This window comes from Pyrgilauda ruficollis, unplaced genomic scaffold (genome assembly GCF_017590135.1).
Source record: "Pyrgilauda ruficollis isolate IOZ18807 unplaced genomic scaffold, ASM1759013v1 scaffold49, whole genome shotgun sequence".
NCBI classification, from domain to species: domain Eukaryota; kingdom Metazoa; phylum Chordata; class Aves; order Passeriformes; family Passeridae; genus Pyrgilauda; species Pyrgilauda ruficollis.
In genome coordinates, this window is record NW_024526488.1 from 2,341,019 (window position 1) to 2,553,746 (window position 212,728).

The window sequence follows — 212,728 nt, forward strand, 5'->3', positions numbered from 1 at the left end:
TGGGGGTGAGGTGGGGGTGGGGAGGGGGAGGAGGTGTTCTTTGAGGAGAAGTGGTTTGGATTTCGCCTGCCGCATTTGAGGCCGTGGCGTGTCCGGCTGCAGGCGCAGGGCGCTGCCCGGGCCAGCCGCCTCCCGCCCCGCAGGGCACCAGAGCTTCACACCCTCTCCGTCAGCACCTGAACTTTTCAAGACACTTCCAGTTTAATCATTTCCAGAAATTTAAAGCGCGTCGTAATAACAGCAACAGGATTACGATCCTGTTGCCTGCAAGTCGGGTGGTTAAAGCCAGGTCTATTTTTAAATCCTAACGCTATTTTCTGCTCTACGAGCTTGTGGTGGAGTGCAGTGCTATTAATGATCAGTCTCATCTGTTTATAAAGTCCTCGGGCACTGCAACCAATCTAGACACAAAGAAGGGAAATCTGAATAGAATTACATCTCTTGGTGGTGGCACTAAATGTAGCTAATACAGTTTTCAGTATTCCAATAGGTTGCGGTTTATTTTATCTCAATTTTTAAAATTATTTTTTATTTTAAAAGACATTATTTAAAATTCCACTTCGGAGTCAGATACAACGTATTTTACCATCACCATCTTTCTTCTCCCTTGAGTCCTCTCGAGTGTTCCGTAAAGCAACTTTCGGATCGCTGTGCTAGGGACATGTTAAAGCCGGTGCATGGCAGCCAGACTCGGGCACCAGCCTCTCCTCCCCTGCCAGGCTGCGCGGGGCTGGCGGTGCGAGGGACACAAGCGCAGGGTGTTTTAAGCGTTACCGGCATCGGATTAAAACTCCCCAAATCTCCAATGTGCTTGCAGCTCCCGGTAATCTGAAAACATGTCAATTAAGACACGTATTCATCTGTTTAGGGAGATGATATTTAAATAAGAAACAACTAGGTGCTTTGCACAGTAATCCCAAACACATATCTTCCATAGCCAAGCGCTGTGACTGACCACAAACAAGTGATCACACAGCCAGAAGAAAGCAGGAGAGGCAGATTATTGTCTAACATGAAACTGTTCACCGCCCAGGACCTCAGCACTGTCAGCTCCATAGTTGTCTGGTATTAGCTGTAATCGTATTTGCACTCCGCTTGTAATTAAGCCATTGGAAATTATCATATTTTGCTGCTTTTGAAAAGGAATCACTTACAGACTGGATTACAGACAGGTGAAAGAAGTCATTCCATTTAAACAGAAAAAATTAAAAGAAGCACAAAAGAAGGTGCATTTTTTTAATTGAGCTGAAAGGCTCAGGCTTCCCAAGCTGAGCTATTTTTCTAGATTAAAGCATAGATGCATGAAATGTTATCTGCGAATACACCTGGGGAAAGTACCGTTCTGTGTTGTTAAAAAAAATCCCAAACAAACAAACAACACCACGACACCAAAAAAAAAAAAAAAAAAAAAAAAAAAACCAACAAAAAAACAAACAAACAAAAAAATACCCTGCAAATTACATCCGTGAGGTCCAAATAGCTGCATTGCTAGCAAAGACTCATGCAGGAGCTTACCTTGAGACCTTAGAAGCTTCTTCCAAAATTGTACCCTCCTTAATGAGTGATGAGGGATGGGTTTTGAATGGAGAAGAGACGCAATGATCTAGCCAGTAGATGGAGGTTGTTCCTTGCTCCTAGCAGAGGATCCCTATGTTAATTAAAATAAACAAGCTGCTTGGTGGAAAGATTTTTTTTTTCCTCCCTTCTCTCCCTCTCTCTTCCCGCCCTCTGCATAGCCTCTGATACAGAACTGACGTGAATTTCTAACCTCTGACCTTTTGCCAATATGCACTGATACCTGCCTTTTATTTACTGTTTGTTTCGAAATATTTCCGAAAACAAAACAAATAAATAAAGAAGAAGCCTGAATGAAAGCAAAAAAAAAAAAAAAAAAAAAAAATCCCACCTCTCGATTTTGGCTGGTTTGCTGGATTTTCTTGATTAGCTGTCTCAGCTCCTCAGTAATCAGGTGAGGTGTTAATGGGGAGCTGGTTGTAAATAAAACTAATAAAGCAAAGAACATATTAGGAAATTAAAAAAAGGCGAGGACTGAGAGGCTGTTAAAAATATTGTAGCGAGCTGAGCGTTTCCCCATCACGTCGTTTTTTTCGTTCTGTGCTTATTCACAGCTGAGCAGCAAACCCCGGGTTGTTGCCATCTCTCCACATTTTTTTTTCAAATCGCATTGAACCAACCATGGACTGCATCAACCCTTCCCACTTTCATAAAAAGCCTCTCAAATGGAGTCGCTAAACAGCAAACTTCAGCCTGATCTGATGTGATATGATATACGGATTCATGGAGCAACCTCGCTTTGCCAAACCCGATGAAACTGTGAGTTGTCATGCAATACTACGCAGTCAAACCTGGGATAATTGTAAAAGTGAACCCAATTTAACCCATTAGAATAAAATCAGATGCCAAGATGAATCGGAATCATTGCTTCTTAGGTGACAGTACTGATGACAATTGATCCACCGGCTCAAAACAATAGAAGAATATAGGGTCGAGAGTCATTTCTCGTACTTCCTCCCAGGGGGAAGTGGGGAGCCGACGGGGAGGCAGGAGCCGGCTGCCGGCCGGGCTGCGGCGGGGCTGCGGCCGCGCCTCCCGCCGGCCCCGGCGGAGCGGCTCTCGCAGGAGGGAGCTCACTGCGAGGACCCTGTAGCCGGGGAGGCTGTTTTTGCAGCAGCCACACGAGATGACTTCTCGCTTTGGCTTTGTTTGCCCGTTCCACTTAACTCCTGCGACAGTTTCTGTCCTTCTCCCCTGAGCCATGTGACCCACAGGTCTACGTGGCCAGCTTGGTAATCTATCTGACAAAAAAAAAAAAAAAAAAAAAAAAAAGGCAAGGGATGCTAATGATCTTCCTTGGAGTTTGTCAGCGGAGCCCCGGCGGCGAGCGGAGGAAGCAGGGCGGACTCGGCTTCCCGCCGGGATGCGCACCGGCGGGTGGGGGTCCGCCCGTGCGCTCTGGGCAGAGCGGCGCGTCCCGGTGTGCTCCGGCTCTGCCGGCGGGCCGGCAGCCCGGCAGCAGCCGGGGAACAGCGCGGCGGCACCGGGAGCATCTCTCCCCGCCCCGGCTCCGTCCCGGCCGGCGGGGGGAGGCCCCGCGCCCGCCCTCCCGCGGGCAGGGCTGGGGAGCGTGGGCAGCCCGGGGCGCCGCGGCGGGTCGTGCCCGCGGTCCTCGTGAACGCGGGCGGGCAGCAAAGGGCACATCCCACGCAACAGCAGCGGCTCACCGGGAGAAACCGGCCAGGGACGTGGGTCAGGGGTGTGTGCGTGTGTTTGCGTGGGTACTTCTGGTGGAGAACCTAAAAGCCTAGTATGTCTCTGCAGGAGGAGTGGATTTAGGGCAGGGACCAAGAGCTTTCATCAAGCAGGGCTTGCTGTGCCAGCTCCGGGGCCATTGCAAACCCGTCTTGCTCCCGTGGTTCGGATGGCGAGACCTTTTAGAATAAGGTTTCGTTAAATCCACGACCAGGAAGTTTAAAGGCATCCCGAGCAAAGCGGGAGCAGCTCCGAGGCAGGGGTAGCTGAATCCGTCTGTGCGTGCCGGGAAGCGGCTGAGCGTGCAGGGAGAGAGCGGCCTTCATGGGACTTGCTGTCTTCTTAACCTCCCTGAGAGAGCAGCCGCCATCTGCGCCGAGGTACAACAATAAGAATTATTAGTATCATAATCACCACGGTTGTTATCACTGCGACTTTGAGGGAGAAGCCCAGCCCGGCTCCAGCTCCGGCCCGCTGGACGCCCCAGCCGCGGACTCTGCCCCGTTCCCCATCTTACTCCCTGAAACGCCTGAATTTTTTTTTCCCGTCCTAATTACCAGCGCTCTGATGGGAGCAGGAGGCAGAGGAATATGCAAGGCTCATAATAAGCCACCTGCTGCGTCGTGCCTAACTAATGTTATGCTTTATTTCATTACTGCTGCCGCGGCAGCAGCACCGGCCCGTGCGTTACAAATTCCCCACCCAGCACGGACAGCCGGGACAGGACCCCGGCACGCTGCGGGGGCCGGTGCTCGGTCAGCGACGGGGACCGATGCTGCGCACGGAATGCGGACCCACGGGCGGTACCTCGGCGCGGGCCCGCGTCCCTCCCGCTGCTGCGGGGCGCGCAGCCCGCTCGGTCCGTTCAGAGCTGTCTCTCCCCGCAGTGACCCCCCGCTCCACCTATTTGCATGCCCACGCGAAGCTATATAAACAGCGGTAATAGCCTCATACATTACATCAGTATTTGTTAGCACAACCATTCCGAGTCATTTCAGATATTTGGACTCTGTACGTTCAGTGTAGCTTCAACCCATTGACTTGCCAGACGAGATGCTCATGTGGACCCAGTTGCTAAAACCATGAAAACAGACTTTAGCTCTAAACTGTGCTACTCTCCCATCTGACGGATGTTAACACACAAATGAAATCCATTTGGATGTTTTTTGTTACCAGAAGGCTGCGCTGACGTTCAAATGATCTAAATCTTAGCATCTGGAAGCCTGTACAAGCTTTTTCTTTCTTTTTTTTTTTTTTTTTTTTTTTTTTTTTTTTTTTTTTTTTTTTTGCTTAGGTTTCAAGACATTTAGTTCAACCCAAGCTGAGGAAGGATCAAAATGGGACACCAGGAAACTGACAATAGCTTCTCATCTAAATTAAACTTTTCATCTGAAAGCACCAAAAAGAAAAAAAAAAAAAACAAAAAACCACCTTAAGTCTTTCCATTTACTACAGTCCCTCCGGGTAAACCCAAACCCTCCCTGCCAAGGTCCATCATGGAGCTGCTGCGAGGCACCGGGATGTCCCGAAGGCCACCACGGCCTGCGAGTCCCCCCGCTGGCAGAACGCTCCGCGGGGACAGCAGACCAGCTTTATCTCAGGAATACTTTTTGGGCTGGGGTTTCATTTAGTGTTTTCTAGGCGCAGCAATTCATCGACACTATGATAGAACACGTTGTGTGAGTGCCATTCAGTCTTAATGAAGATCTGTGGGAGAAGTCGTGCGAGACAATAAATACAGCGGTCCGGATGTCGGTGACTTTAGCAGGAAATAAAGGAGGGTTCCGTGTTAATGAAACAAAGATGTGGGAGCTGCTGGCAAGGGCTTCGAATGTACAGGAGTGCTCAGTACCTCCTGGGTGCTCATGAATATCTGTGGTGTGCTTTACACTTCGTATTATGTTTGCAAACCGAATTCTTTTGTCTTTCTACGGCTTTTACAAACTTGGATGCTAAACAGACCGATGTTCAATCAATTACAAAGAATTCAAATTATTCAGGAACCTAAGCTATTCTGTGGAGCCATTCTTTCTCCCATCCCCCACTTCAGTGCCGGGGATTTAATCCGGTAGCGAGTGTGTCAGGGAGCCGTTTCGGCCCTGCCCCAAGGCGGCGGGATCATCTCCCGGGGCCGGAGGGCCCGGAGACCCGCGGCGGAGCCGCGCAGCCCGGCCCTGCCCGGAGGCGGCTCCCCGCCTCCCCTCGGGAGGGCTCCGGGGCCGGGCCCCGCTCTGGTGCCTAGGCATGGCCGAGCTCGCTGTGCAGAGGCGTCGGAGCATCCTCCGGAGCAGTCGAAGGGGATGGGCTTATCCCAAAGGGCGGATTTTCCCGGTACGCGGCGGGAGCGCTCCGCCACCCCGGGCATCCGCCTGTGCCGGTGAGGAGCGACAGCCGGTCCCGGCCGTGCTCACAGCACACAGAGCACAGGAACACACCGCAGAGCACACAGAACACACAGCACAGGGCACACAGAGCACACAGAGCACACAGAACACACAGAGCACACACACAGAGCACAGAAACACAACACAGAGCACACAGAGCACACACACAGAGCACAGAAACACAGCACAGAGCACACAGAACACACACTCAGAGCACAGAAACACACCACAGAGCACACAGAACACACACACAGAGAGCACAGCAACACACACAGAGAGCACAGCAACGCACACACAGCACACAGCAACACACGCAGCACACAGAACACACACCACAGCACACAGCAACACACACAGAGCACGCACAGCACAGAAACACACACCACAGCACACAGAGCACTCACAGAGCACACTGCAGAACACAGCAAACACCACACTCCACAGCACACAGCAACACAGCACACAGCACCCAGCACACAACACCCAGCATAACACACAACGCTGTCTGTCTGTGCCGCCCTCACCACTCAACAGTCCAAACTCCTGGGTATCAACGATTTTTGGCCATCAAATTGCTTACAAAAGTAATGTTAGATACACCTGTGGGATTTACAGATCACATATGCTCCCTTTCTTAGTTTCTTTTAAAGGGAAAATAATTGTATGATGGGGTTGTAGCCCGTTACTTGTAGCACAAATGAAAGTGAAAGGGATTCACTGTTGTGCTGTTGAAAATACACGTTTGCATATGGTTCAGTTTGTGGTTTATGACAATTAAAGGACATTCACTGGGAGCCAGGATCAGGTACAACAAATGCCAGTATTCCAGCAGTAGAAGCCACAAGGAGATGATGGGCTTCAGTTTCGCAGCCACTCTCACAGAATGAAAAAAAGCCAATAGTCATTTATTTATTAAAAAAAAAAAAAAAAAAAAAAAAAAAAAAAAAAAAGAAGAAGAAAGAAAAAGAAGAAAAAATATTTGAAATGCTTCTTTTTGGACTCATTTTCACATTAGCTTGCTCATATGGACACTGCAGAAGAAATAAAACAAGGCCTTATTGCATTACTTGGTAATCAGTATGGAAAAGCCCAACACTGTTTATGGTTAACAAGAATTGTTAATGATATATAAATCATTTGATCTATCGTGCCCTCCAGTCTTAAAGGATAATAATGGCAACCCCAAGCAAATGGTCCTAATTAGTGTCCAAGAAACCACTTCCTAAATGTATCCTTCCAACTCATTCCAGTTTGACTGTCCAGAACAATCTTTTGTTCTTAAATCCCTTTATTTTGTGTGTAACTGCAAAAATGCTGTGCATACCGGCGCTCCAAAAATAGTTCATTTCAGGGTACAGACCAGCACTGGGGGCAGGAGCAAGGACAACATGATCCCAGTCTCTTGCTGTTGCCTGTAAATCGGTCCCAATCATTTGAAATTATATTTCCCCGAGGCCTTGCCTCCTGACAAGTGTCCATAGAGAAGTACCAAAGGGGAATTAATCAAAAAAATTGAGTCACTGCCGCCACTCGGTCTGCAACACAAACTTTGAAAAGCCAAACCCAAAACCAGATCCAGGACCAAACCGTGCATATTCGAGCTGCCTGTCACATACTTTCACCCACTCTTTCCACCGTTTCCAACTGTGATCTGTAGGTTGAATGCACCGTGGTATAGCCATAGATACCACACCTCATGTGGTACCCAGGTGAAGGTTCGGGCACACCCTGGAGGAGGAACAGAGCTTGGCCCTGGGTTATTGTGGCCTTGGTCTTTTCTCCACTGGTAGCAGCACAGCTCTCACTGTTTGCTCCCTCAGGAGGCCTCTTTCTCGGATGTACAAAATACAAAGTGCCATTTCTCATTAGCTGGAGTACCAGATCCTGTTGCTTCATGAATATAATCTGCTCTTCCACCGAGTCCAGCATCTTCTGCCACTTTTCTATCCCATAGCTACTCTATCACAAAACATCATTCCTAAAGTTTGAAACACAGTGCTGAAAAGCTGAACTACATAGGACACATAATGCGTCTTGGTCCCTTGCATCTTGTTCTTGGTTTTTTTGCGGTGGTGTGGATTTTGGTTTGGTTGGGGTTTTGGGGGTTTTTTTGGCCTTTTTTTTTTTTTTTTTTTTTTTTTAATGAAAGCTGGAAGGAAACAGCCTTTCTGGCACGGGTTCTCTTCCCAAGCGTGGTGGACTTGCCAAGGGAAATAGAACTTCTATAAAATGACAGTCAATTACATAGTTGCTGTGTAGTGCTCTTTATGCTATTTCCAGGAGATAACGCTAATGGGAAATGCTGCAATATTTTAACCAAGAAAATCTGTCATCGATCTTCCCTGGACTTAAAACGTCCTTGACTCATTTAAAGTCACGGTAAAGCACATAAGATGGGTTGCCAACTCTTACTACCCCAGCATAAATAATTTTACTAAGTCGCGGAGACAACACACACGCTGATGCCGAGAGGTTTCTTACTCACGTGTCTGCACGCAGAGCCGCAGCAGTTGCCCCTCTGCAAGCGGGCAACTTCGGAGAGCACCACAGCCCCAGCAACTGCATCCACTGCGCTCTGCTGGCCAGACTGAAAGCAAAAGCAACCCACCTCGGCTCTCTGGAGCCTTCAGCTCTTTCAGGTTTCATATTGCAAGCGAGTTTGATTTTGTCCTCTTGTAACTGCTTAAACGAAACACGCTTGTTTGGTGATTCGTGATTAAATGCGTTTATAAGGAAACTATATAGTCTGGTATTCACAAAGACTTGGCAAACCGGTGGATGGGGACAGGTTACAGAAGCGATTGCGGCAGCTCTAAGGTAACGTTTGAGTGCAGCCACAGCCTCGCCGTCCCCCCCGTCCCCCGAGGACACCTCGCAGTGCCCCGGTGAGCCCGAGCCGTCGGTGCGGCGGGACCGGGACGGCCCGGGGGCCCGGGGGGCAGCGGGGCGGCCACAGCGGCGCTCGTTTCGCCGGGAACCACAGGACATTCCCACCCCTTTAACTTGGGACCTTGTCCCCTCGCTAACACTATTACCTCTTCTCTTTCCAAATTTCAGCTCCTCGAATTTTACTTGTAAAAGATTTCAGGCAGAAATACGTTCATACCAGAAAGTATTTGGCGTCTTTTACTGCTTTTCAGAGCTCCTTGATCAAAAGCAATGTTTATCCCTCCAACCTCTGCGCTCTAAGGTGCCCTGAGGTGGCCAGCCCGGGGCCACCGAGCCACTGCTGTGCGCAGGGGAGCAGCGAAGGCGCCGGGGAGCGGGAGATGCCACCGGGGAGCGGGACCGGAGTCACTTAGCACATCTGCAAGCTGCTGCCGGGCGATTATCAGGTCATTTCTTCCGTAATGCAAACCATGCGCTCCGTATCACATCAAACCGCTAATTGCGAATGATGCGTTTCGTGTCGGAGGCGAGCGGCTGCCCCTGGCCGGGGCTCGGGGAAGCGCCCCGGGCAGAGTTTGCGGCTCGGCCCCTTCTTCCAGCCGCGCCGGCGGCTCCCGCGGAGGCCTGGAAGTGCCGGTGTGGATATCTCCGCCTGGGCATAGGCGGGCCGGTGTGGATATCTCCGCCTGGGCACAGGCGGGCCGGTGGCAGCCCGTGTCTGTCCCGCCGGCGCCATCCCCAGCCGCGCCTCCCGTCCGCCCCGTTGCTGCTCCCGAGGGAAGCGGCGCCCGGCACTGAGAGTGACGGAGCCCCAGCCCAGGCCCACCTGTGGCTCCCCTGTGAGGGGCCGGTGGCTGTGCTTAGGCGTGTCGGGTACATTTTAGGGATGGGGGTGTCTAAAGTAGCTGTGCATTCCCAGGGATCCAAATGCCATACGTCTCGAGCCACTGCTAGCAAGGACTCCCTAGTCTGCCTGAAATCAGTGTCAGTGCAAACATAATTTGTGCCTTGGTATATTTCGGTATCACTTTAAACTGCACAGTTACAGTTTCTCTTTTCCCATACCTGCCTCCTTAATCTATTTCTTCAGTGAGTCCAGTGTCAGTTTTCAGCACAATCTCAGACTGCACGTAGTGTTTCTCAGGAGACACACTCTCACCGTCCAAATCTCCTTCTCACGTTTTTGTCTCAGTCCTGTTCCCGACCACAATGCCTGTGATGAAGCATTTCCTTGTCCCAGCTTGCTCAGTCTCAACACCACGAGTTTCACCACAGACAAGCATCTCCAAAAGCCCAGAGCAGGAATGGAGGGGCTCAAGCACCTCGGTGGGATTGAAGCCTTGCTGCTGGACTCTTTGTCACCAAACTTTTGTTCAGCCTTTTCTAGTTACCTACATGGATTTTGACCTTTCTGTGAAGTCGTGGACTCAAGGTGACCCATCTCCCTTTCTGGTTCCTCTCCTGTTGCCCATTCCGATGTAGTGATTACCTCCTCCCTCCTTTATGTTTCTTTGCCTTCCCAGACTTGATGGTTCTCAGGGAACACAGCTGCTCCTCAGATGTCCCTTTATTCCTCCTCCATGCTGAGTGTCAGTTTGTTGCCTCGGTTGAAGTCTACCCTCTGTTCTCTCCCACTAAAGTTCAACCCTTTCTGGTTCTGTGTGTAAATCAGACACTTTTCTCTCCCACAAGCTCTAAGGCCAGCAGGAAGTGCAGACAGCACCAGAGAAAAGGCTTCTTTCACTGATTCCAGACCCAGACAGCCTAGGAAGACCCAAGAAAAGTCCAGAAGAAAATTTGCATTTAAAATCGTGCTTTACCCTGAATCTGAGCATTTCCACTGGAATAATCAGAGAATGTAGCTGCACGTATCCAGCAGGTACAGCAGGACACATGGGTACTTGCAGGGCATGGCTTGTTACGGTTTATGACTTGGCTAAATTATGATACATTTTCACATACTTGGCAAAAGTCGCATTGCCAACACACAGAGCTCCTAGCACAGTATCTCCCTGGCAAGTGTACTGCTGCTCCAGAGGAAGGGACACAAGTGCTGCTTCAAGTTTTTAGAACTACTAATGTGAACATAACAAACCCCTTTTTTTTTCATGGTCTTTTATAAACTTATATGTGTATGTATATATAAAGGCTATATCTCTCTTGCTAAATTTTTGCAAAACATTTACCCTAAAGCAAAGAGTCTGGAAAATAGGAGCTTAATTTATTAAATTATACCAGATCTAAGGAGTTGAAAACAATGCAGCTTTACAGATAGTGAGATACTGACTACACATAAAAATTTATGAAAAGTATATTATTCAGCAGCAGTGAATACATCTAAATAATTCTCTTTATGATTGAGTGGCCGCATCAAATTGGTTTCTAGCATTTATTTTTATTTATAAATTCATGTACTGTTCTGTGTGGTGCCTTGCAGGATCCAAAAATATGTACAACATTGTGCCCAGCCTGGAAGCTTATTTTCTTTCCTAGCACTGTCTTTACTTGCTTGATGTTTGCACCATCAGTCTAGTTCACGATTTATATAAATTGTGAACCTTCCATCTGATGTCACATTCCATGAATTTGTGTCCTTAAAAGTAGGCTCTAGGAAACTAATCAGCAAAATCAACATTTAACTCAGTGGTGTAATCTTAATACACCTGACATTAACACCTTAATTTATAAATAACTGTGCAGGTTGCCCTTAAGCAGCCAGTGACCCCACTGATGTAAATCCTGCAGCGGAAGATGTGACCCAGCTCTCCAAAGCTGCAGCCCCCGGGAGTCCCCTGGAACTCCTGTACCTGACTTCAGCGCACACATCTAGTTCTCAACAGCCACAGAGCTCTCAACTCACTGAAAATCTATACCTTGTACACTATATTATTGGGATTTATTTGGAAAAATGGTATTCAGGAGAAGTATTGCAGCCGAGTTTGGATGATGAAGAGAAAACTGAGAAGGCATCTAGGTAGAGGGGTTGTTGATGGAGTGCTGAAAGACAACTGCTTGTTTTGTCCTTACAGACTGAGTTGGTGGATTATGCTGTTTAGCAGTTCTGACCGTAACAACAAATAATGATTTCAGAAAATGTGTACATACTAAAATGTCACAAGCTGAAGATACATTGGTTTTCCAGCTGAGTAGCCTATTTTATAGGGGTGTGAGTTATATATTTCAGTTAACTGAATGCAGTAAAACTAAACCCACTTTTGCAGATGTTGTTCCCAGTTCCATAATCTTGGTAGGATTTAAATTCAGTAGCAGTTTGATGAATTCTCATTTTCCAATGAAAAAATATTATAAAAATGAGGAGCCAGTTTTCTTCATTTGTTCCGAACCATCGAGCCTCTACTTTACTAAATAGTTCAGAACACTCATCAGGTAAGGCCTATAGTCCTTATTTGTCCACAAGTGTCTGGAGGTGTGAGCAAATTGCTTATTTTCAGAGAATAACTGCTAACCATCTTCTGCTTATACAGAGCAGGCTCTGACTGACTGGTGCTGACTTCAGGTGTTGCAGACAGGAGGCCCCAAAGGTGCGAAGGCAGAATGTTCTGTCACAGGCTTTAGCTGCAACTTTGTAGAATTCTCATGGAGGACAGGGCTTTGATAACAAGGAATTTAAATCAGTTTCAGTGGTGAAATTCAGAAAAGAGTGTTGTGATAAGAATCTGAACTCTCAGTTTCAGTGCAATGGTGCTGCTGGAGCCTGTTCTCAAGTGGCCATATATTCCATTAGGTTTGTGTGGCTGCACATGATGAGATAGTGTTTAGGGCACAGGAAAGGGGCCCATACAAAAGGTCATATAGCCCCTGTATGTCTGAAGAATATGGGAGAGTAATCTTTCTGTTGCAGCCTACTGAGTCCTCTAAGATGAGAATTTTTAAGAAAATTGTATGGAATTAAGTCTTTAAAAACTGAGCTTCCTTAGATATGCAGCAGAACGTGCCACCTTTGCAGCACATTTGGGGAGCAATGGGAATGGGTGTGGCCTGTCAAGAAGAGCTTCCTCTGCAGAGTCTCTGGTAGGGCACGTTCATGGGAACACATCTTGCTTTGCCTCTTGGTACCTCCATACACAGCCCCGAGAGATGGCATGTGTGAGAGCAGTGAGCAGCTCCAGAACTGGTTTGGTCAATCCTTTGAATGGAAGCTTGGGATGCTGCGACTTCTCCGTGCCCGTGGCAGGGGTTACTCAGGCACAAGGTGTGCAGTGTTTTGCTGTGACTAGTGCATGTTTATGGGCTTTCCATACATGTGATTTCTGAGCCAAAGCACTACACATTTTTACCTACTTTTCTCACAGTCCAGTTGCTTTCCCCCTGTTTGGCAGCTTGTCCAAGGCAGCAGTCCCTAAATATGGACATGTTGACATGTTGCACATCATTCAGTCCTCTTCTCTGGATGTTAGGAGAGTTTCAGCCCTGAGCAATGGGAGCTCTTCCTACAGCTTTGCAATTTACTTGGTAGAGTCTGTTCCTTTCTAGTGGCTGGCTCTAATTTCCTTCTGTATTTTTCCCTGTGTTCTGTGGAACGTAAATCAGTATTTTTTCAAATCACAATTACAGACAGAAAGCCATCTGTGACAGACATTTGGAGAACATGCAATGTATCTTACTGAGCATCTTTTAATAGACTCTGCATTTTTGTATGGACTAACCTTTCTTTGAAGAGAATTAGAAATTTTTGTGAAAAGGTTTCTAGTGAACCTTCTCACATTCTCAGCAGTTTACGCTAGATAATATAGTCAGTTGTGAGCTTAGCAGTGTCAGGTATTTTTAAACCCAGAAAGGAAAACAGCCTTTCAATTCAATTTCTATGTGTTGATATATTAAAAAGCACATTATAACACTAAATGGAGCATATACTACTGCATGGCGTGGTGCCATTGTGACACCTGAGCACAGTAACAACAAAGTAATTAATGAGCATGCAGATAATATACAATTTAGCTTTATTTAAGATTATCTCTGCTACTATCTGACTCTGGTTTCTTTCTTGGTGTTTCCCTCATCACAACTGCATTCTTTGCTGGAGAAAAAACAGGCAGCTACCCAGTTATAAGAACATGATGCCTGCGGACATTGCCTTACTCTATCATGATGTAAAGCAATCTTAGCAAAAATGAGAATTAAGTCTTGAATATCTTCTCAGGTTCTCTGACTATACCAATATAAATCCTCTACACAGCTCCTCATGAAATATAACAATGCCCAGTGCCTACAGAGCACTTTGAGGTCAAGGAAACTGGGGAAGGGGAGCAGTCTGAAATGCTCAGGGGTGTGAGGAATTGTTTTAGCGTTGAATTCTCCTTAGCAGTAACAACCACTGTGATTTTTACAGTGAGCTAGCAAGGAAAGGAAAGAGCATAGTAGGGAGACTGTCGTTACATACATGATTACTCATTGCTGTGCCTTTTCCTTTGACTTATCTTTTCTTGTGTTTTGTAAACTTACCTCCTTTCTCATTTATATTAATGTACATTTATGGTACTTAACTGTTAATAGGAAACTATATTTTTAAGATCAAAGAGTAGCTGGTGAGTCAGAAGCACTTGTTCAACAGTTGGTGATTGCAGTAATTTGCTGTTATGTATTGCACGTGCAATCACCAACATACAAAATTATAGTATCAATATTAGCTAATTGAAATGCTGGATATGGTAGCATTTAATGGGAAAGGGTTGATTTGCTTTAGCCTCTGTTTCCCTCTATGATTCATTGCTTTTTCTCTAGCACATATGGAGGGAGTTCATTGCAAGAACTAGCACTGGCATTTCAATTGGCAATTTTGTTTGTACAAGGCATATAGGAATGTAAAGGGTTCCACTTGAGAAGAGAGCCTCTTTCCTCTACAAGTTGGATGAAGATTATGTTCTCTCACAGGAAAAAAAAATATTCTAAAACTGTTATTTAAGGATTGTAAATGAGGACACAAATATTTGTGGGTGCTTGTAGAAGACTTAGAGTAGTTTTATCTCCAATAAAGAAAAGATACAGCACTTCAGAGGTTTTTCTGTCTTTCTTAGAACTAAGGAGTTAAGCTAATTATTCAAACAAATTAAAAATAAAAAAGCTAAAAATAGCATAATTCAGTCTACTTCAAACTAGCATTGAATTTTTGTTTTCTTTATCTGTGACCTGAGGTAGTAATCAGCATAAACCAGCATACACTGTCAGATAAAAACCAACCCACTTGTTTTTGTGATATGAGGGGGGGATTCTGTCAGGACTGATTTCTGCTGAGCTGGAAAGACCATTTAGAGGTGCAGACAGTAGACACATAATTAATATGATCTAGAACCTGTTGGTTGAAGCCCCTCTGCTGCTGCCTCTAGAGATTGCCTACATGCTTGTCCATGGTTCCTTCCCATCCCTGAAGCCAGGAGGTGGGACTATCCTAACGCACCTTCAGACTGAAGGCTTTATTACCTGTCTTCTACTGTGACCTAAGGACAGCCATAAATAAATTTTTATCAAGGAGTGATAGTCCTGGTGGAAGCTCCAATAAAAAAAGGGATTTCTACCATGTTGTTTTTATCCCATACCAATGGTACAAACCACCTCACATATGGCAGAAACCTCCAATTATTTGGATGAAAGCACATACCGAGCAAGATAATGAAGGCTTTCCTACAGGACATGCAGAATGCAGGTGTATTAGCTAATTTCAGTGTTAGGCAGAGCTGGCTAAAGTGCTCTGGGGCATTATTCTGTGTATGCATGTATGGGACATACACGCATCTTCTCCCTGAACCTAAAGAAGGTGATCTAAAAAATGTTTGGCAGCTAAAAGGAGTAGGACTGATTGCCTGGTTCCCAAGGGCACCACTAAGCCTTCATGCCCTGAACAGCCCCACCTCCCATACTCTGCCCCTGGGGTCCAGGGCTCTATTTAAGCTCAGCCCAGGGCTCCCTCTGTGTCTTAGCTGTGTGTACCTCTGGTGTTATCCTAAAGGAATCATGTCTACTGAGGCTGTTTGTGTTTCTTTTTAATTGTATTTGGAGGAGTAGAATATGTGCATTGGTGCCATGTCTACTGAGGCTGTTTGTGCTTACTAGGTTTCTTTTTAATTGTATTTGGAGGAGTAGAATATGTGCATTGGTGTGTTTCTTCCAGGAGAGAAGGTTTTGGGAGTAAAGTAATGTAAAATGATTTCATTTTCATAAATAACCAGTTGAACTGAGATGCCTTCTCCTGCTACAGGCCTAATGGCAGACTACCACTGCCCCATGCACGCTTTTTGCCTTTAAGCAAAACAAACTGGTAAATCCAGGTAAAAATACCAAGCATGAGGACTTTCATCTCAGCAAAAACCCAAAACTTTTTCTCAGCTGCTGCCTTCAATTGTAGGTTTTGATGGAATAAGTTTTCTTCAATACTATAGGTAATCTTCTGCATTGAACATGGGGCTACTCTCAATAGTTGCAGGCAATTAGCTCTCTTTTAATTGGGTTTAACTTCCTTGCAAGACTGCCTTTCCCTTGCTGTAGCTGTGATGCCCTTATTCAAGCTGTTTATCTCTGCTGACACTGGAAAAGAAGAAAAATATCTTGAATGATGTTTGAACCAGGCTGATTGTTATGTATGAGGTGCTGCTGACTGTGGCTGGCACGGATCTGAGCTGAGTTCTGAGGGAGCTGTGCCTCACACCTAGGAGGTATGGAACACTGCTCCTGTCAGCAGTGGGACACAGCTTCTGGTCCCCATTTAGGGCTGCTTTTACTCTTGAGTAATTATTCCCCTAATATTTCTGTGCTTTAAAATAATGAGTAATTAAGAATGGTTGCCTTGAGATAATTATCAGGTATTTGCTGATGACATGGCGATGATGAAATTATCGAGAGTCATGTTGTTTTTACATAGCTCATTTTAGTGGGGATGTCACTTTTGAAGACTTAGGAGCTAGAAAAATGAGCACAGAGCTTTTTCTGTAGCTCTCTTCACCCAGCCCCGTGCCAAACACCAGACAAAGGCTGTATGTGCACTGCAGGCTGTTTGAGTGCTTGTTTATGACTTAGCAGAGCACTATAAACAATCATCTTCATGTCATCTAAACTGATCAGTATTAGCACTAACTTTTACTGCTTGTGTGTGGGAATTGTCTAATAAAGCAAAGTACTGCTCTTGTACTTTATTATATTTTTTTTTAGTTTAGTCAAACTATAAGGAGAAATTTGAAGGGTTTTTTTTACTCTTCAGACACCTAGAGTCACTCTTGGTAATGAAGAGCTTTGTTTGTGGTCTACAGAATCCTTTTATTCTTTCTGTGGCAGATCTCTTAGTGCTTTCCCAGTTGCTCTTGTACATAACTTGTGAGTCTACGACCTGGCTATGCCTCTTCCCTGAGTTCTACCCATATGTGGCAAGAGCTTTACAGAGCAGCTAAATAAACAGCTAAAGCTTAGACAGTCAGGTGACCTATCTCTATAACCTATTCTGGATCCTTGTTTCTAGAGAGCTCTGCTCCCTTTCCTCGTTGCACACAGGATGATAAGCCACCTGCCTGATTGGATCAGTGTAATTCACTTAGCTCTTGCTCAGAGGGATCAATATTTGCCAGTGGAGTATGGATTTCGTGTGCTTGCTGCCAGCTTGATACAGAAGAGTTTTTTTGCTGGAGGTAATGCTCCAGGGTAGTGTGCATCACGAGCTCTCTTGCTGTGTATATGAAGAAACCCAAACCAACTAGTTTTGTACAGAAATTGTGTTGTATAACAGCAAAATAGGAAGGAAATCTTTAACTGCAAAATTAATATTTTTGTTTTCCTGAGAAGCACAAGTCCTACCTTCCCCATTGCTTGTCTCTGTTGGTTTAAGAGAGCTCAGGCTCTAAGGTAAAGGTTGATTGGTTTTTAAGAAGCACTACTGCATTTGTAATTAATCCATCCTTTGTTTTTTCTTTTATTATTAGAGAACAGGAAAAAAAAAACCCAATTAAATAAAAATAAGTTACATTATTGCTGATGCTGCAGAAAAAAACCTAAACAAACAAGAACCCAAACCCATCAGGGTTAGGAAGATAACAGCTCTCTATTTGTTTTCTTAGCCAACTAAAAGCATCTACTAACCAGTGTGACTTCTGTAAAATTCCCCATATAGGGCCCAGTTTCAACTCCTCCAAGACCTCACTCTCATTGCCTTTAATGGGGTGAGTGTGAGGAAGGACAAGGCCAGGCTCAGCAGTGTGCCAAGGCACTGAGGATTTAAAAGGATTCATGTGTCAACTTTGAACGTCCCTTCTGTTTCTGGGCTCTGCCTCTTCAGCTGTGTGACAGTGCCACCTTTGTATAACAGCTGCTGAAAAATCAGGTTTTGAAGATCCCCTTGATTTTTCATATCCAGTTTACTGTGTAGTAGCTAAAAGTTGTGTTGCTCATAGCATGAGCAATGTTACTTATTTCTCTTTCTCCATAGAGAATGAACTTTAAAAATGTCCCATGAGCATTTAAAAAGCAATAGCCCAAATTAATTCATGTTTGACTATAGTCCAATAGATAGCATGCCAATGCTGAGTTTGTAGTAACTCTGACTCTGCACATTGCTTAAATATGCAAGATTTGGACTCACAGAAATTTTGGATTATGCAAGTGTTTGTGTCCCTTTGGTAAGTGCTAAGCAACCGACTCGTAAGTGGGAAGTCTGGTGCTCTCTGGTTTGTGTGTTGCTAACTAAAGATATTTGATTTTAAAAAAAGTTCTCCTTTCCACCATGCAATGTGTTACTGTATTACACTGCTCAGAATGATGGGGAAAACAATTCCCAGCAGAGAAAACATCTGATGTGCTTGCAGTGCAGGAGACTGAGTACCTGAGCTGACTGACCCTGTGTCCCATGGGGGCTCTAGCCCTCCCCACAGCCGGTAAGGCAGAGATGAGACACACTTCAAAATCTTAAGAGATTTCGGCAGTGAACAAAGTAAAGGCTTAATGGAACACTTCTAAAATCAGCTCCCTTAAGTCTTGAAATGTGTGAGCATTTTGAGAGCTGGAAACTCTTGGTTCACTTGCTCTTGTCTAAAAAGCACAGGTCACCCCCAGCGTGGAGTTCAGCCTTGGCTGGTGGGATGGGGCCTGTGTGGCAGAGCAAGGAGCATCAGACTTCCCCAGAGAGGGAAGAGAGAGGCGGCAGCAGGGTGTCACCAGCCTGCTGGGAGCTGGGGAGGGCAAGGGCTTGGCAGGCTCTGGTGTTATAAGATGGGAAGATAATTTTAAGATACGTAATATTTTCTCTGTCACAAAAGCAAACCCTTCATTTCAGATCTAATATTCATACTGGGCTGGTTGAAGACTTGGTGCAATTACTTCAGTATCATGATCTCCCATAGCAGTGTATTCACAAAGGGAGAGACCAAGGACTGCACACCTCAGTTTTGGGGAAGCCTTGCCAATAATTCTCTTATACATCTGAAACTATTACTATAACCCGTGGCAGATTGATACTTACCCAAAAAAGAGATATTTGTATGTGCTTTTGAACTGCAGCTGTCTCTGCCATGAAATATGACTGTTTAAACACCAAAAGCACAATGGAATAATTAAAATAGAACTTGATCTCAGCTCATCTTGGACTGCATGAGGAGTTGCAATGAAAAAAACCCCAGCTGACTGCTTTTCAGAGGTGCTGGACTCATGCTTTATAGATGGGGAAAAAGGTGGTTGTATTAAAATGTGTGAACAAGGACAGGAGATGCTTAGGTTTGGTTTGCTTGTTTGTTGTGTATGCCAGTGATTCAGCTGGGAGGGGCCAACCTTGCTAAGCAATCTTCTCTTTCCAGGGAAAGGGAATTGTCAGGTAGATGGAGGCACTTAGATCAACACAAAGTCCTCCTTCACAAAGGTTTGGGATGGAGTCAGTCATCAAACTTTTGGACTGGATTTTAAATTCATACCAGAAAGATATATTAAAAATATGACAAGCTTTGAGAACCTAAAGGATCAAAACAAGTAAATGAGCTTATAAAAAGTTAAAAGAAGCAGGGATCGTTCTACATGAAAGGTAATGATTTCCAACTCCCTAAACTTTCTTGAAAACTCAGCTGTGGGCTTTGCTCTTGCTCAGTTCCAGAAAACAAACTTAGCTGAGGTTAGAGTTTCTTTAGGACTGGGATTTAGAATACTTCTGTGTAGATTAACACTGGCAATTACACGTGGTAAACTGAACCATAAAGAAGGTGTTATTGCTCTCTGATGAAATAATTTCAAAATCCATTCTTGGTTTTAAAGTTTTTAGAGTTGGCAGCAAAACTGCTTCATGGAATGGAAACATAATTTCAGTCTTTGAACTACATTTTTTCTGAGTTAGAAGTACAAATACAGTTTTTCTAGCAGAATGACACCTGGCAAAGCAAAAGGTCTGATCTTCCTGGCCATCTCTAGACTTAGTCTATAAGAACTGTATTAACTAAGATGATTTTGAGCATGACCTTGTGATCACCTGTTTTAAAGTGTTGTTTTAAAGCATCAGGGTAACTGGTTAGATTTAATATATTGTTCCCCTTGAATACCACATGCAGAATTGCTCCCTGTTTAGGCACCTACACTGTAGGTGCCCATACCTGACCTGCCAGCTACTCTCTTTGTAGTCAAATGACTTTATTCTTCTGAAGTACAAATAATCTCTCTGAAACATCTGTCCTCCAGTCAAGTTATTTATACTTTTGAGGTGCTTCTTTCTCCCCTATGGATGATGGACTTATTCTCTCCTACTTTAGGTGTGCATTTTCTGAGTTCTGGACTTCAGGGAGATGTGATTCCACCCATCTTGTCCTTCCTATTGTGTGCCAAGTATGCTGACAGCCTGCTAATTTCAGTGTGCTGGATGTTTCAAAATACACTTTTTTGCTGCTGTAATTAAAACTTGAAAATGAATGCATTTGGTCCCCTGTGTTACTGGGGAACTGTTTTGACAGCAGTGCTTCAGCTGGACATTGAGCCTTGGGATGAACATGTAAATGGCCTCAAGATAAGCAAGATATCTTTAGCCAGTGACATTTTCTGCCTATAAGGTTCCCCTGGTTATTATGGGTTCATTGGCCTAACTTCTTTATTAGGGTTTTTTTTAAATGCATTGGAGGTGTCTGGAACATAGGCAAAAAGCAGGGGCACATGAGCCAGATGGAAGAGCTCAGGAATGCCATGCCATCCATAATGTGTGGGACTAGGAGCAAATTGTGGGGGAGCACAATAATGAACATTCAAGGCTTACATCGTGATGCAAGAAGGAAAAAAATAGGGTAGGAAGAGAAGACTCATAATGGAAAAAGCAATATACTAACCTGCCAAAGTTAGCTTAAAAGGAGTGATTTTACAATGGCAAATATAACTGCCACAGCAAAGCAGATTTCCCACTCTGTGTGGGAGGTTTCCATGCCATGGTGAGACACTCTGAGCTGCATGGAATTACAGTCTGGATGCTGTGTGTGGAGGGGTTCCTCTAGCTTGTGTTGGTGGGACTGAGATGATCTGGAGGAGAGATATACTGATGTAAGTGTATACTGATTTCTGGGAGTCATAAAGCAGCTTGTGAGTGCATGACTAGGACTTCAGCATGCCTTGACAATAATGAGAGAGACAAACCATGATTCAGCTCTAATTTATGCCAGTTTCACATTAGTAAGTCAGCTGACAGCAGTGGAATTAGCCCTGAATTTTTGTGATATAAAATCAGAACTAAGAATAGTTTATGATCTTGGAATTTGAGCTTCCACACTTCATCAATTTGTATCACAAAGACTACATTATTCAGGCACAAGTTGTTTCATATTTAATATCATATTACATATGTCCCTTGATGAACAAAGGACTATAATGTAATTGGGTTCAACCATCAGGTTAAACCCTCAAGAGAACAGAGTTCAAGCTGTTAATAAATTACTGCAGAATCCTGACATAAAATTGAAGGTTGGGAATTCCATCTGTTGTTTTAATAGAGAGAGAACGATTACTTAAATATTTTAGAAAGGCTTGGCTGAGTTATAACCAGAGAGATGAGGTAGGATAGTATTTACAAGTCTGAGCTACTGACTCACTGTGATAGCACTTTAAGACAAACAACAAGAAGCTACTAAAAACCACTGTTTTTCTTTTCTCAGTCTTTCAAGCTTCCCTAAAAAATTCTCCATCCTGGAATAAGACATAGCATTAAAAAATTATGAAGCTGACATGGCCTTAGCTTCATTTCTGGGGGCATTACTGCTGTAAAATTGCAAGGTCTAACCTTGATTTAAATGCCTTGAGTCTGAAACATCTTGGTCTGAAGCAGTTTTATTGCATGGTGATGGAATGTAGGAAATGACTGCCTGCTTTGAAGCTGAGTGGTAGGAGCTGGGTAGAGAAGGGAGAAATAATTGGTTGAGCAAGCAGAAAAAATTGTGGTATAAGACAAAGAAAAATACTGTTAATGAGAGAACATGTAATTTGGGCATTTTTCTTATTCTCAGAAGGAACTAATGATGAAATCTCTGCTCATTTCGGCTTTGAAAGAGTATAGAACTGCTTAGATATGCAATACAGAAACCAGAGATGCTGCACATAGAGGTGTAGATTGGCTGAGGGCTTGGAGGCAGCTGCTGATCCTTTCCCCAGCCTTTCCTTTGCAGAGGCTTCACTGGAGCATTCAGAGCACCCTGCAGGGTGGTGGGGAATGCCGGCCCCCGTTGCTCCCGTTGAGCTCCTCCTTTTGGTGCCAGCAGCAGCTGCTCAGCAGCGTGGCCTGGGGACCGAAGGAACCGTGGCTGTGGGGGTCACAGCACCTTTGTGTGGGTCACAACACCTTTTTGAAGGTCACAACACCTTTGTGGCCATCAGCAGAGTGCCGCTGCTGGGCTGAGACTCGGGCAGGCAGCACTGGGCACTGCCCAGCCAGCCTCGGATTGCCAGCTCCATTAGACTTATAGCCCCATTCCTGGGAGGAGGGTGTCAGGATTTCTTTCAATTAAAACCAAACTCGTGTTTCTGTGTCAGAATGTGTAACATTTTTGCATAACAGAAGGCTTCTTTATTGAAGTGTATTCAAAGAATTAACATTGCGAGGTTTAAAGAGACATTATATTGAATTTTTTTAAAAGCATCACATTTTTGTAACTAGGTCATCTATCCATTAATTCATATCCCTTATTGCTCAGAGATATTAATATAGATATTTTTCATAGCATTAATCTCCTGCAATATGAATCTCCTTATTTCTGAAATGAAACCCATTAAGCATTTGCTGGTTCATAAAAGAATACAATAGTCTGATAGCCTGATTAGATGTTATTTAATTTGATAATGGAGTACCAGTGGCTAGGGGGAAACGGTTAAATAAACATGGATGCATTGCTCTATTAAATAACAATTAAATTATCCTCTTGATCTATCAAACAGTTCTCCCACTTCCTTAGCATTTTTAGGAACAGATTAATGAAATCTGTGGAGTAACTTGTATATGCAAATTATAAATGTGACTTTTCGTAGTCACAGCAGACATAGGTGGCAACACTACTGCCTTCGAGTTTTTGCCAAAATGTGGAGGTATCCTATTGCACTGGTAAGTTAATGCCCACATCTTCAGCTCCTCATGTCCAGAGGGAATGCATAAGAACAGCAAAGACATTCAGGACAGAGGCAGCACTGGGAAGGACTGCTCCATGTGCAAACTGCCCCAGCCTTGGCTGGTCAGGCTGGGAGCACAGGGCCTTCCTCCCTCCTGTGCATGTGGAGGTGCTGATACGTCCTGACACCACCTCTGCATCCCAGGAGGCTGAAAACATTCAACCAAAAGATGAAAAACCTGCTGTTAGTCCTGCTTGTGCACTGGTTTAGGAAGAGGAAGGCTGGGAAGGAGGTGGGAAATGGAGCAGGGGGAGATGGCACAGGTGTCACATAGGATCCCAAGGAGAAGGATTGCAGCTTGCTTCATGGTGCTGGAGAAGTGATCCTAAAACAGGAGCTCTGAGAGGTGTCAGGGCAATTTTTGGCTATTGCAGTAACTTGCAGTCCTTGCAGAGAGAAGTTGCTGCTGTGGAAGAGTGAGCTGGGATTGGTGTTTGTCACCATGGGTGGTGCCAATCCAGGGATAAAGGTGTGGGGAGTCTTTTCCCACAGCCCCAGGGTTTCTCCACAAAACAGAGCCTCTGTGTCCATGTGCAGTGTGTGAGCCTGCAGTGCCCAGAGCTGCAGTGTGTGCATCCTGTGATACCTCTGCAGCAAATTGGATTTGCTTCACTGGAGTTGCTCCAATTTATGCCTGAACAGAATTAGGCCTTCTACATGGTTTGGGTTCAAATTATTGCTTGTCACAGCCACCAAAGTCATCTGATGTTAATTCACTGGAGTACTGTGGATTGTCTGTGCTCTCATCTTGTCTCTTGCTGTCAAAGAAACATCCCCAGCTGAAATGTATCCAGGGCTCATGCACAGCAGCTCGTCTTTTTCCTGTAACTCGGAGGAAAGGAGAAATCTTTTGTAGTACACAGTGACCAGAAACTAGCTTGTAAGTCAGGTATAAACTATAAGAATGTTAAAAGAGTTCTGTGCCAAAGAAATAGCTTACAAATATTCCTTGTGGGGATTATGCATGAAACCAGTTAGCAGGAATTACTGGGTTTTAGGCAGCTGGAAAACATTGGTGTATATGTTAAATGTTTTCTATTGATTAAGTGCAGCCTCTCTGTAAATATCTTTTCTTACCTTGCTTGCTGCTATGTTGCTACTTTTTGCACTCTGCTATGGGGCTGCTTTTGCTCATTAGCTTGTTTGTTTTTCTATTTTATTTAAAGTTTTAAAATTATTATTTAATTATTTTTTTTCCCTCCAATCTCTTGTGGGTGACTAAGAAGTCTTGGAAAATGACAGAATATGACTTGTTCTACAAATCTGGAAGCTCTCTGTAAAAGCAAGATGGGACCTGGAACAGGGTCTTAGTTTGAGGATCACAGATACCATGTATAACCCGTGAAAACATGCGTGGATCTCATTCAGTATGAGAAAAATGTGAGATGATGATTTATTATGGCATACTTTAAATATTTTTTCTAAAAAGTGAAGAATAACTTAACTGGGAAGGTAGTTTCAATGCTTTTTAAAATTTCAGTTGGTAAATATACAATAGTTATATACTTATTTACAGTTTTGAGCTTATGCTTTGAAAAATTTTAAAATTCAAGCATATTTTTTAAAGTAAGTCTTTTCAAACCTTGCTTCTGTTTGCATTATCATTCACATGCCCCGGCATGATTTAAGGCAGAGTGACTTGAATGCCATAAGAATAAAATAATTTTAAATGGCAATAGACATGTCAAAAATGTCTATTTTATTTCACAGTGAAATAATTAGTCTGATTTGCACAGGAATTAAAACATGTATTTATTAGAACATATTGCTAGCTAATGCAGAAAAAGTTAGGTTTTTTATTACCTTAGTAAAAATATGCTATTTGAATAAAAATATTTTAGTGTATTTTTCTCAGACAAGAGAATGGCTATTTTGGATGGATTTCTTGTGCTCTTTTTGCCCTTTATTTCAGCAAAAGGGTCTTGTGACTTGAGCAGGTAACTCAAATATATTACAGATCTAACCTAGACTACTGATGAATCACATGGCCTTTCGCAAGAAATAGAAAAAAAAAAGAAAAGAAAACTTGTCTCTGAAAATTGTCTTTGTGCCAGAAGTTGGAACTTTGTGAAGGATGATCAGTTTTTTGTAGAGAGCACTCAGGTTCTTCTGCATAGCATTCTGTAAAGATGCCTCATGCTTAGCAACCAGCTCACAAAATTCAGGGTGTGAGAACTTGGAAGCGATGCTCCAAAAAAGCTACTTTGAACTTTGTCATTACATGAGATGTGGAGAAAATGCCAGCAGGATCATCCATGGGACAAACCTCTTTTATCTACTGACTTTCAAACTTCTTTTAAGGATGTTGTCTTGGAGATCCTGTATGTTTAAAGAAGGTACAAATGAATAGGATCCTGTATTTTGGGAGTTAATGCTTATTTACAGCTTGTCTTAGTCCTCATCCCATTGACTCTGTGAGCCATTCTGTCACTGATCTTTGAGATTTCCCAGAGCAGTTAGTTCTGCAGAATTAACTGGCTCTGGTTTGCTTTAGGCTGAGGTAATGGTGCTGTGCTTGGAGGTATTGGGTTTCTTTAATCCCCACTGAAGTTCACACAGAAGCATTTCCACTGTTGGGAGAGGTGAATCAAGCAGTAGAGCTCCATTTTTTGCACCTCTCTGTTTACTTTCTCCAGTAAACACTGAACTTTAAAGGACTGTAGTAACTACTTGAAATAATTGAATGTTTCAGGATTTGAACTATTTTGGCTGGTGGAATTCAGGAGTTGTGGCTGGAGTTGAACTGGACACTCAGCCCAAGTATGATCAAAGCTAAGGTACCTTTTGCTGTTCCAAAAAAACCAAATCAACAACTTGGCTTAGGTTCTCTTCTCTCAATGAAAGAAGTGTTTTCAAAAGCACTCACACCTCCGTTTCTGGGCCTTCTAGAAGTGCTGAGCAATTACCTGTATGTGTAGGCAAGCAAGGGCCTTGGGAAACCAAATGCCTCATGTCTAACTGTATTTACATTGTCCATCTCTCCATGAAAATAGCATGGTATTCTCAAATATCTAAAAGCTTGACAAAATCTGTTCATCAGACCTGGAGCCAATGGGTTCTTAAGGTGGTTTTTTTGGTGGTTTTTTTTTTTTTTTTTTTTTTTTTTTTTAAGCATCTAAACTAACATGAAGTTGTCAGGTGGAGGAAGGTTGTCTCTCAGGAGATGAGAGAGGACAGGGAGCTGTGCCTTCACTGTGAATGTTAAAGACTGTGGTGGTTCTGGGCAGCAGAAGTCAATACAGTTCAGACAGCAGTATTCATTTCAAAGGTGATGTTCCCATACCATCTGGGATTAATACATGCTACAGAATGATTCATAAAACTGCACGGAAATGATGTATGTTTATCCAATACCTTTGGCACTCAGCACTATTCATAAAAGTGTAAATGTTCTGTTCCCTTTGAAACAGGGACTTGACAGTGTATAGGGTTCCCTGCTTCTTGTTAGCATCTCATCTAAGCTAGGAGTGGACAGGGAACATTTTAATTTCTCCTCTGTCTCAGGGGAAGGGCAGATCACTCTACTCCTGCATTATCCTGCCTACCAGCAGTCCTAGCTATAAAGTTATAAATGGTAATTTTTCTGCTAAAACTGCTCTTGAATGAGTTGAATATCAACTATGCAAAAGAGTTTGGTATTCACTATAGAAAAATGTAAAACAACAGCACTAGAATTCTCCCTGGACTGTATTTAAGCCCTTTAAAACTACCACAAATGTTACTGAAACAATCAACCCCAAAACAACCCCCAACATTTTAAGGCAAAACAAGCCCTGGGCAAAACTAAGTAGAGCCTCAGCATTCATTATACATTACAGGATGCTTATTCCTATAGCTGCAGGTGATCTAGGTACTCCATAGCAACAACCTTGAAGCATTTAAAAAAAAAATTTGTATCATTAAAAAGTAATAGTTGCTGGGACTCTTCAAACACAATTTTAATACCTGACAGACTTAGAATTTTGGAAACTGAACTTTATTTTTATAGTCACTCTCATGATAAAGATTTTTAGCAGAAAACTTTTACTCTAAAAAACCCATAAAATAATACTCCCCAAGTGAAGGAATGGGGTTTCTTACAATGCTTTTTCATGCAAGCTCAATCCCAGAAGGAACAGCTACACTGTACCACAGGCAGCTTTGAGCAGTAGAGCTGGGGGGAAATGGCTGCACAGCCTGTTGGTGCACTCAGACCATGATTAGAAAATTGAATGAGAACCTCAAATTTGAATTAAGAATTTATGAGGAAAGTCCTATTAAAATGAGCAACTCAGCCACAGAGTATTTCTGAAAAATCTCATTTTACAAGTCAAATTAAAAATCCCACTTTACAGAACCACTACTGTTTACCATGCAGGTTAAAAGGCATTGAGTGCCCTTTGTCAATAGCCTCAGCAAACAGAAGTGGGAGATAAGTCTAACACTTGCATTCAAGACCCAGGGATCCAAAGTCACATGCAGCCTGACATGACAGTTTTCTGGTACCTGGTGACAATCCAGGAACTGCCCTCGGGGCAGCTCTGTGATCCTGAGCTGTTTGGTCAGTCATCTGGGATGCAGGAAACCCACTGCGACATTTCTGCAGTGGAACAAAAAGAAATGGGGGAACTTCAAAACCTCTCATGAAATAGTTATTTTCTGCCTTGCTATGGCATTTCCTAAACTTGTCCTTCTTCATTTGGGAAGTATGGATTGCTCTGCTGCTGGGGATTGAACTGAACCTGGCATGGGTCCATGGTATCCACCCTGGTAGCTGGGACTAGGGCTCTTCCTTGTGCATTAGTCCAGACTCAGGAGGCTAAAGTGGACACTCAGCACAAGTAATTGTGTGTGTGCAGAACAGCAGAGCTGTGGTCAGCTTGTAGCATTAGCACATGTTTAGTTTTAGTACAGGTGAAGGGATGCCAAATCAAGTGAACATACTTCGGGGCCAGAAATAGGATCCTGTAAGATGGCTTCATGTAACACTCATGTTAGTGAGAGGAAGAAGAGTTTTTCTCCCCAAGAGTTAGATGTTAGGGAAGCAACTGCTGGAACTGCATTGCTTCTGAAAGCACTGGGAGTGCAAAACCTCAGTGGTGTGGCTCTGCTCATGAGGGTTGCCTCTGGCTCAGGTGAGTAGGAAAAACTCATCTGGAGCTGGTTTCTGTGATGGAGGAAATGGGGCCACCTTCCTTTCAGACTTAACTCCTGCTCTGTTCACTTCAATACATTTCTTGTTCTGGCATTAGTGTGCTGGGCAGCCGGGCAGGGACGTGAGCGCAGATTTTAAGTGTATTGAATATGTACAGAGCAGAACAGCTGCAGCGAGCAATGCCACAGCCCAGGCCACCAAGCAGCGACACAGAGCATCTGCTCAGTGCCTCCCCTGAGCACCAGTGCTGTGCTGTAGCAGCTCTCTGGTACTGGGAACAAATGGCCCTTTCCATTGACCGAGGGGCTGATGCTTCCAGAAAGCCATGTGTGGCCTGGGGGAGACTGCAGTGACCTGGTACAGGTCTGAAAGGGAATGTGCCAGTATCCCATCTCTCTCCTTAGTGTGTTCCTGCTTGCTTGCAAGCAGATGCTCTCCCTGTGCTTGCATGTCCTGCTTGGGAAACTAATTCAGTGTCTGTGTGGAGGAAGCAAAGGTCTGAGACGCTGAAATGAGAATGAAGGCTGCAGCACCTCCTCAAAGTAAGCGTGCCAAATGGACTCTTAATCCCTAAATAACCGGTCTAGTAGAACAAGGTGCTCCTTAAACAGAAGTTCAACTGTTGCATCAGAAAATTGTAATTCACATGTTTTCTAAAGAAATCTCCATCTACTGGGCCATTTCTCTTGAGCCTGCATTTCTCAGTAGCTGAGTTACAGTCCCTTCTAGCTCCTCTGGAAAACTCTCCCTCACCTCAGAGGTGGAGCTGCTGGAGTGGCCACTGGCCAGAGGTGATCCTGCTCTTCCTCTTCTGCCAGCTCTGGAAATTGCCTCACCATCTGTGGGGCTTGTTCAGAGCACTGAATTGGCAGAAAACTACCTCCTCTTTAAAAAGGGAGCTTTTTAAAGGTTCTTCCAGATGAGCATGTTCATTTGCTACTAGGAAAGGTATAATTTCCCTGTCCCTCAGCTCTGTGTTGTCTGACCAGGGTGTGGGTGCCAGCACAAGCTGGATGGGCAATGGAGAATATACAAGGACTCATCAAAAATCACCCTTTTCCCAGACCAAGATGGGACTCCTTACTGAAGCAGCCCATAAGGATGGTGGACTGTAATATATGCATTGGTGTAATGAAAATCCTAGAGAATGAAAGATGAAATCATTAAAATCAGCAGAAAAATGTGCTGAATGCCATTAAGGTCTTTTGCCATAAAAAGTAGGGGTGTCCATTAACCCATCAGGCTGTTCATACCTTCAACCCTTATGACTTAAGAGCAATTTGCTGGTGCAGGTTTTTATTTTGTTTTCTGGTAACTTAGAAAAATACCAAGCACCATATACTAGGTCAATGCTTCCCCCCACCTTCCCCTTTGAACTTATGAGAAAGCAAATGTTGCAATCTGTTTTCCTTGGCCCATAACAAAAGGAGGTGCTCTCTCAGCCAGACACACTTTAAAAGTGAAAGATCAAGACTTAAAGAGAAATATTAAAATCATGTAGTTATCACATAATGCAGAAGTCTGCATCTCTGAATTAATCATTATAAACCTTGATGTTCTTGCAAACCACCACTTCTTTTCCCAAAGCCAGAAGAGAGCTTGTCCCTTGTTTTCCTGTTAGACCATGGGATAAGACATGCTTACCCAAGTGAAGTTTAGGTTTGCCTATGCTGCAGCTTGAGGCCATGTAGAAAATGTGGTCTTTCTGGTTTTTTGTTTAAAAATCTGAAGCTGGACTCTTCCTGTTGGATAGGCTGGAGTGCTATAGAACCAAAGGCACTCCAGTTTCAGCTTCATGGAGCCTGTGGTGACAATGCAAATGCAAAAACCTTTTGCAGGATTTGAAATGTAGATTATATTGGTATTATATAGGACATTGGGGACATAGCAGTCATTTGGCTTTGACTTCATACTGGCATATTTATATTCACGTTTTTCTATTTATGATCGTTTAGGAATAGGATCAGGAAATGGATATTGAAGCATTACTTGCCAAATGCAAAGACGACTGAAGCAGATGACGTGATCTTTAGAGTAATTTTGTACAACTGGGGAAAGAGAGGAGTAAAGGAGAAAACCAGTTTACATGTCAGTTCTGTGAACTTCAGAATAGAAAGGCCAGAAACTACAGTGAGAAATGATCTGAAACAGTCAGCAGCATTGCTTTATCGTGAGAAATGATGATGATAAACTTGGCTACAAAGACAGTGAGAAATTTTGTGGTGTAAAAGATCACAGTCCAGAGTTACCAGGTTCACAGGACTGAAATCAGAACTGAAACTGGATGCCAGCAGAATCAGACACTTTGGCTCCACAGAAGAAAACTGGGCAAGAATAAAGATTTTTTCATCCAAATGCCATGGCTCCAGTCCCTGACTCTGAGAAAAACATGCAGAAGAGCTGGGTTATTGTTTTCCCTGAAGATGTCTTGTACAACTTGATAAAGCACAATAAATTGCATTTACTTATTAGGGTATTTAGAATGGGGCAAAGCTCTAGGCTAAAGATAGGATCACGGGCTGTAGGTTTGGAGTGACCTTTTCAGTTGCTGTTTTCTGCCCTGACCCAAGAAGCTGCACTGTCATTATCCTTTTATAATTCACTTCTCTGAAAAGCAATTTTATTTCCTCTTTAAATCTCCATGCAGACTACTTTTTTTAGCCCAGTTCCTTGAACTTTTGCTATTATAACTTAAGCTAAAAACTCTTGGTAGCAGCAGCTTCAAGGATAGTTGGGAAATTGGATCAGCTGCCCTCCCAGCCTTGGTTTTCCCAAGCTAGATGAACCACTTGCTTCTTTCTACCAGAAATCTCATCTGGCATGAGAATCTTTTGTTTCCTCTATTCTGTGTTGGCTTTACCAGCTTCTGTCCTTACTCCTAAAATGCCTTTGGAACTGGTTAACCTGTGGCTATTTCTGAAGTCCTTTCCCTACAGTTTTCCTCACTTATCAATTCCAGATAGTTTCACCAAATTTTGTTTAAGAAAATTCCAAGACTCTAGTGTTAATATTCTGGATGACTTCAGGAAATTTTTTTCACTTAGGTTCCTTTCCTTAAAATTTTCCTTTATGAAATAAAAATCATAGTTAGAGATCAAAATTTGTTTCTTTATCCATGTAACTAAACTTAAGCAAGTTATGATAACTTAATTCAAATTTATTTTGCATGTGCAACTCTCTTGTAGCATGATTTCTAAAAGTCTAATACGACCTTGCTTGTTAGTTTGATAATTATTTCATTAAGAAATCTGCCAGCTGCCATGTTCAGGAATAACTTTTTCACATCATTAGTAGAAAACACTGGTTCATGTGAGCAAAATTAAGATTGCTCACTATAGATTTCTTGTTGGTGTTCAACTTCCTGATATCAGTGAATTTCAGTACTGTTATTGAAGTGATCTTAGCAGAACCTCTTCTCATGCTTCTTCCACATTTTGAAAAGCTTTATATCTTTAACAGTTCTAGCCTTGCTTATCCCATTATAGTTTATTGTATCGTTGACAAATAATCCTACCTCCTTGTAATAGGTTTCTTGCACACCTTTTGTTTCTTAATGCTAGTGGCAGGTTTCTGTACTGGGATAAGGGTCCCTTGATTTTGAGTGTCTGTATAATGTCTTCAGTTAAAACTTAGAAAGTTTCTCTTCATTTTTCCATTTGAATTTCTTGTATTACACAAGACAGTAAGGTCAGGCATCCATTTTCAACTACATTGAAGCTTTATTCAAATATAAATTTGGATGTTTAATATCTATTGAGCGGTTAGAGCAGATTGCCACAGGCCCAGGACTTTATATGCCTGTGTGTATTGACTCACTGAGTGCAGAGTGGTTATGCACGTGCAGGAGCTTTGCTCTGCAAGTGAAGGTCTGGTTACATCAGACCTCCAGCCTGCTATCATCTGAGGTGCCCTTAAATGAGTAAATATTTATGTGATAATTAACTATTTCACAATGACTATTTTACTGCCTTTTTTTAAAAGCCCTGCAAACAACTAGGAAATTGCAGAAGGTTGGTTTGTTCTTTAAGATCTGTTGAACTGGAAAAAAAAAGTCTTTTAGAAAGAAGCGCCGGACCAAGATAGTGTTTGATCTGCAATACTGGGGCAGCAATGTCATTGCTGTGGTCTGAGGTTGCAAGTCTCCTGCTCAGTGCTATGCAATAGGTTATTTAATCTTCCAGTTTTTAGTTCTCTGCCCAGGAGATAGAGAATCACATTTAGCTTTCTCATAATGGTAGCTTGTTGGGATTAATTTCTGCAGGCTGCTGAATTTGGCAGATGAGGATCTTCATAAATCAGACAATCTAGACGTGAATTGCAATCTGGACTCCTCCTTTGGGACCCCTTTGGAAGGCAAGTACATTGAGACATTTTCTCTTGGATTATTCTACAGCAGAACTGCTATAGAAATACTAGTCAGTTTAACTTTTTTAGCCTTTTCAGTATGTCCTGTCTCTTACAGAGCCTATTATTCCTGAAAAAATGATCAGAAAGTTGTGTTTTGAAGTGTGGACTGTTTGTTCCTCACCACAGTTGCTCAGGACTCGTCCTGCCTTGCTCATGTGATCGTGTGCCCAGAGACCAGCTGCAGTTTCAAAGTGGATTTGCTGTGCAGCGGTAGAAATCTCTTGGAAAATAGGTAATCTGATATATTAGTTTATATCAAACCATGAGGGCTATTATTCATGCTGTTCCTGGTCTTCATCATCGTGGCTGTCAGCCTGATATCCCTTCTAATCAGCTGGGTAGACAGGGTTTAAAGCCTCAGGCATGTCTATGAAGCGGAGAAAGAAGCATCACTCCAAGGCTGCCTGGCAAAAGTATCCTTCTCTTGTCAATGGGGACAACAAGAGAAGGATGGAGGTCACATTGAGGGTTTTTTGATTTTGTTGTGGGGTTGGGGAGGATTGTGTGTTGATTTTTTTTTTTTTTTTTTTTGAGGGGGATAAAGGGGAAGAAAGGCAGTGGTGTAGCCTTTGCCTGTGTTTGATTTAGCTTAAGAAAGTGCTGCAAACCTGTAATGTACCTCTGTGTCCTAAACTGCAACAGCAAACTGAAATAGTGCTAAACCTGACCCTGGGGACTGTTCATGTGGGACTGTTGTCACGCAGGTCCATTTCTTAGAAACACTGTTAGTAAGTGTGATTAATGTAGCCAAGCTCTTGATGATCTGAGCTAGTGGATTCTTTTTTGTCAAGTTTTGCTAACCACAAAATCTGCCAGTCATCACCAAAGCACATGAAATGCTTTGAAAGAGAGAAAAATATATGCCAGATTACAAAGGTAAGATTGAAAATATGCAGCTATCTAGATAATTTGGAATACTGGAAATAGTCCTGAAAATACTTATGCATATACTTAACCTTAAGCATACACATAATTCTATTAACTTCAGTGGGACTATATATATTTCTAAAGTGAACCACCTGTGTGTTTGAGAAGACAAAGCCATTAAGCTTCTCTGCATGCAGAATTTGAGCCTGTGACTAAGTCTTTGTGTATCAAGCTGTAAATTTACCCTGAAGCTTGCCATAAAGTCAGTGCTTTTAAAGAGTATATTTGAAGAGCTCCAGTAGAGTCTCAAGGCAGTTATAATAGTGTGTATTTGATTTACAGCATGCCATTGAATTAGAAGGGTATTTGAAAGAGGATTTATGTTAAAATAATGTAGACAGTGATTTAGAGCATGGATTGTGGCCATAACTATGGGCAAAACAGAAGAGTTTATTGCAGCAAACAGCTCATTGCCTTCTGCGGAAAAAACACTGAAGTAGAAAATTTGGAGATTGTCATCTTGGCTGAGTGTATCTGTTAACTAAAAATACTGGTCAACACATGGCTTTTCAAAGTACAGAGGACTTTCAACAACATTTTGTGTAACCAGCACTGGATAGAATTATCAATGAGCTGGAACAGTGATTTGGAAAGGAGAACCATGGAATCAATAAACCAGCTGGGACAATGAATCCAAGAAATATACATTTCTTGGAAAATGACAAAGCATTTTGGCAATAAGTGCTACAAAAGAAAGTCGATCTGAGAATTTTGCCAAATTCCTCGACAATACTGAGATGGCTCCTGAATAGACACATGCCTTGACCTGATTAGTAAACATTTGGGTTTTATAGAAAAATCAAGAAATGAAATCTTAAAATAAGACTTTCAAATCTTTTTTATAACTCTCTTGATTGCTGTCAGTATTGTTTTCCTAATTTCTTATTGGAAGCTTAAAATGCAAGGCCAAAATATCAGCTGGCATAAATTACCTGACTTTTGTGAAGACGGGCTGGTATGAATGATATGGGGCTTGATCTGTCTCCTTCAACATGTCTATCCCCTGCCTTTAATTACAGTCTGTTATTTTGGATTTAAGTGGATTTTAAGATACGCGAGGTTGCTCTGACAAATGACAGCTTATTTTCAACATAATGCTGAACTTTCCATACATTTGTAAGGTGAAAACAAAGAGAACCCCCTTGGTCTGAACTTGCACTGGCAAAGAGCAGGCAGTGACTGCTTTGGTGACAGTGCATCTGAGCCAGCCCAAAGCGCTTCCTGCGGCTGGGCCGGAAGGCGCGACGGGCGGAAACGCTGGGACTGTACCACTTCATGGTTTGGATTGCCCTCTATAATTCTGATACAAACAGCTGATTAGGGGGTTGCCTTATCAGCTGAATTCTCAGGTTCTGGTTTTGGTGGTTTTTTTTAATGCTAAAACTTGGAAAACAAATCAGTGATGATCCTCTATGGGCGGCAGTTCCCTGCTGAGAGAATCTGGTTAGGCCATTTCACCCATGGAAAAGATCCTATTTCTCCTTACAGCCTGACGTCCCTGGGTAAAACCTTCCTGGATTCACTGGGAGAGGCAGCACTGCTTTCTGTACCAGCAGCCTCATGGGTGAAGTTACTCCCCAGGACTGTAAGGATACAGCGGATAAAAACTGATACAGGACAAATGCCAAGGACAGAAAGGTCTATGCAGTGAAACGATGCATGAAATATTAAGAGGGCGGTGTTTGGCAGCTTCATTAGGAGGCCAGGGGAAGCATTCTGCACACCAAGAAAGGATGAAGGCAACTGTGTCTTGGAAACTTGACAAAGAGATCTTTGTGTTCTCCTCTCTTGTTTGGTTTAACATCGTCACACTCCTCTCTCTTTCCCGGAAAATGCTCTCAGCCTCAGCAGAGGACCCTGTGTTTCTGTTTGGGTGGATGTGCAGGTCTCCCTCCATCCCCTACCCCTGACACACTGAATCAGTCTCCTGCTGGATCCACATGGATTCACACAAACTATGGGAGTGGACAGAGGGAGCTCTCCTGCTCTTGTTTCAGGCAGGCTGTATATTCAGCCAGACATTTCAAGATCAATTATTCTCAAATTTGAGTTTATATACAAGCTAGTGAATGAAATGTTTTGTAAACTTGAATGATTTTTTTTTTTTTTTAATGGGAAAACACAACTTTATCCCAGTGCTCAAGGGATGATGTGTGCCTCAGTCCAACATGGAGAGCGTTGATGGCAAGAACACAGATGATGGAGCTCATAAACAAGTGGCAGCAGAGCTGCTCATAAGTAGCAAAAGTAGAGCTGGACATTGAAGAAAATTAACTCCCTGCAAAAAGAAGAAACTTGAAAACATAATGTGGAAGGAAAAATTAGTCCAAAGAAAATTATTTTGATGATATTTGGGAAAATAGAATAGACAAGGTTGAACTGCAATTAATCAGATCACAATTCCTTTTTTGGACATGAAAATTTGAAAATTTCAAAACCATTTAGTAATATAAACTTCTTACCCCAAAAGTGGTTGCAGAGAATATTAAGAAAATGTTCTTTGAAACATAGAATTCTAACATTCTCAATGTATTTTATTAGCATTATAGACAGAAAAAAAAATACAAATTGTAACTATTTCATAGACACAGATGAATAGGCAGTAAAATCTAGAGCTAAGGACAGAGAAAACCATTTGTAAGGTAAATTCATCATAATGCATTGAAGATATTTTTCTACTTCTGTCGAAGCAGAAGTAGGAAACAGCATTGCTGTGCTTGTCACAGAAAAGCATCCTGCTTCATATGGAAACAAGAAAGTGCAACTTCTTTTGTCAAAGGCCTTTAAGAAATTTTCCACCACTAGTACTCATCCTTTAGGCCCCTTTTTCTCAGGCACCTGTTAGTTAACTCCTTGATGGTTCTGCAGAGGTAAATCCCGTGTTAGAAGGAGAAGACAGCAAAGGAAGCAAGGCAGCACAGTGACCTTGCAGGTCACAGGTCTACCAGTGCTTGTCCCAGTTGTTTAGGATCCTGTTTGCCTTGCAATCCAGCTGCAGGACAGATGTTTGCGATATAGCCTCTTCTAAAGTCTGAGAAGATTGCAGATTTCAATTTTATGCTATCAAGAAGAGTATTCTCTGTTGGCAGACATTTTCATGGTCTGGTTCTAGAAATGCTTTCTCTTGGATGCACATCTGTGAACAGTCACCAGGAAACAGGGATCCCTCGCTTGTCCCTAGTTAATGCACCTGGGGTTAGTGCTTGTTTTTACAGTGCAGGATGAGTTCAGCAAAAGAGCAGCTACAGAAGCAGAACTGCCATACTTCAGTAATTATTTTGAGTGATGCAGAACTCCTGTGTAGCTGCATACAGCAGATGGACTGGAGGGATGCTGGTTTATGCTTGCATTAAAGGCGGTTTGTGCTGATTCTTCTGTTGCAGGGAGTGAAAGCCTGCAAGTGTTTGGTTCGAGAAGTGCAGTGAGGTCGCTCTCTTTGTTTCTGAATGAGTACAAAACAAAATAGGTAAGACAAATATCTATACTGGCAGTGGATGGCTGCTCCTCTGCCATATGTGTGATGAAAGAAGATTTATGTCATGGGTAATGCCCAGATTTGTTGAAAATATTGGTTGACTTCCTCAGCAGGCCAGAAATCATCTTGCAATAAAACACAGTATGTTATTACTTCTCTGGGTTACTGCTGTTACGAGTTGATGACTGCATGATGAGAAATTTAAATTTTTCAGTGATAACATTTAACAAAGGCAGTCTCAGGAAAACAGCAGAGGCAATTGCAAGCATTTGGGTAAGTGCATGGGCACTGCAGTTAGACCATTTCAAGAATCCCCTACTGTATCCATCATAAAATCAACGTCTATGGTGTGAGAAGACTGATAACACACTCCGTATTGTACGTGATTTTCATTCAGTCTGTAGATTCCAAAAGTGAAAATAAGTTGCATCACATCAGAATCACAGTATATCATGTCTCCAGGCTAAACTAGAAGTCTTTTAAGGAAGTCCTTCAGTTCAAAACAAGTTTTATTTACTTAACTAATGCCTGGAAATACCCTCTAGTTTTACTGTGAAAAGGAGTTCTTTCTTATCTTTTTTTATATTTTTTTTATTTAAGTGTACTGAATGCTTGATTATACCTAATTGTCATCCCAAGCTTACACACTGAGGAAAAAAACTCCTTTTGCAAGATTCTGACTGTATTTTGTAACACATTAGAGGAACTCTCATATGGATTACATCTCCTGAGTCTGCTGGTGCCTGACATATGTTCTGTGAAAAAGAAAAATGACATATTGTTCTGTAAAACTACTCCCCGTGTCTCCCCACTTGCCAAGTTTACTATACATTGTGTGAAAGGAAAAAAAATGTCCAGAATATTTCAGGAAAAGTGGAACAAACAATTACAGTTGATTGTGACAGCAATGAATATACTTTTAAGTATAAATGCTGGTATCAGGAATATCCTTTAAGCTCTTTGAAATGCTTTCACTTGGCAAATTTCAGATTGCCTGGTTTGTACCCTGTAGAACAGGCCCAGCCCTGTTTATAGATATAAATTGAGATTATTAAGGAATACTAGGTGTGATGAGCAAACCATGAATTATAGATAACAGCTTTCACAATGCTTTTTGAAATGCACACCAATGATGCTTTGCCATAGAAACCTGTATACAAAATACCACATTTAACAGTGGCATTAAAGAAACTCAGGAGATAATAGAGCAGAAAGAACATGTCCTTGGACTAATTTATAGAGTGCAATTACATTTTAATGTGTAAAATGACTTTGAATGAGGAATTTCAGCTTTGTTTTCTCTGGAGATTACAAGAGAAATAAAAAAAGTTGATCCTTGGAAATGAGGATTTCAAGACTATTGTATTCCAATATAGTCCATCAGATCTCACGTGCTACTTCTGATGCTGTTTGGATAGAAACATTAAACAGAGATTAACTACTTCAAGAAGTGGAGGTAATAAGGATGCAGTGTTCCTCTCATTCTTTAGGGTCAAAACCTAATTCAGGACTTAAGGTGATGCCCTCTTGGTGTCTTGAGATCTCAGGCTCAGTACCATCGTGTTCATCCACACTGGCTGGCTGACTGCAGTTCACCACAGCTCTAAGCTGCATTTCCCACTCATGCTGTAGTGTGCATGATGAAGTTTCTCTTTGGTATCACATGTATTTGCTGTATTTGCAGGGATATTTGGGATATAAACATGTTGTGGGCATGGAGATGAATTTTTGTTTAGTCCTGTTTTGAGTGCTTCTTTATCCCAGGCCCTGGCATTCACAGAGAATTTCAAATGCCCTGTCCACTAGAACGGTGACAGGATCATGCACAACCAATCCAGGAGGTTTTTGAAGCACACTGAGGATATTTTGCTGTAGCAGGTGATGACTGAACTGATTGTTAGACCCACTAAACACAAGGAAGGAAGAACTGGTTGAAAAGGTGAAGGTCAAGGGCAGCCTTGACTGCAATGACCATGAGACTTGGCAAATCCCCATGTAAGACAGACTAGGAGGAATAAAGGGCCCGGGAGAGCGAGTCAGTCTTCAAGGACAACCTCCTTAGGGCATAAGAGCAGTCTACTGCAATATATGGAAAGTAAATCAAAAGCAGCAGAGGAGAAGCATGGGTGGAGAGGTGACTCCTGACCCAGCTCAGGTGCACACAGGGAGCACACTGAAGGAGGAAGCAGAGATGGCAGCCCAGAAGGTATTCAAAGACACTTCTTGAGCATGCAGAGAAAGAACTGCAAAATCCAAAGCTCAAGCTGAGTTGAAATTAGCAAATGATGTAAAGGGTATAAAAGGGCTTCTTGTGCTTATATGCCTGGAAAGAGTGGCCAGTGTCAGCCTGGGTCCAGTGACCACACAGCAAGTCTGTTGTGATGAGGCAGGTTCAAGGTCAAGCCAGGAAATCAAGCCAGCAGGTCAGGATCAGGGAGGTAGGAGACTGGGCACTGACACAGCTGCAGCACAGCTGCAGTGTCGCTCAGGCAGAGGCCAAGTGCAAGAGCCTCAGCTTGAAAGCAGATCCCAAGAGATGGAGAGGCAGGCAGGCCTCTGCTGAGGTTGTCTCTAGCTTTATTCCCAACAAATAGCTCAGATCAGCAAAAAGGCTGACCTTGAACTCAGTCAAATAAACTCCTGAACTGACTAAAATCCTGGCAGGGGGAGTTGAATCAGGGCCCTGATGCACTACAGGCTGGGGATTTGCTGCGCAGAAATCTGTATTGCAGAATAAAACCTGGGGGACCTGGTGGACAAGGAGCTGACTGTGAGTCAGCAACATGCTCTTGTAGCAAAAGGAGGCTGACAGCACTCCAAGCTCTGCGAGCAAAAGGCCAGGCAGCCTCTGAAGGGGAGGCATTAGTCCCTCTGTTTGTTTACCCTGCCCCATTTCGGGCTCCCCATCATGAGAAAATGAAACACTAATGCAGAGCCAGGGGCAGACTGCCAGGATACTGCGTGGCTGGAGTTTCTGAGAGAGGGGGAGCAGCTGAGAGGGCTCGTTCAGCCCTAAGGAGAGGTGGCTTCAGGGAGAACCCCCCTGGTGTATGCAGCTACTGAGGGGGCTGAGGAGAAGATGGAGCCCAACTTTTCCTAGAGGTGGACAGAAGCAGTAAAGATGTGTTGAAACATGAGAAATTTTGACTGGATACAGTAATTTTCTATTTTGCTGAGAGGGTGGTGGAACACTGGAGTGGGCAGGATGCCCAGGTGGGCTGCAGTGTCCCTCACCCTTGGAGATGCTCCGAGCCAACCTGCATGAGGCCCCAAGCAGCCTGCTCTGAGCAGGAACCAGAGGGGAGGGAACCGTCCCACAAGTGGGATTTCACATGGCAGCAAGGTGCTTTGCTGTGCTGTTAAAATTCAAGTCGGAGGACAGAGGTTTGTACTTAGCAACACTTCTAATTCTCAGGAACACGTACACATTATTCTGCTCCAACATCTGTTAATAATAGAATATGAAGCAATACGACTTTCTAATGAAACTGTTGAGAAGAGCAACAGATGGAAAATTCTGTGCAAAATAAGTCATATCAATATGATTTAATTTTTGTGTTTGCCTGGGACTCTGACAACAAAATGGCCTGATTCTGTGGCAGAAGTACAGAAACATTTGAGAATTGCTATGAGCCCTGTTCCCTTCACCACCACTGAGGAACAAAGCCCTGAAATAAAACAGCGAGGTGGCTCCACAGGCTCACTGCTGTCATCTTTCTGAACTCTCTCAGGCACAGCCTCTCAAATGCCAAACAGTATGGTGTTCCTACCATTCTTCTGCTCTTAAACTGAATCTACAGCTCCAGTGGTTAGGGTAGGCAGCAGGACTAACTCCAGTGAATAAAGCCATCAGCTGTGTTAATGCACTAGGGCCGTACTGTCCCACGGACAGCCCACTGGCCTTGCTCTTCTGGAGATGTCACCTCCTTCCTCTGCTCTCATTGTACCTAGCTATTAAACTCAAGAATTTCTTCAGTAAGCATACTAATAAATATGGAAGTTTATTGTATTAGTTAATTACTGGGATTACATTCCATCTGTTGTGCTGAGAGCCTTCCCATCCGCTTTGTGTCTTTGGTATCTGATGCAGGGGTGAATCAAAAATGACAAATGCATACAGGGATAACCCATCTGCCTGAAGTATTTGTAGCTATTTAGCACAATGGCAACTGCGTCTGTTGTCCTTACACCTCTGAATGAAGAAACCTGCAGAAGATATATTTGATATTTCAGTGCTTTACCTGTGATCCAGTTGCATAACAAAGTGTTAAAACAAAGAGCAGTGTAGGAAGTCTTCTTTAAATAGCTGCTATATACCTACATTAGGATTCATACACTACACAGGGGTATAGTTTTTCCTTTATGGAAAAAAAAATGTTAGAGGGAATTTCCTTATTTCTAAGAAGAAAGGTTGACATTGCTGAATTACCTTATGGAATTAATTATGAGCAAAGCACCCTCAACAAAACATGAAGACAAATCACTGGCCAAGGAACCTGGCACTAGGGGCTCCCCATTATGTCAGCCACAACATTAGAAGAAGGTCAGGGATATTCTGCAGGATCTTTTGATAGAGGAAACCATACAGTGATTTTTAATCTTTTAATGCAAGTAAATATAAAAATACACTGTCTTTATTGGCTATTTGTAAATTAATTACTGTTTGTAGAGCTGAGAGACTGGCTTTTTTATAACTAATTTTCATATAAAACTTCTGTCAGTATACAGTCTTTTATATGTATGCTAGTGCATAAATAGAGCCTTAATCCATGGCAAGTAAATAGCTGGAAACTGTTCTTTTAATATTTAGGATTCCTTGATTTACTGCTTGAAATTTTTTTTGTAGACACAGCAGACAGTTTCTAAAGCAGGCTAGAGACTTAAAATGAGACATCTTCATTTTAATAAAGTTCAGTTCCTAATTTTGTGTATATTTGGCCTTACCACATTAAGTCCACACTCAGAAGATTACAAGAGTATGACATTTTTATGTCTGATAACAAAAATCAGTTTCATACAATTTGAATAGAACTTTTTTTAAAAGCTCCATCATAGTTTTAATGAGTACCAGATTAATCAGGTAGCCTGCAACCTGCAGCATTTAAAATATACATTTGAGAAGTATGAGGAGTATATTCTTGCCTAAAGAGAAGAACTGAATTTATTCAGCAAGAAAGTGTTCAATCTGGTAAGAAACTTTTACTTGCAAATGACTTGAATGAGTGATTTCCTTCTCCTGAATCCATGCATATTGAAAGATGCTGCCTGACCCTGCTGCTTCACTAAAAAATTATTCCTTAAAGCAAACTGTCTTCTAGGCTGAAAAAATCTCCACAACAATCACTAAGTGTGGGAAAGAATTGGGTATATTCCCTTAATATTGCCAGAAATGTTTCTTGAAACTTTCTTGGAGTTTGTGGTTGTTTTTTTTTTTTTTTTTTTTTTTTTGGGTTTTTTTTTGTTTTTTTTTTTTTTTTTTTTCCTATGCAAAGGAAAGAGCAGCTTCTTTCTTTTTCCATCTTTCATTTCTCTGAAGTTCCTAAGAGGGAGGCCAGCTGCAAGGTGTCTGACTCGCATCTAAACTGGAACTGGGCAAAGACCAGCCCTTGTTTTCAAACACTCCTATGAATAATCAGCATCCACTGGAAAGCATTTGATATTTGCTGGCTGAATGCTGGATTTGGGCAGCAGACCTGAAAGGTGGCTTATTCAAGTGTTAGATTCTGCCAGCTGTCACTTCTGAATTAGAAATGAATTAGAAATAAATTAGAAACAGAAATTACAAATCCACCTAAATTTTCTAAATTGTCTACTAATTGAAGCTAATATGCATAGAAATATTACTTATGTTTAATTTCGAAATTAATTTGCATCAAAACAATTGATAAAGCGTCCAGACTGCATAGATAAAGCAAATGTTTGGTTAAATTTACAAAGGCTTGTAAATATTTACTAAATGTCTGTTTTACTAAATTACTTCATGTCTTCTGTAGATTATGATGCAAATCTAACAAACAAAAGGTACTACGGATCAGACTGCAAAGATTTGCAAATACTCCCTGTAAACCAAATGCTGAGCTAATACAGCCATATCATAAACATTTACATTTTTAAGTGTCTTATCTCTCAAAGCTCTGTAGTTTGAAGTCATGTTCATCAAAGTTCCCCCATCTCCTTTGTTAAACTTGTAATTAAAGCTGACCTGATTATGAAGATCTGCTATCTCAGTCTTGTTTCGAGGACACATTGATCAGAAAATCAAGGAAACCTCATTTCCATCCAAGCAATGACCTCTGCCCAGGAGTCTACTGATTAATTAATGAGTGTGTTTGCCCGGGTGTGTGAGTTTGGGCAGGTTAGCCTGGCTGCAAGGACAGGGACAGCTGCTGGAATGCAGCATCCCTGAACCTTAACGACAGCCTCACACATGCATCACATGAAAGCATCACCTTACCCAGCAAGGTGTCACTTTTGGTCATGTCCACTTTAAATCATCATCTGCTCAAGCAGGAAAACTTAGAGCCCTTTACAGTGCATTTTTGAATAAATAACATAAAAAGGTTAAAAAAGATGTTTGTATGATCATGCAAGGAGGCAATACAAATGTGGAATACTTGTAGACATGTATATCCTATATATATTTAGTTAATAAACTAAAGTTTATTTATTTAGTAAAAAAATTAGAAATAATATAATACAAATATATATATTATTTATAGTGTTTTGTTAATAAACTGTACAGGCTTATTGAAAGAGACCTATTTCAAATCTTGAAAGAGAGTATCTTGAAAGAAAGTATCTTTAAAGAAATTGAATGATGAAATCACATAATGTAGGTATGTGGTGTTTTTTTTAAGTACAGTATTTTGTCTTTAAGTATCATCATGGCAGTATTATGGCTAAGGAGTTTAAAGTGGAAATTGATGTTTGTGAATTTGGTAGTTTGGAAAACTTTGCGTAGGGGAGATGACAGTCACTCATTTACAACTGGGAATGGGTGTGTGTAAGATTCAAACGAAGTGATAAAAACCCCAAACCTCCAACCCCATTAAAAACGGGGCTGGGAGCAAACTCTCATTGTAAGAGATGCTTTTCAAGTCTGTGAGGTGTGACAAGGTGATTGTGTTGTTAGGAGATGTACTGAGAGCTGCTGAGATAACATAAACCTACTGTAACTTATTTGAAAAGAACAAGGACTAAAACAGACCCAAGTACACTCAGGGGGGAGTGGAGAGTTCTTGGTACAAGGTATAAACTGCAGATCATACCGAAGTATTCTAAAAAATATTTATTATGGCCATAGAGTGGGAAACTTAATAGGTTTTGATTTTGCCATTTTTTGACAAACCCATTGGTGTTCCCAGGGGAGAACATATCTTTCAGCAAGCTCTGCTAACAATGTTCTAAAGGAAATCCCTTTATGGGTTTCAGGAGCACTTGAGAGGAAGATCACTTTATTAGTAGCATGCTTTACTATTAAATGAATTGTACCTGGCAAGTGAGGAATTCTGTGATACTTAAGATTCCTTAATTCACAATATGTCTGCTCCAGCTTATGGTGATGATGAGTGTTTTCTACCTCTGAAAGCCTTGCTGGAGTTATTTGGGGTGGGAGATTTAGATCTGTACAGAGCTGGGATTCAGTCAGTGATCCCTAAACACCGTCATTTCAGAGGGTGGCATTTGTGTGTAGGGTGAATTCTGTTTCCTGTGCTCCCTGTGAATCTCTCTGCACAAAGCATGGGTGCTTGCAGCTTGCACTAGGAGGATTCAAATTCCCCCATAATAAATACTGAACAGAATAATTTTTGTCTTCAGAGGATTTGTGCTTTTGCCTTCCCTCTGTCCCTTTTATGCCTTCCGTGCTAAAAGAAAATGACTACATGTGTGAATGTAGTGGTATCAACTTAAAAAAAGTAATTCGCTTCTTGTGGAACTTCTCTGCCTTGCTCTACCATTTCCAAGTGACAAGATGTGTGGCCATTTTTTGTCTGCTTCTCATCTCCCTTTTGGAGATTTTGACCCTGCTTTGCACCACTTTTATAGACCCAAACCCACATGGTTTTGATTTGGCAGAGAATGGGAAAAATTGCTAACAGAAAGGATGTGATGCTTGTTTTGGCATTTTACTTGGTGTTTTTCATCTACATCTCTTGTTGTGCCCATATTGAGCTTGGTCGCAAACTAGAAATTATGCTTTGTGGTTTTCTGGACTGATAACAAATCTCTTGAGGTTTGGGAATCCCATGAAGTTTAGTAGGGCCAAGTGCAAGGTGCTGCTGGAGTCCAGAAGGGGCCACCCAGTTGATCAGAGGGATGGGGCACTTTTCCTGTGAGCAAAGGCTGAGAGAATTGGGTTTGTCCAGCCTGGAGAAGAGAAGGCTTTGGAGTCACCAAACTGCATCCTTCCAGTACCTGAAAGGAGCCTACAAAAATCATGGACAGGGACATTTTACAGGAGCATGTAGTGACGGGCTAGGGGGAATGGCTTCAAAATGAAAGACAGTAGGTTTAGATTAAGTATTACGAATAAATTATTTGTTCTGAGGGTGGTGAGGCACTGGCACAGGCTGAGCAGAGAAGCTGTGCATGCCCCCATCCCTGGAAGTGTTCAAGGCCAGGTTGGATGGGGCTCTGAGCAACCTGGTCTAGGGGAAGGTGTCCCTGCCCATGGCAGTGAACTTGGAACAAGATGATCCTCAAGGTTCCTTCCAATGTAGGCCATTCCACGATCCTTGAGATGGAGCTGCCCTGATGGCACTTCCATTCTCCTCTTATCCGATTCAGAGGAAGTAGATTTTTGGATTTTTTTCATTCGGCCTTTTACTCCAAAGCATTAATAAATCTGGGAGAAAATTAAGGCTTGTAGGTCCAATTCAATTTACATGAGACCTCTTTTACTGCCAGTACGTAACAGCTGAGTTGTGCTGTATCAGTTTTAAAGCTCCTCTACATTATTAGACTAGTAAAAAGATGACTAATGAATACTTACCACTGGTAAACTACAATGGAAGATTGAGTAGGAATCTTCATCTCTAAGTTACCTGTTTTTCAGTTGCTCCTATCTACAAAACAAATGTTCATCGCCCCCACTTCCTGCCAATCCTCTTACATCAGTTCCTATGCTAATCTTTTAGCAATAATTTAGGTCGAGGTCAGTCATTTTCATGTTATGCAAAACATAAAGAAAAAGGCTATGTGTGTTCTGGATTACGTGTAGAACAGCTGATTCTGAAAATCCAAGTATCAGTTGCTTCATGGCTCTAATTTGGAACGGAAAACCAAACAGTAAAGAAAAGTTAACTACACTCACAGCTTCAGAATATACTAAATTAATAAATTTTCTGCATATTTAGAGGTTTTGCTTTCAGTTTTTCCTTCTTCCTTGATTCCCTTCCAAGGAAAAGCTGAAACCAAGGCAGTAGCAAGAGGTGGTTTCGAACACCAATACCTTTCCCAAAACACCATCTTTCATTAAAAGCTGCTGTGGTTACAAAACAGTCTTGAAAACATGAACTAAGTGTAACCTGGGCAGAGATGTCTGCTTAAGCTTTCACAGAGTCTGAAATAACAGCTCTGAGAGATGTGAGCCACATCTCAACAGGGTGTTCTCTCATATGCCTTCTATTTTAAAGTTGAACTTTCTCTACTCTTCCTGCTCTTCCAGGCAGGCAAGGTTTAGTCACTGCATGCAGTCAATTTACTCCACTGACAAGGCATGTATTTACTTTGGGAAAGAAACCCTACCTATTTTCTCTCCAATTATGATAAAATGAAATCTAAAGGACCCAGTGGTCCTATCTGCCAAGACAGACTAGGGTCCAAGAGTGGCTGGAATTGCACGGTAGATCAGCTTGACAGGCCGCCAGACTACTCCTCTGTCTGCAAAAGTGGCAAGCATCAGCAGCTTAAGAGAAGAGAGAAATAAACATACACTAGACTTATAAAATATTTATTGTAATTCAAAATACAGATTTACTGAAATCCTGGGTTTTTTTGGAGGTAGGGTGTTGGGGGTTTTTTTGGTTTTTCTTCTTTCTTGTACACCTAAAATGGAAGTTTTCCACAATTAAAATTTCTCAATATTTGGATAATGGTCTGATCCAAATTCAATCTTAGTAAGGTACTGGCCATTTTTTTTGCAGAAGAGACTTTCAAATTCTCTGTGCTTTGCAGTAGGTCTGGGGGGAGAGATGGAGGGCAGAAGGGAGGCAGGCAGAAACACAGAGGTACAGATATGACTGTGGTTGTGCCCCACATCCTCCTCCATGTGCTTCTTCTCCTTTCGGCTCTGTAACATCCCCGGGGGCTGGATGCCTTGCTCTTCCCATCCCCTTCTAGAGCAGACATGGGCACTGCTCCCTTCTCTCCCGGCTCTTTAGTCCAGACTGATCCCACCAGAGAAGTTCAATTTAACAGAGGGTGAATTAACGCTCCCTGATGTGAGGGCCTCTCATGGTACACAAAAATCCACATTTAACTTTTTTTTTTTTTTCCTAAAAAACCCCTGAGCTACATGAAGTGCGTTGTTACATGTCAAGGATACAAAGCCCCAAGCAATTTCATTTACTTCAGTGGGAGTTGCAAATACTGGCTGCTAAAACACAGCCAAAAATTACCACAGAATGAGGACTGGGAAAGCAAGTACTTGAAACCCAAGACAATCCCCAAGCTAGGGTTACTGCTACAACATTCAGTTCTTTTTGTTGCACATCTATATGGTTTATTATTAGTTAATCTATGTCCTGTAGTTGTGTAGGCTGTGCAATGAAGCCAAAACAATATTGGTTTGGAGAAGTTAATATTTGTAATTTCCTGACTTTTGAATATTTGATTTTTCAGCCCCAGTAATGCACTGATGCTGTTTTATGTGTTTAATATATAATTGGCTTGAATTTTTTTCATCTTTTCAACTGTTGATACGATGATTAGCTTCTGGAGGAAGAGTGAAAAGAATGACGTTTTTTCTTTGGCCCAGTACCACAGAATCTATTTTATGCACTTTTTCATTACAGTGTTACTATGTTGGTGAGGGAAACTTGGTGTAGGTGGGAATTTGGCTGCTCAGTGCCTCTCAGATGAATGAGACTTGGAAGCCTCTCAAGGACGGTGTTATTTTTATTTCCTTTCCAAACTCGAGGGAAGCACTCGAAGATTGAAAGCTTTTTACGTGTGTTTACAGGACGGTGGGTTTGCTCCAGCCGTCGCTGCTGCACCAGCTCTTCAGCAGTTTGGGATAGTGCTTGTTTAGCGCTCGACAAAACAAAAAGCTAAGCAGATAACAGCAGGTTAAATTAACATTTATGACCTTTAGTACGAAAATGCTGCGCATAAAGAGCTGCTACGATGTGTCAGTGCACACACGAGCCGGACCCATGCTCTGAGCGCCTTTAGCAGCGGGTGCCGTGCCCGTGAGGTGACACATGACGGTCCCACGCGCTGCCCCGGCCCACCCGCCGGGCCTCGGGCGGGCTCCGCAGCGCACCTGCCGCGGAGGGCACGGCCTCAGGTGACACCAGCCCCGGCGGCTCCCCGGGCCGCCGCGGAGCTTCCTGGTTCCCAGAAGGTGCCGGAGCGGCTGCAACAGGAACTGAGAGACGGGGGAGGAGGCGGTGCCGCGCTCCGCCGCAGTCGCGGCCCGAGCCGGGGGAGCGGAGCGGAGCAGCCATGGGCCGCCGCCCGCCGCGGCGCTGAGCCGCCCCCGCCGCCCAGCGCTCCGCGGCCGGCGCTGCCCCTTCGCCCCTGCCGGGCGGGGCGCTTGTCCCTGGGGGCGCCGGGGCCGCCGCCGGGGCCCGCGATGTGACCATGGACAGCAGGTTCAAGTGAGTGCTGTGTGCGCGGGGCCGCGGAGGAGGAGGAGGAGAAGGAGGCGGAGGCGGCCGCAGCCCCGCCGGCCGCTCCCCTGCCCCACGCCGCCTCCCGGCCCCGGCATCGCCCGTCCACAGCGGCGCGGGGGACGCGCTCCGCAACCGCCGGCCCGGCCGTGCAGAGGCCCCGGCGCCGGTCGGGCTGTGCCCGGTGAACGGGGCCTGTGCGGGGGTGGCAGCGCGGTGCCGAGGCCGCCGGGCCCAGCAGAGCTGCCCGCAGTGGGCCGAGGCTGTTACAGACATCCCTTTAGGAGATCACAGATTGTCAGGGTTGGGAGGGAGCTCTGCAGATCAAGGCAGGGTCATGTAGACAGGTGACACAGGAACGCTTCCAGGTGGGTTTGGAGCGTCTCCAGGGGAAGATTCAATGACCATTCTTGGGCAGCCTGTTCACTGCTCTTCCGCCCTCAGTGTAAAGTTCTTCCTCACGTTCAGGTGAAACTCCTTGTGTTTTAGCTTATGGCCATGGTGGTTGCAGATCACCCTTCTGTCATTTCGGCGTGGCAGGTGCAGAAGAGGTTCTTCGGGTGTTTGGGAGCCCTCCCGTCCAGGCTGCCCTCCGGCAGCGGCCGCCTGCTCTGGTGACATTGAAAGTGACAAGATGTTACTCACGGGTTTCGGCAATTGACAAACAGCTCCGTGTCTATACGCGCTGAGCAGGCTGGCACCGCGGAGCTGGCAGGGAAACCAGAGACGAGAGACAGGCTCACAATTCTCAGATTAGTTTGACACATTTTTGACACTTCTGAGCGTAGTGGGATGTGAAGAGTAAACTTAGAAGCATTTTCCTGCAAAAGCAGTTTTAGAGTACTACAGTGAAAGACAGAAGGCAGTATTACTTCAAAGACCTTTTTTGAGTGTAACTCATCTAGGAGTTGAGCTAGAAGGACTCATTTGGTGATTGTAACACAAACTGATTGGCATTAAGAAACCGCAACCTGAGAGGATAAACCGAAGGCCTAAGCTGCAGCAATGTCATGGGGAGATGTCATTTCTTTTAAGTGAAGGATTTTTGTGGTTCGGTTTTCTAGGTGACGCAACCAAGCACAGCCCTATCAGTTTCATTCTGAACCTGCTCAGCAGCCAGAGGAACAATGGACAGTTTAAAACCAGAGTAAATCTCCAATGTCCTGGATTTACGCTGTTGTAACTCAGACCAGAATTTCATCTCCTGTACGCAGGATCAGTAGATAAAGGATTTCCCCAACAAAATGCTTTAAAATGCAAGGAGAGAGTGTGATATGGGCAGGTTATGTCTTCATGATCTGAATTAGACTATAATTGCATATCTCAATTGATGATGGTGCTGAGGTCAGTGAAAGCATGCACTGAATCAATTAGTTTGTGACAGCTGAGTTTTTCCCTGGCTCAGCCTTTGGATTTCATTCAATACTTTATTTAAAGAAACAACAATGTTTTAATTTGGTGTATGCTTTATGTGAAGCATTCTAGAAGCCTGGAACCAAGTCTTGTGGGTTTTTTTTTTTTTTTTTTTTTTCCCCTGTGCCTAAGTCTCCAGCTGATTTCAGTGGGAGTGTTACACAAGACAGGAGTTCCAGTGTGAGCCTTTTATGTGGTTAAATAGATAATTGATACGGGTGCGGTTATACCGCTTGTTTTTAATATAAATAGCAGTGTGCTTGGTAGGCAAGAGGGGGTGGATGGCATGGTAATGGCATTTAGGCCCGTTTCAATGAATATGTAGTTTGGAATTAGGTTGAGTGTTAATTGCTGTTGGCACATGCAGTTTGTTATTATCATCAGGTGGAAGAGGCGCCGGCCGTCACACGCAGCTGCCCTGGATGGCTGCTGCAGATAGGGAGGCTCCGTGTTCCTGGCTGCCTCGGGCTTGTGGCCATCCCCACTCTGTGCACTCGTGTTGGCTCTCGCAGTGAATCACGCCTGAGGTTCAGCCTTTAGAGGCCCAGCTGGCGATCAATAGCTGGTGAAAGAGGAAGCCAAACGATTCTCGGCCTTGGGGTCATTTAAAGGATAGCACTAAACACAGGGAATTACAACGGAAGTCTAATGATAGTCTAAGACTTCTACTAAGTCTTCTTACTTTGTAGAAATAAGGCATAGCTCTAGAAAAGGCTGCTTGCGACTCCATTAATGTTGCAAATTGATTGATTGATAAGGAGCTTAGTAGCCCTTTTTCTCAACTCTTAGATGAGGTAAGGTGGAGTGACTTAAAAGTTATTTGATATATAAGGCAGTCACAATATAATGTAACTAAATCACACAGTTTAGCTTGTTTATCTTATTTATTCCTTTCTTAAGGCTGTATAGGGAAATGTGACTTTTTGGTTCTTCCTTAGAATTAATCTGAGTAATAATTTTGTTTCAATGATGCTTTAATTCTATTTATTATTCTACAAAAATAATGAAAAGGATATAACAGTAGAAATAAGAAATATGTATATCATAATTGGTTGTGTTTGTTTCTTCTAGGGAAAATCCAGAACGTACCTTTGATTTGGTACTGAAAGTAAAATGCCAAGCTTCAGAAAATGAAGGTAATACACTTTGCCTATGATATTTATATAGAGAAATGAGAGCTGGAAAAAGATACTTAGCATCCCAATCTAGTGTTATTTTATACTTTGAATTGCTTTTGGATTGAGAATGTGTTAGAATGTGCCTATGATTATTTTATTGCTTTAAAAAAAATCTGTTACTTTGTAGTTATTGTGGGGTTTTGTTATGTTTTCCTTTTAGTTGTTGTAAAAATATTTTTGTTCTCCATGATATATTTGCAAATGTATCTTCTTGATACTTGATCTACTTGTATACTTGAAATGTATCTTCTACTCTTAAAATGTTGATTTTGTGTAAGATTTCATTTTAGAAGAACAGTTGACTTCTGTCTATCAGGGGAGTGTTAATTTTGATCAGTGTGATAGAGAGAAAGTAAGTTATTTTCTGAAAAACAATAGGAAGAGACTTTCTTTGTAGCTCATGTTTGGCAGCTGCCTTGGTTTGCTACAGCAGACAAACAGCAATGAGAGCTGCCTTGAGCTTGTATCAGCTGTCACTTTCACATCTCTATAAACACGAGGTAAAAGAGACGTAGTAGTGCAAGAGTTGTCTGAGAGAGGCCTCTTTTTTCTTCTTGGGTAAAAACAAGATGGGCTTTCCAGTACTGAAATGTAAGTGACCTCTTGAAAGTCCACTGGGGGAACTCTGTTCATGTTCTCATCCGAGGCTGCTGGCCTTACAAAAGCAAAGGGAGAGGAGGAGTCTTGTCGGGGTTGTATTGTAGTCATGTTAGTCTGTGACAGCTGTGTCTTAATCACAACTATAAAAACAATAAACTACATCTTAAAATAGACTGTATTTCTTGTCCTACTGTGCTAATGGATACTGTTTCCAGAGTTTACTACTTTAACAAGTAAGAGGCCTATAGAAGTTTATAGCCCCAAACTATTCCTTTTTTTTTAATATTTCAGACAGTGTTTCTGTTAGTGTGAGTCATAGGAATGTGCCTAATGTGTTTGGAAAAAAACCCATTTTTGTTGAAACTAAACAAACGTAGGTCTTCAGGTCTTTTAATAATTTTTGTTACCAGCCAGCATCCTCCAATTTATTGCCTGCTTTTTTGATTTGCTGTTGGTATTGTCCTGTTGGTATAGTTTGGCAAATCAGGTAGATTTTCCTAGCTATGATCAGTGTTGTGGCTTGGATGACATGGCACTCTGCCTACTTTTCTCTCCCTTTTGCAGTTTTTGCCTTAGTCATTTCAGAGATGATGTCTGGGAACGCTGCTTTGCTACTTGACTTTGGATTTGCTCCTCCTTGCATTGTGCTTTTAGTCTCTGCCCCCAGCCAAAATCCCTTCCTGGGGGCCTGTTCACGTCTTGGCTTAGGCCCAGCTTCAGGCTGCAGATTTTATTCCCTTTCTTCCTTTCCCCCCTGAGAGCTAGACTGTTGGTAATCCTTCCAGGTCTTCATCTTGAAATCTTGAAAAGTGTGGGTTTTTTCCTTCTGTGATCAGAACATGAACCTATATACTTTTAATTCCTTTTATTTTCTGTTTGATTTCTCATTTTTCTTTTCTATCTTTCTGCCACTGCTGCCATAAGAAACCACTTCTCATTGTGTGCAGCTCTGTGAATGATTGCCTACACCTGAATTTTGGTCATAGGCACTTCCCTTTTGTCTCTCTTGCTTGTTAGTTTTGCTGTTTATCACTTGTCCTTGTGGAGAGAAGCATCTTTAAGAAATCTGTATGTCTCCTTGCACTGTGACACGAGTTAATGTGGGGACTGTGTTTGTGACTATATTGTGGTTGCATTCTCTGCTATTCTCCTTTTTGTCACAATCGCTTCTGTGTTCTGTGGGCTCAGTTGCTCTTGGTTCATGGGGTTGCCAAAGATAGGAAGGAGGTTTGATACCAGTAATTTTTTGGAATCTGCAGTGTGTAACTGGTGAGGGGCTTAGGGGTCTTTAGCTGGCCTGGAGCTTGTGTTAATTCTTGCATGCATCCCCAGATCAGGACCAAAGTACAGTCCCCTTTTGCCAATCTGACAGTGCTGGCTGAATATTCCAGTTACCATCCTCTTGTACTGGGTGACCCATCTGGGATTTGTTTTAATGTCTTTCATATCATATCTAATTCAGATAACAAACTCACTCCAGTGAGGGCTTGACATCATATTTACATATGGTATTATGAGCACAGTGATGTATCAAATTAATATATCTGAATGTTAAAGTTATCTAAAGGAAATTCACGAGGGACAAAAGTGTATTGTCTTCACTGCCACTTTAGAAATGGAGCACAGGACTTGTCATGCAAAACAGGGAGCTTTCAAGGTTGGTTTATTATAAGGCCTAACAAATTTGACAGTTACCCTGTATTGTAGGTCTTGCCTTTAAATAGATTTTCATGCTAGGATAATCTTTTGAATATATCATACTTGAAAACATGATCCATTCACCTGGTTCTTTGCTCATGCCTCTTTCTTTCTTATGAAAGAGATTTGTGTTTAAATAGGGCTTTCTCCCTCGCATCCCATCTGCTCCTTGTACTTGATCCTGAAGCTATGTCAGGACTGAATTTGTGACATCACTGTCACCAGTGTTGCCGTGGAAATATCACAGCCACAAAATTATGATCTCCCTGCATGAGTGAGCAGCAGGAGAAGCCGACTTAGGAGCGAGGAAGACCTTAATGTGACCCGTGTATCTCTAAGCTTTTTCTTTTCAAGCTTTGCTGTAGTCTGTGTTCTCCTGTATTTTAATTTCCCTGTGCCAATGTATAACTGTTCTAACAAATCAAAATGGAGGTGCCCTTACTGCATGTGGAGCTCTTACTAAGGTGGTTTTATGAGGATGCTAAATGCCTGCAACAATCTGACATGATTAAGAATTTTGCTGTTAAAATTAACACTTTTGGAAAAGTATCTTTTCATAACTTTTTAATTACAACATAGCTCTACAGGAATGTCAGTTTTTCAGACATTACATTGTCCTAGGACTCTTCCAACTGTAAAGGATCATACACACATGAAATGCAGCAGCATATAGTTTCTTCTGTGTATTAAGAAATTTGTTCTTCAGTTATTCCACTAATTATTTTCAATACAGATGTTTACATTGAGTAGAAACCAAACAGATTTCATGTAAGTTAGTATGAATTTATCACTTCATGTTTGGTAGGTAGCTCTTGAATTGGTTACAGGCTCAGTGCTAGCATGTATTTATTTATAGGTGGATCAAAATTTTGTTTCCCACTGGATACATGGTTTCTGGATTTTTTGTGATTTAACAGTAGCTTACATACTTGAATATTTGTTACTCTGTTTTAAACTACAGGAATGCACTGTAGCATTGCTAGAACAGTGATCTTCCAACCCTTTCCTCAGACAGGAGAGGGAATAAAAGGATGCTCTCTGCCTCAGTATTCTCATAATTCCCTCAACAGTTTAGGATATGTGCTTATTTTCAGAGTAAATCTCCAAAGAGGAGACAAAACCCTTAAGATCAACACGAGATTGTAGCCCAGATCATAACTTTGAGTCCTTTGCAGTGCTGAGGGTAGTAAACATCAACTGGTAACTAGTTAATGTGACAGCTTTTACTTAGGAAAATTCATAACCCATTTCTTGTAAGACTTTTGAGATGAATTAGCTTCTGTTCCGCAGACTTTGCTAAGTGACTGGGACAGAAGTGCTAAGCTATTCTAACAGCCTGGTATTTGTTAATTGTGGATTTAGCTTGCAATGTGAGTAGCACCTTACAGAAAAAGTTTTACGCTGCCTTCCAGGCAGTTGCATATTTTTGTAATTCTTTTCTGTGTTATTCCTTAATGAACAGTGAACAAGAAATAGCAAAAATGTGTGCTCAATTTAATATCAGCAGCGGGCCTTCTGTATTAAATTTTCACTTACAGACCCATAGGGCAGCTTGATAACAGATATTATCAAAACTGCTGTGTTATTTTAAGGACAAGAATTTCCCTTTAGCTTTAGGGTGAAAAGTTTTTTGCACTTTGGGCTGAGTCACTCTTACTGGGTATCAGGAGTAAAGCAGTGGTTCAGTTGTCCTAAGTGCACAGTCTTATATAAGGCTATTGCTCAATAGCTGCACCTACAGCAACTTTACTCTTCTCCTGGCAGTCTTTTGTCCCTTGAAAATTACACTGCAGCTGGCACTGGAAGATGGGTTGGAGCCTAGGAATTGTCTGAACAAAGCTGTCTGCAGCTTTTTTTTTTTTTTTTTGCCATCCAGATCTTTCTATCATGAAATTAAATTGAATTTCTGGAAGGTTGATGTTTTTGAACTTTTCCACAGGATGTGGCCAAAGTAATAGTGCCATTGTAATCTCAGTGAGGAGTGTATATTTATCTGTGTATCTATGAGTACACAAGCATGTACAGGTTGTATATACACAGGTTGTATATAACCCACCTGAACTGTGGGTTTGAGTTAAATGGGCAGAGATGAAGCTGGCAATTTAACTCAGTCTATAAATTTGATATCCTGTGCATTGGTTCTATTAAAACTGGGTTGCAGATGCAAAAGGCAGTGCAGATACAGCAGCAGAAAAGCAATGTGCAACAGCTTCTGTGAACATAAAGTCTTCAGCGTTTCTGTCCACAGTTTCCCGAGAAGATGACTCAGACTGGTTTCAGTATGGTTAAGAGAGTGCTGTTTGCTACACCTTTTTTTTTTTTTTCCTTTGATTATAGCACATTAAAAAAAACAACAGTCTCCTTGGAGGCTGCAGGTAAATCCAGAAAAGTCAGCCACTGAATTGTGGTTTGGGTCTAAAGCAGTCCTGACTGTTAAAGTTTTACTTGAAAACCCTTTTAATGTACCAGTTCATTTTCTGTCCAGTCTAAGAATAATTGTTGGAGCACCCTTGAAATTTGGTTGCTTTGTCCCAATTTCTTTTTTAAATGCTCGGAAGTCTTAAATAGCTCTAGGGCTAGATAATGTGATTTCCAGAGAAGGTGTTAAATAGGTTCTGTTGAATTACATGAACAACTCCTGTAGTTAATTTTGCTTCTGCCAGAATGATAATAAATCTTATTAATGTGTGATCTCTAAATTATTTTTCTTTAAAGGACCTTATATTCATCAAATTTTCAAGAAAAAGCCACAAATCCAGTTTGTGTGTTGATAAAGTTAAAAACTGTATGCATTAAGTCCAGGAATTAGTTTAGAAATGCAAAATTCTTTGTATGAGGTTTGATTGCTCTCTGTTAAGATACTAACAAAGTATGTAAATCCAGAAAGGTCCCAATTTGAAAACCAAGTTGAATGCAGTTGGTAGTTTTGTACCATAACCTGTATTGCTTTGGTTAAGTTTTGATTTAGAGTCTTCCAAAGCTGGCCGTGGGATTGTGGACAGAGCAAGCACCACTTTTTCTTCTTCTGTTTTTTCTTCACTCTAGAGAGTTGTTTGTTAACCACATGCTTTGAGCCACTGGGTGTAACATGCTGATCAAGATAACTTCTTTCCTCTGCTCTACATTTTTTTGTACAGTATCTCTTGAACTCGATGAAAAAGATAATTCTATCAGAGTAACATGTGAAGAAGTCTGCAGGATTTTTTTTAAGAGCAGTAAAAACTTTTGATGCAGTGTTCTTATACTGCTAACCTTTTTCCCTGTTGGTTTTAGCTGGAGGAGGTACTAAATAAGTACTGGCCCACAGAAAATTAGGTTTCTTTACTTTTTTAAAGCATGCTCTGTTCTTCATGTGACTGTGGAGAGCAACTATATGTTGCTATGAACTAGATAAGCTTTCTTAAAGTATCTCATTTATGTGTATATTTTAGTCTCGAATACTGTATTAATGTATTAGAATTTTTCAATTGGTAAAATGTCATTTGACGGCACTGGGTATCTGCTTATGGTCTTACCTTAGATTCAGTTTTTGTGTATTAGAAAAAGTAAAACTTTGTTTTTATATTCTTCAGAAATTTCATCGAACTTAACATCTGCTCCCCTGCCCCAAGTCATTAACTCATATGTTATTTAGGTTAGTGCTACTTCCCTGTAGTGGTTTTTTGCTTTTCTGTTGAAATTTCAAAGCTAAAAAGGACATTTAATCTAGCCTGTTTTCTCTGTAGGATTGATTGATGAGGAGAAGAAAATATCAGTCTTTTTTTGAGGGTTGTGTAAATGCTTTGAAGGCAAAAGCAGGTAGTATATGAAAAGCAGGTAGAGCATCACTTGTGTCCTTTAGACAAAACCAAGGAATATAAGCCAGAGTTTGGCTGAAGTTCTCTAGCATATGAACACCAAGAATAGCTGTAAATCCTTCATAAATTATAATCTTTAAACCCTCCACTTGTAGCTAAATGAGTAATTTCATTGTGTTCAAATTTCTGGCATTTAATTGGAAAGCCCCTGAGGGTATGAACAATGTCTTCTGTGTGTTTGGACTGTCACTAGCACAGAGTGGGTGTTGGAAAATTATGAACAACAAAACCAATTAAGACAAGTATGATTTTTGCAGCTAAGATAAAGATTGGCATTTTGATGCTTTTTACCTTTTCCTTCTTTTCTCCAGAGACTGAGAAATAATGCAGTGTAGTCTCTACAGCTTTCAGCTTCTCCACAGATGCAAAAATGTGGAGGAAAATGTTGCTACTTTTTAGTGTCTCATTTCCTACAGATCTTTTTTTTCCACCAACCTCCAGAGATTCTTGGATGTATGTGTAACTTGGAGGTGGGTGCAGATATGTGTGTGTAGGAGGGGAAGGGGTGAGAGCTGCTGAAGAAATAGGTCAAGGAAGCCCTTTCTCCTATCTTGCCTGCATTCTTTACCAGGGTGAAGAGACCTCAGTGGGGAGGGCTGACCCTGCTCCCCAGCAGCCAGAGGACAGTCCTGGGAGGAGTGGCAGGCTCTGCTCTACTGCAGAGATTCCAGCTGCAGTAATGTGGGGGCAGGCACTGCTATCAGTGCTGGTAGAGATGAATTATTCCCCTGCAGGCACTTGCCCGGCTGTGTCAGTTTTTCATGTAATGCCATATGCCACTTTCAGCAGTGTGATCGGGTTTTGGGCAGTGAAATTAAAAGGGAAAAACTTGATGAGTTAAGGAATACAAATACTAAGCTGGTATAAAAAGGATTTTGTATAAAATTTAGTAAAATGAACAAACTAGTATTAGTATAACTAAATGTAAGTTGAAAACGGCAATGTGTATAATGTAGTTAATCAGTATGAAAGTTGACGTTCTTGTGCTTTTTTCAAATTTAATTTTAGTTTCGTTTTAGTACTTCGCTATTTGAGATGGCTGCCTGGGGGATAGTTTGTGGGCTTTTAAATTGCTTGCATTCAGAAGTGTTAAGAGTTTGCATATTTTCCTAAGCTAATGTCAGCATGCTTCAGCTCTCCCACACACTGAACAGCCAGCCCATCATACACAGAGGTTTATCTTTCTTCAATGGGATATTTTATGCTGCTTGCTCTTTTTATATCTAGTGTTATGGCTTTTTTTAATGTATGGAGGATTTAAAACCTGCTGAAAAAACTTTGGAAACTGGTTAAACTTCCAAGGTTTAAAATGCTTTTTTTGCAAAGCTGTAAGACACTTCTCTGTCTACCACTAATTTGAAGAGGCTGAAGTGTAGGGTCTGGTTTCCTGTCTGGTTAGCAAAAATAGTTTTTTAATTCTTTTTCCTTTGCCACTGAAGATATTATCTGGAGAATGCAGATACGTGTAGATGCACATGCTCCTCATCTAACTGTTGAAATAGATACTTTTGTATATAAATAAAATAAAACATGATCAGGGCTACAGAGGGAAGAGTTGCATAAGTGTTTGTAAAGGGCTTAAAACTCCCTGAAGCCAAGTAAAGTGCTATTTTTATTCCTTAAGGTGATGTAGTAAGAGGGATTTGAGCCTAGCATTGCTTTGCAACTAATATGTTAAGAATCTGTATTTTTCATGGCAGGCTGATGTGTGATAACTCCAAGATCCTGGTAAAAACATGATATTTACAGGCAAATACTTATGATGGAAGAGTCTATGTGACTGACAGATAAAGTAATAAAATGCTGAAAACATTAACTTCTGATATTTGCCTTTAACATTTTGGAGAATTGTAGCTTTATGCTTAGAACTGAATAATTTGGGTGAACAAAGACTTTTTATATTTTGTGAATCTGGTTCAGGAGAAAATTTAAACCTTAGTACTGAACTTTATTTGGAAAAAAGAAGAGAAAAAGCAGAAGTTAAGAAAAAAGGCCTGAACAAGATTTTGGGTGTGGTATCTGCGCTTCCTGCACTGGGAAAGCCAAAGCAGCAGTTTACAGTCATACTGTGTTCCTTTGCAAAATTCTCAATCCGTGTTTGGAAGGTTTTATCCAAGTGTTAAATCCTTAATTAGAAACAAGGTTCGAACAACGCCCTTAGATTATGTTTCCTGAATCTGGTTTCTTTATGCATTTGAATGGGTGTTCAGATGTAGATTGAAACCTAGCTAAAATTAAAAACTTGTGTCTGAAAAGAGCCTATTGGTTAGGGTTTCTCTGGGACATAGTTTTAAAACTTTCTTAGTTAATGGCAAGTTTGATCATCATAGAGGCATAATCACCAAAACCAAGGTATTTTTCTTTAAGTGGTTTAACACTGCATTGTTCCTTAAACTCAGAACCATAGAATGACACAAATACTTCCTGTCCATCTGACTTTAGATGCTGTTCAGTATCAAGGGTTTTATTTGTTGCACCACTTGAACCTGTATTAGAGCACATATAAATATTGTTGTGTTGTCATTGTGTGGATGGGGTGAAATGTTTGCTTTTGGGAAGAGGCAGTTCTTTTCATGTGTCAAAGGGCTAGCTAAACACAAACATCTGCTTAGTAGTTAAATACTGGATGCTAAATATTGTATTTAACTGTATTGAGATAGTTGCACTTCACACAGAGAAGCCATGCTGATAATGATTATTGGCATTATTTCCTTCAGAAGTTACAAAGAAAAGCTTAACATTTTAAGGCAGTTGTTTTCAGGAATGAAATTGAGTTATTATGGAACAGTGATACTTTTTATATCCTCAGGTTAAGATGTAGTGCAAAAAAAAAAAGTAAGAGTAGTTTGTGCTACATTGAATATATTTGTGTTCTGTTTAAATGCAAAATAAGAAAAAGTAGCAGCATAAAGGTAAAGGAGAAGGGTTGTGTGGTGATTGCAAATTTATGTAGAAATCTGGAAGTCTGTAGTGAGTTTGAAATAATGGAATGAAACCACTGTGCCTTTAGAGTGTCAAGAGGGAAACAGTTCCTGTAATGTAGTCTTGCTGGCAGGAGCTGATCCTTTATGCATCCTGTTCCCATCTTCTGAAGGTCATTTGGCTCCTAAGCTGTGTTTGCTGTCTGTGTTTCACTTCAAATAGCTGGCACTGCTAAAAGCATGCGAGGGAAGCATCCCTCCTGCTTCTGGTGACACCTGGCAGGCTGGCTCCGTGGGCACGTCATTATGCAGGTCACATAGGGAGGGACTGATGGGATTTTCATGCCATTCAGTGTAGCATTGGCTGTTGATTCATCTCTTAGTGTTGATTTCAAGAATTTCAGGTTTGTTAAAGTAAATGTATTGCCAGTTCAGGAAGCTAAACACAGCTAGGTATGCCCATACTCTGTCCCACTGTCTTCCTGTTGGCTTTGTATTGGAATCTGTTTGGGCTTTGTTGAAGTTTTGTCCTGTTTTTGAAAAAAAGGGTTTGACAACTGTGGTGGTTTTCCCCAGTTTTTCTGTTCACAACAAAATTTAGCCCCTAAGAAAAAACCCAGATACTCAAAGTTAAATCCCTGTCACCTGTGGGCACTTTGAAACATTGTAGATTTGGAGATAGATTAAATTTTCATTTTGTGTAAACAAAATTCTGGCTAAAGATCACAATTATACTAAATTGGTGTTATGCAGTAATTCATAGAACTGAAAATAGTTAACATCATTGTGACACAGCAGAAGAAATTCTGATGAATTTTGTGTCCAGGAAAGACTTTTGCTGGTATTCATCCTCTAGGTAACATTTCCCTCTTAAGAATACTGCCAGCTTAACGAGAACTTCAGTTTCCTAGCAGCTGATGAACTTTTGGTGTCACATCAGAGGAGGCTGTGATGTCAGTGGTTCTGTGCCAGGACAAGTAAAGCTTCCTGACACCGAAACTGAGTTAGGTGAGGTTCTGAGCATTCAGTTTCAATCAGGCATTTTTAATTGCTGCATCTGAGTAAACCTCTTTTAGATTCTGGGAATGGGCCTGTTGCATGCAGTATCAGTATGTGTTTCCATCTGCTTTTACTTGGGTTTGGAGTCCTCTAGCACCTTACTAGTTCTAGTCTAAAAATGCTTTTATAAGTGTCAGGCAAGAAAAAAAAAAGAACTAGCAAGTGTAGTTAATAAGTAAGGAATTTATAAAGAACTCTTTGGTCTTGATATAATATGCTGTATTACACAAAGAATGATTTGAGAGATATATTCTTTTGCATTCTGATTGTGATGTTAGAAATCAATACTTTGACACTGCTTGACCAAAAAAAGCTTGAGATGACCACCTCTTAAGTGCCTGGATAAAATAATTTTTCATTGGCAATAAAAACATTAATAAACTAAAGCCTGTCTTAAACTGTGTGGCAGCTAGTGATGGTGACTCTCTTATTTTTAAATAAACAATTTTGTGTAATGATACTGGACACTGACAGATACAGCAGACTGTCACTGAGAATACTTGTCAGGTCTTGCAGTCCTTGAAGAGAATTTGCATTGTGTTTTCAGCAGTGAACAAAGCAGAAATCATTTCAGCTCCTGGTATTGGGGAAAGTGATCAAGGACAGGGTAAACCAGATAAACAATAATAAAAAGAAACTAAATGCCCAGAATTTTCAGTGGAAGTGAAGTAGGATGAATTTTGGAAATAAAAAGGGAGCAAATTGTGTTGGCTGTGGTCAGCAGAGCTCTTGAAGCCAGTAGATCCATGAGGAAGTGCAGATCCCAAGCACTTGCTCTGTAATTGCTGGGGAACATGAACTTGGTCTGCTTATCTATGATCTGCTCTGTGCAGTTTAAATAGATGAGGAAGATCTGGAACTTTCACTCTTCTGGAACTACACTTTCTAGAGCATTGAAGCTCTAGAAAGAGAAAAATACTTCGCTTCCAGCCTGAAGTTATTTCAGTTGCATCTGTGGGTTTGCATGTCTCAGCTTTGAAATGATTTTCTCTGCATTTCCCAGAAAACTTTGTGGTAACAACATTTGCTGTAAGAGAACTGATATGTGTGGCTTCTCATATCGTGGTGTTTTGGTTGGTGGTGCTTTCTATGGCTGCTGGACCTTCATAAACTGGAAAATACTCTGTGTGGTAATCCATGTGAAAATAAGGATACCTTGTTATGAGGTGTTCTCTGCAAAAGGAGAGTACCCAGTAGAAACTTTAGCTTTCTGGTAAGCAGTGGCTGTACTTCATACGCTCTCCACCTTCTAAAGTATTCAACAACCCATCCAAAAGGAGAGAGAAGTACTGACTATAAAAATTGGAATGTGTATTCCATCACTTCATAAGTAAGATGTGGCCTAGGATTGCAGAATGATCTATGCATTCAGCAGTTAACATTATAAATCATTAATGATTTTAGTAAAAGGGCCTGGAATTAATTCAGCTTAGGACAGTTGCAGAGGTTCTCATTACAGCTGTACTGTAGCATGGACTTAGAGCCAATCTATGTAAAGTAAATATATACCCTTAGTTCTGCATTTCTGCTGAGCACATAACTGGGCTCTGTATGGACCCAAATCAGAATTTCTCACATTATGTCCTAGGAACATAATGGGATTTTATGATCTGATAAAACAGCATTGTTTGTTTTGTGTCTCACCATGTACACTCCTTTTATTTTAACAGGGAAACTTGATGCTGGCATGTACTACTGGGGGACTTCTGCTTCTGTGTATTTTAACACTAGAAATTATTAATTTAAGCATGACCAGTATGTTTTAATTGTCAGCACATCTTGAAATATTCATCTTTCAGGGAGCAAGACAAAAAGTCTTGCTAGGACAGAAAGTGCCAGAACAGCATAAACAATATTTGCAAACAATGTGATGTTTGGAAGTGCTTTGTATGCAGAGAGATCAGAGTGAGTCTGGTCTTTTCTTTCTTTGCTTTGCTTTGTTTTAAGACCTATATTTAGTTACTGTTGCTTTGGGTATGTAGACCAGTATATATGACTTAGCATAGCAGTTAGTATAGCAGCTTTGTGCTTGTGCATTCAACACAATGCAAATCATGAAACAGATACAGATTGCTTAATTTGAGATAAATGTTGAAAGTTAAGTGTTACAGAAACTGAGACAGTGTCTTTCTATTGATCAATGTTCCAGAATCTAGTTTTCTTTTTTTTAAGTCATAGCAGCATATATTCAATTCATATATTTAATAGGAATGCTAGAAGTTCTGTCATGTTTGTAAACCAAAAAGAAATTATAGTGTATGTTATCTTAATATTCTTTTCAGAGAGCAATACTGATCCATTAAAGGAATTAGTATGTTTTGAAAACCAAAGAAACCAAATTTGAAATATATATCAATCGTTCTAAAGTTTAATTACCATGTCATGTTCATACATGGTTCACCAACATTTATGGAAGCTTTTGTTTAACTTCACAGAGTATTAACTAGATGTACTAGAATATTGCAAATATGCAGGGTTAGGCAGAGACAGTTTTTGTTCCAGGTCTTCTTTCAACACCAATGGCCAAGAGAGATGAATTTGAAATCAATGTTTTCAACTTCATTAGGTTCTTAAGAAAGTGTTTACTACAGAAAGCATTGGAAAATGGTTTTCTTGAAATCTGCTAATTGACTCTTCTAATCTGAAATTCTTAAACATTTTAATGAAATTTTTGGTTGTCATCAGATAAAATATGTGAGCAGTGAAACAAGAATTCTCTTTCATATGTAGCTGTGTTAGAACTTACGGGCATTGATAGAATGCACAGATGTGGGGGTAAAATCTGCTTTATGTACAATGAACTGCAATCCTCCCCTCTAGAACTATCTGTGCTTAGAAAACTGATCACATACACTAAAGATAAGGTAGTCCAAAACACAGTGTTGTACAGGATACCAACCAAGTCTGGTCTTGAATAGTGCTAAGTCAACAAAGAAAAGCACTTTATAAACAATAGATGAAATGGCTTACTAACCTGTGGATAGATACCTCAGTAGTTATGAATAGGTTACAAAATCTTTCAGCTCTGGAATATGTTTACAGAGCTTCAGAGCTGTGATAATTTCTTTCTTCTTCTTGTGAGTGTCCTGTTACTGTCTTTGCTTCCTCCTTTGCATGTGTGAGATTTATGTTTTCATTTGACTTAGCAGTGCTAAAGGACAAGGATGAAAATACCCCCAACATTTTAAGGGCCATACATAATCCTTAAACCTTGTTGGATTTTGCCTTGTTCAGCCAAACAGGGAATAGTTCCACAAAGGTAAAACACATCCTCTGCTTTAGTAGGAAGTGCAAGCACCAGCCACTGTGAAGGCAAGTGTCAAAAGCCCGGTTCATGGTACTGAAAGCTTGGGTGATGCTTTGCTGTGGGCCACATCAAGGAGTTTACTGCTAATAACTCTCCATTAGGCAAGTTCTGCGAAAAACCACAGGTCTTAGAATAGCATTTTGCAGGAAGTAGGTGCTTCAGGCTTTAAGTAAGTGACTAATACTGAGCACAGTGCATTTCTTGGTAGTACTTCTTTGGTGATAGTGTGAAATGGTGCTGTCAGGTTGTTCTGCAGCCTGTCTTTCCACAGGCAGGAGGGAGAAAGCAAAAGCTCTCTCAGTTACTGCTGCCCAGAAGCTGTGTTGGTGGAATTGAAGTAAAAGTGAGTGGATGAACAGTCCCAAAACTGCCCCAAAGAAGATGACATATACATGCTGGAATTCAAGATATAATTGCATTATAGAGAAATTACATAATTTTCCAAAGTGCTAGCTTTTCTTGTGCCTGGAGAAGGACAGTCCCAGTGTTGCTTTGTTTCTCTAAACTTGTCCTGCCTGAGAGAGCTGGTGGGTGTCTGTGCCTGTCACTGGGTGCAGGGCTCCCAGAGAGCAGCAAGGAGACATGCAAACAAAATCCAGTGTCCAAGGACTGATTTCAGGGAGGGAGCAGATTAGGACTTTGCTTCTGTGTTGCATCACTACTCATGTCTTTGTTTTTAGAGGGGAGGATCTTGCTGAACTCTGTTCTTGGAGTGCAAGGTACCGCACAGAAGTGTTTCACTTAAGATAAGAGACTCCATTTGATTTCTTTCTTTTTATTCAATGAAAGCAATATGCAGAGAGTAGTGAAGTGGACTGTGAGTCTGCTTCAGTTCAGGCTGAAAATTCTGTCACATTTGTAATAAGCTTTTAGCATTTCAGGGCATTTCATAATTGTTTCTGTTAATAGCAGATTTGTATTGCATTCTGTGGAAGCAGATTTGAAAACAGATCAATATTTAAAAGAACTATAAAAAAGGAATGAATCTGCTATGAAATTTATGAATGGATGAATCTGTTCTGAGCTTCTTTTTTGTTGCCAAAGCCTTCCTGTATATTTAGTAAAGAAAAAAATGCTGAAGTTTGTTTTGTTTTTTTATAAAAACAAACTGAGAATCTATTAACTCTCATTCCAAAAGCAAAACAAAGAAGTTATATATTCACTTACTCTTTATTAGAACTTTTTTGGGGAAAAAATTGAACAGTTTGCAATCATAATTCTCTCAAGTAATTTACAAGTGTGACTAGAGGATTATAATCAGTAACCTTTGTCTTAAACTTAGCTGCTGGGCTTTGTGGTGCTTGAACTGAGTCATATGTTGAACAATGGCTTAAAATCTTACTAATTTGTAAGTAGATCTATAACTCCCATCTTTTGAAGGAGTTTTAGTAATGGAATAATTGAGATTAAAATGACTTGTGTACAAATTGATTGTAGACAAGTGATTGTGTATCTGTTGGTGTTAAGAGGGAGTTTAGATGTACGTTTGTGTGCTATTTACTTTTCATTAGCTGCTTCTAAAATAGTGCATATTGCATAATTGTTAGATGTTAATTTTACCATATCCTTGAAGGTCAGGAATGAGAAACAGTTTAAGTATAAGAAAGAACAAGATGGTAAATGAGCACATAGATGAAGACAAGGGTAAACCAAGTCATCTCTGCAAGGTGGTTCTTAAAAATGTGTGTGTTTGGTTTATAATTGTCTGTAAAAGAAATCTTTCATGGCACATCAGAAATGAGATTTCAATATCTTGCTCAGTAGCTTAATGAAGCAGCCCCTTATCACAATGCAGCTGGTTCCCTGTTTTTCTGTCTTCTTAGTTTTGGGTTTAATTTTGGGTGTAAGTGTGTATGTGGGAGGAATTGTGACTGAGGCTGTTTGTTAAGGAGATGCTCTATAATTTGAAGAACAACTGAAATGTATTAAATTAGACTTCTGTATTAAAATTTTAGCTTGCTGAAGTTTTGTGCAAAAGAAAGGTGTTGCTTCTCATCAGCAGGGCAAATAAAGATTCTGGAATTTTATTCACTGCACATGAGTTGTGTGCACTTCTTGATGTTTAATGCATACATGATCCCTGTGTGAAGGTGTGTTCTCTTTCACATAGCTGGTAAAACACTGGTTAATAAAACCAGCTGAAGTTAATCACAGCAGGTGTTGCAGTTCAGTGCTTTGGTGGTATTGGCCAGCGCAACCTGAAGCTGACTGAAATATCCAGGAAATGCCTTCTGAGAGATGCTTAACTCTTCTTTCCAGATCTGACAGCTTAAAATAGGTCTGATGTTGCTGCAAGGAGCTCAGCATGCAGTCTGTGGAAATAAGGCTGCCTGCTTGGAACAAAACACCTGAACCCTCAGTCTAAAATATGCACTGTGTGAAGCTCTTTCCTCCTTGTATTGCAAATGAAACCATTACCCATTTTTAGTGATCTCCAAAAGCATCAGGTGTGAACATGTTCAGTCCTTCCTCATTGTGAATGAAGGGATCAGTCTGGCTGGGGAAGGGCCTGAAGGGCCGCCTCTGTCACCTGCTCCATCCATTTGTGTCCCTAGTGAGATTACATTCTTGTATTTATAACTGAAAGAAAAATGGAAAATGTTTCAGAACACGAATTCTGGCCTTCAATGCAGAGAGGAAAAACTGGGATGAGGTTTTGCAGGAGTTCATTCCTCTCTCTGCCTGCATGCAGCAGCTGGTGGTGCTGGGCATAGGCACAGCATGCTGTGTGCCACTGCCCAAAAACTGCCTTGATGGATGTCACCATCATTGCTCCTGCATGGGTACCCATGGTCACCCTGGGTTTGGAAGCTGCTGAAAACGGACATTTTCTCTCAGAGTGAAATGTGGGCCCATCTTGTGCAAGCACACTGGGGATTGAGCTCTCTTTATACCTTTGGCCTTGGCAGCAACCTTGAACCAGTCCTGTTTTGGTGGCTGTGGTACAGAGTTTGTGAGCAGGTTCCTTCTCTTTGTTTTAAATATGCTACTATTGATTCCCTTGGTTTATAGTTTTTGGGATTTAATCCCAAGAAATATGGAATGTTTATTTCCTTTTCTTCATTTGTTCCATAGGTGATGTTTTACCCTCCCCTATAAGCTGTCTCTCACCTGAACATCTCATTTTTGAGCCTGCCCATGAGTAGATGCTTTTCCATACCTAGGTTATATTATTTTATATTCTTCTCTCGATCTTTTTTGGGTTTTGAGGAGAGGGTGGTCCAAGGTGGTGTTGTGCTGTGGATTTCTACAGAATTTACAGGGAGAATTTCGAAGTGTTCTGCTTTTGAAGTTTCCCATGTTAATATTTTTTTTGTCCTGTCAGTAACCTGGTGTAGGGCTAAAATTAATAACCATAAGACAATCAATTTGAATTATCATGTTCTTGAGTTAATGCTCTGTATTTCTTACTTCTCAGACATTTTGTCTTTCTGAAATGAGTTTATGTGTATCCTCTCTGACAGGCCTACATATGTGTGAAAATGTGCATCTTGTTGAATAATTCAGTCCATAGCTGACCTGCATAAGCAAGTTCTTTGGTACCATGAACAGAATTATAGTATTAGATCCTCTGTTGTTTTTCTTCTGTGTTGTTTTGGGGGGCTGACTTAGGTTCCATGAATCACTGGCCACCTTCAAAGTGCTGACTCACCCCAAGAAGACGTTGTGTGTGAGAAGGAAGATTGCAGTGGACCTGGTGCAGAAGGCAATCCTTTGCTATTTAAGTGCAGTAAATACTTGTATTGCTGTGTTTTCAGTATCAGTTCTGGAGATTGGTGGTAGTTGGATGGGATTTACACATGGTATCTCCAAGTAGAAGTAGTTCAGTGCAAGGCTGGGGGTGCTTGTGCTCCGGTGGCAGTGCAGCAGGTGTTGCGGGCAGTGTCTTCACTGTGCAATGCATCTCTCCTTGGGAAGCAGGCCAGGCAGTCTTGGGAAAGATGACAGAGATTAAAACATCAGAAGCTGACTTAAGTATTTTTATAGCTATAGAGATTAATATCCAGCAATCTATAGGTTTGACAGCTATCCTGTGTGGGCTTTTTTTTTAAAGGGCATTACAAGGAACATTAAAATACTTCCTAAGCATGACTGACCTGTGTGTCAGAGGGAGATGCTAGCATGTGCCTGATGTCTGACACTCCTGAAGACAGAGAAGGTTCTTATCCTCCGATTTCTGCTTCCTTTGCAAGTCCAACTTTGTTTGCCTGTTGGAGGAACTGAGGTTGCTGTTAGGCCCTTCCTGGTTTGTTGCATTTGTGTCCAAACTCCCAAATCCTGTTGCTTTCCGCATGCTGTGGCCATGACCAGGCACTGTGGGGTGCTGGTAAAGGATAAACGTTGTTGTTTTTTTTTTCTGTTATGACAAGGATGTTTTCACACTTTCTTGTTTCAGCACAAAACACACTTAAAAAAAAAAACAAACAACCCCCCCAAAAACCTAGCACACCCCCTCATGTTCCCCCAATCAATCAACCTATGCCAGACAGCAATTTGTTTGCCTCTTATTTTGAGACACTCTGGCTCTCTTTTCAAAACAGATTGGGGAAATTGATGAGGGAGATGCATTTCCTCAGCTGTGCCTTATTCCACTAGTAAAGCTCAGGGAATTCTTTCCAAGTACACACTCAAAAGAGGCCATAAGATGCAAACATCAGTTTTTCTGCAATAATAAATTTTTTTCAGAGTCTCAAAATATATCATATGCTTATTCAAACATTGAAGTACTGCTTAGATCTAGTTTTTTTTTCCCTGGCCTACTTGTTTTGGTTTTTTTTTTCTCAAGATGGAAGAATAGATTTTTATTAATGTAACTACTGTTAATACATTTCTTAATGTAAACTGTCCTGCTAATGTGGATTATTCATGCTACAGCAATGTAAGTGTTGCAAAGAAACAAATGACAAGTCACTTCAATCTGGTTTTTTTTTTTTTTGTTGTTGTTGTTTTGGGTTTTTTGGTTTTTTTTTTTTTTTCCCTTTTTTTTTTAATTTGGGTTTTTTCCCCCTGGAAAATCCAGTGGTTTGTTTGCACTCTAACTTTATGGATACCCTGTCTTGCTCACAGTTTTTCTTACAGGTCTTGTTTCATACAGCAAGGCATAAAATACTTGTGTTGCTATACTTTTATTTTATTTGCTGAAGATAATGGGACAGTGGGCAGTAGTGACTCTAAGCTTTCAATTAATTTTGGAAGATACAATTCTTTTTGTATGTCTCGAGTTCTGCTTTATTGTATCCGGAGTGAGTATAAAATTAGGCTCTGCAAATATCCAGAATGCTGTGTGCTTGGGTATAATTTAATAATCTGTGTATTATTTTAAAGACACACGTAAGCAATGGCTGCTTGCTTATAAAATGCATTTACTGACCCATGAGTTAATTGATCCCTATGACTATTTAAACCTCAGGGCTTTAAAAGTTTTTCTCTTATCTTTATGTTAAACAATGGAAAGTTTTACCGTATGTTCAAATAACGTCTTCATCAGGTTCACAACAGGATACCATAGTTAATTTTCAGTTGAGTGCTTTACAGGATTTTCTTTTTGCTGGCTGGTTGGGTGAAAGTCTAGACACTGAGAGACGAGGCGTTAGAGGGGCCTCACAATATAGTTATTGTGAATGGTAAGTAGGAGCAGCTTCCTCTGATGTACGGACTCCATGCCCAAACCAGTGGTACAAAGGCATAGCTTTTGTTCAGGGGGATAGGGGCTAATCCGAATGCTGCACACTGTGAAAAACCTTTTATGGAAGGGGGGAAAAACTTGCCTTGAAGGTGAGAGGTCAGCAGTTTAACCTCTGACTACAAAACAAGAGACCAGCGAAGAATGGGACGAACAAGGGGGAAAAATACTTCAAGTACTCCATTCTTTGTTTACCAGAAATGGGTCAAGCAAATGAGTGTCAGGAATGGTTACAGAAGTTCTGATGGGCTGCAAGGAAGTCTGAAGATGTGCTCTGGCTTAGTTGTGCATAGCTATGGAGTGTGGAGGTTGCACAGCTCTCTTAAATGCTTGATAAAGAGATCCCCAAAACAAAATGAGATCTTTTAGCAGTCCTGAAAAGCACAGACACTCTGATCTGTTCCTCCTTAGCCCATATCAGGTCCTTTTGTTATTAAAATATTTTATTTTAATTGTCTTTTGTGTAGATTAACATCATTTAGCACTTGGCCTTCTAACTCTTTGCACTGTTTCTGGACTGTTTTTTGAAATTTGTAAAGAAGCATCACAGTGATCACATGCTCACACGTGTTCAACAGTCAGTGAGATGGGTCTCTTTTAGCTGAAGACATGGATCTTTGGGTGGTCAGTGCTATTGTAGAACAGCAGGGGAGAGCTGTTTCCTATTTTTGTGCAAAGGGAATATGGAGGCTTTCCCCTCTGATCTCATTTTGGTATTATCAGTGCTGGGAATTTAGTCACAATCCAATTAGAAATGATAGAAGTTATGTTCACCAGTAGTTAAGCCTCCAATATTCTCAGGTCTACTTGTTTGGACCAATGGGTTGTGCTGCTCTTAGCTCAGGCTGGGAGAAGGTACCAGCAGTGATTAATACTGCTGGTGCACTAAAGCTCCCTGCTTGGCATACAACCATTCCTTGTGCTTCACTACATCCAGCCCATGATAAGCGCTGCTCACCTCCCTCCCGGCCTCTCCCAGCATGCAAAAAAGCAAAGAAGACACAATGCCTTGCTTGGGCACCTCTGGAAGTTTTATACTTCACTGGACATAGATGTACTGTGTATATGAGGTAAATTCCTCTTCCTGCTTCACACAAAGGGATTAAAGCTAGGCTTTGTTGTTGACCCTCTTCACGTGTCACATCTTCAAACACTTGCTTATGACCTGGACAGCTTTAGGCCACTTGCATTCAGAGAAGTGATCAGGAACCAGCAGTGTTCCTCAGCAAGTCAGTGGCAGGGCCTCTCAGCACCAGGGGAAATAGATTTTGGTACAGGCTGGATTTTATTTGTGCTTGGAAATAGAACAGCCTCAGACATTGTGCATCCTCTGACCTTTGGCCAAGTTAAATCTTTTGTTTTACAGACATCCATTCAAAGTAAACACAGGTGTCTTTGTTCATGATAAAGACACCATCAGGTGGTTTTATGGATTCTCAATTCAAAGACCAAGTCCAAGCTCTTTGCAATTTGTTAAATCCTCAAGGCTGTCAAGGAACACTTCTGGCCTCTTTCATCAGAGGCTAATTTTGGAAGCACGTTTGTTAATAATCCTATTAATTGACTTGGTCTGCTCTAGCAAACAGATTTATTTGTAGATAAATACTGGATACTATAGGCTTTACATCTTTATCCAATATATCATATTGGACAAACAACTGTATATGGAATCATAGAATCCTGTCGGTTGGAAAACACCTGTAAGACCATTGAGTCCCACCATCAACTCAGCATTGCCAAATCTACCACCAAACTGTGTCCCAACCACCACATCTACCTGTCTTTTAAATCCCTCCAGGGTGGTGAATGCACCACCTCCCTGGGAAGCAGCTTCCAGTGCTCAACAATCCTTCCCATGAAGAAACTTCTCCTAATAACCAATCTAAACCTCCAGTAGTGCAACTTGAGGCTGTTTCCTCTTGTCCCATGACTCATTACCCAGGAGAGAGCCCACACCCACTTGCTACCTCCTCTTTTCAGGTGGTTGTAAAGAGCTGTAAGGTCAGCCCTGAGCCTCCTTTTCTCCAGGATAAACACCCCCAGCTCTCCCAGCTGCTCCTGATCAGGCCTGTGCTCCAGACCCTTCACGAGCTCTGTTACCCTTCTCTGGACCTTCTCCAGCATCTCAATGCCCTTCCTCAAGTGAGTGGCCCAAACCAAACAGAGTTCAAGGTGCTGCCTCACCAGTGCCAAGTACAGGGGGACAATCCCTTCCCTGGTGCTGCTGGCCACACTATTCCTGATCCAGGCCAGGATGCCCTTGGCCTTCTTGGCCACCTGTGCACAGCTGGCTCTTCTTCAGCCACTGTCAACTGGCACTCCCAAGTCCTTTTCCATCAGGCAGCTTTCAGGCAGTCTGCCCAGCCTGTAGCATTGCATGGGGTTATTTTGGCCGAAGTGCTTCACCTGGCATTTTGCTCCAATTGAACCCCATACTGCTGCCTCACCCCATCAGTCCAGCCTCCCCAGATCCCTCTGCAGAGCCTCCCTGCCCTCCAGCAGACCAGCACTCCTGTCCAAGACTCCTGCCCAGCTAGGTTTCATCTTCAAATTTACTGAGTTAGTTACCTGGTGTGGTTTCAACTTATTGGTGTGAACCCTTGTCCAAACCATTGCTAAATATATTAAACAATATTTGCTCTGAGGAAAGGAGATACACTTTACTGTTTCAGGCAGAATGCTATTCTATGGAATTTGCCTAAACCTCTGTGGCCTTGATAGGAATGGAGAATTTAAGCAATAATAAGTCCTTTGGGATAAGTTGTTAAAATTGAGATGTGATATTTGCACATCCATGATTCTTGAAGTTTATTTTTAGTATTTTCAGAAATTAGTGGATCTTCCCTTCTCTGGAAAGTTCAGGGATTTTGTTTATCAGAGTGATGGAAGACTCAAGATAAGAGAGGAGTTATCTGAGGCATGCTTGAGAGAGGATGTATGTCTTTGTACTTGAAAAGTGCAGCAATATTTTCATATCCTGTGGGGTTTTTTTTTACTAATTATAACAACAGTGAATTAAAAAGTGCTATAAGGAGATACCTTATTTCATACAGACATAATTTACAAGTGCATTCTATCCCATTGATTATGAAATTTTCAGCATGAGTAATCATGAATAGTCTTTATTAGTAAAAAAATGGAATTGGTCATCTTAAAGCAAAGCAACTTTTGATTTCTCTAGCTGCATATTGAATTGTTCTTGATGAGAAGTGTATGCACATGGCTAGTGATTGTTTTTGCTGCAGCATAGTGTGCTGTAATGCAGGAACTGGCTTGTCTGAAAACATTTTAATGTTTCCTCCAAAAATTCTTTTGCATCTCTAATGAAGATTGGTTGACACCTATGATAAATTCTTAGTGTTTTTAACCTTTTTGCTTTCCTGTTAAATAATCAATGAGACAGTGGTACTGTTTTCTTAGGCTCATCCAGTCATGACTCTAATTTCCTTAAATCAGAAATTATATTGCTTTCAGCTTTTAAGATTGATTCCAACTATACACTGTGCTGGTCTAGGTTCTTACATACATTTATAGAGCTCAGCTGTGCTCCTCGAGGTGAATGTCTTTCATTTTCAGAAACAAAACAAAGAATAAAGAGAAGCTCCATGTGGTTACCAAGTTGTTATCAAACTGTACAGACCCATTGAGCTCTCCTCTTAAGCCTTCCAGTGGTGGACCTGCAGCCATGGCAGCAGCGCTGTCTTCCTGCTGGAGATGGACAATGTGCAGGAGGACAGCGCACGGGTGTGAAATGACTAGCAGTGATTAGTGATGTGGGGCTTGTAGGAAATCTGAGGTTTGTTTAATCGGCTATGTCAATGAAGAAGCTGAAGTACCTAGAGAATGGAAGCCAGATTAATACAGCCCCCCCAACAGCATCAAACCCTTCCATGCAACACTGAACATGGAGAAATTGGGCAGTGAGAGAAAGGCAGTGGTTGAGAGGAGAACTTTTAATGAAAATTTTCATACAGATTAATGTAATAGAGTGCATAATGTTACACTGTCTATCTTAGCTCCTTGTGCATTCTGTGTGTAGCCAGCTGTTGCTGTTGTGCAGGTTTATGTGTGCATTCAGAAATATTAGCACCAGATTTGTTAGGGAAATCGATATTTTCAGATGAAGCAACCTTAATTGATGCTGTTTTTGATTTGTTGATAAGTGTTTCCTTGTTCTTTCACATCAATAATAATATCATTTTTCACCTTGCTGAATTTTGTCTGCTGTGTGGTGCATGCACAGGCATTACTCATGCTTTCCCTGGCCTCATCTTCCTTCTTTCTGCTGTAATGCTTTTAGGAAAGTAAAATGAAGACCTCCATTACTTAAGAGACAGAAATGTTCAGTTGAAGCATATGGATGGCCCATCATTCTCCACTGCTCCCTTCCTGTAGTTTGTATTTTCCTATCTGCAACCACCTCACTGCTCTCCCAAGTGTGCAGAGGTCTGTTTTCTTTCTCCTTTCTACTCTGCATGGTGGGAAGCACTCCCTGGGCTGTGGCTTTGTCCCTGTGAGGGGGTAATGGCCCAGGTGGAGCTGCCCTGCCTGGCTTGTGGGTCCTGGCTTTCCAACCAGCAAAGCAGCCAGTCTGGGCTGGGCTCCCACCCGCCAGTGGAGCCGTGTTACCTTGCTGGATGCCTTTGTTGAAGGAACTGCTTCTGACAAAAAGGTTCTTGTACTTTTCGAACAGCTAGTTTGAACGCAGCCTGCTGAAATGGGAGAAGGCAGCTTCTGACCTTGCCTTCTGGAAAGGCTCAATTTACAAAGGATGTGTTGAGTTCTGACCCCTCATGGGCCATGCGAGTGCAGCGTGTTGTTTTGAACTTTAGCTTTTTCTATTAGAGTGAAATATATTGTCTGCTATTATCACACTGTTAAATTCATTTTCACTGTTTTGTGCATGATTTATTTGAGATTTCATTGGACAAAGCAGGCATCAGGCATTGAGGTTTTGTAAGATAAAACAGCATTTCTCTTTAACCACATCACCTTACTTTGTAATGGGATGTAAATTAAAGTAATGCACCTACATCGCCCTTCTACTTTGCTATTCTGAATAAATAGTATTCTGTTTATTCACTTAATTATGTGATACCAAGAACCATCTTGGAGAGTTTCCCAGTTGTTGCATGTGCTTTGGGATTGCTAACTCAGAACCCAGATCTCATGCCTCAAGGGCTGCAGGACAGAAGACCATTCTGGTACAGCCTCTTCATGTATTTCAGGTTGTTGTTTACATCTCTGGTTTTGCTGACCCCTCTCCAACATATAATTGGAAATTTTGACATCAGTAACTGTAAACACCTGTGAGAAAACCCTTTGACTTGCCTTTACTTGTTTTATGTGGTTGTGTGGCTTGTGCTTTAAAATAACTAAACTTGGCCCCCATGAAAATGTCCCTTTTTAAATGCCCTTTCTTATGAATTAAAAAAAAAAAAAAATTTTTAAAGGCCTCATGATGTTTGGGAACCTGAAATAACTGACATGAGACCAGGCAACAGGTAACTGGCAGGACTGAAAGAACAGTGTGCTTCTTCTAATTCCCAGTGCACTGTGCCCCTGGCTGGGTCTGTGTTCAACCTCTGCTGAAGCAGAGAGGGGCCAATATTGTTAATGCAGCTCAACAACAACAATAAAAAATTTCCTGCCCTCTATATCCACTTTGTGACTCTTCAGAGTTTTGAAACAGATGGGGAGAGAAGGGTGCAGAGAATTGCAGCTATGTCAGAGTTTATTTTACTAAAAGATCAATATCTTTTTCAGTTAGAAAATGCTAAGGAAATAAATTGCATTAGCCTTCCCTGTGTGGTGTTCCCTTTTAAAAGGCTTACTAACAGAAAAGTGCCCAGTTTGGGAGCATCCCTCGGAGGGGTGTGACGTGCAGTCTCTTCTGGAGTTCTGGGATGCCCTTGGTGGGGATCAGAATGATCTGTGTTCCCTGGGAAGTCAGGGGCCAAAGCCACGGAGCCTCTGCCTGAAGCCCTGGGTCTCAGCATGCATTGTGTGTAGTTGCTGCATTGGAAATGTCTGGTAGACTCTTTCCTAATGTTTTGTTTGTTTTTTTGTGGAAGCAACTCAAGGTTTGGTGATTCTGTGAGGGTGGTTTGGTAAGTGACTGGTATATCTTCGTTAGGTGCAAAAACTAATCCTAGAAGGGACTTGTAATATAAATGCAAGTATAAAGGTTGTTTTTTGTAGCCTTTTTTCTGAGCACGGCCCTTGAATACTAAAGCATGAGTGCTTCAGGACAGGGGAAATCTCAGCTATTGGTGTAACACTGATCTTTCTGTAAGCAACCTCTCTTAACCTGCTCTTTCTGTTTTGTTCTTATCAAAAGTTTAGTGTTGACTTTTAAGGTTTGGTATGGGAAAAATGTCAAAACACTGATTTTTCAGCTGCATGCTGCCTGCCATAGACATACCAGGGCTCAATGTATGTGGGCCAGGCTCTAAAATATTTTGTTGCTGAGTCTTGCTCACGTGGAGGGCCCTTGGGACAGATGGCCCCTCGTCGCTGATGGTTCGATTACAGCGATCACCCACAGCTTCTGAAGAGTGCGAAGAAAAGAAATTGCTTTCTTTGTCAAGGTGTTTTCATTTCAATTCTCACCCATTAGCCCTGTTTGGTTAAGTTTTGAATTACTCCATCAGGTGACTGATGAGTTTTATTTTTCCCCCTGATGATATTAAAATGGATTTGGGGTAAGATAAAAAGGAAAGGCAAAAAAAGATTTGTGCTTATTGATCAGTGCTCCTTCATCTTTGTTCTGGCTTAACGTGTCATGAACAACAAAGATTAAAATGAACACTGAATCAGATATGCTAGAAAATACATATTTGAAAATGAAAGTCTGTGAGCTGTTTACATATATAGCAAAATAGCAAACTATATGTACGCTATGGCTAACCAATATGGTTGTTAGAACTCTGGAGCTGTGTGTAACTAAGGTTTGTGATTGTTTTAATATCCATATCTAAAATTATGAAATGTTGGTTTATATAATTATAGCTTTTGAAGTTGGATATCTTTCAGCTGTAGTACTGGAGATGTTCAGAGGAGTAGGAAACTTCCAGGCCAGGTCCTGGTTAGCAGTGCTGTTCTACTTCCACACCTTCCTAACACATCCAGTAAGCAAAATGTGAAAGATTTGAATTTCATGTAGAAAATGATGTTGGTAATTGGAGAATGGAAAAAGAATAAAGAATTTGAATCTATGCTTTTACAATGTACTATTATGTTCATTCTTTCTCTTGCATCAGCAGAATATCATTGCACAGTTTGTAGTCTTGTTTCACAGCATAATTACAGACATGGGGTGAATATATGATACAGTAGTAACTGTATTAGTTAAATGAAACGTCATAAATAATCCAGCTAGAACCATGCAGACAGAATCTAACCCCTTCTCCCTGTAGCTGCCCTTGGTTGTAAAGACAGTGGCAGTGGGATTGCTCTTAGAAGATGTTATGTATTCCCCTATTGCTCTGGCCTTTAGGTAATTTCTCCCTGTAAGTTGTTGAGTAATAGGTAGTTACTTACCTGTTAATTATTGAGTAATCACATTTTACTGCTTGTGCTAGTCAGTATTTAAGGCAAGGGGTATAATTTAGTGGAAAGTCGTACTGTCAAGTAGCAGTTGGGCTGTGCCCAGGATGTGGTCCTCACCAGCGGAAAGTGGAAGGAATGTTGCTGCACTGTTCAGGCAAGAAGTGATGTAAATAGATAGTCATTATATCATCTTTGGCCAAGAGGGAGTTCAAGGGAGTTCCCCTGCAACACTCATTTTGTCTTGAAGTAGCTAAAGACTGGACTAACTTCTGCTTAGAGAAAACAACTTGCAGAAGGATTAAGCTTTTGATTTAAGTTTTTTATTGCTTTAATTAATTTTTTTAGGCATGCTAACTCTAAGATTTATTTTTGTATTATTTTTGGAAAACGTCTGTCAAAAATGGCTTAGGTATCATTCTGTGTTTTCTGCAATCAACCAGTTTCCTTTACAGGATCACATGTATCCCTGGTTTCATGTCCAAGCTGATACCAAATTTGTTTTTCTTGGAGTAAATCAGGAGGCGGTAACTCAGGTATTCATAACGTAGTGAGATGTAGTTTTTGTCATGTGCCAAAAGCTTTTTTATTTTTCTCCATGCAGTGTGTGTGGGCTCCACAAAGCAAATATAACAGTGTAGTCTGTTAGATGAAATGGTTCTCTCTGATCAGACATTACTGACGTGGAAGAGCAAATGATGGTCCAGCCCTAGTGTGCTTGGCAGGGCAGGAGTTTTGCTTCTTCCTAATTTACTTGGTACATGTTGTTTGGTAATAACGTACTTGAACTTTTCTAGATCTTAAAATCAATATTGCATGTTTCCTAATGCAGGAAAATTTAATGTAGCCCACAATAGTTTTTAAGAACTTTAAGTCCTATATCTTAATTTAAAATTAAGAAACCCCTGCATAATGTCTGTGCAAGGGAGTGTGTTGTGTTAATTTTTCATTCTTATAGGGAGGGTGTAGAAGTTGTGCTTGCTTGTGAAAGTGAATGCTCTTAGTCTTACTCTCTTCTGTTATTGTTCATTTCAGTAGATCACAGCACCGCCTGTCTCCTTTAAATTTCTTTGAACAGGAGACCCAGGTACAGCAAAAGTGGTTTTTTTTGTAAACCCTCCTTAAACATTAGGAATGACTGGACACATATGTGATGCCCACTTGCTTCTTCTTCTGCTGCCTTAGTTCTTAGATCTTTGTTCTCATGATTCATTCATGATTACAACTTAGAAGTAGGAAAATTAAGACTAACCCAGCTTCTGAAGGTATACAGTTGTTGCCATACTTTACAAGGTCATTCTAAAGACTTACCAGGTAAAAGAAACCCCTGCTTATCTTGTGAAGAGACCAAATAAAGGCTGAACATACTCATTTTATCTATGCACTGTCTGTGCAATGAACTCTCACCCTGATTAAGGTTTTAGCCTGAAGCATGGCTAATAGCATTGCAGCCAAAAGGACCCTTTCTTTCTGTCTTAGTAAGCTGAAATGACTTAGTGCTCTGTCCTTCAGTGAGACAAATTCTTGGGCAAAAAGGGATTGACCTTCAGTTCTGAGGGAGATGTCAAGTTGTGGCTAGAACTTTTAACCATCTCTCTGCCTGTAAAAGGGGAAGAAGTACTTATTTCCTAGTTCAAGTGCCTTACAGACAGGGAAGTCTGAAAAACTGGAGGAAATTTTGGGTCCAAAACCTGTCGAAATCCTGCTTGTCTATAATGTACTTTGCTGAACCTTGCATGTGATTAGTTGGGAGGTCAGTATTTGCACACTGTTCTCACCTTTCTGAAAACCTTGAGGAACCCTTGTCACATAAGTTTAAAAGTAGAAATATTTGAAAATAATTCTGTGATAAACTGTACAATCAGCAAATCTTGTGTGCAACTTTGCAGTGCGATGTAGACGTGTCAGATTGTCACACTTCAGTCTGCATGGTGAGCTGTGAATTCCTCACTGGGGTAGCGGTGGCCAGCACTTAAAAGCTGTGGAGCTACAGTGATGGGATGGGGCTGACTGAGCTGGACCCACTGACTTCAAATGTGAGTGGTTTTTGTAGGGAGTAGAGAACATCATGGTGTGTGTGTGGTTTTTGTTAAGGGCTGAGTGACTCCTATATATGTGGATTGCACCTTTTTTTACGTGTATTAGAAACAAAATTCTGGATTTCCCAAACATGGTGTGAGCACTGGGATCTTGAAATCATTTGCTAAGTATGATGTGTTTATAGGAAGATGTAATTAAATTCTGAGCCAATTGCGAAGTCCATGAGTAATTTGTGCTACTTGTGACTGGGAGCATTTTCCAAGCATACGTCCTACAGAAAGTACTTCAGTTGCAGGTGTTATTACTACGATTAAAAACAGTTCCTTAGGAAAAGATTCCTCATGGAAGGAAGATGTTTTCATCTTGCTAGTAAGGTCTTTGTAATTATGTTTTTGAACCTGATAAATCACATTTCTGATTGGCAAATGTGCAATCCCAAAGACATGCACATAACAGCTGCAGTGATTGTAACTGAAGCTAGTAAAATTTTATTTTCCATTTTCTATTTCCCAAAGGTCAGTATTTAGCATGGGTTTGTTGACTCTGTTGTCATTTAGTTCACACTTTACTTTCTGTGAGAAAAGTTGGAAGGAAAAATGTCAAAAGTCACACGCTCCAGATATCACCTTTGATGCCAGTGTGAGATGGGCACCTTCAGTGCCTAAATAATTTTCCAAAATGAAGCATAAGCTTTACAGTCAGTTGAAGATAAGGCAGAGGCCGCTGGTGTGGGTGAGGGAGAGGGGACAGGGTTGCTGTGCTGTGGCCATGCTGTGGCTTAATTTGAAAGGCAAGTCCCACCTAGAGACCCCGAAGAATCTCAGTGTATTAACATATAGCAGGAAAAGCTGGCTATATAATTACTGGAACTTGTTAATATTTTTCTGTGACTGGTGTTGTCAATGACGTTGACATTTTTTTCTTGTTCCTTTGCTCTTTGTTGAAGTAGAAACTGTTTGAAATTGTGGAGACAGTTAAGGAAGGCTCACTTGTGAGTAAAAGAACTGAGGGTGCTGGATTGTTAAGATTTGATACAGCTTTGTAAATAAATTTTCTTTTGCTACATGATTTGTATAAAAGTGTACTTTAAGGTATTTTCTGTAGTGGCATCTTCATTTGCATATTAGTTTTAATCTGACAGGTTTTAGGTGCCTGAGAAGTTAGTGACTGTTCCTTAGTTTTAGTTCTTTAAAATCAAATTGCTTCAATGTATTTTTCTCTTGTTCTTTCTTTTAATTACTGGAGCTTGGAAAATACTGTAACTCCCTTCTTCTCCCCTTTCCCATGGCATCCTGCTCTTCTTCCTCCTGCTCCTGGCTGGTGCTACACTTTGATCGCCCAAACTAGGGAGCTGCTGCCCCTTCTGGCAGCAGGGCCTCCCATTCTGCTCCATTTTTGGCACTTCATGTATGAAACTGTGAACAGGCGAATTTTAATATTATATACAGAAGTCTTTTTTTGCAAGAAGGTATTTTTTTATGTGAATGCTGCTTTTTTCATCAGATGATTTCATCTGTAAAAATCCTTGGGTTGCACGTTATAGTTCATCTCTTATTCCGTTTCTGAATCACTGTTGTAGTGATTTGGTTGAGTATTAAATACTATATTGATACAAAAGCCTCACTAGAATTACTGTTGAGTGTTTCTGGAAAATTATTTTAAGTATGTAAGAGACCTTTGTTTTTGAACAATAGCAGTATCATAAACTTAGAGAACTAATTTTTTGTTGCTGAAAACTACTTAGTCTAACAAAATCCATTTTGCTTATTGCTTAAATGTGTGTTTGTAAAGCTGTTCCCTGAGATAATGATAGATAATTTCAGATTTATTAATTACGTTCTCATGTTCACATAAGGAAAAAAATGTGGCACTTCTTTGTTCCAGACAAGAAAGAGGAACAGTCTGCAATAAGTTTTGCTTTGCTACCTTCCTTTTCCTCGTTATATTTCTTTCCCACCCCCTTAAATCCTGGCCCCAGTCTCTTCTTTCCCCTCTGCATGGACAGCTTTTTTCCAATGAAAATCTGTACAGCATCAGAGAAAATATAACTGGAGAAATACTGAGCAGTTATCTAGTCCATTCCTCTGTCCTAAGCACGACCAACTCTGCTTGGCAGTCTTTTTGTCCATTCTGCTCAGTACAGGCAACAGGGATGGAGATTCCTCCTCTCTTCAGAACATTGGACTAAATTAATCTGTTTCATTTTACCTTAGCTGTGTTTTCCTGTCTGAAATATTCTCTGTTGCTATCCAAAAGAATTTCCCAAGATGATGTTTCTCACCATGTGTTTGTAATTTCTGTTCCATTGCCAAATTGAATGTGTGCTAATTACCTTATCCTGTTGTATTTTTGTGTGGCATTTATAATCTGCGAGCATGATGATTATAAAGAGTCTTTTTAGAGTGTATTTAACTTGTCAGTTTTTGGGAAAGTTACAGGCCAGAAAGCATTCTCTCTTTTTTTTTTTTTTTATAGTTTAGAATGTACTGCTTCTCTAATCCACTCTGTCATGAGAAATAGTACCTTTGTATTTTCTTAGATTTGTTACAGAAGTTAAACTGTGTTAGAAGTTGTTTTCCTGAAAATACAGATGACATGCTTTATGACCTTGTCTCTACAGGAAGAGATTTTTGGAGAGAAATTACTTTGAGTATCTGCATATGTTTTCCTCTTGTCTTAGTGGGTGTCATAGTTGCCTGCATTTATCTTCCAGAGCAGTTCTAGATTACATCTTCAATACTATTTTTTTAAGCATTGCATGTGACTTGTTTTTCTCTTTTTAATTATACTGCACTCTTTTGGTACCTCAGAAAACCTTTCCATGATTGTCTCTCATCTGGCTCATACCAAGGGCTATGTCCTTTCCAATGCTGTAGGATATTTAGCAAAGGAATTTTCAAGTGTTACTGGCAGGTGCTGAGATTTATGTCCTGGATGTGGTAGGCATAGAAAAAGTGATGTTTGTACATGAAAATATCCATTTACACATGCAACAGTATATACACATTTATACATGTACCACACAAACTATTTTATGGTGCACTTGACAATTTCCCTTTAGTACTATGTTTACTTAGAATTGGTGCAAACCATTTGTCCTGAAACGTCTGTTAGAAAAAGTGAATGAGGAGAAATTCAGTAGTTCCTCAGCTGACTATAACAACAGCTATTTCTGAGCGGTTCTCATCCTCTCACCCAGAAAATCAGCATAAAATTGACCTAACATTGCCAGATCAGACAGAGTATCTGGAAAGTAATCCTCAGGGAAAATTCAGTCTTTGTAAACCTGAAGATAGAGTGCATACAATTGCAGAATCAGATTATACTTTCTCTTTTTATTTCTAAATCAGTACCCTTTTGTTTCTTCCTCTGCAGCCCTTTTGAGAAGTTGTCCCAAAGATGTGTCAGATGCTTCCTGAGCCTAGTTCCCAAAGCAGAAACCAACATAATCTTTTGAAAAAAACGCCAATCTCAGACTTGGATAATTATCATGAAATCCTGAAGCTTTTTATAGGTGTTAGGGTTTGGTTTCAGAGAGTAAAGGCATAAAAAAATGTAGTAACTTTCCTTTTTGAAGCACAAGTCACATCAGATTTTCTTACTTAATAAATGTATGGCAAGTACCTACTAAAATAACCAGTAAAAAGCCAGTAATAACAGCTGCAAAACCCAGCTCAAAGCAGTTGGACAAGTCTTGAAGACATGTAATTTTTGCTGAGTGTAGCACTGAATGTTTGTCTTGGGTTGAGGTAGGAATTTTTTTTAATGCTGGGTCTTTTTTGTTTTCATGAAAGAGTATTAAAAGCATTGTTCTTCCTGTTTAGATCACATGCATTTAATTATCCTCTCATGATATAAATATCCTTTTATGATAAGAAAGTAAATGTTGTTATTGTTATACCTATAGTTGAGTGAACTGGAATTTGCTTTAGATATGTTCTTAGCATTTCAAGGGAGGATGGAGTAGTATGAGACAGCCTTAGTATGAAGTGAGGATGGCAAGATGAGCAGGACACTAAATTCAAGTTTTAGGGTTTTTTGCCTGTTGTAATATCAGGGCACCAAAAGAACTTGGTGGAGCTGTTGGTCTTGTTGCCTGTAGATAAAGGGTGGCCCTGTGAAATGCTGTTAGCTCTATTGGCACCTCATCGATGTGTAAATTTTACCCATGTTTTGACCCCAAGCCCAAAGATATGCTTAATTGTGAGACTGTACTTTGCTGATGACTATGGCCTTTTAAAATAACACCCGGAGGTTTTGCTATTGCGATCTGCTTCCTATTTTGAAGGCTGGCAGTTACATTTGCACCAAGGAGAGTGAGCAAAAATTACATTTCTATCCGATTTCAGAAACCTCAGTGATTTTGTTACTGTGTTACTAAAGCATTCACTATACTAAATGTTTCTCATGTAACTGTACTTAACATCTGCCAGAATCATCTGCCTGGCTTGGCTGCTGGGGAGGGAAGAGGCGATGTTGCTAAGCTCCTGGCTGGTGATGCTCCAGCAGCCCAGCCTCACCGCAGAGCGGTCCCCTCACCTCCTCACAGGCCATAGCATTAGGTTTTGCAATAGAAGCAACTATAAATGGTACTGCAAGACTTGGGAAGCTGTGAACAAGAAATGGGTGATAAGAAACGGAACTAGAGGCAGCTGCTAACCAGCTTGTATTGCACGAGGTGTAGCAAATGCTTGATGCTGGAGTGCTGCTGCATGAAGCAGGCCTGCTTTTTTCTCACCACAACTCCCTATTCCCTAGTTTTTCTTCCTTTTTTTCTGTGCAAACCCAATGGTTTTGGGGAACTGATCTAGTTAATGCTGCCTTGGAAAGTTTCAGACTGTTGGTTTGATCTCGGCCAGTTCCCTCATCTGGCTCTGTGTAGCTGTGACAGTCTGCACCAGCAGGAGACAGACAGTGCTGCAGCTTCACCAACAAGTACCTGGTAGTGGGAGTGCAGAGGGATTGCTCTTTCGAAGAGAAATTTATGCTTGAAGTGTTTGTGGACATAGGGCATTAGATTTACAAGCTCAGTTAAAGTATTTTTTGGATTCTGCAAGTTTTCAGTGCTTTTGAGCAAGTAATTTATGAATTACTTATCATGGAGTATTTGATATGTTACCGTACTTGCTGCTCTTTGGATTTATCAGGGATCATTGTTGATATGTAATTGCTTTCCTTTTCATGATACTAATTTAGTTCCTTTACAGGATAGTCCAACTGCTCTTGTACATGATCATTATAGAGATTTGTTTGCAATTTAAATATGCACAAAATAGATCAGGACAAAAAGGTCTTTGTTGTAAGTATCTGTACTTGTATGCTCTCATATTCTTGTAAACTTAGCATCTTATGTCTTGTTTTGTATCTGCCTTCAAAAGTTCTTGCTCCCCATAGTAATGGAGGAAGATTCATTGTGCAAAATACACATATTTTATTAAATAATAGCTGCAAAACCCTTCCTGGATGTTCTTAGGAGAAAAAACAAGCTTGTCCAATTAGCAGAGTCAAATGCCTCAATTTTTATTGAATACCGCACTTAGATTTGAATTGGATACAAATTAGGTCTAAATTGAATTGCGTTGATTGACCGGTTGAATTTTGTAACACGTTTGAAATGTATGTTCTGCTCTTGGCTTAAGATCTGGCCTGGGGTGAAGGAGGAATGCTGACTTTGGTCTCCAGCTCCTGGTGGCTGGGCCAGCGGCAAATGCACACGTGCGACACCTCCATGCTGAACAGCAGGATTTGAGATCAGCGGCTGGGAATGACACCACCAGCAGTGGCATTTCCCTTCTCATTAAATCTCCAGTTTGCACCAGCAAACACATATGGAGCCTGAAGAGGAGTAGAAACGCCGTATTTTGCCAAAAGTGGAAAGCCCTGTGGTTCTAAAATCAAACCTAGCAATGAGAAGGACATATCTGAGTTACCATGCAGTAACTCATATTAGAGCCTGAAGTGGAAATCTGAAGAGTTTCCCAGACAGTGGCTCCTTGGAGAACAGGGATCTAGCTCCTGAGGCAGACAAGAGGTGGCAGCTCCCATCAGACAGTGCCCTGGCACCTCCTATTGTGTTTCTCCTTCTTTTTCCTGCCCTTGGGCACCCTGAGCTGCTGCTGGCTGTGTGGTCAGTGGTGGGAGGAGCTGCCTGACTGCAGCTGGGGCACGAGCAGGAATTAGAGAGATCTGCCGCTGGCCCAGGCTCTGGCACTGCCCGGGGTCTCCCTTGCAGGGAGGTGGATAATTTCACTTTGAGCAGCTGGACAAACACTGCTGCTAACCTGTTGTTTGGAAGCCTTTGAGGCTTGGTGGGTGTTTGTGGCCGTGTAACAGTAGGGCCTCAGGATGAGTTTGTATCAAAGGAGATTAACAGCTTTGGGGGGAGGCAGGATGAAGATGATAATTTGTGTTTTTGTTGAAAGGTTATGGTTCCTGTCCTTGTGATAGAAGCTTTCAAAACAATATTAAGTGGAGACTAATATGCAGCCTAAATAACTGAGTATTTTTATAATTAGCAGTTTACAAGTGGTTAATGAAAACTTCGAGGTATTGAAATGCTGGTTTTAAATGAGTCTGAACAGAAAATACTGAACCATGTTAGCTTGTCTAAACTCTTCCTTGAGAATGCTGGTTACATTGCTACTAACTTTAAAACCACAAAGGATGTTTTTCTGTTCTTTCATAAAGGCCTTTTTTCCCCCCTTATAATTTTCTGTTCTTTTTTCCTGGAGTGAAAAGAGGTTTTCTATATCTTTATTTCTTAATTGAACTAAAAAGTGAAAATTAAATGTGCTTAAAGAATGAGGTATTCCAGGATTAAAGAATTGAATATGAAAAGAGTTCAGTATATTATAACGTGCTGCCATATGTAAAACAATGAACATACACTTTCATAAATATGAAATAAGTCTTTTTAATAATCCAGTATCTTCCTTAGTTTTTAGATATATTTTTGCACTTGCCTCAAAGCTTGACGTTAAGCTGACCCTCTCTTTAATATTAATGTACTCTGACTGTAATACTCTGTTCCTTTGCCTCTGATTAATGCTGTCTGTCAATTATTTACAGATCCGGTGGTACTGTGGAAGTTCCCGGAGGACTTTGGAGACCAGGTTGGAAACATGAGATTGAACTTTTTTTTTATGTTAGAATAATAATAAAAAAGCTCTTCTATTCAGCTGTGGAGAGGCAGATGCTAATGATAGCAGGGTGGAAGCCTTCACCCAACTGGTGGCTGGGTGATTAGATTGCCTCTGTGACAGGAATATGCAATGGCAGTAGTAGAGCATGGAATGTCGTGCTAATTCTCTGTATTACCTTATTTTTGATATAGAGTATTTTATCAGGTGGTCCTGTTGGACTTGTTGGGTTTTTATCTGTTTTGGGCTTGAAAATGTAGAAAAAATTATCAATAAAACTTTGCCAAACATTGATGTTATAAAAAACCACCAGATCAAAATTTGAAGAGCTATCCTTGTATGTCTTCTTAATGTCAGAACGTGTGCATTCCATTCCTTTAATCCTTTTCAATGCAAGATTTTAGATAGTTACTTAATAATATTTTAGAGATACCCTAGTTATTTGCTTGGGGTAAAAAAAATCCTCAGACCCTTATAAGAGACTGATCTGAAGTTACTGATCGTGAAAGCGTGAAAATCCTATGTTGTATCTATAATTAATCCTCAAAGGAAAGTTTATACATACAGGACTGATGGATTATTTCACTGTTTGTAGTGACAGCAAGCTATTAATTAGTGTGTTGTGCTTTTTGCCCCATGACTATGTTATGCAAGTTATTAATATTAAAATCTAATGAAATTACTAAGTTTTATTATTTCAGCAACTTCTACAAGAGTTTCTTGCATGGACATATTTTTATTTTCATAAAAGAAAATACATAAAGCAACAAAATTAATAAATATCTCTGTCTCAATGGCTTCTTTGCCTCTTGTTTTTATACTAATATTGAGGCAAACATATTCTTCATTGGTTTTATCACCACAGTGGATGATCTGGAAGTCTTTTTGTACAGCAGATGTTGATAAATTGTTGATTTTTTTTTTTAAATCAATAGTACAAGATTCTATGAAGACAACTGTAAGGTGATTCATGATGAAAGGAATGAATATACAAACACAGAAAGTAGGATGTGTGGTTAGGGAATAGCATCAGTCAGAAATGTGCAGCCTGTATAACAGTGACAAATGAGCAAAGTGTGTTGTTGTATGTTCTCAGCTGGGCATTCGGCAAGTTTTGATAATTATCCTGGCTGCAGGATGATCATCTTCATTGTCATTTAAATTCTTTTTTTCTAGTTTGTTTTGTTCTCCAAGAAAGACTTGATCTTAAAAAAAAAAAAAAAAGCAAAAGAAAAAAAAAGAAAAGAGAAATTATGTATGAAGAAAAATGGGAGCTTATTCAGCAAGTCGAAGGTTATTCAAAGAACAGCTGGTGTAGAAAAATGATTAGAAGATGAAGCCCACTAAAGACTGGAGGGGAATCCTGCAAAGATGCAGTAGACATACCTAATCTATAAACACCAGAGGCCTCAGGCAGCACTCTGCCTTTGGGCTCTGAAAAACCTGTGCCTGCACATTGTGTCTCAGTTGTGTGGGCTCTCCGGCGTTTCAGGTAAATTGCCTGTGTTCCTGGAAAACAGGGTATTTTAATCCTTCTCCTTGCAAGGGAAATTTTCCTATAAGAACCACTGGATTTAAACAGAATATATAGCAGCTTCTGAAGCAAACCCCTGAGCCAAGTTATGGAGTGAAATCAGCAGAAGCCTTTTCTGCATGTGTTGTGCATGTTGAACTGGGTAGGTTAGGATTGGAGACCTGAGTATCCACCAGATTAATTTCTTTAAAAATCAAAAACCCACTATAACTATCAGTGAATTTCCATGAAGGTTTGTGGGAAGAATGTTTAAAAAAAAGAAAAAAAAAAAGAAAAGAAGAATATTCTCTGTTCTGTTTTTCAGTCATTTCTATTTTAAATGTAAAATGTGTGAGTTAGTTTTTGGATGTATCCCAAAGAATCATCTTTCCTAAAATTGAAGGGCTGTCTGTTTGCACAGTGATGTGATAACAGTGGGCAAAATATTTTCCTCTCTTCCTGAATTTTTCTACAGTTTATCATGTCACCTTTTTGTTGCTTTCATAATGCAAAGAAAACTTGTCTAAGCCATTTTGACATTTTCTTCCTCTTTCTCACATTTCTCCTCTAAGTATGTCTGAACTTCCCAGTGATAACTCATTTCTAATCTTCTGTTTTTCTCCTGCCCTACCATTTTCTTTGATGCTGGTCAATATTACTTTGGTGCAATTTTTTCTTAAACACTGACTTTCCAAACTCATGTTTTGCTAAACATCTGATCTATTGAAACCAGAGTTGATCAGGGCGAAGACAAGACCAGGGATTTGTCATAATTACTTACTCGCAGTCTGTCAAGTAAAGGAAATATTAAGGCATGGTTTTGGTATCACAAAAGAATTTGCAAGATTCATTGTTGATTTCCTTATCTGCAGGAAAACCACTTATTTTCTCTCTGGTAACTTCTCAGATGCCAGAACAAGAAGGAAAGGAGGAAAACATAGAGTGGGGAAGGGAAAAAAGTAATGCTTCAAGGCAGGAAATGAAAAATACTTCTCTTTGCTAGGAGTGTTTCAAAAAGTATTTTTGCCTTTTTTTTTTTTGTTAATTTTATTTTATTTTTTGAGGTGGGAGTAATTCCATTTTTAGTAACTCTCAAAACCATCAATGAAAAAATGAGCTCATGCTGGTTAGAATTCAAAGTGCAAAGAGCCACAATACCATTTCAAAGAAAATATTTATTAAAAAGTCTGTCAAGAGCCAGAAGAACTAATCTGTTTGAGACATCTTAGAGTTACAAGTTACTGTTGTATTGGCATTAGTGCTATAAAAATGAGTTTGACAATGTGGAAAAAATTGTGAATAATTTCAGCACTGCAGAGAAAATGTAGTGATTTCTCATTTGAGCATATATAGGTCTTCTGTGATTATCCTCCAGCACTCAAATTTGGATAATGAATGAGTTGTAGCCATTTAATGGCCTATTTTTTTTAAATGTTCAGATATCCCCTTTATGCAAAATTTCCCATGATAAAAGATCAGTATGTTTTCAATCTTGAAACTGCTATTTTGTTTATTCAGACTGGTTAAACTAGAGATTAATTTCAGCCTTACAAGCCCATTTTTAAATGGAAGTCTGAAGAAAAAATATTAATGCTATGATATCTGGAAAAAAATTCCACTTGTTTTTAAGAAGAAAGTATTTTTTTAAGGGCTTTAGAAAAGCAGCCCAAATGAGAACAACACCTTGGCTTCCAAATTAAAGTGCTTGCTGACTGTTGAAGAAGAAAACACATTTCTGCAGAAGTTAATGTCGCCCGACAGAGCTGCGATCTGCTGGCACTGGCTTGTCTGCTCGTGGCAGTGCAGTCAGTAGCAAAGCCCTGTTGATGTCACATGTGTCCAGATGTCTCCGCTATGGCTCTGTTCGTGTCTGTTCTGCAAATAAAAACACTGACACTCCCACCAGCTTCACTGAGTTGAAACATTCCTGGGAAAAGAGTGGTGTTAGCACAAGGAAGGAGGAGAGCACAGTGCCGACAGCACCAACAGCAAGTAGTGCCTGGGCAAGAGATGGTACTGCTTCTGTGCTGGCTTAAACTTAGGGGCATGTGAGGTCCAACATTTCTTATTAATTTAGTAATTATCTTTAGCTGTGTAAGAATTCAGCAGCTTTTTAATCTGACCGCCTATTGACCTGAAGTGACTTCTACCTGTAGTATGTGGTGTCCATTGAATAGTTTTCCTTCTTTGCCCTTCTAATCGCATATTTTCTAATTTCAGCCTGCAACTTCTCTGCTGGTGAAAAACATCTCACCAGGAAGATTACACAAATAGCTAATATCAGGAGATGGTCTTACCAGAAGCTACTTTAGTAATAAATATGACAAGGGGTTATTAACTGAAGATGTGGGTTAAGAAGGAGTTCAGACTCTGCATTAGACTGTTGGCTATGTTGCAGATTTCATCCTATATCCTCTTGCTTTCTAAGACAAGCAGTCTAAATCTGCTTTCCCATGTCACCCAAACCCTGCAGATGAGTAATGCAGTAATGAGTAAGGGATATGGTATTCCACGTGAGGAATCTCTGCTGTTTTCTCTGAAGTTAGGGTAATGCTCTTTATGTTATTATCTCATATTTTACATAACTTCTGGATTTTAGTTTTACTGTATCACATCTTGCAGATATCACCACTGAATTGTGAGCTTTGTATCCTGCAGTGACCCAAACTAAAGTCTGATACTATACATGTAAATCTACCTGGTTCATGTGAAAATATTTGTATACATAAAGATGTACAAGTGCATGTGCAGTTGTTTAAAAGAGAAATCCTTAGAAGTACCAATGTGTTGCTCTTCCTGCAGCAAAGCACCAATCATATACTTGACTTTCAATGTATGTTTTAACCACTGAAAATTAAGCCTGGCTTAAATGAGCATCTGATTGGAGACAAAAGGCTCAGTTTCTTTCAGAATGGAATATTCAGTTGAATGGATTGTGGCAGCAAATACATAAATGAGGTCACCATGAAAAAGATTATATTCATTTTTTAAAGATTTAAATAATAGTACAAGTTGGTTTTTTTTTTTTTTAATTTTTTTTTAAATTTTTTTTTGTAATATTCTCCAGAAGCAAGCTAAAATCTGTTCTCTGGGTCGAACGAATGTGTGGAAGCCGGCAGTGAGATGTGTTCCTCTCTGCTCTCTTAAGAGAGCAGCAGGAGCCCAGGAGGTATGAGGCTGTTTACACTCCCTCCAAGGCTGCAGGCATGCTGTTAGGGGATGCCTCTCACCAGGTTTCTGCATGAGATGGCTTTGTTCTTGTGTTCTGATGAGGCATTAAATACATGTTTCAAATGTTTATGCTAACTAGATAGGTGCTTGCTTTGTGGGATTGTTTTTATCAGGAAATCTTAAAAAGGGTTTGGTGATTTTGTTGTTTGTTTATTAATAAGTGTGATTGATATTTGGGTGCATTGGTATGAGAAAGGAGGAATCAATCTAATGAGATGACTAATTTTCAGTAGTGTTTTTGTCTAAATGTTGCACGTTATATTTAGTTAAGGGATATTTTTGAACTTAAATCTTTGTGGAAAGCAATTAGCCCTGCTGAGATGATGGCAACATGGCAATTTTGTACAGTGTAAGGGAACTTTATCTGGTTAAGATAAAGTGATTTTCTTACACTTTGTGTTTGGAAGACACTGTTTTTATTGAAAAATACTGTGTGAGTAAGGCAGCATGCTTTTTGCCTATGCAAATCCCAGCTGATGGATGATCAGCAGGCAAACATTCAGAGCTGTATTGATAGTTGCTAACTGCACTGTGTGAACAGAAAAGATCTGTTCAGTCTGATAAATATTCTGTGGAACAACTGCCCACGAAGACGTGCTGGGAACACCCAGAATCACCAAGACTCTTACATCATTTAAGATGTGAATATTCCAAGATGCTTTCTCAACCTTTTCTTTTCATTCATCCCAACAGAGACAGAATAAATATTTGAGATGTTTATTTTTTAAATTTTAAAAATTATAAAAGGCCAATATAAAAAACTTGGTATTTCCTTGAAATTTTGAGGACAGGTGGCAACATGAAGTATGCTTGTTCTCAGAATTGTGGGAGTTTTGTTTTAAAGAGCTTTCAAGTTGAAAATGTTGAACTTGATCAGCATATGGTACTGGCTAACCTCATCTCTACCAGCTCTTTTGTTATCTTGTTATTGTTACAGGTCTTAATGACAGTTGTAAGCCATAGTTCTGGATGCAGGGGTTAGTCCACCCTGGGGAGGAGAGAGAGAAACAGCAGTGTGGATTATGGAAATATGAATTGATCTAAAAAGCAGCTCTCTTGTAACAGAATGGGACTCAAAGAAAGACTGGGGAGAAGCTGGTGAAAAGACGATGGAATATGATGTGAAAATGATCATTTGAATGCTTTTCTTTTCATTCCCAGCTGCTGTGTTCTGGTGAAAAGGCACACATTTGTATATCTTAAGGCTGGGTGAAAAAGGGCCAGATGAATGGAATTACTTGTTAGATATGTTTTCATTTTGAGTCAAATAAATTATGTGCATTTTAATAGACTGTCTGCATATGTTAGCCATTTTTTAAAATCATACAGCTGTGATTATGGGGGACTACATTTTGTAGAAGTAGTTTTTTCTCTGTTTGCTCAAGTAAGTACAGAATTAATATTTGACTGTCCTTCAGATATTCTCTATCAGCCCATTGAAAAGAACTGTTACTGATTTGGCTTATTTCAAAGCCAAATCAGATTCCAGCCTATGGTGATGTGCCAAACCAAAGAAGAAAAAAATAACTGATGGCTGAAATAGTGATGACAATCGTTTGGAACATCTTCCAGAAAGACTGCCAAATTGTCATGTGTGATGTCGATGTTGATTGACCTCAGCTGCCCTCAGAATATTCCAGTCGAATATCCCCTAACTCCTTATTCTGGGATACTTCATACTTTCTCATCTGCTTCCTTAATACCCTCATTCCATTTCAGTCTTCAATTTGTTACCTCTCTTACTTGCAGCATTGGTTTTGTGTCTCAGGCTTACTCTGCTGCACTTTTAGGAACATCCTATCCTTTCTATATTAAGTACTGGATGTAATAATATTCCTGAACCCTGTGTTTGGTTCTTGGCTCTTCTTCTGCCTTTCTTGATGATAGTTTTCTGTAGAAGTTGGAGGGCATTTGAGGTACTTTGGTTCACTGTTACTGCTACAGGTATTTCAAGTGTCACTTCAAATAATTTGCTGGTATTTTGTTAAATAAAATACTCTTTTGCATATTGCATATATTAGGAAATGGTTTGGGATCAAAGTGCGTAATCCACGTGTGATGAAATCAAGGAACCAGGCAAATAACAAGACTTGATGGGACTAAAATCAAGAACAGGAGCAACAGTACAAGGGTGATTAGTGGGCTGTGGCTGGAAGGATCCAGGCTACTTGGTTTGGGATCTTGGACCAGGAATAAGGGAAGGTGAAGCAGTTCCAGGCAGGTGATCAGGAAAGGAAATACGTTAATCCGTCAGAATATAACTATTTCTGTTTTCAAGGTATTGTGAACTGCCTGGCTGATAGACTCTACTTGCATCTCCCCTAAGCAGAGGTGTTGAGTTTCTGGCTTTTGTGTGTCTGTTTCTGTGTGCAGTCATTAATTAATGTACAGTTGGTAATGAAAGATCCACATATGAGAAATCATGTGTCTCTGAGGGTACAGTGCACGCTTATCTCTGCCCTTTATCCTTCACTAGGCACTAATGACAATGATTAGAGAAAATTTACTGGGCCAATGAACACTCAGTGCACCCATTCTTGAATTTTAAACTACATTTTAGAAGAGGGAAGACTTCTTTCAATTGATAGAGAATTCCTATTGTAGGAACAGGATTTCTGCTAATTTTTCAGTAAGTGTCGTGAATGCTAGTTTAGATTTATGAGTGTTTCCCCTGAGCATGGGCAGTTTCATGGTTCTGATCAAAGTGAAGGAACTGAAAATCTTCTTGGCTGTAGCTGCTTGTGCTGCCTGGCTTGCTGGTGAAAGCTGCCTCCCTCTTGTCGTAGCTGTTCAGGGTTGGCTTATGCTGTATCAGAGGTCGAAGCTAAGCTGATTGACAAGAGTGCTGAGGTGGCTGACTGATGCTCACGGGCAGCAACACCAGCCTGCAATTGTTGCAGAGTAATTGCTGGCAATAAAGCTGCCAGAGGCTTTGAGCAGGGAGCCAGAAGGTCTGGGCAGGCTCAGCTATAGGTAAAGTGAATGTACATTGCATATCTTCTAGGGAAAAAGACACTCAGTTGTATGTCCACTGCACTTTATTTTTCGGGATAATCATCTGGCTGCATTGGATGACAGTAGGGGCAAATTAACACTTTATTCTTATTTACTTCTTCTCTTTCCCTCTTTGGTCTGGAGTTGTTTCATTTTCCTTCCATTTTTCAATACACTTTATATCTCAATTTAGTACCGAAAAGCTATTACTGCAAAAAATTCTTACTGAGCTGCATTATGATGAAGCTTAGAATGTAACCTCTCCTGAGTGTAAAAGAAGAAATAAATGTTTCCTTTATAAAAAGACCACAAATAATTTTATTTAAGGAATTATAATTCTGGCAGGTTCCTTAGAAGCTGATTTCCTTTCTCAGTTCCTTTTCTTTTGGCTGTAGATTCTTGTAGCCCAAGAAAGTCAGCCCCCACATGTCATCGGTTTCAGTACCCTGTACAAGGTAGTGTGTGGTTCCCTGACTTCCCCTGCTGCTGACCCAGCCATGGGAGCCAGCATTGTCCCACAGGGCTGCACGTTTAGGCATGGATGAGCCCAGACAAGGGTTTGGCTTTTGGACTGCCTCACCTTATCTGCAGAAATCATTCTCTGCTACAGGTGCTTTCTCTCAGCGTGGCACGCAAGTTGTTCCTTAATTTAAGTGATGCTCAAATTTCTGACTACTGAATTTCTGAATTGCCAGTGAAATCAGGATTTCTTCATGGCCTGTGCTGTGCAGTCATTTTATGAAATAACCACTGGGAAGTTGTGATTCTGGAAGAGCATCACCTGGTGCTTAGAAGAGAGTTTCATGCCCAGCCTGAGCAGGAGCAGTCTGCAGAGCTGGTGCTGACCTGTCTGTGTACACCAATACTGGGTATTTACTGGGCAGGCCAGTTGTTCACTAAAAGCTTTGTAGACAAGGATTGGCATCCTACTATTTACAGCTGTTTCTGGACTTGTCTTTTAAGTAACTAATGCAGTACTTAGTGAGGGAAAAAATATTTGGAATATATTTGGAACAAAATATGCTTGGAATTAAAATCAATTTGAAATGTATCAAGTCACATCTGGAGTAGAGTTTGTTGTGTTTGAAATGTTACGATTTTTTCAGTATATTTCATTTTAATGCAAATGCAGATAGTCATTATCTGTAGTGTTCTTTTATAGTTCATTTTCCTTTTATGAATAGCTTTTCTTGGTGGCTGAGAAGGAAATCTTGTAAATAGGAGCCTTTTGACCAGAGTGTCAGCTACACTCTACTCATGGTATTCTTTGATACTGTTTTGCAGACATTTCTGAGACTGCAGTCTTCACTTTAAATCAATATATTGAACAGGTAGAGTTTGGTTTATTGCAAATAGGCTCAGTTCTGTCCCTTGCTGTCAGAATATTCAAAGGTGGAATGAAAAAACAACAGGTAAAACAAATATTTATGAACCAGTTTTTCAATTTGTGATTTCTTTGACGATAATTATTTTTTCACAAGTGGTGAAACAGCATCTGAACAGGATGTGCAGGAGGTTCTCAGCACTGCTACCAGAGTTGCATCTTAACTGCTGTTGTACGCAAGGGGAGATCTGAAAAGGTCTTGAGTGAAACAAATATTGCTGCTCCCTTAGCTGTGCTGGACGACTCGGGGATTTTAACCTGACCTTCAAAGACTTGCATATTTGGATTTAGAAAATGATGTCTTCTGTAATTCTAGTTAAGAGAACTTCTCTGTTGAGTTCCCAGATAGTGTGAGAGACATGGAAAGTATTTATTAATAAAAAGCCACTTTTCCCCTACTGCATGGTGAAAGAATGTTGTGTGCTATAAACGGGTGCCCTTTTTTTTTCCTTTTTTTTTTTCAAAATGTAATTAATTTTTTTTAAAAGATATTAAATACTCTACCACCTTAAAAGTTAAATATTACTCACATAGTAATCTCAAGAGTGGAGATGGAAGTACATACTTCCTGTTTTTCCCAACTCTGATACTGCCTAGGGAATGATGATCTCCCTGACATGAGCCAGGGACCTGTGGGAAAACTATTTTTTGCTATGTGGAATACTAATATTACATGCATGCTAGAGATTTGTGGTGAAGTAGTATTTATCTTGTTTTTGTTTGCTTTGCCAGTAGTAGAGGTAGATGGTAACATTTGAATCTCAACTTATTCTAAGGGGAGCTTTCTTTCCCCTTAGAAGAAGGGGAAAGAAGAGCATTGTCAATTTTTATGTTTTTATTTTGAGTTCCAGGAAATTTGAAGGGTTTTTTCTTTAAGCAGGAAAATTAACCTGTGCTGAACCTCATGTTGATTTTATTCTGCTATTTGTGACTGAGCTTGTTATTGTAATTGATTCCCTGTATGCTATGCTGGACATAACTATCTGAAATAGGCTTTATTTTTGTCTGGTTATATGGTGAGATTCAAGAGCACATAGGCAAGTAGAGACTCCAAGGATTTATAATTTAGTAAAATCTCTGAATTTTTAAACTTTCTCTGTGGTGGTTTAGAAAGTCTTATGCCTCAGTCCTGTAGGACAGTGGGATTAATCATGCAGGATTAGCTTTCCTTCTTATGAAGTGCCTTTGAAAGCTGCTGTGAGAGCAGTGAAAAGTGTGCTGCCTGGGACAGCAGCCTTAGTCTGCTCTGCAGGGCAGGAACATCCTGTAGCATATCTCCAGCTGGAGTGCACCACACCTTGGTCCTTCACTGTTCCAGTCCTTAAGGGTTTTTTCATTCCTTTTTGTGTGTATTTAACATGCTGTTGGCTCTAAATGATGCTGCAACAATCACCTCCAAATTCAGTCACAGGTACAGCTGACCTTTGGGCCTGCACTGCCACCTCTGCCAGAGTTACTTGTTGATGTGATTTTGCTTCTCTAAGATCTCAAGCTCATCCCATTACCTTGTTGTCTAAAGTCTTCCTGTCCTGCTGCCTCATCTATCTGTGCCCATGTTGCTGTGTAGAGCACAAAGTTAGCAGATGAAGCTACCAAAAATCTTCAGCTGCCTGTCTGGCATCTTCTCCTGAGGCATGTAATTGAATGGTAGCCAGGTAGAGGAGACAGGAAGCAGGAAGAAGAGAAATGAAATCTAGCTGAAATTCTGTAAGTGATCTCATCCTCCTTTGCAGGTATTCAGCTTCTTAATCATTTTACACAACAAATGTTTCTCAGAATAAGCTTTTCAATGATGCAAATGCCTTTTAGAGAGCAAGCATTCTAAAGGGCTCTGTGCTTAAGTATTGTGAGCAACCCGATTCCTCTGAATGTCAGTCATTAGGCTGTAGGACCTTTCCAGTTGTGGTTTACATGTTAGCCAACTAAATGAGGATCAAAAATTGTTCTCGGCAGTGGAGTGGAATTTGTTCTGTGGGTCAAAACAATCTGCGGTTGTACAAATGCACACGTAGCTCAGTTTAGTGGAATTTTAATCTTGCTTGAATCCATTAGTGACAACTTCTGCTACGCGGTCCAGAATCTGCTTCCTCTTTGCATGTTTGTCAGGGATGTATGAAGTTTTACGTGGCAGCTGTATTGACATAGAAAGAGCTGTCAAAAACCACAGCACTATCTGCAAGTTAGTCTGAAAATTGTTAGCTAGAAAGATCAGGTCTATTTTTAGGGAGCTGCGATTGCACAAATTTTCTTATCTATCTTCTGTGAATAGAAGTGTTGCAGCAGGTGGAGCTTAGAGGGCACATCTACGGCTCTGTGTTTTGCCACCCACACGGCACTGAGACTCCCACGTCACACCGTTGTGTTACACCCATCCTGTGGTGTCACACTGCAAATTAAATGGTGAGATGTGCACAGGACTTTTGTGGGACTGCCCTGTGGATATGAATAGCAAGCCAATTGGTAATTGCTATTAGGTATTAATTTTTATGTAAAACAGTTTTAGGAAATTCTTCATAATTTTTCTTTAGACCTAGAGGAAAATCTGAAACATCCGAAAAGTGAAACTGCCTTAACTGGTCAGTTAATTACTGACCATGTTTCTTTTCAGACTATGAAGTTATCAGGACCTTTTTTCTATTTTCTACAACTGTTTACATTGCTTTATAAAATGGTGATACACCGAATTAGCTGAGTGGGTACCAAAATGAACAAGGAAGAGTAAATAATTCTTACCTTTCAGGCTTCTGTAATATCCTCCCGTTTTAGAGCCAGTGAGCATGACCAGGCTAGGCTGGAGTTGGACACTGCAACTGATGAGAGTGAATTAATAAACCATTGCACCATCAGCCTGTGAGAGTGCAGGGTTCTGCTGCTGTGCTGTAGGTATAAAGGAAATATTTTTGTAAATACCATTTCTGTCTTTGTTTAAGCTTTTTTCAAGAGAAGCAGCATGTCACAGTTCACATGCTATTATTTTTATGATTTTCTTCTTTCTCTTTGAGTTTGCATGAGGAATGAGATAGTTATCCTTTAACTTAGCAATTAAACACAAATTTGTATGCACCTGTAGATGCTTAGTCAGTGTTTAAAAGCAAATAGATAATCCTTTACTGGTGTGGGTTTTTTTATTTTTTTTCTTTTACATCATTATAATCTTCCCCCTGTATACACCTTGTTTTATGACACAAGGACCATTTCTGAAAGCACTAATACTGTGAGAGCCAGAGGGGGAATTAATCTTGGGACATGTGAATCAAACTGTTTGCTTTCTGAAGACCTGTACAATCTTTTGACTTCAGAAATAAATACATAATTTTATCAAGTTGTGAACATAAAAGATAACAAATAATGTAATTCTTTTTCTGTGAATGTAAATATTGACTCAGAAGGAAGTCCTGGCTGGTTAGGGATCCTTGAAAATGATGACCCGTTAGGAGACAGAGCTCCAGTTTTATCCAACAGAGAGATTGCTGCGAGTACCAGCTGTAATTGTACACAAATATGTACACAAATGTGAATGTCTATTTAATATTATTTGCATTTTAAATTCATGTAGAAGTATCTTGGGGGCATCTTTTCTTCCATTTAAAAATTCTGACTAGCACCTGTAATTAAGGGAGAAAACGGAGCCCTGGAAGGAAGCTAGGTAGGACTTCCATCTATTGATCTGTGTAAACCCGGCTTACGCTGTCAGGGGAGAAGCAGTCAACTGCTGAGCTGCTTTGTCACTGACATAAGCTGAGAGAGGATTTTTTTTTTTTTTTTTTTTTTTTTTTGTGTGTGTGTCTATACTGTTTATACACCAGTCTATAGACCTGCTGGCTGGTTGAATTTTAAAGAGAGTGGAGGTTTAAAGACTTGTCCCCCGAGGGATGCTGCTGCCAGTTGGGAAGCGAGCGGAGGCTGCTCCGCAGAAGTTGTGCGCGCGTGGCTGCCTGCGGAGGCCTGGGCGCGCCGGGGGAGCGCTGGCCTGTCGCTCGGCCCGGGCAGCGCTGCAAAACACACCCGTAATTTTCAGGTTGTTCAGTCAAAATATTGAGCTAATACCTTTGGTTTTTTTGTTTTTGTTTTCTTTTCCTCTCGTGATAATTTATGCTGAGAGAATACAATGGGGAACATAAATGAATACATTTCCATACCCAATTCTGAGTCAGTGCTAAGCTCACCAGGCAGCAATTAACATCCTTGTTAGTGAGGAGAAAAATTACTTCCTATGGTGTGAGAATAGGTTCAGATTTAGAAAAAAGAATAAAATACTATTTCTTTGGAACAGGAAAATCAAGCTAATGAGCCTGAAATGAGAGGAATTTGGAAATGTTTAGGAAATTTCTGAGTTAGAAGTTTTGATTAGCCTGTTCTGTTGCTCTCTTTTATTAGAGTTTATTATTGTTACTCCTAGCATTGTGTGTGCTTGTTCCTGGCTGCAGAAATCAAATGCTTACCTGCCCTATTTATATTTTGCTTCTCACTCTTCTGCAGTGGGCACTCAGAGCAGGTAGGATGGTGCTTGAGCTGTTCCTTTTGAAGAGTATTCTATGTACTGCTGTTTTTAATGGAGTTCATAACGTTTCCCAAAACACATCTGTGGCTTTCATACACTGTGCTAACCAAGTAAAAGTTCTAAAGATTTATTGAAATCTCTTGTATGACTTGGAAATTCTAAAAAAAATTGACTTCCTGATTTAGTATCACATGGAGATTTACTGAAGCACATCATATACCCTTAAAATGTTGCAGCTAACATGTACATGTTGTAGTCACAGGTGTCTTTTTCCTGAACTGTTCCTCTCTTGCTGATTAACTTGTGTGGGCTCTTTGTATTTTACACTATCCATGGAGCTTGGTGAATGTCTGAAGTAAGTAGTCATTGTAGTGTGTAGGAATTTAAATACACAATTTCCCCTAATGGGAGTTGACTGTCCAACATGCAGTAAACAGGGTGTTCTGGCTGCAGTGCTAACGCCTTAAGTCAGCTTCTTAAACCCTCATGTGCAGCCCTGGGAATTTGTAATCAGTGTGCTCTTTTCTGAAAACAAACCTTGCAGACCAGCTCTTGTATATAGAAATACAGATCTGTTGGGCTGCTACAAAAAAGGAATTCTGCAGCTTTGACCAACTTCATGGATGTCAACTGTCTCTTCTTGCTGAAGCATTTCACACGGGGTTTGTTTTCCCAGTTGGGAGCGGGGAAATAAAGCCTATTTTCTAGGATCTTGTAAAGTCGTTGTTTAATATTTGCTGCTAAATGATCTGGTAATTCACTTTTTTTTTTTTTTTTTTTTTAAGAAAACATTGACTAGTTTGAGAGCATTTTTATATTTTAATTAACACATTTTATTTGCCACTAAACAGCTTCTTAAATAAAATTCTGCATGAAAGAGAGACATGATCCTTTCATACTGTGGTATGAATGTAGATCTGGTGGATTTTGTTCCCCCCCACCCCTTTCCTTTACTCGTAGCAAAGCTTGCTTGTGAGACCCAAAGGGTTAATCATATAAATTTCTGCTTTGGACCAGTAGGCGATTTCCATCACTTTCAGCATTTGACTATGGAACATGTATAGAGTTGTTATACCTCTCTGTAATTCATTCTGCTGCCAACTTCATTCCCTTTTCTCTGCCTGCATTTTAATTGAAACAACATTTGTATTTTTGAGCCAGGATCTGTCAGAAGTCCCTGTGGCTAGTCTGTGGTACAAGTAGCAGCAGACGTGGCTTACCCATATGGTGTGGTGCTTCTTGTAAAATCCATATGGCCTTGTTGAAGGGAATCCCAGCGGGGATGTGAAGGGTGTTAATACCCTTCAGGCCAGGCCTTTCCCTCCTGGGGCTTCTATGGCATTGTCTTTGCAATCTGCCAAAGCACAAACCTAATTCCTTTTTAATAATCAATTATTTCAGTCCAGGAACGTGTGTTGTATTTTTTTCTAATCATATATTCCTTGAACTTATTATTTGTTATGAGTATTTTTGGCCATTTTTTTTTTAAAGCTAACCTTTCAAAAGCCTTTTCCAAAAACCCCTTACTTCATTTCTTTTGCTTGTATTTTCAGGAAGTGCTGAACAGCGTTCCAAAGTTCTGCTTTCCTTTTGACGTTGAAAGGTATGTGCTACAGTTATCATTTATTTAAAAATCTTTCATAGAAAATTATTTTTAGCATAATTGCAAGCAAGGATTTAAAGAAAAGGCAAATGTAATGTATTCCCTAAGCTTGCACCTGCAGATGAGAAAACGTACCCTTTGTTCAAGTAAGTATGAAGTCACTAGTAGGAAACTGTCACAGCAAAATGTAATCCTTACAGAATTTTAGAATATCTCTGTCCAGGTAGAGCTACATTCCAGCTCCCTGTTTGGTACATTGTAATTGTGAGCACCATCTGTGTTAGTATAAGGATATAACACAGTTTTCTTTAAGCAGCTTCATTAAAAATGTTACGGTGCACCAGGATATAAAAACTCACTGAGCAGTACAGAAAATGTGTTGTTTGAGTTCAAAGAAATTAAGACTTTAATTACATGGAAGTAGCTGAATATGCAATTGATTTTTCTTAGAGAAGAATCCAGACCATTATTTATAATTAATTAGTCCATACCTTTCTGGTATCAGTTGTAGTCTGGTTTTCATATAATGCTGCCAGTCATTTAAATTGTTCATATAAAATTTTTTTATTAATGAAAATATTTATTTGGTCTTGTCAAAATGATTAATAGTAATTTACTTAATAGATTGAACTCACTTGGTTTGGAAAAACCATATTGTCTGAATTGGCAAAGATTGAATTAAAAGCTTGATTTGCATAGTTAATGAAAGATACACCCAGGTAACGTACAGGCTGAGCCAATTTCAGAACAACGTGAGCATGGGTTGTAGATGGTGAGTTGGAGATGAGAAGCATCTATCAGATGCAAAAAGCTGCTGTCAGCAGAGAAAAGCTGTTGTGTGGAGAGAGGAAAGAAAAGTGTCCTTCAGCAAAACACACTGGCAAAATAAAGATTTGTGTTTATAATCACAACTTCCCTGAAGTAAACTGGGCTTATTTAGTCTTTTATAGCTGAATTTAATTAAGTTGTTTGGGTTTTTAACTCGTTAAGCTCACTGTCCTTTAAGCTGTTTTAATGACTTAAGTAATATGGTTGTCAGTGGTTGGCTTTAAAGCACTAAAGTCTTTAATGTACTTAAGATTTATGTACAGAATTCTGTTTAAAATTGGTAATGAAGATGAATAATGGAAATAAAATTTGAGGATAACAGAAAAAGGTGAGGTTCTGTTGCTGCCATCCAGTGGCAAGAAGATAATCAGTGGCAGTGAGTAATTATTTTCAAATAAGTTGTCTTACTGTAACTATTTCTCTTGAACCATTCAGAAGGCACTTAGCTGCTTGTATGAAGAGAATGAATTTAATAAACTGTGGGAATACTTGAATTTCTAGCATAGCTAAGTATGTATTTTAGCTGATAATCTGTAAAAAACAAAGAAAAAGGGGACAAAAAAGAAAGTGAAAGGAAGTTTGTTTGTTTGTTAACACCCCCTGTGCCCTCTCCCCAGAGAGGCTTTTTGATTGTTGGCTTCGTGCTTGACTGTAAAGCAGTGTTCTCAAGAGTGCAAAATTTTTACAAATTTCATAAAACTTGTCAGTTGGCCAGGAGTGGAGGTCCTGGAAGCTGGGTGGAATGAGGCTGCTCAGCCTGGCCTGCAGCCTGCTCAGGCAGTGCCCTGGTGTCCTTAGAACGGGCGCCGCACTCGCAGCTGCCTGCGGAGCTGGAGTTCCGAGGGATTTCAGGGAGCACCAAAGGCAGCGTGGGATCATGGGAGTGTGACAGCATGGATGAGGAGGGGCAGATCTGTTGTGGAGCAAAGGACAGATATGCTGGAAGCTCATTCAGGAAAGTGGGGACTGTCGCTGGCGAGTTGTTTGTGTGAACAACTTACTGGCTGCATGATGATGTGTTTGTCATTTTCTACTCAACTCAAGTGTTTTCTATGGTGTGGACACACCTTCCCTATTGTTTTAAACATAACCAGTTGTCTTCTGCTTTCTCAGTTTAATGATTTTTATTTTGACATTTGGAGTGATAAAGAAAAGGATTGAGAAAAACACTGCTGAAGTTCCTTTTTATAGGGCTTTTTTCCACTGGAGATTTAAGATGTTACAATCATTTTAGTGTTTGTCTAGCCATAAATGTGCTTTCCCTTGTCTGAGGAATATAGGTATGTATGTATAGTTTTCCTCTTGTATATAGGATCATGATAGGTGGTACACCTAATGCTCCCAATTATTTTACAGGTATTTTCAATGACAATTTCTGTACAGAAAAATCTGAAGTGAAATAGAAAATATCTATTTCGTTCATTGAACGTACTGTGCTTCAGAGAGCACAGCTTCTCAACCTGTAATATATGTATATTTATATACATTTATGTAGTATATGCATATTTATGTATATAAAATACTTCAAGCATTGTCTGAGCCTATTAAGAACTAGAAATTACTAGTGCAAAAGCAGTAAATTCCACTGATTCTGATCCTTAAAACAAAAGATACCAAGATACTTAAAACAAGAAATGTGACTGTTCTATAGATTGCTTCTGGATTTCTACTACACAGCAGAGTTATAGATAATGGAGTGTTAATTCTGTTATCTAGCTAAATAAAACTAAATAAAGTGGGAAACCTATATTCTTCAAATTATGGAGAAAGGAAAGTTAAAGCACGGTTAAAGCACCAGTAATAAGATCACTGTTACCTGTTTTCTTTCAAGTCACCTATATTAATTACTTAAGGAATTGAAAAAGGAAAGAAATAAGATCATCTACTGGATTTTCTTTTATCCGCTATCCTGCAATGATCATAGAGGTCCAGATTTAATTCTCACTGTTTGATGCTGCTTGCATCATCTCACCGGGCATACTTTATGCAGATGTTATAAATAACTGTACACTACTCACACTAATTATCAAAAGTACATACTGTGAATGGTAATTAAAAATCTAGAGGAAACTCCCATTAAATTGAAACTGAAAGTCAAGCCAAAAGAGGCACAATGGTGTAAAAAAATTCTTTGACCATGACTTAAACTTTGAGTTTTATATATATTTTTTTATTGAAAACCAACACATAATTTGGTTACTTCTAGTTATGGCTTACATTTTATTTTAAAGGGATTAAGAAGTTAATTACATCATAGAAGTTCTTGAGCATTTGCTCCAAGTACCTATGTCTCTTATTGTGACTAAATTATTTTCTGTTTAATAATGGCACAAATGTATAATATTCTAACAGTTTGCATGTATGTATTTACAAAGAAAGACCCTTTTCTTAGGTACTCCATTTGTTTCTTTTTGTATGGTCTAGGAGGATTTAACATTTGAGGACAGAGATTTTAATTTCCTTTCAATGTTTGCTAAAGTAATATTAATGCTTCAGACAAAGGCATTTTGTTCTCTCTTGTTGCTTGAATCCTCTGTGCAAATCCTGCGTGGCTTGCTTCACTTTTCTTTCTCCAGCAGTCTTTTGTATTTTCCCTCTCAACCCAGAGCTCAGGTGTAACTTTGCGGAGTCCATACCCAGTCTCCACATCCATCAGTTATGTAGCTGGATGATGACTAGTGAGGGTGCAACTTCTCTTGTTCCTTTTGGAGCCATCTCAGGTTCAGTCTGAAGTTGTGCTACGTCACTGCTTGACCCCTCATTTTTATCTGTGCTTTGAGCCTCTGCCACTTCTCTCCGCCATAAGTATTTCCCTTGCTCCTTTCATTCCTCAGTCTTTTCCCTTTCAGGATGCATTTCTTCTGCTGAATGTGAAAAACACACAAGCCTCTTTTAGATACTCTTTTGGGAACCGCCTGTAGGATCAGCATGGAGACAGTGATGTGTACCACATTAATTTCCCCATGGTGCTCACCCAGTCACTGGAAAGTGTTGGATTTTGGAGGATAATCAATGGTGTTGCTGCTGTAGAGGATTTCTCCTTAGCAGCAGAATGTCACTTGAGTATGGGAGTTACTGTGCAGGTTATTTAACTCATAATGTTTTAGGCTGAGTGAGTAATGATAGCAGGAATGACGTCACTGTCACACTCCTGCTCATGGCTGATGCTGTTTCTGTTATTTGTGGTAGAAGTCTGTGCAGAAACACAGCTATGATCAATCGAAGTGCAAAATGATGCCTTGAAATAATTTGATTTGCAGATCTTGTGAAAGGCAGTTATACCTTACACAAAAATTTTGCTTTCAGAGTAAATAGTTGAGAATGAAAACTAAATAATCAAGAAAGTATTTCAAGCTGTTTGGGTGAAGATAAATAAACTGTAGCCTTTCCTGTACCCTTCAGGCCTCGCAGTCAGTTTGCAAGGGGGGTTGCAAACTCACAAATGTAGCAGAAGTTACACACAACTGAGTTCTTTGCATCTTGTGTCTCACTGTGTTATGACACATGTTTGTGTAGTAGCAAATGTGTGTGTGAGAGACAAGTGTAAGGACAGGCTGCAGAGTGTACTGTCAGTGTAACTATTGATTTCACACAGGCGTTGGTTGGTTTCTGTGTGTGTGCAGAAATGCACCTGTCTGAGAGGAAACCTGGAATGCTGAGGGAGCCACCGTGTGCTCCCATAGACCCTCGACCAGGTGTGATGGTCAGGGCCCTGAGACCGAGCTTCTAGACAGGCTTCTGTTGCAACTGAAATACTCCCAGTGAGACTCTTTTCTCAGTAGTTGTGGTTTCTTTTAATGCTTCTGTTGTTATGAAAACATAACCCCATTAATAAGCTAACTGTGCTTTTTATTTGTGGGAATTTTCTTACTTGGTGGTGGTATTGTCCATTTTCATATCTTCTGCAGTTTTTCTCCTGTTCCTTTTTTTTTTAAGGAGGCAGAGCTCAAATCAGATAGCTTGGTTGGAACAGAGGGGGTCTCCACACAGGGAACCTGAGCTGTGGACTAGTGGATCCTGGAATGAGCCTGGAAGTGAAGAAGATAGTCCCTGAAGCTTAGATTAAGGGATAGCAATTAGCTGAAGGAGGGTTCCCAACTAGTGTTACTGTCTCCCCAGTCTCTCCATCAGCTTGTACCACCACCTTAACATCTGATTTTCAAATTCCTGCTTGAAATGGTTTCTATTCTGTTCTTTGATCTGGGAAATTAGGGTGACTGACTGGTGACTGAGGGCTTTGGTTTTCCCAATCAGTTTGGGAGTTGTAATACACGTGAAACTTTCATGTTTAAGTAGCAGCCATGAAAGCTTCAGTCAGAAGTGTGTGTATTAGTTGCATTGATCAAGGACACGTACATGATATAAGTAACAATAACATTAAGACTTACTTTTAAAAGAAAACAGAAAGCTCTATTCCCATGTATAAGGCCCTAAATTTTTTTAAACTCTTCAAAATTTCTAAAATTTGAAGAAAAAATTAAATTTAAACATCTCTATCCTAAACAAAATAATTTGGAAGAAGAGCAGTTTTTGTGGAGAGCAAAGGATAAATTTAGTGATTAGATATGCTCTTTTTTGTTTGAAGGAGAGATTCAGTTTCTGCCTTAATCAACTCTCTCAAGGCTCTCTTAAAATGAGGCCTAAGCAATGGCTGTAGTGTAAACAAAAATCTTTAAAATTACTCTTTCCCTACTCCATGGGTACTAAAGATCCTTTTCTGCATTGTGTAGGTACACAGAAAATTTTAAAACCTATTTTTATTTCTATAGTGAACTGTAATAACCTTGAAAGAGCCCATTGTAGTCTGCAGGGTTAATAAGTATTTACACACATTCTTCATTATTAGTGATTTATTATTATTGAACTAACATTAAAAGTAAGCATGCAGGGCAAGAGTTGAAAGCAAGTCAAAAGCAAGGCAGAGGAATGAATGAGGAGAATGTCAGCACTGGTTGAGAACGATTTGTGCCTGCTCTCCCCTTGCAAGTGAGCAGATCGTGCTCCCTTCAAACAGCTGGCTAAACCAGCATTCTGCAGAAAGGTTTTGCAGCTGGGATACTTTATCTTGTGCTCCAATAAAAAGTCTGGATAACATTTTGTTGAGGGAATTCTGGTATATGATAATTTCATTTTATCTGTGCTGGTTTTCATGCTAAGAAAACTTGAGAGTCATCAATGCTGTGGTCCAGGTCGCAGGGCCAGGAGCTGCTGCCTGTTTGTGGAGGGGAGATTTGATTTCTGAACAACCTGAATGTGCTGCAGTGAAAAAGAGAGGCACAAACCCCAAGTCACTTGGCCAGTGTTTGTCTGCATGATGGAACATGCTATGTATGTGTTAAAACTGTAGTGCCAGCACTTGTGGAATGTTTTATGTGTCTGGTTTATACATTGTGGTCATCTATCGATTGAAATCCCCAGTCATCATTTGTTTTTCACGGTAAGGCTTGCACAGAGTCAGTTTTAATTCTGCTGAAGAGGAGTAGAAAAACAGGCATCCTTGCTGCCCCCACATCTTAAGTGGAGCTCTCAAATTAGAAACCCAGAATTAATTCAGTATTTTAAACTGAACAGAAAATGTGGTCCAGATGGATGGTCGGTCACTGTTAGCTGTTCTTTTGAAGCAAATGGGACCAAATGCAAACTTCTGGGTTCTTGTGGAAATTCAGTTTTAGCCTTGGAGTGTTTCTCATATTAAAAATCTGGGACTTGCTGCTCACATCTCTTTCTAAACTGTATGGGAAGCAATTTTCAAGCCGGGCCTCTTTTACACTGGCTGTCAAAACATGGAGTTGCCTCTCTTAGAGAAGGAAAGGGAAGACTGTGATTTGGAGATGGTGAGGTGGCATCAGAAATGCTTCCCACTGAACTCATAACTTGGCTGTGCTATTTTTAATAGAAAAGATCAGAATTTATATCTCATTTTTAAAGTGGCTCTGTGTACAGACATTTTGCCTGACATAGGTGTACACAGCACATTAAAACAAATTTGGGTTAATATGGTTATGCATAGAGCCTCCAGCCTAACCCTGCCAGGTGTTTCATGGTGTGAGGAGAAGCCAGGCCGGGCTGCTGGAAGTTCCAAGGCTCGGAGTGGGACATGGCCGAGCAGAGGCAGCCGAGGTCACTGCTTGGAGCAGCTCCAAAATCTCCCTCTCCTAGGGGGGAGGTTTTCTGTATTTTATTTTGCTGGAGATTAAAAAAAATCCCCAAACCAACCAGCAAAACCTCAAAAACTCCCCCTGCCTCATATTGCAAGGGATAAATTAAAAAAAAAAATTGTGCTCTCTGGCTGGTAGACAGGGGTCTGTGAGGATTTTTAGCTCCTCTGGGAATTAATTTGCAGTGTGGTCATCTAAGATTGAACCAGAAATGGCAGGTGTTAATCATTACTAGCAGGTTCTTAGGTATTCTGCTGTACAGCATTGTGTAAGAACTGGAAAAGAAGAGCAGACAATAGAATTGTATTGAGGATTACAGTGAGGATTGAGCATGAAAATACCTGAGACCAATGACTTAAATGCTCATGTTTTATGTGATTTAATGGTTTTGTGCTCTGTATCTGTTTTTTCAGGGTGTCCCAAAACCAAGTAGGACAGCATTTCACCTTTGTGCTCACTGACATTGAAAGTAAGCAAAGGTTTGGATTCTGCCGTTTGACGTCAGGAGGCAAGGTCTGCCTCTGTATTCTAAGGTAAGGTGGCGCAATAAACATTGACTCAATGAGTGAATATGGAAAATACAAGAAAAAATTATTTTTTTACAAATCCTCTGGTAATGTGTTTAACTTTGCTATCAGGGTATTGCTTTTCTATGGCAGTGTTACCATTGCTTTCACATAAAAAGTGGCCCCAAGGCCCATATGATGGTATTCTTCTGTGAAGCTAGATAATTTTATTTAAATAACATGAAATCTCTGCTTAAACGCGGAGAACAATACATTGCAGCTTTAGAGTCTTGGACTGTTATGTGGATATTTTTACTTTCTAATCAGATCTTTGACAAGCACTCTGTCAATTCAACAATAAAGTGCATTATTCTGTATTCCTGTCCTTGGAAAACAGATTTTTGGGTGTTTCTTCCAAGTTTTTTGCCCAGACTATATATAGTATAAAAAACAATAGATCCAGAGAGTTCACGAGAGCATGCTGTTTTGTTGCAGAGGAGATACTGATGTTGGGGGGACTGACCCCAAAGAAATACTTTGTTTCTCCCTCTGCTTTTTCTTTCATCTTTCTTAAGATAATTGTTTTTGTAACAAAAACCCCCCAATATAGCTGTCCTAAAATCATTTTAATTAAATTAAAGGCAAAGTGATCTCATTAAAAGACAAATTTGCAACTTCAATTAAGGATCTAGCAGCCTGCAAGCCTAATAGAGGAAATGGGAATATCCAGTTCAGCAGCAAATAGGAAGAACAAAATTGAATTTAAATTGCTTTTCAAGTGAGAATATGGACAAACACAAGAGAGCAGGAGCCAAATGCATTGGCAGCAATGGGGAAAGAGAATTTTGGAGAGTAGCTAGGAAGAATATGGATAAAAACAGGTTCTCAGGTTTTTGGGCAACATGGAAATCAGGTAGTTTTGGAGGGTGTCATAAGGCCATGTGAGTTAGGGAGAAAAACCCAACATCAGCTTGTAAAAGGATTATCAGTAAATGAACACTGAGGGGGAAAAAAAGACCAGCCAATATAGAGACTTACAGAGTAGTGCTTAAAATTATTGGAAAGAGCACATCAAGATTTTAATGAACTTTTAAATAGATGCCAAATGCTGGATGGTTTTTGGCAAGTAATTTAAAAAGAAATGTTTGCTCTAAATATTGAAAAAAAATCATATAATGAAAGTAACAAAAGGGAAATATTTTATTCTGGAAATTAATTTACTTTCTGGGATCTTTGAAATATGTCTTTAGTAATACTTCAGAAGGATTTAAGTCTTAGGCTTTTGGAATGTGAATATTTAACCATTTTCTCTGTGACACCTTGTTTTATATAACTTATTAAAGCCCAGAGTAAAAATGTATGTGTATGCTTTTAGCTCTTTTCTCTGAGTTAATCTTTTCTTCCCTCATCAGGCTAGAAACAAAATTTTATGCATTGTTTGTGTGGCTGTAACAACATTTAATCAGTTATGCACACTCAAGTGCATTTAAGTACTGTATGGAGTGCTGCAAAGCAAAGGATGTAAATTCTCAGCTGGTGTAAACTGGGTATTTCTTTTAACATTCCCCCATGGACGTGCATCAGCTGAAGATTAGTCAATGGTCTGTTCCTTGGTAGAAATAAGTAGGAAAATGAAAAGTGGCAAGCTATAATTTTTCACTGAACCATATCCAAAGCATTGCCTTTATTGCTTTTATTGTGACAATTTCAAATTTACAATGCACAGCTGAATGCATAACAGCACTAGCTTCATAGCACTGTACTTGTGGCTGGGTACTCTGCTTATCTCCAGAATATATGTGTGTGTTGTGTTGTGTTTAGCTCAGATGGAAGGAATGCTTCACTATTTCCATCTGATGTGTTCTAGTAGCCAATCTGGTTTTTACTCTGAATCCCAAGATTCATTAGAAGTGACCAAGTGAAAGAAGACTAAACAGACTTCTTTGGGCATTTTATCTGTCTCTCCTTTGCATGTGGTTATTGTTCTTGAATTAACCAAAATAATAATAATAATAAAATATAATGCTGTCTTTATATATAGAATGTGTGTTTGTGTTCTACCTTGCTTTTGTCCATATATCAAAACCACGTAAAATGATATTTGCTATGTGTATACACATGATGGCTGATGTATGGGCAATTCAGACTACTTGTTCATCACAGTGTGCACTACAGCCACGGACTTTACATCTGCACCTGTGTGTTTGTATAACAGGGGTGCCATGTCAAACTGCCTTCTCCTGTGCACATGGATGTATCCCCTGGGACAAGAGGACTTAATAAACTGAGGCATCATTGACAAAGACAATTAGAGTAGTTAAATACAGAAAACTTAGTTGAATTGTCGTAAATAACTGAAATGTAGCTATAAATCTCTAAAGACAAGCAGGAACAAGCCAGTCAAAGTGATTGGAAGGAAATACCGTAGAAATTTGAGTTAGCTGATGAGTGGGCAACAGGACACAGCTTTTCCCTTGTACATGTCTTTTGTGGATAGTACCAAGCCATGTGTTAACCTATGCCAGGGCTTCTAAAGAGATAGAATTTCAGCTTCTGAATGGGATTCTTAACTGAAAGCTGAAGTAAGAATTGCTTGTCCTCAGGTTTTACAGCAGCAACTCAGAGTTGCATGTAAGATTAAAGTCTGGTCATTTGTGGGACTTTGGTCTATAATTAATTCTCCATCTGAAGCACTAATTAAAGGAAATTATCTCTGAATTTGCAGCCACATGGTTTTGCTTTAAACTGGATAGTTTGAAACAGAAAATATACTTGTACGTACAAAATTCCTCTGTAAGTTTTAAGGAGTTTTTTTGCGTTTCATATACACACGTATATGAATTGTGTAAATAGTATTTTCTTCCAAATCTGAATGTATTGTTCAAATACTCTCTATGTTTATAAAGTGAAATAAAATTTTCCTAAGGTAGCTTTCTCAGGCATTTTTGTTTGAAGAACTTAATTGTGATATTGTATTGTCTAGAATGAATGAGCAGAGCTTGACTGCAGTTGCCAAATTCAAAGTGCTAAACCATAGTAAGATGAGAAACTAACTCTTGGATTATTCTCCAGAAATGCTGTGTGATTCCTTTGCAGGTTTTATTTAATTTAGTGCTTTTCATTGAGCTGCATGGCTGCTTAGTGAAGCTCTCGGTGTGAATCCTGCTGTGTCACCTCCTCCCTCTCCACAAAGTGTTGAGCTAATGCAGCCCTGTAAGACAAGGGATACACAATAGGCATATTGTAAAATACCTTGTTGAGCTCATATCCTATACTGGATCTTTTCTCCTAGTTTTACTTTTCCTATTTTTGGGTAATGGTTTTGCTAGTTGGCGTTTGAAGCGGTGCAGTAGAAACTTGAATGTCTGCTTTTGAATAACAGTAGACTTAATTCTTCTGGGTTTTGTTTCTAATATCACTGCTGCTTGCAGTGGAAATAATACTTTCTGGGTTTACATGAAATTGATTTTGAATTACCTGAATGGTTTTAGTACAAAGTACATATAATTTGAAACTCTTGGTGGACACTGAGGCCGGCCTTAGGTATGCAGAGGAACACAAAGTGCATCATTAAAATGCTCAGTCTTAGATTTCATTAATTTTATGATTGTAAAATTGTCACCTACGTTTCCAAATGAAATGCTCTAATAAGGAAGACAGGTTTATGTGGTAAGGCTTTGTAGTTCTTCAGTTCAGACCACGCTTAAACTTTTTCACTCTTCCTTTAGGCAAATCCCTTAGAAGCAGAATGTTTCAATTTTACACATTTTGTGTCAATTTTCCAGACAGAAAAGTAGCCCCTAGACATTAGGCATTTAGCTACGGAAAGGCAGTTTCCTTAGTTTTATTTGATTGCTAGAAGTTAGATTCCTGCTGATAGTTCAGGACTGTTAGTGGTTACCTGACTATTTGACAGAAAACATTTCCTCTCCTTTGTTTAACCTTTGACTCGTGAATGTAAAAGTTTTATCAGAGCTGTAGTAGAAGCACCGGTGAGGTGGAAGTCTACTTACGGCAACAAGGGTTGTGCATGACTTTGAATAAAAGTCTGAGCTCCTGCCTTGTGGCTCATTTGGATTAAGAGAAAATGCTAAGTATGTTTTTAATTAACCATGAAGGATCTTGGTCTCTTGCTTTTTTGACAGACAGGGGCTGTACTTTTAAATAAAGACCCCTGTATTCTCCATCACAGCATATATATCTATTCATATTGTCTATGTTTTTATGTTTCTCCTGATTATGGAAGAAACACTTAGAGAAATTGTTGTATGGTTTTGGATGTTGTCCTGTGTTTCTCTTACATGTTTGTTTTTCAAGCAGTTATTGATTGTAACTTGAGGAATGCAAGGGCAGTGGCTACAGTTAAAGAAAAATAAATAAGGAACCAGTAGCAGTTTCGTAGTTTAAGAACTGAAATTAATTTAGATTTCCAAATACATTAAAATTGAATATTAAAGCCCTGACTTTCCTTTACCTTCTGTACTGTGAAGGGGCTTCATTGATAACCTTTAGACGTTTTCATAAGACAGCTAATTAATTATGAAATGTACTGACTGCTCATAAATAATTTTATGAATACAGGTATGGTGGTGAGGTTTTTCTGGTAATGGACTTTAATTTTGATTTTATCTGTTGTTAAGGTACATATTAGTGTGTATCTTAACACATTAAGGTACACCTTAGAGTGTAAGGTACATATTAGTGTACATATTAGTGTGCCAGTTCTGAATTAGGAGGAGTAATATATTACAGGTCTCATCTGTCAAACTCAGCCACTTAAAAACTACGTGTTTCAGACAAGGCATTTCTGTACAGTATTGAAAAAAATAGTTACCCAGCTAATAGATGTTGATGGACATTTGTGTGCTGTATGAATTTTCTGTACATAGACTAGTTCTACTGTGCTAGCAAAGATTAAATAATTTTGCAAGATTTGTTAACAGGACAAGGTAAGGAGATCCTTTGACCTGAAATGCTTCTGGATTTTAGCTGTCATACAAACAAATGCCAAACAAACCAACAAGTCCAAGTTCTGTGTACTGTGCATGCATCACAACAGCCCCATGCAGCATTCCAGGGTGGGCCGCAGTGGCTGGAAAGCTGCCTGGTGGAAGAGGGCTTGGGAGCAGCTGAACAAGAGCCAGCTGTGCACAGGTGGCCAAGAAGGCCAAGGGCATCCTGGCCTGGATCAGGAATAGTGTGGCCAGCAGCACCAGGGAAGGGATTGTCCCCCTGTACTTGGCACTGGTGAGGCAGCACCTTGAACTCTGTTTGGTTTGGGCCACTCACTTGAGGAAGGGCATTGAGATGCTGGAGAAGGTCCAGAGAAGGGTAACAGAGCTCGTGAAGGGTCTGGAGCACAGGCCTGATCAGGAGCAGCTGGGAGAGCTGGGGGTGTTTATCCTGGAGAAAAGGAGGCTCAGGGCTGACCTTACAGCTCTTTACAACCACCTGAAAAGAGGAGGTAGCAAGTGGGTGTGGGCTGTCTCCTGGGTAATGAGTCATGGGACAAGAGGAAACAGCCTCAAGTTGTACTACTGGAGGTTTAGATTGGTTATTAGGAGAAGTTTCTTCATGGGAAGGATTGTTGAGCACTGGAAGCTGCTTCCCAGGGAGGTGGTGCATTCACCACCCTGGAGGGATTTAAAAGACAGGTAGATGTGGTGGTTGGGACACAGTTTGGTGGTAGATTTGGCAATGCTGAGTTGATGGTGGGACTCAATGGTCTTACAGGTGTTTTCCAACCGACAGGATTCTATGATTCCATTTACAGGTGTTTTCCAACCGACAGGATTCTATGATTCCATATACAGTTGTTTGTCCAATATGATATATTGGATAAAGATGTAAAGCCTATAGTATCCAGTATTTATCTACAAATAAATCTGTTTGCTAGAGCAGACCAAGTCAATTAGTAGGATTATTAACAAACGTGCTTCCAAAATTAGCCTCTGATGAAAGAGGCCAGAAGTGTTCCTTGACAGCCTTGAGGATTTAACAAATTGCAAAGAGCTTGGACTTGGTCTTTGAGTTGAGAATCCATAAAACCACCTGATGGTGTCTTTATCATGAACAAAGACACCTGTGTTTACTTTGAATGCAGAGATGCATTGTATATGCACACATACATATGCACTCTTTACTGTTTATGAAAAAAACAGGTGTAACAATTCTTTGTTATGCTGAATGAATTACAATTAGCAAATATATAAAAGAAAAATATAAAGAGAACTTTGTTGCTTTCCAGTAGATCTTTGTAATATTTTGTTGAAGCACATTATAATTAGAAATATTGACAAAAGCTTTTGCAATTAGGCCGTGCTATTGAAGAACTGAAGATTATGTAAAAAAGAAGCAGAGGACAGGTTCTGGCAGATTCTTTGGTTTCATGCCATAAATGTAATGGAGTAATTGTTTTGATTTCCTTAATATTTCAGATCTAAGAGGCACATTGAAATGATATTAACCTTGTGTCTCTGGTTATAAGGCTTAAAGCAATACTTTCACTATTCTTTCAGCTCATAAAGGAAACTGACTTTCATAAACAATGGTCAAGTAGGTTGTTTTCCTTAGTGGTTCATTTGCACAAAGACATGGAAGGGTATCATCATCCTGGTGTTGCTAAGGAAAGAAATTTCTATGCAAGCACTCTGGTCAGCATGCCTTGCTGTATGAAATAAAAATCTCCCTTGGTTTTCTGTTAGGGTTCATTAATTTCAAATAATTAATTTGACCTTTTTAAATGCTTAAAAATTGCATTTAGTTTTTCTTTTCTCAGGAATAGGGTAGCTGAGGTCACATAGAAAAGAAGTATGGTTAATATTTTATTGCAATACAATTTTTTTAATAGAATGCTGTTCATACATGTTCATTATCAAAACTAGATTATCAGATGAGATTTCAGAGTATTCTACAGCAAAATGTGCTGGGGTCATATATACTGTTAACACAGAGGTAATAGCAAGAAACTGGAAAGCCTTTAGGTAGTCTTACCCATTTGTGTGTGCAGTGTTATAAAAATACTTTGAGATTTATACCCACCTTGTACCTTGACTTTGACAAAATGCTAGGACAGTGTCCTAGTCCCTGCTGTAATTCTGGGTTGTGAAGCTGTTTCACAGCTCTGACACTGCAGAAACTCTGAACACTGCAGAGAACAATTAATTATTTTGCCTCTATGTGCTGTGTTTCAGTGGTGTGCAAAACCAAGTTAGCATGATTTGGGAAGATAATAGAACAGGGGTCCTAGGTGAAAGAATGCTCAAAGATCCGATGTTTTAGGTGCTGATATGGTGGGTGTTTTATGAAGGCATGGAATGTTCACACCTGTAAGCAGTGAGTGACCTTACAAAGGTGCACTAAAGTAAATTTTATTATTATGTTAAGAAAATATTGAAAAACAAATGTAATAATGTCACACCCTAACCACTGTCAGCAATACCAAGCATTAAAAACGTCTGTGAGCATTAAGAGGTTCATTTTGTTTCAATTAATAGCTAGCACAATGTATGGTAAAGTGTGATAAAGGCATTAATATGGTGGAGTTAAAGGAAATCATTAAATCCTTGCCTCTGTCTCTTTGGCTTGGCAAGAACAAATTCTTGATGGATTTTTGTGGGGTTTTTTTTTTGGTTTTTTTTTTTGGGGGGGGTGGGTTTGTTTAGTTTTGTTTTTTAGGAGCCAGTAGTTAAAGCATTTATAAAGACAGCAAAATTCCTAGAAAATGCATTAACTATAACTGTGTTTGGATTTCTGCTGTGCTTTTTCTTTTTCTGAAGAATCAGGATCTGTTTCTAAAGCCTTGCCAGCTGCATACTGAGAACAGAGGTGTTACAAAGAAAACATAACCCTTCACTGGACTCACTGCACAAAGCAGTACTTGGCTTCTCTACCAGCCAGGGTTTCCCCTGACAGCTTTCCTTTTCCTATCAGGGAAAACATTTTGGGTCTGCATACTGGGTTTTTGCAGTTGCAGGTAGCATATTTCCTGGAATATATACATTTGAAATGTAAGGTCTGTCCTCAGCATGAACTAAAGCTTTTAAGAAATGCGTGTCTGTGGATTTACACTGCATTGAAGAATGGAGTCTGTAGTAGTGTTATATGGGTATGAAATGTTCTGAAAACCTTTCAGACACTATTTCCTTTACAGCTCCCCCTTCTAGTCTCTAACAACTAATATTAACTATAATATTACCTATTCAGTAATGTTTGTGATAAAATTCTAACAGACACAGAAGGTGTGTAACTTGTAAACAAGGCATAATTTATATTGTTATTATTTAGTTTATATGACTTAATGGCTTAAATAGTGATGGTGGAAAGTTCTGTAGCGTGTAAAGCACGTTATGATGATATCACTCTTAAAGAGAACTTCTGTAAACAAAAGGCAAATTGGAACTGATACCACTGTGTTTGAGATTCTTTTCTTGTACTCTTCAGTTATGTCTCATTTGTCTTGAATTCTGTTGAACTCAGTGAGAGTATTGTGCTCATGGGCTGCAGACTTGTGTTAAAAGTCTCTTAAGTATAGATGTATTAATGTGTTTGTGTTTGCAGTGGTTTTATTTTGGAAGTTATGGAAGAATGGTTTTATTTTTGGAAGTTAATTTTATGTGTAGAAATGACTTTATAGGGAGACCAATATTCTTACATATAATGTGACATCTTTACTATTGCACAGCATTGCACCACTTGCCAAATAGGGGGTACCTGGTCTCCCAAACAAAGTTGTTTTTCATTCTCCAGGGAAGCAGCAGGTCTGTCAGCCCTCTGGGTATAGGAAGATGTGGAATTTCAAAACTGCAAATAACTACTGAAATCTGTAACAATTAGTGATAGTGGGCGTGAGATTAGAAAATGTTTCAAATGTTTTTTTGGTGCCTTGAAAATGCTAAGAAGTCTAAGTATTGTGAGTTAATCTGCACTTAATGGAACTTCATTCAAGTATCCAGCATAAAGAAAACATCTATCTGTACTGTCTGTCAGTGATGTGCCATTGAATTTCTGGGGAAAATTTTGATGTGCTTTTTATTTATATGTAGAGATGTTATAAAAATGTGCAAGTCAGATCAATCATCATAGTATTTAATAAGCACTGGAAAAATACATTGATATTTTACTAAAACACTTTTTCCCTCCTGTTTTAGTTACCTACCATGGTTTGAGGTATACTACAAGCTCCTAAATACCCTGGCAGATTATTTGGCTAAAGAACAGGTAATTTTACATATTCTAGTTCTTTGTGTAAAATATTTTCCTTGAAATATTAGGCACCATTTCAAATACTGTAAAGGGATTCTATACGGCTTAAAAGTTTTGGGTTTTAGTAGGATTTAGAAGCAAGTTTTATTCCTATTATTGAAATTCAAAGAATTTGAACATACAGCTTCCACAGTCACTTGAATCCCACATTATTCTAAAAAAGCTGCTGAAAATATACCTTTAAAACTTGTCAGTCTCAGCATAAACAGGTCCTGTGTGAAGTGTGAGCAGTGTCACATTACTGGAGAGCTGCATGACGTATTGATTGTAAACTGTAGCTCTCTGGAACTATCTGATTATCAGCTGCAGACACTTTTGTTCAGAGCTGTATAAAATACGATGTACTGTTTCACCCTTCAGATTAACTAAAAACTACCTCTTGTAATTCTGACTTCTCAAGTAGCAAGACAAAATTACTTGCAACATTTGGTGAAGAATCATGATAGTTTAGTTGGCATATTCATGAGCATATAGATGTATTCCAAGATTACACACCAAAGGACCCACTGGCATCTGTCTTTACTGACAACATTAAAGATATACCTTTCTGCTTTATATTAGTGTATTAGATTTCAATTTTTTAAAAAGCATCAATATTTAGCCATATGCTGTAGACTGGAAAAGCCGACATATCAAAAATATATGAAGTATAAAATAAGAAATAATTATGTATTATAGTAAATGGACTCTAGAGAATGATGATATTGTATGTTAAAAGATAAATAGGAAAATTTGGTATTATCTGTGTGATTCAATGAAGTGGAATATATATAAGTCTTGCAAATGCTATAATTAGACCTTGGTTTTGGTCTCTGTTTCACTGTAGTAGAATTACAATTGTTTTGGTTATTAAATACTTATATTTCTTTGTCAATATGTAGTTTGATATGTAGTAAATAGTAATTAGTTTTTATATGATAATTCATTAACTTTAAAATGCATTCCCCATAGGAAAATGACTCAAATGATTTGTTGAAATCATTGTATAGCCATCCTGTGCCAAAGGCGAATGCTTTTGTCAGTTTAAGTGTGGTAAGTATTTTTTCTGTTTTATTCCTACTGACTATGAAATAGTAGGTAAAGTTGAAAGAGAAAGAAACCTCAACTCTTTGAAAGAGTAAATTTGTGTTGCTTCCCATCATTAACTGGCTTGGGCAACCTCTTTTTTTCCTTCTGTGCAGGGTGGAGACAGTCTCTGTCTCATGTTGTTTCCTGAAAGTCGTGGTCATAAAGAAGAAGAAATTTGAATTTTGCTCTGTGGGTGCAAAAGTAAACTGCAGTGGGATCTGACAGTGCTAGAACTACTTTTTTGTGTTTCCAGCTGTTTCATGTAGACAATTTTGGTTTCTCCTGCTGTGCATCAGGAGACACTAACTCAGTTTTATTGCCTCTCATGTCTGAGTAGGTACAGTTTCAGGATTGGTCAAAAGTCTGTGAAAGCTGGCTACTTTCCCATCTTTCTTCCCCTTTTTCCTAGTTTTGCTTAATCATACAAAAATGCTGTAGGAAGAGCAGTAGAAGTACACTCTGTTATGTGGAACTTTGGGCACATCTCAGTGAAATGTGTCCAGGCCTCCTTTGCTTTTGTGCTCGAGCTGTTTGTGATGTGAGATGGGATAGTGATAGTGGGTCAAGATGGTGTTGCTGCAGAAACATCAGAAAGTGGATATGTCATTGTTATGGTTCCTGACATTTTAACCAGAATTAGCTTGTGAGTGCATGTTTAAACACTTCTGTAGAGGTTGTGTGAAATATAAAGGCAGCACAGAACCTCTGCTGTCTCTGAGCCGTTTGCATGTTCAGAGCATCTGTACAGCTACTGAACTTGCCACAGCATGCAAACAGCTGGCTCTTGGTTGAACCATCATGCATTGCAGGACACGGGAAACAGTGATTTTGTAAAGGCTTCACTTCCACACACACTGCAGTATTGTTAGATTATTTATCTTGGCCTTATTTGTGTGGTTTCTTGTGACTTTTAATGTATCTTAGAAATAAGCCCTGTATGTCAATTGAAGTAAGCAGAGATTCTAGAAAAGCATCTGGCCCTGCTATGAAGGCAGGAAAAATGGAGTCTACCACTTCTGTTCCAGCAGTTACTGATCCTTGCTGCTTAACATAATGCTACCTTTATTTTATTTTAATTTTTCATATTTCAGATTCCTTGTGTTTTCACTAGGCTATAGAGACCTAGTATTTTCCCACCATGTACAGTGGTAATTGACTGTGTTTGGAAGTCCTTTCAGTCTTGTGTGTTGTTTTTTTACCAAAACAATGAACTGGATTTGAGGCTGCAGTTGGAATTGTTTCTGTTGATATGGTTTTTCTTTCTGTTGTCAGTGTAGCGTTTCAGTTCCTAGCACCTTTGCCAAAAATACTTCTGTATCTCAAATATATTTTGCTATCATAAAATGTAGTATTACAACCAATTATAATTTGACAACTTTAAAAAGCTTTATGAAATGTCCTTCAAAACTCCTGTGGTTCAGAGGGACATAAAGAAGTTTCAAATATATTTTCCCTTGTATTTCTCAGAAAGTTCATCTTGTCCATAACTTGCTCACCTCAAAATGAATGTTGTGGGGAATGTGGACATGGCTGTCTTGGTGAATACAGCTGGCTACACTGAAATGACAGATTGCTTGCTATAAAGTCGATACTTCTTGGTTTTATTTCAATGTTGTCTGACTTTGGAATTGTTTTTCCTCAATTATGCCTTGTTCCCAGTTATATCAAAGAGTTTTGTAATCTTTCTTGCTGAACAATGGCTATTGAAATGCAAACCTCTTGCCAAATGCTTGGCTGCAGGGACAGTAGAGCAAATATTGTGGGTTCAGATAGGGCAGAGCAGGGAGGAATGGGTCAGCTGGAATGCCAATGCTTGTTGGATCTAAAGGCATCTCTATTTTTGTAATGCTGCAGGGAGCAGGGAAATATTTATTGCCACTTGCAGTTCTAGTCTTTTGTATTGATGTTTCATTTTTGGTCCTCAGGTATGGTAAAAGAAGCTAGACTGGAACCATCAGTAGTCATAGACTTAAAAAGAAATTACAGTCTAAAAATAATTGTAGAAATGATACCCTGAGATGGCTTTTCCTTGTGCCAGGATCAGTCTGGTTCAGATTTCATTCACTCAAATGTGCTGTAGTGTCTCATGGATACTGCAGCAGAGTTTGGGTGGCAGACCACAGTGGTCCTTAGGATTGTGTGTGCATAACTGTGCATAAATTACATCCAGTATTGGGATATGTGGTGTTTCCCAGCAATCTTTGGTGAAAATGCCTTTGTCCAGTTAGGGACCAAGTTGTACTCTCTGTTGGTCCCAGTAGCAAATACTCTGCAGATGAAATATATGAGGTGGTCATTTGCTCTATGAAACCTGAGCTTAAAAATAATTTAGCTCACTTTTTTTTGTTTGTTTTAATTTTTTAAAATTATTGTCGTTATTGGGAACTAGCTTAGTCTGAATTCGAAGGGGGGAGGAATAAAAGGAATAAAACCTACTTTCAGCCAATATTTTAAACATGGAATATTACAAGCAGTAGAGCCAGCTTTGGCCTTTTTTGTTGGAAAACTCAAAAGTCAACTGTTCAATCTTTCTCTCATCTTGCATAAGAACCAAGAGATGATTTTTGCAAGTGAGCAAGTGTTGAAAAAACAGCCTTGTCTTGTATCGGTGAGTTTAAAAGGCACTGACTATCTGAAAGCTATAATTAAATAAATAATCACTTGCTATAAGACATCTCTGTTGATTTGAGGCTTATTTACACCTGTTCTTTGGGGAATTCTGCTGCTGTCTTTGGCCTAAATGACCCATCTAATATTAATGTACCTTTTCTGTTTCAATCCAGCTTCAGAGCTATGTGTGTGTGTATCATAATCCTTTGGTAAAAACTGCTACGAAAATCAAACCCTTGAGCTGATGAGCAAAACTTGCATTTTCCAGTGTCCTTTTTGGAGAAAACTTTATACAGGACAACAACTATTAATTTAGTATCTCTTCCAAGGTCACTCATCTTCTTAAGGGAGTTCACAAAGATGTGCAAGGACTCCATACCACAGTATTTTTGCTGCTTTATGACTCTTAATGACTGCAGTAATAGCTTTTGCTTCTCATAGATCTGGCTTCCTTTTCTGTTTAATGAGTGAAATATTATTACTTTGTTAATTAGAAGTAATTACTTCTCTAAGTTAATAACTTCATTACGGAGAAATCTTTTGATAAATATTCTGTGACCTTATTACATAGAGGGAATAATTTTCTGTTCCCAATGTACTTCTGAAGAACTCAGGCATTCTGAATTTAATCTGAATATTTTCTTCTTCTTGAGCGGAGAAAAAAATATTTTTTTTCCTGTGTTGATGGGAAACAATACCTGTGATATTTATTGTGCAAGTGGTATGATGTTTATGGGATGCCTTTTTTAAGCCAGTTTTTTCTTAAATTTTAACTATTGCCAAATGACCTAATTTGTGGGGAGAACTTTCTATTAAATGTATCAAGCTGGTTTAATAAGTCTCCTACACAGACTTAATAGTATTAATTTTTTTTCTCTTGAATGCAAGACACATTTAAGTCTTACAGTCTTAGTTTTGGTATATCTTTTTCAAGTTTGACTTGAGAACTATAAAGCTATGTCTTTGTGTTGCTAATTACAATTGTAAAAATATACTGTAAAAACAACAAAATTCTGTAAAAAAAAAAAAACCAAAAGCTAAAAATCAATAATTATTTATTTAGCATGCAGTCATTTTTTTTCTCTTTCAAAATTTAGACTAACATGCAAAAATGCCTTAAAATTACTGAGCTAAATCCATGTCTGATAACTAATAGGAGCATTGGATTAATGAGAGTTAATTTACATTACATCTGGTTTTAGTTTAACCCATTTTATATTTACATCCTAGATGGCCTCAAACTAAGATGCATAAAATTGTTAATGTATTTCATAAATGATTGCAGGATCTCAGGCTTCAGATCTTGCATTTCTGTTACCACATTTTTTGGTTCAAAGATGTTTGGAAAGAGAATTTATATCGAGTAATAATATTTCTATTTGAAATATTTTTCTCATGTGAGTGGTTTTTCTTTTCCATTCTAAATTTACATTTTGTCCTTTAGCATTTTTTTTTGTTGCAATTTTTAATTCAATGCTTAATTTAATCAATGCTACTCTCAGGCTCATGACAACATTTAAAGCTGGCTTAATTTCAGTGTTATTTCAAAACTGCAGCACAGCATTTTGTTCCCCTGGTTTTGTGCTGTGCAGAACCAGAGCTTGTCATTTCATGTCGTGATCTGCTTAATTCTTTGTCTAGCAGCAGTAAGAATGTTATTAGAAAAGTGGCTATTTGCTTAAACACAGATGGGGTTGGAAATCTTAAATGCTGTGTTCTTATGAAAAGATTTTTTTTTCCTGTGTGCATAAATTATCAATTATTTTTTCCCATCAATTAGCACTCGTATTTCATTACTCCTGACATAACTGGATTGCCAACTATCCCTGAAAGTGTAAGTATTCCATTTCATATTTAACCTCATTTTGGGCTAGGCTGAACTTTTGCTTTTATCGAGAGATTTTTTTTTTTTCTAAGACTGTTTTTAGAAATTATTGATGTCTGTTATTGCAACCTTTTGTTGGTAGTTACTGTTGCATTCATTAACCCATTTTAAAGCATTAACAGGGCATTTCTGACCACTGCTATATCTACCCTTTGCTCATAGTTGACTTCTTTGCATTTACTAGGATTACTTATATAAAATATATTCTACTTCTGCACCTTGTGTTTTATTTGCATGTTTGCCCTTTAAACACTGCATTGCTCAGCTGCAAATTCACCCATCAATATATGCAGTCATTTTTTGTGCAAGAAGGCATTGTTTCAGGCTTTTTGAAAACATGCTGTACCTGCCTACACTTGAGTGCTAACCAAGCACCAGGAACAGGGGGTTTGGGGCTTTTTTTTTTGTTCTAGTTTTTAAAAAATTTTCTTTATGAAGACTTGCATTCTGTAGATGCTAAATATCCTGGATGGTGCTGTGGGTAAATTACAAATGTGAAATCTCAGCTCACATTCTCTGTGATGTGTTTAGCTAGATAGCATCTCATAAAAGAGCTTTGAAAGGTCCTTTCTTCCCCCCCTCCAGCCTCTAAATCTGGAATTGTGCATGGCTGTAGCGGTGTGTTTTTACACATTCAAACAGTGCCTTCCTTCTGGAAGTTAAGCTGTGGGGGCTCCCAAAATCTTGTAGTGCCCCAGAGCTGGTTCCTGCTGGATAATGATGTTGGGGCAGCAGGGAGCTGCTGCCGGCTCCCTTCAGCATCGCGGAATGCAGGGTGGGATGTGCCAGGGAAGGACCCAGAGCTGGGAAACACCAGGGGAGAGGAGCAGGAGGCTGCTGGTAGCAGAGAGGAGGCATGAGGGCACATCTGTGCTGGTGGAAAACACACTGAGGAGGTGGCATGGACCATGTTGCAGCTCCAGAAACCAGGGGAAGTTGCTGGATGGAGGGATAAAGGAGAGGACACATGTTGCTAGGGCTCATTGGGCAAGACAGGGCTTAGTTTTTAAATGTATATTTTCATCTGTTTCACCTTATGTTTTGAATGCCTCAGTTTTTAAGGAATCTCTTATTACTTGGTGCTCTAATAAAATAGACTTTTGGAGGCTAGAAGGTGTGTTATGAGCTTTAATTGAAGAAAATATGGGAAAGCATCTAGCTGGGCATGTGGCAGATCAAGGATCTTGCAATGATGCCAATGTAGATTTATTTTTCTCGTTCGAGAAAGGTGAAGTAATTTTAAGGTGCCTTTTGATAATTATTTTTTACTCCACTAATAAAAGTCTCATCCCTTCAGTAAGAATCAAAATAGTAAGGTACTAATGGGGAGTTAGAACATTCAAGGAGTGAAGAAATGAGGTAATTACAGGAAATAAGCAATAAAATGAATTTTTTTGCCTTTTGTTGTAAGGTTCACGTATTTCAGGGGCACTTACTTTTCAGCTATAACAAAGAAATAACTGTGACTGTCTCCCAAAGATAAATTGGTCTGAAAAAGATTTTGAACTGTTTTTTAACACAGCTTTTTGAACACAGAATCAGCACACTGTTACCAACTGTAGTGTTAGAGGGTGTCCAAGGTAAATTGGACTGAGATTCTCATGGTGCATTAGCCTCTGACAACCCCTTAAAAGTAACATTTGAACAGAGTTTTTTTTCCTAAAACTGACTGTTTGTAGGCCTAAATCTCTGGTTTTTATCTCTTCCAAAATTCTATGCAGTGTGGACCAAGAATAACAGTAATACTCCATGTCTTGAAATTAATAGTGGGTTTATAAATTTGAATGAAACTGAATTGACCACTGGATCTTTGTTTGTCTTTTCAACTTTATTTTTCTTTAGTGTTGCAATATATGCAAAAAGGAAGTCACCCCACTCTGAAGCTTTTACTACTTGCCCTGGCTGTTTTTTCAGGGCTGGGTGACCTTGCTGCTGTGTCTTGGCCACATCCAGAATAGAATGTTAGTGTACAATTCCACTGTTGATGTCTGTCCTTCTGCTGGGGCCTATCCTTGGTAGACTTCCTACATGAACATTCAGTAACAGTGTTGTCCCTGACAAGAGATGAATAGCAGTTCTGTTTGCAGATATGATAATGAATATGTGAAATGAAATATTTTGCATATTGAGGACTGTATTAGTATATTTTCATACATGTTCTCCAGTGTTTACAGACATTTGCTCTTTTCCCAGGCAATTTTGCTAGTAGCTATTTTAGTTTATTCAGAGCTTCTGTGTCTCTGGTGCTGTGCCCTGCAGAAATAATTGTTACATTCAACTGAAACACAGAGATTCCCCCCACCCTTTTTGTCTTTTTCCCCCACTTTTCTGATGTCTGAACTATTAATGGAATGTGCTGGTGATTTTGCCTCTGATTAAGCCCCACAGTGGGATTCTTACCAAGGGTGAAAAGGGTGGCTGCAGGAAGACCCCTGCAGTACCTTCCACCAGTTCTGTGGGATGTTTGATGTCCTGGCACACGCAGCTCAAGCAAAAGCTTGGTATTGTTCAACAAGCTGTTTTGCTGTACTTGAAATGGAATGAAATGTGTTGACTTTGGGAGACCCTGGCAAAGCAGCAGTTTTATAACTGTAGCTGTGACAGAGCAGGTATCACCGTGGTGGAAGATCTGTTCCTGGGTTGGAAGTAGGGAAGTAGTGGTCACCTTAAAAGCATATATTGATATAATACCCAATCTCATATTTTTTTGAATTTGAAAGTATGAAAGGGAAAATGTAAGTCACAAACATAATGAAAATGAAATGAGCAAAATATTAATAACTTTTTCTGCAGTTAACTTTTCATTTGCTTTAACACCAATTAATTATTTTTAAAGCGCACAAATTTTGGTGCAAAGGGCTTTCTTTAATAGTTTGGGGGGTTTTTCTCCCACCTAATAATTAGACAAAAATTTTCACAAGAAATATATATCAAATGTTCCACTTAACTGCTACTGTTACTATATTGTTAACTTTTTTTTTTATTCAAACAGAGAAACCTCACTGAATATTTTGTTGCTGTGGATGTGAACAACATGCTGCAACTTTATGCCAGTATGTTGCACGAGAGACGAATCATTATTACCTCCAGCAAACTAAGCACTGTAAGTACTTCACACATCTCCTTTTAAGTAGGATATATTGAACATTTCACAAAATGACCTGCAGACCTTTGTGGTTTTAGATATGTTCCGTGTGTACTTATAAGACAATATCTACATACTCTTCTAATATATGGTTTTAGTCTGGCTCTTGAAGTACAAAAGTCTGATTTATGTAAGACCTACTCAGATACATTAAGTCAGGTTAATTATTTTTCTTATCAGGAGATGAGAGTTCTTTAACTCTCCCGAGTTCATTTCTGTGCCTTCTAACCTAAAAAGAATTGTTAAGAGCTATTATAAGATCTTTATTATTCACTTGTGGCTTATTCCATTGGAGCTACTTGAAAGAAATCAAGGGCCCTGATAATAGCTGCTATCCTAACCTGGTAATAGGTAGATTCATCTTTGTTAGAGTGGTTTGGGAGTGCACACTGTAATATCTCTGATTTGCAGCAGCTCTTCAGACTGTCAATAATGTACAACTCAAAATAGCAGTTTTTTAATTAAAGGTTTTGAGCTACTGCCACATTAAAATGTTTTGTTTCCCTCCTTATGCCTGCTTAGGCTGCTTAATAAAAGAATGTTGCATTTTGTTTGGAAAGTATACCTAAATATTCAGATGCCACTTTATTTTAATCTTCACAGAGTTTTACAGATTTTTAAAATCCCCTGTATTTTGAAAATACTCCCAAGTCAGTTTTGCATCAGTACAAGGCACTCACTTTATAACCAAGTTTTAATCACAGAGTATAATTCTTACGCAGAATCTTTAGCCTATTAAGCACAATTACCTACATTTTTGTGAAGAACACTGCATAGAACATATTGTTTAATATGCTCTCTGTGGTGGAAAATCAATTCTGTATTTCTGAGCACTGCTAATTGCACTACCAAGTAAATGAACACATGGGTACAAGGTTGGATATTGTACTAAAAATACTGTTTTCAAAGACTTGGAGGTGCTGTAAGGAGTGAGAATTCTTTGATTATAAATAATGGATAAAAATCCTTTCCATTTTTTTGAGTCAAAAGTAAATTGAAGATAGAGAAGGTTCAGAATTGCCATAAAAGGCTGACATTTTAAAATTCTAGGTACAGTAGCAATTATTTAATTGCCTTATTATTTTTTTAAACAGCACAGTGTTGTGTCCCTGTGACCAGCACTGCAGTTAGGGCAGTGCACAAGGCAGCACTTCCCCCATGCTCTGCAGGGTGTGGAGCTAAGCCAGTCCTGGGAACTGGAGTGAAGCAAACATGGGGTTGTATAAGCAGAGGTCATGTGAACAACTAAAAACCAGCACAATAAACACTAAATTAATTTAGACAATCTTCACATTACTACTCTATGATAGCATTTTTAACCACCAAAGATGTTATTTCTTCTTAGGAAATCTCCATATTTTATTATGGGGTTTTTTTCTCTCCTCTCCATGCTCCCCTGCCCTTCCTGAAATGGATAGGGATAGAATTGTGCATTACAACGTAAGACCTGAATGGGCAAATAGATTTTGAAGGGAAAGCCCCTTTCAAAGAACCTGTCTTAGCAGAAACTCACATGGTGTAGCAAAATTGAAATCAGAATTTTTTTCCACTTTGCCAGTCTGAAACACAGCTTGCTATATTTAAAGGGGGGAAAAAAAAAGGGGGAGAAAAAAAAAAAAGAAGAAATACACCATTAAAAAACCTCAGCTCCAATGATGCCCCAGTCAGCCCTGTTTTACTGCTCCAGTAGAGAGGAGATAGGAATCCTGATGGCAGCTCTAAGCCCGTGGAAGATTCATTCTGCAGGTGAGCACGTGTCCGTCTGCTTGGCACGATTTAGAATGGTACTCTCAACCTACATTTGGATCTGCTTAGGACTTGTTTTTGTTAGGCTGAACATCTCAGCTGATCTCTATTGCTGTGATGTGACAAGAGAAGAGGAAGTACTGGAGTTAGACGGTGCTGATCTAGACCGCCTTATTTAAATGATCCCATTTCTCTTTGGAAGTCATTACACAGCAACAGATAGAATATTCTGGTGGTGACAAACTTCCACTTTGTTTACCTTTGGCTGTTGATTCCTAACCTTTTAATGAATTAAAAGCCATCTTGCTGGTGTCTTCACTTGAAAATAATTTATGTCACTTTGCAGACACTTGTAGTGGTGTTTGGATGTGCTGGAGAGTGTCCCCAAGCTGTGAATGTAAATTGTAGCTTGCAGGTCAAATCCAAAATGAGAGAGCACATCAGCTTCACTTTTTTTCTCGTTGATTTTTCAGTCTACTAGCATTACTTAACTCACAGCTGAACAAAATTACTGCCACATCATGTTGGATCCACCTTTGATACAGGACTGGTTAATTTTCACTTGCGCTAGTGAGTTCTGATAAAACAGAAAAGTATAACTGGCTTCTTAAGAGCTTCAGTTCACAGAAGTGCTGCCTGCTCATCTCTTTCATAAACAGAATGGGGTGATGCATGGCTTGCTTTTTTACAGAGCAATATAGTTAAAAAAGTTAATGAAACACTTTCCAGTATTGCCAGTAAGAATTTAATTGAATTGCCAAGAATTATTAAATGTGTTTTTGACAAAAGATATTTCTTCTTTAACATGGGGATTGCTTAATGTAGTACAGTAAGCAAATGGAGTGTATTTGGGCATCAACCTTTGCAAGCTTTGTGCTGTTTTGGTGTTGCATACAAAACCACAGCAGACTGGTACTTTCTGTTGCAAAGTTCCTGTTTTGATATTCCTAAATTACAGCTTGATACTAGAAAAGATGATTTGTTCAAAAAAAGTGCAGTCAAACACAACTTTCTGTTAAGGGAGTTGTCTTATCTTTGGGGTTAACTGAATATCAAGTGTTTATGTCAGTTCATGGAGACTGGGTTGTGATGTCACCTTCAAGTTATCAGCTCTGTTTCGGTTCACTATCTCAGGGCAGTGACTGATAACAAAAGGCATAATTCAAGGCCTTGCTCACTTTCTCCTCACCCTTCTTGTGGGGGCCAGGAATGGAAAACTGCACTTATGTTCAGGAATTCTTTGTCTACCATTTCTACCTTTTTAATTTCATACTGCCATTATAGTCAAGTAAAGGATCAGCCCTAGTATGGATAAAAGGGGGCAAAACATGATGCTATATTTAAAAGGGTTTCCTGTAGAGGAAAAAAAACAGAAGAAAATAAGGTTGCCTATTTTAAATTGTTGAGTAGCGTTTTTTAATTAAAAGAAACCCTCAAAACAGAAAAAAAACTGGCCGTCTTTAGGGTGTTTCAGCTTATATTTTATTTCAGCCAAGCAGGCTTTGTTTTATGTACATCTTCAGAATTTTGCAGTTGTGTTTTCTTTACATCTCCCTTTAAATTGATTTTCTGTGGGTTTATTCCCTTTAAAAATTCCTTTGGTGTAGATATTTGTCTGCTAGTCTTTCCAATTACTACCAAGATACAGGTGGAAACATCCCACCACTCGGTTCTCTTATATCTTCTGGGTCATTATTTGCCCTAACTGTTGATTCTTTTATTAGCTAGACTTTCCAACCACTTTAATAATGTGATTATCACCAACCTCACAGCTTGCTTCAGGCTTAGCGTTAGAACGAGATGGATTCAGCTAGCCTGAGGATTATGCTCTGTAAGATCTGTATGTAGCAAAAATTACCATTTCTGGCTTTTGAACAGTAAACTATGAAAGAGAAACAAATTATGTGGCTTTGGATTAAGTGAAAGGATGAATGAAACAAAGGGATTGATCTACTCACAGAGGTGGCTGTTAGTTATTTCACTTTAGCAGCAACAAGAAGACCTTTCCTAAATGCCAGGCTGTATGTTCTTTCACAGCACTGTTTCCTCACACGTCACTGCATCTGCATGTATTCTTATTAGTTGCATGGAGCTGAATGAGTTTCAGTAAAAATAATTTTTTAATTCAGTCTTTCTATAAATTATTAAAGTGCTGGGATTGGCTTTTCCAGGAAGGCTGAGGTACAGCATTGATTTTATGCATGCTGGAGGCAGGCCCTAGATGTTTTGGCCCCAAGTGCACCTGCTGTGGTAGTCTACCAGAACATCATACCACACTCTCATGTATTCAAAGCAAAGGAATAAATCATGATTTTACAACAGTGCATCAGTTGACTTATTGCTGTTTTGTGACCGGAGGTAGGAAGGATTGCTGTTTAAAGCCATGTCATCGGTTCTCAAGTCACTCAAGCACGAAAGCTTGTCATATGCCTCTGTAATTGTACCTCTGCAGTCTCTCCCTAACTAGTCAGCTGGGGCTGCGTGCTCCGTCTCCAGCACCCGGCTGGCCAGTGTCTGACAGGAGCTTTCTCATCAGCCTGTCAGGAATATGCTAACTAGATTGGATCTTCTGCGGCCGGCACTGGCAGGTGGAAGGGATGCTACACTTTAAAGCAAATGTCTAAATGTTATCTCTGCTTTGACCAGTATTTGTTTTGGGAAATACAAGCCTGGCGTGTCTCAGAGCATGGTGCTTACAAGTTCTGCTTGGCGCTGGCTCTGGGTTTCTTTGGTAGCCCTACAAAAACAGACATAAATATCAATAAAAGTTAAGATTTATTTGTTGTGGTGGTGAAGGAGCACTGAATATAAATTTATACACATAGATTTGTGGAATCACTTTTACTGTTGCTTCCATGGGAAGAGAGCTTTCTACAGTTGCCCCCAGATGCCCTCAGTGAATTGGACTCTTGGCTTTGTTCTTTTTTCTCATTAGTCTTGTTCAGCTCCTATCACACTGTTCGTAGTTGCTCAGGAAGAAGTATTGCAGATTTAAAATTTAATTCATATCTCAAATTCATGTGACCTGGAAGTGTTCAAGGGCTAAATTTAGTTCTTAAAAGTCAAGAAATGGATGGGAATTTATCATTAACTTGCAAGGCAGAATGGATATTCTGCTGATACTCACTGTGCTCCCAGAAGCATAATTGGAATTAATTTTGGAATATGACCTGAGATAGGCCATTTGGTCTGGAAGTAAATGACAAGTGGCATTTAATTTTATTTTTTTTCTATAGTTCATGTGTAGGCAGTGTTAGATAACTGGGCAGGGGGGCAAACTGTTGTAGGTGCAGTTAAGTTCCCATTGGGACACCTGTAGGGAACACATTTCCAGAAATGAGGCTGCAGGATGTCATTATGGAATAAAGTGGGGTTAGAATATACAGCCAGATCTGGAAAGCTGTCTCAGTCTTGAAGTTTAGAATAGCTTTCTCATTGCCACACTATAATATTAGGAGAAATAATTGCTTAAAGAATTTGTGAAAAGAAATTGAAATGTGTGGTTAAAAAAATCTTTTTAATGAGAGTGGGAGGGAAAAAGCCAGTAAATAGTTGGAAATTGCTATTACCTGCCATCTATCAGATCTACAAATTAGCTCCAGAATTTAATTTTTCCCTTCCTAACACATGCAGGAAAAAGAAAGCTCCAAGACTGAGTCAATCTGGGGCAATGTTGTTTCTTTTTCATATGACTCTTGGCAATTCAGTAAACCTGAGGGGACTAAATCCTGTACAGAGCCAGTGTGGGCACTGCTGCAGTGCTTTGGGACTCTTGAGAGAAGCCTTTAGGAGCTCAGTCCTTTGTGGCTGGGCTGAGGGGAACTGAAAGGGAAAGAGTCCTTATTCTGTTGAGCAAAACTGTCTCACCCCCTACAAAAAGCACCACTGAAGTATTTTGGTGGTCGTGTGAAGCAAAAGTGAGGAGGAGTTGCTGGAGGGTGAATGAATGTAATACCAGCCCTTGTTCTGGTGTGCTGGTATGGCAAGATTTCCCCTTTTCATACTTGCTACTGCTTTATCACTCTTTTTTTTCCCTCAATTCACCAATGATAAGATGAGCTATATCATCATTGGTGGTTATCTCTATTCTTGCTACAGTGAATTGTCTTAAGTAAGCCATTCACAAGGAAGTTTGTCCCTGCTGCTTAATTAGTGGGTGGCAGAACAACATGCCATGGAGCTCTTTTGGAGGAGGAAGTGTTAATAAAAGTGATTTTCCTGGAAGCTCTCCTTTCAGAGGTGAGAAGCATTTGCAGAACCCCCTCATTTTATGGGAGGGTAGCTCTTCCTCCATGGAGATGGGTCATAAAATAAAGGAAGAAGGAAAGGGGGCATCAAGGAGATGGTCAGGAAAAGGGACACAAAGATGTATATATTTTTGGTGTTATGAGGTTTTGTGAGTGAGGAACAGATAAAGAAGTTAGGCAATAAATTAATGCCAAAATGAGAATAAACAAACAAGAAAATACAGAGATGAAATGAAGAAATGTGAGGAAACTGCAATTTTTGAGCAGGTGATATAATGAAGCATATAACTATGCTTATTATATATGCTTTATTATAGGATAAATGAGTATCAAAAGAGACATGCTGTTAACCCAGTCTCTAGGGTGTTAGGGATAAAACCTGATGATTGACTTCCAAGAGTTTCATTTTCAACCTATGAAAAATACAAAAACCTTTGTGGTATGAAAATAGTGAGTAACTGAATGAAGTTACATGTTTTTTCCTCTGCACCCACACCTACTTTGTTATATAGACACCTCTGATTATCTCTGTAAGTGCCTGTGGGTCCCTGGTGTGGGCACAGTATGTCAGTGGTATTCCTTGTTGAGCACTCACCTGTCTACTACCACTTCAATTCTATTTTCTGCTCAGCTTCCGTTATTGGGAAGCATGTCACTCCTGGAGCCATGGGCAAGGAACAAGCCCTGTCTGCAGTCTTCTCTTTTCTCTTCCAAGCTAATGCACAAGAATGATGCCATAATGCTGCTTTGTGAATCAAGAACTGCAAGAAAAGAATGAAATTGATTGTGTATGAAGTGCTGTCAAAATCATGAATAACACTCATCTCTTCCCTTTCCTTCCCCCAGAAAAAATGATAAAAGGAAGTGAATAATCCTAAAAAAACCCAACAGCAATTCAGGGAGAAAATGAGTTTTTTTTATATAAGTATTTTCTTTTACATCTTTAATTTTTAGAAGGGAAAAAGTTAAAGTATTCATCTGTGAACTGGAAATAGATTTCCCTTTCTCTCTCCCTTCTGTGAGAGAGGAGAACAGGATTTTCATCTTGCCAACAGGAAGAAAATACATTGTGGCTCATTTAAGGCCCTCCCTCTTTTTCTTCCTAAAGATTATGGGGATGGCAGATGGAAAATGATTAGCCAGGAGCTAAATTAAAGAATTGCATGGAAGTGGCTGTGCATATCATGGCTTGGACAATATATTCTGTTCTCTTTTGTCGCTAATTTTTTTTTTCCTCACTGATTTCTCACCAGTGCTGGCAGAATCAGCTAGGTTTATCATTTAGTCTGACTGTTTAATCTTTAGAGCTGGGAATAGATTTATCCTCTCTTGTAAACTGGCACAAGCAAGATCTCCCTTCCCACTTTCCCTCCCCAACAGTCTTCCCCTGCCCTGCCTCCCATTCAAGAAGTGGATGGAAAGGTAGGTCTCCACAAATGTTAAGCATCTGTTATGGGTTTGGGGCCTTATCTCATTCTCAGTCAAACAGGATTTAGATGTGTTTGCCCCTCTAAGATAAAGTTAGTTTAATTTAGGAGTTGTAATGATGTAGAGGAGAGGCTTCCTTTCACCTATGCAACTGTTCCCCTCTCAGGAAGCAGACTGTTTCTCAGTAATTCTTGTGCACTGGGACTACTGGGGAAGGAGCCACAAGGGTTGGTCCAGGCTGATGGTGACTGCTGTAATTGTGGTAAAACAGTGACCCATCCCCTAGGGTTTGTTGCTGTAGGTATTAATGAGTAGATGAGATAACTAAACTAAACAGAATCTTGGGCATCTTTCAACATATGTGTGGTCAAGGCAGTGGGAGGGAAGCAGTTCTTTGGCCCATTGGGACTGTGAGGGAGGAGGGAGAGAGCACACCAGTACCCATTTCTGGACATGGTGTTGACAGAGATTGACAGTGTTTGACGATTTTTCAGGAAATGCTTTTATCACAGTAGTTCTTTAGTTGCTTACAGTAGATTTTGAAAGGTTCTATAGAATCACAGGTTAAATTTACTTTAGCATTTGTTTAACTTCTGTTGCTGTTTTTGGCTTTCTGACAAGATTCTGCTAATCAGTTTCTGTCTTTCTTGTTTGTGCATTGCAATGTGTGCAAATCCTGCCACCTATGCTCTTCCTCTCTTTTTACCTTTGATTATAGAAAAGGCTTTGAAGAAAGTAATTTATAGAAGCAAACTGCCAGGTACCTTTTGTGCAGGATAAAGGTATTTTTATGTTACTCATTGAAATTATGTGAATAACAGGTATCAAATAAGCATTATCTGTGAGTCTGCAGAAAATGTTTTAGGTGAAGTAGTGTGGCTCCAGACATGTCACAGTGTTTTAGCAAGTCCTGAAATGAGGAAAAGGAAGAGAGATCAACACAAAAAGGGACCAGTCCCTTTGAAATACAGAACAGAAAGATGCAGTGGTAGAAGTGAGCATTGGGGTAGCAGATACACACATCAGAATTACTGCATCCACATGAGGGAGGGGAGGAGCTGCACTCTTTGTGTTCCCAGGAGCAGGTAAACCTGCTTTGATCAAGTCTTGAACTAAAACTTCTCCCTCCTGTTCATGTTCATTACTGCATAGATTTTGAGCAACAGCCTTCCCAACTGTCTGCTTATTGCCATAAGGTAGAAAGGAACTCATAATTCGCTAGAATTTGGACATTGTTTCAGTCTTGTTGAGATTTGGTAGTAATCAATTTTCTGTTGCCCAATAATGAATTTTGCTAACAAACTGTATGTGGTCTCCCACTATTTGGAGAGACTGTATTTTCAGTGGGCATCTAGTTTCAGAGTTTTTTTTTTTGCAGGGGCAAAGATAAAAATGATTTTACCAGAATCACTGGAGACCTCTGGGGAAAACACCAGTTACTTTCCTTGCAGTATATGAAAGCTCACATGTTGATTCTGGCTGTAGCATCTTATCAGGAGAGATCAGAAACAGACTGAAACTTTCATTTGGACTCGGTACTATTAATAAGCCTATTACTGATGGAAAAAGACATAAAGCTTCTTATGCCCAGTGCAAATGTTGGAGATTTCAAATTAGATGTGTTTATTTGTTAAAGGGTTGAACATTAAAATTTTGCTTTTAACTAATTCAAATAATTTGACTCATGCTGTTGATGTAATTTAAAACCACATTATTTAAACCAATTTTAAAAAGATAATTAGATTTATTTCTGAAAAAAAAGTTGTTTAACTAAAAGACATTCTGTGAAATGGAGAAATACAGCCTAAATATCAACATTGGATGGAAGCAAAAGTATTTGAAGTTCTGTTGAGTGTTGGCAAATGAGTTTCAGCTGACAAAAACTTTACTTGATAACTGTCTGCCCATTTTTTATGGATGGAAACACAGCTCTAGTAGATCTTTTGTAATGAAAGGAACTAACAGGAGGATGTCTTGACATAATTTTTTGCCTCGAACCAGGTAATAAATTATGAGATTTGCAGAAACTAGGTTCTGCAGCATTCATCTGCTATAATTTAAGATTTTACACCAAACTGCAGTGTCGTGCAATGATAGATCTGTGTGCATACATAAACATACAGCAAATTTTATTGGACAGAGGCTTTTGTCTTTAATGTAAAACCTACCTGTAAAAGGAATCACCGTTCAACAGTTGGTGTTTATATGCAGTTGTCAATGGAAGAACAGATAGTGTTGGACACCGTCTTGAGGACAACTTCAGGATGGTTTGGGAGAATGTCTACTGAAGACAACTTAAAGATAATTTAGGAGAATGTGTACCTCTTTTGATTTTTATGATCTGTGACATATCTTTTCAAGGTAGTTCTTGATAATTCCTTTTGGAATAGATAGCAGTCTCCAGACAGACTCCAGAGAGATATTTTGTGCATAAATAGTGTAAGGAATTGTTTTCTGCAGAAGATATCCTCACTCAGTCAAGCAACAGACTCTCATTTCTTTGCCTGGGAGCTTGTGCTGGGTGCTGTGTTTGAGGATGTCCCCTGCAGCCTTTAGCAGGTGCCTGCCAGGCTTTGCTCCCATGCATGGACACTGTTGGACACCCCCAAATCCGGTGTTACCTCTGTGGAGTTCTGATGCAAATGGTTGAGTTCTCTCTGGTACCTGGCTTTTCAGGTCTCCTGAACTGCCTGGTTCCTTAAGATGTGCAGCATTGTTCAGGGTTCACAGCAGTTCCCATTCTGATCTGTGGAGTGGATGTTTCACTTAAATAGGAAGGTTATTTAAATAACTAATGCATTTGAGGAAAGCAGTCACTATTGAAACAGCAAAAAAAGCAAAAAAGAGATTTTTTTTTTACACCAAGTGTGCAAATTTTAATATGAAATCCATAATTATCTTATCAGTATTTGCTTAAAGGCAGAGTCGGCAGAATAATAAAATGTGGCACAGTTTGAAGAGCAGCACAATCCCATAGCCGCTTGTGTTACAGGCTGTAAACAGGAAACTATAAAACATATTCATGGCATACTAAAATGTTTGGAAGCGTACTACAGCAGCATAGAGGGAAATGTTTAAATAAGATCTTACAGTAAGGTGTTATTAAATAGAAAAGCAATGAACAGTACAACAAAAGCTTGATGTGTACGTAATCAAATGTGTACTTTGCCTTTCCCACTAGAAATTTAACAAAAAATAGTTGATTAAGAAACTATAAATGGTAAATAGATGCTAGTGGGAGTGCCACACTAAAATACAAATTATAAAACAAGTTAACAAAACTTCAGATGTTTTTAAGGAATTGCATAGTCCCTCTGTTAAAGTGAAAATTAGAATATAACAGACATGCATAAGATAGGGAAATTTCTTCATGCAGATAGTATAGTCATCTTAATTCATAATTTAAGAATGCCTATTAAGAGGAGGAGGAGGCGACTGTATACATCAGGGGATATCCTGTATAACTGTATGCTCAGCTTTCTTTCAGCCTCTGAGTGAAATACATGAAATGCTGTTTTTTCTATAGGTTGTTGTGGTTTGAAATTTACTTTATATACTGTGTACAGAAGTATGTGGACATAATAATTAATAATGCCATATCCATTCTGAGTGAAAGAGCAAAAAACACAATGCTGAGCTGGACTGTGCTAACAGTAGTTTTACTTCAACAACATAGAGAGATAATATGGAAATAAACCTCATAAATCCCACTGTGTAGAAGAGGGAGAAGGTACTAATTTATTTCTTCACCCAAATAAATTCATAGAAACAACCCAATAATTATTAAAATACCCATTATTATAAGTCCAAAATGAGAGTAATTGTGGAAATGTGGTGTAAAGCTAAGAAAGGAGATGTTAATGTGCAAGGAAGAGTTTAAATAGGGAATTATGATATCCTTGGCTTTCTGCTGTGTAGCTGTCAGGCTCGGGCAGCTCGCTGGTCAATAGTGACATTCTGTGTGTCAGTGAGCAGAGTCTCCTGATACCTTAACCTGCAGTTCACACATTACTGAAGCTCCAACTGTCGAACATTCAAGTCCCTTGGTACCACTGCAGCTTCCAGACTCTCCTGACTGGCTCATGTTTCATTCTTTGGCAATTTGCCCTAATGATATCCCTCAGGAGCTTTCAGACCCTCTTCTTTTCCATATTTAATCATGTTATATTAATCTGAGGGCTGAGCGAACTAGGCTGCACAAATTGTAATTGTCTGTAATTTCTGCTGCAATGGTCTTATAACTGCTTTTTTTTTTTTTTAATTTTATTTTTAGTGTAAAAATACGTGTACAAAATAGTAGTGTAGTTTTTTTATTTACAAATCTAAATGTCCAAGACAGCCAGGATGTGAACACTTTAAGTGCTGATCTGTTCTACAAAGAGGGTTGTTTTTTTTTTTCTTTGTAAAATCCATAATGTTTTAGCACTTGCTATATGGGCAGGATTTACATTTTATTTTTTACTCTTTGTTTTGTTACTGTGAAAGATCATGTCTAATAAACAGTGCTATTATCAAGTTAAACTCAGGTAGTAATTTTGTTGTGATAGAAAACATTAGGACAGCCTCTTCTTTTCCATCAGCTTGGTAACTTCTATGTGGGGCATTCTCTTAAATTTTTTTCCCTTTTTCGATGAGGTTTGCAGTGCTACATGGGGTGGGTATAGGCAACCTTGTTTTGAACTGTCTGGATTGTTTCTCATTCTCTTGCAGCTCTGTGCCTGCATAATAAAATAATGAAATTTGAGAGACTCCCTTGTAGCAAAGATAGATCAAATTTGAATTCTTTACATATTGCAAGATTATTTTACTCACTTGTGGAATGAACTTGGCCTCATGTCTAATGAATTCCATACTTATTTGTTTCTTTGTTTTGGGGGTAAAGTGGTGGTTTTTTGTTTGTTTTAGAAAACCAGACATGTCCATTTGGGGTGGTAAGCACCTCCTTTCTTGGTCAAGGATTCCTTCATTTTCCATGACCCTTGTGCCGGGCTTGGAAGTCTCTGCTTTGGGAAGGGAGTTCTGGAAGATTGTAATTAAGTTGCTTTGCTATTGCAGGGAATATTCACTTCTGATTTTTTTTTATAAGATAGTTTGGAAATCAAGATAGTGACACAAACAGGAGTTAATCCTGCTTCTGAGTTTAGTGCTGTTCTGTGACTTTTTGCAGCTTCAGATCAATTCCAGTTAAAAATAGCAGAAATGGGGACCAGAAAACTCCCCTGAGTCTTTCCCATTCAGTGGAACCAAGTGAAACTGGGGTGCACTTCAGTCCTGTGTGTTCATGGCAGTGCTCATGTTTGACCATGACTGCATCAAGTAAATAATGATTATTTTCCTTTTTCCAAGGGAATAGCTGAGCAGGGAGAGCTAACTTGTTAGCCTGCCTTCTTGCAGATGTTGTGCTTATATACATACATCAGAGTTCTTTGTGGATGTGTTTTGGCAATTCGGAGTAATTTACAAAATTATATAATAGATGGTTTGGGAAAGTTAAGATTTTTGCATGTCTAAAGTTAATTTAAGATTTTGTATTTTCTTTTTATTCATGGTTTTTTTTGTTGCCAATTCTGTGTGTATATTTTTATTTTTAGTTAACTGCTTGTGTTCATGCGTCAGCTGCATTGTTATATCCAATGTATTGGCAACATATTTACATCCCAGTGCTTCCTCCACATCTTCTGGACTACTGCTGGTAAGACAGCTAACCTGTTATCCCCATTTCTGAGATTCTTACCTGTTTTAGAATTCTGAGTAACTGATGAAAACACTGACTCTTTAGTGTGACTGAACATACAGTTTATGAAAGCACTTAGGCCAGTGCTTAAATGATGACTTGACTAGGGATATTCCAGCATGCCTTGATGTGGTGTTTGAATTGGTATCTTGAATTACACTGCTGATTGCTATTAGTGCAGCATTTAGAATCCTGTTTGTAAGAGCTGTTTCTGTTTTATTGGTAAGAGAATTCATGCAATAATTTAAATGCAGACATGTTACATGTTCTTTTATTTGGCTTTTATTTTAAGTTGAAATACATTATACTTCTAGAAGCATTCAAAAAAACACTGATCATTTTTTCCACAATCAGATGTTAGTATTCATCAGTGATTTAGTATTTGTATTTTAACTCAGCCAGGCTCAGGATTCTAGCCAGTGCCTTCCCAGAAGAGCTTAAAAACTCCTTTTGGGACTCCAAAATTTTTATAATAAGAATTCTGCTTCTCCTGATGGGTTTCTGTTCACGTGACAGATTTTGTGGTTTTGGCATATTTTTAAGTTGAACAAGAACCACTTTTTGATTCACTTCTGATCCTTCAAGAGGATGATGTTTCCACATGCCTGTTTTGCACAATTTCTTGCTTTTATTCAGAGTAGTGGCAGAGATAACAAATGAGAGTTTCCATTTTCCCTTTAAGCAGGAATATCTGTCCCTGGAGATTTTCACTATACCTAGACCCTCTGGGTCTGTTATGGAAAAATGAACCATTTCAATCTGTTCTAGAGATTAGGAATTATTTTTATTATATATAAAACCTGAGTCCCAGCCAGCAACTTAGTGAGCTAAGCCTATGTTTTCTTCATAGAAATAAATTATGCTTATATGCTTTCTGGGCTTTATGTTGTTGGTTTTGGTTTGGCTTTTTTCCCCCCTCAAACCTACAGATGTATTGCTGTTCTAGTGAACTCCATCTAGTCTACTGAACTTTTGTTTTCAAACAAATCCTCACTATGTTTCCTTAAGTGTCTTTGATAGTTTCTCCTGAAGTTCACAGTATTTGTCCATGGTATATATTTTTTCTGTGGTAGTTCTTACAATTCACCTGTATATTATTTGTTGTTTTAGAAAAGAAAACAAATGTTCTTCTCCAACCCCTCCTTTTACTTACAAATACAGCTAAACCTTTCATCTTTAAGGATAGTTTTCTTTTGAAGAAACTCTGTTGTAATTGTTTCTCCTTCTGCCTTTGATAAAATATACCAAGATGTGGTAGAACTTGGGTGTGTTTTAGTTTTTGTATTATTCAAACTTACAGCCAGAACCTTTGTAATTTTTCAGATCATCCAAAAATGCTGTTCTCAGAAGGCAGATTAACACCTTTATGCAAGCTGTACCCTGTAGAGTGCATCCTGAATGCGAGAAGATTTTTTTTTTTATTTCCCTTTCTAAGCCCAGATAATGTTTCCAGAAATAAAAATGTTAGATGCTGTACACAGCTCCATGTGATGATGATAATAGTTAGGATTCTAGGTCAGTGTGGCATGACCTGTGAAATTTTTTCACTCATTAAAAAGAAGCATGGAGTTTCTTAAACTTGTAAAATTCATTTATATCCCTTATTCTTTTTCACAGTAGTACAATAGAGTGGAGAAAAAAGTTCGCCTGTTTTAGAGATGTTCAAAAGGAAACATAAAGTTCATGAAAAGAAATGCACAACTGATGAATTTATCACAGTAATTCAGACCTTTTGACTCAGATTTTTGTGCGTTTACATTTCTCTTTCTGTTCATCTGAATGGTTCTTTTGTGAGACGGGTTGGAAAAATGTAATAAAAACACATAAATGACTTAGCTTTCCTCATGTTCTGGTGTATTAACAGTAAATAAATGTTCTCCGCATAGGTATATAATACATCAAGTTAAAAAATCTTGATGAATTCTTAAGGTCAAAGTTTGTAGCAGGCCTGACCTAGTTTGCGGTCCAACAGGATCATGCCAATTAAAAATTAATAAAAGAATGCTAAAGTTATTTTGCATACTTCTATTTTTGATGTCATTTTGATAAGCAAAGTTCATTTTATAAAAGTACCATTTTAGCTCAACATGCATTTTCATACCTAGAAATTTCATTGCCACTGTTTCACTTGGACTTGTTGGATGTCTCCCATGAACTCTCATTTTCTTAGTGTTGTTCTGAAATGGCATTCAAATATATGAAGTAGGGAAATATGAATTGAATAATTTGTTCGTTCTGTGGAAGTAAGGCTTTTTTTAAACAAAGATAAAATATATTTAAATCTGTTAAAGATAGGCCTGATTCTGTGGCCTTTTTTTTTTTTTTGCACATTAATCATATAACATATTTTGAGAGAAATCCACTTGAAGGCTTTTTTTAAACAAAGATAAAATATATTTAAATCTGTTAAAGATAGGCCTGATTCTGTGGCCTTTTTTTTTTCTTCACATTAATCATATAGCATATTTTGAGAGAAATCCACTTTTTTTTTTTCCTATTAGTTGGACTAAGAATCTTCATAATATCATCAAGATAAAGGATACAATTCTGTGGGGTTAGACTTTGATAAATTACATAAAGTGCCTAGCTGGTACATTTTGTAGGCAAGAAAAAAGAAAAATGTATCTTCAATCAAAACAAGGCTATATTAAAATTATTTCAATACTTCCACTTGCCTTTTTAATTAAAAAAAAATCTATTAATTTCTATCCTGCTGCCTGATTTACAGGCTGGATTTAGAGCTAATGTAACAGATGATGCTGGAGTGGCCCAAACCAGAGTGTCAGTGTGGACTGCAGCATCCTCAGGAGTGCCAAGCTCCAGCGTGAGACCAGAGTGTCTGACCATGGGCTTCAGGAGGGGTTTTGTACCCCAGGCAGCTTAGCTCGGCCTTGAGTGCCATTAGGGGAGCTCCAGTGTGAGAATTGGAGTGACCAGCCAAAAAAGGAGATGTAAGAAATTTATTTTTCCTAAAAGGTAGCAAAATATAGGCTGAGAAAGTAATATTCGTTGTAGCTGCAGCAAAAAATCCACCACGCAGTTAATAAAAAATTGAGTTTTATATTATGTTATAAAAAATTGATTTCTCTTCTACATTTAAGTAAGTAAAAGGAGACTGTTGCACTCAGTGGAGTGGGTGGCTGATTTTCAAGAAAACTCTTACAAAAATTAAATTTGAACATTGATACAGTAATTATATTTGAATAAAATTATTTTTTTTGTCAAGAAGAAAGCTAATTTAATGAAATTTCTGTCTAATATCTTGGCAAACTAAATCACCAGTATTAGAATATATGCCAGTTTTGTTTGTGGATGATAAAGCATCTGTTATACTGGTGCTCTGTTGAGAATGTAATGCAATCAGAAAATTCAAGTTACAATTGCAGTAGGTCTTTATGAGATTTTGTCTCTTCTGAATTAGGATATACATACGCCTGTTTTCGTGAGAATGGGGCAATTATTTTCCAATTAACTTGGATGTTTTGCATAACATAGTAATTATTTTGGGCAGTGATACCACTGATTGATATTTTTGGTGATAACACGCATAAGCAAGAGAAAAACTCTATAGCAGCTCCCAGTAGTATTGTAGTAAGCAATTTCATGTGCGTATTACAGTCCTCTGCTGTTAAGACTTCAGAATCCAGCAGTAATGAAATTACTTTTTGCTGAAAACGATTAAATTGACTTTCCATGCCTGCAGTTTTTATTTCATCCATTTTCAAGATGTGCTTTGTGCCTTTATTCTGTTAACTTCAAAATTGAAATGGTGTAGCTGTTGCTTTGTTCTGTAGAGAAAAGAGCTACATGCTTCCCTTTTTAATGGCAGATTTATTAATGGAGTGAATCATCAGCTATCTTAAGTCAGCACAGGCGTGATGAATCTACTGGCACAGTGTTGATGTATGAGAAAACAAGTGTGCATAAAATCCATACATGACATAGCACTTGGTTCCACTGTAGTTTTGCCTGTTCACATTATTTGTAACACAGATATCTGATATAAGGAACCTGAGTATCTGTTTTGCTGCATATTCTGCAGCAGAATTCTCAGTAATGTGCCGGCCATAGTCATTCTTACTGGCTTGGTTAAAAGCATTACATAGTACAAAGCATTCTTTAATCTATAGAGAGGTTTAAAGCTGTTCAAATCCTCTCTGAATATATATGGATGTCTGCTCTGGAGTGACACTCGTTTACAAGTCCATGTAATTTGTGTTTAGTTCACAAAGACATAAGGATTAGCCTGAATGAAGTCATCAGGAAGTGCTAAATTTTGTCAATATTGGGCTAAGAAAAAGATGTGTGGAAAAATAGAGGCCTCTTTCCCTTTTTGGAAGCCCCATTGCCCAGAAACCTTAGGCCATGACAGTTTGCAATTTCAGCAAACCTATATTTTGATATCATAGACACCATGAAATCTTGTTTGGGCCTCAGTCAGGCTGGGTTTTTGGTTTTGTTTGTTGGGTTTTGTTTGGATTTTTTTTTTTTTTGCATTGATCCTCTCCTGTGGGACATTGTTAATGAGAGCGATTGGCTAATCCATATAATCCATAGAGTGTACAGATTTTTCTAAAATGGGCTGTAGTTGTAGGTGAGAATTGCTTTTTGTGGTCCCAGAGGTGGCACCAAATGGATGAGACCACATGAACTGGTGCACTGAAACCTTGCCCCATCCTTGGGAATTCAGTCACCAATCAGTCAGTGCCACTGGCTCAGATCTGTGATCAAATTATTGCCATGAGAGAAATTACTGTGTATGAGTTGTGTACCTTGCCTTCCATTATTTTTCAGGGATTACTTTTATTTAGTATTTTTCCTCTGTGGTCTGTTAGTGATTCATTTCCCATTGAGTTGCCTAAACTAGCCTGTCAATTCCTTACTTCTCTGGGAGTGAATATTGTCAGTAATCTCGCAGTAACCAAAAGTCTCATGGTGATTGTTGGAGGCTTTTTCCTTCAGTGCTGGACACTGAGTATATTCTTGGCCAGATGTTGCCAGAACAGAAGACTGTAGGAAACCGTGATAAATAAGCCTAATTCAGTTTCTTGCTTGCATTCTGCAGGAAGTCTTATTGCAGTGGCTTTGTGTGGATATTTGTTCTATTTGGAGAATATAGTTCCTTGTCTTATGGAAATTGGAAAGGAGAAGGTTATTATTTTGAGTTAAATAGGATATTATGCAGCTTCTAAAGGCTTGCCGGGGGAGGGTTTCAGAACCAAAACTGGTGATAATGATATTTGTGTTGCACTGTGGTGATGGTGACCAGGACCATGTCCTTCCACTAGTGTTTTAAAACCAGCCCACTTTGGGAGCATTTGCTGGATTAGCCCAATGTGGTCAGTTATTGGAACTAGGTCTGGAGGAAAAGCTGTGGTGCCTCCTTGCTCATGCCTCATAGTTTGCAGCAGCATCCTTTATTTTGTCTTCATCTTTACTGCAGAGTAAAACAAAATATTCCTTGTCTAGTAAACATTCCTGTAGCAACTGTGTTCATTTAATACTGTCTTAAACAGTGACTGTTTACTAGGTCTTATGTGCCAAGATTTCAAATACTCCATTAGTGTTGTACTTAAAACTTGATGTTTTCCACTCCTTTTCTTCAGTGCACCGATGCCTTACCTAATTGGTGTCCACTTAAGCTTGATAGAGGTAAGTTTACTGTCCACTTCTGTGTACTGGGAAGCATGAGGGGTGTGTGCCATAAAAAAATTGTAATGGAAATGCTTTAGGAAAAAAATCCCTGTATTTTAGCACTCAGAATTAGAAAATGTAAGCTTCATATGCTTTACTAAGTGAAAAATGTCTCTCACTGAAATCTTATGTTTGTAGTGTTTTATGAAGACCTGTAGCTCTACATCATGATTTTCTCTGTCTTATTAATAGCTCAGTGGTAGCTATTTTCCTGCCTTTTAGTACTTTAGCAACAGATTTTCCCAATAATGAGGAAAATTTTATTTTTCAGGAACAGGTAAAATTTATTTTGGAGTCACAGTCCTCAGATTTTGGCATTATTGTGATTTCCCAAATAATTTATGTTCCTGTCTCTCTGAAAACTTGCATCTAACCTCCATCCCATAACATTTCTAGCTATTAATTTAGAAATTAGTATTTTTTGCCAAAGAACAAGAGATAGCTTTTAAAGATTTGAACGTTAAGCAACACAGTAGAACTCACCTGACTGGTACATAATAGATGGGTAAGAAATAGTTTTGCTTTTTTCCATAACCATTTGATTATGCTGTGAAGCCTACATGTGCCATCTGATTATCATGCAGAGCAGATAATTGATTTGGGAACATTATTTGATTTGCACTTCTGCTAAAGCAGTTTCTAAGGATCAATTCACATCTGCTAAGGTGATGGGGTGGGTTCTTCCCTGAGCCACCAGCACTTTTGTTTTTCCAAATAAAAGGCCTCCTACATCATCTACGCTTCTCAACTCCAGCCACAGCCTTCTGTGCTCCCAAATCATTATGACCTGCATGCATCAGTTGTAATATCTTGATTAGGATGCTTTTTCTTATTCAATACGGAAATAATGGAACTGAAAGATCTGCCCTGAAAAAAGAAGTCAGTTCCTTCAGGAATTATTTCCTGCACTGCATTATTATGTATTATTGTAGGACCATATAGAAGAGAGTTCTATCCCTTTTTCCTGAAAGGAACAAATGATTTAATTCTTAGCTGCTAGCCAAGTACACTGATGAAAAAGCATTTTATCCATTCTTCTGTGGTAATAGTGGGCATCACATGCTTGGTACTTACATAAATGTGCAAATAATTGTACTTTTTTCTGGTTTTCATCTGATTATATGATTAACATCCTATCTGTTTTTTGCAAATATGAGAGAATGAAATGTTGGTACAAGGCATGTGTAGTTCCAATATATATTTATCCAATATATTCAACTGCATTTTGTAAATATTCCTTTCAGAGATTATTAATATAACCTTAGTGTTTGAAGAACAGGAAGTATTTTTAAAAGCTACTCTGAATGCTGTCTCAAATTCCCAAATTCTACATCTAAAGCTCCAAATGTTTTTTGCCATTACTGTCCTTTGTATAAAATCATCATTTGTAATTTAGCACAGTATAAGAAAAATGTACTTCAGGAGGACACCGTAGTAAATTGTTTTTCCAGTATTTTTCTTTTCTTCCTAACAGAGAGTAAAAAATAGATCACTGGAAGATGTGGTTTTGCTAAATGTTGACACAAACACTCTAGAAACCCCTTTTAATGACCTGAACAACCTGCCTGGTGAAGTGGTGAGTCTTAGATATTTCATTCTTTTTTTCTTATATAGGTGCTTGAATTACTCATAATTATTTTTGCCTCGTTTTGCTAACTGCTATAAAAGGAATAAGGGGGTGAAAAGCACCTAGTGCAGACCCCTATATTTGAGATTTTTTACCTTTTTGACAGCTGAGGAGACATTGAATGGAACATCATATTCCTTATTGTAAAAGTAGGATCATAATTATAAAGCTAGCTGCATTCATTAGGCAGAGCTGCTTTAAACGCAAGAGTCTCTTCATCTCATCTTAATCATTATATTACAAAGTAGGCATTTCTGTCTGCCTAGTGGCATGTCTTGCAAAAGAACGAGAGAGTTTTTGAAGGCAAAAAGAAGAAGGGGGCCAATTATCGGCTTCTGCTTCCCTGCCACCTGCCAGCGCTTTCCTTTTAATTAATGATCTGATGGCACTGGTCAATATAATAAGAAATGCTTGTACAGTTGGGGTCAGAAAATTCAAGCTTTGATCTTCTTCAACTTTGTGAAACATTTATTTGTTTTCTCTAAATTATTTCAGTTTTATTTTAATCTCTTCTATCCTGCTGAGGGCTGCGTGAATGAAAACCTATACTGTTTGTCATTTGCCTTGGCAGAGCAAAGACTGCTTACTTAGAATTCTATTTGTAAATTAAACTGCAAACCCAGTTTGTCATAAAAGACATCTGATCCTTTTGAAATGACGAAAGCTGTCTTTTGTCTGTAAAGGATGATAAATTAAGTGCCAGTTCTTTCTGGACTTTGATCTTGCAGAGGGTGCCCCCCCGCTTTTTTTTTGCCTTTTTTTTTTCTTTTTTATTGCCTATAGGAGAACATACTCTGTATATCATTTTAAACAGTCACAAGATTCACTTATCTTGTTTTTCCCAGTAGAGCTCTAAAATAATATAATTGTGAAACCACTGTTTTCGTTATTCAATTAAAGATGCACAAGCTGTCACAAATAGTTGTCAAGACAGACTTTTATATCAAAATATGAAATCAGAGAGTTACTTTTTCTGAAATTGTAAATCATAAAATACCCCTGTTGTAATCAAAGTAAGATCCTATGGTGGCATACTGTGTCCTTTGTTACTGCTGATAATTTGTATATATTTAGTACAATAGAAGTCAATACTGCCCTTTGATTTTAATGATCTAAAAATAAGTCTAAACATTTTTATAGATCATCTGGTCAGTCTTTGGACTCAGTATCAACTGTAATTCAGAAATGTAAAAGACTATAAAATTTCATTGTGATGTTCTGTGGTTTACATTAGTGTGTTTATTAACTTGGTATATTTTTGTGATGTTTTGTGATTTACATATGCATGGATACATGCACAAACATATGTACAGTAACTTTGACTGTACTCTGTCATTCGAGAGTATAACAAGTAAAGAAGGAGTAATTTCTTGGTGTGTCAGGACCTTTAACTGGACTTCCACTGAGTGAGTAGGGTTGATGTTATAATGTCATGAAGGCCTGCATGCTAAATAATAGCTGGATGTGGAATTGAGAATTAGGCATCATATTCCTTGAGATACTGGAGTTACAGCTGGAGGTCCTTTGAACAGCCAAAATGGATCTTTGTGCAATAAGAGGCACTGGTCGTGGGTTTTACAGGTGCATATCAACATGATCTCTAAATAAGCAGGCTAGCATGAAGGAAATAGGGATACAGATCTTCCTACTTCTAGAAGAGTATTTTCTGCCAGAATATATGCATGTTATTACTGCAGATCTTAATGTAGGTTATCCAAGTGTACAGACTGCAGACTAGACTTATAATATTTTTTCCCTATATAATATAAAACAAAAAATACCCCCCAATGTTCTATGCAAAATATACTTGCAGAACTTGAGGATTTTAAAATGGAGCTTTTAATTTGAATAATCGCATCTCTTACTTCAATCCGTAACGCACTTTAATTAAACATTTAGGTAGAATGCATATACAGTTATAGTTGGAAAACCTGGAAACAAAAGGCACAGGGCTGTGTTTGGTTCATGAGGTGACAAAATGTATGTCCTCCTTTTGCATTCATGAGGGGCAGTGCAGCTGCTGACATCTTGGGGAAAAGTAAAAGACACGTGAGTGTAGAGTCAAAATGGTAAGTCAGGCTTAAAACATTAAAGGGAATGTCAAAGATACATGTGTGAAGCATTTTAACTTATGTAGAAAAACCTCATAAGCATACATACAAAAGTAGTAAAACTTCTGATGAAAAAATATGAGTACCTCTGAAAGGCATTAAAATAGAATGAAGAACTGAAAATATAAAAGAAGTTGTAGTCTTACTGTCCCTTTCAAAAATTGAATCCAGGTTGGTTAACAGTCTAATAAAAGAAATGCAGTATTTTCCAAGTTTTCTAAAATTGTTTCTTGTGTCCAGAGGGAACAGAATAATTATTTTCTTGATCAGTAAGCCTGATGATGTCCTCACAGCATAGGTATTTAATGGTTTACCCTTGTATATGTGCTCTGATTGTGAATTTTTTTGGGATAAATTTAAGATTGAAAGAAACATTATTCTATGGCGTTGTCTAATAAACTGTATAATAAATTAACTGAGATTTAAAGGCATTTTTAAATCATTCACTTAAGCATTTAAATTATAGGTACAGGCTAGATGACTTTCCATGCATGTGAACTTTATTATTCTGTCAGACTGACCAGTGGTCTTGACTGTTCAAAGGTCAGTGGTCACAGTTGTCCTGAATTACCAGTCCTTTTTTCATGAGGACCCTCTGCTGCGTTGCATGCTGTAATCTTCTTAATGGCTTCATTCCAATATTCACACATAATATTTTAGATTTATTGACTGTTAGAAATACTACCATGCCAGTAGCAGTTCCGCTACTCCTAAGGTATTTAAAATTGGAAGAATAAATCAGGGCAAGACTTTCAGGAATCCTTTGTTTTCTTGGAAGGGGGAAAGCCCCTCTTTTTTCACTCTTTTGACAAGAAAGCTTGTTTTTAAATTTCATCATTTCACTGTGAATTTGTCTATTATTTTTTAATTAAAAAAAAAAAGAAAGTAAGGAGCTAGTTCTCTGGGAGTAAATTTCCTAATATAATAATACTGAGATCACCACTTTAATAATATAAGGCATTAGAAGAACATTCGTGACCATGGACTGAAATGTATAATTTTGGGCCTGACCCTGCAATACCTGCTTGAACTTAACTCTGACATAAAGACTTCTCCCTTGCTCAGATGTGAACACTTTCCCAAACAGCTTGCAGAATTGACAGCATCACTTCTAGCAACCAAATCTTAATGACTTGAAATCATAGACTGAGCAGAACTTTTATAAATATGATCTTCAGAAGACAACATACTTCATAGTCTTTTAACTTCTGTGGTGGTTAAATATTGTCAACTGCAAAAGCTATAGAGCTGTCGAAACATGTGTAGTGTTTGTACTGCCTGCTACCTACACACTGTGATGCAGTACAGAACCTAAACTGGACTTCAGAGCTTTAGTTTTGAGATTCTTTAAAGTCAAAGGATTTTAACACCATAAATTTGGCATATGACCATTACTGTTGTAAAAGTAGCATTTGAGAAGTAGGCTATAATTTATGTAGAAAATGGGTTACTTTATGCAGCGATTACTGGGAGTGCAAATTATTTTGTAAACCACGATGATTAATGGTATTATAAAGAAATTAAAGTCCATGCATAACAGTGCAATTAAAAATATTTTTTTGCAAAATATAAATAGCATAATTTATGATGGTTTTTTCCATCAGAAAATATCCAAATATATTTTAGCAACTCAGAACAGTCAGCAGTGTTTGCAGTGTTATGAAATGACTGTTTATTGTGAACAAGTACTTAAGAGTTGAGATTCTATTGAAACTTGATATAGTTTTAAAAGCTTGAATACGAGATTGAAAAGTACAACTAGTTTTGAAAACATTTGCATTTAAGTAGTTGTTTTTGTCTAAATGACAAAACTGATTAAATGCTGGATGTCTCCCTGAGATGCCTAATCCTCTGTGAATAGATAATAATCAAATGCATAGAAACCCTTTACTAGAAATAGGGATTTAAATATCAGAGTATGGTTTGTTTTGAGGTTTTTGTTTTGTTCCTTTTCTCTGTGATTTTCTCTTACTTTCCTGTTTTTGAGAGTGACCTTCGACTTACTTTTATAGTGGTATCATCTGATGGAGAACAGGAAAAAGTACTTGAAAACATAAAAAGTGTTGCTAATACTAGAGAAATAACTGGATATATTTTTTCAGAGGTCTAATAGTCATTTGGAACTCCATTGAGTGGTTCTGTATTTCTCAGACAACAAACATATACAAACATAATTCTTCTATATGTGTTTAAATTTATATGTGATTCTTCTGTTCACGTGGATATTGAAGAGATATTAGTCATGTTTTCTGTCTATCATAGATTTAGATTTTAGGACACCTAGAAAGGATGTATGGGTAACCATTTAAATAAATTATGCTTTTTGTTTCAATGACCAACACAGTATATTTCTACATTTTAGATACACTTAATTACACATCAGTCTCATTTGTGTCTTTGAAAAACTATTGTATTGATTTCAACCTGAAAGTTCTGATTGCTCTTCACTGGCAGTGTTTAGCAGTCCAATGAAGTCACCTTCCTATGAGAAACTGTTGCTAGGAGAAGATAAAAACAGTTTGTTTCTAGTGTAAATTAATAATACCATTTCTGCAGCAGATCACTGGTGTCTTTCAGAAATAAATTTTAACAGCATTCTAGCCCCTGCAGTTTGTTGCTTGCAGTTCTTTATTTTTAAACTTTGTAAAAGTCTATTTCTGCAAGAGAGATACAAAGAATAAAGGTTTGGCATTCTTAATCATAGTTAGGTAGATGGATTAAAATATAAAATATGAAATATAAATGAGGAAAAGCTTTTGATACAGATGCTGCTTGCTGTTTTTTTTGCTTGGTGTCAGAATTGTGTTATTTTAAAATAATTTAAAGTGCTATTAATGATGTCACCCAAAGGGGTCTCACATTTCCTTGGTTTGGGGTGCATGGATGTAAGCAATCACAATCCTGCTGTGTACCAGGTCCTTCCAAGGAGTTCAGTGCACCCTGTCTCTTACCTGTGCCTGCTCTCCTGGCTGTAAGAACTGCATTATCACTCTGTCTTTGATTCAGATGTGCAACAGGGAGAATTGGACATCAGCCTACCCAAGTGTGGCTGGGCTGAGCCCTGAGTAAGCACTGTTCTCTGCTTGTGTGTTCACTGGCCTCAGCTTGGAGGAGGCCAAGGCAGGTCCCAATGGCACTTCAGGGTCCCCAGCCAGGGTCCTGCAGGGGACAGCAGGAACATCAGGGCTGTGCTCACAGACAGCTGTGGCTCACATGATCTCTGCGGGCTTCTTCTTAATAGCACCATGCTCCTGGTTCTTCTGCACAATAATCTGATGGAGCTCTTCTTGCCTTTAAGCATTGCCTCCTGAGAGAAGCAGGAGTTGGAGGAGCTTTCTTTGAACTCTGGCATTGCCTTGCTGAGGCTCAAACTCCCTGAAGGACAGCACACAAAGATGTGTATCTGTCTAGAGTGCCTGCCTCCAAACTGCCAGCCCATTGGAAGGTCTTAATATTGCTGAGCTAATAACACACCAGTATGGCAGCAGAGCAGGAGATTGGTTGTTTTCTGCTGTTCTTCTTAACACCTTTTTTGTCTAAAGCATCCTGTTAATCAAATTTACAATAGGGTGCTTAGGGTCTGCCTGAACTGAGAAAATTACAAAATATCTTTTTGAGTCATATTCCCCGTTTGGTCATGTAATCCCTCTGCTCTGCATTATCTTCATCCCCTCTCTTCTCTTAACCTGTCCTATCATCTGCCATAGTTTTCCCAAAATCATAAGGTATAATTTAGAAGAATGTCAATTTAAAATAATGTAAAACTTTTCTACCTTTTCCCTCCCTTAGAAGGAAGGGAAGAGGTTTAGAAGATGCTTTGCCTGTCTTGACAGAGACAAAATTTGAGCGGTGACAGTTCTTGTTGAATTAATGTTATTGCTTTTATTTTAGTCAAATTGTGCTACTGTCTGTGGGCAGGTCTTCCTTGTATGCATTTATTTTCCCCACAAAAAAATCTTATTTTTTACAACTGTAAAATAATCATACAATACAGAACAAAAGAAAAAGAACAAACCACAAAACCAAGACAGGCATTTATTTTTTCAACCTTGAACTTCTTAACTGGTTTTTGTACTTGGACTTGTACTTTTTTTTTTTCCTTTTGAGGTCTAAGGCAACAACATAAATGAGTCTTGGTGTGTGCTTTCCATGGGCTAAACGAATCAGGCTCTAAACTTTTATCTAGATCTGTGGAGCTTGGATATAAATTGAAAAGATCACAGCTATGGGGAAAAGACCTATACTGTAAAGGCCTTTCTGCATAGATTATGAACATCATAACTCAATAATTTTTTTTTCCAAACTATAGTTATAATTGGACCCAATGGGGGTCTCTCTCTTTGATCAGATCACAGTAACTGTGACTTTACACTGGGAAATGTCACTACTGTGAAGGTTTATCACCTGTAGAGCTGGTCTTTTCTCTGATGCCATGTTCAGTTCTCATTAGCATTATTCAAAGTTTAGTTGTTAATTAGGTTGACACTTCAATTACAATCATCATCTACAAGAGCAGTCAGGACTGCTTGCATAAAGAAACAAAAAGATACTCATTCTTGCATATATTTCCAAAAGAATGAAAGCTGTATTGGTGATGAGTTTGTATTTCTAATATTCCTTTCAAATAGTAACTCAGAATGTTACTTCATTTAGGGACTTAAATAATGCTCTGTTGGGTACATGGCAATACAAAGGGATGTTGAAATGTGTATTCTATGTAAGTGGAGTTGACTTGTTTTCCAGGTGTCCCTCATGATGGAAATTAGAAGAATATAGACTGTATCTGGGCATAATTCCACATATCTTTTAATAATTCCGGAATTAAATTATTTTCCTCCAAAATACATTGAAGTAACAGTTACTTAAATTAAAACTTCCTCCCTTTCTTTTTTTCTTTTTCTCTAATTCTGTCTAACCAGTGTTTGTTATTTGCCAAGTAAAAAAGACAAACCTCCTTTAAAAAGTCAAGCACTATAATCAGAATGGTCTTCTTTTTTGCTAAACTGAAGGCACTTCCTAATTACTGGTTTGGTTTTTTTTGTTTTTTTTTTTTCTTCCCTTTCACATTTATCTTCAAGGACAATTCTGGAGGCCGTGTAACACTGAATTTACAAAAAACTTTTCTCAGCTATTTGACTGTGGTGGCAGGTACTCCCATGTTGCATGAGAAATTATATAAGATAGGAATTTGACCTAAGATAAGAGATATTCCTTGGCACTGACTAGTAAGTGACCATTAAGAGTCCTTAAAAATAAACCTTCATAGCTTAAATAAAACAGATCCAACTGTCTACATTCAAGCAAGCAAATACGTTTTATGCTGGAACAAAAATCTGCAAAGAAGCGACTCACGTGCATTTTACTGTAAAATAATTAAGCTTATTTGTGTCAAGAGGCCTTGGGAAAAAAAAAGAGAGCATAAACCAATCTGCATTAGCGCTCTACCATCATCCCCTGCCTTCATTTCAATTAACAGACCAGCAGGTGCTCCTTGCAGTTAAAAAGATAAGCTATCAAGGAGGAGGATGAATTTTTGGCTGACCTATAGACACTATGGTTTGCCTGCTGATTGGGTTCATACCTCGCTGTACCAATTTCTGAGGTGTTAATTTAACTGTTCCACTCTGTCACGCAGGTCTCGGCCTTGAAAAATAAACTGAAAAAGCAGTCGACAGCTACGGGCGACGGGGTGGCCAAGGCCTTCCTTCGGGCACAGGCAGCACTCTTCGGATCCTACAGAGACGCACTGAGATACAAACCAGTAAGATGGCTTCCCTGTTGCCTTTTTCGCTGGGTTTATAAGAGCAGGGTCTCATTCTTTCAAGGAAAATGTGAAATGTTTTATCCTGGTCTGGAATAGTCTGTTTCAAATCTTACTCTGTGCTAAGAAATTGGAAGATACCACCATCTCTTGACAGTGAATTGAACTGAAAAATACTCATCCAAAGTCAGCTGTTTTCTTATTTGTATCAGCTTTATTCTTTGTTTAGTATAAAATCAGATTTTATTAGCGAATTTGCTCACACACAGCTCTCATGGTTTAATGTGCTGAAGAACTGAAAGGGCTGTGCCTTTCAGACTCCATCATTTTTCTGGAGGTTTTGCTGTATTGAAGGGGAGAAGCTTCTTTCCTAGCAGAAGCCAGATATGAGTCAAACATGCATGTCTCCTATTATACATTTATCTTGATTGCACTTGGAAGACAGGAGAAATGAGAATCCATTTCATCTCATCAGATCCTCAGAATTTGTATTTTTAATATTTTGCTGGTATTACCTTGATTAATGTTTTGTGAGCTTTCATAATGTCTAAATAATGAGGGTGACACGTATTGAGTTGGAGGTAAAATAATTTATCAGAAAAAACTTAGAGATTAATTTCATCCATCAGTCCAGATTATTTTTCTTGCAAACTACTGGTAGTAGTTTGTTTGATCAAATGCACTGAGATGACATTGGATGAATCAGCTTCCGAGGATCGGATGTTTGGTTGTCTGATGGATTCAGATAAATTCAGATTTGACAGGAGAAAATCATCCTCACTTGAAGAGTCAAGTTAGTAAAGCTGGTAGGTGTGTGGAACATGGGTGGATATTTGTTTGGGGGTGAGAAGAGTGCTCTAAGGTATTCCTTGATGGAAAGGATAGGATGATAGGATAGCTTTTAATTCCAGAAAAGGGCTTTACTGAAGAGAAAATACAGTTTGGCCCTTGGGTGTTCCTTCTCCCCGGGTGGTTCTCTTCCAGGTAGTCTTTTGTGCTGTGGACATTTTGCAGAGCAGCTGCAGAGCTGTGCCACTGAGAGCCACTGCTGTGAGAGGGCAGGTAACCCGTGCAGATGTGCAGTCGTGTACAGCTTTAGTTCACGTGTTGGTGTTCAGCAGCTCTCTTACAATATGGAAATCCCGTTCCCATTCCATACTGAAAGGACTGCACCTGTTTTAGAAATCACTGGATTTCAACACGTGGCTTGTTTCAATAAATAGTTTCAACAAAACAGATAGTTATCCTTTATTCCATTGTGCCATCACCTGAGTGCAATTCACTCCTTAGTCTAAAGGTGAGGACACTAGTCCATGCCAACTCATGGCAGCTTGCCGTAAGAGCTGTTAAGTCAAAAAGTGTCTTTTGGACACTTAGGATATGTGCAAACAGAAGGATGTCAGTCTGCTTGATGTCCTTAGCTCTAGTCTGACCAGAAATAAGCTTCTGTCAGTCCTTTGTTTTGGTAAATGTGGAACTGAGTGTGCAAGTTCTTCAGCAACCTGGTTAGCATCTCTTTTGAAATCAGCTCTTTTAACTGATTCCCATTTTATCTCAGTTTAGCTGTTGGCATATCTGAGATCTGCATTTGCCCTCTATTGGAAACAGTGCACTGCGCATCATTTCAACTGGCAAACATTTGTCAAAATGACCTTTGAAGTCTTTCTTTCTGCATTATTTTCTTTTGCAGATTTATCTGGTTTTGGCTCCACTGATTGCATATAAGAGAAGATATTTATGAAACCATTGTGGCCTGATTATTTTTTTTAAAGACAAGTTATTTCAGAATATCTTAGCAGGCAGAAGTCTGCTGGCAAATACTAGCATATCTTGGATTGATATCAAGTTGTCCAAAGACAAAGCATATTTAAAAATAAATAAAACCCCTTGTAACTGTTATTTTGAGCTGTGTTTATATAATCTTAACTAATTCAGTATTTCACAGAATTTTTGTTGTGAAAGAAAAATTGAATTCTCTTTGGATTAGTAGAAATTAAGAAAATTTTAACATGATTATTCAGCTCATTCTGCATTTGCCTTTTCCTTTGTGAATTGGAAAGCTGAAAAAAATCAGATCACATTTGGCTCTATTAGGAATATTTGTCAAGAGTTTCAAAGCTTGATAACAGCTACCACAAAGAAAATGCTTCCCTTTGTTTTGGAGTCTGTGGTGCCAGGTCTAATAAGGTAATTTGAACCACAGCTACAGACTTGATTTACATTCTTTCGGGAACTCAAGTACTATTTGTGTTGAAAGTTTGTAGGGGTAATACTTAAATGAAAATACTTTCCATATAGATTTTAAATACAAATATTATATATATAAAATAAATATTTATACATATTTATTATATATAAATAGATATACATTTTTATATAATATATATAAATATAATAAATATTTTTGCTATAAATAAACTTATATTTTCGAAATCAAGAACTGAGGTGTTTTGGGGTACAGTTCTGAGGATCACAAACCTCCTGGTGGAAAATAAAAGAATATATTTGGACAGTTATCAATTGCTTGAAAGTTGAAAAAACATGTCTAAGTGAACTATTTTCCTTGCAACAGTGTGTCCTGTATGATTTCAACTTGAAACATGAAACAACTGTCATTAATATTCACTTTGAGTAAAGAACAGCTTTAATAGTGTCTGTACTCATCCAACACTTCACTCCAAACGCTGTTCATCACACTGAACACTCATTCTGTGCAACTGTTTGTTTGCAGCACGGGACAGATTCTCCCTGGTATAGCAATATGTCTTGGACAAACGTCTAGCAATTATTGAAAAAAATGATTGGTGAAAGGCAAAATGGGAATCTTCAGGGGTCTTGCAGAGAGTTCGTGGGCCTCCAAAGGACCATATGGAAAATCTGACTACTCCAATACAGACAGGAAATATGACATGTAATAGAGCAAGTTTATAGTATTTTTTGTGCATATTAAATTATAATGAAACACTTAATCCAGTAAAAGAAAATAAGAAATAGCTGGTTTTTCTGATTTAATAATTACTAAATTAACCTGTCACATTGATAGAACTGTTAAGAATACCTTTTAATATGCTGCACTTTACATTAGCAAATACTGTGTAGTAGGAGTGGATCTGTAGAGCAAAGCAGCCCAGCTAGTGCTGAGGACATGACATTCACACAGTGTGCATTTCTGCCTTCACTGGGGTTCTGATTCTAGTCTGGTGTTGAATGCTGCATACCCATGACTAGCTGGAGCTCTGCTTTAGTTTTATCCAGAAGGAATCCACCTCACACATGATATGTGGGGATGGTTGAAAAAATTTCTTCAGAGTAATTTGTTAAATGGCCTAAAAATAATCCGGAAAAAAGTATTATCAATGGAATGGTGGATTATAATGGTTTTGTATATGGTCTGCTTCACATAGAGGGCTGCAATCCATTCTGAGACATTGTTTACTTTGGGTGCTCACAACTTGGCCTTGAACCCTGTGTTGTTCCTAATTTCTTTGGGTAGTCCAGCTTTTGGAGATTTCTGCTGGATGATACTGCATGTTCCATGTTTCAGAATTGAAGGCATAGGTGGGACATAGACACAAATAGGGCAGTTGTGAAGTTTGTGTTTGTGTCATTTTGTTATCAGGGTATGTGTGACGCTGTGTTTTTCCCAGCTGTTTTACTTTACATGTTCTTCCTGCATGTACATGGGCAAATGAAGGCAAAGACTAATACATGTTTTTCATAAATCATATGCAATATGGTCAGTTAATAAAATAATATGTGACATAAAGAATTCTTTAAAAGAATTCTATTGTCTGTCCCAGTCTATGTCTGGAGAGGGAGTAGTAGATAAGAAAACAGAGAAGGAGTTGAAAAATATTGACTCTAACAATATTTACTATGATAGTGAATAATTTCTCCTCTTTTGGGGATAAAGACCTTGAAGCTCACAATGTTAAAAGAAATAAACTGAGAACAGCTTTGTTTCAAGTTGTGATGGCTGTAACATCACTTGTCATAAAGGAAATGAAGAGCAAAGGCTACTGGCTTGCTCTGGAATGCTCAGCAGTAGGAGTTCGGGGGAGCCAGGATAACCTTCATGGTGAAGATGGCACAACCTGTCAGACCTCTCTTTAATCCATTGTTAACTGGATGCTTTGGGCCAGTACTGACTAGCAGTGGCATCACCTGTCCAACAGATGTATTCAATGTACAATGAATCAGAATAATACAAAGAAATAAATCTATATTGGAAAAAACTTGAGATCCAGAATGCACCTAAATTGTTTGAGGATGAGGAGATAGTAAATGATTATAATTGAGTTTCAGAATGACAGATATCTCTTGAAATGGGCGTTGACTTGTTTACCTTTCCCCCAAGAGTTAGGTGTAAAAAGTACAGCAGCATACAGGAATGAAATGGCAGAACATAATTGGTGTTTAAATCCAGAACCACCCTTTGTAATACCTGTTATGGCTATTTATTTGACTTCCATAAGAATTCTATTTTACATGTTGAAAACCATACTTTTTTTTTTTTTTTTTTTGTGTCAGGGACTGTTATTGGTCCTTTTTTGAGTATAGATACTGTGTTAGTAGGAGTTGGTTTTAGGTATAATTTAACTGTAAGAAATATCTGAATCTTGTTGGGTTTTTTGCTGATTGCAAGAAATTTGCAAATTTTGGAAAAATTTGTTTGTAAATGGTACCTTCCTGAGAAGAATCACAGCGCATGCTCAGTTACCCCTTGGCCTTTATCTCTGAATGTCATGAAAGAAATTTTTAAGAAGAGCAATTTTAATATCAAAATGAAATTGTATTAATTGTTGCAATAGAACTAATAATTGAGATGAGTCATGCTAGAGTGAGGCAATGTTTTCTGCAATAAAAAAGTATTTTTACTTCTTGTTCAAGTTAAATATCACTAGATTCAGAAAGCACAAGCACACCTTCTAGTCTAGGGGTTTACACTCCTTTTAAAATGATCCCACTGGTTTAGCTCAGTTTTCATGTTCCAGTGAGGTCTGTATAAATAGCTTGCTTAAAATGTGAATGTAGCTTAGACTAAGAAATTCCTGCTGTGTGTGGCAAGCTATGAAAGGGGAAGAAAATTCTATAGCAACTGTTGTTAGAAGGACAGATATCATGTTTGGGCATAGATTGTTTGGTGTGAGTATTAGCTGTCTACTTTTCAGTACAGAGTCCCCACTGGGTTTAGATCGAACTTGTTTTGAAAGTACATTGTAGATCAATACAACAGGGGCCAGTTGATGGCTGAGCAGTCAAATATCAGTGCAGCATTCCTCCAAAACTCTGTTTCTAAAGGTAGTCAGCTGTATTTGCTGAAACAGGAATGGTACAAGCTTTATGTATGAAAACACTGAGAGCTGGTTTTGTTTATAGTGATTCAATAATTCACTTGTTAAATAGCATTTCAAAAGGCTTTGTGTTTGCAGTAATAATCTTGAAGATTTGGAAAACAATTTTGTTGGTGAGAACCTTGAGCAAATAAAAGAGCTAGGAGTTAATTGTGTTATTTAATGCAATTCCATTAAAGTTACCACAGATACCCTGAGAAAGCTTCCATGTGGAATTTCTGCAGGTTTCAACAGATTTTCTCATTTTCATGTGCTGAACAGGTAGGAGCTTTAAACCTACTCAAATTTTTAAATCAGTCTCACAGTCAGCAGGTTGAAATAAAATGTATGACCTTTGGATGTGAACTCCTTATAGAATTAAATGAATTTTCAGCAAAGAAATAGCTTTGGTTATTCTGTGTCTCAACTGTACTGATTAGGGAACAGATGCACCAGTGCATGCATTCTTACTAGGTATCTGAAACATCCAGTGATTAAAGGAAAGTATTTGGGAAAATATTACAGCCATGCACTAAAGTGGAGTGTTGAATTATCATTTCCTGGTGTTCTCTTAGAAGGCTCCATCATGAGAAGTGCCATCAGGAGAAGTGGCTGGCTGCTCTCTCTTCCCTGGCTGGTGTGAAAGGGCAGAGCAAGCATGCCTTTTTTCTCTCCTGTAGGGAGATAACCTCTCCTTTTTCATCTATCCCAGGAGAACTGGGAGACTGGCACAGGGAAGCATAGCTTAGTTTTTATTTCATTAAATAGTTTATTTTGAAAATATTTTCTCTCTTTATTCCGAAATTTGATGTATGTCATGAGCCATCATCTAGGCAGACCTGCAATCCTACAAAGCCTCTGTATTTCCAGAAGTGCTTTCTTTGTGTAACAACAACAACAAATAAATAAATATGACAGGTAGGAGCTTTAAACCTACTCAAATTTTTAAATCAGTCTCACAGTCAGCAGGTTGAAATAAAATGTATGACCTTTGGATGTGAACTCCTTATAGAATTAAATGAATTTTCAGCAAAGAAATAGCTTTGGTTATTCTGTGTCTCAACTGTACTGATTAGGGAACAGATGCACCAGTGCATGCATTCTTACTAGGTATCTGAAACATCCAGTGATTAAAGGAAAGTATTTGGGAAAATATTACAGCCATGCACTAAAGTGGAGTGTTGAATTATCATTTCCTGGTGTTCTCTTAGAAGGCTCCATCATGAGAAGTGCCATCAGGAGAAGTGGCTGGCTGCTCTCTCTTCCCTGGCTGGTGTGAAAGGGCAGAGCAAGCATGCCTTTTTTCTCTCCTGTAGGGAGATAACCTCTCCTTTTTCATCTATCCCAAGAGAACTGGGAGACTGGCACAGGGAAGCATAGCTTAGTTTTTATTTCATTAAATAGTTTATTTTGAAAATATTTTCTCTCTTTATTCCGAAATTTGATGTATGTCATGAGCCATCATCTAGGCAGACCTGCAATCCTACAAAGCCTCTGTATTTCCAGAAGTGCTTTCTTTGTGTAACAACAACAACAACAAATAAATAAATACGATATATGTGTGTGTGCGTGTGTACATATATATGTATAAATAGAGAGTTCTTTTAATTTGCTGCCTTGAAATTTCTTGGAAGAGCAAGAGAACTGAGAAGAGAGTCTGCCCTCAGGAGCACTGTGTCTTATACCACCATGTCTCACTGGAGACTGTTCCATTTGTTTTGATGCACTTTGATTTGCTAAGTAGCTTGGGGTCATCTTCTTAAGACAAGAGTCTTTAGGAGCTCAAGAACAGCTAATGCAAAGTGGGTCAGGAAGGCAGTGCCATTTAAAGTACCACGAATATTTCAGGCTGTTTGGCAGATCCAGCATGTCCTGCATGTGCACAGTGTTCACCAGTTATTTTGGGATGAGTAGGGGGAATAACTTGAGTGCTTCTGGAGATTTGATGGACCCAGTGCTGTGTATTGTACTGAGCTGGGTTTTTGTTTCAGAGCACTCAGCTACCCTGGGACAGGGCAAGGACTGTGCAAATCTAAGGCTCTAGTTCTTCCAGTGAGAGAACTTTTCTAAAATCAGGGCTTCCATAAAGAAGTAAGGATGCAAGACTTGTTGTTGTACTTAAATACTTTGCTGAGTCAGAAAGAAAAGAAAGACTTGGAAAGAGGGAAGTTTTTGATAGTATAAGAATAGATTTTAAAATGACATCACTGTGGGTTTACTGCAACATTCCCTTAGGTCACACTTGAGTCATTTAAAAACAAGGTGCAAGGTACACTTGAAAATAATTTACAGCTGCTCCAGCAAACTCAGCTAAATCTCCTGGAGAAGTGCTTGGTTGACACTCTGGAAGCAGCTCCCTGCAGTCAGCTGGAATGATGGGCAAGTGCGGAAGTGCCATGTGCCATTGGAGTTAAACAGGGCTAGGGGCACAAACTGGGTGATCATGGCCATTCACAAATTTGTCTTTAAAGTGGCTGGAGCTGTTGTGATGATCAGTGTAGCAGCTGCCTTTGATCTTTCTTTATTCGAGTGGCTGAGGTAACTTTTATTCTGTTGTGGGATTGCACTGGAGATGTAGCTTCTGGGTAGTAAAACTTCAAATGGTAGATTCGGGTGGGGCACGTTGTGGCATTTGTGTCTTTGAGACCTTTGGTAATTGTTGCTAACCTGGTAATTATTTTGGTTTTGTAAACTTGGGTGAGACACCTTTCAGCAGTGAAATCTGATTGTGTACCTTCATTGCCGCACAAACTTCATAATTACTTGTCCAGTTATGCCAAACAGCTTCAAGTATTTATCACAAAGTGTGGACCAGAATAACAAAATTGGAGAAGTGCTCCTCATGAACATCCAATGGTCTGTGCGCACTGGAGACAGCAAATTTTAAATGAAAGTAGGGAATAGCAGAGGAAAGAATTTGATTGTTTATAAAGCTTCTCATTAACACCTCTTTCTTTCAATGAGTGTTGTTTTCAGTAACAGTTTTTTGCAACAAGCTCTGACTTTTCAATGAATATTTGTTTATCTTCTTTCGTCATCCAAGAGTTCTGCACTTTTCCCATGTGGGAAAATATGTTTCATTGTTTAAGTGTTAATGTTCAAACCTTTTTCATAACCATGTTTTAGTTTGTAGCCTTTGTTTTGTGTAAAAATAAAATAGATTTGTATTTCAATAATTTCCTGTTAAATCAGCAATATATTTATCAATCTTCTCATGTCTTGGTAGAATAAATATAAAATTAATTTGGTAATATTTTTGGACTAAATTACAGTATATATGTATGTTCACCATCCTAACTTTTCCTGTTTCATTTTTTTAGGGAGAGCCTATTACTTTCTGTGAGAATAGTTTTGTGAAGCATCGTTCCAGTACAACTAAGCAGTTCCTGGAAACAGCTGTTAATCTTCAACTGTTTAAACAGGTATTAGAGGGTAAATGGCCCATAATTAAGGATTTTCTGATTAAACATATCTGTGTTTAAATAAATTTTCCTTTCTGTCAGCCTACAAAAGTCTGGAAAGAAATCTATATCCAAGTACTTTGGGTACAGTCATCCCAGATTTGTTGTATTTTTATAACTGCAGTTACAGTTCAGAGGAGTGGTGGTGAAACTGAGCAAAAAAATAACCCCAGGGTGCAGAGCCAGTGCAGCATCTCTTCAGAGCCAGTCAGCAACCCAGCTAAACAAGAAAAATCAGGGTTCTCCCAGCTTGATGGTTAAACTTCATTTTCAGCTCTCTTGGCTCATGCCCAAAGAGCTTGAGAGTGCTGAACCTAAATTGGAATTCACTGGTCTTTATTTAAAAACTGGATTCAGCTTGCAACTTCAGTTTTGTTTGCTAGGCTTTTTGAAGTATGCACACAGAGAATGTCACAAACCTGGGCTATAGGGGTGGCCTGAACAGTATTCTAGCTGATCTCTTAATGCAGAATTTGAATTAATAGAGGACAAATTGTTGAATATCTGGGCACAGCTCAGTTGTAGTTTGATTACAGTCTTTGAAATGGATTTTGTTCTTTCATTTTATTCTGTAACTCTTCTCTCTTTTCATCTGTTGACCCCATTGCACGAAAAGGGTGTTAAACTTAGACTTTTATGAAAATCAAGGAAACTGTGAATGAAATCAGAAGATTCATGAAAATATATATTTGTTGCAAATGCCTGGAATGATTGATACACAGTTCATGTTTAAATAATCAGTGGGACTTCTTTGAAGATACACAACCATGATAGATTAGGGAAATCTATTATATGTAGAATCTTCTAATTTTTAAAAAGCATTTGGTGTTAATCAGAGGTTAGTGTCTGTCGTAAAGATTTGTGTGAGGATGGTATTTTATAGAAGTCCCGTGAAAATATGGTCACAAATTGGGGCTCCTTCAATTTTACTGTGGTTATATAAAATAAGCAATAAGAAATCTGAAACCTTTTGAAGTCTGGTTGATTGGATTGAAATGGGAAAAGTAACTGATTGAAGTGTGGTTTACATTTTGCATATCTCTGTGCAATAAGATGCACGTGAAATTTTCTTAATATGAAAATCTTCATAGCATGAAATTTTCTTAATACAAAGCTGCTTACAAGCAATGTTTCTAAAATGTTGTCACACTGGCAGTACTGAAACAAAACCCTCAACCGCCATGAATGGGGTGGCTCTCTGCTTACCCATTACACTTTAATGTGCTCAATTAAACAGAATCAGTTTACAATTTGTTTATAGCTTGTTTTAATTTTATTTCAATTGAAGGAAATAATAGAGCATTAGGAAATAGTAACAATTTTGATGATGTGTGTGGTTTAATAGTGGTAGTAGTAGGTTTTTTTTTATTCCTCTGGTTCTTGTTGCAAAGGTTACTCCTACTTATTCTGTTAATCCTCAGCCCAGCTGCATCTTCTCCAGTTTTTTCCACTGACAAATGAGCTGTTTTCAAAATTGTTTGTATTCAAAGAGATCAAACTGTATTTTATTCTGCTCTGAAAGTCCTTTAAATAGAAAAAAAGTTCTTAGGGGCAGCCTGAAACCTAGACCAAGCAGAAAATTGGTACTTTAAATACACTCGTTTTGCCATAATTGACAAGTGAGCTTTATTTGTGCTGTTCTATGAAATCCCTCCTTTATCCCTTTAATTTGGATATCATGGAACGTAACTAACCTTTGTATCAAGCTGCAAACATAAGTAATTAATAATTGCATCTAATGTATCAAATAGTTCTCATGAGTCTCCAGGGAAAATATAAATTCATTCTTAGAACTAGTCTGAAGCCTAATGCATAGTGTACTTGTATCAGCAAGGTAATCTGCAATGTTTATTGTGATTTTTTTCCTAACGTATTAGAAAGTGTTACTTAGAAAAATAATTAATGAATACAGAAATCAGAAGCCTTTGAAAATCGTTAATAATTCAAATTTTGTTTACCATCTTTATGAGCTGTGCTCTCTTCTTGTGAGATATGAGCTTTATTTTGTGGAAATCACATTTATGATGTTTGCTTTGCTTCTAAAAACCTTAGTTTTAAAAATGGATAAAATTACTTGGATATTCTAAATATATGTAGGTCTCTATTTTGGTTTTAGAACTCAAAACCAGTTGAGGATAATGTCTTTAGTCACCTTAAAATCCAAAGGTAACACTGGAATTGCTAGTTTTTCATTGAAAGAGGTAGTTGCCCAAGGGCTCTTTGGATCTCCAAGTGAATACATTTCTTGGAAGAGCAGGCCCAGATTTTTCAGTCTGTGGGTATGAAGGGTGTGGGTTTGAAAAATGGAAAGAGAAAACCCATAAATTTTATGTGTAATTCCACATGCTCTTCTTTTCATGTAGCAGTTTAAGTGCAACCATTAACAGTAAATTACTCAAAAGTAACAACTACTACTACCACCACTACTAACCCTTATCATTTCTTTTAAATAATGTCTCCAGTATCTTTTTGCTAACAGTTTTCTTTGTCAGTATTTACATTAAATACTCAATTGGTGTGACCCTCTCATATTCAGTCAGTGTCTCAGCCTTCTGTTGATAGGATTTTACCAGATGATGAGTATGTCCATAAATCTTATGCTAGTTTATAGTATGGAATGAATTCATAACTTTCCCCAAAGAGATAATGTGGTACAGTTCAAAGGAAGGGATGGGAGTGGAGGTTGTTGTTTTTGGGATTTTTTTTTCACAGCAGTAGCTAAAGATGCTCTTATCTCTTTTTCTTACTGTGAAATAATCCAGTGATCCCACAGTGGTCTGACCATGAACCAGCCTTTTTGGAAAAAGGCCAGCTTGGAGTAAAATGAAAAAAATAAGAAGGAATTTAGACAAGGAAGAGAGAGATATCTTCATGCTTACCTTATTCTTGCTTCTGGAATTTTTGTACTCTGAGAAAGTTGTTTTTTCATGTCACTAGTCTGTTCATTGGCAAGCATCAGATTGTCACTGACACTGTCTGGATAATCAGTCATAAAAAATGATACAGTCAAATAATTAATTCTGGTTCATTCCTATGTACTGTTTAATACCGGTGAATAACTCATAATTCTTGGTAGAAGATGTAGTATGTAATTGGAAAATTGCTTTCTCACTTTATCTGTCAGACTTGAGTAAGCCTTTCCAAAACAAAAAGGGAGGGCTTGCTTCTTGAAACAATTTTAAATCTATAGGAATGTGCTTGTTCTACTTCCTTGAAGCCTGATAATTCTTGAAATGAATGTATTCATCACTTCTGAGTGGTTTAATCATTAATTTTCTAATTTTGACTTTTTCTGACACATTTGGATCATTTCATCTATGTATGTACACTTACTTGTAGCTGCAAATTCATGTGGTCTTGCAGCTGTAACTTCTGCATAAGGATAGCTGTTGCAATATGCATCTGTAGATGCACCTAAATAAGGGTTAGTGCTTAAAAAGACCCACGATTTCACAGCAAGACATGAGAGTGACCTATATATGGTTATGATAACAAATCCAGAGGTGCTATTAAATAAGGAAATAAATTATTTTCTTGCCATTAGAAAAATACAGAAAATATAAATAATTTTCTTGATCTATACTCTATAATCCTGCTGCTGATAGTTACACCTGCTCTTGTGTAAAGATAAAAAGTCCATCTGAGAGCAGTGTATTATCCTTAAGACATATATGATCTTGAACATACAGATTCTATTATAATGGACACATTTAAAACTCTAACACTGTAAAGCAATAGAAGAGACAACAAAGTGTGTGTGACCCTTTTTGTTTTCACCTCCAGTTTATTGATAGTCGGCTGTCAAAATTAAATGCAGGAAGAGGATTCTCTGATGTTTTTGAAGAAGAAATCACAGCAGGAGGCTTTTGTGGAGGTACAGAATTAATTTGGGAGTACTCATTGACACTTCTTTGGGAACTGTTTGACATGATGCCCTCATGATGTTTTGTAAGTTTTGGGTGTCATTGGTCTTTTTACTGTTCTATTGTTTCCCTTCATTCTTGGAAAGGTTTTAGCCTTTAACAAGTCACTGCTGGGATACACAGTATTATGTATCTAGTTAAACCAGTGTATTAAATATGTGATATGTGATATTAATTATGTGTGTTTAATCCTTTAAAGTAATACTTATACTTCAATATGGGATGAGATATCACTATGGTGTTTACATTTTTAACTGTGTATTTATATATACCATGTATTCTGTGTAAACTGTATTTTCAAAATAATTTTGACATTTGTGCTGCTTAACTTCTAGATAATTGTGTTTTCCATAAAGCCTTCATTTTCTTTTCACATCTACTTATTCCTGCAGTGTAGAAATCATGGTGATGTCCTGAATGTTAAGAGAAATCTGCTTTCTCCAATGAATGTGTTACTCCAAAAAAAGCTGAAGTTTTTTTAAACTTTTATATATGATCAGAGAAGGGACATGGAAATTTATCATCTTTGTAAACAAAAATATTATTCCTCATGTTGTTTGCCTCATTTGTGTTCACTGACAATTGTTAGAACACTTTTTACATCAGCTAACCCATTTGGAAGAGTGCATCCTGAATCCATTGCTGATTTACAGGATTATGGAGTGGTTTCCTGTTAAACATTTAGGACAGGTGTATTGTTATTTTAGCTGTTGTCATGTTCTAAACCCAGCACCACACAGCTGCTCACTCCATTGCAGCCAAAACCAGCCCAGGTGTAAGAGATGGTATCAAAAGATGGAATCAATATATGCATGACTGTACAAATGCTATTTTATGGTCAATCTTGAAAGTTGTGTAGAAGCTTCCTCAGTAGATGGAGGTTATGTGGTTTGAGCAACTCCAGTCAAGGTGGAGGTGCAGGTGGCAGCTTTGGATGGATTTCCTTTGCAAGACTGTCCTTGAGTGGGACGCATTGAGGAGAGGATTTGGCCCCCACAGAGAAACTATCAAGTGCTGCAGAGCCATCTGCACCCCATTAAAAATAACTTCTGTATACTCAAAGTGCATAATTTCTTTTGTTCAAGATTTTCACTGCCTTCTTCTGCCTTCTGTGTCTTGTGCTAGTTCTAGTACATAATTTGGTGGTTTGTTTCTTGATCAAATTGTGGTTAGTTTTACAGAAATTTACTTCTTCCCTGTCTTTTTTAGGGTAAGTTATGCCACTCTGTAACCAGATTTGAGACTTTGAGCATCAATTATTCAGATAGGTGATGTCAGTATTCAGAGCTCATTTGCTGACTGCAGTTAGGGGTCAGGAGGCTGCAATAAAACTGCAGTAGAAGTTAGATAAAGCTTGTTTCTTGGCTGTGCTCTGGCAGGCTGTGAACTGTGTCTCACCTGGCTCTGCTCAGGAGGGACTGCTCAGCTCTGCTGGCAGTGCTGGGCTGCCTTGCACTGCCTGTGTGCTTTTCAAGTCAGACAGGCTGATAGTGCCAGGCTGTGGACAAATTGCTTAGGGCACATACTCAGTATTTACATAACTGCTGTCTCATTATTGTTATGAAGTGCAGGGCTAACAATATGTGTGCAATTGAAGGTGACATTTTGTGACGCTAATGGGGTAGAACTATGATCTCTTTGCGGACTTAACTCCCATCAGCTTCAGCAAGAAGCCCAGGGTTTGAAAAAAAACAGGTGAAACCCAGATTTCAGAAAAGTCACAGAAAGTTACTGTTAGCTCCAAGCTGTTAAAAGGACAGGTGAACACATTCTTAGTGTAGACAGTATAATTTAAAAACTACCGAATCAAATTCAAATAGAAAGTGTTTCTTTTAGTAATCTCTTTGTAAATTTGCTGCATTTGTCCACATATGGAAGTTTAACTAAACCAGAAAAGAAAATTGAAGAATAAATATTTTTGTAATGATTTTTCTTTAAAAAAAAAAAAAAAAGTGGTCAAAACTTATTTGTGTATCTACACAAATCTGAAAATAAATTTGTGAGACATCTCCATTACAGTTTGCACTTTATAATTAAAAGTTTATTTTCTCTTACATTTTTTCTCTAGAAGTATTAGTTCTCAAGAGCTTTTCAATACAAGAATGTAGTGATGGATTAGTTTAGCACTCAGATTTCTTGTAGAATATGTTAATTAATTTTTAATTACATTAATTTTACTTACAGCAGGAATTTTTTTTTATTGGTCTAATAGCGCTGGTGCTGATAGAAGGAAAACTGAAAAAATAAAAACTTTTGAAACTCCCTTGTAATGATAATTTGTTTTAAGGAATCAGATTTTTTTGCTAGGGCTTCGGGAGGTTCAGCTCTAGCTGAGGGCATGCAATGTTAGCATGGCTCTCTGTAGTAACCAGAGGATTTATCTGGTCTCTGATTGTCATTCCTGAAGTGTCACTACATAACTAGATGAACATTAAACTTGGTCATTTGCTGTGATCCCATTTATTGTTTCTATTAATTGTTTAGGTCAGGTTGTGACAGAGAAAGCTCAGCTGAGGAAAGAGTTACTGTTAAGGACACCTCAAGACAGGTGATACATGAACATTGTTGACAAGAATTGAAGTGACGAAATACCATGTTAAAGAAAGCATTTATGGTTCATGCAGTATCCTTAGCACCCCAGCAGTGGTTAGATTTCACCTTGTACATGTAATTTATGTGCTTCCTTCCCTGACAGTTCTAGGGAGCCAGATCAAAGAAATGAAAAATGAGTTGTTTCTGCTTTAGGTTGCTTTTTGCCGTTCTTAATGGAATCAAAATGATCATGAGGGTCTCTCTAAGCAAGCATAGCTTTCACTTGTGCCATCATTCCTGAGAGTCTGGCTGTCTCAAAATTGCTTGTAAAAATTGAGTGGAATAGGTTGAAGTACCTGTTATGAACCTAAAGAGTTCATGTTTCTTCACCTCATCTTGAAAACTGGGAATACCTTTTCTAATGATCCAGTTAGTTCTCAGAAGTGTTCTAGGGTGTGTTTTGGCTTTCATTAGCCATTGGAATAATTCTAGCCACTCCTTAGTTAGTGGATTATTGTAACACTTGAGGAGTTTTGTGAGCTGTTAAAAGTCTGTAAGGTTATATCAGTATGGTCCTTTCAATATGGTCAAACTCTGTTTGAAGCTGGAGCGTTCTTGTCAAAGTGAGTGTCGTGTATGGGGTCAGTAACAGCTCACGGTACTGCAGTATTCCAGTGACTGATGTACTCTAAAACTTTCTCAGGGATCATGGACCTAATCTTTGTTGTTCAGCTGAAGCACTTTTGGGAGGTAGTGTTGACTTCTTCATCAAGTTGAATTTAATGTGCTCCTTTGTGGACAGTTTAGTTGTTGGTGGTCCTACAGAAGTCAGTAGCTCTCACTTGCCTTTAGAAGTTTTTCTTTCTGAAAGAAAGTAGATACAGTTAATAATTTAAAAGGATTTTTTCTGCATGGGAATATACAGTTGTGACATAACCCTTAGACTTTTCTCATGTTCATAGCTTCGTATGGTACCTTCTGGAGTCCATGTCATTGTTGTGTTTGGAAGTTTGCACAGAGGGATCATTATGCTTGAATGCAATCAATACCTTATTCTTTCCTCTGAGTTAGTGTTTTTCTTTTTATACTTTCTAAAAGTGTGTTACCTTATCATTGTCTTAATTTCTTATTTACCTTAATTGGAATAAAAAACTGTGTGGTGAAGACATAAGCTTTTACAAAGGAAAGAGAAAACAAGCAATAAGAGATTCCTGAGTTTCTTTCTTAGTGTACACATACTCTTATCTTCGCATTCCTTGTCTATCTGGAAAGAATTAATTGAATAAGTAATCCTCTAAGTACATTTTTTATTCTGATAATGAAGAGGGTTGCAACATTTAAAATGTTGAATGTATGCTTGATTGTGTTAATTTGACATTTCTCTTTCAGGAAATTCAAGATCTTATCAGCAGTGGATGCATACAGTGAAGGTATAAACTTGGTTAAGTAATTATATTGGCCACCTTATCCTTTAGGTCTCCATCATTCTCCTTATTTCTGTGTAATGGTAAAAGTTTGTTCATTTGTGAGAAATATGTAAGTACATTCTGTAAGAAATACCAAGTCTATAGTATTTGCAAAAATTGTTTGGTTTTTTTATTGAAGAATTAAAAAAAAATTCCCATATGCAAAACAAATGCCAAAATGCATAAGGTTTTTATGTCTGTATAGTCAAAGATTTCAGTGCTTTCTGTATCATGCTGCATTCCATGACTCTGAATTAGGTGTGACAATTTGATAAGAAGCTTATCCCTTCTAGCAAATAACAATTTTGTTAATATGGATTCGTTCAATTTGGCTAGCAGAAGACCCTTGGTATAACCTTGTTATTCTGCAGCATTAATAAAATACATTATTTTAGATTAAGAGAATTCTTGTTTGATTAAATGAAATAGTTCTTCCTGTCAGGTCAAAGTTTTTTTAGTTGTATAATAAATATGATAGGAACACATGAAAAATAGCCTAAATTCTGAATTGATTTTGAAATGGTAACAGTGAAAGAAGGCCGAAAATCCATCATTCTGTTGGAGTGCCTTGATAAATGTGTCAGCTGTGGGATGACGTACTGTAACCCTTGTGTAGCTGCAGACAGCAGGCTGGGGAGGAAACACAGCTGTGCTTGCTCTTACCCATTTCAAAGGAGGGTTGTTACTTCTTCACAGCACACTGTTTATTTTCCTTGCTGTTGTCTTAAGGTTTGCCTTGTGTTAAAATGTTACTAAAATACATTTCTTGTGTATTTCAGAAAGGCAGTGCACTGATCAACACAGCAATGACCAAAGCCACTCCGGCTGTGAAAACAGCATATAAATTTGTAAGATCATCTATTTCAAATAAATAATACATAAAAAACCTGCAATTTCTGACAACCTCTCATTCTCTCTGAATGCTGAAAAACCTAAGCATTTTATAAATAAATTGCAAAACATTCTTCAGCCTGTAGAAAGTGAGCTTTGTTTTCTCATATAGCACTAGGATTTAGAGTTGTTTGAGATACAGTAAGTACATAAAAATAGACTTTATCAAAGCATCAGTGTGCTGGTTTTCTTTCAGTCCTCATACATACCAGAAGCTTATTTGAATATCATTTAGATATTTGATGCACAGCTGTAATTTCACTTTGGCAGTAAGTGCTGCACTATTGAGATGTGGTAAAGCATCAGTAATGTGTGCAGCAAATCATCTGCTCCTTTTAAAAAATCATAGTGGAATACTCATGTTTAACTGGGTTTAATGCTTATACTTTTCATCTTAAAAGATCTTGTTTTTCAAAGGCTGCCTACCCCATGATGCATGTGAGATTATACTGTATTATGCAGTATGGTAAAGCAGCAATAGAAAAAAATGAACCGAGAAGTGTTTTAAAGTTGCTTTTATAGTACAGAGGAAAAGATTTTTGGCTTCCTTTTTGCTTTTCCAAATGTTTTACTAGCTGGATGCATTATAAATAGTCCTGAATAAATCAGTAAATCAGTGTGTACTAGATTATTTTAAGTAAAGTTTTCAAACAGAATTTTTAATTTTACATCACTTGAAAAACACAGCAGTCGTGGAAAGAAACAGGTAAATAAATAAAATATACTTCATATTCATGGACTCATTTATAATTCAAAAAATAGTTCATCTGCAAATTCTTCTTCATTTGCACTATCTTAGACTGTGGTTCAGCCTTCAATTTTGGTAATTATGCCCTTGATAGTAAAGGTTCTTCAAAGGGAACTTCAGTATATACCAGGAAACTATAGTAAACTTCTGAGGATCTTTATGTATATGGTGTCCGTATTTCTACCCCATTTAATTTCTTACATTGTCCTCCTTTATGGAGCCTACTACCAGAGGACTGAAATATGCATTTCTTAATTGCCACATAACTGATTTGGAGCTTTGAGTAATGTCATTGGTACCATCCCTCAGAGTTAGAACAAAGCACTCCAAAATTCATCCAAATGCTATGAGCAGGATCTGGGAAGTTTAAAGTGGCTTTCAGGTTAGCATCTGGTACATGGCACCCCATCGTGCTCTTACTGAGCTTGTGGATGTATGATTTAAGGATCAAAAAGACTCTATGACCTCTTGATTCAAGAAATTTTTTTCCTGAATTTCCGTGTGCAAAAAACCACAGAAAAATAGATGGCTTTTAGATATTTATGCCCTTGGATGTATTTTAAAACTCCTATTTTCAATACAGCCTTGAAAATTTTTGTAGTTTTTTCCTATATTTTTGTAGGAAAGACAAGTTTTTTTCTGTTAGGGTTTTGGGTGTTATACTCCCATATTTTATTTTGTTTCCTTCTCCCGCCTTCTCTCTCACTCCCTCTGTGTCATTTTTTTACCCTAACACCATGGTATTCCGTATTGATAATTCCTTCTGTATTGAAGAATATTCTTGGCTGTTTTCTATGCAACAATGATTCTTGTCTGTCTCTTTTAATGCATACAGAATTCTCCCCTAAATAGCAGCACTGTGCTGTTCAGCAACACTGGGCAAAATCTCCATCTGCATATGAAATCACTTCATTTTTCTTAAGGTTGATGTTGCCCTGCAAGTTGCCAGACTGGAACGCTGTAGCAGTCATCTTAAAAATCTTAACATTTTTCAACATGCTTTATTGCTGAAATACTCTTTCAAATCAAAAGGAGCATTTCAAATAAAGGAGTTATGTACATGACCATTCTTAGCCTGTTCCTAGTAATAATGGAGAAATTTTGAGAATGTGTGTTTTCACAGCACTGGCATGGATGTACTGAAAAAGAAATCCTTAAATTTGTGGGGAAAGTATGAATATAAAAAATACAGTGGCAGTGCGTGTTTGAAATTTGTGATAAAGGTTATTGCCATTTTCTATATCAGCAGGTGTTTAAAAAAAAGGCAAAATAAGTATGGCATCACAGGGCATATTCTGTGACTACAGCCAGTGTCTTGCAGAGCAATTTAAGTCCTTTTATTTCTCCAGGCAAAAAACCAGGCGAGGCAAGGAATAAAAGAAGTGAAGAGTAAGTTAAAACACAAGGTATGTAGTACACTTTATTTACTTTCTTACACTGCTGCCTGTATCAGTTTGAAGCTTATACTTTACAAATCACATGAGATTTGTGTTTTTAATGACTTTTGAAATATGCTTAGCCCTTTGTTCAACAATACATTTTTCATAACGAGCCCTCTGGCAACTATCTGTCATTCTATGCATCCACTGAATAATCTCTTTATTGTTTGCATATTTTATCATAGAACAACAGAGGTCTTCAAAGATACATTAAGAGGATGTATGTTTTCATAAAGTTGATTGCTTTGATATCACAATCAAAGCCTTTGCTTCAAGCTGAGAATTTGAGAAGGGAGAGTCTTGCAGTACACTGTATTTCAGGAGGTGCAGTTGTCCAGTTTTAGTTCCATAAGATACGTGAACAATAGCAGTGTTTCAAGATGAATGAATAGTTCCATTTTGCAAAAGCAACCTCACAAACTCAGAGTAGATGGTTTAAGCATTTTGCAGCTGCTTTTCCCATTTGGAATTTTGCTTCCATGTAAGGTTTTTCTGTACAGAGAAGGAACCATTTTTTGGATACCTATGATGCTATTTTAAGAAAAATTTCAAAAAGATTTCAACAATTCAACTTTTAAATGACCGTGTTGGTAATCCGGCGTTTTGAAAAGTTAAATTTGATTTTCTTACTACAGATGGTATTTTCATGACAGTAATAGATTGTGGCAAGATAATTTCGAATGCATTCTGCATGCATAATATGGAGGGTATGTTTGCAGATAATGATTATAAATAAAGGAATTTAAATCTGTTTTGTTCCATAGGAGAGTGAGGAAGACTATGGAATGTGTAGTGCTGGTGCAGTACAGACTGTTCCTGTCTACACATCGCATTATGACAAAAGAACAAGCTCAGAAAAACGAAGACTGGCACAGGTAACACACCTGAAACTTCTGTTTGCATTCATATACATACAGGGAAAATTTTTTCCTGGTTACTGTAGTGTTTGTGAATCTGTTTCCATGATGGTTTTCCTGTGTTTGCATAGTGTGATTAAAAGGCTATGTTTATAGAAATACTGCTACACTGCTTGTGTGAAGAAAAAAAATGCTATTTGTGTTTCATCCCTGTTGAGAGGGGAAATAACAGGAGATCTGTAAGTATGGATCTGAGATTTAATTCTTAAATAGTGTTTTTGAGAAAAGCTTCTGGCAAAAATACATTCTGGTCTGTTCATAGATATGTATAAAACTATCTCATTTATTTTAAGGCATATTAATTTTGTCTTTCTAATAAATTGTTTTGGCAGTCATATGGCCTTTAACCTTGCTCAGATAGTTGTGATTTATTATTTTGTTAATAAGTCAGCTAGTTCATGCAGTGCCAGTGTCTTAGCTTTTGTTCTCTAATCCTTTCTAGTCTAGATTTGAAGTAACAGGTGTAGTGTCTCAACTTTGGCAATTGTTCTAATGATTTCAGATTCATTTTGACAGTTTTGTTTCAAAAATATAAACAGAGTAGTTTTTCTAACACTTTTTTGTCCCACAAATATTTACCTGCATATGTACATATTTTAATGTATAGGTATTTCTTTTTACATTATATTGTTATTGCATGTTTTAATATATGTGGATTTTTAATGCCTGTATCTTCCTAATATGAGAATTAAGTATATAAATTCAGTCCAACTGATCTAGCAGCATTTATTTTTGCTCTAGGTACTGCAATAATAAAAATCTGGGTTGTCTATTTAATCAATTTGATTTTGAATTAGTTTTTATCAGTAGTAAATACAAAGTTTCTGAAATACAACATAGAAGTGATGCAGATGATTGCTAAATGATGGTGATATTGTACATTAGTATCAAGTCATTATTTTTAGTAGGGTTATAAATAATACAAAGACTTTCTGCTTCACTGATATGGTAGTGCTGCCTATTGTTATGTACAGGAGTCTTGGGATACAAAGGAATATAATTTACCTTGGTACAATTAAAGATTTCTTTTGAAGGCGTGTGTTCAGACAGAACAATTGAACTTTTCTGTGTTTTTGTGTTTGTCCAGCTGTACATCCAGTGCTGCATCCTGCAGTCATTGCTGTTTGTTGTCCAGTTGTCCTTTAGCTTTGCAAACAAGGCAGGAGTGCAGATGTGTGCCTGGCTTTGTTTCCATGCATCCATACACACGTGTGTTAGTGGATGCGTATGCACACGGACACACACACGTGTGGGGGGTGAATTTACCAACAAAGCTGGGAACTGAGAGCCTCACAGTTTTGCCCTGCTCCAAACCAAAGGTGTCTTCTCCCCAGCTCTTATCCCAAACATCATATGAACCCAGTGGGCAGGAAGGGGCACATGGGGATTGCCCTCCAAGAACTAATAATTAATTAATAATAATTAATAAGTGGTGATTTTCAAGTTTACATCCAAATAAGAATATATATTTGTATTCAAAGTGCATGTGTATGAGAGTCCAAGTTTGATCTAGTACTGAATCTGCTGTTTAAAGGAAGTGAAATTCAGTGTGCTGTTGTCAGATTTAATCCTTTTTCTGCTAGTCTTTATCCTGCAAATGAAACTCTTCACCCGGTTCTCTAAAATTATCTTCACCAGTGGCTGTATCAGTATAAGGCTAGTGCTAATGTGGAGTTCAGGCAATTTAATACACATTTAAAGTAAGGACCGGATACTGATTAAGTTATTATACTGGTGTGCTGTAATACCCACCCCAAACCTAGATAAATAATGAACAAGAGAGAGCAATTGCTTTTAATGGTCATCCTGCTTCCAAAATAGAGGCACCTCTGCACTTTATTGCCATGTCTTCCATACTGAAGCATTTAGAAAATTGTAAATACAAAGAATGTGGTGTCATATTTTATGTTATATCAGAAGTACGCATTGAGCTTTTCCTTCTCCACTTCTTGGAAACAGTTAAATACTAAGAGTTACCTGAGATGCTGTAAAACATACTTTGAAAAGTTATATAAGATATGAAAGTTTGCTTTATTGAGAAAGATAATTTTAAAAATTTGTTCATAACAGGATTTGGGGGTCTGAGAGGATGTTTCCTTTACAATAGGAAGTGAGTCTGCTTTTACCCCAACAAACAGGAGTTTGTATATGGGTCTGCTAATTAGTACGGTTATTTCCTGTTTTGTTGATGAGGCTTTAATAAATGTCAAGGGTACAGCCATGAAGATCTCCCAATTAGGCTTTGCGTTTGTGAAACCCAGCCCCTTTGCTTTTGTGTGAGGATGACAGTTCCAACTGCAGCCTCAGCCTAACAGGGCTCAAGGGAAAGGATACTTCTCTGGTTTTATTGAAAACACAGCCAGTTTGGCCCAGGGAGAATACCAGCACTGGTCACAGTGCAGAGCCATTTTTAACAATGAATATTTACTAAGCTTTATCACTGCTGTCATAGTGGCTTTATTGTATCTTTTCATTTCCAGATTGGCAATAGGCTAAAGAAAAATCAGCAGTAAATTAAAAAAAAAATTATAGCATCTAAAATAGCTGTCAAAACCTAACCAGAGGATAAATAATTAAATGTGTTATTGCAAACTGAAGCGCTCGGCTTGCCCTCCTATAATTTACATTTTGAAAGTGTTTCCTAAAAGATGGAGCTGAGGGGAGCGCGCTGGTTCATGCCCGCGTGTGTGCGCGTGTGCGCACAATTAATCTGTGCCCCAACGAGCCGTTCCCTCTGCAGTATTCATCTGAGCTTGCTCCTGCTCAGGTTCGCTGTTCTAGGCTCTGCAGACATGTGTGAGCTAGCTGTATTGCAAGTCAACATTAACAGATGGATTGCCCTAAGCAAGGGAAAACCACAACAACAAAATCTAGTGAAAGTGGAGGATTGAAGCTTTTTATTGTTAAGCCTTATTAAAACCTTGGCATGTGCACTGCTGTTAACTGTTTCATGCCTAGAGCTAATAATGTGTCTGGGATATGTTTCATCTCTTACATTAATTAGGAATGTAGAAGATACAAGAAATCACCAGCTAAAATTTTTGAAATAAAAGTTAATGCAAGTATGAGGTTGCTTAGGCTCTATTTGCAGTATCTTGTGAGTGATGCTGCTGAGTTCCTTTAACTATTGATGAGCAAGGTACAGCAGGGCATGTTTTAGACAGTGAAGCATTCAGTGTTTGCATAATCTGTTTTAATTCTGTGCCATTATATGCTCCCAGGTAATGCAGATTTCTGGGTATACAGGGACCTAATGCAGTGGGAGCTTTTTAAAATTGTTCCAAATGAATATATAATTAAAAAGAGAGCATGTTTATTATGATCCTGCTTTGAATGCCAGGAAGATCTCTTTGATTTCATGAATGTGATCTTTGTAATTTTACTGTTATTAGGTGTTAGGTGTTGGGGTGGCTTATTGACAATGGACCATGTCAGGATCTCAACAGTCATAATGTATTTCATGGCAAATAAAACACTCTGGAAGATTATCAGAATACCATATAAGAACTACCAATTCCCTTTGCAGTTATTAAATTAGCAATGCCCCTTGTCTCTCAGAAAATGTGTGTTCTACCTGTACCTTTAGGCACCTACTACTTTCCATCTGTAATGGAAATAGGCATGTGGTTTTAAGGGTGGATTTACCCATCACTGTGTCTCAGCAGTGCTTTAAACATTCCTATATTGAATATACCAAGTGAACTACTCACCATAACTTTGCAGAATTCAAATACAGTGTCTAAGAAGGTTTTTAAAACACTTCTAATAAAAATCAAGTTAGACTAAACTTTTTTCTTGGTGTTCTCAAACAGAAGAGTTTTTAAAATATTTTTTTGTCTTTCCTTCTTTCTTTTTTTTAAGCATATTGCAAATGGAGCTTTTTCACTTTTATTGGAGTATGTCCTAGAGACTATACAGTATATAATTCAGCTTGCAGTAGGTGTGCTTGGCATCTGTTCAACAAACACAGCAAGTGTCAGGCAGGAAGATGTGTTCAGAATAACCTTACCTTCAGGAGTGCCCCATTTATCAGTACCCCTACAATGGCCAGTAAAATAAACGACATCATCATTAGCTACAAAGGACTTCGCGTAACTGATTACCCTCCTAACCTGAAAAAGGTGATGAGAGTGGCTATTCTGAAGAGAGGGCTATTCTGAAGACTTTCTTTTTCCTGAAAAATAAGAGAGGAGATTGTGATAATGCAGTGTTGAATATACATATTCTGTATAAGATGACTGAATATCTTTTAGAAAAAATATCCACAGTCAGCACCACAATGATTTCAGAAATATAAATCTGATTAAGTACATTTACCTTTATTTGTATTCAGACAGTGTGCTGGAGATCACATCTATGACTACCAACTACATTTAACACTGGTTCTGTTGCTGGAGGTTTTTTCTACCCTCATGGACTGAAATATTATACATTGAAAGAGTCATAAACAGTACAAGCTAGTTTTTAATGTAAATCACATTTTGCTTCTGTAAAATACAGTTTTGAAGTAAGCATCGGTTGGTCAGTAAATTCTGTTTCTTTAGCTAATGTGGTGTAATGTGAAAATATTGTAGATATCATTAGCTTCCTTTAATTTGGAGAAAAATCTTTTGTCTTCTTGTGTCAAGTAAGATCTCTTCATTCTGCAAAACAGTCAGATTTCCTTTTAATTAAAAATGAAAAAGCTAGGCAGCCAAAATTCAAATTGCAGATTACGAGAGTGCCCTCTCGTGGCTCCGGCTCCTTTCCAAAGTGGCAGAGCATCAGGGATCCTCTGCCTGTGCAAGCCTTGCCTGCTGCAACGAAGAGCTCTTACAAACCAAAGGGTACTTCCTTTCTTTGTGTTAAGTGAAATTGTCTCTGGATTTTGTGCAAATTAAGCGTTTACATGCTTTTGTGTATCATGCATGATGCTATTTTCAGGAATAGGGAATAGAAGTTCCCAAGTAGAGGTATAATTACAAGATTGCTGAAACCTGTCCCTGCTTCCCACTAAACAGTGGCAGTGACTGTCCTCACCAGAGCTGTGCTGTTTGTTCTGCACCCATAAACCACTGTCAACCTTGTGGCTGCTTGTCTTGGAGTTCTGCTGTACAAATCACTTGAGAAATCTCTTCACTAATTACCATGATTCCAATTTAACAAAAAAATAGATGGGGTAATGTTCAGGAAGTGGCTCTGGAATTTTTTGTTACCCTGTGGAATGCTTGGTTTTTCAGGGCAAAGTCATCAGCATATCTACCTCTGATTTATTGTACTAAAAGAAAAATTTATACAAGCAAAAAGTTTGCAAATGCTTTTCCTGTCTATTGTAGCCCCCCTCTTTAAGTTTTATAATAAATAGAAAAGCAGCTTTTCTGACGGTCTTTCTTCTGCAAACAAGTGAGCCATACTGGTATGTGTAGCACTGTTTCCTTTTCCTGAAGGATCTCAGAGAAAAACGCTGTCTCGCAGAGTATCCTCAAACTGGGTGAGCCTTTCTGTCCTCAGAATTTAAGTGAAATAACCAGATACATTTTTCCAGCAGGAGAATTTATTGACATCTTAATGTAGCAGTGGTATCTTTTACTTTCTTTTGCTGTGTATCTTCTGTCTCCCACAAGTCATAGTTTTGCTAAATCAGGGAGGCAGGAGAGCCATCGGACAACAGTTGGAACCTGTGTCCTGACTTCCACGTTGCTTTTGCCTTCTGGCTTGAAGGTTTGAAGAGCACCACTTGACATCTAAAACTTCAGCTCTAGTACTCTGTGTTCCCTAACGTTTTCTTCCTCTCTATATTCCTGTACCTAAAATTGAAAAAAAAGAAAAAGAATTAAGAAGTTCAGTTAATGAAAAAAGTTTGTCTGGAGGCAAAAGGAGGGAGAAATAGAAGAAAAAAGAAAATCCTTTCCTGCAGGGATTTCAGCATGTCTAAATGTGAGTCCAGATTCAGCCTGTCTAATTTTAGATACTGCTGAAGTGCTGAAGTTAGCAGCAGTGCTGCCTTAGGCTCTTTCTGCAATAAGTGCAAAGAGGGGCATGACTGAAGGGCAGCTCAGCCCACCTAGAATCTCGAGTGCATCCTGATGATGCCTCTGTCTTGCTTCTAATTGTCTCATTTGGGCTCTAAAATAGCTGAAATCAGTAACATCCAACTCCAAGTGCCAGCCAAATTCCACAGCACCTTGCAGAGAAAGACCTTATTTGTTGAGCAGAAGACTCCTACTGGTGTCAAACAGGAAGAGGAACTCCTCCTTGGTAATTCTTCTCTTTGGAATCCCTAGACAGTGTGGAAATGTGCTTGGAGTCAGTATTTCTAAGGCACAGTCTTTTTTTGCTTGCAAATGTGATTAGTCTGTTTTCAAGCTTCCTATGGCACTTCCCTCAAATAGGATCTTTCACAGTCCATCGGTCTGATGGACAGGGTCTGGTGATGCTGAGGTCTGGAGGGGTAGGGTGTTTGTGTTTACCATCACATCCATGTTGTACATTTTATCTTAGGTATTTTTGATAGTTTTCCTCTGAGAAAGTCACACAGGATCAGCAACTGGTGCTCTCAGCAGTGATTGTACCATGAGACAGTTCTGCTGATGTAAGGGTATGATGCACATTTTACCCAAAAGATCAATTTAACCAGTGGTCTCTCTTTGACCTGCTTAGGAATTGTATCAAATAGCACATTTCAGCCAAATAAACTGGATTTACAGCTGTCCTCGTTCACTGAAGTCCCACACTGTGCACCTGAGTTAATTCCAGGTCTCTTGACTTTCTTGTTACCTCAAATCTATGTTCCTTTTTCTGGTTTTGTTCATATAAACACTGTGTGGCTTTGGACACTGATTAGTTTTTCTTTTCTGACACACATTCTCCCTTATCTTCCTGCTCTTCTGTCCACTGTGACCCTCTCAGCCCTCCATTCTATAATATCCCTTCCATCTAATCATTGAGTGTACATTAGGACATTAATCACCATCGGAAAAGGGAAAATAAGTAATATATTTCTCCATTCTTGTAACTGCAAATTCTGCCTAGAGAATCTGATTCTTAAAATCATGCACAAAAAAATGAGCTGCTGGCTTTAGTTGTTGCAAATGGCACTGCAGATCTCCTATTTTAAAGGACTAACACTTCTGCTTGTTGCCAATGAAAGTGGAGCCAGGCTGCCTTGGGATGGTGCACTCCTTGCAGCTAGAATGGTGTGTGGCATGGTGCCAGGGTGCATCATCAGCTGAAAACGGGAGGGTGTGCTGAGAGCAGCCTCCGTGCCGTTGAGAAAAGCAGGATCTGCTGTGGGGAAGTGGTGCCTCACTCTGGGCAGTGTGGGGCCTCAGGCTGATGCAAGGGCTCAGGCTTCCTGAGGAAAAAAAGGGCTGCAATTCCTCAGGGAAAGTGGAAGGTTGCTTGTTGTTTTGGAGGAAAACAGAACTATTCTTGAAAAAAATACTTGCGGAAGTGTGATTAATTGTTAAAAAGGAAAAGCAGCGTTACACAATTCTCAAATGATACCTGTGTTCTGGAGTCTAGTGTGCATAAATGGTAGGGAGCTGAGAGCTTGTTCATTTTTCACCACGGTAATTCAGAACAAAAGTAATTACATGTGCTATCTGTGACTAAGTATCTCAACAAATTTGTCATCCATACTTATAATAAATCCTACCTCAGCACAGGTATTAGGGTTTCCTGTAACTGTACAATAGTCACTGGGGATCTCTGTGGCATTAAAGTGTATTTGGCATTTCAAAGCACTGTGCCCATACACATATTTCTGGCAGTATCTATTTAATTTCTATCCAGGACAGTTTTCTTATATCAGAGCATTCTTGATTAGAATCTGTACTTCTTTTCTGTCTCTGCTTTCCCTCTTCTTTCATCAGTCTCAGCTCTCAGGGAGTGTAATGAGGAGTACCTTCCTGTGAGTCATGGCTTCAGGTCACAGTGTTTAACCGGAAAGGGACTGAAGGGCAGCTCAGCCCACCTAGAATCTCGAGTGCATCCTGATGATGCCTCTGTCTTGCTTCTAATTGTCTCATTTGGGCTCTAAAATAGCTGAAATCAGTAACATCCAACTCCAAGTGCCAGCCAAATTCCACAGCACCTTGCAGAGAAAGACCTTATTTGTTGAGCAGAAGACTCCTACTGGTGTCAAACAGGAAGAGGAACTCCTCCTTGGTAATTCTTCTCTTTGGAATCCCTAGACAGTGTGGAAATGTGCTTGGAGTCAGTATTTCTAAGGCACAGTCTTTTTTTGCTTGCAAATGTGATTAGTCTGTTTTCAAGCTTCCTATGGCACTTCCCTCAAATAGGATCTTTCACAGTCCATCGGTCTGATGGACAGGGTCTGGTGATGCTGAGGTCTGGAGGGGTAGGGTGTTTGTGTTTACCATCACATCCATGTTGTACATTTTATCTTAGGTATTTTTGATAGTTTTCCTCTGAGAAAGTCACACAGGATCAGCAACTGGTGCTCTCAGCAGTGATTGTACCATGAGACAGTTCTGCTGATGTAAGGGTATGATGCACATTTTACCCAAAAGATCAATTTAACCAGTGGTCTCTCTTTGACCTGCTTAGGAATTGTATCAAATAGCACATTTCAGCCAAATAAACTGGATTTACAGCTGTCCTCGTTCACTGAAGTCCCACACTGTGCACCTGAGTTAATTCCAGGTCTCTTGACTTTCTTGTTACCTCAAATCTATGTTCCTTTTTCTGGTTTTGTTCATATAAACACTGTGTGGCTTTGGACACTGATTAGTTTTTCTTTTCTGACACACATTCTCCCTTATCTTCCTGCTCTTCTGTCCACTGTGACCCTCTCAGCCCTCCATTCTATAATATCCCTTCCATCTAATCATTGAGTGTACATTAGGACATTAATCACCATCGGAAAAGGGAAAATAAGTAATATATTTCTCCATTCTTGTAACTGCAAATTCTGCCTAGAGAATCTGATTCTTAAAATCATGCACAAAAAAATGAGCTGCTGGCTTTAGTTGTTGCAAATGGCACTGCAGATCTCCTATTTTAAAGGACTAACACTTCTGCTTGTTGCCAATGAAAGTGGAGCCAGGCTGCCTTGGGATGGTGCACTCCTTGCAGCTAGAATGGTGTGTGGCATGGTGCCAGGGTGCATCATCAGCTGAAAACGGGAGGGTGTGCTGAGAGCAGCCTCCGTGCCGTTGAGAAAAGCAGGATCTGCTGTGGGGAAGTGGTGCCTCACTCTGGGCAGTGTGGGGCCTCAGGCTGATGCAAGGGCTCAGGCTTCCTGAGGAAAAAAAGGGCTGCAATTCCTCAGGGAAAGTGGAAGGTTGCTTGTTGTTTTGGAGGAAAACAGAACTATTCTTGAAAAAAATACTTGCGGAAGTGTGATTAATTGTTAAAAAGGAAAAGCAGCGTTACACAATTCTCAAATGATACCTGTGTTCTGGAGTCTAGTGTGCATAAATGGTAGGGAGCTGTGAGTTTGTTCATTTTTCACCACGGTAATTCAGAACAAAAGTAATTACATGTGCTATCTGTGACTAAGTATCTCAACAAATTTGTCATCCATACTTATAATAAATCCTACCTCAGCACAGGTATTAGGGTTTCCTGTAACTGTACAATAGTCACTGGGGATCTCTGTGGCATTAAAGTGTATTTGGCATTTCAAAGCACTGTGCCCATACACATATTTCTATGTGTATGGGCACAGTATCTATTTAATTTATATCCAGGACAGTTTTCTTATATCAGAGCATTCTTGATTAGAATCTGTACTTCTTTTCTGTCTCTGCTTTCCCTCTTCTTTCATCAGTCTCAGCTCTCAGGGAGTGTAATGAGGAGTACCTTCCTGTGAGTCATGGCTTCAGGTCACAGTGTTTAACCGGAAAGGAAGGCGACAAGTTGTGCTTTACTGGAAAGTCTGATTGAGAGATCTTTTGCTTCCCTACTGGATGCAGCCATAATTATGTCTGTGATTTTGTTGTAGAGGAGGATGGATAAAATAAAATACTGAATCATAAATAACAGTGGACTTGTATTCATTTTGCTTTCTCGTACTGAATGAATATTCTCTAAATTTTTAAGAAAAAGGAAACAGTACTTCACAGATTTAAACCATGGTATATATTTTTCCTTTTTTTTGAAACTTTATATGTGTTGATATATTGAGTAGCCAGTAAATGTGAAATTATATTTGTGCTGCCATTTATCAAAAGTTTATTTGTTTTTCACTTGGAGTGTAATTAATAGCAGCAGCCTTGTTAAACTTCCTGCCTTAGTATCAATCAATACACACTCATTACCAAAAGCTGGACATCTGAAGGGTCTAGCATTATATAAAAAGCTGACATTTCAAAGATTGACTTTCATGCCCAATCAAGAATATAACAATCTTACATTTAAATCCTTTAGCATTCATGTATTTTGGCATTTTTATTCCGAAGTAGTACATTTTGTGAGGCTACCAGCAAGCAGAAGAGAGAACAGTTTAAGGACTGAATCTCCCTTTAATTTGGTTCTGCATTTATGTCTGTCAGCTCCTTTTCCTTATGTCAGTGGTCAGCATTGGTTCAGGTCTGTGCAGGCTGCAGACTACTTGCAGAAGGAGGTTTTGAAGCAGGGCAGCAACCAGAAAGGATGGATATGGTGAATACAGAAAGAATATATAGCCTCAAACCAGCTTGTGGAGAACATGAGCTTGTGTTTAAGAGTGCTCAGCTCTTACGTTCCAAGCAAAATGAGAGATGAGAGATGCCATGTGCAGGAAGATGAGAGCAATTTGAAACAGCAAAAGTTGAATCCCTGTTCTTGTTATGATATAAAGTAAATACATTAAGTAATAGATTTCATATCTAAGCAGAACTGTTTGGAAGAGGCAAAACAACCAGGTACTTTAAAGAAGTTTGTTCCTTTATTTTATAGAAATAAAAATGACAGCAGTCTATTAAGTCTTTATAAAGTTCTGGTGCAGCAAGAAAGGACTGTTGCCGTATCATTTCTTGTGGTAATAAATTTAAATGGTCTGGTTGTTATTAGAATGCTAATCAGGAAGGAAGCAGAAGTCTGTCCTTTTTTCATAAAGGGGTATAAAAAAAGGTTACACACTTCAAAATGCAGAAAAGACAGAAATTAAAAGCTTAAATAACTGCAAACAGCAGGGTACGTCAGTAATGGAAGGACTTCTTAAATGACTCTGACAGCTTTTGCAGGTGCACATACTCTGTCACTTTGCCTAGTGGAGCATTGAAAAAGTTTTATGGCTCTCCTTTTGAAATTTATTAAGGGTTTCTTTCTTTCTTTTTCTTTCTTTGCAAAGTAGTCTGGACATACCCCTCCCTTGCAGTCGTTTATTACAGCTCCTAAAGGAAAGTCACCTATTCAAAAACATGTGTTGCTTGTTGTCTCCGTGGTTAGCTCACAGAGCTGTAAATGCTGGAGAAGGCTGTTATTTACAGCCAGATACTTCTCTTTCCTTCCCTGCCCCCATATATTTTATTTTGTATGTAAATCACACTTTATTTGGTTTAGTTGTTGAAAATCTCCCTGTATAATTTTATAATATACCCCTAATCATTTAAGTTGGTAACAAAAATGTTTTTTCAAAGAGTTTGACCATCAGGAGCTAGGAATTCTTGTTTTGGAGGGAGGTTTTAGGTTTATCAACTTATCTGTTACATTCCTTTATATGATTATTCATGCTTTCACTAACACACTTGCATATTATTGTTCATAGATGTTCTGAGGGGCCACTGCAATGTCTTTGGTGTTTGCTGATTCTTCTTAATTTTATTCAGCTCATGTTTCTCAAAAACACAACTTCTCTTCCTTTATTCCCCTTTTTTTCTTGAAGCTTGATATCTGTCCTCTTTGAAATATTATTTATTATTTCAACAAATCAGCAAGTGTCACCTTGTAGAATTTTATTCCATTGGCAGAGTTCATTCCTCTACAGATGAACAAGTGTCAGTTTCCATTTTGTTTTCTGTAACTTTTCAACATTTTAAAAAATCATCTTCCCTGCAAAATATCATATTTATGTTAGCAGGAGTAAATGTGATGGCAACATCTAATTTTGATGCAAATTCAAAGAAAATGAGGGAGGCAGACAGGATTTTGGCCTCCAGGAGCCAGTTCCAGGTTAGAGCTTGAATTACAATGAATGTCATGTTAGAATTTTCTTGGGGAAGTGGTCACTTTCTAGTGTTACCAAATCGAAGTACTTTAATTTTCCCAGTGAAGATAATTGCTTAAAGCTGCAACTTTTAAACCAAAACCGGTAACTATGCGTGTGACAGGGATCAGTAAGATAACCAATCACCAGTATCATTTAGCAGAGTGATTCACTTCCCTTTACTTACAACAGGAGAATGATTGCTTGCAGCAGTGGTGGGAACAACACTATGAACTCACAAAATTATGAAAGACTTAGAAATAGTTTGTTTCTCTGTATTGCATCCTGTACCTTTTGCTCAGAACAAATCTTAGGGTTGTTTGATGGCTTGTAATACCCCAATAATTCTCTCATTTTCCATCTACTATTAACTTGGTTTAACACATAAAGAACCATATGTTTCCTCTTTGAGGGCAAAGAACTGTGGAAAATGTTATCAAACTTGCTGTTTTAATTAAATTCTCTGTTGTTGAACAAGAAAAAATGTTTCAGTCTCTAAAGAGTGAATACTGAGACATTCCTGTAAATAGTGGGGGGGAGAGGGGGGGGAGTTACAGAGAGCATCCTGGCATTTGTAGAACACTGACAACATCTGTAATAGGTAACATACTGAAATCCTCACAGTACGAGATCTTCAAGCTCCTTGTAGTCTGAAATTAAGGCCATATTTCTTCCCCATCAGTGGCTGGTTGCAGGTTTAGGCATTTGGTGAGCTGCATGATGAGATGTGGGCAGTAGCACTTCTTACTTGCATATGATTTTCCTCAAAGTTAGCTTGCCCTGTTTTCCCTCTGTACAAATTCCATCCACATGTCTTGAAATTATTAGTGGCTATCCAGGGTTCACAATATCTTCAGTGCACTGATTGCCAGTATAGTTAAACTTCCTATACGAACAATTTTTGATACAAAACAAGTATGAGAGTTGTAGTCCTGAGGACAGTCATTTGTGAAGTACAAGTGATTAAAATTCCTGATTTAAATGTTCTGGTCAGGACAGAGACTTTTTTCCAGTTATTGTGGAATTTTTTTTGGCTATTTTTGTTTGCTGAATAATAATGTGATGTAATATGTGAGTATTCTGTACAGAAATGTGTGAATTTACAGCACACCAGCTTCACTATGCGAAGTCGTTTTGGGATGCTCTGAGTGTGCACTGGGTTGGAATTAATTGTAATCCACAGTAAATTATCCTGCACAAAGGCATTCCTAGTGCAAAGTTCCTATGCTGGATATTATTTAGTCTGCAGTCCTGTACAGCACCATAACATAAACATAGCTTTATAAAGAGACTTCCAGCTTCCTTTCTATTTGCTACTTCAAAAGTCAATTTTTCTTCATGCTCAATAGACCACATGAACCAAAGCTTGGCAAATATTTCTACCAGAAATGGTAGAAGTACCATTGGTGCTTTCTGTGATCTGCTTTCAAGAAAGGGTATCTGGTAGACTTGAGTGATGCTTTTCCTCCAATATTCAGTCTTCTGCTAATCAATTCTTTGCATAAATAATAAGGCACACCAGGCTTTGCATAAATAAGGGGCCCTCCATAGGCCATGAAGAGAAATGGTTCTCTTTAATTGGTGATGTTTGAGGACTTGGAACAGCCTTTACAAGACTTGATCAATATGTGGTTTTTCTCATCAAGTGCTCAGAAGCCCTAATGAGTAAAGTGGCAGCTGGTCTCTGAATAAGTAATGCTGAAATAGAAAAAATAAACAAAATTATAATGTTAATTGTCCTTCCTCCAGACTCGTTTCAACCAGCGCCTCAGTAACCAGGATTTTGCCTTGGATGAAGATGAGGATGATGAAATTGAGAGAACAAGCAAGTAAGAAGTCTGTTTGGATGGGTTATATATATATAGGAGAGAGGGTAACAAGTGTTATTCAGCTAAGTGGAGTTCAAGTGACACATTTTTCTCCTGTCTAGGCTGCTAGCTTAATTCTTGATCTAGATAATGTCAAGTAGTTTAGGATTTAAATCTGCTTTAAAAAAAGGGAGAGGCTATTATATCTTTTCATTATTTATATTGTTCAGAAGAGCTTGACATAATCCTCAGTCTTCACAGCCTCCAGATAAAAAGACTACATACACAAAGAAACAGCAAAATGTTCATCAGCATGGTGGACAGTGACCTCAGCTAATCTATTCCTCAAGGCTTGTGTTGTGGCCATGACAATGGGACATTTTTTGAAGGGTCTGAAAGATAAATAATGTCTTGGAGGTTTTATATTGAGGTCTTCCTATATGAGAAATAAAGGAAAAGTGTAAGTTGAGGCTTAAGCTGCATTTAGGCATTTTCTGAATTGAGGAGTCGATTTTTGGTAATGAACATCTGGATATAAGCCAGAAAGGACACTGAAAGCAAAATCAAGCAGCTTAGGCTGTGATATAATAGGGAAGACAAAGCTAGTGAAGTGTTAAAAGGATATATTGAAAACAGTGTGCCATGGAAAACAGCCTTTGTAGCAGTAGTGATAGACAGAGGTAGAAGAAGACTGGTAGACTTGGGGTCTGAGGTAAGACTGTTCCAATGAACGAGAGAGGAAATAAGAGACAAAAGCACCAGTTGTCCTTGCAGATAGGCAGTACTTCAGTAAATCTCCCATGTGATGGAGGAAGTGTTGCAGTAGCAGTCTTGCCACTAGAACAAAATGTTTGGCTAGGCCTGGAGGCAGCTAATGATAACTGCATCTCGGTTGAAACCATATATCTGTGTTCAGGAAAATTCTTGAGTAGAAACATATTCCAGGTTAAAGTTCCCATTCAATGCTCTTGAAATGCATTCTCCTATGTCCTTTCAGAAGTGTCTGTAATAAAATGGCTTTTATGTTCCTATCTGATGGAAAAGTTTTGTTTTCAGGTTGTCATCAGAAGACAGTGAAGAAGCTTCTGCTTACTTTTATGATAGTGATGGTTCTGGTGAAACTGGAATAACTCAGCATCAAGGAGAAATGGACTTGCTTGGAGAGATTCTGGACACGCTGAGCACACACAGTTCAGATCAAGGAAAACTCTCAGGAGCAAAGAGCCTGGATTTCTTCAGATCAATGGATGACATTGATTACAAGACTGCGGTTAGTCTTCTGCTTTTATTTGAAAACCAACCCAAGTCCATTTACAGTGGAATCCTGCACTTATGGAATGAACAACATGCAGCTCAGACACTGCAGCACAGTCTTTAGAATTGCTGATGTGTCTTCCTAGGGCTATATAACAGTACACTCATGCTGGCCACTGCATGATGGTTTTTTAGCAGCCAAGAAATTGTCCAGGTTACTAAGTCATCTTGGAACATATTTTTCCCTTAAAGCAGTAACCACATAGAGAGCTGTGAACAGTATAATAATTTACTTAATCAAATAGTTTAATATTATGTTTATATAATATATTTTTTTTCTGTTAAATCTGATATGCCTTGAGCTGGTTTAGGATTTTTTAATGTGGTTTAAAAGGCATTTTTCACCTTGTAGACTTAGACTAGTCATAGTGATACGATGATATTTCCTTCTTGATTTAAGTCATGGAATCCAGGTGGTAATTGCACCTGAAACACTGCTAGAATAGTACTCCAGAGTTTTCTAAGAGGGCTCCTTGTTCCTATTTTAGGTAGAGTTGCACCGGTCCTTTAGTGTAAACACTCTGCTTGCCTACAGTTTTAAAACTTTCACCAAGTCACTGCTGTGGTATTAGCCAAAAAAGCTTAGTGTTTCTGAATTCCAGCACATGTCAGCTGTCCAACACTTACTTTTGCTGAAAGGGATCCTATAGTAGAAGATTTGTTACTGGAGCAGCAAATACTGATGCAAATATTTATAAAGCCTGTAAAATTTTATATTATGAGTGTCACACAGGGGTTAGATTAATAAAATGCCCAGTTTTGTTTGACCAAAAAACTTTAATATTGAAAATTGGTATAATTAATTACTGAAGCAAAGAGGAAATGCCATCTGGTTTTAGTTTTAGTCCCCCTCCCTCTCATATTATGGGTACAAATGAGAAAAGTGTGTCTTTGTTCACTGTCAAAACTGCTTGTGTCAAGACTGAATGGACAGAGGAGACAGAAATCCTTCCTCTTTGTGGTACCAGAGGCAGTCCTTAGGCTAAGAGACAGTGTTCTGTGAGGAAATGTAAAAACACTTGGCCTTGCATTGTGTCTGGGATAGTTGTTATGTAACACTGAGCCCCAAAGGGAATCCATGATTTAGGAACATACAAAATCCCTTCCAGTACTTGTGTTTCAAAAATACCACTGTAGAGATGTTTCTTGTGACATTAACTATGAACACATGTTTTTTCTTTCAGAACAAGTCAAATGCACCTAGTGAGAGCAACCTTACCCTGCTCTGCAGCAGTGCTAATGACCAGGCAGAGTGGAACCTCGGCCAGGATGACAGTGTTCTCCATGGGAAGCAGCTGCCCCCGTCACCAAGGAAGCAAGTTTCTTCTGGTGGCCAGAGAGAATCTCTCTCAAGGATGGAAGAAGAAAACAGTGGCAAAACCTTTACTACTGACAAGATGGACACCACTAGTTTGACATCCCTGTCTCCAGTACGACCAAGTGCCCAGTTTACTTCCCTCGAAAGTTTCAAAGCAGGCTTTTCTTCCTGTCAGTATGCAAAGCCTAATGAAACACTAAGCAATACCTCAGAAGATCAGCTCCCAGCAGGTCTTGCTCAACAGCCATCTATTCTGGTCCCTTGGGAGAAAGGTGGGAAGGAAGGAGATGAAACTCCAGAAGAAGGTGGACTTCTTCAGGAAGTGGTGTCATTATGTAAACTGAATTCTGCTTTTCACTATGGTTTAAATATTTCAAAGGATAGCTTGTCCAGCAGTAGAAGTGGAAATAAAACATAAGAAAAGTATGAAAAGAGAAACTTGACTCCCATCAGATGTTAAAGGGAGACTGCTCAGGACTCCATGTAACTCCATATGAGATGATAACCAAAAAAATGAAAAGGAATAAGAGATCTTCAGTTATAAAAATAATTCTCTTCAGTTGAGTATGCATTTTCTGCCATTGGACATCCGCTTCTACATTTACTCAGTTCATTTGTTGGCTGTAGTTAGGTCCACAAAATGGAACTAAATGTATGAATGCGCTCTCAAATCAGGTACTAGTTAGTCTCTGTGTTAAAAATACAGCAAGTGTATGGTGCTTCCTAGCATTTGCTTCCTCTAAGCAGCAAGGGTGTCACCTGAAGGTAGCCAGGTTTTGAAGGTACTATGTTAATCCCATTAGTATGAAATGAACCAAGCAATCTGATTTGTCTGAAATGTACAAATGTTAATATTTGTAATGAATAATAATTGCCTTAATCTTTTGAGAAGGGGTTTAACTGTCTTAGAAGATGAATGCAAATCTACAAAACAGCAATAATGATTTTCCATGGCAGGAATTTGCTTCAGCAAGGGTGGGGGGAGGAAAGGAGACTTTTTATAGATTAAGGAATTTCTTGTGACTATAACTTGGAATTTACTCCAAACTAAAACTGTGGCTCTGTCTTCCAGACTTCAGAAAGGTAGCACGTGGTTTTCTCTCTTCTTTAAAGTACATGAAGTGCTGAATTATAATGTGACATTTATTGACTTCTGTTTACAACTAAGACACTTTAAAGACACATTATCAGTTTCCCTAGGTAGACTAATTCACCTAAAAATTCTCAGAAAGGAAAGTGTAAGTGGAATTGATATATTTCTATTATTTTTTTATTTTCTGCAGTTTAATAGTTGGAAAACTAATTTGTGCCTGATTTGTAACACTAGAAAGCTAAATTTATGGATTCAGTTTGAGACTGTATATATCCGACTCTCATTTTAGCCAAGTTGGACAACCAAAAACTTCTTTCTAAATTCAGTGAAGGAGAGTAAATGGTCATGATGTATAATGTATTTAGAACAACCATTTTTCCTCCTTCTGGCAGTGTTCCTGACAAATATTTGGATATTTAAAGTCTGAGGATTTTTGATACTCTGTGGAGCAGCTCTTTAATTTTTAAAATTTTCTTTGTCTTTTCTTTTTCCACCTCACCATACATACCTTGTCTCTCCAACAGCTTAGGACAGAAGAGACAGTTAATCAGTTTCAGCAGATTGGAATTGTCAGCTTTGAGGGGGATATTTGTGGTACAGTTGGTAGAAATAGCATTCTGCTTCTCTTCTAAGTCAGAAACCTTTTTTCTTTTCCTTTTTGTCTTTAATGATTTCTGTTAATTTCGGCCTAGGCCTGAGTGAGCATGTTCCTGGGGCTGGTATTGGATCAGATTGTGCTTTAGTACCTTAATAGTCGTTTGTAGCAGAGTTTCATATCAGTTGCCTCACTGATATGAGTATTAATTCATTTTCCTTCCAGCTGACACAAATGCAAAGGGGTTTTTTTGCTGCTTTCTTACAAGGTAGCTGACCTAAGGGAATTGCTCCATGTCATGGCAGAGGCATTGTTTGGAACCTCACCAGAGAGGCTCAGTAGAGTGAAATCTGGGGTTAGTGCAAAATTTCATTTTGCTCCAGAATGAGAAGGGCTGGGCCAGTACTTGCCACTGAGGATGAACCTCCAGAATTAATTTTTTAATCAGTGCAACAAAGCTAAAACATAGTAAAAGTTCAAATCTTGCAGAAATATCTGTGTCTGATCAAGCATGAACATTTTGGAGGGCATCTGCATTGCTGGAGAATCTGTGTTCCAGAGTTAGCAGTTGTACATCCAGAACTCTGTACTCCAAACTATTTGTTTATCATTTGGTTTCCTCTTGTGCATCAACATGATATGTTGTGAACTTTTGTAATAACAAAAAATGTTACTTGGCAAAATATTTTGCACTATTAGAAATCCATAATATCATAAAAATAACTAAAATCTTCACTCTCAGTGTTGCGAGTATATCAGGCCAAGTGGCTCATGTGCTCATGTGCTGTTCAGATGAAAAAGTTCCAGAGCAACCTGATGGTTTCTTGTTTAAAGCTGGCATTAATGACTTGAGGGCATTCTTCTCCCTTGCTGGTACTAAACATTGCCCAAGCATAGTGCTGCAAAAGGCAATACACAGGTTTTTGTTCTTGTAGCACTTCTCACTCCTTCTCATTCATCTCCTTGCATTTTGTGGTGAGAATTTAAAGGTTCAACTTTTCCTTTTCTCTCCAACTCACATGATGTTTCTATCCATGGTTCAATCTAAGTTGCTTTGTTTTCTTCATTTATTAAAGTTAGTAAACAGTATAAATGTTTTAAGGAGGAAAATAGAAAAAAACCCCAGAATTTATGGCCATTATTACTTTCAAAACCATCAAACCAGGAATGCTGCCAGAAAATGGTTTATCAAAAATTACTGTCTAATACAGGCATAAATCTTAGTGGCTTTATGTGAGGGTTAGATGCTGAGCAAATAATCACATAGGTTGTTCCATTCTCAGCTTTGTGGAATAAATATGGAAGCCATGTGAGACTGCCAGTATTCTTAAGTTTTTATAAGGATCATAAAATTGAAAGTATTCTAGTGGAAGCTTTCAAAATGGAGGCATTGTAGTAATAGTTCACTGCTTCATGGAGTGAAAATACAGGCTGAAAAGAAGTAAACAGATTAAATAGAATCTGTTTACTTTCAATTTGGAATAATTTTCATTTCAGACAAAATGTTTCTGTGCTTATGCTGCATTGTTTCCTTACTATTTACAAAGCTATAGTTTGTTTACAATCATTAAATAGTATGTCTTTTTTGGTTTTGAACCTTATGTGGGTTCAGAAATAGATTGGTCTTATATATATGTTGATTTTAACTGTAGGTACATTTTTTACTCTGTAATATACAGGATCTTTTCCACTTACTATCAGTGATCTTTTAAAAAGGCTAATATTTGTGCCTTATTTGAATAGAATTGCCAGTTACCAAATAGATAAGAGTCCAAACTGATATTTCTGGTTCAACACTCTTGTTCTCTGTCCTTGTGATAATATAAAATTGTTTATTGGCTACATATGCAGTATTTTTAGTACCACAGTGGGTTCTATATTAAGATAAAATTTCCAGGTCCAGTACTTTGCAAGTTTTATACTTGTATGCTTTTGAGTTGTGGAAATCCTTCTAGTGTCTTTGAAAATCATCAACATTGATCACCAGCTACTGGTGAGAACTGAATTGTGCTCAGTCAGAGCTCCTGTGGTCTTCTTCAGAGGCATCTCTTTTCTTCAGGATCTCAAAAATCTTCAATTTCTCCTGTTTAAGGGAGATACCAGGTTATTTGATTAAGCTTTGTGATCTGTTACTTACACATAGGAACAAATTTCCGATGTAGAAAGTCAAACCAGGACTTGAGATTAATATTTTCGAGTTTATTTTGCATAGATGTCTGCCTAAAATGAGCCGTATCACTCATCTGGTTTGGGAGGAAAAAGTAAGGGCAATGGAAGGACAAAGGGATTCCTGGGTTGTTCCAGTGCAGTGTGGTGAAGCAGAGCCTGGAAGTCCCCAGGAGAGATAGTAACTTCGAAGAATTCCAGATTTCAGTTCTAGCTCAGTTACAGTGGTTCCAGCTCAGTCATGTAGGTAAAAGTAATATTACCTGTGGAGTTAACTCCCTGTGGGATTTGCAGAATGGATAATATGTTGTCCTAGTCAGAACCTTCCCATTCACGCGTGTAGAGATGTAATGAGGAAAACTGCAGATACCAGGGAAGGGCTGTGGATGCAGAGGTGATCCCTACCCACCCTCTATGCATGCAGAGGGCAGTCTGTGTAGAATAGGCAGTGGTTTGCTCTTCCATCTCACATTTTTGGGCATCATGTAGTTCTGAAAAATAGACTTGTTCTGAAGAAAAAATGTAGTTGTAGAAGTTGTCATAGAAGTTGTTGACTGAACCCTTCCTTGTCATTTAGCATTTCAGTGGTGCTGCTGCTGTTGGGGTGGGATCATCAGAAACTCTCAGCACTGGCTGAAGTCCCCTCTCAGGCATTGTAACACAGACTTCAGGCAGAGTTTTAGACAAGTGCTGGGTGCTTCTGAAAATCCCACCCAATCTATTAGAAGAGTGTTTTAGACCTTAAAATTCTGTTTTAGATGTCTTCTCAGGTTTTAGGATGAGCTAGTTTACAACCTCGTGTTCTTGTAACCAATGTAAAGTCTAGGCAAAAGAGCAGTTAACCCAGGTGTTTAAAACAGCTTCTCCTTATCCACCTGCAATCAATGATACTCAGTTCTACAGAACAATGTTTTGTTGGTGCAGCTGTCTAATAGAATTGCTAGGAGCATCTAAAATACTTTCTCTATGCATGTAAGTAATCAAAGAAACATTTCATGCAATAATAAGTGCCAGCATGAGGCCCTTTTGCAAATGCCCCCTGTGTAATCCTGACCGTACCCTGTCCTGCAGGAAGAACCCCTAACCATGGACCTCCCTGACTCCTCAGGGAGAGCTCAAGAGGAGCTTTATTTCCAAGGAGTTAGCATCTCCTCCCTTGTCACCAGCCTCTAGTCCAGGTGCTGTGAGACTCTAGCCAGTGCATTCCCAAGAGCCTGGAATTTCAGGCTAAACAAATGTTGCTAATAAACAGCTTCCATATTGCAAAGCTCAGGATGGTGAAGGCTGTCCATTCCCATGGTATTGCAGTAAATCTTTGAAGAATGAATGTAGAAATAACTGCACCAGCAAAACCAGTGTGAATGGTGATGTGACTTGTCTTCAGTAACTTCTTTGCTGCTATTAGGCATGTCTGTCTCTGCTGGGTGTTGTTTGCTTGTTAGCAGAATCTGAGCTGACCAGAGCGTGTCCTCCTCTTCACCCCAGGAGCATGGACCACAGCTGGCCTAGAATTCGTGTTCCTCAGGGTGTTGAAAATAAAGGAACGGAAAGGGATGATGTGGTTTGTTTGTGCAAAACCTCCCTTGATCCATTTTGCAATATCTGTTCCACAGTTTCAGTCAGTGGCCAGTTGAAAGTACTTGACAGGTCTTTCTGAAAGCTGCTTCACTTATTCTTGTAGAGTTTCCTGGTGAGTGCACAGCCACCTCAGTCTAGAGGGACATCCACAACCCACGTAGCTGGCAGGGCCATTGCCATCCTCTGCTGGGTTGGGGTATGAAGCAGGTAACGCGGTTGGAAGTTACTCCAAGGTGTACTGTAGTAAAGGGTACTCAATTAAATTGTACTATTACTTAGCTCAATACTAACAACACTTGTATTTAGAATCCAGTAACAGTATTAGCATTTGGAAAATAAGTTGGGTTGAAGTACGTTGACATTTATTATGATTCTGTGTGAATTAACATCCTTTCTGTTAGAAATAAGGGAGCAGCTTGGTTGGAAGGGGAAAATGTGTTGACTTTCAAATCTTCAGTGAATTTTGTGCAATATTGCCCCTTGTTTCAAAGTAATTTAGTAGTGCACATCTGCTTTCAAGCAGACCCATGAAATAGTATTTTTTAGAACTGTGTAAAATTACATGTAACTTTGAAATACGGTTGTATGATAAAAACATGAAGAAATCTATTCTAATGAGGCAAATGTATATTTCTAGTGACTGGGAATGATTATGGATGTCACATTCTGTAGAACTAATAAGGCCTAAGCCAATGTTCACATACCAGTAGTTCCAGGTAACTCTTAAAAGTAAAACCTGGTTAAATTGAAGTGAGGATAACTATTTGACTTTATGATGTTTAGCTTATGCTTTGATCACTTGTTAACCATGGGTAAAAAGCTGAGGTGTTAAGCACTGCTTTTCAGGACCAGCGATGACCACAAGAATTCAGTTTGTGACATCCGTAATTTTCATAAGTCATTACTTAAAACATCTACTAGTGTTGCCAGTATCCTTTTAAGTTTTTGTAAATTAATTTCTTTGTATATTGATGTACATTTTCTTTTAACCTTTGGTTTTTCCTTGAGACCTTCTTTAAGTTAATATACTTGAATGAGGCAATAAAGCACTGTGGAAGAGCTAATCTTGGTGCAGCTTGCACACAAGCACATCACATCTGTTACTTCATGATTTTTGAGGAGGAAGAGCAATTTAAAATGCTTAGATGTTTGGCAAACAGTTTGTGTTTGTTGATTTTAAATTCGTGCCAGATTTGATGAGAAATGCCTCGACATGGAACAAAGCAACATCATGTATCTTGATGCTTCTAATTATTTTTTTATAACATTTTTTTGGTGACCCTTGATAACCATTCCCAATAATATCCCTTATTGTGAGCCTTTAATACTTAAAAGAGAGGTATGAAGTACAGGATACATTGAGATTTTATTGGTAATTTTGAGATTAAAAACACACACACACACACCAAACAACCAGCATTGTCCTTACAGTTTTGAAAATTTAATTACTGACCTTTTAACAAAACTAGAGCCAAATTTACTCCACACTTTTGCACCTTCTGGACTACTGTTCAAAGTCATCTTGAGAACTGTAATTCTGACCTTAGACTACTGTTAGTAGTGCACTGTCTAGATGTATTAAGTGAGCTGTGATATGTGATGTGGTTTGTTTTTTCTTTTTCCTTCCCAAGTTTGTGGCATCAGTAGAAGTTTTTGGTGAATTCCACGTGACCATAAAGTGCCCAACACTGTACTATAAAATAAAATTTAACAATATCCAAATTGCTTGGGTGATGCAGGTTCTTGTTTGATGGGTTGATCTGAGGAGCATTTTCGTGCCTATCAGGCATAAAGATTGAAATGATCCAGTATTATTTTGGAAGTTTTTCTCCACTGAATGAACATTTCATTTTCTCTAATATAGAGAAAGCAAAATGTGTTTCCTTGAATGCAATAATGAATTGATTAGTGCAAATGTTAAATGTTGATGTCCTTTGAAATTCCAGTGGTATTTTGGATCTTTTAAAAACCTTACCTAATAATTCCTTTTTGTTAAACAGCTTTTCTTGGGCTCTAGATCTTCAGATTACTGCCAAAAAAGTAGGTATATTATCTTTTTTGTGGGTTAAGAAATCCACATATTAAGGAGAAACAAGCAAGAAGAAGGCACAGTAATAACTGATGGGTGCTGTGGTTTGAACCTTTCACACTAGATGTTAAAAAAGGTAATAATATTTGGGATTTCACCAAGTATTTTTGTACTGCTCAGCCAAGTATTGTCAGAGAGCTCTTGGGGATTCTGTTGGGAGGTAGGAGGGGTGCCTGACCTCCTGTAGCTGTGGTGGGATCTGATGAGGGGTCACACTGTGCTGCTGAGAAGTGCTGGGACCTCCCCTTTTTACAAACCTGGACAGCCCCTGCTCTTGTGCCCTGCTCCCCTGGGCCTGGCTGCAGCCCCTGTGGCACCTGGTGGCCCTGCTGGGCTGAGTGACCCACTGGCACAGCTGGACCTGCCTTCATCCCCCTCCCTGCTGCTGCTGGGGAGGGGCTGCTGCAGGAAGCACCTCTTGCCTTTGGGGGAGATGGGGAGTAAAATGAAGGTAGGTTTTATCTGTAACTTGGGGGACAAAAGGACATGTAAGGGCTGAGGTGACCCTGGCTGGGCTCTTCTGCTCCATCCTTCTCGGGGGAGAGCTCCTGACTCTTCCCCAGCTCCAGCATGGAGGAATTCCTCCATGGGCTGTGGGTGGATCTCTGCCCCCATGGACTGCCCTGGGCTGCAGGGGCTCAGCTACCTCACCATGGGCTGCACCCGGGGCTGCAGGGGACTGTCCGCTCCGGCTCCTGGAGCACCTCCTGGAGCACCTCCTGCCCCTCCTTCCTCACTGACCTGGGTGTCTGCAGAGCTGCTGCTTTCTTGTACTCTCTCCTCTCTCTCAGCTGCTGTTGCACAGGGTATTTTCCCCCCTTGACTGTGTTATCCCAGAGGTGCTGCCACTGTAGCTGATCAGCTCAGCCTTGGTCAGCCATGGATCCATCCTGGAGCTGGCTGGCATTGCCTCTGTCAGACATGGGGGAAGCTTCTCACAGGAGCTTTTTAATGTAGTTGCAGGTGTGTGACTATAATTCAGCTGGAATTTTCCCTTGAATGGCTATGCAGTGTAATCTCTTATTCACTCTTCTATGTTAAAAGCATTTTGATACCTTATGCATAGACACTATGGTTTCAATATTTATATAGTCAATCCACAACTGGTAAGACAAAACAATGAGGGTGTGATTTTTACTTGCCATTAGGTCTGTGCTAACTTACTGCAGCCAGCAGAGTGATACCAGCTGTGAAGTGTGCTTGCAAAGGGATCCTCACTGCTAGATTAAGCATAGCACATCTTGTAGTTATTCCTTTGATTTTTCCAGTAGATGTGTTAAAATTCACCTGTTGAAATGATAGTTGTGAAAATGAACTTTTTGTCGTAGGTCCAGATTATGAGTCAGTTGAAGACATTATAAAGAGAATCTTTGCTGAAGGAGTGGGAAGCTATGAAGTCTTTCAGGTAAAGTTCACCTGCTTTGCTTAGTTTTTATCTCAGGGCATTTGAGAGTATGGTTGCAACTTGCCTGCTGTGGATATTTGAGTCAAGTTCTTTCAAGCCCAAGAATGAGAAAGGACTGAAAAAGAGGAGATAATGAGAAAAGGCAGTCTAAGTTAAGTTGGCAGATTTTACACAGGTGGTGCAGCAGGACTCTTCCTGTCCATACAAAACTAAGTGTCTGTGAAGAACTCAGGGGTTTGGGGTACCAGCCCTGTGGTACCACCCTCGGTACAAAAGCTGGCTCATCTGTTAGGAGTTGTGTCATTTGAGGGAAAAATGCAGCTCAAAGCACTGATTTACTGGTGATTTATTTAGAAGGAGAAATCAAAAACTCTCCTATTCATTAGTAACTTCTTGCTTGTGCTTCAAAAGCAGATGAGAATTGCTTTTGCAACTCACTTTTAGTTTAGCACAGTGCAGCTGCAGCCGATCCTGAATGATGGGCAAAGCATTGCATTTTCATTGCAGAATTCACTCTGTGTTAACCTCATGTTCACAAAATGAAAAATAACTTTATCAAATTTAGGGATTTAGATTTTTATTTGATGTGACAAGCAATAACAACAACAAAAACCTAAGCAATGCCCGGAGTGTTGTTGTGGGTTTGCTGGTGTTCAGATAAAGCAGAGTAGAGTCTGTCTGCGGATTTTCACCAGTCAGAAAAAAAATGCTAACAGCTTCTTGCACTTCAAAAGCCCAGAGGCAGTCAATCCTGTTGGAAATCATGTATGAAACATAAACAAGTCCTAGTTCTAAAAGCAAAGTTTGGGAAGCACATTTGGAATATGCTATGGGCTGTATATTATTTCCTTTCTGTGACTGCCTGTTTCACATTCCTTCTGAAAGTCGAAGGGCTGGGCTCCTGATTGTGTACTGCTCCACTAATTTTTTATTTTTGGGTCCACTTCTTCTCTCAAATAATTGTCACTGAAAGATTGGGAACAGAGCAGCAACAAAGCCCACCATACAACTCTGAAAAAGAGGGATACAGTGTGGCCTACAAAGAATCTACTAAACTTGCTTGCAAGGCTTTTCCTAATAGGTCTGTTATCTGTTTATAATTGTTAAGTCCTAAACGACTCTGTTTCCTGGATGAGACACAGTAGAGTGTACTCTGTCATGTATGGCTTACACAATCACTTGCCTACAAAAGTATGTTTTCCAGCTGTGTATAATTCTGTGAATAACTCAACTAAATTGTGGTATTCTGCCTTGAAATGTGCTTTAGAAGTTGTAGTTACAGCAGAAAGTTCTGTCCTGCCTACAGACCTCAGCTCAGTTCCATCCTTGCACTGGCTCCACACTCGGTAATACACCACTGTATGGAGTCAGCAGTGTTCTGTTCACTGTTCCTTTTGAGAAAATAACCTGTTAATATAATACCACCTGTTTAGCAATGAGGAGGATTATGTACTTAAAATGTTCAGCTGAATAATACATACAAACACCTGACATTTGGCCTGCTCTGAGAATAGGCGACATGCTTATTTAACGATTTTGAAAATGTTAAAATGGTGAGGTAGAAATTAAAATGTCATTTTAAAATATTTGTATTTAACTTATCTGATTCAGTCCTATTCTACATTTCCCCTTGGCATATTCGTACTGGGGGTCACGGCAGCAGTCTGACACCGCAGATACTTTGAACGATATACTGAACATTGTTGGCATTTCAGCCTAATTAGTTGCATCCTATTTTGTGATTTGTCTCTGGTCCTTTGGGTTGCTGGCCCAGGATTTTTTTTGTAACCTTTTTTTTTAATGCTCATCATTGTCTCGTTTTAAATGTCAACAGACCAGTATTTGTGTAATTGATTTTTTCCCCTTCTTTTCTCCCCAATGCCAGAAAATTTGACAAGCGATTTCTACATCTCAGGCTACACAAGAAAAATACATCCCAGGACTGAGTGACAAACACAAACTAATCCAGTCTGTGCAGGTCCTGAGTGCAGCCACATATTTTTCTGGCCAGTGGTCACTGTTACCCATAGTTCTGAAGCAGAATGATCTTCTCTGGGACTGGTTTAATCATTTGTGTTAGCATGGGGCCACCTCCATAAGGCAGATCTGCATCTTCTCTGTTGGGCTCATTTCTCATGCAAAAACCTGCTGGAGCTTCCTTCTCCCTGGGGTCAGGTTTGTCATGGTTGTCTATGATCCTGCCATGGATCCCACTGGGAGAAAATGCTCGACACTGGGCTTGTTCAACTGGGCATTGAGGTTTTATACATTCCAGAAGGAAAGTCTCCAACTGCTGGTTTGCTTTAAATGACCCTCACTTGTGGCCACAGGAATATTTAAATCTCTGGAAGAGCTGCAGTCACTGGCACATGAGGATGCACTGTCAGAAACTGAGGGACAAGAGCAGTTGCTCTTCTGGTTTGCTTCTTTTCCTGCTTTGTCACCGAGGTCTAGGTCAAGGTTGCTCTTTTCGTGGGTGTTTCTAGGTCCTTGTAGCCAAGGTGTGAAGCACTGTTCCCACAGTGGTGCTGCAGGTAGCCAGGAAGGAGAGCCTGATGTTTTTTCCTCCAAAATATGTCTGGGCTCCTGGCTGGTCCTGAAGTGGCTGTGGTACAGGCAGGGTGCCCTGTCTCACTGGATGCCCACAGCTTGTTATATGGGCATCCTCTTCCTGCTTGCTGAGGAGGGATCAGAAGCAGTTAAGGCTGCATTTATTTGTTTAAACTGTTCTGTCCTTTGAGCAAAAATACGTGGAAACACTCATCACGTCTCCCCTGAAAACTTACACTTGCCTTATCTGCCTATCAATTTTGCAGTTATCTGGGGGTAGCACCAGAACTCCTGTTATCTGTGAGCCAGCTGCATGGGAGATGCTCAGTTGTTTATTTTGTGGGGCAGAAAGCAGCTCTGTAACCCATGGCTTTCCATGCCTTCACTGCCTGGGCACTGCCAACACGCAGCAGTGGCAGGGGCTGCTGGCACAGGTGACAGGGGCCACAGCCAGCGTGGTCACATTGCCTTAGGGTGGCCCTGCACTGCCCTTGCCTCCCACTGCTCCCCTGCTGCTGCTCCTGCCGAATCTCTGCTGCCAAGAAGGGTTAGTGCAGGTGCCAAGTGAAACTGAGTGGGTTTAAATTGGAAACACACATTTTTGTCAGCGCTGGTTATTACAGTGCGTGCCAGTGGAAATTGCGCTTTTGCTGGAACTACAGGTGGAACCTGAAAGGTCACACACAATATTGAGCTGAGGAGAATGGCATGCTTCAAACGGTGCCATGAGGAGCATGGAACCAGATGAAGGCCTGTGTGGCTTTTCTCTGATCAAAATAGATGATTGAAAGCCGTGATTTGGACATGCCCGTCTCTGTGGAGCTTGACAATGTTAGATGGATTGCTGGGGAAGGAATTGCTTTGTCAAATGTCTCTGGCGAGAGAAAAATCATGGCCTGATAAAATCAGAAATTAAAAGCAAGGTTTGTAAAACCAAATCAAAAAACAGCAAAGATGCTTAAATTAGTTGCAATATAAAATCTCTCAATATCTTTTTATCCAATAAGTATAATTTGAAAGAATGTAAACTCAGAAAAATGACTGAATTAAGACGATCTCTTCCTGGCCTTCAGTACTTCACCTGTGCCTTGATTCATAATTTATGCTCTGGCTTTTCACTGTGCAAGAGGTCTTCACACCTCATGGCTTGCATTATAGATGGAGGAGTTTAGGTTAAAAACATGCTTTTACTGTGAGGCTTGGGATGCTGCCCACTCTCCACATCAAATTCATGTGTGCAATTTAAACAAGACCTCACTCTGCTCCCAATAAATGCACACCAGATGTATCTTTTATAAATGTTAGGTTTTGCAGCATCTTGACACATGCCAGTAGTTTGAAGGCTGTGCATGCTTCAGTGGGGCATGAAAGCCCCATCCATTCATTCAACTGTGACATCTTGCAATAGGCAAAATTCTAGTGGTGTCAGCTATTCGCTGCTCAACTTTATTGAGTTACAATGCCTAATCTGATGCTCTTTTTTTGAATTGTTTTCAGAGGTGTCAGTTTTCTTTAGCTGAGAGGTGATTGAATAGCACAGGAAAAGGAACTTGGCCAAAATCCTCTGATCCGTGATTCCTGATGTTATGTGACATTACACATGTAAGGTTTGTCCTGCAGTGAGACTTGGGGCTTATGTTAAATAAAACATAGTACAGACATTTGGGGCTGGGAGAAAGACTTTGCTGTCTCTTATCTGGAGACAAGACTTCTGCTGTGGGACTGTATTTATTGTGGACATTTAAAAAAGTGTGTCAACTATTTTCTTTATTTAATATTGTAAATTAGACGAAGTTTATTATTAATTAGCGTCTGTGGGAACAATAATCACTAGCCTGATGTAAACAATGTCAAAAATTGTGGCTTAGATAATCACTGGCCAAAAACCTGGATGGGCCAGATGCTTCCTCACATCCTGCAGAGGCAGAAGGTGCATTTCGGTGGTGTGGGAAGGAGAGGATTCCCCACCTGAGAATGGGCAGCTGCAGCTGGAAAGTAGCGTGACATATAGGTGTAAGTCTGTGAAATGTACTCTGAAAGTTTCAGATCACTCAGTTGTACTCAATAGAAATATAATTCAATTTTGTTGAAATGAGTAAGAATTTTTGTGCTTCCTCAAGTGAAAGAAAATGAAACAAATCCATAGTGGTGGTAGTGGTGTTCCTCTTCCAGTGAACACAGAAAAGCAGTGTTTTCTATTTAAACCCCACAAGGTCAGATCATGATTGTCTTTGGAGAGCAGGGTCTTAGCAACATTCAGTTGCTAAAATATTGGCAAATGTGAGTTTCATGGTTTTGGAGCTGTTCCTCATGTTGAGGCTTAAGAGATGCTATTGACCTAGGCAGTGAAGTACTCTTACCCAGAAATTGCTTTGGCACACTTGGATTCTTCTGCTTTAACTTCTGTTTTTGAAGAATACACAAACTTTTATTTAGATGACTGAAAAAGAAAAGGATTGGACAATTATTTTTAAAAAACACCTAATGATGCTTACCATAGCCTGTGGCACAGAGTTCCTCATGGGGAATCTGTGACATGCAAATAGTAGCTGACACACATTTATCAAAGGAGGACATAAGAGTAATGCCTCAATGGATTTGGAGTCACCAAAGTACTCTGTGGTTATTTGGCAGTGCTCAAAGTGCCCTGCCCTGGGTGCACAATGGCTGCTCTGGCTGTAGCACAGGATGCTGCTGCTTGAGTTTGGTTGGTTACATGCCAACTTACTGAGAAAAACAAATTCTCACAAAAGTTCACATTCACCTTCTCTCCTGGGTGTATCATTTTTGCAAAGGGAGCTGTTATTGCCAAGAGAAATCTTAGCAACCTATTTGCCTTCATGGTAGACCTTCAGAGGGTTGGGGTGAGCGCAGATGCCTCTTCCAAGAGGACAGGGGTGTGGGAATGGCAGGCCTCAGCTGGGCAAGAGTGTGCAGAGTATGGAAGGGACAAGACGTGAGAGGCAGAGTTGGCCCATAGCTTCAAAGGCATCTTTCCACTCTTGGGAGTGGTTTCTTTAGGTGGTGCCTCCTCAGTTTCTGCTGTTTGGGAAGTCAGCTGCTCCCAGGCCATTGGGGCAGGGCTGGGCACTGCTCAAAGGGAAGGAATTGTGTCTTACCTGGAGGTATTCTGTTCTGCAGCCAGGCTGCAGAGGAGCTGTGCTGCTCCAGGGCACCCTGTCAGGGTGCTGATGCTTTTGAGGCAGCAGGACTCTTGGCTTCTGAGGTCATTGATCTTTATTGAAAAGTAACAGAAAGGCTTTTGAAGAGAGCACAAAATGGGACTTAGGTTAAGTGAAAAAAATCCTTACAGCTCTGCCACTTTTCTGCCTGCAGTCATCCACGGTGCTGGGAAGACAGCAGTAATTTGAAAACCAGAGCATGTGCTTCTCAGCATGTATAAATTAGCATCTGTGGGACTGTATTGATTTGTGCCACCTTGGGACCTGGCCCAAACATGTCCTTTGATGGTCCAGGGCAGTGGGTTGGTGTGACTGCAGCGAAGGATGGTGCAGATTGCAGTGCTGAGGCTGGCAGCTCCCACTGTTCACCTCATTCCCAAGTATGGAAAATGTTTCTTGATACTTGACTTCCAATGGCAAGCTTAACTTCTTAAACTGTAAATCTTATTCTGATCTGGGGATAATTTCCTTTGTAATTGCATAATGAAAGAATCCCATAAAGTAAAAATAATACAGGCTTTGAAATAATCCTTATTTATTGGTCATTTTGATCCTGTACAGAGCAAAACAGTGAAATGAATACAGCATCTAAACTATGAACATGTTATGTACATCTAGAGAAGGAACAGATAATTTTACATGAAACAGAGAAGGCACATAATGCAAGGTAATGCTCACTGTTTCACAGGTTGGATGCCACCTTTTTCCAAGGAAAAGGGAATGGACCATGAAAGGGGGGGTAAGTTGCTTCATCCTTCCCCTGCCTCTGAGAGTCTTTGGAGGGATTTGGTGCAGGGCAGACTGTGTTCTAGCCTAGCACCCTCTCTTTCTTTGTAGAAGGCTATTAGACACGAAGAGAAAGTTAAATATGTAAGGCTTGAGAGTATATTGAGCACTTTTTTTTCTTTAATGGATAGGTTGCAAGTGGTCATGAATAATATATTATACTTCAAGCTTTTGAGTCATATAGTGAGAGATTAAACAAATGGAATTTTGAAATATTTAAAGTCTTTTATGTGGAGATCTCACCACAGTAGTAGAGATTACCAGTGCTTTTTTTGGGAACCAGAAGCCAATTTCAGTATTTTTTTCCTTATAGCAGCACACGTGTTCTCCACAACTCCTAGATGTTGTGCTCCTCCCTGAATGTGCTTCTGTACATTCTATTAAACCCCTGGGCTGAGAGGCAGAAAATACCTTGCCATCTGCTATCTCTGTCTTAATCTGTGGGTTAAGTTTCATCAGGGATGTTATTAGACACTCTTTAAAATGTATTCTCTTTTGTTTTAGCTGTTGTTCCCTGGTTGAGACATGGCCCAGAAGGGTCAGTCTTCCTAACCATGACTATTATTGTCGCTATAGCATGTTCATGAAGCAACAGCTTGGGGACTTTTTGTGCTTCTCCAGGCTGCCATTGAGCATTTCCAGCTGCAGCATCTACCTTCCTGCTGCCTTTGGATGTTGCTTCATTAATTCAGATTTTCAGGAAATGTGTTTGGAAATGACATTTGTTGCCTTCTGGGCCTTTTTTTGTTTGTTGTTTATAAGATCATAGAGTTTTGAATATTTCATATTTCAATCCCACTTTGAAGTAAAACATGCTCCCTGTGAGTTATCCTACACAGACCTGTTTCAGTAGGTAATACTCATTCCTGACTCACCATCATCCTCCCACTGCTTCCTTTGGCCTCACTGCTGTGACAGTCCAGCTTCACCCTTGCTGTGATCCAGCTCTTGCCTCCACCTCCCTCAAGTGCCATTTACTTTCATTTCCTTTTCTTCTCTCGTTTTTCTGTGAATTTCCACCATCTTACTTTTATCACTTCCTCTCCACTGAGGCTGACAGCAATCACAACGTACTCTAATCTTAGTTTAAAGGTTTTTCCCCTGCCTTCTCTCTCCTTGACTTACTTTCTATAAACCACATTCATATTTCACTGTGAGATTTTTCTCTTTGTTCTGCTTTTATGGGTGTCTTTTTAATTCTCTAGGAGCATATTCCTCCTGAACTCTCTTTGGTCTGTATGAAAAGTCTTCAGGCTTTCATCTTCTCTGCCTCTTCCTTCCTCTGTACACGCTCCTGGGTATCTTGCTCAGCCCTAAAGATTCTCTCTGTGGCAACATTTTCTGGAATATTTTATTACTTCTTTACAGATTGTTTTTCAAGTGTCTCCCAAATTTCATCCTCAGAGAAGAGCAGATTTACTATTCAGCTACTTCCTTATTCTTGTTCTGTCTTTCCTTGTGCTTTCCTTCAAGATAGTTCTCCTTGCAAACTGCCTCCATCTTCAGCTGCCTTATCCATTTTGTCCCTTTTCTTTAGATAAGGTGATAATTAAGCCTGGAAGGGACCTGCTGATGTCATCTAGTTCAACCTCCTGCTCAAATAAGAGCAGAGTTCAAAGTTAGAGCTTTATTAGAACTATTCTACTGCTATTTCTGATACGACCTAATTTCTATTTTTCTTTATCTCTGCTATTCCCTGAGATCTCTATCAATTATCTCAGATGAGCTCATTGACCAGAAAATCAAGAGTATAAAGCAGGTGTGTGGAGGCATCTTCTTTGCATCCACTTTGTTAGTCCAGTGCTGCTTCTGCTGCTTGGACCTAACTCATTTTTCCAGATTTGCCCTGGTGTTCAGAGTTTGCTGTCCCCAAGCTTTTCCCAGCCTTCTCTTCCTCACTCACTCACTGCTTGCCCCCTTGCCATCACAGCCTCCCATGTCTTTGCCCACTTGGCGACTTTCTTGCCATGGTTTGTCTTTGGGGTTCTCACAGCTTTTTTGTGAGCGAGGCAAAACCCATGGGTAAGAATCCACACAAACAACTTCTGCTTCCCTTGGGGTCTCTCATCTTCATGTGCTGCTGTTCTCTGCTGAATCAGTTGCTTCCTTTTCTCCCCCCACAGTGTTTAGGTATCTTTCTAGAAATGATCACCCCTAACAAACTTTACGGAGTGCTTTTTTTATGCCTCAGCAGTGCCTCATGGGGCAATAGCTGGGCTAAGGCAAGTTTCAATTAAAGGCTACTGCATCTGTAATTATATAAAGCCATGATTTGAAAGGATCCAGAGAAAATAATTTCTGCTCTCTCTTATCATAATTTTAGTAACTACTTTTTCCACTGTTTCCTCAGTTGTCATTTGAACTCTCTGAATTTAGACTGCAGCTGTACAACAGTGATTGCATTCAAAATAATGAGCTTCAGTAGTAAAGCTGTAAATTTGGCTGGAATAAAATCTGTCATGCATTTTTGCTGTGACTACATTCTGCTCTTCTAACTCAGCTTGAATCCAACTATCCACTCACATTTTCTGTAGTGCCTTGTTTTGAAGGATATTGATGAGGACTGCAAAAAGTCCTGAATGTGCTTACTATCGTAGTTACTGCTAATAATCTCATACAAAAATGAATGTGAGTGGCATTGATCTTCAGTAATCCCTTAAGGGGTCATCCACACTGAATTATGAATTGATCATTAATTGAAAAGATTAGGTTTTCAAATGTCTGTTTCATTACAAGATTTCTTCCAAGCTTCTCCCTTACGTTTCATGCATTTGTTTCTTTTTCAACAAAGCAACTCTTTTGCTGCTGAGGTTTATGAGGTAGTTAAATAGGATTATTCCTGTTTTAAAAGAGGAAAATTGAGGCATAAAAATTTATTTGCCCATGATCTTATGAGAAGTCTGAGCTCCACGAGAAGGACCAAGTTTGTCCTAGTTATTTTCAAGCCAATGTTCTACCTGTAGGCCGCTTCTGCCTCTTCCCTGGTATTTTCCATGAGCTTTAGGAAACATTTCTGAGCATGGTTTTTGGCAGACAATGTATGTTTGCAATGTGAGAAGCAGTAATTTTCTAAAAGGGACCATTGGGTAATATTGTAATAGGAAAAAGGCAGTAGTGTGGATGTACAGAATTTGTTTAGGATATTTAGATTTCATGTCTCCTAACAGCTCAGGCTGTGCCCACTGGGTATTTTAAGCCACAATCTTTTATCCTAAGAGAAATATTTGCTTTTGTGGAAACTGAAATTCATTTCACCTTCATTTTAGTATAAGGTGGAGGAGCAGCAAGCAAAATGAAAGAACCAGAAGGAAGAAAAACAATTTTGAAGCATTTATTTTGGAGAGTTTTCACACAGCTTCCTTTTCATCCCTGATTAACAGATGAAAAAAGATACACTGAGACACAGCTCTAGTACTAAACCCTTTGAAAGGAGAATTACAATGTCTTTATTGTACAGGCTTAGTTGATTTCTCTGCATCATCTTCTGCAGCAGTGATTGCTGGGCAGCCGAAGGAGAGTGCAGAGGAGAAGCTGTTATCCATGTGCCGTTCAGGACAGGCAGTTACATTTATCCCAGGAGCCACTGCTCTCCGTAATGC

General features: G+C 39.2%; 1 protein-coding gene across 3 annotated transcripts; it reads left to right on the forward strand.

Moving 5' to 3' along the window:
• The first annotated feature begins 48,267 nt into the window (after positions 1-48,267).
• DENND1B (DENN domain containing 1B) lies at positions 48,268-200,839 on the forward strand. 3 transcript variants are annotated; one of them, XM_041479593.1, is made up of 23 exons: positions 48,268-48,909; positions 51,406-51,470; positions 87,294-87,337; positions 102,541-102,590; positions 109,990-110,109; positions 119,232-119,301; positions 120,298-120,378; positions 122,963-123,022; positions 124,805-124,858; positions 127,902-128,012; positions 141,067-141,167; positions 146,816-146,861; positions 148,378-148,479; positions 156,277-156,402; positions 165,056-165,157; positions 168,980-169,070; positions 173,041-173,081; positions 173,897-173,965; positions 176,106-176,162; positions 176,960-177,070; positions 190,995-191,074; positions 192,110-192,323; positions 193,552-200,839. In XM_041479593.1, exons 1-23 carry the CDS (start codon positions 48,893-48,895, stop codon positions 194,101-194,103), a joined length of 2,364 nt encoding a protein of 787 aa, XP_041335527.1. In that variant the 5' UTR covers positions 48,268-48,892; the 3' UTR covers positions 194,104-200,839. The 3 variants fall into 3 exon arrangements, with proteins under 3 accessions (XP_041335527.1, XP_041335529.1, XP_041335528.1); XM_041479595.1 differs by lacking the exon at positions 173,897-173,965; XM_041479594.1 differs by lacking the exon at positions 122,963-123,022.
• Positions 200,840-212,728: the final 11,889 nt, after the last annotated feature.

Excerpts from the sequence above, each read along its gene's own strand:
- DENND1B (XM_041479593.1), top strand. Across the intron at positions 148,480-156,276 it reads ACAACCTGCCTGGTGAAGTG|GTCTCGGCCTTGAAAAATAA; the intron begins GTGAGTCTTAGA and ends TCTGTCACGCAG. Across the intron at positions 192,324-193,551 it reads ACATTGATTACAAGACTGCG|AACAAGTCAAATGCACCTAG; the intron begins GTTAGTCTTCTG and ends TTTTTCTTTCAG.